The 288358-nt window shown below is 45.0% G+C and overlaps 5 protein-coding genes and 1 long non-coding RNA gene across 6 annotated transcripts in view; 4 read left to right on the forward strand and 2 right to left on the reverse strand.

The window, feature by feature from the left end:
- Positions 1-55152, reverse strand: part of LOC124045671 (FYVE, RhoGEF and PH domain-containing protein 3-like) — a 134074-nt gene extending 78922 nt beyond the window's left edge. Inside the window, exon 1 of the mRNA XM_046365167.1 lies at positions 54796-55152. Within this exon, the coding sequence (XP_046221123.1) occupies positions 54796-54820 (25 nt within the window). The 5' untranslated portion in view covers positions 54821-55152. The remainder of the gene's footprint in view (positions 1-54795) is intronic.
- A 14919-nt stretch (positions 55153-70071) lies between these two features.
- zgc:171572 (protein bicaudal D homolog 2) lies at positions 70072-168695 on the reverse strand. The gene is made up of 10 exons (XM_046365168.1): positions 168127-168695; positions 112713-112925; positions 100352-100504; positions 98891-99105; positions 98501-98747; positions 92445-92702; positions 92024-92227; positions 91326-91850; positions 90676-90827; positions 70072-75723 (listed from the first exon to the last, which is right to left on the reverse strand). The coding sequence occupies exons 1-10, from the start codon at positions 168364-168366 to the stop codon at positions 75360-75362; spliced, it is 2571 nt and encodes an 856-aa protein (XP_046221124.1). The 5' UTR covers positions 168367-168695; the 3' UTR covers positions 70072-75359.
- A 6964-nt stretch (positions 168696-175659) lies between these two features.
- LOC124045036 lies at positions 175660-182450 on the forward strand. Its single transcript, XR_006840770.1, has 4 exons — positions 175660-175718; positions 178753-178864; positions 181047-181254; positions 181938-182450. It is a non-coding gene; the product is annotated as an uncharacterized LOC124045036 (long non-coding RNA).
- Positions 182451-185711: 3261 nt separating this feature from the next.
- LOC124045037 (androgen-dependent TFPI-regulating protein-like) lies at positions 185712-192496 on the forward strand. Its single transcript, XM_046364247.1, has 6 exons — positions 185712-185936; positions 186143-186292; positions 186447-186548; positions 191094-191209; positions 191372-191544; positions 191752-192496. The coding sequence occupies exons 1-6, from the start codon at positions 185772-185774 to the stop codon at positions 191775-191777; spliced, it is 732 nt and encodes a 243-aa protein (XP_046220203.1). The 5' UTR covers positions 185712-185771; the 3' UTR covers positions 191778-192496.
- A 1632-nt stretch (positions 192497-194128) lies between these two features.
- Positions 194129-198719, forward strand: LOC124045038 (protein tyrosine phosphatase domain-containing protein 1-like). Its single transcript, XM_046364248.1, has 10 exons — positions 194129-194529; positions 194644-194740; positions 195264-195429; positions 195523-195603; positions 195710-195831; positions 195931-196068; positions 196179-197209; positions 197649-197843; positions 198205-198315; positions 198399-198719. Exons 2-10 carry the CDS (start codon positions 194662-194664, stop codon positions 198531-198533), a joined length of 2058 nt encoding a protein of 685 aa, XP_046220204.1. The 5' UTR covers positions 194129-194529; positions 194644-194661; the 3' UTR covers positions 198534-198719.
- An 11947-nt stretch (positions 198720-210666) lies between these two features.
- LOC124045673 (protein Wnt-7a-like) lies at positions 210667-220222 on the forward strand. Its single transcript, XM_046365169.1, has 4 exons — positions 210667-211004; positions 211688-211914; positions 215332-215603; positions 219027-220222. The coding sequence occupies exons 1-4, from the start codon at positions 210934-210936 to the stop codon at positions 219507-219509; spliced, it is 1053 nt and encodes a 350-aa protein (XP_046221125.1). The 5' UTR covers positions 210667-210933; the 3' UTR covers positions 219510-220222.
- The last annotated feature ends 68136 nt before the right edge of the window (positions 220223-288358 follow it).

Consider the following 288358-nt stretch of genomic DNA (forward strand, 5'->3'; position numbering starts at 1 on the left):
AATTAACAGGTGTGCCTTCTAAAAAGATTATATTATGGCAAGTCCATATTATGGCAAGAACAGCTCAAATATAACCAAAGAGAAACGACAGTACATCATTACTTTAAGACATGAAGGTCAGTGTACAAGTAACAGATATTGTCAGATATATGTGTACAGGTGGCAGGGAAGTCAGGCGCAGGAGAGTCAAACAGAGTGTAAAATGGAGTCTTTTAATAAATGTCCAAGTAACATGCTCCATAACACTAAATAGAAGCATGAATATAAACAAATATGGGTACGAAGACCCGTCGCGCACCTATACAAACAACACTACACTGACAATAAACAATCTCTGACAAAGACATGAGGGGAAACAGAGGGTTAAATACACAACAGGTAATGAATGGGATTGAAAACAGGTGTGTGGGAAGACAAGACAAAACCAATGGAAAATGAAAAATGGATCAATGATGGCTAGAAGACCAGTGACGTCGAACGCCGAGCACCGCCCGAACAAGGAGAGGCAACGACTTCGGTAGAAGTCGTGACAGACATATTTCAACATCAACTGTTCAGAGGAGACTGTATGAATCAGGCCTTCATGGTCGAATTGCTGAAAAGAAACCACTACTAAAGGACACCAATAATAAGAAGAGACTTGCTTGGGCCAAGAAACACAAGCAATGGACATTAGACCGGTGGAAATATGTCAAAATTTGAGATTTTTGGTTCCAACCGCCGTGTCTTTGTGAAACGTTGTGTGGGTGAACGAATGATCTCCGCATGTGTGTTTCCCACCGTAAAGCACGGAGGAGGAGGTGTTATGGTGTGGGGGTACTTTGCTGGTGACACTGTCTGGAATTGATTTAGAATTCAAGACACACTTAACCAGCATGGCTACTACCGCATTCTGCAGCAATACGCCATCCCATCTGGTTTGGGCTTAGTGGGACTATCAGTTGTTTTTCAACAGGACAATGACCCAACACACCTCCAAACAAATTGAGGTGGTTTGGGATGAGTTGAACCAATGAGTGAAGGAAAAGCAGCCAACAAGTGCTCAGCATATGTGGGAACTCCTTCAAGACTGTTGGAAAAGGATTCCAGGTGAAGCTGGTTGAGAAAATGCCAAGAGTGTGCAAAGCTGTCATCAAGACAAAGGGTGGGTATTTGAAGAATCTCAAATACAAAATATATTTTGATTTGTTGAACACTTTTTTGGTTACTACATAATTCAATATGTGTTATTTCATAGTTTTGAAGTCTTCACTATTATTCTACAATGTAGAAAATAGTATAAATAAAGAAAAACCCTTGAATGAGTAGGTGTTCTAAAACTTTTGACCAGTAGTGTACACGCAGATACACATGGACACATACACAAACAAACGAGCCTCCACCAGTACCCTGGACGCAGTGTATCACTGAGTGAGTAGGTTCATCACTAATGCAAGACCACTCACCCATCATTCTGAACTATACAACATGGTGAAGTGGCACTCCCTTCCCACCAGAAGGCTTAAGCACTGTTACATATTTGTGTACAAAGCAGTGCTTGGACTCCTCCTTACATATCTTTGCTCCCAACTAACAACAACCGCACAATCCTACAGCCTACAATCCTCTCAGTCAGTGCTCTCATTCTCAGTTCCTAGGGAAAGGATTTAAAAGGATTCCTCTCAGTCAGTGCTCTCATTCTCAGTTCCTAGGGAAAGGATTTAAACGGGGAAACAATCATTCTCCTATAATGCTCCTTGTTCCTAGAGCAAACTACAAAATACTTTCAAACTGGAGGAGAGGGTATCTCTATCTGACTTTAAAGCTCTGATGGAAGAAAATGTCATGGACTATATATATATATATATATATATATATATATATATATAGTCCATGACATTTTCTTCCATCAGAGCTTTAAAGTCAGCTAGAGATACATATATATATATATATATATATATATATATATATATATATATATGTATAGTATTGTATTGTAAACATACTGTCCTTGTGCTTCTTAGAATCCAACACACCAAGGAATCTGAGTGAAAGTTCACCAAAGACTGGGAGAAACCAGGGACTATTGTTACTATGACAACAACACTCTTAAGCTCAGACAGACACTGCGTCACACACTCCCAAAAGTGGCACCTGAAATTGACGTGGGCCAAAAACACCTCTTTGGACATCCATCCATATTTAAACCCTCAGACGCCAAATCCTAAAATGACAGGCGGCAGACAGAGAGGAAATGCCAGGGCCAGCCTTCCAGTGGAGGACCCCAGGTGCCCCGTATATAAACCATCCCTGGGAAATGACAGCTGTTATACAGCAGCCTGATCATGCTGAGTGTTCAACCTGGTATTTGGGTGTGTGGTATGGTGTAGCCAGCCAGGCAGCGCCACCACAGTCTTGTCTCCAAGGTGGTTCCCACCGATCTATTCCTCCCGTCTTTCCGGACGTAGCAAGGAGAGGAAATCAGACCACTATCTGGCAATCAAGGACAGGTTCATTCAAATCATCATATTCATCATGGTTATAATCTGTAACCGTGGTTCTAAATCCATGTTTGAACGATGCTGTTTACAACAACAACAGTAAAAAGATGAAAATATGGATTTATGAGACAGTGGACATAGAAAAAGAGGTGAGTGCAGAGACATTGTTCAGAATGGGATTTTGGTGTGAAATGTGTTGTTTCTCTGACATACTTAAGACACATTTTCATAATGCATTGTTGTCAATGGCAAGTAATGACAGAAAAATGTGTCTACCAATTTCCTCTGTAATTAAACAAACTATCAAAACATTTTTGGGGGGGGGGTCAACTACAATCACAGGAAGAGTGAAAATAAATGTAAAAAATGTGTGAACCTCTCCTTTAAAAAAGTAGAATGTTAATCCAGATCATTTTGTTTGACTTTATTTATAATAATCCAATTATTTCTTTTACAAAAAAAGATGACTTATTAACCAAAATCTCTTTCTATAAGCAGAGTTGCATTAATATAAAATGATGTCATTTGCCCCCCCAAAATTGCATACAGTAGTATTTATTTGATACATTCTGATTTGCACATCTTTATCAAGGGTGCCAATAATTATGGACTCCACTCTATGTCCTACAGCCTGGAGGGCTTTACTCCTGAATCACAAAGATTGATCCCAGGTCAAAAGGTTGTTGATTACAGGAACACAACAGTCCCCTGCCTCGCACAGCTGGTGCCGGTCGTCATGGAAACACTCTGACTCCATATGACTAAAGACAACCACCCCCCAAGTCGGCTGAAGGATGGTGGGAATAGACAAATGCTGGTATTACCAGCAAAATAGTGGTAAATGTAATAGTCAATGACCTTGCTGTTATGGCTGGGTAATCTTTAGGGATAGTGTAGTGTAGTGGAATGAGGTCAGTGGTGTCACCTTGATTCAACATGACCTCCTCCTCATTCTGCTAGTTAACTGAGATGGAATAGGCCATGTCAAGTCATCAGGAGGACATTTTAAACTGCTGCCATTACACTTGAAAAGCACCATACATGATCTAAACCTGAGGAGGGGGAAGGCAAAACTCTTCCTCACCTCATCAGTCAAAGCACCAGGACTATACACACACCATGCAGGAATGTAAACGGTTAACGTAGTTCACACGCTCATTCCCACACTGCTCGGCTAACATCACTCTTTCAATGCGAGGGTTCGTTCGATTCTGTAGCTTAATGATCCATAAGTATGATAGATGAATGTTAAAAACAAACGAAGATAGAGTAACAAGCCAAAACACAGCCCTCCACTGTAGAATTCACTGAGATAACAACTGTGGAGGAGGCTGAAGGTGGCATAAACTGTCCCCGATGTTAGTCTCTCAATAAAATATGTACACTAACATGTATATTTCAACAGGCTATGAGAAGTAGCCCACATTCCGCCGACAGCTCCTATCCCATACACCCTCCACACACCCCCTCGACCCAGGCAGAGGTTCAGAGATAACATACAGTATTCACACAAACATACTTACATTATTCATGTGTACAGCCACAGTCAGTTGCTGTCAGTTAGGCTGAGTTAGGCTCAGAGCGAGAACAGAGAATGTGTAAACACTCACAAGTCAGTGATACAAGCACATACAAATATTTATCATACATTACAGTGTTCAAAAATTTCCATACACACACACGCACACACACATTCACACACACACACACATCCATGTGGGGACCGAAAAATATTTTCCCATTCAGAATCCTATTTTCCCTAACCCTAACCCTACCTCTTAACCTAACCCTAAATATAACCCTAACCACAAAACTCTCAAACTTAACCTTACCCTAACTCCTAACCCTAATTCTAACCCTAACCCTAAAGCTAACCCCTAAGACTAAAATAGCCCTTTTCCTTGTGGGGACTGGAAAAATGTCCCCACACGTCAGAATGTTCCTTATTTTACTATCCTTGTGAGGACTTCTGGTCCCCACACGTCAGAATGTTCCTTATTTTACTATCCTTGTGAGGACTTCTGGTCCCCACACGTCAGAATGTTCCTTATTTTACTATCCTTGTGAGGACTTCTGGTCCCTACACGTCAGAATGTTCCTTATTTTACTATCCTTGTGAGGACTTGTGGTAACCCACACGTCAGAATGTTCCTTATTTTACTATCCTTGTGAGGACTTCTGGTCCCTACACGTCAGAATGTTCCTTATTTTACTTCTGGTCCCCACATGGATAGTAAAACCAAACCACACACAGTAGTAACTAGGAACTCACCAGCTACATCCAGGCTGCCATCTGTTTTCTCTCTCTCCCTGAAACCTCTATAGGCTCACTCTCCTCCAGTCCGACAAACACTAACACTTATCACAGGGCTCCACTGTAGTCCAGCAGCATATCCTTAGAGCCACAAGGTTGTTGTGAGCGAAGCCTGGATGGATTTATACAGTAGTGGTGTGGTTCTTCAGTCAGTCAGTCAGTCAGGCTGCATGACTTTCCTTCTCCAGGCTCTCACTCTCTCTGACTCACTCTGCCCAAGCTTCCACCACGCTGCCCCTCTCTCTCTCTCTCTCTCTCTCTCTCTCTCTCTCTCTCTCTCTCTCTCTCTCTCTCTCTCTCTCTCTCTCTCTCTCTCTCTCTCTCTCTCTCTCTCTCTCCCTCTCCCTCTCTCTCCCTCTCCCTCTCCTCTCTCTCTCTCTCTCTCTCTCTCTCTCTCTCTCTCTCTCTCTCTCTCTCCGCTCTACTCTCTCTCCTCCTTCTGCTTCCCCGACTCTGCAAATGCACTGCCCTATACCCAAATATGTGGTCCTGTCCTCCTCCCCTCTCTCTCCCCTTGTCCTGATCCCTCTCTCCCATTCAGCAGAGCGCTGGTGAACAATGCCCCCACTGCCGCTACTCTCAAAGGAGGGGAGAAGCCGTTCTCAGCCGGCATTAATGCCTACCCACTGTCACCATGGAAACTAATGAAGGCCTGGCCGGGTGGGGGGGGGGGAGAGAGAGAGTATTTAGGAGAGAGAGAATAAGAGGGAAGGAGTGGTTGAATGAAAGATGGGGGAAGTGTGTGAGCGTATGTATGTGAGTGACTGAGCGTTCGGGGGAAGGTTTGGGAGTGATAGGTTTAGGTGGTGATGATATACAGTACAGATAGTAACTTGATTGTAGTCTTTACTCTCTTCATAGTATTCTATTTTTTTAAAGGAAATCCTAAATTATAACTGCGTGAATTCCATACCCCAAGTGATCTAGCTACTAGAGTCTAGGGTGTAGCATACCCCGAGTGACCTAGCTACTAGAGTCTAGGGTGTAGCATACCCCGAGTGACCTAGCTACTAGAGTCTAGGGTGTAGCATACCCCGAGTGACCTAGCTACTAGAGTCTAGGGTGTAGCATACCCCGAGTGACCTAGCTACTAGAGTCTAGGGTGTAGCATACCCCGAGTGACCTAGCTACTAGAGTCTAGGGTGTAGCATACCCCGAGTGACCTAGCTACTAGAGTCTAGGGTGTAGCATACCCCGAGTGACCTAGCTACTCGAGTCTATGGTGTAGCATACCCCGAGTGACCTAGCTACTAGAGTCTAGGGTGTAGCATACCCCGAATGACCTAGCTACTAGAGTCTAGGGTGTAGCATACCCCGAGTGACCTAGCTACTAGAGTCTAGGGTGTAGCATACCCCGAGTGACCTAGTTACTAGAGTCTAGGGTGTAGCATACCCCGAGTGACCTAGCTACTAGTCTAGGGTGTAGCATACCCCGAGTGACCTAGCTACTAGAGTCTAGGGTGTAGCATACCCCGAGTGACCTAGCTACTAGAGTCTAGGGTGTAGCATACCCCGAGTGACCTAGCTACTAGAGTCTAGGGTGTAGCATACCCCGAGTGACCTAGCTACTAGAGTCTAGGGTGTAGCATACCCGAGTGACCTAGCTACTAGAGTCTAGGGTGTAGCATACCCCGAGTGACCTAGCTACTAGAGTCTAGGGTGTAGCATACCCCGAGTGACCTAGCTACTAGAGTCTAGGGTGTAGCATACCCCGAGTGACCTAGCTACTAGAGTCTAGGGTGTAGCATACCCCGAGTGACCTAGCTACTAGAGTCTAGGGTGTAGCATACCCCGAGTGACCTAGCTACTAGAGTCTAGGGTGTAGCATACCCCGAGTGACCTAGCTACTAGAGTCTAGGGTGTAGCATACCCCGAGTGACCTAGCTACTAGAGTCTAGGGTGTAGCATACCCCGAGTGACCTAGCTGCTAGAGTCTAGGGTGTAGCATACTCCGAGTGACCTAGCTGCTAGAGTCTAGGGTGTAGCATACCCCGAGTGACCTAGCTGCTAGAGTCTAGGGTGCAGCATACCCTGAGTGACCTAGCTGCTAGAGTCTAGGGTGTAGCATACCCCGAGTGACCTAGCTACTAGAGTCTAGGGTGTAGCATACCCCGAGTGACCTAGCTACTAGAGTCTAGGGTGTAGCATACCCCGAGTGATCTAGCTACTAGAGTCTAGGGTGTAGCATACCCCGAGTGACCTAGCTACTAGAGTCTAGGGTGTAGCATACCCGAGAAACTTCAACCAGAAGGAGAAAGCTGGCAGGATGATGCGTCCAGCTGCTTCATATGCACATTACTATTGTACCTCTTTTTCTCCCCTCCCTCCATCCCTCCATCCCACCAAGTCTCTGTCAGGGTGAAGGGTGAGGCGCTCGTCTGAAAGAAGCGGGTGACATTGCCCGACTTCCACACAGAACCCGCCATGAATAGTTGTGATTTCCATGGAAACTGTGTCGAAATAATCACTTTTCCTAAATCATTACGTGGAATTAGAGGAGGGGAGAGGAAGAGAGGGGGATGGGTGAAATGTAGAAGAGAGTCAAAAGCTCGTTAGAAAGTGTGAGAGCTTGTTGATTTTGTGTTGATCCTTCCTTTGACTTTCCAGGCTGTAAAATAACTGTGGTATAAGGAGCTCAACTGTATTAATTCACATACCTCACCACCTACTGTATTGCTGCTGTCTGAAACATGGTGATTGATATTATGGCCCCTACTAGAGTTGTGGGTTAGCTGCTCTTCTCCATAGTGATAAAGCAGGGTGCTGAACCCAACACAACTAGTCAGGTAAAACCTGAGGAGAAACACAAAGAGGGCAGCAGACCGAGGAAATACACTTCAGACAGAGTTCTATTTAGGAGAAGAAAGCAGGAGAGCAACAAGGAAAGGATTGGTTAAGAGACACTCTTCCTCTTCACACAGAAGGGAAGAATATGGAACACTGTGAAACAGAAAGGAATTCAAAACCTTCCCATCATCCTGCTACCTCCCTTTAGCTTATGCAACACTGGAGAACAGGGGCTGTGAGTGTGTGTGTGTGTGTGTGTGTGTGTGTGTGTGTGTGTGTGTGTGTGTGTGTGTGTGTGTGTGTGTGTGTGTGTGTGTGTGTGTGTGTGTGTGTGTGTGTGTGTGTGTGTGTGTGTGTGTGTGTGTGTGTGTGTGTGTGTGTGTGTGTGTGTGTGTGTGTGTGCGTGTGCGTGCGGGAGTGTGTGTGTGTGTGCGTGTGTGTGTGCGGGTGCGTGTGTCTTGGGAAAGTAGGGCTGAGCTAAATCAACTCTCCCTGGCCTATCAGTGTGCCCTCTTTCCTTACGTCCTACCTCACAAGGTCAACTTAACTGTAATCTACTGTGCTCTAGTCTCAGCCCATCTGCAAATGTAGTCAGATTCATTATACAGTGCTGTGAAAAAGTATTTGCCCCCTTTCTGATTTCTGATCGTTTTGCACAGTTGTCACACTTAAAGGTTTCAGATCATCAAACTCATTTTAATATTACACAAAGATAACCAAAGTAAACACAAAATGCAGTTTTTAAGTGATACTTTTATTTATTAAGGGAAAAAGCTATCCGAACCTTCATGGCCCTATGTGACAGAGTAATTGCCCCCCCTTGTTAAATCATGAATTTACTGTGGTTAATCACATTTTTTGGGAAGCTGAGTTAAATTTCACAAGCCACACCCAGGTCTGATTACTGCCAGACCTGTTGAATCAAGAAATCACTTCAATAGAACCTGTCTGACAAAGTGACGTAGGCCAAAAGATCTCAAAAAGCTAGACGACATGCCGACATCCAAAGACATTCAGGAACAGATGAGAAACAAAGTAATTGACATCTATCAGTCTGGAAAGGGTTACAAAGCCATTTCTAAAGCTTTGGGACTCCAGCGAACCACGGTGAGAGACATTATCCACAAATGGAGAACATTTGGAACAGTGGTGAAACTCATCCAAGAGGTCACTAAAGAACCCACAACATCATCTAAAGAACTGCAGGCCTCACTTGCCTCAGTTCAGGTCAGTGTTCATGACTCAACCATAAGAAAGGGACTGGGCAAAAATGGCATCCATGACAGAGTTCCAATGCGAAAACCACTGCTGACCAAAAAGAACACAAAGGCTCGTCTCACTTTTGGCAAAAAACATCTGGCATAAAAGTAACACAGCATTTCAGAAAAAGAACATCATACCAACAGTCAAATGTGGTGGTGGTGGTGTGATGGTCTGGGGTCAGCATGGTGGTGGTAGTGTGATGGTCTGGGGTCAGCATGGTGGTGGTGGTGTGATGGTCTGGGGTCAGCATGGTGGTGTGATGGTCTGGGGTCAGCATGGTGGTGTGATGGTCTGGGGTCAGTATGGTGGTGGTGGTGTGATGGTCTGGGGTCAGCATGGTGGTGTGATGGTCTGGGGTCAGCATGGTGGTGGTAGTGTGATGGTCTGGGGTCAGCATGGTGGTGGTAGTGTGATGGTCTGGGGTCAGCATGGTGGTGGTGGTGTGATGGTCTGGGGTCAGTATGATGGTGGTGGTAGTGTGATGGTCTGGGGTCAGCATGGTGGTGGTGGTGTGGTGGTCTGGGGTCAGCATGGTGGTGTGATGGTCTGGGGTCAGCATGGTGGTGTGATGGTCTGGGGTCAGTATGGTGGTGGTGGTGTGATGGTCTGGGGTCAGCATGGTGGTGTGATGGTCTGGGGTCAGCATGGTGGTGGTAGTGTGATGGTCTGGGGTCAGCATGGTGGTGGTGGTGTGATGGTCTGGGGTCAGCATGGTGGTGGTAGTGTGATGGTCTGGGGTCAGTATGGTGGTGGTAGTGTGATGGTCTGGGGTCAGTATGATGGTGGTAGTGTGATGGTCTGGGGTCAGCATGGTGGTGGTAGTGTGATGGTCTGGGGTCAGCATGGTGGTGGTAGTGTGATGGTCTGGGGTCAGCATGGTGGTGGTGGTGTGATGGTCTGGGGTCAGCATGGTGGTGGTAGTGTGATGGTCTGGGGTCAGCATGGTGGTGGTGGTGTGATGGTCTGGGGTCAGCATGGTGGTGGTAGTGTGATGGTCTGGGGTCAGCATGGTGGTGGTAGTGTGATGGTCTGGGGTCAGCATGGTGGTGGTAGTGTGATGGTCTGGGGTCAGCATGGTGGTGGTAGTGTGATGGTCTGGGGTCAGCATGGTGGTGGTAGTGTGATGGTCTGGGGTCAGCATGGTGGTGGTGGTGTGATGGTCTGGGGTCAGCATGGTGGTGGTAGTGTGATGGTCTGGGGTCAGCATGGTGGTGGTAGTGTGATGGTCTGGGGTCAGCATGGTGGTGGTGGTGTGATGGTCTGGGGTCAGCATGGTGGTGGTGGTGTGATGGTCTGGGGTCAGCATGGTGGTGGTGGTGTGATGGTCTGGGGTCAGTATGATGGTGGTGGTGTGATGGTCTGGGGTCAGCATGGTGGTGGTAGTGTGATGGTCTGGGGTCAGCATGGTGGTGGTGGTGTGATGGTCTGGGGTCAGCATGGTGGTGTGATGGTCTGGGGTCAGCATGGTGGTGGTGGTGTGATGGTCTGGGGTCAGTATGGTGGTGGTGGTGTGATGGTCTGGGGTCAGCATGGTGGTGGTGGTGTGATGGTCTGGGGTCAGCATGGTGGTGGTGGTGTGATGGTCTGGGGTCAGCATGGTGGTGTGATGGTCTGGGGTCAGTATGGTGGTGTGATGGTCTGGGTCAGCATGGTGGTGTGATGGTCTGGGGTCAGCATGGTGGTGGTAGTGTGATGGTCTGGGGTCAGTATGGTGGTGGTGGTGTGATGGTCTGGGGTCAGCATGGTGGTGGTAGTGTGATGGTCTGGGGTCAGTATGGTGGTGGTAGTGTGATGGTCTGGGGTCAGTATGATGGTGGTAGTGTGATGGTCTGGGGTCAGCATGGTGGTGGTAGTGTGATGGTCTGGGGTCAGCATGGTGGTGGTAGTGTGATGGTCTGGGGTCAGCATGGTGGTGGTGGTGTGATGGTCTGGGGTCAGCATGGTGGTGGTAGTGTGATGGTCTGGGGTCAGCATGGTGGTGGTGGTGTGATGGTCTGGGGTCAGCATGGTGGTGGTAGTGTGATGGTCTGGGGTCAGCATGGTGGTGGTAGTGTGATGGTCTGGGGTCAGCATGGTGGTGGTGGTGTGATGGTCTGGGGTCAGCATGGTGGTGGTAGTGTGATGGTCTGGGGTCAGCATGGTGGTGGTGGTGTGATGGTCTGGGGTCAGCATGGTGGTGGTGGTGTGATGGTCTGGGGTCAGCATGGTGGTGGTAGTGTGATGGTCTGGGGTCAGCATGGTGGTGGTAGTGTGATGGTCTGGGGTCAGCATGGTGGTGGTGGTGTGATGGTCTGGGGTCAGCATGGTGGTGGTGGTGTGATGGTCTGGGGTCAGCATGGTGGTGGTGGTGTGATGGTCTGGGGTCAGTATGATGGTGGTGATGGTCTGGGGTGATGGTCTGGGGTCAGCATGGTGGTGGTAGTGTGATGGTCTGGGGTCAGCATGGTGGTGGTGGTGTGATGGTCTGGGGTCAGCATGGTGGTGTGATGGTCTGGGGTCAGCATGGTGGTGGTGGTGTGATGGTCTGGGGTCAGTATGGTGGTGGTGGTGTGATGGTCTGGGGTCAGCATGGTGGTGGTGGTGTGATGGTCTGGGGTCAGCATGGTGGTGGTGGTGTGATGGTCTGGGGTCAGCATGGTGGTGTGATGGTCTGGGGTCAGTATGGTGGTGTGATGGTCTGGGTCAGCATGGTGGTGTGATGGTCTGGGGTCAGTATGGTGGTGGTGGTGTGATGGTCTGGGGTCAGCATGGTGGTGGTAGTGTGATGGTCTGGGGTCAGTATGGTGGTGGTGGTGTGATGGTCTGGGGTCAGCATGGTGATGGTAGTGTGATGGTCTGGGGTCAGCATGGTGGTGTGATGGTCTGGGGTCAGCATGGTGGTGGTAGTGTGATGGTCTGGGGTCAGCATGATGGTGGTGGTGTGATGGTCTGGGGTCAGCATGGTGGTGGTAGTGTGATGGTCTGGGGTCAGTATGGTGGTGGTGGTGTGATGGTCTGGGGTCAGTATGGTGGTGGTGGTGTGATGGTCTGGGGTCAGCATGGTGGTGGTAGTGTGATGGTCTGGGGTCAGTATGGTGGTGGTGGTGTGATGGTCTGGGGTCAGCATGGTGGTGGTGGTGTGATGGTCTGGGGTCAGCATGGTGGTGGTGGTGTGATGGTCTGGGGTCAGCATGGTGGTGGTAGTGTGATGGTCTGGGGTCAGTATGGTGGTGGTGGTGTGATGGTCTGGGGTCAGCATGGTGGTGGTGGTGTGATGGTCTGGGGTCAGCATGGTGGTGGTGGTGTGATGGTCTGGGGTCAGCATGGTGGTGGTGGTGTGATGGTCTGGGGTCAGCATGGTGGTGGTAGTGTGATGGTCTGGGGTCAGTATGGTGGTGGTGGTGTGATGGTCTGGGGTCAGCATGATGGTGGTGGTGTGATGGTCTGGGGTCAGCATGGTGGTGGTAGTGTGATGGTCTGGGGCTGCTTTGCTGCTTCAGGACCTGGAAGACTTGCTGTGATTGATGGAACCATGAATTCTGCTCTCTAGCAAAGAATCCTGAAGGAGAATGTCCGGCCATCAGTTCGTGACCTCAAGCTGAAGCGCACTTGGGTTCTGCAGCAGGACAATGATCCAGAACACAGCAGCAAGTCCACCTCTGAATGGCTTAAAAAAAGGTCTAGTCAAAGTCCGGACTTGAATCCAATTGAGATGCTGTGGCGTGACCTTAAAAAGGCAGTTCATGTTCAAAAACCCTCCAACGTCGCTGAATTAAAACAATTCTGCAAAGAAGAGTGGGCCAAAATTCCTCCACAGCGATCTGAAAGACTCATTGCCAGTTATCACAAATGCTTGATTGCAGTTGTTGCTGCTGAGGGTGGCACAACCAGTTATTAGGTTTAGGGGGCAATTACTTTTTCACATAGGGCCATGAAGGTTCATATAGGTTTTTTCCCCTTAATAAATAAAATCATCATGAAATCATCACTTAAAAACTACATTTTGTGTTTACTTGGGTTATCTTTGTGTAATATTTAAATTGGTTTGATGATCTGAAACATTTAAGTGTGACAAATGTGCAAAACAATCAGAAATCAGGAAGGAGGCAAATACTTTTTCACAGCACTGTATCTGTGTTCATTCTGATCCAAGTCATCGACATGCAAACACACACTGATGGATGCACACACATACACGTCCATGCACGCACGCACACACACACACGCAAACACACACGCACGTATGCATATACATGAAGTAGCACTAGTCTTGACCCAGAAGTGATCAAATAACACTAAAATAGTTGCATAAACACAGACAGATGGAAGACACAACTTTGAGGTTTTTTCTAATTTGAGGGAAGGTTATATTCCTTTGGCAAGGTCTAACACAGTGGAAACAGTCAAGGTCGGCTAAGGTGACTGTATTTGTGTGTGTGTGTGTGTGTGTGTGTGTGTGTGTGTGTGTGTGTGTGTGTGTGTGTGTGTGTGTGTGTGTGTGTGTGTGTGTGTGTGTGTGTGTGTGTGTGTGTGTGTGTGTGTGTGTGTGTGTGTGTGTGTGTGTGTGTGTGTGTGTGTGTGTGTGTGTGTGTGTGTGAGCTGAAGAAGAAACTGATGTCCTGAAAGAGTGAACCAGAATTCCTGCAGCAAACCATCCCACATTACAACATGAGTAACTTCTAACCCCTTCCCCCACCCCAACACACTCACACACACTTTACCCTGTATTCACACAAATCCCCCCTCACCCACTCACATGCAGACAAAAACATTTAAACAACACTTCCTTCAAGAACCTGCCAAAACCTTCAAAGACTGTCTGTCTATTTGCCACCACCCCCACACACACACACACACACACACACACACACACACACACACACACACACACACACACACACACACACACACACACACACACACACACACACACACACACACACACACACACACACACACACACACACACACACACACACACACTACTTACTGCCTTTCCGTACCCACTCAGGGCATAACCTAGTTCCAGAGACAGGGGACCTGATACTGAAGATAGATAAATAACTTAATGGATTTTTTAATAGCTCATATAAATCAATGATCTGATATGATGGCACACTTGGTTGGGCTGCCTATGTCTGGGCGAGCTCAGTGCACCCTGCGGATGTGAGCCGGAAGGAGGACACGGCGCCGTGGTCATGGAGACCACGCTCACATTCCACAGCAGATGGACAAAACTCCAGAATTTTTACAAACCCCCCCTTAGCAAATGTCCACATGCACACTCACCTTATGCAAGTACAAATACACAAAAGTGAATGCAGAACGCAAATGCGTCCCCTGAAAAACAGAAGTGTGGACTCCGCTCAGGGATCTTTCATTGTCTGCTACGTTAGGTTACATACACACTAATAATAGGATGTTGAAGTGATTATGGCAGTAGGCCGAGGATGGCATTAGTCATGTAAACACCTTCCTCTGTTTATCTCAATCTGCGTAAGGTCATAATTGAAGTAAGCATTTGCCGATTAACACACCTGGTTTTCTGAGCAATCTTTCAAAATGTAAACAGCTTAGTCGGAGTTGTTGTATTTAAGAGGCAGCACCAGCAGCACAAGCCTCCCTCTTATGAGCGAGTGAAGTGAGTTTGGAAAAACTGAAAGTATGCATCTTAGAAATAGTTTTCACATACAAACTGTATATGCCAGAACAAAATCAAATAGGCTTCCCAAAAATAACATGGTCGCTCTGGTAGAAGGTTCATTTTGGTTGGCGATTTCCTGCATTTATCAAAATCCCTTCAGGAGGCTGATGTCAGATGTTTCTATATAAACAGATTATTATTATTATTAGGGAAATCGTTATTTTTGCAAAGTATGCAAACGTTTAAATCAAACTATTATATTAATCTGACTATAAGTGCATTACTGTGTGCATGTAACCCTACTCAGAGTTTCAGTGAAAACAGGCTTGTCTCTGAGGGCCTGTGTGTGTGTGAATGTCATCCATGTCAGAGACACAACATGCTGCCTGGCTTCTGTTCTGTAGGAGGGAGAGGTTGAGGAAGGACACTGGCATCCCAACAGGATCAGGAGCCCCTCTACACCCAGCTACTGAGACACACACTTTTCATATACACTAACCGTCAGAGAGATTCCGGTGTACTTCTACAGCTCATTAGAATGATATCAAATCAAATCAAATCAAACTGTATTGGTCACATACACATGGCAAGCAGATGTTAATGCGAGTGTAGCGAAATGCTTGTGCTTCTAGTTCCGACCGTGCAGTAATATCTAACAAGTGATCTAACCTAACAATTTCACAACAACTACCTTATACACACAAGTGTAAAGGAATGAATAAGAATATGTACATATAAATATATGGATGAGCGATGGCATAGGCAAGATGCAGTAGATGGTATAGAGTACAGTATATACATACAGTGGGGCAAAAAAGTATTTAGTCAGCCACCAATTGTGCAAGTTCTCCCACTTAAAAAGATGAGAGAGGCCTGTAATTTTAACATGTACTGGCACAATTGTTGGCTGACTAAATACTTTTTTGCCCCACTGTATACATATGAGATGAGTAATGTAGGGTATGTAAACATGATATAAAGTGGCATTGTTTAAAGTGGCTAGTGATACATTTATCTTGATGTAATAAATGTATCACTAGCCACTTGAAACAATGCCCCTTTATATAAAGTTTACATACCCTACATTACTCATCTCATATGTATATACTGTACTCTACACCATCTACTGCATCTTGCCTATGCTGTTCTGTATAATCTGAGTGTTTGGAGATTACAAATAGACAACAAATAGGTGGAACGTTCCAGGCTTTGCCCAAGTGTGTATATCAAATTAAAAAGAGTCTCCAGACGATCAAACACTCAGAATGTCCACATACTGACACCCACAACCACCTTTGCTTGGCTCCTCAAATATTCAGTAGCTCAAATCACAACGGGGTTTAAAACCCTGTGATCTGTCAATCTCCTTCTCTACTTATTATGAGCCACTGCGTACCTTTAAAGGACCAAAGCCATTTTCCCCAGCTGGAGGAGCCTTTCATTAATTATTCCTATTAAAACAGCCATGGTGGAGGGAAGAAGAGGCCCTATCTGAATAAAGAAAGAGGGCAACGTGCTGTAGAATCTCTGTCCTCCTGCTGTGTTGTCTGTCAGACATAGAGAGCTACTAGACCTGCTGTACCACTGAGGGCAGAGGTCAGGCATGTCAGAGTGAACTAGTCTGGAATCTGGTCAACATATACAGTTGAAGTGGGAAGTTTACATACACCTTAGCAAAATACATTTAAACTCAGTTTTTCACAATTCCTGACATTTAATCCTAGTAAAAGGTTCCCTGTCTTAGGTCAGTTAGGATCACCACTTTATTTTAAGAATGTGAAATGTCAGAATAATAGTAGAGAATTATTTATTTCAGCTTTTATTTCTTTCATCACATTCCCAGTGGGTCAGAAGTTTACATACACTCAATTAGTATGTGGTAGCATTGCCTTTAAATTGTTTAACTTGGGTCAAATGTTTTGGGTAGCCTTCCAAAAGCTTCACACAATTAGTTGGGTGAATTTATTCCATTCCTCCTGACAGAGCTGGTGTAACTGAGTCAGGTTTGTAGGCCTCCTTGCTCACACAGACTTTTTCAGTCTGACCACAAACTTTCTATAGGATTGAGATCAGGGCTTTGTAATGGCCACTCCAATACCTTGACTTTGTTGTCCTTTAGCCATTTTGCCACAACTTTGGAAGTATGCTTGGGGTCATTGTCCACTTGGAAGACCCATTTGCGACCAAGCTTTAACTTCTTGAGATGTTGCCTCAATATATACACATAATTTTCCATCCTCTTGATGCCATCTATTTTGTGAAGTGCACCAGTCCCTCCTGCAGCAAAGCACCCCACAACATGATGTTGCCACCCCCGTGCTTCACAGTTGGGATGGTGTTCTTCAGCTTGCAAGCCTTCCCCTTTTTCCTACAAACATAACGGTGGTTATTATGGCCGAACAGTTCTATTTTTGTTTCATCAGACCAGAGGACATTTCTCCAAAAAGTACAATCTTTGTCCCCATGTGCAGTTGCAAACCGTAGTCTGGCATTTCATTTTTATAGCGGTCTTGGAGCAGTGGCTTCTTCCTTGCTGAGCGCCTTTCAGGTTATGTCGATATAGGACTTGTTTTAATTTTCTGGAACTGTCCAAACTGTTTAAAGGCGCAGTAACTTAGTGTATGTAAACTTCTGACCCACTGGAATTGTGATACAGTGAATTATAAGTGAAATAATCTATCTGTAGATGTCCTAACAAACTTGCCAAAACTATAGTTTGTTAACAAGAAATCTGTGGAGTGGTTGAAAAACAAGTTTTAATGACTCCAACCTAAGTGTATGTAAACTTCAGACCTCAAATGTATGTATGAGAGAGAGAGAGAGAGAGAGAGAGAGAGAGAGAGAGAGAGAGAGAGAGAGAGAGAGAGAGAGAGAGAGAGAGAGAGAGAGAGAAAGGGAGAGAGAGAGAGATAGATAGAAAGAAGAGAGAGAGAGAGATAGAAAGAGAGAGAGAGAGAGAGAGAGAGAGAGAGAGAGAGAGAGAGAGAGAGAGAGAGAGAGAGAGAGGGAGAGAGAGAGGGAGAGAGAGAGGGAGAGAGAGGGAGAGGGAGAGAGAGAGGGAGAGAGAGGGAGAGAGAGATTGAGATGGAGAGATTGAGATAGAGGGATTGAGATGGAGAGATTGAGATAGAGAGATGGAGATAGAGAGATTGAGATAGAGAGATTGAGATAGAGAGATTGAGATGGAGGGATTGAAATGGAGAGATTGAGATGGAGAGATTGAGATGGAGAGATTGAGATAGAGAGATTGAGATAGAGAGATTGAGATGGAGATGAAGTTGGAGGGACAGAAAGAAGGAGAGGTGGAGAAAGGGAAAGAGAGATAGAGGAGTCACAGAGGTTATTAGTTAGATTGTTTAATAGATAAGATTGCTCCAGGGGGAGACAGCTGGATGTCCTGGACCCATAGAAACCCCCTTTTGAGCTACAGTGCCCCCAGAGTCCCCCTCATCACGCCCCTGAACCCGTCCCGTGACTTCTGTACCCTGGGGTATGGAACACACTGTTCACAGAACATGGACTCAGTTATATGAGAGTTATTTATCCTTCTAAAATAAGACTACTACAATTTGATAGTGTTATTACGTATGTTTGTCCCAAAAGAGTACCGTTTGTAATGACTTGACTGCTATGTGGATGTCGATAAACTTGAAGTTGAGAGAGCAGACTTAGAAGTGCTGTAGATAAGTTAAATCACTATGACTGCTTCATGACAGGAAGCTCAACACCAAGCAGCTCCAAGGCCAGGATGGATAGAGATATGGCAAGGGAGATACGATATAAACCAACTAGATTTATATTAGCTTCATCAGACACTTTACTCAATCATCCTACTGTAACAGACTGAGAGATAGCAGGCAAAAGATACATGATTGTTATTGGGATCAGATGAGGCTAGAGAGACCAGAGATGTGTCCTCTGTGCAGTGAGGAGACTGTGTGACACCAAATCAAATAAAGCACAGCTCGTATTTCAGAGCTCTGCAGTTTTTACAGTAGGGTAAAGAAAGCAGAACGGAAGAGTGCCTCGTCAATATCCTTCATATGGGCATATCACAGTCTCTTTTCATTTGGACAGAGAGTAAAAGGTGTGATATCCTGTTCCTTTTTAGCTGCTCCCTTTGTGCCAGAGTATGTGTGAAAAACTGTGGGATGTTGTGTTTAAAAGCACATAGCGTTGTCCTGATCCACTAGAGAAAGTGTGATATTATATCGAGTGTGTCTGTGCAGACTGTCTATTTTCTGCCTCTAGTAACGGTGTGATATTTAGTGTATTACCGAGCTTGTTAGAATCGGTTTGGCTGTGTTTCTGTACCCAATTCACTGTGTGTGATTGTATTTGTCTTTGTGACTTGTGTAAAGACATGTTCCTGTGTGATGTGAATAAAGGGGTGAGGTTGCATGTGCATTGCTAAAGGTGTGACTGTGTGTGTGTGTGTAATGAGCCGGGTCCTCGTGGGGTTTGGTCCTCTGACGAGCTGCAGCCTCATCTCTCATCTCCCCACCAAGCCCAGATGGCCTGTGATTACACATGGCTCAGCAGAGATTAACAGAGGGAGAGCGAGAGGAGAAGAAGCGAGAGGGAGTGGGAGGAAGTGACAGGGAGGGGGAGGAAGTGAGAGGGAGTGAGAGAGAGGGAGCGAGGTTGTTGCAGTAGGATGCTGCAGGATTGGACACCTGGGACAGAGCAGGTATCAAAACTGACCAACTGTGCTTCAACGGAAGCTGACACACAGAGACTCCTTCATTCCCTCATCCTTTTCCCTAACTAACTCCCACAACCTTATTCTAACACAAGATCCCTAAATCATCCCTCAACATTCAAACAACATTCTCTAACTGAAATGTCACCTCAATCTTTCTCTCACACACAGGTGTGAAGGATGTCATCGTGATGATGGAATAGAGCTCATTTCCACATGCTGTGAGGTAACACACACACACACACACACGCAGCAAAAAACACAGCAGCAGGTGATGGATGGGGCCTGTTCCAGTGTGACTCAGATGGGACTGTGTCTGCTCAGACAGAGTTCCACACAGGGACATTGGTCACTAAACAGCAGGGTGACATGATGGATCACACCATAGCTCCTAAAGCACACCAATATAGCACACTGACAAATGATCAGTGCCTCACTTTTACAAATACCTTTTACCTTATACAGTTTACATTAGGAGCTGGGGGCTGAAGGCTGATTCTGAAGGGGCTTTGAAAAGTTTATGTTAAAGGTCCAATTCAGCCGTTTTTATCTCAATATCAAATCATTTCTGGGTAACAATTAAGTACCTTACTGTGATTGTTTTAAATTAAAATTGAAAAAAGACACAAAACTAGCTTCTTAGTAAAATGTAATTTCTCAAGCAAGACTGTCTGGGAGAGGGGTGTGGCATGGGGTTTTTGTATTATGGTGTGTTTTGTCTTGGGGTTTTGGTGTTGGTATTGGGATTGTAGCTTAGTGGGGTGAGTAAGTAGGTTTGTTGTCAATGTGAAGAGTTCACCTCTGAGTGCGCTGCTGGCACGTCCTTGGTACATCCTGGCTGTCAAAATAGTTGTAAGACCATAGCGTGTTGTTGTGCTGTTATTATTATCACTAGAAACAGTAACAACACAGACCAGACATATAATAACGCTGGGGAGCCATGTTAACTGGAGGGCACATTGGATTGTGTTCTCTATAATGAGCCCGGCCAATCAGCTGCATCGTGCTCATTGACAGACAGCAGCTGAAGAGGGGACATGCCTTTCACATTTTAGACATACTTTACTGAGGTAATTCATTACAAGCATTTACCTGCAGACATATTTAACAGTGGAGATAGGATATTTAAGAGATAGGATAGAAGCCCTGCAGGCTCTCGGCATCTCGTATCTCTCACAGACAGACAGACAGACAGACAGGCACCAGTGTGCCTGACACATGTTGTTGGTTACTATCACATGTTGACAGGACAGGATTGTTGTTAATCTAATGAAGTACTTGTTAGTGGCTCAATGAGAAAATCAAAGCTGAAGGAGAAAATTAATGGACAAAGGGCAGAATGACAGGATCCATCTGTATGGGATGTAGCACTCATCCCCTCATTAAGGCCAGGGAGTTGTAGTGTTCCTGTGATGACAGCTGGACCTGTCAGGGTGTGGTGGTGTAATGGTGAGGGAAGAGGACACCAGACCAAAGGGCTCCTGGTTCAAATCCCACTGAGACACTGTGGCTGTACCTCACAGGACGGTGGAGACACATGGTGGATTGCTTCACAGCTCCATCTTTGGTAATGAGTGGTATGGTATAACATCTTTGAGAACTAGAGAGGGTGACTGTCTGAACCCTAAAAGGGGGATATATCCAGTATCACATAATCATTAGTGTTTGAGCTGAAAGCGAGGTGAAGACAGGGACATGATGATATATGACTCCTAATATGTGCTGGCTATAATAGGATGGGGAGAATTGGTCTGCTGTTGTCATAGTGACCTTCAGCGTGAAACACCTTGACGATAGCCAGAACCAGCAGAGCACTGCTGAGCTCAATCTGGACGCTCTCAAACGCCAGTGGACCCCCAACTCAGGATGAGGCCAGGAGCACAGAGCATTCTAACAGGCTCAGCAAGGCCAGACTACACAATCACAGAGTAAAATGGCAGGTTGTAACTTCTCATACCTTACATGTCAAGGTGAATCAGGAGATATCAGCAGTCCTCAATCCCAAAGGAATAACACATAGATTTAGAGCTTTTCTCATTAGTGTTGGGTTCAGGTAGGAAGAGCAACATTTGTAGTAGGCAAGATTTGGTGAATGGAGTCCAAAGAGACCATTGGAATCTACAATAAAGGTTTTGCCATGCAGCCAATTAATGATTTCATAAAACCCCATGTAAATGGATAGAAATCTTTCCTGGTGTATTCATCATTGGTTCAGCACTGACTCAGAGTGGTCATGGCCCGTAGACTGTTTCTTCTCCTTTCAAGGCAGGGTTTGTGATAATTGAAAAAAAGGCACCATTCAGGCTGTGTTGTAGTGGCCTCTAGTGGTCAAACTGGAGCAGTACAGGCAGAGACGGCACAGTAGAACAGTACCTGTAAGTGCTTTTATTTATTATATTTAACCTTTATTTAACTAGGCAAGTCAGTTAAGAACAAATTCTTATTTACAATGACGGCCTACACCGGCCAAACCTGGACGACGCTGGGTCAATTGTTCGCCGCCCTACGGGACTCCCAATCACAGCCGGGTGTGATACACCCTGGTCCTACTGTACGTGAAAACTGATGCATGACTCCCCTTCCTACTATTACAAAACAATTCATATATGCCAAGAATTTGCATTTTATGTCACATTTAAAATAACTTCATCTATGAAGAGCATGATAAGTTGTATAAGAGCATCTGCTAAATGACTCAAATGTAAATGTAAGTTAATGAGCAAGTGAGAATGTGAAGGAGAGAACTGGGCAAAAGGTGAAAGAAAAGAAAGGTGAGAAGTTGAAACTGGAAAGAAAAGGAAGAACACACAGCTTTATCCTTCCCTTGAAGTCAGACACAAAGACAGACAGATACATAGACAGTCAGACACACAGACAGTCAGACACACAGACAGTCAGACACACAGACAGTCAGATACATAGAATGTCAGATACACAGACAGTCAGACATAGACAGTCAGACACACAGACAGTCAGACACACAGACAGTCAGACACACAGACAGTCAGATACATAGAATGTCAGATACACAGACAGTCAGACATAGACAGTCAGACACACAGACAGTCAGATACATAGACAGTCAGACATACAGACAGTCAGATACATAGAATGTCAGATACATACAGTCAGACACATAGACAGTCAGACACACAGACAGTCAGATACACAGACAGTCAGATACACAGACAGTCAGATACACAGACAGTCAGACACACAGACAGTCAGATACATAGACAGTCAGACACACAGACAGTCAGATACATAGAATGTCAGATACACAGACAGTCAGATACATAGACAGTCAGATTTTTATTTTTTTATTTTTTTTATTTCACCTTTATTTAACCAGGTTGGCTAGTTGAGGATTCCCAGTGTTAACAACTGTTTACTGTAGAGGAGGATTCCCAGTGTTAACAACTGTTTACTGTACAGGAGGATTCCCAGTGTTAACAACTATTTACAGTAGAGGAGGATTCCCAGTGTTAACAACTGTTTACAGTAGAGGAGGATTCCCAGTGTTAACAACTGTTTACAGTAGAGGGGGATTCCCAGTGTTAACAACTGTTTACTGTAGAGGAGGATTCCCAGTGTTAACGACTGTTTACTGTACAGGAGGATTCCCAGTGTTAACAACTATTTACAGTAGAGGAGGATTCCCAGTGTTAACAACTGTTTACTGTAGAGGAGGATTCCCAGTGTTAACAACTGTTTACACTAGAGGAGGATTCCCAGTGTTAACAACTGTTTACTGTAGAGGAGGATTCCCAGTGTTAACAACAGTTTACACTAGAGGAGAATTCCCAGTGTTAACAACTGTTTACTGTAGAGGAGGATTCCCAGTGTTAACAACTGTTTACTGTAGAGGAGGATTCCCAGTGTTAACAACTGTTTACTGTAGAGGAGGATTCCCAGTGTTAACAACTGTTTACAGTAGAGGGGGATTCCCAGTGTTAACAACTGTTTACTGTAGAGGAGGATTCCCAGTGTTAACAACTGTTTACTGTAGAGGAGGATTCCCAGTGTTAACACCTGTTTACTGTAGAGGACGATTCCCAGTGTTAACACCTGTTTACTGTAGAGGACGATTCCCAGTGTTACCAACTGTTTACTGTAGAGGAGGATTCCCAGTGTTAACAACTGTTTACTGTACAGGAGGATTCCCAGTGTTAACACCTGTTTACTGTAGAGGAGGATTCCCAGTGTTAACAACTGTTTACTGTAGAGGAGGATTCCCAGTGTTAACAACTGTTTACAGTAGAAGAGGATTCCCAGTGTTAACAACTGTTTACTGTAGAGGAGGATTCCCTGTGTTAACAACTGTTTACTGTAGAGGAGGATTCCCAGTGTTAACAACTGTTTACTGTACAGGGGGATTCCCAGTGTTAACAACTGTTTACTGTACATGAGGATTCCCAGTGTTAACAAATGTTTACTGTACAGGAGGATTCCCAGTGTTAACAACTGTTTACTGTACAGGAGGATTCCCAGTGTTAACAACTGTTTACTGTAGAGGAGGATTCCCAGTTTTAACAACTGTTTACTGTAGAGGAGGATTCCCAGTGTTAACAACTGTTTCCTGTACAAGAGGATTCCCAGTGTTAACAACTGTTTACTGTACAGGAGGATTCCCAGTGTTAACAACTGTTTACTGTAGAGGAGGATTCCCAGTGTTAACAACTGTTTACAGTAGAGGAGGATTCCCAGTGTTAACAACTGTTTACTGTAGAGGAGGATTCCCAGTGTTAACAACTGTTTACTGTACAGGAGGATTCCCAGTGTTAACAACTGTTTACAGTAGAGGAGGATTCCCAGTGTTAACAACTGTTTACTGTAGAGGAGGATTCCCAGTGTTAACAACTGTTTACTGTACAGGAGGATTCCCAGTGTTAACAACTGTTTACAGTAGAAGAGGATTCCCAGTGTTAACAACTGTTTACTGTAGAGGAGGATTCCCAGTGTTAACAACTGTTTACTGTAGAGGAGGATTCCCAGTGTTAACAACTGTTTACTGTAGAGGAGGATTCCCAGTGTTAACAACTGTTTACTGTAGAGGAGGATTCCCAGTGTTAACACCTGTTTACTGTAGAGGACGATTCCCAGTGTTAACAACTGTTTACTGTAGAGGAGGATTCCCAGTATTAACAACTGTTTACAGTAGAAGAGGATTCCCAGTGTTAACAACTGTTTACTGTAGAGGAGGATTCCCAGTGTTAACAACTGTTTACTGTAGAGGAGGATTCCCAGTGTTAACAACTGTTTACTGTAGAGGAGGATTCCCAGTGTTAACAACTGTTTACTGTAGAGGAGGATTCCCAGTGTTAACACCTGTTTACTGTAGAGGACGATTCCCAGTGTTAACAACTGTTTACTGTAGAGGACGATTCCCAGTGTTAACAACTGTTTACTGTAGAGGAGGATTCCCAGTGTTAACAACTGTTTACTGTACAGGAGGATTCCCAGTGTTAACAACTGTTTACTGTAGAGGAGGATTCCCAGTGTTAACAACTGTTTACTGTAGAGGATGATTCCCTGTGTTAACAACTGTTTACTGTAGAGGAGGATTCCCAGTGTTAACAACTGTTTACTGTACAGGAGGATTCCCAGTGTTAACAACTGTTTACTGTACAGGAGGATTCCCAGTGTTAACAACTGTTTACTGTACAGGAGGATTCCCAGTGTTAACAACTGTTTACTGTAGAGGAGGATTCCCAGTGTTAACACCTGTTTACTGTAGAGGAGGATTCCCAGTGTTAACAACTGTTTACTGTAGAGGAGGATTCCCAGTATTAACAACTGTTTACAGTATTCCCAGTGTTAACAACTGTTTACTGTAGAGGAGGATTCCCAGTGTTAACAACTGTTTACTGTAGAGGAGGATTCCCAGTGTTAACAACTGTTTACTGTAGAGGAGGATTCCCAGTGTTAACAACTGTTTACTGTAGAGGAGGATTCCCAGTGTTAACACCTGTTTACTGTAGAGGACGATTCCCAGTGTTAACAACTGTTTACTGTAGAGGAGGATTCCCAGTGTTAACAACTGTTTACTGTACAGGAGGATTCCCAGTGTTAACAACTGTTTACTGTAGAGGAGGATTCCCAGTGTTAACAACTGTTTACAGTAGAGGACGATTCCCAGTGTTAACAACTGTTTACTGTAGAGGATGATTCCCTGTGTTAACAACTGTTTACTGTAGAGGAGGATTCCCAGTGTTAACGACTGTTTACTGTACAGGAGGATTCCCAGTGTTAACAACTGTTTACTGTACAGGAGGATTCCCAGTGTTAACAACTGTTTACTGTACAGGAGGATTCCCAGTGTTAACAACTGTTTACTGTACAGGAGGATTCCCAGTGTTAACAACTGTTTACTGTAGAGGAGGATTCCCAGTGTTAACAACTGTTTACTGTAGAGGAGGATTCCCAGTGTTAACACCTGTTTACTGTAGAGGACGATTCCCAGTGTTAACAACTGTTTACTGTAGAGGAGGATTCCCAGTATTAACAACTGTTTACAGTAGAAGAGGATTCCCAGTGTTAACAACTGTTTACTGTAGAGGAGGATTCCCAGTGTTAACAACTGTTTACTGTAGAGGAGGATTCCCAGTGTTAACAACTGTTTACTGTAGAGGAGGATTCCCAGTGTTAACAACTGTTTACTGTAGAGGAGGATTCCCAGTGTTAACACCTGTTTACTGTAGAGGACGATTCCCAGTGTTAACAACTGTTTACTGTAGAGGACGATTCCCAGTGTTAACAACTGTTTACTGTAGAGGAGGATTCCCAGTGTTAACAACTGTTTACTGTACAGGAGGATTCCCAGTGTTAACAACTGTTTACTGTAGAGGAGGATTCCCAGTGTTAACAACTGTTTACTGTAGAGGATGATTCCCTGTGTTAACAACTGTTTACTGTAGAGGAGGATTCCCAGTGTTAACAACTGTTTACTGTACAGGAGGATTCCCAGTGTTAACAACTGTTTACTGTACAGGAGGATTCCCAGTGTTAACAACTGTTTACTGTACAGGAGGATTCCCAGTGTTAACAACTGTTTACTGTAGAGGAGGATTCCCAGTGTTAACACCTGTTTACTGTAGAGGAGGATTCCCAGTGTTAACAACTGTTTACTGTAGAGGAGGATTCCCAGTATTAACAACTGTTTACAGTAGAAGAGGATTCCCAGTGTTAACAACTGTTTACTGTAGAGGAGGATTCCCAGTGTTAACAACTGTTTACTGTAGAGGAGGATTCCCAGTGTTAACAACTGTTTACTGTAGAGGAGGATTCCCAGTGTTAACAACTGTTTACTGTAGAGGAGGATTCCCAGTGTTAACACCTGTTTACTGTAGAGGACGATTCCCAGTGTTAACAACTGTTTACTGTAGAGGAGGATTCCCAGTGTTAACAACTGTTTACTGTACAGGAGGATTCCCAGTGTTAACAACTGTTTACTGTAGAGGAGGATTCCCAGTGTTAACAACTGTTTACAGTAGAGGACGATTCCCAGTGTTAACAACTGTTTACTGTAGAGGATGATTCCCTGTGTTAACAACTGTTTACTGTAGAGGAGGATTCCCAGTGTTAACGACTGTTTACTGTACAGGAGGATTCCCAGTGTTAACAACTGTTTACTGTACAGGAGGATTCCCAGTGTTAACAACTGTTTACTGTACAGGAGGATTCCCAGTGTTAACAACTGTTTACTGTACAGGAGGATTCCCAGTGTTAACAACTGTTTACAGTAGAGGATGAGTCCCAGTGTTAACAACTGTTTACAGTAGAGGAGGAGTCCCAGTGTTAACAACTGTTTATAGTAGAAGAGGATTCCCAGTGTTAACAACTGTTTACAGTGGAGCATAATTCTCCAACTGGCAGCTCGCAAGCCGATTTTGGCCAGCGGGTGATTTTATTTGGCCCCCCTCGGTGCTTTTTTGTTATTTATTTATTTTATTTTTGTATATAAAAGGCTGTAAAAAAAATCAGCTCCAAGTTACAGTATTTTAATTTTGGAAATCCATTCCAAAGTATTCCCACGCATAATAGAGAGAGATATGTGATCGTATACAAATGTAAGCAAGGTCTGAAATTATTGTTTGAGTCAAATATACATTTTTGGGCTTCTTGCAGTCAATTTGCAGTCTACAAATGATTTGTAATTATGTTCCGGCACCCTGATCATCCACTCAATAAAAAAATGTGTTTATAACTCTACAAAATTGAGTGGCTCCGAGTGTGGTCTCCTCCCTCTCCTTTCTTCTCCTCTGTATGATGAACCAATGGGGAGCTTACAGGGGTCTTAAGATAACAACACATTCCATTCATAAAGCCTTCCTCTCACACACAGCATGACGCTAAGAACCAAAGCTCTGCTGATACCAACACACACCCTTCCCAACCCTCTCTCCTGTACCCCTCTTTCTCCTTTTCCCCCCTTTCTCCTCCCCCCTCTCTCCTGTCACAGTGAGTTTGCATAATTCCCTGAGAGTGTGCAAACAGTCTAGCTATTTAGTGTGGAGAGAAATGGTGACAGGCTTGAACTGGTGCTACATAGAAGATGAATGTCTTTGGTTTCCAGCCGACTGAAATGACTTGAGGGCTGAGGCCATGGTATTAGCTTAGCTTAGCGTAGCCATCAGTATGTGTGGAGGGTCGAGCATAGTTCATTATGTACAAGAATGTAAAGAATTTGTTAAAAGTGTTTCATTGGCAAGGCTATCTATTCCTGTAGAAGAAGCGTGTTGTGTACAGAGTGAGGCAGAGCAGTATAAATGGTGGAGAGACAACAGAACCCAGGGACAGAGCTGAATACACAGAGGGGAGAGCATGAAGGATTCAACACAGACTCTTTGTTGGCTACAATCAGCAGCACTGAGACTTCATTTATTACTTGTTTTATGGCCTACATCAGGTGAGCGTGAGAGTGTGTGTGTGTGTGTGTGTGTGTGTGTGTGTGTGTGTGTGTGTGTGTGTGTGTGTGTGTGTGTGTGTGTGTGTGTGTGTGTGTGTGTGTGTGTGTGTGTGTGTGTGTGTGTGTGTGTGTGTGTGTGTGTGTGTGTGTGTGTGTGTGTGTGGCCTTGTGCATATGATTAAGCGGGTGTGAGAGAGCATGTGTATATTGTTAAAACACATTGTTCTTGACCTCCACAGCAGACTAACACAGGTGCTTTCTCGTTCTCTCTTCCACCCCTGACCGACCAACTGCCTCCTCCCTCGACCCCTCCTCCATCTCTGTCTCACTCCCTCTCTTTCTCCCTTTACATCTCAGTCCCTACTCTCCTCTCATCCTCTTCTCTCCAACCTACCTGGTTTACACTTACAGTTGAAGTCGGAAGTTTATATACACTTAGGTTGGAGTCATTAAAACTTGTTTTTCAACCACTCCACAAATGTATTCTTAATTAACAAACTATAGTTTTGGCAAGTCGGTTAGGACATCTACTTTGTGCATGACAAAAGTAATTTTTCCAACAATTGTTTACAGACAGATTATTTCACTGTATCACAATTCCAGTGGGTCAGAAGTTTACATACACTAAGTTGACTGTGCCTTTAAACAGCTTGGAAAATTTCAGAAAATGATGTCATGGCTTTAGACACTTCTGATAAGCTAATTGACATAATTGGAGTTAATTGGAGGTGTACCTGTGGACGTATTTCAAGGCCTACCTCCAAACTCAGAACCTCTTTGCTTGACATCACCTTTGGCTAAGGTGTATGCACTTTCAATTTCTGATGTAAATCAGAAGTGTCTAAAGCCACGACATCATTTTCTGGAATTGTTCAAGCTGTTTAAAGGCACAGTCAACTTAGTGTATGTAAACTTCTGACCCACTGGAATTGTGATATCATGAATTATACGTGAAATAATCTGTCTCTAAACAATTGTTGGAAAAATGACTTGTGTCATGCACAAAGTAGATGTCCTAACCGACTTGCCAAAACTATAGTTTGTTAAGAAGAAATTTGTGGAGTGGTTGAAAAACGAGTTTAAATGACTCCAACCTAAGTGTATGTAAACTTCCGACTTCAACTGTAGATCTTCAGGACCTTCTCCGGCCGGGAAAATAATAATTTAAGTAACATTATGCCATGTCATTGCAGTCGCTGCACTCTTAATATACAGGAGAACTATGTACTCTTAATATACAGGAGAACTATGTACTCTTAATATACAGGAGAACTATGTACTCTTAATATACAGGAGAACTATGTACTCTTAATATACAGGAGAACTATGTACTCTTAATATACAGGAGAACAATGTACTATTAATATACAGAAGAACAATGCACTCTTAATATACAGGAGAACTATGTACGCTTAATATACACAATAAGTATGTACTCTTAATATACAGGAGAACTATGTACTCTTAATATACAGGAGAACTATGTACTCTTAATATACAGGAGAACTATGTACTCTTAATATACAGGAGAACTATGTACTCTTAATATACAGGAGAACTATGTACTCTTAATATACAGGAGAACTATGTACTATTAATATACAGGAGAACAATGTACTATTAATATACAGAAGAACAATGCACTCTTAATATACAGGAGAACTATGTACGCTTAATATACACAATAAGTATGTACTCTTAATATACAGGAGAACTATGTACTCTTAATATACAGGAGAACTATGTACTCTTAATATACAGGAGAACTATGCACTCTTAATATACAGGAGAACTATGTACTCTTAATATACAGGAGAACAATGTACTCTTAATATACAGGAGAACTATGTACTCTTAATATAACGGAGAACTATGCACTCTTAATATACAGGAGAACTATGTACTCTTAATATACAGGAGAACTATGCACTCTTAATATACAGGAGAACTATGTACTCTTAATATACAGGAGAACAATGTACTCTTAATATACACAATAACTATGTACTCTTAATATACAGGAGAACTATGTACTCTTAATATACAGGAGAACTATGTACTCTTAATGTACAGGAGAACTATGTACTCTTAATATACACAATAACTATGTACTCTTAATATACTGGAGAACTATGTACTCTTAATATGCAGGATAACTATGTACTCTTAATGTACACAATAACTATGTACTCTTAATATGCAGGAGAACTATGTACTCTTAACATACAGGAGAACTATGTCCTCTTAATATACAGGATAACTATGTACTCTTAATATGCAGGATAACTATGTACTCTTAATGTACAGGAGAACTATGCACTCTTAAAATGCAGGAGAACTATGCACTCTTAATATACAGGAAAACTATGTACTTTTAACATACAGGAGAACTATGTACTCTTAATATGCAGGGGAAATATGTACTCTTAATATACAGGAGAACAATGTACTCTTAATATACAGGAGAACAATGTACTCTTAATATACAGGGGAACTATGTACTCTTAATATAACGGAGAACTATGTACTCTTAATATACAGGAGAACTATGTACTCTTAATATGCAGGAGAACTATGTACTCTTAACATACAGGAGAACTCGGTACTCTTAATATGCAGGAGAACTATGTACTTTTCACATACAGGAGAACTATGTAGTCTTAATATGCAGGGGAACTATGTACTTTTAACATATGGGAGAACTATGTACTCTTAACATGCAGGAGAACTATGTACTCTTAATATTCAGGAGAACTATGTACTCTTAATATTCAGGAGAACTATGTACTCTTAACATACAGGAGAACTATGTACTCTTTAAAAAATTAATCAAATCAAATCCAATTTTATTTGTCACATACACATGGTTAGCAGATGTTAATGCGAGTGTAGCGAAATGCTTGTGCTTCTAGTTCCGACAATGCAGTGATAACCAACAAGTAATCTAACTAACAATTCCAAAACTACTGTCTTATACACAGTGTAAGGGGATAAGGAATATGTACATACGGATATATGAATGAGTGATGGTACAGAGCAGCATACAGTAGATGGTATCGAGTACAGTATATACATATGAGATGAGTGTGTAGACAAAGTAAACAAAGTGGCATAGTTAAAGTGGCTAGTGATACATGTATTACATAAGGATGCAGTCGATGATGTAGAGTACAGTATATACATATGCATATGAGATGAATAATGTAGGGTAAGTAACATTATATAAGGTAGCATTGTTTAAAGTGGCTAGTGATATATTTACATCATTTCCCATCAATTCCCATTATTAAAGTGGCTGGAGTTGGGTCAGTGTCAATGACAGTGTGTTGGCAGCAGCCACTCAATGTTAGTGGTGGCTGTTTAACAGTCTGATGGCCTTGAGATAGAAGCTGTTTTTCAGTCTCTCGGTCCCAGCTTTGATGCACCTGTACTGACCTCGCCTTCTGGATGATAGCGGGGTGAACAGGCAGTGGTTCGGGTGGTTGATGTCCTTGATGATCTTTATGGCCTTCCTGTAACATCGGGTGGTGTAGGTGTCCTGGAGGGCAGGTAGTTTGCCCCCGGTGATGCGTTGTGCAGTCCTCACTACCCTCTGGAGAGCCTTACGGTTGAGGGCGGAGCAGTTGGAGGAGAACTATGTACTATGCAGGAGAACTATGTACTTTTAACATACGGGAGAACTATGTACTCTTCACATACAGGAGAACTATGTACTCTTAACATACAGGAGAACTCGGTACTCTTAATATGCAGGAGAACTATGTACTTTTCACATACAGGAGAACTATGTACTCTTAATATGCAGGAGAACTATGTACTTTTAACATACGGGAGAACTATGTACTCTTAATATACAGGAGAACTATGTACTTTTAACATACAGGAGACTATCGCCTTATGAGGATAGCCGACTTGCAAGCTCGGCTTCAGACGCAATCATTAGGCAAGGGCATTAGAAGTATAGGAACGGATGATACAGAGTCTGTGCCACCAGTAAATACAGGTAGTAAGGTTAATCCCCCTGCACAGTCCACAAAGCTGGACAATTTTCTCATAGCTTCTGGAAAGAAATGCTTTCAGCATGCTCAATTGGTGTTGCTCATTCAGCCGGTATAAACCTTTAACCAGTTTAAGCCAACCACAGGGACGATCCCAGGGATCAGGAGCGGACCGGCCGCCTAAGCTCAGGCACAGAAACCTGACGAACACGGCTGAGGTGTGAGAGCCTGATGAGCCGGCTGAAACCTCCCCGGTTGCCTCGGTCGAGGCATGGGAGCCTATCGAGCCAGCTGAGGCAGGGGAGCCTATCGAGCCAGCTGAGGCATGGGAGCCTATCGAGCCAGCTGAGGCAGGGGAGCCTATCGAGCCAGCTGAGGCATGGGAGCCTATCGAGCCAGCTGAGGCATGGGAGCCTATCGAGCCAGCTGAGGCATGGGAGCCTATCGAGCCAGCTGAGGCATGGGAGCCTATCGAGCCAGCTGAGGCATGGGAGCCTATCGAGCCAGCTGAGGCATGGGAGCCTATCGAGTCAGCTGAGGCATGGGTGCCTATCGAGCCAGCTGAGGCATGGGAGCCTATCGAGCCAGCTGAGGCATGGGAGCCTATCGAGCCAGCTGAGGCATGGGAGCCTATCGAGCCAGCTGAGGCATGGGAGCCTATCGAGCCAGCTGAGGCATGGGTGCCTATCGAGCCAGCTGAGGCATGGGAGCCTATCGAGCCAGCTGAGGCATGGGTGCCTATCGAGCCAGCTGAGGCATGGGAGCCTATCGAGCCAGCTGAGGCATGGGAGCCTATCGAGCCAGCTGAGGCATTGGAACCTATCGAGCCAGCTGAGGCATGGGAGCCTATCGAGCCAGCTGAGGCATTGGAACCTATCGAGCCAGCTGAGGCATTGGAGCCTATCGAGCCAGCAGAGGCATGGGTGCCTATCGAGCCAGCAGAGGCATTGGAACCTATCGAGCCAGCAGAGGCTTTGGAACCTATCGAGCCAGCAGAGGCATGGGTGCCTATCGAGCCAGCTGAGGCATTGGAACCTATCGAGCCAGCAGAGGCATGGGTGCCTATCGAGCCAGCTGAGGCATTGGAACCTATCGAGCCAGCAGAGGCATGGGTGCCTATCGAGCCAGCGGAGGCATGGGTGCCTATCGAGCCAGCTGAGGCATTGGAGCCTATCGAGCCAGCGGAGGCATGGGAGCCTATCGATCCCGCTGAGGTATGGGTGCCTATCGAGCCAGCTGAGGCATGGGTGCCTATCGAGCCAGTGGAGGCATGGGAGCCTATCGAGCCAGCGGAGGCATGGGTGCCTATCGAGCCAGCTGAGGCATTGGAGCCTATCGAGCCAGCAGAGGCATGGGTGCCTATCGAGCCAGCTGAGGCATTGGAGCCTATCGAGCCAGAGGAGGCATGGGAGCCTATCAAGCCAGCTCAGGCATGGGAGCCTATCGAGCCAGCTGAGGCATTGGAGCCTATCGAGCCAGAGGAGGCATGGGAGCCTATCAAGCCAGCTCAGGCATGGGAGCCTATCGAGCCAGCTGAGGCATTGGAGCCTATCGAGCCAGAGGAGGCATGGGAGCCTATCAAGCCAGCTCAGGCATGGGAGCCTATTGATCCCACTAATGCATGGTAACCCGTCGAACCCGCTGAGGCAAGGGAATCCGACAAACCGGCTGAGGCCTCCCAGGTAGCTCCGGTTCCGACACCCGGACCCGACATCACCTCCAACACACAAATACTCCCTGATGCTTCCCTTTGGTGAGGCGTCATTCTGTAAAAATGTGAGCTGAGAGTCGGGAAGCAAGTTCAGGGAGTGAGTGTTTTAATAAATGAATGTAACATAATACAAAACAAGAAACACGAACAACGCACAGACATGACACTGAAACAGAAACAATAACACCTGGGGAAGGAACCAAAGGGAGTGTCATAAATAGGGCAGGTATTCAAGGTGATGGAGTCCAGGTGAGTGTCATGAGGCGCTGGTGCGCGTAACGATGGTTACAGGTGTGCGCCATAACGAGCAACCTGGTGACCTCGAGGCCAGAGAGGGAGCACATGTGACACAGAGCTCACCAAGCACAACATAACTTCAACATGTAACTTAGCTAGAAAGATGTGTTGACATTGAGTAATTGTCTCTGGCCCGCTCAAAGTTAGAGGGATTTATGACCTCTACAGCAGACTCACACAACTCAATCGCTGGTTGAAAACTGTTTCTGCCCTTCCCAAAAGATAGAATTTGTTTGGGACTTCCCACAAACAGGAACAAGCCTTGCCTGCTCAGGAGTGACAGACTCCATCCAAGCTGAAGGGGTGCTGTCATCTTATTTATCAACATAAACAAGGCTCAAACAATGAGAAAGGGTGCAGGCCAGGCAGCAGGCTGTTAGCCAGCCTGACAGTTTAGTGGAGTCTGCCACGAGCACAGTCAGTGTAGTCAGATCAGCTTTGCCTCGATCTAGGTTGGGCAAAACTGAACATGGCGGTGTTCGCCTTAGCAATCTCACTGGAATAAAGACCTCCTCCATTCCTGTCATTATTGAAAGAGATTGTGATATCTCAAATATCAAAATGAGGCTACTTAATGTTAGATCCTTCACTTCCTAGGCAGTCATAGTCAAAGAACTAATCACTGATCATAACGTTGATGTGATTGGCCTGACTGAAACATGGTTCAAGCCTGATGAATTAACTGAATAAACATTGTGGATCTAAATGTTTTTCCTCATAATCCTGGAATATCGGATTGCCATTTTATGACGTTTGCAATCGCAACAAATAATCTGCTCAGACCCCAATTTAGGATTATCAAAAGACACACTAGAAATTCTCAGGCAATCCAAAGATTCATCGATGCCCTTCTAGACTCTCTCCACCTACCCAGGAAACCCTAATTGACCTACGTGGACAAGTTCCTAGCAGCATATTCGTGCAGGGAAAGCAAGCCAACCAACAACTTTTGATCAAACATAATTTTGTCATAGAAAGAAAATCATAAGCTTTCCACATTGGTAACACCAAAGTCAACATTTGGTAGCAAGGCCCAGCTAGTCAAAATGTTGCAAACATTTGAGCAGAGTTGAGTAGCCAGGCCAGGCCTACTCAACTCATCTCAAATGTTTGAATATTTATATAGTCCATTATAGTCTCAGTTAATGATATTTGATGTTCATTAATGTTTTAGATATGTGTACTAAATAGCACTCTACTTTTTTATTTTCAAGGTACAAATACCAGTGAATGGAGACAGCACCTGGTTTTGTTCTCTACACCCGAGCACGACCTCTGCCCCCAGTATTGGCTGTTCACCAGCCTCAAGCACTACCTCTGCCCCCAGTACTGGCTGTTCATCAGCCTCAAGCACTACTTCTGCCCCCTGTACTGGCTGTTCACCAGCCTCAAGCACTACTTCTGCCCCCTGTACTGGCTGTTCACCAGCCTCAAGCACTAACTCTGGCCCCTGTACTGGATGTTCACCAGCCTCAAGCACTACTTCTGCCCCCTGTACTGGCTGTTCACCAGCCTCAAGCACTACCTCTGCCCCCTATACTGGCTGTTCACCAGCCTCAAGCTGGAACATGCTTTTACTATGAGTTTTTTTCCCATTCCATAACACTTTCTCAGGAAAATCCCCCTCATCAGGGTCGGTCCAACCCAGACAGACAGCACTGGGCCTGGAGAGGACAGACAAAGAAAGGAGCATGGAGAGCCTCTATCCTTCTCCTCTACCATTGGCCCAGATCGTTGTTTGGGTGTGCATAGAGGGTTTACACCAAGATAAGCTACTAGTGATAGCCAATAGTATACATTCCCCATTCACAGAGCACGTCAACTCTTTATGGGGTGACATTGAGTAGATTGCAATTTAGTCCATTTCTGGAAGGTTCCAGCAGTTGGTACCATTTAGCAAATCTAGGTCACATTCATCTTCTGTGAAAGTTTATGTGTGTGTGTGTGTGTGTGTGTGTGTGTGTGTGTGTGTGTGTGTGTGTGTGTGTGTGTGTGTGTGTGTGTGTGTGTGTGTGTGTGTGTGTGTGTGTGTGTGTGTGTGTGTGTGTGTGTGTGTGTGTGTGTGTGTGTGTGGCAGGATGTGTCTCAGCCAGACCCTACTCAGAGACCTCCAGTATAAACACATGGTACTCTGGACAGAAACACCCCTCTCTCTCTTCTCTCTCCCTATCCACCCCTCTCTCTTGTCTCTCTACCTATCCTTCACTCTCTCTCTTCTCTCTCCCTATCCACCCCTCTCTCTTGTCTCTCTACCTATCCTTCACTCTCTCTTGTCTCTCTACCTATCCTTCACTCTCTCTCTTCTCTCTCCCTATCCACCCCTCTCTCTTGTCTCTCTACCTATCCTTCACTCTCTCTTGTCTCTCTACCTATCCTTCACTCTCTCTCTTCTCTCTCCCTATCCACCCCTCTCTCGTCTCTCTACCTATCCTTCACTCTCTCTTGTCTCTCTACCTATCCTTCACTCTCTCTTTTCTCTCTACCTATCCTTCACTCTCTCTTGTCTCTCTACCTATCCTTCACTCCTTCTCTCTTTTGTATCTACCTATCCTTCACTCTCTCTTGTCTCTCTACCTATCCACCCCTCTCTCTTGTCTCTCTACCTATCCTTCACTCTCTCTTGTCTCTCTACCTATCCACCTATCCCCTCTCTCTTGTCTCTCTACCTATCCTTCACTCTCTCTTGTCTCTCTACCTATCCACCCCTCTCTCTTGTCTCTCTACCTATCCTTCACTCTCTCTTGTCTCTCTACCTATCCACCCCTCTCTCTTGTCTCTCTACCTATCCTTCACTCTCTCTTGTCTCTCTACCTATCCACCCCTCTCTCTTGTCTCTCTACCTATCCTTCACTCTCTCTTTTGTATCTACCTATCCTTCACTCTCTCTTGTCTCTCTACCTATCCTTCACTCTCTCTTGTCTCTCTACCTATCCTTCACTCTCTCTTGTCTCTCTACCTATCCTTCACTCTCTCTTTTGTATCTACCTATCCTTCACTCTCTCTTGTCTCTCTACCTATCCTTCACTCTCTCTCTTGTCTCTCTACCTATCCTTCACTCTCTCTTGTCTCTCTACCTATCCTTCACTCTATCTCTTTTCTCTCTACCTATCCTTCACTCTCTCTTGTCTCTCTACCTATCCTTCACTCTCTCTTGTCTCTCTACCTATCCTTCACTCTCTCTTTTGTATCTACCTATCCTTCACTCTCTCTTGTCTCTCTACCTATCCTTCACTCTCTCTTGTCTCTCTACCTATCCTTCACTCTCTCTTGTCTCTCTACCTATCCTTCACTCTCTCTTTTCTCTCTACCTATCCTTCACTCTCTCTTGTCTCTCTACCTATCCACCCCTCTCTCTTGTCTCTCTACCTATCCTTCACTCTCTCTTTTGTATCTACCTATCCTTCACTCTCTCTTGTCTCTCTACCTATCCTTCCTTCTCTCTTTCTATCTCTCTTCTTTTCTCTCTACCTATCCTTCACTCTCTCTTGTCTCTCTACCTATCCTTCACTCTCTCTTGTCTCTCTACCTATCCTTCACTCTCTCTTGTCTCTCTACCTATCCTTCACTCTCTCTTTTCTCTCTACCTATCCTTCACTCTCTCTTGTCTCTCTACCTATCCACCCCTCTCTCTTGTCTCTCTACCTATCTTTCACTCTCTCTTGTCTCTCTACCTATCCACCCCTCTCTCTTCCTCTCTCTTGTCTCTCTACCTATCCTTCACTCTCTCTTTTGTATCTACCTATCCTTCACTCTCTCTTGTCTCTCTACCTATCCTTCACTCTCTCTTTTCTCTCTACCTATCCTTCACTCTCTCTTGTCTCTCTACCTATCCTTCCTCTCTCTTGTCTCTCTACCTATCCTTCACTCTCTCTTGTCTCTCTACCTATCCTTCACTCTCTCTTTTCTCTCTACCTATCCTTCACTCTCTCTTGTCTCTCTACCTATCCACCCCTCTCTCTTGTCTCTCTACCTATCCTTCACTCTCTCTTTTGTATCTACCTATCCTTCACTCTCTCTTGTCTCTCTACCTATCCTTCACTCTCTCTTTTCTCTCTACCTATCCTTCACTCTCTCTTGTCTCTCTACCTATCCTTCACTCTCTCTTTTGTATCTACCTATCCTTCACTCTCTCTTGTCTCTCTACCTATCCTTCACTCTCTCTTGTCTCTCTACCTATCCTTCACTCTCTCTTGTCTCTCTACCTATCCTTCACTCTCTCTTTTCTCTCTATCCCTATCCTTCACTCTCTCTTGTCTCTCTACCTATCCACCCCTCTCTCTTGTCTCTCTACCTATCCACCCCTCTCTCTTGTCTCTCTACCTATCCTTCACTCTCTCTTTTGTATCTACCTATCCTTCACTCTCTCTTGTCTCTCTACCTATACCTATCCTTCACTCTCTCTTGTCTCTCTACCTATCCTTCACTCTCTCTTGTCTCTCTACCTATCCTTCACTCTCTCTTGTCTCTCTACCTATCCTTCACTCTCTCTTTTGTATCTACCTATCCTTCACTCTCTCTTGTCTCTCTACCTATCCTTCACTCTCTCTTGTCTCTCTACCTATCCTTCACTCTCTCTTGTCTCTCTACCTATCCTTCACTCTCTCTTTTGTATCTACCTATCCTTCACTCTCTCTTGTCTCTCTACCTATCCTTCACTCTCTCTTGTCTCTCTACCTATCCTTCACTCTCTCTTGTCTCTCTACCTATCCTTCACTCTCTCTTTTCTCTCTACCTATCCTTCACTCTCTCTTGTCTCTCTACCTATCCACCCCTCTCTCTTGTCTCTCTACCTATCCTTCACTCTACCTCTTTTGTATCTACCTATCCTTCACTCTCTCTTGTCTCTCTACCTATCCTTCACTCTCTCTTTTCTCTCTACCTATCCTTCACTCTCTCTTGTCTCTCTACCTATCCTTCACTCTCTCTTGTCTCTCTACCTATCCTTCACTCTCTCTTGTCTCTCTACCTATCCTTCACTCTCTCTTTTCTCTCTACCTATCCTTCACTCTCTCTTGTCTCTCTACCTATCCACCCCTCTCTCTTGTCTCTCTACCTATCCTTCACTCTCTCTTGTCTCTCTACCTATCCACCCCTCTCTCTTGTCTCTCTACCTATCCTTCACTCTCTCTTTTGTATCTACCTATCCTTCACTCTCTCTTGTCTCTCTACCTATCCTTCACTCTCTCTTTTCTCTCTACCTATCCTTCACTCTCTCTTCTCTCTCTACCTATCCTTCTTGTCTCTCTCTTGTCTCTCTACCTATCCTTCACTCTCTCTTGTCTCTCTACCTATCCTTCACTCTCTCTTTTCTCTCTACCTATCCTTCACTCTCTCTTGTCTCTCTACCTATCCACCCCTCTCTCTTGTCTCTCTACCTATCCACCCCTCTCTCTTGTCTCTCTACCTATCCTTCACTCTCTCTTTTGTATCTACCTATCCTTCACTCTCTCTTGTCTCTCTACCTATCCTTCACTCTCTCTTGTCTCTCTACCTATCCTTCACTCTCTCTTGTCTCTCTACCTATCCTTCACTCTCTCTTGTCTCTCTACCTATCCTTCACTCTCTCTTGTCTCTCTACCTATCCTTCACTCTCTCTTTCTTACCTATCTACTCTACCTATCCTTCACTCTCTCTTTCTCTCTACCTATCCACCCCTCTCTCTTGTCTCTCTACCTATCCACCCCTCTCTCTTGTCTCTCTACCTATCCTTCACTCTCTCTTTTGTATCTACCTATCCTTCACTCTCTCTTGTCTCTCTACCTATCCTTCACTCTCTCTTTTCTCTCTACCTATCCTTCACTCTCTCTTGTCTCTCTACCTATCCTTCACTCTCTCTTGTCTCTCTACCTATCCTTCACTCTCTCTTGTCTCTCTACCTATCCTTCACTCTCTCTTTTCTCTCTACCTATCCTTCACTCTCTCTTGTCTCTCTACCTATCCACCCCTCTCTCTTGTCTCTCTACCTATCCTTCACTCTCTCTTTTGTATCTACCTATCCTTCACTCCTTCTCTTGTCTCTCTACCTCATCCTTACCTATCCACTCTCTCTTGTCTCTCTACCTATCCACCCCTCTCTCTTGTCTCTCTACCTATCCTTCACTCTCTCTTTTCTCTCTACCTATCTCTCTTGTCTCTCTACCTATCCTTCACTCTCTCTTGTCTCTCTACCTATCCTTCACTCTCTCTTGTCTCTCTACCTATCTTCTCTCTTCACCTATCTCTCTTGTCTCTCTACCTATCCTTCACTCTCTCTTTTCTCTCTACCTATCCTTCACTCTCTCTTGTCTCTCTACCTATCCACCCCTCTCTCTTGTCTCTCTACCTATCCTTCACTCTCTTTTGTATCTACCTATCCTTCACTCTCTCTTGTCTCTCTACCTATCCTTCACTCTCTCTTTTCTCTCTACCTATCCTTCACTCTCTCTTGTCTCTCTACCTATCCTTCACTCTCTCTTGTCTCTCTACCTATCCTTCACTCTCTCTTGTCTCTCTACCTATCCTTCACTCTCTCTTTTCTCTCTACCTATCCTTCACTCTCTCTTGTCTCTCTACCTATCCACCCCTCTCTCTTGTCTCTCTACCTATCCTTCACTCTCTCTTGTCTCTCTACCTATCCACCCCTCTCTCTTGTCTCTCTACCTATCCTTCACTCTCTCTTGTCTCTCTACCTATCCTTCACTCTCTCTTGTCTCTCTACCTATCCTTCACTCTCTCTTTTCTCTCTACCTATCCTTCACTCTCTCTTGTCTCTCTACCTATCCTTCACTCTCTCTTGTCTCTCTACCTATCCTTCACTCTCTCTTGTCTCTCTACCTATCCTTCACTCTCTCTTTTCTCTCTACCTATCCTTCACTCTCTCTTGTCTCTCTACCTATCCACCCCTCTCTCTTGTCTCTCTACCTATCCTTCACTCTCTCTTTTGTATCTACCTATCCTTCACTCTCTCTTGTCTCTCTACCTATCCTTCACTCTCTCTTGTCTCTCTACCTATCCTTCACTCTCTCTTGTCTCTCTACCTATCCTTCACTCTCTCTTTTCTCTCTACCTATCCTTCACTCTCTCTTGTCTCTCTACCTATCCTATCCCCTCTCTCTTGTCTCTCTACCTATCCACCCCTCTCTCTTGTCTCTCTACCTATCCTTCACTCTCTCTTTTGTATCTACCTATCCTTCACTCTCTCTTGTCTCTCTACCTATCCTTCACTCTCTCTTGTCTCTCTACCTATCCTTCACTCTCTCTTGTCTCTCTACCTATCCTTCACTCTCTCTTGTCTCTCTACCTATCCTTCACTCTCTCTTGTCTCTCTACCTATCCTTCACTCTCTCTTGTCTCTCTACCTATCCTTCACTCTCTCTTGTCTCTCTACCTATCCTTCACTCTCTCTTTTGTATCTACCTATCCTTCACTCTCTCTTGTCTCTCTACCTATCCTTCACTCTCTCTTGTCTCTCTACCTATCCTTCACTCTCTCTTGTCTCTCTACCTATCCTTCACTCTCTCTTGTCTCTCTACCTATCCACCCCTCTCTCTTGTCTCTCTACCTATCCTTCACTCTCTCTTTTGTATCTACCTATCCTTCACTCTCTCTTGTCTCTCTACCTATCCTTCACTCTCTCTTTTCTCTCTACCTATCCTTCACTCTCTCTTGTCTCTCTACCTATCCTTCACTCTCTCTTGTCTCTCTACCTATCCTTCACTCTCTCTTGTCTCTCTACCTATCCTTCACTCTCTCTTTTCTCTCTACCTATCCTTCACTCTCTCTTGTCTCTCTACCTATCCACCCCTCTCTCTTGTCTCTCTACCTATCCTTCACTCTCTCTTGTCTCTCTACCTATCCACCCCTCTCTCTTGTCTCTACCTATCCTATCCTTCACTCTCTCTTTTGTATCTACCTATCCTTCACTCTCTCTTGTCTCTCTACCTATCCTTCACTCTCTCTTTTCTCTCTACCTATCCTTCACTCTCTCTTGTCTCTCTACCTATCCTTCACTCTCTCTTGTCTCTCTACCTATCCTTCACTCTCTCTTGTCTCTCTACCTATCCTTCACTCTCTCTTTTCTCTCTACCTATCCTTCACTCTCTCTTGTCTCTCTACCTATCCACCCCTCTCTCTTGTCTCTCTACCTATCCTTCACTCTCTCTTTTGTATCTACCTATCCTTCACTCTCTCTTGTCTCTCTACCTATCCTTCACTCTCTCTTGTCTCTCTACCTATCCTTCACTCTCTCTTGTCTCTCTACCTATCCTTCACTCTCTCTTTTCTCTCTACCTATCCTTCACTCTCTCTTGTCTCTCTACCTATCCACCCCTCTCTCTTGTCTCTCTACCTATCCACCCCTCTCTCTTGTCTCTCTACCTATCCTTCACTCTCTCTTTTGTATCTACCTATCCTTCACTCTCTCTTGTCTCTCTACCTATCCTTCACTCTCTCTTGTCTCTCTACCTATCCTTCACTCTCTCTTGTCTCTCTACCTATCCTTCACTCTCTCTTGTCTCTCTACCTATCCACCCCTCTCTCTTGTCTCTCTACCTATCCACCCCTCTCTCTTGTCTCTCTACCTATCCTTCACTCTCTCTTTTGTATCTACCTATCCTTCACTCTCTCTTGTCTCTCTACCTATCCTTCACTCTCTCTTTTCTCTCTACCTATCCTTCACTCTCTCTTGTCTCTCTATCCTCATCCTTCACTCTCTCTTGTCTCTCTACCTATCCTTCACTCTCTCTTGTCTCTCTACCTATCCTTCACTCTCTCTTTTCTCTCTACCTATCCTTCACTCTCTCTTGTCTCTCTACCTATCCACCCCTCTCTCTTGTCTCTCTACCTATCCTTCACTCTCTCTTTTGTATCTACCTATCCTTCACTCTCTCTTGTCTCTCTACCTATCCTTCACTCTCTCTTGTCTCTCTACCTATCCACCCCTCTCTCTTGTCTCTCTACCTATCCTTCACTCTCTCTTTTGTATCTACCTATCCTTCACTCTCTCTTGTCTCTCTACCTATCCTTCACTCTCTCTTGTCTCTCTACCTATCCTTCACTCTCTCTTGTCTCTCTACCTATCCTTCACTCTCTCTTGTCTCTCTACCTATCCTTCACTCTCTCTTGTCTCTCTACCTATCCTTCACTCTCTCTTGTCTCTCTACCTATCCTTCACTCTCTCTTGTCTCTCTACCTATCCTTCACTCTCTCTTGTCTCTCTACCTATCCTTCACTCTCTCTTTTCTCTCTACCTATCCTTCACTCTCTCTTTTCTCTCTACCTATCCATCCATCTTTCAACCTCAGTCTTATTTCTACTGGTTAACGGGCAGCGACCACTATCTGTTTCAACAGAATAGACTGCTTTGTTGGAGGTGCCAAGCCCATAGCCGCTTAAAGATGCAAATCAAGTTTGCACTTGGTATTAAGCCATTTCTCTAGAAGAAATTGCAACATCTTCATGTCTGTAAACAACAGAGGAGGCTTCTCAGAGGAGGAAGGAGAGGACTATCCTACTCAGTGAATTTTTAAAAAAAAGTAAAGTTATCCTTCTTAGATAAAACAATACTAAATACTAGGGCTGACCCTGACTAAAGAACATTTCGGTCGACCAATCGATTGGTAGACATTTTTAAACGTGTATTTTTCCATATACAGTATAGACACACCGTAAGTTTGAATAAAATAAACTATTTAACCATTTGGAAAAGTTATAGTAGCATTTCTACTGATCTGCGTGCCAGTTCTGATTTTCATCTGCACATTTTCATGGTACAGTGTCATGGTACAGTTTCATTTCATTTAGAATAAGGTCTTCATATCTCCAAATCAATGGCATGTGGTTCATCAAAATGATATCTCAATGAAAATGATACAAATCTAAAAGTAACATCTATTGCCTTTGCCAATAGGTACAAATAACCTACATAAAGCCAACAAATAAAAACATTGCAGCCCAAAGGTAGAAAATATCCAGATCAAAATAAATATCCTATAAATCACATTGGCTACAAATGGCCGGTCTGGAAGGAACTTGAAACATTATATCAACTATTAACTAGGGTCAGGCCTGAAGCTCACACTAGCAAACTTGCAACATTGTATAAAATATCAAATATTCTGTTTCCCACGCCAGTGAGCTCTGGACAGACAGACACAGCTGTATGCTATTAGCACAAGGGATAAGTAATCAGGTAGGCCTTTCTTGTGAACTTTCCACTGGAACAGAGCATTACACCCCCCCCCCCCCGCCCTTCAGCTGATTGGTTAACAAAGGGGAGAGCGCTGGAAATCATTTTCAAAATAGGCTACTTTGAGGAACTATCGTCAGTCTCAGTGGATGTAAAAACAGACTTTGTTTACTTGCTGTTTGAGAGGAGAAAAATGTATATTGAACAAAAATATAAACGCATGGTAGAGAAATAAACATTCATTTCTCTGGCAACAGCTCTGATGGACATTCCTGAAGTCAGCATGCCAATTGCATCCTCCCCTCAAAACTTGAGACATCTGTGGCATTGTGTTGTGTGAAAAAATTGCACATTTTAGATTGGCCTTTTATTGTCCCAAGCACAAGATGCACCTGTGTAATGATCATGCTGTTAAATCTGCTTCTTGATATGCTACACCTCTCAGGTATATTTATTATCTTGGGAGAGGAGAGATGCTCCCTAACAGCGATGTAAACAAATTTGTGCACAAAATTTGAGAGAAATAAGCTTCTTGTGCATATGGAACATTTCTGTGATTTTTTATTTCAGCTTATGTTATGAAACATGGAACCAACACTTTACATGTTGCGTTTATATTTTTGTTCAGTATATTTTGAGAAGTTCCACAGTGTTGGTGAGCTAAGACAATCAGGAATAATATCAGATCCCCAACTGGGAGTATTTATCGGCCTACATTTGCATGCAGGTCAGGTAGCCTAGGCCTACTTCTATGTATTATCAGGTGTGTGTCCTTACTCAACATTGACAGGAGCACTACAAACTACAATGAATAAATATAATAAAATAAAACTTGTGTAGCCTAGTTTGTGCACTCTGCAAACAACGTCTCCACTCCTACAATGACAACGATAAGACTGGAATAATAATGTATTGAATGCATTAACAGAAATGACCAGAACCAAACAAACAATGTAGATGAGAAATGATGGTAATGAACTGTAAATGTACTACTGGTGATACTGGTGTGTGTCCTGTGTCCTCGCTTTCATCTACACTGATAGAAGTGGATTTAACAAGTGACATCAATAAGGGATCATAGCTTTCACCTGGATTCACTTGGTCATTCTATGTTATGGAAAAAGCAGGTGTTCTTGATGTTTTGTACACTCAATGAATATAATCAGACCAGTTGGAACTGGAGCAATGATCCAAACAAGAGATAGTACTTTAGGACTGAACATCTGCTATATTGAATAGAATAGTAAGATGTAGTGTTTTGAATGTTTCCTGCTCTGAATGTCACAAATGAATGACATGTCACAAGTCAAGCAGAATCACCTGAGGGTGACACACACACACACACACACACACACACACACACACACACACACACACACACACACACACACACACACACACACACACACACACACACACACACACACACACACACACACACACACACACACACACACACTGCATGACGCACAAACGCAAGCGAACACACATGCACCACACACATACACACAATCCTATAGTCCATTCAAACAGTGAGTCCAGGAATGGGCTTCCGTTCCTTCCGGCTATCCAATAGAAATATCACTTGTCTAAAAATAGCCTCGGTCTCCTCTTACATAGCACTGATCTGAGATTAGAGAAATCAATGTAACACAGGAAAGAGACTGAGGGATAGAGAGTGGGAGAGTGATGGGAAAGAGAGACAAAGAGAGGGAGAGAGAACAACAACACCCCCTCAACCAGACCCGGAGAACTGGAGGTGGAGAGAGACATGTCTGCCCTCTGGACTGTGGTGAGACAACATCAACAGGAGAAGGAGCAGGAGCAGGAGAAGAACAGAGCACTAGAGAAGGTGAAAGTGCTGGAGGATCAGAGTGCTGGAGGAGAGGGTGAGGGGGATGGCGTGTGACAGAGAACAACCCATTAGAGAGCTGGAGTGGTCCTGTGTAGCTCAGTTGGTAGAGCATGGCGCTTGTAACACCAGGGTAGTGGGTTCGATCCCCGGGACCACCCATACGTAGAATGTATGCACACATGACTGTAAGTCGCTTTGGATAAAAGCGTCTGCTAAATGGCATATATTATATTATTATTATTATTAGCTGTCCACCCCCGCAGAGTAGCCAGCAGAACAGTCCACCCCAGACCCTGACCATAGCCTCGACATCACAGCAGGACAGAAAACCGAAGGACCCCAGGGAATCCCACCCCTCTGAGCATCCCCCCCTCCATCAGCCACCCTGATAGCCCTCCTAACAACCCCCTGGCCCACCACTCCACCCTGGACTTGAACAGCCTTTACGACAAGGTCAATCTTCACAAGGCAGCAGTGACCACCTTCGCCAGGACCCTAAAGGTCATCTACCTTTGGCCTAAAGAGCAGGAACCTGTACTTCACTAAATAAATAAAAAATACAGGCATTGTCATCCTACAAGAAACATGGTATACAGCAGTGGTTCCCAACCAGGGAAGGCCTTTACTATGGTGAATGGGGAAGAATGGGGAAGAATAATGGGGAAGAAATAATGAACACTGTGAAAGCTCTGAAAGAAGCATGGTGTGTTTGAGACAGAGTGTGAAAGCTCTGAAAGAAGCATGGTGTGTTTGAGACAGAGTGTGAAAGCTCTGAAAGAAGCATGGTGTGTTTGAGACAGAGTGTGAAAGCTCTGAAAGAAGCATGGTGTGTTTCTGAAGCAAAGAGCATGGTGTGTTTGAGACAGAGTGTGAAAGCTCTGAAAGAAGCATGGTGAGTTTGAGACAGAGTGTGAAAGCTCTGAAAGAAGCATGGTGTGTTTGAGACAGAGTGTGAAAGCTCTGAAAGAAGCATGGTGAGTTTGAGACAGAGTGTGAAAGCTCTGAAAGAAGCATGGTGAGTTTGAGACAGAGTGTGAAAGCTCTGAAAGAAGCATGGTGAGTTTCAGAAACAGAAACTGTGTGAGTTGGGGACAAAAAAAGACAGTGTTGGATGGGAGACATTTCTAAATGTTTTCCCCTCCTCTTCCACCTCCTCCTCTTCTTATCTCTACCACCTGTGTTCAGTGTTTATTTAACACGGAGGGGTGATGTTTACACAGTCTAGGTTAAACACAGGCGGAGCCAATCACTTCTGTTAATAGTAAATAATGTAAACAGCCAGACGCTGCAAAGCATTCTGGGATGGCTGGCGTGCCAGGGCCATTGTCCAGTATCTGATCTGACCCACTAACAGACAGACAGACATCACCCATGTTCACATTCATCCACCTCCCTGGAAGAGAGAGAGGGAGTGCGAGTTGAGAGACAGTGAGAGAGAGAGAGGAGTGCGAGTTGAGAGAGAGAGGGAGTGCGAGTTGAGAGACAATGAGAGAGAGAGGGAGTGCGAGTTGAGAGACAGTGAGAGAGAGAGGGAGTGCGAGTTGAGAGAGAGAGGGAGTGCGAGTTGAGAGACAGTGAGAGAGAGACAGTTGAGAGACAATGAGAGAGAGAGGGAGTGAGAGTTGAGAGACAGTGAGAGAGAGAGAGAGAGAGAGAGAGAGAGAGAGAGAGAGAGAGAGAGAGAGAGAGAGAGAGAGAGAGAGAGAGAGAGAGAGAGAGAGAGAGAGAGAGAGAGAGAGAGAGAGAGAGAGAACTGAAGAGTTTGTGTGGTCATGCAGAAGGTAAGAGAAAACAGGGTCAAACAGGGATAGAGTCATCTGTACAGTAGAGTGAATGTGACAAGGACTCTGTCATCTCAGTCAGAGGAGAAGAACCCTAAAGGAGACTTAAAACAAAACAGAAAAGGAGGAAGGAACTCGGCTGCTTCAGGCAACAACCTAAGTTTTTTAATTTTTTTAATAATTTGACCTTTATTTAACCAGGTAGGCCAGTTGAGAACAAGTTCTCATTTACAACTGTGACCTAGCCAAGATAAAGCATAGCAGTGTGAACAGACAACAACACAGAGTAACACATAAACAAACGTACAGTCAATAACACAATAGATAAATCTATGTAGTGTTTGAAAATGTAGAAGAGTAGGGAGGTATGGCAATATATAGGCCATAGAGGCAAAATAATAACGATTTAGCATTAACACTGGAGTGATAGATGTGCAGATGATGATGTGCAAGTAGAGATACTGGGGTGCAAAAGAGGATAAGTAACAATATGGGGATGAGGTATTTGGGTGTGCTATTTACAGATTGGCTGTGTACAGGTACAGTGATCGGTAAGCTGCTCTGACAGCTGATGCTTAAAGTTAGAGAGGGAGACATAAGTCTCCAGCTTCAGTGATTTTTGCAATTTGTTCCAGTCATTGGCAGCAAAGAACTAGAAGGAAAGGCAGCCAAAAGAAGTATTGGCTTTGGGGATGACCAGTGAAATATACCTGCTGGAGTGCGTGCTACGGGTGGGTGTTGTTATGGTGACCAGTGAGCTGAGTTAAGGCGGGGTGTTACCTAGCAAAGGCTTATAGATGACCTGGAGCCATTGGGTTTGGCGATGAATATGAAGCGAGGGCCAGCCAACGAGAGCATACAGGTCGCAGTGGTGGGTAGTATATGGGGCTTTGGTGACAAAATGGATGGTACTGTGATAGACTACATCCAGTTTACTGAGTAAAGTGTTGAAGGCAATTTTGTAAATGACATCGCCAAAGTCAAGGATATGTAGGATAGTCAGTTTTACGAGGGTATTTTTTGGCAGCATGAGTGAAAGAAGCTTTGTTGCAAAATAGGAAGCCGATTCTAGATTTAATTTTAGACTAGAGATGATTAATGTGAGTCTGGAAGAGTTTACAATCTAACCAGACACCTAAGTATTTATAGTGGTCCACATATTCTAATTCAGAATAGAGTAGTGATGCTATTCGGGCAGGAGTGTGCAGGCAGAAATCAGTTGAAGAGCATGCACTTAGTTTTACTAGCATTTAAAAGCAGTATGTTGCCACGGAAGGAATGTTGTATGGCATTGAAGCTTGTTTGGAGGTTTGTTAGCAGAGTGTCTAAAGAAGGGTCAGATGTAAACAGAATGGTGTCATTTGCATAGAGGTGGATCAGAGAATCACCAGTAGCAAGAGCGACATCATTGATATATACAGAGAAAATAGTCGGCCTGAGTATTGATCCCTGTGGCACCCCCATAGAGACTGCCAGAGGTCGGGACAACAGGCCCTCCAATTTGACACACTGAACTCTAGCTGAGAAGTGTTTGGTGAACCAAGCGAGGCAGTCATTTGAGAAGCCAAGGCTATTGAGTCTGCCGATAAGAATGCAGTGATTGACAGAGTCGAAAGACTTGGGAAGGTCGATGAAGACGGCTGCAGAGTACAGTCTTTTATCAATGGCGGTTATGATATTGGCTCCTGACTTCCCTGAAAGGTTGAATTTGCGGGGGCTATTCAATGCTAATGCAGAACGCCACAGGATGTTTTTGTGCTGGTCAAGGGCAGTCAAGTCTGGGGTGAACCAAGGGCTATATCTGTTCTTAGTTCTACAGTTTTGAATGGGGCATGCTTACTTAAGATGGTGAGGAAAGGACTTTTAAAGAGCAATCAGGCATCCTCTACTGACGGGTTGAGATACCCGGGCCAGGTCGTTTAGAAAGGTCAGCTCACTGAAGTGTTTTAGGGAGCGTTTGACAGTGATGAGGGGTGGTCGTTTGACTGAGGACCCATTACTCACGCAGGTAATGAGGCAGTGATCACTGAGATCCTGGTTGAAGACAGCAGAGGTGTATTTAGAGGTCATGCTGGTCAGGATGATATCTTAGTGGGTGCCCATGGTTACGGATTTAGGGTTGTACCTGGTAGGTTGCTTGATAATTTGTGTGAGATTGAGGGCATCTAGCCTAGATTGTAGGATGGCTAGGGTTAGATAGGTCACCCAAAGCTATGTTGTGTTGTGGTTTATTTTTGGTAATACTTCATGAAGATCCTCTGTGCGAACACACACCCACACACACTTTTCTAAGAGGGCCCTGAGCTGGTCTTTCCATGTGTACAGTAAGGAGTACAGGGGGAGGTCTGAGAGAGGAAAGAGAGAGATGTTAACTTCTCTAGGGTAGGGGGCAGCATTTGGAATTTCCGATGAAAAGCGTGCCCAAATTAAACTGCCTTCTACTCAGGCCCAGAAGATAGGATTTGCATATAATTAGTAGGTTTGGATAGCAAACATTCTAAAGTTTGCAAAACTGTTAAAATAATGTCTGTGAGTATAACAGAACTGATTCAAAAACCCGAGAAAAATCCATTCAGGAAGTAGGATTTTCTTTTTTTGTAGTTTTCTATTCAATACCATTACAGTATCCATTGACTTAGGACTCAGATTGCAGTTCCTATGCATTCCACTAGATGTCAACAGTCTTTAGATATTGTTTCAGGCTTGTATTCTGAAAAATGAGGACCCTGCCGTGTCACAGAGCTTTTTCATGTACGCGACCGAGAGAGTGCCTTTTATATTGCCTTTTATATTGACTATGTTATTGTCCGGTTGAAATATTATCGATTATTTAGGCTAAACACAATCTGGGGATTGAATATAAACATCGTTTGACATGTTTGTATGAACTTTACGGATACAATTTGGATTTTTTTGTCCGCCTGTTGTGACTGCGTTTGAGCCTGTGGATTACTGAAGAAAACGCACAAACAAAGCGGAGGTTTTCGGATATAAAGAGACGTTATCAAACAAAAGGAACATTTATTGAATAAATGAATGCCTTCTGAGTGCAACCATATGAAGATCATCAAAGGTAAGTGATTCATTGTATCTCTATTTCTGACTTGTGTAACTCTTCTACTTGGCTGGTTACTATTTGTAATGATTTGTCTGCTGGGATATGTTCTCAAATAATTGTAAGGTATGCTTTCGCCGTAAAGCATTTTTGAACCGTGACACCGTGGTTGGATTCACAAGAAGTTCAATCTTTAAACCTATGTAAAATAGTTGTGTCTTTTCTGAATGTTTATAATGAGTATTTCTGTATTTGGCGCTCTGCAATCTCACTGGATATTGGCTAGATGGGACGCTAGCATCCCACATACCCTAGAGAGGTTTTAACATGTGTTTCCCATGCCAATTGGGGGAGAGAGAGAGAGAGAGAGAGAGAGAGAGAGAGAGAGAGAATAAATATATATCGATCCCTCCCTCGAGACCCCCAACAAACATACTCTCTACAGTCTACCGATGTTATAGTCCTCTACCACTCTTTCTCTCTTTCCAACCATCTCTGTCTGTAGGCTACACTTCCTCTTTGTAAGAGCTATATCATTTAATCTCTATGCTAAAATGTCCCTTGTCTAATATTACAGATGTCTGATCTTAAAGAGGAACTCCACTCATGATGATGTGGCCGGTGACACTTTGCTTTTTCAGTCCAATATCTTGAAAACTTCACTGCTGACATGCAAAACATTTGGGACTGTATTAACAGAGGACTAATGAAAAAAGACCAAAATATTGTTTTTGTGTGGAGTTCCCCTTTAATTTAACCAGTTTCGTTGTAGGAGTAAAACAATCCTTCAGCAGGAGGAATTGATTATCCTAAAAAATAAGTTAGAATTTCTAACAGGAAATTTGTTTTGACAGGCTGCAGTGGGCTATAGTTCGATACACTTATGGCGTAGTGGAGGTTAATGTTTATTTTGTGTTTTTAAGCTATATAAAATGACAGTTGTTGATGAGTATGGCTGCATTTCAGATACATTTTTGTACATTTGAATGTCACAGTAGTATGACCTAGGCCAGTTATTCTGTCAGGTGCTTTAACATTTGAGCAAGAGGGAGCAAGAAAGAGAACTACAGGTTTTCAGTGAATTTATGTAAATCACCAGGCTGATTTGAATCACAGGAAAATTATCTGTTAAAATTTAACAGCCTGTTACAACTGTGTGATAACACATCTGTAGTCACCTCTAAACAGCCTGTACCAACTGTGTGATAACACATCTGTAGTCACCTCTAAACAGCCTGTACCAACTGTGTGATAACACATCTGTAGTCACCTCTAAACAGCCTGTACCAACTGTGTGATAACACATCTGTAGTCACCTGTAAACAGCCTGTACCAACTGTGTGATAACACATCTGTAGTCACCTCTAAACAGCCTGTACCAACTGTGTGACAACACATCTGTAGTCACCTGTAAACAGCCTGTACCAACTGTGTGATAACACATCTGTAGTCACCTCTAAACAGCCTGTACCAACTGTGTGATAACACATCTGTAGTCACCTCTAAACAGCCTGTACCAACTGTGTGATAACACATCTGTAGTCACCTCTATACAGCCTGTACCAACTGTGTGATAACACATCTGTAGTCACCTCTAAACAGCCTGTACCAACTGTGTGATAACACATCTGTAGTCACCTCTAAACAGCCTGTACCAACTGTGTGATAACACATCTGTAGTCACCTCTAAACAGCCTGTACCAACTGTGTGATAACACATCTGTAGTCACCTCTAAACAGCCTGTACCAACTGTGTGATAACACATCTGTAGTCACCTCTAAACAGCCTGTACCAACTGTGTGATAACACATCTGTAGTCACCTCTAAACAGCCTGTACCGACTGTGTGATAACACATCTGTAGTCACCTCTAAACAGCCTGTACCAACTGTGTGATAACACATCTGTAGTCACCTCTAAACAGCCTGTACCAACTGTGTGATAACACATCTGTAGTCACCTCTAAACAGCCTGTACCAACTGTGTGATAACACATCTGTAGTCACCTCTAAACAGCCTGTACCAACTGTGTGACAACACATCTGTAGTCACCTCTAAACAGCCTGTACCAACTGTGTGATAACACATCTGTAGTCACCTCTAAACAGCCTGTACCAACTGTGTGATAACACATCTGTAGTCACCTCTAAACAGCATGTACCAACTGTGTGATAACACATCTGTAGTCACCTCTAAACAGCCTGTACCAACTGTGTGATAACACATCTGTAGTCACCTCTAAACAAACAACCCAACTCTATATAAAGAGACAGAGAACATACATCTCTCACACGTACGTCAACATGTGCACGCACACACAAACACCTCTCTCTCCCTCTCCGTTGTAATGTCATTCCTGAGGCCAGGCGACACTGCTCTCATCCAGACACTCTCTTCCAGCCTCATCACATTCCTCACCATGAGGGATTCACATGGAGGAGAGTTAGAACACTAGTCTTTATACACACACCATGTATCCACTTCAGCCTCTGACTGCCCTCGGACTGCCCTCGGACTGCCCTCGGACTGCCCTCTGACTGCCCTCTGACTGCCCTCTGACTGCCCTCTGACTGCCCTCTGACTGCCCTCGGACTGCCCTCGGACTGCCCTCGGACTGCCCTCGGACTGCCCTCTGACTGCCCTCTGACTGCCCTCTGACTGCCCTCTGACTGCCCTCTGACTGCCCTCTGACTGCCCTCTGACTGCCCTCTGACTGCCCTCGGACTGCCCTCTGACTGCCCTCGGACTGCCCTCTGACTGCCCTCTGACTGCCCTCTGACTGCCCTCTGACTGCCCTCGGGACTGTATCCTGCACACCAGATAGCAGCCTGCATATCATTGAACTTCATCATAATCATCATAATCGTAAGTCATTGTAATCATCGTCTTCATCGTTGTAATCCTTATCATCGTCGTCTGCAGCATCATCACCGTTCATAATCTTCAGCAGCACACATCAGAAACCAACTCACCTCTACAGCTATGGATCTATCATAATCCCCATCACCACCATCTTCATCATGCTCATCATATCTCAGTCTATAACTCCCCTCAACATCCTGTCGACCAGATACATGTCATATTAACATCCTCATCTCAAACATCCACCCATCCTCCTCCTGTCTCTCTCCATTCAATACAATGGTTTCCCTGTAGCCTAATAACTATAATCAGACAAAACACACAGAATAAAATGAGCAGGGAACTTTACAACAAAGAATACATTCATGTGTGTGTGTGTGTGTGTGTGTGTGTGTGTGTGTGTGTGTGTGTGTGTGTGTGTGTGTGTGTGTGTGTGTGTGTGTGTGTGTGTGTGTGTGTGTGTGTGTGTGTGTGTGTGTGTGTGCGTGCGTGCGTGCGTGCGTGCGTGCGTGCGTGCGCGCGTGTGTAGGGCTGAGAGAAGCATATGCCTCTGGATGAGTGGTATGGGGGCAATGATAACGTCAGAGCTGCTGCCACTTGGGGTTTGGTACCGATTTACCCCTCTTCTTGTCTCGTCAGCTGCCCAACGACCTTGAAAGTGTGTGTGTGTGTTATGTGTGTGACATGTCATTGAAAGGTAAATGTGCTGCTATGCAGCCTACTAATAACAACAATCATTTGGTGTTGGAGGTCGTATTTCTCTCACAGACAAACTGCATAGCTTTACAGTTGTAATAAGATAATGCAACAACTCCTCACAATACAAAGGAGAAGTTTGCGCCTTAAGGAGCTAGTTTTTGCCACATGTAGTAGTAGCAGTAGCAACACCCCCCATCCCCCCCGCGTAACTTTGAAATGGATACTTCAAGACAACCCCCCAAAACAAGACAGAGCGGCAAACATATAAAGTAGCCTAACCAACCAACTGGCTTACCAGTTGTTGCCGAAACCCCCTGCATCTTGCCGACAGTTGTCCTGCTTGGCTGAACCCTTCTCCGATGCTTAAAGCAGATTGGAAACAGTGCCCGGACGAGCTAACGTTACAGGCAACTCAAACGAAGGAGTGTCCCGACTCGAAGTCCGCCGCTTTTTCCCTTGTCTTGGCAAAACGCTCTAGCCTCCACAGTAGAACATAACGGGCATGTAGTGCTTCTCTCACGGAGATAGAAGAAGGGTTTCCACGAAGAGTTTTTCCTGCATTAGTGCACTGATCCATTCACTCCTCAGGGATCTACCCTCCTTGCAGCAAAACTATTCCTTCCTCTGAGCTCCACTCCGCCGCTGTGAAGGAGCTGCGCGTTCACGCTGGCTGGTGTAAGGCGCGCTCAAAACTACCCTGGTTATTCATTGAGTACAGCAGGGAAAAAAATCGGACTATGAGTTTTCATAATTTTGTGTTTATTGCCTTTGCTCTGTTCTTTAAGAGAAAAACTAAAAAAGTATATTTTACACAATAACCTACAAAATAGAGTTTATTTTGCCGTTCAATTGTCTACCCATTGAGTTTTGTAGAAATATTATTGTAAACTATATTTCTTAGTACCCTACAACGGTATTACTGTTTTATAAACCCAAATCTAAGGTTGTTTTATCATTGGTTTTGTTTTTCATTTTTTGTAAACAGTGTTTCAATATGTTTAAACAAACTATTATGTCAATCTCATGGACTGTCAGTCCCCACCCAGCCCCTTCCGGCCTCTACCAAACAAAGTGGCAGGGTCAGGCTGTTGAAACACAGATTGTTGTGCCTTTAATTCTCCTTATCATAAAACATGAGTCTGTTTTGACTGTTAGGCAAGGTTATTATATTGGTACAAATTCTAAAATGAGCATCACTGTAGACCTACATCCGTGCTCCATTTGGCCATTTGTCTAAGGGTCGCTGGGTTTTGTTCCATCACTGCATTAATGGTTATTGTTGGAGTTGGGAGAGCTTCCCTTCAGTCGCCTGACTGTATCATCCATGATGGCAAAGGGGAAATACACACACACAAATATTAACTGACATTTCTATGTCGTTGCTTAGGCTCTCTCTCTCTCTCTCTCTCTCTCTCTCTCTCTCTCTCTCTCTCTCTCTCTCTCTCTCTCTCTCTCTCTCTCTCTCTCTCTCTCTCTCTCTCTCTCTCTCTCTCTCTCTCTCTCTCTCTCTCTCTCTCTCTCTCTCTCTCTCTCTCTCTCTCTGTCTCTCTCTGTCTCTCTCTCTCTCTCTCTGTCTCTGTCTCTTTCTCTCTCTCTCTGTCTCTCTCTCTCTGTCTCTCTCTCTCTCTCTCTGTCTCTCTCTTTCTCTCTCTCTGTCTCTGTCTCTGTCTCTCTCTGTCTCTCTGTCTCTGAAAAAACACAATTTAAGGAGGATCATTTAGAGAATGCTGCTACTGAATCTAAAAGGCCAAGTATTTATGTGGATGGCTTGAACCTTCTGTCACTTATATAACAATGGCAACAGTCTAGAATGAGACAGAGGTTGTTGATTCTGCTCACTACAAGTATTTAGTGTCACACTGCTGATGGAAACACAATAAAACCAGAACATTGATCAACATAAAACACTGCTGACCCACTTGAGTGGAGATAAGCACCATTAGATGGAGCTTGGGGCTCCTGCTTGTGCCTCTACAAGTCTATGTAGAGAGCTGTCAGCCAGCCAGTCAGTACCACCCATGCTGGCCCAAAGAATGCAGAACTACAGTCCCATTCGACAACATCCTCCGGTCCCCTGGGGGCTCCGAGAGTCAACCACAGACCAGAGCTAAATAACCCCATTCACTCAAGGAGGGAGAGGGGAAAAGAGAAAGTACGAGGGAGGGAGATGGAAAGAAGGATAGAGGATGGGAGAACAGAAATAAAGAGAGTGAAAATGGGGGGGGTCAGAGAAGTGAAGATAATTGGAGGAATAAGAAAGGAAGGCAGTGAGAGAAGAGAGAGGAGGCTGAATTAGGCCGATACCCACTAATGATCAAAATCCAGAAAAGAGCCGTTAAATTCTACAACCACCTGAAAAGAACTGATTCCCAAACCTTCCATAACAAAGCCATCACCTACAGAGAGATGAACCTGGTGAAGAGTCCCCTAAGCAAACTGGTCCTAGGTCTCTGTTCACAAACACAAACACACCCCACAGAGCCCCAGGACAGCAGCACAATTAGACCCTAGCAAATTATGAGAAAACAAAAAGATAATTACTCAACATATTGGAAAGAATTAACAAAAACACAGAGCAAACTAGAATGCTATTTGGCCCTAAACAGAGAGTACACAGTGGCAGAATACCTGACCACTGTGACTGACCCAAACTTAAGGAAAGCGTTGACTATATACAGACTCAGTGAGCATAGCCTTGCTATTGAGAAAGGCCGCCGTAGGCAGACATGGCTCTCAAGAGAAGACAGGCTATGTGCACACTGCCCACAAAATGAGGTGGAAACTGAGCTGCACTTCCTAACCTCCTGCCCAATGTATGACCATATTAGAGACACATATTTCCCTCAGATTACACAGATCCACAAAGAATTTGAAAACAAACCCAATTTCGATAAACTCCCATATCTACTGGGTGAAATTCCATAGTGTGCCATCACAACAGGGAGATTTGTGACCTGTTGCCACAAGAAAAGGGCAACCAGTGAAGAACAAACACCATTGTAAATACAACCCATATTTAGTTCACTTTTGTGGATTATCTACCTCACTTTCTTTGGCAATGATAACACATGTTTCCCCTGCCTATAAAGCTCCTTGAATTGAATTGAAAGGAGGGACGGTGTGAGTTGGGCCATCAACTTCTCTCACACCAATTGGAAATCACACCTGCTCTGTTATGGAACCATGTCACTCAACATAGTGTGAACTGAAAGTAAAGTCTCCTGCTGATCAGTGTGTAGGCATATGGTTTTTCACGATTTCAATGCACATAACCAAATATTTTGGGTTCACACCTACAGACTTCAGAGAGAGAGCTCACTTTTGGGGTATCCATTTCTCTCATGAGCCTAGGTGAGAAGACACACCCCTGTCCCGCCAGATTGTGTGGAATATTTGGTGTCTGATGAGGATAAGTTCACACAGTTCGTCAGAGCTGCTGCGCGTGGAACGTCCTCTGTGCAGACTGGAAGATACAGTCCAGCACTAAAGTATCCAAAGCAGGCAGCCATTTAGGTGTGTGTGTGCAGATGTCAGAGCCACAGGAGGCAGACATGGTGCTGTTGTCTATTCAGCTGTGTGGTGGATGTGTGTGAATGTGTGTTCTGTTGTTAATCAGGGTTCTGTGGACCACCTGGTGTGTTCTCTGCTCCTTCAGGGTCCTCGTGTGTCCATCTCATCACATGATGAGAGAGAGAGACAGAGAGAGAGAGAGAGAGAGAGAGAGAGAGAGAGAGAGAGAGAGAGAGAGAGAGAGAGAGAGAGAGAGAGAGAGAGAGAGAGAGAGAGAGAGAGAGAGAGAGAGAGAGAGAGAGAGAGAGAGAACCATTTGTACATTGTTAAAACACTGTATATAGTATATATATAATATGACATTTGTAATGTCTGTATTGTTTTGAAACTTCTGTATGTGTGATGTTTACTGTTAATTTTGATTGTTTATTTCACTTTATATATTCACTTTATATATTATCTACCTCACTTGCTTTGGCAATGTTAACACATGTTCCCCATGTCAATAAAGCCCTTGAATTGAATTGAATTGAATTTAATTGAGAGAGAGAGAGAGAGAGAGAGAGAGAGAGAGAGAGAGAGAGAGAGAGAGAGAGAGAGAGAGAGAGAGAGAAGAGAGAGACAGAGAGAGAGAGAGAGAATGAGAGAGAGAGAGAGAGAGAGAGAGAGACAGAGAGAGAGAATAAGAGAGAGTGAGAGAGAGAGAGACAGAGAGAGACAGAGAGAGAAGGAGAGAGAGAGAGAGAGCGAGAGAGAGAGAGATAGACAGAGAGAGAGAATGAGAGAGAGTGAGAGATCTTTGTGTAGCAGCACACACTCACCAACATATACACAGTCACCAACACATACACACTTGGAAAATAGAGATCAAACAAGAATGAAGAATATCATCGGATTCACTGGTTACCTCTGTGTTATCTTGACACCAAGTGGTCAGAGAAAATACTGCAACAGTTGCAAAAACCACTGTGAAAAGATGTTCTCACCTGCATTCTGTTTCAGGTACAATCATACCACCTGAGCAGTGGGGTAGAACATACTCCACTGACCCATATTCTTTCACATGGTATTAACAGGAAATGGGGGAGATTTCATGACAATGGAGTGACCTCTCATAGGCTGCATTAACACAGGCAGTCCAATAATTATATTTGTTTCACTATTTGATCTTTTGACCAATCAGTTCAGCTCTGAAAAAGTCCAGATGAGAAAAGATTTGATGTGATTGGTGAAAAGATCAATACGTGGGGGGGGGGGGGGGGCAGAATTTGGCTGCCATAGTATCCTGATTCTGCAACTCTGAACTTTTTCAGGGGGCAAGCTTTAGGAATGTTCAGACAGTCTCTGGTATGTACTGTGGTTTATTGGTAAATGGTACACTGTACACTGTAGCCTAGTTTTATGTGATTATTTGTGTACGAATAGTGTGTATAATAGTTTTTATGTTTGAGCCCTGCATGCAAACCCATTGATTGTCTTGATTCAAGCACTTCTTCCATCACTCAGACATCACACTAACTGTTAGCTTCACACATTGCTTTTCATGTGACCGAATGTGTTCAGTACCTGTTGGGTTCCTTGGCCACCACCACAGAGACACAAAGCCAGTCATCCTCATCAGCGCCCCATTTCAGAGAGAACTAGAGGAGATAATCAGGCATTGCAGCAGTTTCTCCTCCCACCATCTCTCGCTGTCTCGCACGCAAGCACACAGCGGAGATGAAGACAAAAAGGGAGAGATTATTTAAAAACGTAATCAATGGCCCTTTTGTTTCCATTCTGCTTCTGTCAAATGGTTATTCATGAGAATTGAACGGTGGTTGGTTGCAGTGCAACTCTAAAAATGCAATTTATACATTTGTCACGGACATTATAATCAGATTAGGCACATAATACACTGAAAATAAATCCTCCTTTTTGTAGAATGGCAGCATCTGAATGGGGCCGTTTCGTTTGTCATTTGTATGTTTATTTGCCACGTGCTCAGGTGTAAAACAGTACAGTGGAATTCTTACCTTGAGAGGTCTTTCCAACAAAGCAGTGATAAGAATACTAATACTATAGATAATAATACGATAGATAATACTAATACTATAGATAATAATAATACTAATACTATAGACAATACTACTATAGATAATACTAATACTATCGATAATAATAATACTAATACTATAGATAATAATACTATAGATAATACTAATACTATAGATAATAATAATACTATAGATAATAATACTATAGATAATACTAATACTATAGACAATACTACTATAGCTAATACTAATACTATCGATAATAATAATACTAATACTATAGATAATAATACTATAGATAATACTAATACTATAGATAATAATAATAATAATACTATAGACAATACTACTATAGATAATACTAATACTATAGATAATAATAATACTAATACTATAGATAATAATAATACTAATACTATAGATAATACTAATACTAATACTATAGATAATAATAATACTAATACTATAGATAATAATAATAATACTATAGATAATAATACTATAGATAATAATAATACTATAGATAATAACAATACTATAGATAATAATGATAATACTATAGATAATAATAGTACTATAGATAATAATAATAATACTATAGACAATAATAATAATAATAATAAAGATAACAATAATGATAATAATAATACTATAGATAACAATAGAACAGAAAAACATTTTTTAAGTACAAATAAAAAACACACAATAACTATGATGAGAGTGAAATAAAATATAATGCAGGTATATACAGTTCAGTGCCAGTACCTTATTCCATGTACAGGGGTACTGCAGTCGTTGAGGTGGGTTTATACATATAAAGTGACTGGTAATGGGATATACACTAAGTGTACAAAACATTAGGAACACCTAATGAACTGTTAGCTTGTTAGCACAGGCCTGCTAACTGTCTGAATCGCCGCGTCCCAAACACTCACTGGACCCATATTTACTTTCTATCTCTTGACGATTTTTAATTTGTTTATACCTTCTGGAAACCTGCCTCACCCAATGTGATACGGAATCACTATTATTTTTTATTTTTAGAACAAACTCAAGAACCTCCAGAAGCTAACCAGCTAACTAGCTACAAGCTATTTAGTCACTGTTAGTTTTTTAAACCTGGATAACACTCGCAAGACCAGCTTCCCTGCCCCATCCACCGCTGCCCCCTGGACACTGATCTCCTGGCTACATAGCTGATGCACGCTGGACTGTACATTAATCACGGTACTCCATTCTGCTTGTTTGTTTTATCTGTCGGTCCCATTGCCTAGTCAACGCCATTTTACCTGCTGTTGTTGTGCTAGCTGATTAGCTGTTGTTGTCTCACCTACTGTTTTAGCTAGCTTTCCCAATTCAACACCTGTGATTACTGTATGCCTCGCTGTATGTCTCTCTCAAATGTCAATATGCCTTGTATACTGTTGTTCAGGTTAGTTATCATTGTTTTAGTTCACAATGGAGCCCCTAGTTCCACTCTTCATACCCCTGATACCTCCTTTGTCCCACCTCCCACACATGCGGTGACCTCACCCATTACAAATAGCATGTCCAGAGATACAACCTCTCTCATCATCACCCAGTGCCTGGGCTTACCTCCGCTGTACCCGCACCCCACCATACCCCTGTCTGCGCATTATGCCCTGAATATATTATACCATGCCCGGAAACCTGCTCCTCTTATTCTCTGTCCCCAACGCTCTAGGCGACCAGTTTTGATAGCCTTTAGCCGCACCCTCATACTACTCCTTCTCTGTTCCGCTGGTGATGTGGTAAACCCAGGCCCTGCATGTCCCCAGGCACCCTCATTTGTTGACTTCTGTGATCGAAAAAGCCTTGGTTTCATGCATGTCAACATCAGAAGCCTCCTCCCTAAGTTTGTTTTACTCACTGCTTTAGCACACTCTGCTAACCCTGATGTCCTTGCCGTGTTTGAATCCTGGCTCAGGAAGGCCACCAAAAATTCAGAGATTTCCTTACCCAACTATAACATCTTCCGTCAAGATAGAACTGCCAAAGGGGGAGGAGTTGCAGTCTACTGCAGAGATAGCCTGCAAAGTAATGTCATACATTCCAGGTCCATACCCAAACAGTTCGAACTACTAATTCTGAAAATGACTCTCTCCAGAAATAAGTCTCTCACTGTTGCCGCCTGCTACCGACCCCCCTCAGCTCCCAGCTGTGCCCTGGACACCATTTGTGAATTGATCGCCCCCCATCTAGCTTCAGAGTTTGTTCTGTTAGGTGACCTAAACTGGGATATGCTTAACACCCCGGCAGTCCTACAATCTAAGCTAGATGTCCTCAATCTCACACAAATCATCAAGGAACCCACCAGGTACAACCCTAACTCTGTAAACAAGAGCACCCTCATAGACGTCATCCTGACCAACTGGCCCTCCAAATACACCTCCGCTGTCTTCAACCAGGATCTCGGCGATCACTGCCTCATTGCCTGTATCCGCTACGGAGCCGCAGTCAAACGACCACCCCTCATCACTGTCAAACGCTCCCTAAAACACTTCTGTGAGCAGGCCTTTCGAATCGACCTGGCCCGGGTATCCTGGAAGGACATTGACCTCATCCCGTCAGTTGAGGATGCCTGGTCATTCTTTAAAAGTAACTTCCTCACCATTTTTGATATATTTTTTTATTTATTTTACCTTTATTTAACCAGGCAAGACAGTTAAGAACACATTATTTTCAATGACGGCCTGGGAACAGTGGGTTAACTGACTGTTCAGGGGCAGAACGACAGATTTGTACCTTGTCAGCTCGGGGGTTTGAACACGCAACCTTCCGGTTACTAGTCCAACGCTCTAACCACTAGGCTACCCTGCCGCCCCAAATAAGATAAGCATGCTCCGTTCAAAAAATGCAGAACTAAGAACAGATACAGCCCTTGGTTCACTCCAGACCTGACTGCCCTCGACCAGCACAAAAACATCCTGTGGCGTACTGCAATAGCATCGAATAGTCCAGGCGATATGCAACTGTTCAGGGAAGTCAGGAACCAATACATGCAGTCAGTCAGGAAAGCTAAGGCCAGCTTCTTCAGGCAGAAGTTTGCATCCTGTAGCTCCAACTCCAAAAGTTCTGGGACACTGTGAAGTCCATGGAGAACAAGAGCACCTCCTCCCAGCTGCCCACTGCACTGAGGCTAGGTGACACGGTCACCACCGATAAATCCACGATTATCGACAACTTCAATAAGCATTTCTCAACGGCTGGCCATGCCTTCCGCCTGGCTACTCCAACCTCGGCCAACAGCTCCACCCCCCCCCCGCAGCTCCTCGCCCAAGCCTCTCCAGGTTCTCCTTTACCCAAATCCAGATAGCAGATGTTCTGAAAGAGCTGCAAAACCTGGACCCGTACAAATCAGCTGGGCTTGACAATCTGGACCCTCTATTTCTGAAACTATCCGCCGTCATTGTCGCAACCCCTATTACCAGCCTGTTCAACCTCTCTTTCATATCGTCTGAGATCCCCAAGGATTGGAAAGCTGCCGCAGTCATCCCCCTCTTCAAAGGGGGAGACACCCTGGACCCAAACTGTTACAGACTTATATCCATTCTGCCCTGCCTATCTGAGGTCTTCGAAAGCCAAGTCAACAAACAGGTCACTGACCATCTCGAATCCCACCGTACCTTCTCCTCTGTGCAATCTGGTTTCCGAGCCGGTCACGGGTGCACCTTAGCCACACTCAAGGTACTAAATGATATCATAACCGCCATCGATAAAAGACAGTACTGTGCAGCCGTCTTCATCGACCTTGCCAAGGATTTCGACTCTGTCAATCACCATATTCTTATCGGCAGACTCAGTAGCCTCGGTTTTTCGGATGACTGCCTTGCCTGGTTCACCAATTACTTTGCAGACAGAGTACAGTGTCTCAAATCGGAGGGCATGCTGTCTGGTCCTCTGGCAGTCTCTATGGGGGTGCCACAGGGTTCAATTCTCGGGCCGACTCTTTTCTCTGTATATATCAATGATGTTGCTCTTGCTGCGGGCGATTCCCTGATCCACCTCTACGCAGACGACACCATTCTATATACTTTCGGCCCGTCATTGGACACTGTGCTATCGAACCTCCAAACGAGCTTCAATGCCATACAACACTCCTTCCGTGGCCTCCAACTGCTCTTAAACGCTAGTAAAACCAAATGCATGCTTTTCAACCGATCGCTGCCTGCACCCGCATGCCCGACTAGCATCACCACCCTGCATGGTTCCGACCTTGAATATGTGGACATCTATAAGTACCTAGGTGTCTGGCTAGACTGCAAACTCTCCTTCCAGACTCATATCAAACATCTCCAATCGAAAATCAAATCAAGAGTCGGCTTTCTATTCCGCAACAAAGCCTCCTTCACTCACGCCGCCAAGCTTACCCTAGTAAAACTGACTATCCTACCGATCCTCGACTTCGGCAATGTCATCTACAAATTGGCTTCCAACACTCTACTCAGCAAACTGGATGCAGTTTATCACAGTGCCATCCGTTTTGTCACTAAAGCACCTTATACCACCCACCACTGCGACTTGTATGCTCTAGTCGGCTGGCCCTCGCTACATATTCGTCGCCAGACCCACTGGCTCCAGGTCATCTACAAGTCCATGCTAGGTAAAGCTCTGCCTTATCTCAGTTCACTGGTCATGATGGCAACACCCATCCGTAGCACGCGCTCCAGCAAGTGTATCTCACTGATCATCCCTAAAGCCAACACCTCATTTGGCCGCCTTTCGTTCCAGTACTCTGCTGCCTGTGACTGGAACGAATTGCAAAAATCGATGAAGTTGGAGACTTTTATCTCCCTCACCAACTTCAAACATCAGCTATCCGAGCAGCTAACCGATCGCTGCAGCTGTACATAGTCTATTGGTAAATAGCCCACCCATTTTCACCTACCTCATCCCCATACTGTTTTTATTTATTTACTTTTCTGCTCTTTTGCACACCAATATCTCTACCTGTACATGACCATCTGATCATTTATCACTCCAGTGTTAATCTGCAAAATTGTAATTATTCGCCTACCTCCTCATGCCTTTTGCACACATTGTATATAGACTCCCCTTTTTTTCTACTGTGTTATTGACTTGTTAATTGTTTACTCCATGTGTAACTCTGTGTTGTCTATTCACACTGCTATGCTTTATCTTGGCCAGGTCTCAGTTGCAAATGACAACACTCCTTTAACACCTGGTTAAATAAAGGTGAAATAAAAAAAAATATTCAAAAAATAATGGCGACAAGCGGTGCCCACAAACTGTTAGGGCCTACATAAAGCTGTCCCAACAGCAGAGCCTTATCTGACAGTTCATTCAGCCTCATTTACTGCCTTTTTAAAACGCATAGCTGATATGGCTGACTTGCTTAAACAAATGTGGTTTCTACTGACAATTGAGATGTTCAAATTATGGTATAAGGGAACGATGAGCGGATAAGAGGCATTCCGTAATTTCGATTAAGACATTAATGAGCGAGCTAAGATAGACGTTGTAAATATAACTACGTGTTTAGCAGTTTTGAAATGCAGCAACAGAATGCAGAACATGGGCTGCTCTTACAGTATTTACCCTGTAAACCAAGTCAAAACCGTAGGAGAAATAAAGGGGACGTATAAGCAGACAATAAAAACTCCTACAATATTAGATTATGAAATTTCTCAAAAACAGGTTATAGGCTACATATGCACCACCGAGTCAGAACAGTAACATTAGGCGAAATTAAGAGGTGAAAATATACCAAATTATTAGGGTGAGGCACATGGGCTACTAACAGCTTACTACTTAACATACAGTTATGTATACTGTAACTAAGATGTAATACTATCTCACTGGCATACTACATCATTTATGCAGCAGCATATAAGACATTTTTGGACTCACCTCGTTGTGATGTGCTCACTTGAACAGGAAGGTGGCACGGCAGCCCTTCATGGGAAAATGTTGTAATCAAGGAAAGAGAAAGAGAAAGATTTACAATTCCGAGTTGGATGACCTTTGAAAACATATTTTCCCAGTCTGAGCTCGTTTATTCCCGACTTCCCAGTTGATATGCTTGCGGTTAACCACTGTCACCGATTTCTTCCAAACCACTCATTGTTGAACTTGAGATTTCCAACTTGTTATGTAATGTTTATGTCCAATGGCCAATGAGCACCAATACATTTTATCTATAATTTATCTTTATTATTTGTCTTCATATGACAAGGATTAAAAAGGATTTGTCAGTAGATTGTCGACTTCATTCATGATGATGACTGCTCGCTAAGATTTTGAAAGTAAAATGTTGACATGATCAGTCCAATCAAAGCTACTGTACATATAGCATGATTTGATGTCATTTTATCTGTGGCCAATGAACGTGAGCCTTCTTGAAAGGGCAATACTAATGTAACTATATGGCAGGACAAGGAGGACGTAGTTTCCCCATGAGTGACAAAACACTGAGCCATTCATGGCACGACGCTCCTATTTTCTGCCCCACCACCACAGAAAGCACTGAGCTAGGCTGAAATACCTGCATTATGGACCTGCCTTACTCAAGAAAACAGAAAAGAGACCATGTTTGTATGCAGCTTTATTAACTCAACGATAAATATGTATTTTACATAGTTTACAAACTGATATGTAACTCGTATTAATGCCAAAATAACATGCAAAACCGGCAAGCCACCTCAACAAAATATATATATTTTTATTTTACTTTATTTATTTTTGCTATGAATGTGGATCTTAAAGAGCCCCACCTGCCCTGAATGACGGGTTGCCACTGCTTAAGGTAATACACTAATGGTAATATATACACGTAAAAAGGAGTAATAGTGACCAATAGCAGGATAAATAGATAAATAATAATGGTTATGGCAATCAATAATCAAAGGACAACAATGTAATGGAGTAATAAGTTTAATCAATAATCATTATAGCAGAATCATAGATTATGTCTGAGTGGGTTGAGACCTGTGGATGGGCATAGAGTCAGTGTGGATAGTCTGTGGGAGAAGGAGGGCAGTAGTTGCTAACCATTTAACAGTCCTATGGCGAGGGGATAGAAGCTGTTAAGGAGTCTGTTTGTCTGAGCCTTGATGCATCTGTATCGCCTGCGGGACGGGACCATGAATAACAGTCCGTCGGGCTGGAGTCTTTGGCAATTCTTCGGTAATTTCTCAGACACCGCTTGGCATATACGTCCTGGATGACTGGAGGCTCGCCCCCAGTGATCCGCCTACTGTCCGCACCACCCTAAATAGGGACTTCCGTACTGGGCAGTTGCCATACCAGACGGGGATACAACCAGTCCGAATGCTCTCAATGGTGAAGCTGTAAATCTGAGGGGACATGCCAAATAATTTCAGCCCCCTGAGGGAGAAGAGGCACAGCTGTGCCTTCTTCACGACAGTTCTGGTGTGAGAAGACCATGTTAAGTCCTCAGTGATGTGGACAGTGATGAACTTTAAGCTCTTGACCCTCTCCAATGCAGCCCCGTCGATGTGGATGGGGGTGTGCTCCTTGGTCTTACTGACGTTGAAGGAGAGGTTGTTGTCCTGGCACCACACTGACAGTTCTCTGATCTCCTTCCTGTAGGCTGTCTCATCGCTGGTGGTATCAGGCTTACCAACGTTGTGTCGTCAGCAAACTTGATGATGGAGTTGGAGTCGTGGCCAGATATTGTGTATCTGTGTATGTATTTGGTCTAAATTCTTCTTTCTTAAAAAAAATAGAGCTCTACATATTCTTGCCATATAAAACCTACCATATGTGATATAAAACTGTTGCATGATTGGACAGACATGGCAAGTCTTTATGACTCATGGAAACTGGTCCTAATGGAACGTGGACAGGAAGTGACTGGGTGTTGAGAGGTCAAGAGTCACAGGGTTCGTTTGTATGTCCTTAATACACAGAAGAAAAAAATAATGGACAAGAAATAGGGGAAGGACAGAAAAAGAAAGGAAACAATGAAAGAGGGATGGATATATCTAGAGAGTAAAATAGAAAAAAGTGGGGGGAGAGGTAGAGAAGAAAAAAGAGGGAAAATGTGAGGTAGAAGAGGGAAGACACACAATGAATGCAGGGAGAGCAGGAAAAGAGAGGGAGCCAGATGGAAGGAGGGGGTGGAAGAGTTTTGTGCATAGTGTGAAATTTGATCATGTCATGGAGACTTTACAGACAGCTGGGAAGTCCCCCCTCAGTTCTCCCTCGCCCCTTGCTTCCCAGCTAGGAATCTTCCGGAGAAAAAGAAGCCTGCAGCATCGGACTGGCTCCACAGTTAACTGTTCATTTACTTAGAGTGGGAGAGTCTGTCTTTATTTTTTAAAATGTAAATGTATTTAACCTTTTTTTAACTAGGTAAGTCAGTTAGGAACAAATGTTTATTTCCAATGACGGCCTCCCACAAGGCAAAAGGCCTCCTGCGGGGACGGGGATCTGAGAATAAAAATAAATGAAATAAAAACATACATCACGACAAGAGAGACAACACTACATAAAGAGAGACCTAAGACAACAACATAGCATGGCAGCAACACAACATTGCAGCAGCACCACATGGTAGCAGCACAAAACGGGATACAAACATTATTGGGCACAGACAACAGCACAAAGGGCAATAAGGTAGAGACAATACATCATGCAAAGCAACCTCAAATGTCAGTAAGAGTGTCCGTGATTGAGTCTTTGAATGTTTGTTGCAGCTCGTTCCAGACGCTAGCTGCAGCGAACTGAAAAGATGAGCGACCCAGGAATGTGTGTGCTTTGGGGACCTTTAACAGAATGTGACTGACAGAATGGATGTTGTTTGAGTGAGGGGGGCGTGAGGCCTAAAAGGGTTTTATAAATAAGCATCAACCAGTGGGTCTTGCGACGGGTATACAGAGATTCCAGTTTACAGAGGAGTATAGAGTGCAGTGATGTATCCTATAAAGTGCATTGGTGGCAAATATGATGGCCGAACAGTAAAAAACATCTAGCCGCTCGCCCTTACCTGCCGATCTATAAATGATGTCTCCGTAATCTAGCATGGGTAGGATTGTCATGAATCAGAGTTAGTTTTGCAGCTGGGGTGAAAGAGGGGTGAAAGAGGAGCAATTAGGATGGAGAAAACCATGTCTAGATTTAACTTCAGCCTGCAGCTTTGATATGTGTTGAGAGAAGGACAGTGTACCGTCTAGCCATACTCCCAAGTACTTGTATGAGGTGAGTACCTCAAGCTCTAAACCCTCAGAGCTAGCAATCACACCTGTGGGGAGAGGGGCATTCTTTGTTTTGGAAGTGTTCAGAACAAGGCTAAGGGCAGAGAAAGCTTGTTGTAGGGTGTTTAACACAAAATCCAGGGAGGGGCCAGCTGGGTATAAGATTGTATTTTTTACATTTCACCTTTATTTAACTAGGCAAGTCAGTTAAGAACAAATTCTTATTTACAATTCCAGGGAACAGTGGATTTTTACCTAGTAAGCTCAGAATTTGATCTAGCAACATTTTGGTTACTGGCCCAACACTATAACCACTAGGCTACCTGCCGCCCCAGATGTATCATCTGTATATAAATGGATGAGAGAGCTTCCTATTGCCTGAGCTATATTGTTGATGTAAATTGAGAAGAGTGTGGGGCCTAGGATCGAGCCTTGGGGTACAAACTTGGTGACAGGCAGTGGCTGAGACAGCAGATGTTCTGACTTTATACACTGCACTCATTGAGAGAGGTAGTTAGCAAACCAGGCCAAAAAGACCCCTCAGAGACATCAATAATTCTTAGCCGATCGACAAGAATGGAATGATCTACCGTATCAAAAGCTTTGGCCAAGTCAATAAAAATAGCAGCACGACATTGCTGACTTAACACAGCAATGAAAAATACACACAGGACACAGTGTCTTTTTAGTCACATTTATTGTCTTTATCCAGTATGACTACCTTTACACAGACATACCACTTCTCTATAGGAAAACAAAACTTCATAGGATTAGTTCAGCAGTATTACATTAGACTAAACTCAGTTATTTCATCATTTCATTTTTTCACTTTTTCTGTGTAAAGGTTCCCATGACTGATGAACATGCATATGACATTAAATTGTAATGATATGCCACTAATCATAATGCACATTATTGAGAAGAATACCGTACTGCATAACAATTCAAATACATACCAACATACAGATGAAGTTGTTATTTCATATAAAGGTATCAAACTCAATATGGATCAATACTGAAACACAATATGACAATATAAAGTTTAAACAGCTAGTGTATTATCACAGTGCTATTGCTTCCAGCAAACAGAAAACGTTTATTTTCCATGTAAAACAGCATTAAAATTGCACTTTATTTTCTTCTTTTGTTTTTGCTTCCCAACCGTATTGATAACTTTTTACGCCTCAACAAACAAGCATTGGCAATAATGACACAATTCAAGCTTGTTGATGCAAAATCTGTTTTCTGTTTCCTGAAATCACAACGCTTTAATAAGATGTAAAAAAAGATTCAAGAATAAAAAATACGATTTAAAAACTTAAAATGGACAAAACAAATGACAAAATGCGCTCCCTGCACATTTGCCAACAATACTATTGATAGCACATTACCTTAACCAAACAAAGTTCGAGTTCAAAGTTTCAATAGAACACTGATCTACCCAGAACACAGTAGTGGTGTTTGTAACATTTTGTTCAATAGGAGGCCAAAGGGATTTATTTTGGTTCCCAGTTTGATAAAAAATAATAATAATTCTCAATACCCCTGAATTTTCTGTTAGGATCACTGACCTGCAGAATTCAACACAATATCAATTAAATTGAGCTAATTTGAAAACTATCTTCTCACCCCTGCAAAAAGGGCTCATCTTTGCATTTATTGCTGCTCACAAAGTCGGTTTAAACCCAAACCTCCTCACCTAAAAAACGAACAAAAAACACTAGTCTACGATTCTCCCTTGAAACAATGAAAGGCACGACTGGTCAGAACGAAGAACAAAACAGACCCAAAACAAATCCTGGGCAGCTATAGTTCTTTCTGATTCTTCATTCTTTTCAAACCTAAATGATGTACCAAGATTTGGCACGATAAACAAAGAGAGAAGGAAACAATTCCAATTTGGAATTTAATCGTTGCACTTGCAGAGAATTCTGTGCGCCAGTGATCCCCTTATCGGTGTGACACCCTGGTAAGAAGATGGAAAAACCTAAATCATTTTGTCACTCCGTTTCTTCCCCCAAGATCTTCTTAGCATTTTTGGAATCAGAGTGTCGTCAAGTTTCTCTGCGTTATCTTTGAACTATTCCTAGGAATAATAAATACATGAAAACCCCAGAATTTGCTCACCCTGGATTTTGTTTAGAACATGGCAGCAGAACAAACATAAAATCAAACCAAAAGCATAATAATAATATGAGACATAACAATAAAAGGATGCTTATTCAGTTGGACAATTCTCAGAATCTTAACAGTAGGACTGTGGTTTGCGGTGTGGCTTTAGGAGAGTAAATGGTCTCTATGGATGATACAAAGAGACAACATATAGGAGGAAATATATTCCCATTCATATATGTGTATACTTGACTAAATAACTCACAAACCATAGCACTAAACCTTTCCTAGGTTAATAATATAAAGTTATAATACTAGAATAAAAGTGCACAGGTTAAAGAAAAAAAGAGCAAACCAGACAAAACGGTTTGTTGATTTACATTGAGGAAAGACCCCGACTTCCCTGGCTTCTCATGGGAGGGATAACTCAAATAATCACAAACTCTGATCATCATTTTACTAGGAGGGCAGAGTTCACTGTACTTGTGAGCATCGTCTTCCGGCAGCAGCACTGGGAAATACCTTTTCATTCCCACACATAGGACATAGAGGTTAGAGGTCATATAGGTTATAGAGGCCATAGAGGACATATAGATCATGCTATATAGTGAGTTAAAGGGCAACTTGGAGGAATATTTCATATTCATATAAGAGATTTTGTTTGGTCGGGTTTTGGGTTTTACAATTTTGGCCTCTAGGGCTAGCTGTTTTCAGGAACACTGAATGTGACGTCGGCAGTGTTAGAGGATCCTGAGTTTGAGGATCCTCATCCAGGCAGAATTAAATTCATACAAAATGAAGAAACATAGAAATCAGAAAAATGTGCATTATTAGTCAATTTAGACTTGGTCAGTAATGATGCGAGTCCAATCAAAAACACGAAATAAGAAAGAGTAAAAATATGAACGCAGGAAGCCCCAGTTAGTTATAGTTCCTACTAACTACAGAAATAAGAAAGAGTAAAAAGATGAACGCCCGAAGCCCCAGTTAGTTATAGTTCCTACTAACTACAGGTAGGTGCAAACTGGGTTAGTTGTTTTGAAGCAGACTCTGTCATATCAACATCATGTCAATATGTTCTAGAGGAGCTGATGTAAAAGCACTATTGCCTGAGGAAGACCAGCAAGTGCGAGAAGCCGATGACCTCACAAGTACTATGACCTTTGACACCTCCAAAACCCAGACCCCCCCAGAGTATAAACCATACCCCAGAACCAGGTCAGTCATAGGAGGGCTTTTCCCAAATGGCATGCAGGTTAATGAGAACGGGCATGTTTTTTATTTGTTGCATGCAGGCTCTCAACCAATCAAAAATCTAATTAAGAACGTGTGAGAGAACTCAACATTGATGTGGGCAGAGCCTGCAGACAGAGGTAGGAGGAGTTTATTCTGGTGGCATTCTATTGATGACACCAGATAAACGGACATTGAGAACGGGGAGGGGGGGGGGTCTCTCTAGCCACAATCACATCCTGGATTATTAAATCTATCTATTGCTCAGTGAATCCTTAGAGCCGAAACAAGGAAAGGGGGATAGAGGGTCAACTAATTTGAATCAATGTCCACTGGTAAGATTCCACAGTTAGAGACAAAGTAGTTAAACAAAAACATGTATCATTTCTTTTAATCACCAAGGGTTTAGAGCACCTCAAATAACCCTGGAACCCATGTCTCCAAACACAGTATCAAATTCATGATCAACATGGTTTAAACACTATTATTAGTCCTCTGATCTCTCGTAGTCTCTACACTCTGATATAAACAAAGAGTGAATCTATCGCTGTCACTTAAGTGGAACAATAACCGAAGAGTGATTTTCACTCAGTGGAGGTGTTTGAATGATGTGAACACAGTCTCCATACTGTGTTGTGTCTAAAGGCCTCGTAGGGCAGCACAGCACATACTCAACTCAAGCAGGGTTGATGATGTCCCTCGTTCTGAGGAACGACAGCTAGAACGATCCTAGAAGATTCTAACCTGATTACAATCATATCATTAAGAATATATAGTTTTTTATATGTTACTGGTAGAAAAAGCATAATTTGATGAATCTTCTAGGATTTCCTGGCATCAACCCTGCTTTTAGCATCATAAAGCTAACAATGTGTGGTTATGTAAAACATGGATTTATCTAACACAAGCCCCACATTCATTTTTTAAAATCTGCCTGGCACAAGCTTGCAAGGTTTAAAGCTTTTTGGGGGATAATGAAGACAGTATATTGGTTTGTCCTCTTGCATACAAACAGCATCTCAGAAATGAAAGACCCTCCATTTATAATATTTTCAGAAAACAACATACACACACAGTGCCGGAGCAGAGATCACTCTCACTCACAGACACACACACACTCATACACACAGACACACGCAGGGTTCAGAACACACATATGCGTGAGGACGTTACCTGATGATATTCAGAGTTTTTTCCCCCACAAATCCCCCTCTCTACTTAAAGGGAGAGTGGAGTTTCAGGGCGAGCTAGCTGCTGACAATCTAAAAGAGAGAGAGAGAGGGGTTGTCATGACAACCAAGTGACGAGACACAGGTTAGAGTCATGAGGAGGAGGACAGGGTTTTCAGCCACATAACCACACATAGTTCATTTGAGAGCTCAAAAGGGCCTCCAAAAAGAGAGGGAAAGGAGATAGAGGGAGAGATGAGCATTAGGGTGATAGACACAAAGACGGGGCTTTACATTGATAGATAGATAGATAGATATAGTTGATATCAAGGGCTTGGGTCGACAGGCACTTTGCTGAAGGTTGTCGGTTTTGTTTGCAGAATTATGATCCGGATCTGGGTGCCATTGATTTTTGTGCTCTTTTAGGATCTTTACTGATGTTACAAAAATCCCTGTCAATCAAAACTATATTGTATCTGTTCACAGTTATTTTATCCTTTTCTAATAGAAGTTAGAACCTGAGGCACCTATTCTGAAGTGCACTTAATTTAGGTGTAGAGATCGTTTCGTCTGGCTTTCGTTCTCTAGTAATATGGCTCTGAAAGAACACCAATATGACATATACTGGGTCACATGGAATAGCCCTCCATTTCTTTCAGCAGATGTTAAATAACTGCTCTGGTTAAAATGTAGAGCCCTGTAGTACATAGCTTGTGCTGTGCAACACACCTTTTTACATAGAAAAACAGTTAAAAGCTCAGTAGCATTCTCAGCTGCAATGCCATGCGATTGATCTGAATGAATCCTGAAATTAAACTCCTGTGGTCTTAGGTGCTCCTTTACCACCCACATCACTAATCATCAGCCAACCCGCTTTGAGAGTTTTGAAATTCAGTTAGAAAACCCAGCAAATCACACTGGACTCCCCTAAGCAACAGCATGGGGAGTTTGCATATTGTTTTGTTTCATTTGTTTATGTAAACATTAAAGAGTGACCTGATTGGTCAGCGGGTTGCTGGGCTGGCTCAGTCCTGGGGGGCCAGGAGAGAGGAGGATGGGAGGCTTTATCGAAGGAGCACCAACGCCAACAGACGAGCGAGGAGAGGATGTCAGCTTCAGTCACATGACCCCTTAAAGTGACACCCTCTTCCCAAGTCCCCACCCCCTAAGTGCATTACAGTTACCAGGCAACACACTCAGGGGGTTCAGAACACACTAAGCACAAATGCTGCCACCTTTAACATCATCATAAGTGCAGCACCCCATAATATCCACAGAAGCCTACCGGCAGCCGGTTGAGACCCTATCCACATGCCATACATTATGTCTACAACAGTCCCAATCTTCTAGTGGATACTGTACTGTACATGCACATCTGCATTCCCCTAAACGTTTACACTAGCAGACGTGAGTGGCCATACATGGCTATGGGCATACTTATGTACTGTAGGTTAGACACACACCAGGCCCTATGAGGCTACAGGCTGGGCAGGCAGGGAGCTAAGCGAGCATAGTGGGGCTCTTTAACATTAATGCAGGGGAGAGCCTCGGGCTCCTCCCCTCTGTACACAGCAGTCCTGTGCTGACAACGCAGCCGCTTCAGTCGCAGTAGATCTTGTACTTCTCGCTGCAGAAGACCACAGGGCCTCCACGGATGCAGTTGGGCATGGCGTTGAGCTCGTTGGGGCGGCCGATCCCGGCACAGGTGAGGCCGTGACTAATGCGTGGGTTGTTGGCGGCGTTGGTCTGCCCGTTAGTGGTTCTGCCGTTAGTGGTTTTGGCTTTTGGTTTGCCTCCGCGGCGGGTCTGCTCGGTGTCAAACTCCAGGTCCTCCAGGCGCTGGGTCAGGGCTAGCTTCTGTTGGATGGCCATACGGAGCAGGGAGTTCAGGGTCTTCTTCTCATCCTCTGCCGCAGACAGCTGTCTCTGCATCTCATCCAGCTGAGTCACATACTCATCACAGCTACAGCAGAGAAGGAGGGAGAGAGAGAGATACAGAAATAATGAGAGAGAGAGAGGGAGGGAGGGAGGGAGACTTGACTTTTTGTCTTTCTTTACTGAAACTTAAAAATAAAACATCTAAATATATCCTGTACTGCATACATGTACCATACTCACCTTTCAATTTACCACATGATACAAACCGACATCACAATACCCAAAACAATACCCACTTCTACAACCGTAGATCCAAAACATCTTCCCCAGCTATACAGACAAACACAGTTTCTTTCATTACACAGAAAGGACACCCCTGTCCGACTCCCGGTTCAATCCGTACCAACCAGCTGTTAGTGGCCAGGGCTCCATGAAGAACCCTCCACTGGAGGTCCCCTGACCTCTTTGGTACTGGGGGTTTGTAGAGCCCCCTCCACCTAAAACCCACCATACTCTCCACCCCACATACACCCTGCCACTGATGTGCCTTCACTCCTGTTAGGCTTCTAATGTTCCTAACCTTAACGCGGAGGTTGTAGAGGGCTTTCACTCACACATCCTCAAACTTCCCCAGGCGGTTAAAATCTAACAAGTCCTCCAGACCCCCTTGCCAGTCTCCAGTCTCTGCCGTCACCTGCAGTTGAGAAAACATTGGTGGCCCCTCCCCCTTCGGCCGCTCAAACATCCCCCTTACCGGCTCAGACAGTGCCTCCTGGACCTCCTCCAGGAATCTCTCCAGCAGCCTAAGAGACATTAATCCTGTTTGTTGTGCCAAGACTTCCGGGGTTTTCCACAACTCCTCTCCCAGCAGTCTCAGGTCACCCAGCCTTTGTAAACCCCCTGCCATCAGTTGCCTCTGCAGGGTGGCCGACTGAACCGATCTCAAAGGGATGGCTGGGTTGTTGAAGATCGGCTCCTCCCACACCCACAGCCCAGGCTCCACACCCGCTTCTCGTATGGGCCTTAGCATCTGCCAGGCCCTCAGCACTGCAGAGTAAGTATCTGAGAGACCTGCTGTACTCAGCCTCTCCAGCTTCATGAGGAACAGCTGCCGGTCCAACCCTAATCCACCAGCTCTCCTCAGCAGCGCACATGCTGGCTCCCTCCAGCCAACATCAGTATGGTACAGCAGTCTCTGCACCACCTTCTGCCTGAAAGCAGCCATCCTGCTCTCCAGTTCCACCAGGCCCTGTTCTCCTTCATGAACGGTCATGTACAACACTGCTGCCTTTAGCCAGCGATGGCCCGACCAGAAGAAGTCCACCAGCTTGCGTTGCAGGTCTGTGAGCAAGCAACCCCTGCGGAGGGGTTGAGGACAGCCAGTTTATACCACAGGGAAGATGCCACCAGGTTGTTGATTATCAGCACCCTCCCTCTATATGACACTTTGGACAGGCTATTCAGAAAACATAAACACTTGCCTCTGGAACGAAACAACGTGCTTAATGGCATCTGCCTGAAAACCTGCCGTCAGTACACGAAAATCTCTAGCAAACTTACCAAAACGAATCAACTCTTTCCTGAAATGATCCTCCGTAATAAATGGAGGCACATTTGCAACTACCACTCTTGTCGAAGGGGTAGAGAGAGGTGAAGTTGGCACCAACACACCACTTACAAATATTCCACTAGCAATTATCCTACCAACCAAGTTTGCTCTTTTCATGAACAAAACCACAGCTTTGTTCATTCTAGAAGCAGAATGTATAAGTTCAGCTCCTACATGTTCACCGACTGCAAGCAGAACCTCCTCCACCTTAACTCCATTCTCAGGAACACAACCACAGCTTTGTTCATTCTAGAAGCAGAATGTATAAGTTCAGCTCCTACATGTTCACCGACTGCAAGCAGAACCTCCTCCACCTTAACTCCATTCTCAGGAACACATTTGAATCCATGCCGTATCGACAGCATCTCCTCCGCGCTAGATTGAAAAGACATCGCGCACACCACACCTTCCAAACCCCAGGAAACTTACTCTGTCCTCTTCCAACCTAACTTTGAAAAAACTGTGGATATCGCTAAAACAAATAGTGCATTAACCCTCCACCATAGAAAATAAAATTGAAAGAAAAGACCAAGAAAAGAAACAAGAAAGTTAGTTAGGACAGAGTCCTCCACACCAAACACTCAAACAAACCTAAACTCTCAGCATGCACTGCAGGAAAGAGAGAAAGAAAGAAAGAGGGAGAGAGGGAAATGGGGGAGAGAGAGAGTGGGATAGGGAGAGAGAGAGAGCAAGATGGGAGACAGAGAGGGATATAGAGAGGGATGGGAGGAGAGAGTGATAGGGAGAGAATAAGAGAGGGAGAGGGATATATATATATATAGAGAGAGAGAGAGAGAGAGGGATGGGAGGAGAGATAGAGAGACAGAGAGGGAGAGAGAGGGATAGATAGAGAGTGATGGAGGAGAGAGTGATAGGGAGGGAGAGGGATAGAGAGAGAGGGATGGGAGGAGAGAGAGAGTGATAGGGAGAGAGGGAGAGGGAGAGATAGAGAGAGAGAGGGATGGGAGGAGAGATAGAGGGAGAGAGAGAGGGATAGAGAGAGAGAGAAAGATAGAGAGAGAGAGGGATGGGAGGAGAGAGAGTGATAGGGAGGGAGAGGGAGAGAGAGGGATAAAGAGAGAAGGATGGGGATAGAGAGAAATAGGGAGAGAGAGGGATAGGGAGAGAGAGAGGGATGGGAGGAGAGATGGAGTGTGAGAGGGATAGGGAGAGGGGGATGGGAGGAGAGATAGAGAGTGAGAGAGAGGGATAGGGAGAGAGAGGGATGGGAGGAGAGAGAGAGGGAGAGGGAGAGAGATAGATAGAGCGAGATCACATTAGAATCAGGCATTTGTCTCCAAAGTAAGTGATATTCCAGTCTTTGAACTTGAACACCAGAGAAGATAATTGAGACCTTTTCATTGGCCATCCAGTAGGTGGCAGTAGCAACATGCAGTGTAAACAGCCAAAGGTCCAGTGTCGCAGTGACTTTGGTCTGTAGGGTTCACTACCGTGGGTAGTAAACCATACAGTCATATAGTCATATAGTCCATTCAGACTATTCTTATTGTCTGTGGCCATATCTGAAAGATCCCCTTTGAGCCCTCTGAATACCAATGCAAGAAACACGTTTTGACCTATATTCGCCTTGACATTCCGCCCCAGGGCCTATCTTCACCACCAGACAGAGCCCTTAAGGTGTCTACCAGAACCTTGAAGTCTACGGCACTGTCATTTCACCAGACTATCTCTCCATCTCCCCAAGCACCTAAACTGTCGTCATCTTGTAAGAACAACAGGATCTCATTTCACCCCCACAAGACCTCATCGAAGTGTTGCACTGAGACAATAGAGAATGTAGAGATGTATTTACTATTCACATCCCCCCCCCCTTCACCAAACGGTTCACTGTTCATCTCAAGGCACAGCTACACATGACTCACTTTGTGCTGCTAATATCCAAACACAGTATGGTAATATATGCAGAGTTTATTAGCCTAACATACAGCCCATTTGAATGTGTCCCCGGTTTTCATGTGGTCTATGCTGATGAGGACTAAAAACTCTATGGTTGTGATTAACATTCATTCTGAATGCAGCTCTACCATGTGCCTCAGTTTGTCTGTCTGCATGACAATATGAAGAGTCTGAGCACAGAGCGAGTTAATAATAGATCACGCACAAAGGAGGAAATGTCCCTCCTGCATCACCTCAGGAATGGGCTAAGGGAGAGAGAGAAGAAGAAGGGAGAGGGGGAAAACGAGAGAGGTGCAAGGGATGGAGAGGTGCAAGACTGGAAGAGATACAGTTGAAGTCGGAAGTTTACATACACTTAGGTTGGAGTCATTAAAACTTGTTTTTCAACCACTCCACAAACTATAGTTTTGGCAAGTCAGTTAGGACATCTACTTTGTGCATGACACAAGTCATTTTTCCAACAATTGTTTACAGACAGATTATTTCACTTACAATTCACTTTATAACAATTCCAGTGGGTCAGAAGTTTACATTCACTAAGTTGACTGTGCCTTTAAACAGCCTGGAAAATTCCAAAAATGATGTCATGGCTTTAGAAGCTTCTGATTTACATCATTTGAGTCAATGTGAGGTGTACCTGTGGATGTATTTCAAGACCTACCTTAAAACTCAGTGCCTCTTTGCTTGACATCATGGGAAAATCAAAAGAAATCAGCCAAGACCTTAGAAAAACAATTATAGACCTCCACAAGTCTGGTTCATCCTTGGGAGCAATTTCCAAACGCCTGAAGGTACCACGTTAATCTGTACAAACAATAGTATGCAAGTATAAACACCCTGTGACCACGCAGCCATCACACCGCTCAGGAAGGAGACGCATCCTGTCCCCTAGAGATGAGAAAAGTGCAAATCAATCCCAGAACAACAGCAAAGGACCTTGTGAAGATGCTGGTGGAAACAAAAAGTATCTATAGCCACAGTAAAACGAGTCCTATATCGACATAACCTGAAAGACTGCTCAGCAAGGAAGAAGCCACTGCTCCAAAACCACCATAAAAATGCCAGATTATGGTTTGCAACCTCACATGGGGACAAAGATTGTACTTTTTGGAGAAATGTCCTCTGGTCTGATGAACCAAAAGTAGAACTGTTCGGCCATAATGACCATCATTATGTTTGGAGGAAAAAGGGGGAGGCTTGCAAGCCGAACACCATCTCAACCGTGAAGCACAAGGGTGGCAGCATCATGTTGTGGGGGTGCTTTGCTGCAGGAGGGACTGGTGCACTTCACAAAATAGATGCCATCATGAGAAAATAAAATGATATGGAGATATTGGAGCAACATCTCAAGACATCAGTCAGGAAGTTAAAGCTTGGTCGCAAATGGAACTTCCAAATGGACAATGACCCCAAGCATACTTCCAAAGTTGTGGCAAAATGGCTTAAGGACAACAAAGTCAAGGTATTGGAGTGGCCATCACAAAGCCCTCACCGCAATCCCATAGAAAATTTGTGGGCAGAAATCGCTCTCAGTCCCATTTCAATGCTGCTGTCACGGCTATCTGCGATGACATTGACATTCCCCAGTAATGATGTTAGCCACACCACTGCAGAGATATCTGCGTCCTACCTTCCACCCCAGCTGTCCTTTAGCCTAACTCACTTTGGCACCAATGAAATGGCATCTCAAAGCACTCCCTCAATCCTGCCCACAGGTCCCCACACATCCTGCAATTAAAACACTCCCTGGCACTGTATTCAATCAAAGGAATTCCAGGTTAGTCTGAATCTAAACTGTGCGACAAAAAACACTGCAAATTCGATCTGCTGGATTGGAATGTTTTCCTCTACAATTCCAAGTGTCAATAATAATCTATAAAACGACAACATGACAACCATGTTGCTGAGGTCTGTTGTGGTTCTTACCATTGCCCCAGTCAATGCCTGAAAGTCTCTTCTTATTGTTCACATAAGACCTCATTTGTTATTGAGTCTCTCACTATTGGCCCGTTGAGGTGTTGTGTTATTGCACATGGGCACTCCTCTCTTCCCCCATATACACAAACACGCCCCTCCCCTTGTGGGCTTGCAGTCTGATTCCCAGTGGGACACACACCCAGACAATAGGGATCAGTGCAGTTTAATTTGACCCAGTGTGAGATGGTGAATGGGGGTGGAGGGGCTCCCAGGATACGCAGTGCCCTTTAAGATTGACTAGCCATGCTGGGGGGAGGGTGTAAGAGGGCGTGGGTTTTCCCGGGAAAAAATACAGGGTTCCATTCTGGGGATGAGGAGTTACAATGGGGCCCTTCTTGGCCTGATAGAGGGGTGGCGGGCTACAATGCCCGGGGTGTCTGGGGGCGGCTGGCCCTTTGTAGAGCAACAGTCTCCACATTCAGAGTAGTCAGGAACAGAGACTCCACATCTCAGATGATCTATAGAAGCCAGGGGTTACGAAACACACACACAGGCTCACTGCACACACACACATGCACACAGAGTATACACATGTGCACGGAATTCACTCATATCCACACCCACACACATGCGCTGAATGAAATATGACGAGGCGTTCATAGGGAGGGTATGGACTACACAGACAGGTGCACATGCCCTAAACATGCCCATACTGAAAAATGCAGTGCAGGCACACAGCACTACAGCCCGTCTGTTTATCACATGGACTATGTACTCAGACCCACACACTCCCCTCAGCTGTTCTCTGGCTATGTGCGAACAGCACTGGTCATGGTGGAGGAAGATGAGAGAGAGGACACAGGAGGGAGGAGAGAAAGGATGAATAACAAAATGGAAATCAGAGGAAGACAAAGATATACTGAACAAAAAATATAAATGCAACATGCAACAATTTAAAATAAAATTTGAAATAAATAAATTAGTCTATGGATTTTTGGGGGGCAGGGGCGCAGTCGTGGGTGGGCATAGGTCCACCCACTTGGGAGCCAGGCCCAGCCAATCAGAATGAGTTTTTCTCCACAAAAGGGCTTTATTACAGACAGAAATATTCCTGAGTTTCATCAGCTGTCCAGGTGGCTGGTCTCAGACGATGCTGCAGGTGAAGAAGCTGGATATGGAGGACCTGGGCTGGCGTAGTTACACATGGTCTGCGGATGTGACTCCAGTTGGTCGTACTCCCAAATTCTCGAAAATGACATTGGAGTAGAGAAATTAACATTAAATCCTCTGGCAACAGCTCTGGTGGACATTCCTGCAGTCAGCATGCCAATTGCACACTCCCTCAAAACTTGATACATCTGTGGCATTGTAAACCTGCACACTTTAGAGTGTCCTTTTATTGTCCCCAGTACAAGGTGCATCTGTCAGGTGGATGGATTTTCTTGGCAAAGGAGAAAGGCTCACTAACAGGGATGTAAACACATTTGTGCCCAACATTTCAGAGAAATGTGCTTTTTGTATGCAAGGAAAATGTTGGGGATCTTTCATTTCAGGTCATGAAACATGGGACCAACACTTTACATGTAGCTAATTAAAATGCCTTTATTTGTATGGCATGTTCAGTGGAAACAAAGATAAAAATGCTGATGCGTTTCGGCTGCATGGCCTTGGTCAGGGAGTGCCCCCTTATGAAGGCCATACAGCAGAACATGTCATACAAATAAAGGCACTTTATTTCATTATATGAACACTGCCTTGGTCCTCCTTTTTTAAATGATCAATTTGTCCCTTTTACCAAAGAGCACCTTCTGTCTACTAAAACCTACTACTGTGTACCTTACTACCTTCTGTCTACTAAAACCTACTATTGTGTACCTTACTACCTTCTGTCTACTAAAACCTACTATTGTGTACCTTAGTACCTTCTGTCTACTAAAACCTACTATTGTGTACCTAGTACCCTCTGTCTACTAAAACCTACTATTGTGTACCTTAGTACCTTCTGTCTACTAAAACCTACTATTGTGTACCTTAGTACCTTCTGTCTACTAAAACCTACCATTGTGTACCTTAGTACCTTCTGTCTACTAAAACCTACTATTGTGTACCTTAGTACCTTCTGTCTACTAAAACCTACTATTGTGTACCTTAGTACCTTCTGTCTACTAAAACCTACTATTGTGTACCTTAGTACCTTCTGTCTACTAAAACCTACTATTGGGTACCTTAGCACCTTCTGTCTACTAAAACCTACTATTGTGTACCTTAGTACCTTCTGTCTACTAAAACCTACTATTGTGTACCTTAGTACCTTCTGTCTACTAAAACCTACTATTGTGTACCTTCTGTCTACTAAAACCTACTATTGTGTACCTTAGTACCTTCTGTCTACTAAAACCTACTACTGTGTACCTTAGTACCTTCTGTCTACTAAAACCTACTATTGTGTACCTTAGTACCTTCTGTCTACTAAAACCTACTACTGTGTACCTTAGCACCTTCTGTCTACTAAAACCTACTATTGTGTACCTTAGTACTCTCTGTCTACTAAAACCTACTATTGTGTACCTTAGTACCTTCTGTCTACTAAAACCTACTATTGTGTACCTTAGTACCTTCTGTCTACTAAAACCTACTACTGTGTACCTTAGTACCTTCTGTCTACTAAAACCTACTATTGTGTACCTTAGTACCTTCTGTCTACTAAAACCTACTACTGTGTACCTTAGCACCTTCTGTCTACTAAAACCTACTATTGTGTACCTTAGTACTCTCTGTCTACTAAAACCTACTATTGTGTACAGTATCTTAGCACCACTTCCCTTCCTCCTTTTTCTACACTTTACATGTCTCGTTTAATTTTTTTGTTAAGTATAGAATGAGAATGTGTGCTTGTATGATTTAACTGCAGGTGCTGGTCTGATCATTAGTCTTGCCTTGTTTGTGTAGCGCTGAGGGCTGCTGAGAGCAGGCATGTCCAGACATGTCTTAGGAATGTAAGAGCCAGGGTCTTACTGTAAACTGATACCACAGCTGGAGTAAAGCGCACGTGCACACACGCACAAACACATTGGGAGCTTGCATTATATAAAAGGGTCTGACAAAGACTTGCACATTTATTCAGTCTCACTCCCTCACTCTGTTCACTCTAACCCCCTCACTCTGTTCACTCTAACCCCCTCACCCTGTTCACTCTAACCCCCTCACCCTGTTCACTCTAACCCCCTCACCCTGTTCACTCTAACCCCCTCACCCTGTTCACTCTAACCCCCTCACCCTGTTCACTCTAACCCCCTCACCCTGTTCACTCTAACCCCCTCACCCTGTTCACTCTAACCCCCTCACCCCGTTCACTCTAACCCCCTCACCCCGTTCACTCTAACCCCTCACCCCGTTCACTCTAACCCCCTCACCCCGTTCACTCTAACCCCCTCACCCCGTTCACTCTAACCCCGTTCACTCTAACCCCCTCACTCTAACCCCCTCACTCTAACCCCCTCACTCTAACCCCCTCACTCTAACCCCTCACTCTAACCCCCTCACTCTAACCCCTCACTCTAACCCCCTCACTCTAACCCCCTCACTCTAACCCCCTCACTCTAACCCCCTCACTCTAACCCCTCACTCTAACCCCCTCACTCTAACCCCCTCACTCTGCGGCACACACACCAAACTGAGGCAATCCACTGAAATTCTCAGAAATCCCTAAATCTACCTTTAACTCAACAGAGTAAAATTAAGTCCCTATAGAGAAGCTAAAATGAAAGACCTCTCCATCCCTCTCTCCCTCTAGGATGTGTTGCTGTGAAGATGGAGGACAGATGGAGGGAAGAAACGGGGGGAGTGTGGGAAACGTGGGTCAGTCATGGCCATCTGCCTCTTAAAGTTTCTCAAAGAGGCCTCCACCCCTTCTCCTCCTGCTCCACCATCATTCTATAGGGCCAAATTAGCAGGCTCCAGACAGTATAGTGACTGAACACCACCACCAATATCCAGGCTGTACACAGCCCTGAACACCATCACCAATACCCAGGCTGTACACAGCCCTGAAACACCACCACCAATACCCAGGCTGAACACAGCCCTGAACACCACCACCACCAATACCCAGGATGTACACAGCCCTGAACACCATCACCAATACCCAGGATGTACACAGCCCTGAACACCACCACCACCAATACCCAGGCTGTACACAGCCCTGAACACCACCACCACCAATACCCAGGCTGTACACAGCCCTGAACACCACCACCACCAATACCCAGGCTGTACACAGCCCTGAACACCACCACCAATACACAGGATGTACACAGCCCTGAACACCACCACCAATACACAGGATGTACACAGCCCTGAACACCACCACCAATACCCAGGCTGTACACAGCCCTGAACACCACCACCACCAATACCCAGGCTGAACACCACCACCAATACCCAGGCTGAACACCACCACCAATACCCAGGCTGTACACAGCCCTGAACACCACCACCAATACCCAGGCTGAACACAGCCCTGAACACCACCACCACCAATAACCAGGCTGTACACAGCCCTGAACACCACCACCACCAATACCCACGCTGTACACAGCCCTGAACACCACCACCACCAATACCCAGGCTGAACACAGCCCTGAACACCACCACCACCAATACCCAGGCTGTACACAGCCCTGAACACCACCACCACCAATACCCAGGCTGTACACAGCCCTGAACACCACCACCACCAATACCCAGGCTGAACACCACCACCAATACCCAGGCTGAACACCACCACCAATACCCAGGCTGAACACAACCCTGAACACCACCACCACCAATACCCAGGCTGTACACAGCCCTGAACACCACCACCACCAATACCCAGGCTGAACACCACCACCAATACCCAGGCTGAACACCACCACCAATACCCAGGCTGAACACAACCCTGAACACCACCACCAATACCCAGGATGTACACAGTCCTGAACACCACCACCAATACCCAGGCTGAAAAAAGCCCTGAACACCACCACCACCAATAACCAGGCTGTACACAGCCCTGAACACCACCACCACCAATACCCAGGCTGTACACAGCCCTGAACACCACCACCACCAATACCCAGGCTGTACACAGCCCTGAACACCACCACCAATACCCAGGCTGTACACAGCCCTGAACACCACCACCACCAATACCCAGGCTGAACACAGCCCTGAACACCAGCACCACCAATACCCAGGCTGTACACAGCCCTGAACACCACCACCACCAATACCCAGGCTGTACACATCCCTGAACACCACCACCACCAATACCCAGGCTGTACACAGCCCTGAACACCACCACCACCAATACCCAGGCTGAACACAGCCCTGAACAACACCACCACCAATACCCAGGCGGAACACCACCACCAATACCCAGGCTGAACACCACCTCCAATACCCAGGCTGAACACCACCACCAATACCCAGGCTGAACACAGCCCCGAACATACTGAGGCCGCATCCGAAATGGCTCCCTATTGCCTATAGTGCACTATAAAGGGAATAACAAAAACTTTACAATAATTATATCTAAATCGAATCAAATTGTATTTGTCACATACACATGGTTAGCAGATGTTAATGCGAGTGTAGCGAAATGCTTGTGCTTCTAGTTCCGACAATGCAGTAATAACCAATGAGTAATCTAACAATTCCACAACTACTACCTTATACACACAAGTGTAAAGGGATAAAGAATATGTACATAAAGATATATGAATGAGTGATGGTACAGAACGACATAGGCAAGATGCAGTAGATGGTATCGAGTACAGTATATACATATGAGATGAGTAATGTAGGGTATGTAAACATAAAATGGCATAGTTTAAAGTGGGTAGTGATACATGTATTACATAAAGATGGCAAGATGCAGTAGATGGTATCGAGTACAGTATATACATATGAGATGAGTAATGTAGGGTATGTAAACATTATATTAAGTAGCATTGTTTACATCAATTTCCATCAATTTCCATTATTAAAGTGGCTGGAGTTGAGTTAGTATGTTGGCAGCAGCCCCGTCGCAGGCTAATAGCAATCACCATACAATGTTAAGACTGAGGGGAGGCTAAGGGCCAATTTCATGAGTCCCCCAGAGCAGAGCTGAACTATGTTATGTTTGGTTTAGTTATGTTGTGTTATCAGCATCTTCAGTCTCTTACAACAGATTAGGAGGACAAGGATGGAGGCCAGGGAATTAAACATTTAACATGTCCCTCTCTGGTGCTGCCCTTTCTCTCTGTATCATACAGTATCCAACACCCTCGTTCTGCTACTAATAGCCACTACCTCTTAACGGCCACTAGATTCAAAACCCCTGATTGTTCAGTGCCAGCAGAGAGGTAGAGGTGAAGTGAGAGGGTCCACATCAAAATACAGTGATAAGCAGACCGATAAGTAGACCGCCTGCCTTCCTGCTGTTGCCGACTCCCATTGTTAGGATGGAGACAAGACCATCTCATCATTACATACAGTATCTCTGGTGCTAGCTATTCTAAGCACAATGTGAGTTATTTTCTAAATGGCTGCCTCTGAGGTGCTCAGTGAGAGCTGAATTGCTCTCATGTCTTCAGAGGGGTGGTTTAACACCTGTATCAGACCATCTGGCCCTGCATTGCACCAAATCATTATGTCAACAGAAACTAATATTTACAGAGGAAGACAGTTTTCTCCACCATGCTAATCGATTAGCTACTGCAGTTATATAGAGTTTCTCAGTAACACCAGCTAATGGACTGGAAGTGAAGTTATAGCATTACGCTACTTTAAAGATGAGGGGTGCTGACTACACACTCTCTGTGGATGGTCCAGCCCTCCTCTCCTCTCTCCTCTCCTCTACTTTCAGCACAGCGTAACATGAGCTTTGCTGTAAGCTGGGGAGTCTTAAAGACAGAGAGATACTGCCCCAGAGTCGCCATCTGGTCCAGGGAGGTTTGCAGGACAAGAGAGGAGATCAGAGCAAAAACAGTACCAAAAGAATGTGCAGTACATGAATATACTGTACACAAGTGTAGCGATACTCATTGTCACACCCATCCACCCAAAAACATAGAACCCCCACCCCCAAAACACACACACACACACACACACCTCTTCAGAAGGAAGAGTACTCTATGGTGAGACTACGTTGAGTCTATGTTGAGACTGTAGTGCAGTACAGTGTATCTGAGGTAGTAATCCAGTCTAGACTGAGGTAGGGATTATAAGGGAAACCCTTAGGCCTGCTTCTTATGGGAATAAACAGATTTAGCCAGCAAGGGGTTAACGTAGCCCCTTCATCTGATACACTTGGTCAAAAACACTGCTTCTCCATCATAGTATTATTATCATACAGATTAGAGATGTGTCCATCTTATGGCCATCCTCCACTGGCCCAGATTCACAGAGAGAAACAACACTCCTATTAAACCTGTGTGATATTAAAAGCATGTTATGGACACGTCGTTACCATATGGTAAATATGGCGTGTGCTGTTTAACAGAGATTGACCTTGTTGTGGGTGTGGTTTTAGGATGGTGTCTCTGTGGTGTTACTGGTAGGTTAACATATTAAAAGTGGCCAGATGGCCAGATCGGGACTTATAGGTGTTTTGGACAATCAATCTTTCCATTTAATCTCATGGCAACAGCTTTTTAATATAAAACATGAACATGCTAAGTACATGACATGTAAACTATAGTTCAAAAGTTTGGGGTCACTGAGAGTTTTCCTTGTTTTTGAAAGAAAAGCACATTTTTTGCCCATTGAAATAACATAAAAATGATCAGAAATACAGTGTAGACATTGTTAATGTTGTAAATGACTATTATAGCTGGAAACGACACATTTTTTTAAATGGAATATCTACATAGGTGTACAGAAGCCCATTATCAGCAACCATCACTCCTGTGTTCCAATGGCACGTTGTGTTAGTTAATCCAAGTTTATCATTTTAAAAGTCTAATTGATTATTAGAACAACTTTTTGCAATTATGCTAGCACAGCTGAAAACTTTTATTCTGATTAAAGAAGCAATAAAACTGGCCTTCTTTAGACAAGTTGAGTATCTGGAGAATCAGCATTTGTGGGTTCGATTACAGGCTCAAAATGGCCAGAAACAAATTACTTTCTTCTGAAACTCGTCAGTCTATTCTTGTTAGAGACAGTTTGCGCTGTAGTACACAGCGTTGTGCGAGCTGTTCAGTTTCTTGGCAATTTCTTGCATGGAATATTTATCAGAACAAGAATAGACTGACGAGTTTCAGAAGAATGTTCTTTGTTTCTGGACATTTTGAGTCTTGTCGTGTGGCAAACATAAAGAATACAAAGTCTAATCTGATGTGCACAGATGAATCTGTTGTATATAGAGAGAGCATATGTACTTATCTGTTCTTGGAGCATCGTTGACTACTCTCTTACTGTGTGGCCAAGGAGCGAGATAACTTGTTTTTAACGTACGTTTTAAACAAGGAGTGTGATAGTGTGTTCCTAATGTGATTTAAACAGGAAGTGTGATAGTGTGTTCCTAATATGTTTTAAACAGGAAGTGTGATAGTGTGCTCCTAATGTGTTTTAAACAGGAAGTGTGATAGTGTGTTCCTAATGTGTTTTAAACAGGAAGTGTGATAGTGTGTTCCTAATGTGTTTTAAACAAGGAGTGTGATAGTGTGTTCCTAATGTGTTTTAATCAGGAAGTGTGATAGTGTGTTCCTAATGTGTTTTAAACAGGAAGTGTGATAGTGTGTTCCTAATGTGTTTTAAACAGGAAGTGTGATAGTGTGTTCCTAATGTGTTTTAAACAGGAAGTGTGATAGTGTGTTCCTAATGTGTTTTAAACAGGAAGTGTGATAGTGTGTTCCTAATGTGTTTTAAACAAGGAGTGTGATAGTGTTTTCCTAATGTGTTTTAAACAGGAAGTGTGATAGTGTGTTCCTAATGTGTTTTAAACAGGAAGTGTGATAGTGTGTTCCTAATGTGTTTTAAACAGGAAGTGTGATAGTGTGTTCCTAATGTGTTTTAAACAGGAAGTGTGATAGTGTGTTCCTAATGTGTTTTAAACAGGAAGTGTGATAGTGTGTTCCTAATGTGTTTTAAACAGGAAGTGTGATAGTGTGTTCCTAATGTGTTTTAAACAGGAAGTGTGATAGTGTGTTCCTAATGTGTTTTAAACAGGAAGTGTGATAGTGTGTTCCTAATGTGTTTTAAACAGGAAGTGTGATAGTGTGTTCCTAATGTGTTTTAAACAGGAAGTGTGATAGTGTGTTCCTAATGTGTTTTAAACAAGGAGTGTGATAGTGTGTTCCTAATGTGTTTTAAACAGGAAGTGTGATAGTGTGTTCCTAATGTGTTTTAAACAGGAAGTGTGATAGTGTGTTCCTAATGTGTTTTAAACAGGAAGTGTGATAGTGTGTTCCTAATGTGTTTTAAACAGGAAGTGTGATAGTGTGTTCCTAATGTGTTTTAAACAGGAAGTGTGATAGTGTGTTCCTAATGTGTTTTAAACAGGAAGTGTGATAGTGTGTTCCTAATGTGTTTTAAACAGGAAGTGTGATAGCGTATTCCTCTTACCGTGTGGCAAACATGGCCCTGAGTGAGGAGAAGGTGGCGGCGTCCTCCTTCAGGGCCTTGAGTTCGTTCCTCAGCTTCATCATGGTTTCCGTCACCATGGCCTTCTCATTCTCATACTTACTCTTCAGGTTGGCCAGCGCCACCTCAGCAGTCTGCAGGGGGGACACGACACAACAACGGGTCAGAACATACACCGTCTTCAAAGAGTTGACACCAACTCCAGACTTCTTCTTTTTAGAAGAAACATCAATGTGTTGAAAATCCCAAATTATTTGCATAGTCAACTTACACACAGCTCTGACACACACACTTATCCCACCAGAGGGGTGTGGACCCCAGGAAGAGAAGCTGATGCTTTTGCAACAGATAATGGGGCATCCTAATAAAATACCAAATACCAGCAACTGGACACACACAGACTGGGGCTCTGGGCTGGCAGGGTGTGTCTGCTTTAGAGAGCATTCATCTTTTCACATGGACACAAACCCACAGCCACCAGCTGTCATGGTGTTTTGTTATGACTTTTAGCTGCAGTGCATTTGCTGTGACAGCTGAACACGCTTCAGACAGCTACCTCCCTGCCTCAGTCTCCTGACTTTGATTATTAGGGGAGGGGAGAGAGATACAAACAGAGAGATTCAGTATCTGACCTGTTTGTTGGCTTTGAGCACGGTCCTCAGGGTGGCAATCTGCTCCCTCTTGGTGCTGAGGAGGGACTTGAGTTTGAGGATTTCTCCCATGCAGGCCTCCTTGTCCTTATCAGCCACTGTGCCTAGCTCCAGAGAGGCCATCCTCTGACGGGACAGCTCTGTGGTGCGGTCCACCGCCAGCTGGAGGTGCTTGATCTGGTCCCGGATGATGGCCACCAGGTTGTACACGTTCATTGGTTCTCGGGGCGAGGGGGGAGAGGAGACAGGGGACAGGGTGCTGTCGGCAGCTTCGGGCACGGGGAACAGGCCCTTAGTGAGCAGTATGGGGGAGCGGCGGCCGCGACCCTCAGGGCTGGTGCGCCCGCCCTTGCCCTGCTTGTAGAAGTCGAGCATGACGCGGTTGGGAGTCTGGTTGTTGCACATGCACACGTGGTTGTAGAGTGTGGCCAGCTCCTCGCTGAAGGTGACCAGCTCGTCCTGCGCTACGCTCAGGCTGCCCTGGGACTCGCCCGCCACGTCACTCACCTTTACAGATAGAAAGAGAGATACTTTATCAATTAATAAACCAGTCGTTTGTGAGAAATCTGGTTTGCAAGTATGAAAAAATGTATATACACAATTCATACACAGAGAAAAGTTTTAAAAAATAAACTACAGATATCACCAATATAACACAAACAGAAAAATATGTTTCTCACCTTGCGCAGCGCCTTCTCCAGCCTGGCCTTCTCCTCTCTCTCCACGTGGCTGGTCTTCTCCAGAGAGGCCAGCTTCTCTCCAAGGGCTGTGACATGAGTCTCCAGACGGCCTCGCTCCTCCTCATAGTGTGACTGACAGGAGTGGTACTCTGCCTTCAGGGTTTTCAGCTCCTCCTTTAGCTCACCTGCCTCCGACACCGCAACCTGAGCCCATCAGAGGCAGAGATTCAGGAATAGCTTCAACATCTGTGTGTGTTTGTGTGTGTGTGTGTGTGTGTGTGAGTTAGAATTGGGGTTAGGTTTAGGGAAAATATGATTAGGATTTTGAATGGGAATCAATTGTTTGGACCCCACAAGGATAGTAAAACAAACGTTTGTGTGTGCTTACAGTATATGTGTGTTTGTATACATGTTCAATTACCTTGTACTTGCATTCCAGGATCTCGGGTCCGTTGATGTCCACCTCGTAGTAGTCCCCGTCCTCGTTGCTGTCGCGCTCCTTCTCATTGTCCAGGGCTGACTGGCGCTCCTTGCTGGCCTGTAGCCTCCGTATGGCGTTGAGGTTCTCGGTGAGACGGCTGACCTTGTCCTGGTGCTCCTCCAGGGCCCCGTGGGCCTGCTCCAACTGCTTCTGGGAGTCCTGCAGCGTGGTCACCAGAGACACCTTCTCACGCTCCATCTAGAGACGGAGGAGACAGAACATAAGACAGATTTATTAAGTTGGTACGGTAAGTGTCTGGACAGAAAAGTGACTGAAACAATTGATAAACATTAGAATTTAGACATAATAATGCATTAGGTAGTCTCTGTCTCAGACTACCGAATGCAAATGAATGTCCTGAAGGATGATGATGGCGGTGTTTCAATATAACAGATAACATCTCTGGTGGTTTGAAGGACTCACTAAGAACACTACAGTATGTAACCAAAGACAGTGCGTCTCTGTGCCAATTCAGAGCCTGTGTGACCTTGGAAAAGTCTGGAATGGGTTCAACTCTGTGTTGGCAGAGGGACCAGAGCTGGGTCCATTTACACACACAAACACTCACACAGAGTAGTGCAGGCCTCTGAGGCACCCAGCTATTTTCAGGGGCTGATGGTGTGTCAATAATAGATGAGTATCACTGTTAATCTTACTCTGTTATTCAGCTGGGATGAATATGTCTTGATGACAGGACTCAAAAGGAGGAAATGGTTTAATAAATATCTATCTAGAATATTTAGACATGAATAGTCAGGAAAGGAACTTTTAGCTCTCAGCATACTGTATTTTTAAGTAAAGTATATACAAACTTAATTATGTGATGAGACTAAGGATACAGTACTTAGACTAAGGATACAGCTTTCCATACCCCGCCCCCCCTTACCATACCCCGCCCTCAATCTGTCCTCCTCCCTAATTCTTGTTGATGACCTTGACAAGCATCTTGGTAATGCTAAGCTTGAGGAGTGTCTTAATCAAATGATTTCCTTAGAGTAGATGTTTGGCATATTAAAGATGCCTGCTGCTTACAGCTAGGACTCATCTTCCATCCTCTAATGTAGATGGACGTGACCTAAATATGTAAAAGGCATATGGGCCACTGGGCCTACTGTGTAAAAGGGCAACTGGTTCGCATAAGTGAGAATCATACTCCCACGGTAGCCATTTTGGATCTGATTGCACAGTGGGAGTATTGATTCTGATGTAACTGAAGAGTAGGGTGATCTGCTGCGAGCGGATGTCTGGGATTGATTAATCGGTCTGTGATTGATAGGGCGAGGAGAGAGAGAATGGCATCAGAGCAGTTGAATTATTGAGTAGAGGTTTGGGTTTCCCTGTTGCAATTCCGGCCAGAGGAGGGGACCCACAGGGCTGGTTGAGACTATGTTGGCTTAATGCTGAACACTAACGCCTGCTGCTGCCTCAGAAATTCAGTATCAAAGGACCGGATCGCGTTAAATGTCATGGTACTCATACCAAGGAAATGCTATGGTAACCTAGAGACAACCTGGTGACAACCTCATTGTGATGTGTTGGGGGGGGAAATTGAGTCTTTTCACCCACAGGTATCCAACCAGTACACACTGGTAACCATGGAGACAACTGTGGTGTTCTGATGTTCTGACAGATGGCAGGAGGGAGGGGGGGGGCACCTGACACACTTGTCTGACCGATTCGACCGGCCGACTTCACATTCCAACAAGAGGCTTGGCTTCTAGGGTAGTCAAGGAAATCATTCTGATTCCAATGAATGGTACTGTATGTAGGCTCTAAGAGCTGATGAGGCTATACAGAGATCTACAGTACATGACAGCCTGAGGTAGAAAAGCCCTCATCAGTATTTGCTATGTGTACACTTAAAGTATTGGAGTTCTATGGTGTTTATTTGCTTTTGACTCTATGTTGTAATTGACTTTGATCTCCCTTTGGCTTCTCTGGACCAATGACACTTAATAAATCAGCAGGTGATAGATTGAGCCTTCTCAAGAGCTCTACTATTGAATAATTATCCTGCTGGACCCTTGCGGGGGAAAGATTGATGTACAGCGTTCGGGTGGGCCTACGCTTCAGCAAACAGGGAAGATTGATGTACAGCGTTCGGGTGGGCCTACACTTCAGCAAACAGGGAAGATTGATGTACAGCGTTCGGGTGGGCCTACGCTTCAGCAAACAGGGAAGATTGATGTACAACGTTTGGGTGGGCCTACGCTTTAGCAAACAGGGAAGATTGATGTACAGCGTTCGGGTGGGCCTACACTTCAGCAAACAGGGAAGATTGATGTACAACGTTCGGGTGGGCCTACGCTTCAGCAAACAGGGAAGATTGATGTACAGCGTTCGGGTGGGCCTACGCTTCAGCGAACAGGGAAGATTGATGTACAGCGTTCGGGTGGGCCTACCCTTCAGCGAACAGGGAAGATTGATGTACAGCGTTCGGGTGGGCCTACGCTTCAGCAAACAGGGAAGATTGATGTAAAGCGTTCGGGTGGGCCTACGCTTCAGCGAACAGGGAAGATTGATGTACAGCGTTCGGGTGGGCCTACGCTTCAGCGAACAGGGAAGATTGATGTACAGCGTTCGGGTGGGCCTACGCTTCAGCGAACAGGGAAGATTGATGTACAACGTTCGGGTGGGCCTACGCTTCAGCGAACAGGGAAGATTGATGTACAACGTTCGGGTGGGCCTACGCTTCAGCGAACAGGGAAGATTGATGTACAACGTTCGGGTGGGCCTACGCTTCAGCGAACAGGGAAGATTGATGTACAACGTTCGGGTGGGCCTACGCTTCAGCGAACAGGGAAGATTGATGTACAACGTTCGGGTGGGCCTACGCTTCAGCGAACAGGGAAGATTGATGTACAGCATTCGGGTGGGCCTACGCTTCAGCGAACAGGGAAGATTGATGTACAGCGTTCGGGTGGGCCTACACTTCAGCAAACAGGAAAGGAGGGGTGCTAAAAAACAATGACAAAAATCATGAGAAGAGCTTTCAAAGAAACACTTCTAAAAGGACTAATTCCTGGCAGAAAGCAGTTGGAGCACTCAACATAAAAGGCAGATCTTTTTTTTTAGCTCACACTAATCCATTGTCGTGGATGAGAACAGGTGACAAATGTCTTCCTCAGAGTGACCAGACCATTGCACTTAGCTTCTATTTTACCACTAGGCTATAAATAGGAGCTAAGTGCATTGGTCAGGTCACTCTGATGTACATCGTTATTGGATCTCAGAAGAAAATATTGACAGGATCGCCACAACTAATTTACATGTATGTTAGTGTGTGTAGACTGGGCCTTCAAACACACTTCTATTCCCCACTGCCAAAAACATTTGAATTACGAGGGTGAGTGAGGGTCCTGGGCACGACAACGTTCCTGTAGGCTTTGAAGATATCAAAGTTAGTTTTGAACATTTTAATATCAATGAGTAATTCAAACCTTGACGTCATTCATTCTGGCGCCAACAGAGATGGCGGCCTCGCTTCGCGTTCCTAGGAAACTATGCAGTTTTTTTTTACGTGTTATTTCTTACATTGGTACTCCAGGTCATCTTAGATTTCATTACATACAGTCGAGAAGAACTACTGAATATAAGAGCAGCGTACCCTCCAAGCTCGTCATCAAGCTCGAGAACCCTGGGTCTCGACCCCGCCCTGTGCAACTGGGTACTGGACTTCCTGACGGGCCGCCCCCAGTTGGTGAGGGTAGGCAACAACATCTCCACCCCGCTGATCCTCAACACTGGGGCCCCACAAGGGTGCGTTCTGAGCCCTCTCCTGTACTCCCTGTTCACCCACGACTGCGTGGCCACGCACGCCTCCAACTCAATCATCAAGTTTGCGGACGATACAACAGTGGTAGGCTTGATTACCAACAACGACGAGACGGCCTACAGGGAGGAGGTGAGGGCCCTCGGAGTGTGGTGTCAGGAAAATAACCTCACACTCAACATCAACAAAACTAAGGAGATGATTGTGGACTTCAGGTAACAGCAGAGGGAACACCCCCCTATCCACATCGTTGGAACAGTAGTGGAGAGGGTAGCAAGTTTTAAGTTCCTCGGCATACACATCACAGACAAACTGAATTGGTCCACCCACACAGACAGCATCGTGAAGAAGGCGCAGCAGCGCCTCTTCAACCTCAGGAGGCTGAAGAAATTCGGCTTGTCACCAAAAGCACTCACAAACTTCTACAGATGCACAATCGAGAGCATCCAGGCGGGCTGTATCACCGCCTGGTACGGTAACTGCTCCGCCCACAACCGTAAGGCTCTCCAGAGGGTAGTGAGGTCTGCACAACGCATCACCGGGGGCAAACTTCCTGCCCTCCAGGACACCTACACCACCCGATGTTACAGGAAGGCCATAAAGATCATCAAGGACATCAACCACCCGAGCCACTGCCTGTTCACCCCGCTAACATCCAGAAGGCGAGGTCAGTACAGGTGCATCAAAGCTGGGACCGAGAGACTGAAAAACAGCTTCTATCTCAAGGCCATCAGACTGTTAAACAGCCATCACTATAACATTGAGTGGCTGCTGCCAACACACTGACTCAACTCCAGCCACGTTAATAATGGGAATTGATGGGAAATTATGTAAAATATATCACTAGCCACTTGAAACAATGCTACCTAATATAATGTTTACATACCCTACATTATTCATCTCATATGTATACGTATATACTGTACTCTATATCATCTACTGCATCTTTATGTAATACATGTATCACTAGCCACTTTAACTATGCCACTTTGTTTACATACTCATCTCATATGTATATACTGTACTCGATACCATCTACTGTATCTTGCCTATGCCACTCTGTACCATCACTCATTCATATATCTTTATGTACATATTCTTTATCCCCTTACACATGTGTGTATAAGACAGTAGTTTTGGAATTGTTAGTTTGATTACTTGTTGGTTATTACTGCATTGTCGGAACTAGAAGCACAAGCATTTCGCTACACTCGCATTAACATCTGCTAACCATGTATACGTGACAAATAAAATTTGATTTGATTTATCATACACAGTGTAACAGATTCACTGAATGCAACATTATGGTTATAGCTGCAGCAGCTGGATATTCCTGACTCTTATCCCTCTCATGCACAGTCATACACAGTGTAACAGATTCACTGAATGCAACATTATGGTTATAGCTGCAGCAGCTGGATATTCCTGACTCTTATCCCTCTCATGCACAGTCATACACAGTGTAACAGATTCACTGAATGCAACATTATGGTTATAGCTGCAGCAGCTGGATATTCCTGACTCTTATCCCTCTCATGCACAGTCATACACAGTGTAACAGATTCACTGAATGCAACATTATGGTTAGCTGCAGCAGCTGGCTGACTCTTATCCCTCTCAGCAGCTGTAACAGATATGACTCTTATCCCTCTCATGCACAGTCATACACAGTGTAACAGATTCACTGAATGCAACATTATGGTTATAGCTGCAGCAGCTGGATATTCCTGACTCTTATCCCTCTCATGCACAGTCATACACAGTGTAACAGATTCACTGAATGCAACATTATGGTTATAGCTGCAGCAGCTGGATATTCCTGACTCTTATCCCTCTCATGCACAGTCATACACAGTGTAACATATTCACTGAATGCAACATTATGGTTATAGCTGCAGCAGCTGGATATTCCTGACTCTTATCCCTCTCATGCACAGTCATACACAGTGTAACAGATTCACTGAATGCAACATTATGGTTATAGCTGCAGCAGCTGGATATTCCTGACTCTTATCCCTCTCATGCACAGTCATACACAGTGTAACAGATTCACTGTCTACGAACCTGCAGCAGCTGGATATTCCTGACTCTTATCCCTCTCATGCACAGTCATACACAGTGTAACAGATTCACTGTCTACGAACCTGCAGCAGCTGGATATTCCTGACTCTTATCCCTCTCATGCACAGTCATACACAGTGTAACAGATTCACTGTCTACGAACCTGCAGCAGCTGCTGTTTGAGTTTCTGGATCTCAGAGATGTTGAGTTCACTCAGCAGGTCATCTACCAGGCTGGGGACGGGGCGGAACAGGTCACCCTTCTTGGGCGTGGACGCACGGTTGTCCTCAGTGATGGCGTTGGCAAGCTTGCTGAAGCCATTCTCGTAACCATGGAGAGCCTCGTCGTTGTTGGGTTCCGTGGCTGCGTCATCGCTGAACCTGAGCCCATCCAGAGAGATGCTGAGCGGGCTGGGAAGAGAGAGAGGACCAGCACATGATAACATGAATTTCACAGTTATTCTCATAATGCTGTTTATTATATTGTACAGGGTTTTGATGGATGAGGTGTTACAGATGGAATTGGTGCCTTTGATTGTGTATGGTGTATGTACCTGTGGTACATAGAGTCGCCTATGCTCATGTAATGGGAGAGCTCTTTCCTTAGGGCGGCCTTCTGCTCGCACTCAGTCTTGATGGTCTCCAGGGCTTCCCCTAGCTGTCGCTCGGCGATCTCCTTCAGGCGGATGGCGTCCTCCAATTGGCTGTTCAGGAACTGGGTGTCTTCCTCCAGACGACGAATCTCGTGCTTCAGACCCTCAAACTCCACCTGTAGGGGCGGGACAGGCAGGTAGGTGTTAATAAAAGCATAAAGGTGGGCTTATATAGGGGAAATGGAAATAGGACACCATACTGGTTTAATCAACTCGTTTGGTCACCATAAAAAGGGGTCTTTTAAAAGTGCAAAATTGCCTTTTCATTTAAACAGGATTTGGTACTGTAATCTTACATTTGCCAATTAATACTCTAGCCTACAGCCTTCTGTTTTAAAATTATGCCTTTAAATTTAACAAACATAATCCCTTGATATGCGGCATGTGAAGTATTAGCAGTTCCCACATTAAAAAATAATTTTGAAACGAAATCCTCAATGTTTTTTGCCATTGGTATGAATTAAACTCAGAGTATTTGCTTTGCAACACCACATCTCTCTCCGTCTCTGTGGCATACGGAGAGGGAAAACTGGCTAGAAGTGGGGATTACCAGAAACACTACATTCAATTGTGTCACATTCAGACACGCTTCTTCTCTCTCTAGGAGCAAATAGGCCTCCACATAAAGGCGTATCGCTTTATTAAATCTGAGCGTGGTTTCTATAATCTGAATTAAATCAGTGTATTCCAGGTCGATGTGAGCAGCAGACACTGGAGAGTGCAGACAGACAGAGGTCTATGGTGTGAATACATGGACAACTGTGAGTCGCATAGACTGGGGTGTGTGGTAGACACTGCAAAGCCTAGGTTCAGAGAGCCTGGGTTAACTGGGCCTCGAGCAGATTCAGCTATACGCAGTGAGGGGTTCATAATGAAGTGTGAGTGGAGGAGAAGCCTACAGAAGCAAGAGAGTGCATGTAAAGCAGTGGAGGCTGCTGAGGGGAGGACGGCGCATAATAATGGCTGGAACGGAGCGAATGGAATGGCATCAAAACACAAGGAAACCATGTTTAATGTATTTGATAACATTCCACCTATTCCGCGCCAGCCATTACCACATGCCCATCCTCCCCAATTAAGGTGCCACCAACCTCCTCTGATGTAAAGATCAAATCAAATTTTATTTGTCACATGCAACGAATACAAAAGTGAAATGCATGATGGGTTGATCTCATCTCATTTCCCTTCCCCCTTCCCCCATCCCATCTAGCCTCACCCCAACCCTCTGGTGAGCAAAGAGACCCGTTTATTCAGGATGATGTTCCCTTACCTATTCTCCTTACTATCCCACATCCCCATTTTCCAAACTAGCGACCCCCCCCCCCCTCCTCCTCTCCCCGATGTAGTGGTGTTGCTCTTCACCTGGGTCTGTTTGAGCCCGGAAACCTGTTTCTGAAAGGAGATGTTCTCCTCCTCCAGCTCTGTGTAGTCCTGCAGCAGACGTGCCTCCCGGAACTTATACTCTTTGATGTCATCACGCAGGCGGGTCCGCTGCAGTTCCACCACCTGGATGTTCTGTAGGGGTGAACGACAGGGACAGAGGGAGAAGAGGAGGGAGGGATGGAGAGAAATACATTAGAATAAGGCTGTAACGTAACAAATATGTGGAAAAAGTCAAGGGGTCTGAATAGTTTACGAAGGCACTGTATGTTAGACTTGAGTACAGTAGCTTACATGTATTGATTGACACAAAGATGTCGAAGCAGCTCGATGTAGTACAGACGCTAGCATGTGTTATCAATACCTGACAGATTAACATGCTTACTGTAATACAGATACAGCTGAATGCAGCATCTCCCACCTTGCAGTGAGCTTGGCCTCGTCTCCTTTAATCACTTGAATGTAAGAATGTAGCGAGGGAAGAGAGGAAAGAGAGAGAACTCAGAGATAACTCCCTGTTCCCCTCCTCCGATGACAGACTGACAGGCTCAAAGCCAACAGGATCAGATACTGTAAGCCCTGCAGAGCAGCCAGCCTGTGTCCTCACCGTCTCTCTCTGTCCCCCAGTCTGTCCTCGTTCATACCCCTTCCTTCCCCTCCGTTGGCCTCGAATATCTCCCCTACCACCCCTTAAACCTTCCCCTGTCATCCCCCATCCCTACCCATCCCAGCCAGTCTCCCCTTCGCTTACAAATGCCTAAGTCTGAAGGTTAGGCTACATAAAAGCTCAGCAGTAAGGAGATACTCAGTAAAGGCGTGTGTGGTGCTTGCTCTGAATGTATGTGTGTGTGACTTTGAGAGCGAGCATGTGCAACCTGTTATGAGTGTATGAAGGCATTCATTTTGAGAGTGAGTTCAGCCATGCAGTGGGGTCTCTTTGATTATGCGTGCATGTGTGTAGCGTGACACACAACCTCTAATCCTTTCAGGTGACCGAGTTAAGGTGAAAAAGGAGTATCCGTCAACACACACGTCAATCCAGTCACAAATCAGAGGGGTCACTATCTTTAAGAACAGGTGCTGATTGAGTATGTGGAAAGTTTGAAATGCATTCTACAAAAACATCTCAGTAATTTGACTCATCAGTTTAACCAATTTAATCAATTTAACCAATTGAATCAACCCATTTGTCTTTATTACTGTCCATTACCCATCTAATAGGACTTCATATGCAATTACTATCTTAGCTTGCGGATACCATTATATCTGTAGAATGTGTTTCCACCGTTAGCATGTTTTCAGAGCGATGCTAAATCCCTGTTGAAGGAAGTACATGCTCCTCATTATCTCTCTGTAATAATTAATCACTAAGAGCATCACCCGATTGATGTTGATGGTTGGATGAAGACTCATGAATATTCATGAGGTTGTGTGCATGTATAATGAGCGTGGGCATAGTCTATCCTGCCTGTGTGGAAATCCTGGTATTGGTGCATTGATGAATAATGCATGATCTACCATACAGATCACACCCATCACGATAATACTACACTGTAATTGCACTTCGGAATCTCCAGCTGGGAAGGCAGGAAGGAATCGATACAATCGCCATACAACTACAGTGGCTAAATCATTACCTACAGTCTTTGGACTTTACAGTACACTTACATGTCTGTGTACTTCCCTGCTCTGGTGTACATTCCGCTAACAGTCTTTTAGTACTTAAAAACACACTTGAATAGTAGGCTATGCTTAAATAGCCAGGTTAAGGCTGCACAGTAAGTGAAGGGTTAGGCTGACTGAAATACACTGACTATAATGAGACAAGTTGGAATGTAGAAGGGGCTCTTGCCTGCTTATCTGTAAAATGTAAATGACATGACGGCTGTGCTGAAGTCAAGACCTAAAGCCCCATACGAGACATTCTGACTCATTTGGTTGGACCCCATCAACAACACTCAGCAGTGTAATTCCTTCACCTATAGACTACATTTAGCATTGACACCACTGACATTTCTCAGAAAGCTCAAATGAACAGAGCACAGCTGCAGGACTGAGAGTTTCTGCACGCAGGGTCAAAATGAGGCCATCTCAATGAAACTACTTCTGGACTTCAGAGCATGATCAATGGAGAGAGTTCCAGAGTAGAGGTTTAAAGGAGCAGTTAACTATTTTACAATATGATGTTAGATGGTTCCTCAACCTGATAGTAGTCTATGGGCCAGGAGAAATTGTAATCCATGGTTCGGTCTTCTTTAAACAGCCACTACAAACTTCAGCTAACTTTAGACACCGCTAGCTAAAAATCAATGGTAATGATAGGGGCATGTGAACATTACTTTTTTTAATGTCCATATCACCTTGAAGTAACCTCAAACCAAATATGGAGTTTATTGGAGTAGATTTCAGGTGCTTTTGGTCATGCCCACATCACTTCCATATATTTTTAGCTAGCGGTGGCTAAGGTTAGCTGAAGATTGTAGTGAACCCAAATTTTGGATTACAATTTCTCCTGGCCCATAGACTACTATCAAGGTGAGGAACCATCTAACATCATGTTGTAAAATAGTGAACTACTTAAGTCCGGGAGCAGGCTAAATCTATGTTAGCGCAATCTACAGTGCAAGTCTGTTTCCCTTTTCTCTACAGTGATTTGTCATGTGCAGGATTGACAAAGATAGCCAGGTGGTCCAGTCTAAGTAATATGGAACGGTCTCTTCCAGTCCAGGGTCAGTTTCCTCAGCTGGAGGGTCAGTGCTGTCTGGCTTTAATGAATACAGACCACCACACAAACTGATTAAGAGGCTCCCCAAACCGATTAGGATACAAACGAGGGTTTTGACCTTACACCCTGCTATCCGTAAGAGCCCACTCTGCTCCCGCCATCACTGACCATGCAGAGGTCCTCGGCGACTGCGTGAAGGGGTGTCTGCAATTCTGCCGGACAGAAAAGGTGGGCCGTAGTTACACAGCAGAATTTATGGTGGCCGAGTGTGTGGCTGCCATAAAACCTGAATAACATTTACTCAGGCGAATGACAGAGCCCTCCCCTGGGGGTTTCTGGTTTTGCTGACATTTGACATCCCACATTAAGGACCCTGTCAATGCGAGATGTCTGATTAACATAAAGAGATGTGTGGTTTATGGAGACTCCCTGCCTGCTGTCACTACAGGCACACACCAACTGCCTCACTCAGACACACACACTCAAACCCACCTGACTGGGGAGTGTGTGTGTTTGGATAATACTTAAGAGTATTAATGTTAATGTGTGCAAACTGTGCACAAGTACAAGCATAGCTGTAGTGATAAATTAAGCCTAATGTGCAGTATACAGTATGTGTGCATATCTCTGTGTCCTCTGATAAGTCCTTGACTGTGGTGTAATCCTCTCTCTATATGGGATGCAGTGGGTGCTGCTGTAAAGGATATGAAAGCACTGGCTCAGTAGATTCTAGAGGTCAGAGCTCCCTCCTCTGAGCCAATTCAGTCATACTGGAACTCTACTGAACACTTTCAAACCTATAGCTCCAATTTCACAACCAAAAACCGCCTTCGACAGCATACTGAGTCTTAACCAGCTCATGTCTCAGCAAAGCTTAGAGTTCGTGCCTAAAGTGTTTGAGCTTTTCACAATCACCGCTATTGAAAATATATAACTCGGTAAATCACTATGTTAGAGGTTACAGCTCAATACCGCTGTAGATTAGGTGGGTTTTGAAACTGTGGTTAGACTCTGGCTTGGTCTTAATAGTATGGGATATCTAGTGTGTTTTTCCATGAAAATCCCACATTTACTACCTTTTCCCATTTCCCTTCCCTGGAAAGAAGGTACAAGATTCCCAGATGGCACGAAGAGGGATTACTGATATGACAGCACTGTCTGGCTCACAATAATGGGGATTTGTACTGGATACAAGGTAATGTATTGTGTTCTTCACACCCCACACTAAGACATTACTCCATTTCACTACCTTTTCAAGCTTTTTTTATTATCTGAAAGCAACCTTTGCTTTTATACTGACAAGACCATCAGGTCAGTAGGTACCCAACAGGACAACGACCGGTGGTGTGTTGGACACAGTGACTCATATAGATAGATGTCTATAGAGCCTGTCAACATTCCTGATTTCTGTACCTGTAAACTGTGTAATATTGACATAAGCTCAGAACCACTTGTTTTTCAAACATGGTCCTTTTTAAAGATGATGATGCTACAATAATACAAACTCACAATAGCCTGATGATATACACATGATTTAAATAGCAGGACAATGTAAAGTCCATTATCCCGCTGAAGAGTATGGATTTGACTGTTTGAGAAGGTTTGAATCCTAAGCAATCTATTGTTGGAAGTACAATAGACCAACATAGATACTGTAGTAGGTCAAAGCTGTGTGCTGGAAAACCTTGGTAGAGCATGGGTGAAGTATGCATTGTGATGCTCATGTGAATTTCAATTATTTTTCCGATTCAGGCCAATGCTGCTTCTCACTTAAAACACGTTTATTTTTTACACCGGAAGGTGACTATGTAACATTATTATACAACATGATTCAGCATAACACAGCAATACTGTAAAGTAAAAATACACAATGACGAATGTCAACAGAAATAATGTAGTTATTATTATTTCCTTTATATTAACAGCTGATTTTCCACAGGGAAGAGAAAAACCAGAAGCTTATTTAAGCCAATATGGAGTAAGCTGCAAAACCTTTCCTTAACAAGACAATCACGCAAGCTCCTGGAAAATACACAAATAATCAACATGCAGCCTATCCATGAACTATTTACATACATTACTGACTGTTCTATTAGGTGCTCTGTATTCTGCAACAACAGAGGGCTGTGCTACATACTTCTCCCCCTTGTCATCCACCTTGGTGGAAACAACCTAGGATACACCAAGGGTACACAGACGTGCTTGATTTCGAGGTGGTCATCCGAATGTTTCCCGGGACAATGGTGGTCTTCTCTGATATCGCGCAGCAGAGGAGCTAGATGTTCCAGTGAGACCAGCTCATAGAGAGGGCCCGGGGCTCTGTCAATCTCCTGCTGTATGCGTTTCAGGGAACACAATCCGTCACCCTGCCATTAAGCAGTGGAGCGGAGCGGGGTGGAGTGCATCTGACGGATGAGGGCAATGATGTATTCCTTGAGAATTGGGAGTTGGTCTCTCCAGTCTCCACCGTTCTCTCTCCTCCGTAGAAGCAAGACGTGCAAAGTAGTACACACATCACACACCCTGTTCATTGCGACTCAAGGATGCACTTTTAAGAGCTATCTAATAATTGAAAATAAGTACACACCGGGCGTGTGTGTGTGTGTGTGTGTGTGTGTGTGTGTGTGTGTGTGTGTGTGTGTGTGTGTGTGTGTGTGTGTGTGTGTGTGTGTGTGTGTGTGTGTGTGTGTGTGTGTGTGTGTGTGTGTGTGGTGACTGGTATGGGCGGGGGAGTCCAAACTATACACGACAGAGAATGGTCAAAACGTATCCTCCGAGAGGCGAACTCAGGACCTTTAGATCTCAGGGCGGTGACGTAAACCATTATGGTACAAACCCTGTTATAAACAAAGTATCTTGACACTACGTGCCGCTGTTCGGTTTGTTGCTAACCTTCAGGTTACCAATGAAATAAAAAAACGTTATTTTGATCAATGTTTTCATAGGCTACTATTTCATCCCTCAACAAAAATATAGGCCTAGTCCCGACACATCTACGGTTGCTAGCCAAGCCAGCTGGCCGTTCATTCTATTGGTTAGGTTGGTCTTTTTGTTTTACGTATCTATGAACGTGACCCAGTCGTTTGTTCTTAATGTTCTCCTCCCTTGCTTGCTAGCTAGCCAACTACGGCTAACACAGTCACGACAAACTGTGCAGCAAGAATAACAGCAAAGTAGCTGTATTTCATTTATTTGTTTATATCCATAAAAATGATACTTATTCATAATTTTGACTGGCAGGTTCATTCCCAATAGGACAGTGGAGATCGAATTTCAATATTGAAACAATGTTGCAAATGTGCAGATACAGATAGCAAATGTCAGGCTCGAAGCATTTGGGGAATAATGTCTAGATGATTTTTACAGTGGAAATCAAGTTAATGAATTGGCTGGCTGGGCTGATGGGACAGTGGATGTGCAGGGATTTCTCAGAAGTAACAGAAAACAAGATTCACATTTTAAGTCATAGGCTGACCCGTGCTAAACAGGTTTTTTAGTATGGCTTAGAATGCGTCTCAACCAATCCCAATGTTTGTTTTGACCAACCCTTTGTAGAATAACCAATTTACTGCATGGTGACGTCCCCATGGAAAACAGTAACTCCTGCCCATGCAAACCTGTTGATTAGAAGGGCCTGTGTAGATAGTTTCTGGTTGAAAATACAATCAGGAAATAACATGGATAACATTTTGTCACACTTTTACAATGTTAGTTTCATCATCTGTGACAAGATTATATAAAACACAGGAAAAACATAATTTTGACAGCACTGGTCATTAATGTCTATGGGACATCATGAAAATGACCTCTCACATGGTGCCTGAACCTTTCTGACACAATTATGTATCATGAAAATGACCTCTCACATGGTGCCTGAACCTCTCTGACACAATTATGTATCATAAAATGTCTGCATCCGATACAGCAGACAGGTACTGTATCAAGGGTTGTTTAGGCTGTCTAGAGACTGCCTATTTTTCTATTTTAAATCCCTCATAGATAAAGAAGGTCAACAGTCACGGGGCAAAGCAAACAGTGACCAGTCTCATGACAGATCAACTGACAGAGGTTTGGATAAAATCATCCCCCTGACGAAAGCAGGTTTGCCAAGCATTTCCCAGAAAAAGAAAGAAACACATCACGATTAGGGCCTCTGTTCTCATTAAACCTCTCTCAGATGTTTCTCTCCTATTCTCCTCTCTTTCACACTCTCCTCACAGGTCCTCTTGCCACCCTCTCCCTTTCTCCCTCCTTCCCTAGTTGCCTAATTTTAAAGCTAGCTGACGAAGGGTCCTTTCAGTGTCCTCAGTCCCCATCACAATGCCAGCCTCAGTGCCCTGGATCCACCCGCTGTCCGCCTTCTGCCCACTACCTCACCTCCCGGTGCCCATAAAGTGCCAGTGGAGGGATGTCACTATCTCCTGCAAATAGTGAGATTTACACTCCAACCCCCTCCATCTAGCCAATTAGCCCTGGCCACCCACCATGCCACTGCACCAGTCCCTGTGTGTGTGTGTGTGTGTGTGTGTGTGTGTGTGTGTGTGTGTGTGTGTGTGTGTGTGTGTGTGTGTGTGTGTGTGTGTGTGTGTGTGTGTGTGTGTGTGTGTGTGTGTGTGTGTGTGTGTGTGTGTGTGTTCACAATGAAGTTGGCTCCTTCAGGCAGACAGAGCCACACACAAGGACACCAGTCGAGCACCAGTAACAGCACTGTTACTGAAGACTTGCTCCCAGCATTAATATGGCTCTAAAATCAGCTTCTCTGTATTCACAGAAAGAGCGATGTAAGTAAGTACATAGGAATAAGTGGATTCATGTGTTCATTAAGTGGGGTAAGTACATAGGAATAAGTGGATTCATGTGTTCATTAAGTGGGGGCTGATTCTTGTGTTCAGGTTTTCATGTGTTTACTCAGAAGTGCCTCCTATTTTAGACCTCAATCACACAGCCTAAGTATAACAACATGTGAGCTACATTTTGGAGAAGGACATCTGGTTTACAGAAAGCCAATCTTAAGACTAATTTCAGTCCCAGAGCCAAAATAACGGAGGAATCCGGGAGTCCATATGAAGTAAATGTCGTCTTAAGAACTTCTTTGCCCAAATCTCCGTAATAAACACTAGTCTTTAGAGTCCATATGAAGTAAATGTCGTCTTAAGAACTTCTTTGCCCAAATCTCCGTAATAAACACTAGTCTTTAGCTGGCTCAAAGCAAAGTGTGGGGATTCATTAAGCTCTCAACAGACGTTTTTCCAAACAGACGGGGGGGTCAAACAGACGGGGTGTCAAACTCACTCAGAGACGGAGGTCTTCAGACCCCCTCCCCTCCGAGAACTGGAGGAATCGCTAAGCAGCAAAACGCTGTCGCAGAGTTTAACCAAACCTGCTGAATCCCAACATGGACAGATTTGAGGAAAGGGGTTAAACAAGGAAGGGTGAGAGAGAGAGGGGGAGACAAACGGAGAGAGAGAGAGAGAGAGAGAGAGAGAGAGAGAGAGAGAGAGAGAGAGAGAGAGAGAGAGAGAGAGAGAGAGTGAGATGGACAGAGAGAGAGAGAGAGAGAGAGAGAGAGAGAGAGAGAGAGAGAGAGAGAGAGAGAGAGAGAGAGAGAGAGAGAGAGAGAGAGAGAGAGAGAGAGAGAGAGAGAGGGGAGACTAAGGGAGAGAGAAAGAATGAAAGAGAGAGCGACAAAATGGGACATCAAGTCGAGAGACTGCATGCAGAATTCTGCAAAAACATCCTCCATGTACAACGTAAAACACTAAGTAATTCATGCAGAGCAGAATTAGGACAATACCCGCTAATTATCCAAACCCAGAAAGACATTACATTCTACAACCACCTAAAAGAAAGCGACTCCCAAACCTTCCATAACAACTATAGAGAGATGAACCTGGAGACGACTCCCCAAAGCAAGTGGCCCTGGGACTCTGTTCACAAACAGACCCCATATAGCCCCAGGACAGCAACACAATTAGACCCAACCAAATCATGAGAAAACATGGAAAGAATTAACCAAAAAAATGAGCAAACTAGAATGCTATTTGGCCCTAAACAGAGAGTAAACAGTGGCAGAATACCTGACCACTGTGACTGACCCAAAATGAAGAAAAGCTTTGACTGTGTACAGACTCCGTGAGGTTAGCCTTGCTATTGAGAAAGCCTGTCGACTCTTGAGAGCTAGGTCTGCCTATGTGCACACTGCCCACAAAATTAGGTGAAAACAGAGCTGCACTTCCTGAATCTCTGCCAAATGTATGACCCTAATAGTGAAACATATTTTCCTCAGATTACACAGACCCACAAAGAATTCGAAAACAAATCAAACTTTGAAAAACTCCTATACACAGTTGACTTCAATCTCTTCGCCACTGGCTCAACCTTGACACACCCACATGACACGCAGGCATATCCACGCATGTGCGCACACACACTCACTGTATACACATTCCTCGATAATTGGCTCTTATCTGTCCCTCCGCAGACAAGAGGGCAGGCGGATGGCACGGCTGGCGCTCTCAAGCAAGGGAGGAATGCCAGATCTGATGTGAGAGTGACGTCACTGATGCCAGGGCTGGATGATAGGGCACGTGCTGCCAGTCTCAGGACCTAGTGCCTGTACCCTGCGTAATGAGTCCCAGTGCAGCAGCATAAATGCCTTAAGTTTCACCCATTACTAAAGCAACAAGTAACCTGTAACCACAGTAGATGTACTATAGCCAATGTCTGATATATAAAGTTATACTCAAGTATGATCTCCTTTCACCAGCAGCGGTTGTTAACCTTTCCCTCCATCACACCACAGCAGAGCACACGCCGGCAGAGCACACGCCGGCAGAGCACACGCCGGCAGAGCACACGCCGGCAGAGCACACGCCGGCAGAGCACACGCCGGCAGAGCACACGCCAGCAGAGCACACGCCAGCAGAGCACTCGCCGGCAGAGCACTCGCCGGCAGAGCACTCGCCGGCAGAGCACACGCCGGCAGAGCACACGCCGGCAGAGCACACGCCGGCAGAGCACACGCCGGCAGAGCACACGCCAGCAGAGCACACGCCAGCAGAGCACACGCCAACAGAGCATTCCCTGCTCTCTCCCTGTGTCATTTCAGGCCTGCCCAGATCCCCAGGGTTGCAGTCTCAGGACCACATCAATATGACAGCCATGATGGCGCCATGATGGCGCTAGTTAAATCAGCTGAAACCATCAGGGTGTGATTAGTCCTGCCTGGACACGCCAAGCGGAGTTCTATCGGTAGCAATGCAGTCACGCAAGTCTGAAACTGTGGTGTAGTAGCCACAGTAAACAGAATCTGGATGTATAGCAAATATATATGGGTGTGTACATTGTGCAAGTGAGGGCAGGTTTGATTAATTGGGAACACTTCAATGATAGTATGGGTATGTGTATCTGCTGCTACAATGTATTATACTAATCCTGCTGCTCACTCACTAACCCTGATTACACAACTGCTACCAGTATCCCTCTAATTTATCACTACTGATAATGATCAGGGCCTCAAATTACATTTTTGGTACTCCAGCCACTGTGGCAGGTAGATTTAAAAATGTACCAGCCACTCAGAATTTTTACCAGCCAAAATATATGTTCCCGTGGTAACGCGGCTCCACTCATGTTTGTGCCTGTGAGATTGATTCTGACTAGTAGAAGCGTTGTCTTCTCTTCCCTCGCAGTTGAATCTCAAACATTGACAATCAACCTAGCTTTAAGGATCCTGTGTAGTATTTTGATACTTTGTGCAAGGCGATTGATAAGCATGAACAACTTTGTGGATGGAGCCTCCCGAGTGGCGCAGCGGTCTAAGACACTGCATGTTGCTACAGATGCTGGTTCGAGACCCGTGCCAGCCGCGCCCGGGAAACCCATGAGGTGATACACATGAGTTAGAGGAGGGTTTGGCCGGCCAGGACGTCCTCGTCCCATCATGCTGTAGAGACTCCTGTGGCGGGCCAGGATGTCCTTGTCCCATCATGCTGTAGCGACTCCTGTGGCCGGCCAGGACGTCCTTGTCCCATCATGCTGTAGCGACTCCTGTGGCGGGCCAGGACGTCCTTGTCCCATCATGCTGTAGCGACTCCTGTGGCGGGCCAGGACGTCCTCGTCCCATCATGCTGTAGAGACTCCTGTGGCGGGCCAGGACGTCCTTGTCCCATCATGCTGTAGAAACTCCTGTGGCAGGCCAGGACGTCCTTGTCCCATCATGCTGTAGAGACTCCTGTGGCGGGTCAGGAAGTCCTTGTCCCATCATGCTGTAGCGACTCCTGTGGCAGGCCAGGACGTCCTTGTCCCATCATGCTGTAGCGACTCCTGTGGCGGGCCAGGACGTCCTTGTCCCATCATGCTGTAGAGACTCCTGTGGCGGGCCAGGACGTCCTTGTCCCATCATGCTGTAGAGACTCCTGTGGCGGGCCAGGACGTCCTTGTCCCATCATGCTGTAGCGACTCCTGTGGCGGGCCAGGACGTCCTTGTCCCATCATGCTGTAGAGACTCCTGTGGCCGGCCAGGACGTCCTTGTCCCATCATGCTGTAGCGACTCCTGTGGCCGGCCAGGACGTCCTTGTCCCATCATGCTGTAGCGACTCCTGTGGCGGGCCAGGCACATGCATGCTGACACAGTCACCAGGCGTATGTTTTTTTCCGGATGGGTATAATTTGTATGTATACAATGTATAATAGTCATATTTAATTTTGTGTACATTCATTTACATTTGCATCGGGCTGCTTCTGGGGGGATTCTGGTAAGATGCCGGTCAAAGTCGGCTGAATTCCGGTAGACGGAACCGGTCCGATGTACGTGCGCCGATTCTGGGCTGTCATTCAGTACTTAGGCCGAGTCCGACACCCGATTCCAGGCCGATTCAATCAGTTCTGGCCCCGTGGAAGAGGGCCGCTTCTGGGCTCATTCCTCATTGCTATCTGGGACTGGTTCATTGTTTAGCTAGCTAGCTTTCACCTGGATTCACCTGATCAGTCTGTCAGGTGTTCATAATGTTTTGTACACTGAGTGTATAGTCTTGTGTATTTATTTTTTTCCGATGTGCATTTGTTTTATATGACAATAGAACTGCATTGTTGAGGAATTAATTGAGGTTGACGAGCTTGCAAGCAAGAATTTAACTGTACTGTTTACACTTGCTGTATCCTGTGCACATGACAAATCAACTCTGATTTTATTTGTGAAGGTGAAAGAGTGCGTGTGTGCCAGTGATTGTGTAGTTGAGCATGTACAAGTGTAATTTTGATTGCATTCATGCACAGGTTGTCAGGATCTGATCTCATATAACCAGTCTATAGCTATTATCAAATCCAATCACGAATGGTCCAACAAACTAATCCAGTCATGGTCAGTGATGATTAACTAAAATCTAGATCCAATCAAGTTATGATTACATATACTGCGTTTAGACAGGTAGTGCAATTCTGCCAGTGTGAACGGAGCCAATGTGTCTTTTGTGCATCTAGGCTACACCCGTCCAGATATCAGGACGCATTTTAATACCAGGTGCAGATGGGGTATATATTAGTCCGTATGCAAACTTGTATCTACAGTAGAATGTGGCAACGGAATCTATTTTTTCTCCCTCTTCTTCTCGTCTCACCTCTCTCATCTCCTGGGTGATGGAGGCCAGGCGTTCGTTCTCTGACTGGGTGTTGGTGAGGACATTACGGGCCTGGCGGAGCTCCGTCTGCAGCTCCAGGACCCGCTGCTCGTAATAGGCCTCCTTACACACCGCCTCCTGGATCAGAGACTCCTCCCTGCTCTCCCCGTCGGCAGCCACCTTCTTATGGTTGGAGTAGACTTGTCCAAACGCCTGGAGAGAGAGAGAGAGGGTTTGGTGAATGAGCTATTTTTCCCATTTGGAATTTCTGCCATTTTGAAATGAGCCTACTTTTACAGCTGAGGTTCAGCTGGGGACAGAACAGAGAAGTGTTGCACCAATAACCCTGCCTCCTAAAATAGTCTACCCTGGAGAGAGAACCACTCAGTCACAGCAGTTTCCATCTGGATGCTGTCATCCCCCTGCCCCGCCTCTATCCCTCCATCATTCATCCCCCTGCCCCGCCTCTATCCCTCCATCATTCATCTCTCCTGCCCCTACCGACCTCACTGCTCTCCCTCCCCTTCCTCCCCACTGCACATGCTCACCAGAGACTTAGAAGAAGGCAGTTCTAATAAAACAGAAGATTTAGGCTGTAGGAAACCTCCTGGACAAATATCACCATCCCTCTCTGATTATAGAATTGAGTCTAATGCTCTTGAGGTCATTTAGGAGTACAGGCAGATCAAATGAGGAAATCATCCAAATCCCCCAGATTGAAAGTAGCAGATGGAGTTTAGAAAGGGAAGATGACTACTACCTCAGGGACACAAGGCTGGAGTGTTAGCAGGTTGGACATTATTGGGATGACTCATGTACTGGAGGTAGCTCTTCAGGGTAGTCACTAGCTGGCATAGCCACAAAGTAAAAAAAATCTGATTTTAAACCTAAAACTAACCTTAACCCTAACCACACTGCTAACCTTACATTTTTGTTTTCATGATTTTTTACGATATATAATTTTGACTTTGTACATGGGCCATCTAGTGGAACTCCTTCAGCTCTGCCTCCAGGACAAGATTCATCTCAATAAACGTCAACCTGTAGAGTGTAGAGTGTGACAGTGTGAGACGGCTTGTATTCACTAGTCTGTTTTGTTTAGTGGCTTGGGGTGGGTGACGGAGTGTTTATTCACTATTAATGTTTGCCGCTCTCTGGACTTTGGCCTTAATTTCTTAATGGACCACGAGGCAGCCCTTTTACAGTGCCTGTTCAGAAATGTCCAGCCACAGAGAGAGACTCTAGGTTAGTGTCTCCCTCCCGCTCCCTGTGTTTCTCTCTCTCTCTCGCTCACTGTGTCACTCTCTCTCTCGCTCACTGTGTCACTCTCTCTCTCCCTCCCTGCGTCACTCTCTCACTCGCTCCCTGCGTCACTCTCTCTCTCTCTCGCTCCCTGCGTCACCCTCTCTCTCTCTCGCTGCCTGCGTCACTCTCTCTCTCTCTCTCTCTCTCTCTGCGTCTCTCTCTCTCGCTCCCTGCGTCTCTCTCTCTCTCTCGCTCCCTACGTCTCTCTCTCTCGCTCCCTACGTCTCTCTCTCTCGCTCCCTACGTCTCTCTCTCTCGCTCCCTACGTCTCTCTCTCTCGCTCCCTGCGTCTCTCTCTCGCTCCCTGCGTCTCTCTCTCGCTCCCTGCGTCTCTCTCTCGCTCCCTGCGTCTCTCTCTCTCTCTCTCGCTCCCTGCGTCTCTCTCTCTCTCGCTCCCTGCGTCTCTCTCTCTCTCGCTCCCTGCGTCTCTCGCTCCCTGCGTCTCTCTCTCTCTCCCTGCGTCTCTCTCCCTCTCTCTCTCGCTCCCTGCGTCTCTCTCTCGCTCCCTGCGTCTCTCTCTCTCTCTCTCTCTCGCTCCCTGCGTCTCTCTCTCTCTCTCTCGCTCCCTGCTCTCTCTCTCTCTCGCTCCCTGCGTCTCTCTCTCTCCCCTCGCTCCCTGCGTCTCTCTCTCTCCCCTCGCTCGCTGCGTCTCTCTCTCTCTCTCGCTCACTGAGTCTCTCTCTCTCTCTCGCTCCCTGCGTCTCTCTCTCTCTCTCGCTCCCTGCGTCTCTCTCTCTCTCTCGCTCCCTGCGTCTCTCTCTCTCGCTCCCTGCGTCTCTCTCTCTCTCGCTCCCTGCGTCTCTCTCTCGCTCCCTGCGTCTCTCTCTCTCTCTCCCTGCGTCTCTCTCTCTCTCTCCCTGCGTCTCTCTCTCTCTCTCCCTGCGTCTCTCTCTCTCGCTCCCTGCGTCTCTCTCTCTCTCTCGCTCCCTGCGTCTCTCTCTCTCTCTCGCTCCCTGCGTCTCTCTTCTCTCTCGCTCCCTGCGTCTCTCTTCTCTCTCGCTCCCTGCGTCTCTCTCTCTCTCTCTCTTACATATTTAATTTCCAATGCCCAACTGCAGTGATTTATCCGACAGAGATTAAAATTTCTCAGCTGGACTACAATCCCCATGTCTGGATTCACCGGAGTCAATCAGACATTTGACATTGTTTTAAGCCTGTTCCCCAGGCGCCGAAGATGTGGATGTCGATTATGGCAGCCCCCCACATTTCAGTTGAAGGCATTCAGTTGTACAATTGACTCGGTATCCCCCTTTCCCTTTACTCTCTCTCTGCCCCCGACATTACAAACAATCTACAGTACACACACTCTACACATTCACTCTACACTACACACACTCTACACTGCACATTCACTCTACATTACAAACACTCTACACATTCACTCTACACTACACACACTCTACACATCCACTCTACAGTACACACACTACACATTCACTCTACATTACAAACACTCTACACTACACACACTCTACAGTACACACACTCTACAGTACACACACTCTACACATTCACTCTACACTACACACACTCTACACTGCACATTCACTCTACATTACAAACACTCTACACTACACACACTCTACATTACAAACACTCTACAGTACACACACTCTACACATTCACTCTACACTACACACACTCTACACATCCACTCTATAGTACACACACTACACATTCACTCTACACTGCACATTCACTCTACAGTACGCATTCACTCTACAGTACGCATTCACTCTACAGTACGCATTCACTCTACAGTACGCATTCACTCTACAGTACACATTCACTCTACAGTACACATTCACTCTACAGTACACATTCACTCTACAGTACACATTCACTCTACAGTACACATTCACTCTACAGTACACATTCACTCTACAGTACACATTCACTCTACAGTACACATTCACTCTACAGTACACATTCACTCTACAGTACACATTCACTCTACAGTACACATTCACTCTACAGTACACATTCACTCTACAGTACACATTCACTCTACAGTACACATTCACTCTACAGTACACATTCACTCTACAGTACACATTCACTCTACAGTACACATTCACTCTACAGTACACATTCACTCCACAGTGCACATTCACTCCACAGTACACATTCACTCCACAGTACACACGGGCACGTGACTGTGGATGGATTTCCTAGTTTTATTGCGTTCTATAATAATCCCAGTAATTCCTTCCTATAGAGAAAAAAGGAAATCTGCACTTTAAAATTACAATTATGAAATTGACCTAGTTACAGCCGAAGAACCCCTGTGTAGAACTAGTTCAGCGGTTACAGCCAGACATGACAATGACATCATGTCTAGTGCATGATGGACATCTCACGTGTTGACATTTCTGTGTTGGGGAGAGATAGAGGGTGCAGGAAAGTAGATGGCATCGTTGATCAGATAAACATTTTGCTTGAGATCAACGGTATGCTTTCAGTGGAAGCCTGGAATGGCTCTAGAATGGTGGAATGGTTCTGGCTGTAGCATGGAACAAGAAGTCAAGGACATCAGGCCACCTACACCTTAGCTAGCACACATACCCACAGGCCTGGAGAGGCTTATGGTTTAGGAGAATGTAAACACAGGACTCATGGAACTGGAGGACTCTTATGAACATGTCCCTACATGCCCCTCTGAAGGCCAGCACTGCGTTAGGTGTCCACACAGAGTCAACACTGAGCTCATAGACCTTGGGATACCTTAATAGATGATAAATGACCACACTTCTAGTCCGTCTACATACTGTATCCACACGTTATGAGTTCTACCACACACACCATCCAGTGTGCCCCAAATCTAGTCCCCCTCTCCACCCAAACCTCATCAACCCTCTTTGATTAGATTGTCATTAAAAGTAAGGATTAACCAAATCAGAAAGTAGGGGAATCCTATCACTATAATCTGGGTGTTTGTGGTGGGGATTGGGGGGGACACTGACTGGGGGGCAGGCAGGCTTCAAACAGGGGGCACCCAGCCAAATTCTGCTGACCCAAGCCCCTTAATCTCAAACCCCTACGTATTTGGTTACTTTTTTTGTGTGTGTGTGGGGGGTCCAGGCAGACAGGCAGACAGACAGACAGACAGACAGACAGACAGACAGACAGACAGACAGACAGACAGACAGACAGACAGACAGACAGACAGACAGACAGACAGACAGACAGACAGACAGACAGACAGACAGACAGACAGACAGACAGACAGACAGACAGACAGACAGACAGACAGACAGACAGACAGACAGACAGACAGACAGACAGACAGACAGACAGACAGACAGACAGACAGACAGACAGACAGACAGACAGACAGACAGACAGACAGACAGACAGACAGACAGACAGACAGACAGACAGACAGACAGACAGACAGACAGACAGACAGACAGACAGACAGACAGACAGACAGACAGACAGACAGACAGACAGACAGACAGACAGACAGACAGACAGACAGACAGACAGACAGACAGACAGACAGACAGACAGACAGACAGACAGACAGACAGACAGACAGACAGACAGACAGACAGACAGACAGACAGACAGACAGACAGACAGACAGACAGACAGACAGACAGACAGACAGACAGACAGACAGACAGACAGACAGACAGACAGACAGACAGACAGACAGACAGACAGACAGACAGACAGACAGACAGACAGACAGACAGACAGACAGACAGACAGACAGACAGACACAGACAGACAGACAATCTTAATGCGGAATCCCAGACATCCAGCCTAAAAATGCATCTATACAGCACCATATGTTTTAGTTAAATGTGAGAGGCTGCGAGTGGGAATAGGCACATTGTGATATGGCCAATAACATGGGCATACATGATACCACACAAAGATCTGTATGGTAGGTGACAACTGACACTTAAGAGAAAGAATCAGTCAGATTGATGTGGTACCATGTGAAAACAAGATACAAGCTCCAGCATGTTGAATAGGAGAAGACAGAAGTCTCAGGAGGTTTGGCCCTCTGCAGTGTACAGGGTCTGACTTCACATTAACACATATATTATGGGATGGATCTAACCAGACTTCTTGCTGGGTTCTGATCCCTATAGGAACCCAGGCATTCCGCAAGGCACATCATCACAGTTAGCTTCATCATCATGTGATGTTCTGAGGAGGCAGATGATGTGGTGTCATCTCTAACCTTCCTCTCCATCTGTCTGCTTCTCTTTCTCACCATCTCCTGTTCCCTCTTTCATTCCATCCCTTTCTATAACAGACAGAATCACAGGGGATGTGATTACTAGTCATATGAGAGAGAAACTTGTGACTAATCTTCAAAGGGTAGGAGATTCGTATGGCTAATGATTTCTGTTTGGACTCTCATGAGTAAGATTTCTAATGAATTAATCACACAAACTTGAAACTCTACTTACTGGAAATAAAGATCTGGTAAGGGCATAGGCCTGTGTTTGGTATCAACTAGCAGGTTCCTAAACATGTGTATGACAACCAGGAAATTGAAGAATATGATTGGCCAACAGATCAGCAAACAAATCCTCCATTGTTCAATAGCTAAGACAGACTATTTTGTTAGTCAGATCATTTATGATCCAAGACACAGTTCCTGGTCAGGATGACTGACTAACTATTTAAGCCCAAAGACCACCTGATTTAAAGCTATACATCAGCTCAGAGAGAAGGTTAGAGTAGGGTACTAGGGAGGGCAGGTTAGAGCAGGGTACTAGGGAGGGCAGGTTAGAGCAGGGTACTAGGGAGGGCAGGTTAGAGCAGGGTACTAGGGAGGGCAGGTTAGAGCAGGGTACTAGGGAGGGCAGGTTAGAGCAGGGTACTAGGGAGGGCAGGTTAGAGCAGGGTACTAGGGAGGGCAGGTTAGAGTAGGGTACTAGGGAGGGCAGGTTAGAGTAGGGTACTAGGGAGGGCAGGTTAGAGTAGAGTACTAGGGAGGGCAGGTTAGAGTAGGGTACTAGGGAGGGCAGGTTAGAGCAGGGTACTAGGGGGCAGGTTAGAGCAGGGTACTAGGGGGCAGGTTAGAGCAGGGTACTAGGGGGCAGTTTAGAGCAGGGTACTAGGGAGGGCAGGTTAGAGCAGGGTACTAGGGAGGGCAGGTTAGAGCAGGGTACTAGGGAGGGTAGGTTAGAGCAGGGTACAAGGGGGCCTGGTACTAGGGGGCAGGTTAGACCAGGGTACTAGGGAGGGTAGGTTAGAGCAGGGTACAAGGGGGGCCTGGTACTAGGGAGGGCAGGTTAGAGCAGGGTACTAGGGAGGGCAGGTTAGAGCAGGGTACTAGGGAGGGCAGGTTAGAGTAGGGTACTAGGGAGGGCAGGTTAGAGCAGGGTACTAGGGAGGGTAGGTTAGAGCAGGATACAAGGGGGGCCTGGTACTAGGGGGCAGGTTAGACCAGGGTACTAGGGAGGGTAGGTTAGAGCAGGGTACAAGGGGGGCCTGGTACTAGGGAGGGCAGGTTAGAGCAGGGTACTAGGGAGGGCAGGTTAGAGCAGGGTACTAGGGTGGGAAGGTTAGAGCAGGGTACTAGGGAGGGCAGGTTAGAGCAGGGTACTAGGGAGGGCAGGTTAGAGCAGGGTACTAGGGAGGGTAGGTTAGAGCAGGGTACATGGGGGGCCTGGTACTAGGGGGGCAGGTTAGACCAGGGTACTAGGGAGGGCAGGTTAGAGTAGGGTACTAGGGAGGGTAGGTTAGAGTAGGGTACTAGGGAGGGTAGGTTAGAGTAGGGTACTAGGGAGGGTAGGGTCAAAGAGTTCAACCTTGTTCTTCTACTCCAACAACCATCATCCCCTCATCCCTCCCACTCACAAACACACCACCTTCCTCTAAACCTGTAACTATACAGCAGAGGAGAGAGGGAATGGGTTGCTATTCATGCTCTCTAACAGGTTTAAACAAATCAATATTTTAAACCTTTAAGAAGCAGAGCCTGTGGTGTCAAACTAAACTCCAGCTGCCTGAGATATTACATTTTTTCCCTCATGTTCCAATGGGAGAGAAGCAGGCTTCTTATTAGAGGGGGTTGATCAGGGCCAACACTGCAGGTGGAAGAAGGGAGAGATCCTCCAGAGATACAGCAAGACCTTCAGAAGCAGAAGATCAAACTAGCAGAAGACTAAGTTAAGCCTCTTATCTGTTCTCTATCTACATGTGTATGCTGTAGTCCACTGAGAAAGGCCTGTGGTGAACTAATCCATTCCAGTTTTTTAACAAACATTGCCTCAGGGCCAAACCCTGTTGGAGCCCACACTATCCGGATAAATGCTATTCAGGTTTGGATCAGCTTCTCCAATCTCTGACCTTGTGATGATCCTTAAACTCCTGTTTAACCCCACACTGCTATCCCCTCCATATTCCATCACAAACAAACATACAAGAACAAAATGGCCCTGAATGACAACCCCTGTCGTTCTCTGTAAACACCAAGGCAGTGACTTGCTCCTGCAGGTTCACGCTCTAAAACTGATTGAATTATTTGAGGACCAAGTTTGAGAAACACTGCTCTACAACGTCTGTAGAATACAACCTTTCCTCACACAGGAAGCAGCGCAGATCCTGATCCAGGCACTTGTCATCTCCCGTCTAGACTACCGCAACTCTCCGTTGGCTGGGCTCCCCGCTTGTGCCATCAAACCCCTGCACCTTATCTAGAAAGCCGCAGCCCACCGGATGTTCAACCTTCCTAAATTCTCCCATGTCAACCTGCTCCTCTGCACACTCCACTGTCTTCCGGTCGAAGCTCGCATCATCTTCCAGACCATGGTGCTTACCTACGGAGCAGCAAGAGGAATTGCACCTCCTTACCGTCGGCTGTACTCAAACCCTACATCCCAATCCGAGCACTCTGTTCCACCACCTCCGGTCTCTTGGCCCTCCCACCCATACGAGAGGTCAGCTCCCACTCAGCACAGTCAAAGCTCCTCTCAGTCCTGGCACCACAATGATGCAACAATCTTCCCCCTAAAGTCGGGACAGTAGATTCCCTGCCCATCTTCCCCCTAAAGTTAGGACAGTAGATTCCCTGCCCATCTTCCCCCTAAAGTTAGGACAGTAGATTCCCTGCCCATCTTCCGAAAACGTCTTAAACCCTGCCTATTTGAGGAGTATCTTAAATAACTCTCATGGTGCCCGAAAGGTCAGACGGCTAACCTTGGCTATGCTGTAAGCCTTTGGAAATCACTGACCCATGGTGATTGTACTGACCCTGAAGAAAGAAAGAAAGGAAAAGAAAAGCAAGCAGACAGACAGACAGACAGACAGACAGACAGACAGACAGACAGACAGACAGACAGACAGACAGACAGACAGACAGACAGACAGACAGACAGACAGACAGACAGACAGACAGACAGACAGACAGACAGACAGACAGACAGACAGACAGACAGACAGACAGACAGAGAGACAGAGAGAGAGAGAGAGAGAGAGAGGGAGACAGACAGACAGACAGACAGACAGACAGACAGACAGACAGACAGACAGACAGACAGACAGACAGACAGACAGACAGACAGACAGACAGACAGACAGACAGACAGACAGACAGACAGACAGACAGACAGACAGACAGACAGACAGACAGACAGACAGACAGACAGACAGACAGACAGACAGACAGACAGACAGACAGACAGACAGACAGACAGACAGACAGACAGACAGACAGACAGACAGACAGACAGACAGACAGACAGACAGACAGACAGACAGACAGACAGACAGACAGACAGACAGACAGACAGACAGACAGACAGACAGACAGACAGACAGACAGACAGACAGACAGACAGACAGACAGACAGACAGACAGACAGACAGACAGACAGACAGACAGACAGACAGACAGACAGACAGACAGACAGACAGACAGACAGACAGACAGACAGACAGACAGACAGACAGACAGACAGACAGACAGACAGACAGACAGACAGACAGACAGACAGACAGACAGACAGACAGACAGACAGACGAGTACAAAAAGCAAGAAAGAGAACCCAGATCTGGAAAAAGTTAATTAATCAAATAAAATACAATATTGATATCAAAGGAAGCTAGCAAGGGGAAATAGATTAAAATGTTATGATAGAGAGAGAGAGAGAGAGAGAGAGAGAGAGAGAGACAGAGAAAGAGAGAGAGAAGGAAGGAAGGACGATCTAAGTGTTTTCTGGCCCCTACATTGCAGTCTCCACAAGGGCTGGATGGATGTGAGTAGCACACAGACCTAGAGACTGGTCAGTCAGCACACACAACACAAACACACTGCTGTACCGCAGAAAAATAACACAGAAATTGCCAAATGAGTTTAACAACAAACCCAGGACTGCTCAATATGACAGCATCTCTAAGCCAGATTCTGATAGCTAAACGAATGGTACACACCCTGGCTGTATCCGATAAGACACCTTTGGGTACGCTCACAGGGCAATACCACGCTGGCAGGGCATAACACACCTAAAAGGCCACCACCACCCGCAGTACAGACCAGAAACATGAGAGAGAAGGCACAGTAGGCACCAAGACCTTTGGACCAGCAACAGAGTGAGACAGAGAGATTTGAAGATAAACATAGCTTCAACGAGGTCTAGATTGATTGTGGAAACAAAAATGCTGACAACCAGGTTTAAACCAGTTAAATACTGTATTTAACACACACAAAACAGTTTATACAGTAACACACACACACACAGGTGGTCGTGTTATATAATGAGAGAGAGAGAGGGCCTGTACTGGTTACTCAGACAGGCAGTCAGTCACATAATAATAATAATCAGTGACTTTACCCTGCATGCCTCTGCAGTGTCTCAGCTCCTTGAAGACTGCTCAGTGTTTCAGTGCACCTATACGCAGACTATGCGCTGTACGTAGGGCCCCACAGCCACTAGGGCCCTCAGAATTTGGTAGTGCTTCAGCAGTTTTCCACTTGTTATGTCAGTCACTGACAGTCACTCAATTAGCATATGTTAGCAGTAATCTGCTTATTCACAGAAGGGGCCCCTGATACGCATGCGTGGCCAATATATAGTGGGCCCTCTAATAGACAAAACCAAATCACACATTGGTTAAAGGCAACATTTTTTCAGGGTTATGAGTGTCTTCAGAACAGAGCAGTGAAGAGGGGAGGTTATAGCTAGCCTCGTACAAACCATCCTGATGTTGCAAGCTTACATTCCGTTTCACTAGCGGATGGTTCAGGATGATTCATACGAGACTAGGTTAAAGCCGGTTAGAGAGAAAAACAGTCCAACTCAGTCGTTCTTCCTGCTTCGTGAATCACACCTCACAAACAGAAACATGCTCCCTCTCTCTCTCTTCCCCTTCCTCCCTCTCTGCCCCGCTGTCTCTCTCTTCCCCTTCCTCCCTCTCTGCCCCGCTATCTCTCTCTGTCATTCCTCCCTCTCTGCCCCGCTGTCTCGCTCTGTCATTCCTCCCTCTCTGCCCCGCTGTCTCTCTCTGTCATTCCTCCCTCTCTGCCCCGCTGTCTCTCTCTGTCATTTCTCCCTCTCTGCCCCGCTGTCTCGCTCTGTTATTCCTCTCTCTCTGCCCCGCTGTCTCGCTCTGTTATTCCTCTCTCTCTGCCCCGCTGTCTCTCTCTTCCCCTTCCTCCCTCTCTGCCCCGCTGTCTCGCTCTGTTATTCCTCTCTCTCTGCCCCGCTGTCTCGCTCTGTTATTCCTCTCTCTCTGCCCCGCTGTCTCTCTCTTCCCCTTCCTCCCTCTCTGCCCCGCTGTCTCTCTCTGCCATTCCTCTCTCTCTGCCCCGCTGTCTCGCTCTGTTATTCCTCCCTCTCTCTCTCTCTCTGTCATTCCTCCCTCTCTGCCCTGCTGTCTCTCTCGCTGTCATTCCTCCCTCTCTGCCCTGCTGTCTCTCTCTGTCATTCCCAGAGCACTGCACATAGTTTTTTCTCTATCTTTCACAGCTGCGAGGTGTGTCTGCAGTTTCTATATTTAGTGCCCATTGCCAAATGCTTACAATTATGGATTTCTACAAGTGTGTTCTTCATAATGGACATACAAACACTGACCCTGGCACTTGAGGTTCTCTCACATTCCCTCACACCCTCTGACAGCATCTGAGGTCATTTCTATTGCTAAACAACAAAAGAGCTGACCCTGTTTTTCCCTCATCTGCATGCTACTCCTATAAAGCCTTGGTGAGGAATGTTAAGCCTTTCACATGGATATGTGTGGTTCTGCTACTCATTTACCCAGAGAGCAGTGGCACTGCTGGTTGATGTGCTACAGTGATCTCAAAGCCAATGGCAACGTGTTAATGAGTGACAGAGAGCTAAATATCACTACTGTCTGAACGAGCCTCCTCACCAGCTCGAGAGAGAGAGAGAGAGATGCGGAAAGTAGATTCCTCACATCACAACATGGTTAACGCTGTTCATTCCCTATAACCTCATCTCCTTCATCATGGAACACCTTCAGTAGGCTTTCATCATGTCACATGGAAAACATGTGATCTGGGCTATGTTACCGTGACAACTGGGCCTGTTCTATAGTATATACAATACTACAGATAGAAATCAAGTAACATATTTTCCCTCCAACTCTCAGCAGATCCAGACATGAGTCACCTATCAGGAGATAAACAATGATGATCTGATTAACGACGAGGTCCTTCATTGTACGGACCTGTTTCAGAATGAGATAATCATAATTTCCAAGAGTGAGAGAGAGGGAAGGGAGAGACAGGAAAAGGAGAGAGGGAGCGAAGGGAGAGAGAGGAGGAGAGAGAAGGAAGGGAGAGACAGGATGAGAGAGAGGGAGAGAGGAGGAGAGACAGGAAAAGGAGAGAGGGAAGGGAGAGAGAGGAGGAGAGAGAGGGAGAGAGAGGGAAGGGAGAGACAGGAAAAGGAGAGAGGGAGCGAAGGGAGAGAGAGTAGGAGAGAGAAGGAGAGAGAGGGAAGGGAGAGACAGGAAAAGGAGAGAGGGAGCGAAGGGAGAGAGAGGAGGAGAGAGAAGGAGAGAGAGGGAAGGGAGAGACAGGAAAAGGAGAGAGAGAGGGAAGGGAGAGAGAGGATGAGAGAGAAGGAGAGAAGGGAGAAACAGGAAAAGGAGAGAGAGAGGGAAGGGAGAGAGAGGATGAGAGAGAAGGAGAGAGGGAAGGGAGAGACAGGAAAAGTAGAGAGAGGGAAGGGAGCAAGATAGGAGAGAAGAGAGACAGGAAAAGTAGAGAGGGGGGGAAGGGAGAGAGAGAAAACGAGATAAACTGAGGCAAAGACATTAGCTATTGTCTGGCAGAAAGCCCCATTGATTCTCTGCACCGAAAAGAGCCATTGGGCTATTATTCATGCATATGCGCGCACACACACTTTTTACACACTTGCTATTGCGTATTTTCATTTGTCCTATTTGCCCAGCAGTGAGGTGTACTCCAGCACCTGGTGCTCCATGTCGGGGCTCGCTCTTCCTCCAGACAGTGTTCAGAGTTCTCAGTACTGCTGGGGTTTCGAAACACACAGTGATGGGAAGGAAAACCATACCAAAGAGCCTAGGGGGCAGTGTGTGAGAGGTTAGACACAACAGGCAAACGCACACTAAAGCATTGAAACGCACAGACAAATAGCATAATTGGGATTTATCTGGATGGGGATCATCAAAGTGTTTTTGTGTTTTCCTCTCCTCATGAGATTAAACTGCCAGAAGATGAGGAGGGTGAGACATCTGAACTTCATCCCCTAAAAGCTACTACTGCAGGCCCGGGAGTGTGCACACCTCCAGAGTAGTGCTGGGAATTGCCACGGGCCTCACGATACAATATTATCACGATAGTAAGGTGCGATTCTTATCGATACGATACTGCAATTGTATTGCGATTTGATGTTCCAAACATATTGCTCACGGAAAGAAAAGAGAGCCATGGGAGAAGTTTTGATCAGTCAGGGAAATAGAAGTGCTGAAAACATGTTGGCTCACTATTATAAAAAGAAGATGAAGATCAAGTTATAGGATGAAAAATACAGGAGTATTGGCGCAGGTACAGCCAACTAGCACTACCTCCAGTAGAACATATATATATATATTTTTAAATGTATTTACTTTAACACATCGATACTTAGAGTCAAATATCAATATAATATTGCGATACGTAACTGTATTGTTTCCCCCATAATTCCTCTATAATAGAAGGGCTGGAGGGTCACGTTAGATGGAGAATGCCAGACACAGAGAGAGAGGCTGGAGGAATGAAACCCCCTCGCTCACACACACTACACACACACCCTGCAGTGTCTCTGTCCTAGAATCAGACTCAGGAGGCCCTTTACACGGCTGACAGAATACTTCTGCTCCGCTACAAAACAATATCAGTGCAATCAATTAAGCCTACAGTGTATATCTATGTGTCTCCTCTCAACAAAGGGAATAGACTACTGTGGCTCTCACTCAAGCTTCCCACTTAAGTCTGATTAGTGCTATAATCAGATGTCATTGGAGAGAATCACCTAGGCCTAATTTCTTATTCAATGAAAGTACTCCTAGTAGCTGTGTTAGCGATTCTGTCAGTGTGCTATCTTCATGTTTAACCCTTATATTGCCAGGTTAGGAAGCTGAGAACACATTCTATTTTACTGCAACAACGAAGGGAAGAGGAGAAAGGTTAAATGTGTCAATTGGAAGTTTAGTGAAACACCTGCAATGGAAGGACCTAGAACCTTGCACTGTTATTGGACTAGATGATAGAGAGAGAGACAGTGTCTGTATGTGTATCGGTCCGGGCCTCAGTAGGTCAGTATTACTGTGTTATTACAGGGTAAACGCACTCATCGTGGACTTTGCCGTGGCACTAACCAACAGAGCTCAGCATTAAAACACCTTTTTCTTTTTTTAATACATTATCTATGGGTGGATCTTAGCAGTTCGATGCCTATTAACCCTGCCAGTCTACCCATTTACACTGCTCCAGCCAAATGTCACGCCCACTAACGTTTCTTCTCCACGATGAGTCTGGATTTAATCTCATTCCCGATGACTTCTCGAATGCAAACCCAATCAAAGATTTCTGATTGGTCCCAGAAACTGATGGGCTGGGCCAGAACCTGAACACGTGTGCAAAGCAGCTTTTAGGAAATACTAATTGGCTTTGATACTCCGATTCATTACAGATGATCCAATTGCTGATGACATGTTTTGTACAACGGCCCTCACTTTAACATCAGCACAAACAACTTCTTGTCTTTATGGTAGGGTGGCCAAATGGAAGCCACTACTCAGTAAAAAGGCACATAACAGCCCTCCTGCCAAATGGCAGGAAACCTGGCACCATCCCTACGGTGAAGCATGATGGTGGCAGCATCATGATGTGGGTATGTTTTTCAGCGACACAGACTGGGAGACAAGTCACAATCTAGGGAAAGATGAACGGAGCAAAGTACAGAGAGATCCTTGATTTTAAAAATCAACAACAACCCTAAGCACACAGACAAAACAATGCAGGAGTGGCTTCGGGACAAGTCTCTGAATGTCCTTGAGTGGCCCAGCCTCTCTCCAACGTCTCTGGAGAGACCTGAAAATAGCTGTGCAGCGACGCTCCCCGTCCTGACCGAGCGTGAGAGGATCTGCAGAGAGGAATGGGAGAAACTCCCCAAATACAGGTGTGCCAAGCTTGTCGAGTCATACCCAAGAAGACTCAAGGCTGTAATCCCTGCCAAAGTTGCTTCTACAAAGTACTGAGTAAAGGGTCTGAATACTTATGTAAATGTGATATTTAAGTTAATCTTTTTATTGTGCAAACATTTAAAAAAAACATTTTTTGCTTTGTCATTATGGAGTATTGTGTATAGATCGATGCACTGTACGTGAGGTGAGGAGGTAGGGTAGGGTAGTTTTCTGAACGGGTTCGACCTGAATTGAGTTAGTGGTTTATTTACATAGAAAAACCACTGGAAGTTAAAAGTCTATGTGTTATTTCTCCCTAGCAGAGAAAAAGTACTTATTCTGCCAGGGTGCTGTTTCGCAATGCAAAGGAGGGAAGCCAAATAACTCCAAACAATTTTCTGCTTTTTTGCCTCCGGTCTCAACAGAAAATGTATGTAACGGACGGGTTAAACTAGTAATACATACAGTCTACTGAATAGTAAGGGAGGGGCATGTTTTTTTCTGGTAGTGGTTTTAATCCAGTCAATTGAATAGTGAGGAACCATCTGTATAATATATGAGAGGATATTTATATGTAGCAGTCAATAGAAAATAAGGCAAGCAGCTGTAGGGGCCTGTCCTCTAGAGGTTATTTATGCAGTCTATTGTCTGGCTGCTAAATCTACAATTGACCATGAGGAAAGGAAACTCTCAAGGGAGGGCACTGATTCTAAAGCTCCATACATCAGGCGCACCTATCAGAGCCTGTCTCTGGTGTTGATATCATTACTCATATCAGAGCCTGTCTCTGGTGTTGATATCATTACTCATATCAGAGCCTGTCTCTGCCTGTCTGTTGATATCATTCAGAGCCTGTCTCTGGCGTTGATATCATTACTCATATCAGAGCCTGTCTCTGGTGTTGATATCATTACTCATATCAGAGCCTGCCTGTCTCTGGTCTCTGTTGATATCATTACTCATATCAGAGCCTGTCTCTGGTGTTGATATCATTACTCATATCAGAGCCTGTCTCTGGTGTTGATATCATTACTCATATCAGAGCCTGTCTCTGGTGTTGATATCATTACTCATATCAGAGCCTGTCTCTGGCGTTGATATCATTACTCGTATCAGAGCCTGTCTCTGGCGTTGATATCATTACTCGTATCAGAGCCTGTCTCTGGCGTTGATATCATTACTCATATCAGAGCCTGTCTCTGGCGTTGATATCATTACTCATATCAGAGCCTGTCTCTGGTGTTGATATCATTACTCATATCAGAGCCTGTCTCTGGTGTTGATATCATTACTCGTATCAGAGCCTGTCTCTGGTGTTGATATGGTGTTGATATCGTGATATCATTACTCATATCAGAGCCTGTCTCTGGTGTTGATATCATTACTCATATCAGAGCCTGTCTCTGGTGTTGATATCATTACTCATATCAGAGCCTGTCTCTGGTGTTGATATCATTACTCATATCAGAGCCTGTCTCTGGTGTTGATATCATTACTCATATCAGAGCCTGTCTCTGGTGTTGATATCATTACTCATATCAGAGCCTGTCTCAGTTGCAGCACAGAGGCTCATTCATGATTTGATATCTCTCTATGATTTGTTGATATACAAAGACAGCCATTATCATATCAGATTTGATTCATTACTCAGCCTGTCTCTAATGATATCCCTCATTCCAAGCCTGTCTCTGGCGTTGATATCATTCCTTCAGAGCCTGTCTCTCTGATATCATTACTCATATCCCCTTGGCGTTGATATCATTACTCATATCAAGCCCCTCGTTGATATCCTCATATCAGAGTCTCCACATTACCCATCTGGTGTTGATATCATTACCCTCAGAGCCTGTCTCTGGTGTTGATATATTCCATCAGACCCATTCCATCAGAGCCCTCATCCTCTCAGAGCCTTCTCTGGTGTTGATATCACTCATCAGAGCCCCTCATCTCATATCTATTCTCTGGTGTTGATATCATTACCATATCAGATCTCTGGTGTTGATATCCCTCAGAGCCCTCTCATTACTCATATCAGAGCCTGTCTCATCCACCCCTCACCTGTCTCTCTATTCCATCAGACCCATCAACTCCCTCACCCTCTATTCCACACCCATCCGTTGATATCATTACCCTCAGAGCCCCTCCATTCCGTATCAGACCCATCAACCCCTCAGCCTGTCCTCCATTCCACACCCATCCATCCCCTCAGCCCTCCATTCCACAGAGCCTGTCTCCATCCAGCCCTCTGGCGTTGATATCCCTCAGAGCCTGTTCCGTTGATATCACCCATCCGTTGATATCATTACCCTCAGAGCCTGTCCTCGTTGATATCATTCCATCAGAGCCCATCAACCCCTCAGCCCTGGTGTTGATATCATTCCATATCAGCCCCATCAACCCCTCAGAGCCTGTCCTCGTTGATATTCCATATCAGAGCCTGTCTCCATCAACCCCTCAGAGCCCCTGGCTATTCCATATCAGAGCCTGTCCCATCAATCAGAGCCCTCATCATTACCTCTATTCTGGCGTTGATATCATTACCCATCAAGCCCCTCATCCTCTCAGATTCCGTTGATATCACCCATCAAGCCTGTCCTGGCATCCCGTATCAGAGCCTATTCCGTTGATATCACCCATCAAGCCCCTCACCCGTTGATCTCATTCCACACTCTGGTGTTGATCAACTCATATCAGAGCCCTCTATCATTCTCATATCAGCCTGTCTCTGGTGTTGATATCAACCCCTCAGCCCTCTATTCCATCAGAGCCTGTCTCATCAACCCCTCACCCTCTGGTGTTGATAACATTCCATCAGAGCCTGTCCATCAACCCCTCATCCTCTATCCCTTCCTTCCCTCTCTCTGCCCCTCACACCCATCAACCCGTCATCCTCTATTCCACACCCATCAACCCCTCATCCTCTATTCCACACCCATCAACCCCTCATCCTCTATTCCACACCCATCCACCCCTCATCCTCTATTCCACACCCATCAACCCCTCACCCTCTATTCCACACTCATCCACCCCTCACCTCTATTCTCCATTCCACACCCATCCACCCCTCATCCTCTATTCCACACCCATCAACCCCTCACCCTCTATTCCACACCCATCAACCCCTCACCCTCTATTCCACACCCATCAACCCCTCACCCTCTATTCCACACCCATCCACCCCTCACCCTCTATTCCACACCCATCCACCCCTCATCCTCTATTCCACACCCATCCACCCCTCATCCTCTATTCCACACCCATCCACCCCTCACCCTCTATTCCACACCCATCCACCCCTCACCCTCTATTCCACACCCATCAACCCCTCACCCTCTATTCCACACCCATCAACCCCTCATTCCACACCCATCAACCCCTCACCCTCTATTCCACACCCATCAACCCCTCACCCTCTATTCCACACCCATCAACCCCTCATCCTCTATTCCACACCCATCAACCCCTCATCCTCTATTCCACACCCATCAACCCCTCATCCTCTATTCCACACCCATCAACCCCTCATCCTCTATTCCACACCCATCAACCCCTCACCCTCTATTCCACACCCATCAACCCCTCAGCCTCTATTCCACACCCATCAACCCCTCACCCTCTATTCCACACCCATCAACCCCTCACCCTCTATTCCACACCCATCAACCCCTCACCCTCTATTCCACACCCATCAACCCCTCAACCCAATTCCTATCTGCTAACCCACCCAACCAACCCAGTCTCTTGGCTAGCCCCCCCCCCCCCAACACAGACAGAGAATAATGACCCCTTTCCTACTAGCAGTAATTGGTCTCTGGGTGTGGGGGGCTAGTCACTCCTGCCCTCTCTCCCAGTGGGGTTAATTCTCAGGTCAGGAAGGTACAGCCCTGCCATATGAGACCCAATCAATCATACAGACAGACACACAGACAGACACAATGTCACATGCATGAACCATTCTGCATTACAATGACAAATTGCTGGGTTTCATATGCACACACTATCCTTTAAGTGAGAAATTAGTCCAAGCGAAATGCATGGATGTTCACTTCCAAGAACTGCATTGACTTTCTGTCAAATGATGGATATCTCATCATTAGTCTACCTTAATATACTTTAACTCTAACATACACAATGCAGTGAAATACTTGGGAGAGAAATGCAGTGCAAATGCAGGCCACATATTCCTCCTAACACAGCCGAACAATGGTTAAGCACTTCCCTTTTGAGTCGTGGCTCTTTAAACTCATTAGGAAGACTTCTGGTGTAACCGAGCAGGGTTTTGCTCTCCTCTATTCACACCTAAAAGAGAGCAGGCTGGTTCCCACAGGAAAGCCTGGCACTGGGCCTTGCCACCCCACCCCCTCTCCCACTCTCCATCTCTTAGTCCCAGTTCTCAAGGACCCCTGAGAGACTGGCACACATCCAATTACAATCTCCCCATACCTACCCTCCTTTCCAAAACACACACAATCCCCCTACCCCTTCCTAGGCCTACAAGTCCCTTGTGATCGGTCTTGATCCACGCCTCCTGCTTCACCCATTTTCTATCACCATCCCTCCCTGCCTCCCCTCCTACATGTCTGACATACAATAGCACATATAGCAGTGTTCCAGTTACGTTTCCCTGACTATGGTCCACTTTCCTCCACACCCACCCAGGCTCCACACCCACCCAGGCTCCACACCCACCCTAGGCGGAGAAAGGAGGATACTGGGGGAGAAATGAGGATACTGGGGGAGAAAGTCGAAGAAAAAGGAGGATGCGGGGGAGAAAGGAGGAATACTGGGGGAGAAAAGAAAGGGGAATACTGGGGGAGAAAGGGAAATATTGGGTGAGAAAAAAGAGGATACTGCGGGAGAAAGGGGAATACTGGGGGAGAAAAGAAATGGGAATACTGGGGGAGAAAAAAAGGGGAATACTGGGGGAGAAAGGGAAATATTGGGTGAGAAAAAAGAGGATACTGCGGGAGAAAGGGGAATACTGGGGGAGAAAAGAAAGGGGAATACTGGGGGAGAAAGGGAAATATTGGGTGAGAAAAAAAGAGGATACTGCGGGAGAAAGGGGAATACTGGGGGAGAAAAGAAAGGGGAATACTGGGGGAGAAAGGGAAATATTGGGTGAGAAAAGAGGATACTGCGGGAGAAAGGGGAATACTGGGGGAGAAAAGAAAGGGGAATACTGGGGGAGAAAGGGAAATATTGGGTGAGAAAAGAGGATACTGCGGGAGAAAGGGGAATACTGGGGGAGAAAAGAAAGGGGAATACTGGGGGAGAAAGGGAAATATTGGGTGAGAAAAGAGGATACTGCGGGAGAAAGGGGAATACTGGGGGAGAAAAGGGGAATACTGGGGGAGAAAGGGAAATATTGGGTGAGAAAAGAGGATACTGCGGGAAAAAGGGGAATACTGGGGGGAGTGGAATACTGGGGGAGAAAGGGAAATATTGGGTGAGAAAAGAGGATACTGCGGGAGAAAGGGGAATACTGGGGGAGAAAAGAAAGGGGAATACTGGGGGAGAAAGGGAAATATTGGGTGAGAAAAGAGGATACTGCGGGAGAAAGGGGAATACTGGGGGAGAAAAGGGGAATACTGGGGGAGAAAGGGAAATATTGGGTGAGAAAAGAGGATACTGCGGGAGAAAGGGGAATACTGGGGGAGAAAAGAAAGGGGAATACTGGGGAGAAAGGGAAATATTGGGTGAGAAAAGAGGATACTGCGGGAGAAAGGGGAATACTGGGGGAGAAAAGAAAGGGGAATACTGGGGGAGAAAGGGAAATATTGGGTGAGAAAAGAGGATACTGCGGGAGAAAGGGGAATACTGGGGGAGAAAAGGGGAATACTGGGGGAGAAAGGGAAATATTGGGTGAGAAAAGAGGATACTGCGGGAAAAAGGGGAATACTGGGGGAGAAAAGAAAGTGGAATACTGGGGGAGAAAGGGAAATATTGGGTGAGAAAAGAGGATACTGCGGGAGAAAGGGGAATACTGGGGGAGAAAAGAAAGGGGAATACTGGGGGAGAAAGGGAAATATTGGGTGAGAAAAGAGGATACTGCGGGAGAAAGGGGAATACTGGGGAAGAAAAGAAAGGGGAATACTGGGAGAAGGACCTCGGCGTTACTCTGGACCCTGATCTCTCTTTTGAAGAACATATCAAGACCATTTCGAGGACAGCTTTTTTCCATCTACGTAACATTGCAAAAATCAGAAACTTTCTGTCCAAAAATGATGCAGAAAAATTAATCCATGCTTTTGTCACTTCTAGGTTAGACTACTGCAATGCTCTATTTTCCGGCTACCCGGATAAAGCACTAAATAAACTTCAGTTAGTGCTAAATACGGCTGCTAGAATCCTGACTAGAACCAAAAAATTTGATCATATTACTCCAGTGCTAGCCTCTCTACACTGGCTTCCTGTCAAAGCAAGGGCTGATTTCAAGGTTTTACTGCTAACCTACAAAGCATTACATGGGCTTGCTCCTACCTACCTCTCTGATTTGGTCCTGCCGTACATACCTACACGTACGCTACGGTCACAAGGCGCAGGCCTCCTAATTGTCCCTAGAATTTCTAAGCAAACAGCTGGAGGCAGGGCTTTCTCCTATAGAGCTCCATTTTTATGGAACGGTCTGCCTACCCATGTCAGAGACGCAAACTCGGTCTCAACCTTTAAGTCTTTACTGAAGACTCATCTCTTCAGTGGGTCATATGATTGAGTGTAGTCTGGCCCAGGAGTGGGAAGGTGAACGGAAAGGCTCTGGAGCAACGAACCGCCCTTGCTGTCTCTGCCTGGCCGGTTCCCCTCTTTTCACTGGGATTCTTTGCCTCTAACCCTGTTACGGGGGCTGAGTCACTGGCTTGCTGGGGCTCTCTCGTGCCGTCCCTGGGGGGTGCGTCACCTGGGTGGGTTGATTCACTGTTGTGGTCGGCCTGTCTGGGTTCCCCCCCTTGGGTTGTACCGTGTCGGAGATCTTTGTGGGCTATACTCGGCCTTGTCTCAGGATGGTAAGTTGGTGGTTGAAGATTTCCCTCTAGTGGTGTGGGGGCTGTGCTTTGGCAAAGTGGGTGGGGTTATATCCTTCCTGTTTGGCCCTGTCCGGGGGTGTCCTCGGATGGGGCCACAGTGTCTCCTGACCCCTCCTGTCTCAGCCTCCAGTATTTATGCTGCAGTAGTTTATGTGTCGGGGGGCTAGGGTCAGTTTGTTTATCTGGAGTACTTCTCCTGTCCTATTCAGGTGTCCTGTGTGAATCTAAGTGTGCGTTCTCTAATTCTCTCCTTCTCTCTTTCTTTCTCTCTCTCGGAGGACCTGAGCCCTAGGACCATGCCCCAGGACTACCTGACATGATGACTCCTTGCTGTCCCCAGTCTCACCTGGCCATGCTGCTGCTCCAGTTTCAACTGGCCTGGGCCCTAGGACCATGTCCCAGGACTACCTGACATGAGGACTCCTTGCTGTCCCCAGTCCACCTGGCCATGCTCCTGCTCCAGTTTCAACTGACCTGAGCCCTAGGACCGTGCCCCAGGACTACCTGACATGATGGCTCCTTGCTGTCCCCAGTCCACCTGACTGTGCTGCTGCTCCAGTTTCAACTGTTCTGCCTTATTATTATTTGACCATGCTGGTCATTTATGAACATTTGAACATCTTGGTCATGTTCTGTTATAATCTCTACCCGGCACAGCCAGAAGAGGACTGGCCACCCCACATAGCCCGGTTCCTCTCTAGGTTTCCTCCTAGGTTTTGGCCTTTCTAGGGAGTTTTTCCTAGCCACCGTGCTTTTACACCTGCATTGTCTGCTGTTTGGGGTTTTAGGCTGGGTTTCTGTACAGCACTTTGAGATATCAGCTGATGTACGAAGGGCTATATAAATAAATTTGATTTGATTTGATTTGGGGGAGAAAGGGAAATATTGGGTGAGAAAAGAGGATACTGCGGGAGAAAGGGGAATACTGGTGGAGTAAAGGGGATATTGGGGGATCAAGGGGGATACTTGGAGAGAAAGGGGGAGAAGAAAAATGGGGATACCGGGGGAGAGAACTGGGGATACCAGGGGAGAGAAATGGGGATACTGGGGGAGATATTTGGGGTGTGAGAAGGAGTGAGGGCCTGGTGGAAGACAGGGGAGAGGGATGGGAGCGGGGGGGGGGGCAGTAGAGCTGGGTCTGGTCGTGTGGTGGGACTCCATGGACCCACCCAGATACACTATACACACAGTGCCCCCAAGCTCTTCAACATGGTCATTCAAACAGTGAGCCGCAGACTGCAGTGTAAGATGGATGGATGCATAAATTAACGGAGGTATTTCATCACCGAGTCTGACACCTCATCCCAATATAAGCTCTACTTTCCATGCCTGAGCCCCTCGATTGAAGATAGGGGTGGGGCTGGTCACACCTGTGTGTGTGTCAACTAATGCCATAAACATCATTATTCCTGCGCTCTGTATTATGCTAATAATACCCCCTCCCCCTGCCCCTCTTTTGGTTTTGGGCATGCTACCGTACCCCAAGGGGACCTCTTATACACCATCAGGGCCAATTCTCCCCCTATATGCCCTGAGGGTGTTCTCCTGTGGGAGAGGCTCAGGAGGGGAGGTGGATCCAATCTCCCATACAGCACTGAGCATGTGTGTAATGGCCAGGTCATTAGCACATTCACCCACATACTAGAGCGTGAGCACTGACGACTCATACAGTATTGAATTCCCCTGCTCTGTCTATCACAATACATTCATCTTGGGGATGAAACGTTTGTGGGTGTGGCGTTTGGACGGAGCAATGTGAATGGGTAGCCAGGCTACCATCTTCAGTATTCAAAACATAAAGGGGGGTGGACAGAGATTATAATGAACTCCATGCCTCTGCTCTGTACCTCCTATTCTCTCAAAGATGTCCGGTCTGGTCCATAGAGCCATATTTCATCTGCTTCCGTACTCCTATAATTAACCAGCTAGGGCTGTTGAGGTAAACAGGATGCATGGCTGGACTGTAATTCAATAGAGGGAAGGAGCTGTGAGGAGCAACAGGGAGGTAGCTGAGGGAGAGCGGACGGAGGGAGTCAAGACGCCATGGGTTAGGAGTGAGGAGGCCAAGCAGGGTTGAGACTTGACGCCTCCAAAGATGCCCTTGAATTATGGCCTTATCTCTCTTCTCTTAACCTCTGAGGAGGGCTGGGGGCAAGAAAGATGTCTTGTTGTCGGGCTCTGAAGCAGAGACATGACATTTGTTAAAGACTTTTTCCACATTTTGTTACGTTACAGCCTTATTCTAAAATTGATTAAGTAGTTTTTTCCCTCATCAATCTACACACAATACCCCATAATGAGAAAGCTAAAATAGGTTTTTTATAAATGTTTGCACATTTATTACATATGAAAAACAGAAATATTACATTTACATAATATTCAGTCCCTTTACTCAGCACTTTGTTGAAGCACATTTGGCAGCGATTACAGCGTCAAATCTTCTTGGGTATGATGCTACAAGCTTGGCAAACCTATATTTGGGGAATTTCTCCCATTCTTCTCTGCAGATTCTCTGAAGCGCTGTCAGGTTGGATGGAGAGCGTAGCTGCACAGCTATTTTCAGGTCTCTCCAGAGGTGTTCGATCGGGTTCAAGTCTGGCCTCTGGCTGGGCCACTCAAGAACATTCAGAGACATGTCCTGAAGCCACTCCTGCATTATCTTGGCTGTGTGCTTAGGGTTGTTGTCTTATTGGAAGGTGAACCTTCGCCCCAGTCTGAGGTCCTGAGCGCTCTGGAGCAGGATTTCATCAAGGATCTCTCTGTACTTTTCTCCGTTCATCTTTCCCTCAATCCTGACTAGTCTCCCAGTCCCTGCCGCTGAAAAACATCCCCACAGCATGATGCTGCCACCACCATGCTTCACCGTAGGGATTGTGCCAGGTTTCCTCCAGACTTGGCGCTTGGCATTTAGGCCAACGAGTTCAATGTTTGGCCCGAGCGGACAGCTCTAGAAAGGGTCTTGGTGGTTCCAAACTTCTTCCATTTAAGAATGATGGAGGCCGCTGTGTTCTTGGGGACCTTCAATGCTGCAGAAATCTTTTGGTACCCTTCCCCAGATTTGTGCCTTGACGCAATCCTGTCTTGGAGTCCTACGGACAATTAATTCGACCTCATGGCTCGTTTTTTGCTCTGACATGCACTGTCAACTGTGGGACCTAATATATAGACAGGTCTGGGCCTACCAAATCATGTCAAATCAATTGAATTTACCACAGGTGGACTCCAATCAAGTTGTAGTAACATATCAAGGATAATCAATGGAAACAGGATGCACCTGAGCTCAATTTCAAGTATCATAGCAAAGGGTCTAAATAAGGTATTTCTGTTTTTTGTTTTTTAATACATTTACAAACATTTCTAAAAACCTGTTTTCACTTTGTCATTATTGTCACATTCTGTCCATCGTTCGTATGTGTTTTCCTTGTTTTAGTGTTGGTCAGGACGTGAGCTGAGTGAGCATTCTATGTTGTGTGTCTGGTTTGTCTATTTCTATGTTTGGCATGATATGGTTCTCAATCAGAGGCAGGTGTTAGTCATTGTCTCTGATTGGGAACCATATTTAGGTAGCCTGTTTTGTGTTGGGTTTTGTGGGTGATTGTTCCTGTCTCTGTGTTTGCACCAGATAGGACTGTTTAGGTTTTCACTTTTCTTGTTTTGTATAGTCTGTTCATGAATAACCACCACGCTGCATTTTGGTCCGCCTCCCTTTCACCAGAAGAAAACCCTTACAATTATGGGTTATTGTGTTTAGATTGATGAGGATTCTTTTGTATTTAATCCATTTTAGAATAAGGCTGTAACGTAACAGCATTTCGAAAAAGTCAAGGAGTCTGAATACTTTCTGAATGCACTGTAGGTCTTAAATCACAAAATGGGGAGAGGGAAGGTACAGTGTTGCTCACAACAAGCAGAGAGGAGCAGGGTAGGGTGGTAAGGCTATCTGTTTCCCTGGATCCGTTAGGGGTGTGTGGGTGTAAACTAAACTACTGTATCTCAGGTCGCCTGGAGCGCTTGGCAAGGCAGAGAGCATAAACAGGGTTTGATGGCGATCCGATAATAGAGTCCACACACTTTCATAAAAGGAACTATGCAGGCGGGAGTCAACACACACACACACACACACACACACACACACACACACACACACACACACACACACACACACACACACACACACACACACACACACACACACACACACACACACACACACACACACACACACACACACACACACACACACACACGATCCATTTATATAACATACAGTATACTTGCAGAAACAGCATCACATAACCACACTGACAGGCATTTACTCTTGACCAAGCAGAGAATAGAGAGCCTATCTCCAGAAACACTACATAACCAGGTGAGGGTCAGTGCAAGTACAAATAGTATGTATGGGAAAGTGAATCTAAGCCAAGTGTCTAGCCGAACACCAGTGACAGTACCCAGTGTCTAGCCGAACACCAGTGACAGTACCCAGTGTCTAGCCGAACACCAGTGACAGTACCCAGTGTCTAGCCGAACACCAGTGACATTACCCAGTGTCTAGCCGAACACCAGTGACAGTACCCAGTGTCTAGCCGAACACCAGTGACAGTACCCAGTGTCTAGCCGAACACCAGTGACAGTACCCAGTGTCTAGCCGAACACCAGTGACAGTACCCAGTGGCTAGCCGAACACCAGTGACAGTACCCAGTGGCTAGCCGAACACCAGTGACAGTACCCAGTGTCTAGCCGAACACCAGTGACAGTACCCAGTGGCTAGCCGAACACCAGTGACAGTACCCAGTGGCTAGCCGAACACCAGTGACAGTACCCAGTGTCTAGCCGAACACCAGTGACAGTACCCAGTGTCTAGCCGAACACCAGTGACAGTACCCAGTGTCTAGCCGAACACCAGTGACAGTACCCAGTGTCTAGCCGAACACCAGTGACAGTACCCAGTGTCTAGCCGAACACCAGTGACAGTACCCAGTGTCTAGCCGAACACCAGTGACAGTACCCAGTGTCTAGCCGAACACCAGTGACAGTACCCAGTGTCTAGCCGAACACCAGTGACAGTACCCAGTGTCTAGCCGAACACCAGTGACAGTACCCAGTGTCTAGCCGAACACCAGTGACAGTACCCAGTGTCTAGCCGAACACCAGTGACAGTACCCAGTGTCTAGCCGAACACCAGTGACAGTACCCAGTGTCTAGCCGAACACCAGTGACAGTACCCAGTGTCTAGCCGAACACCAGTGACAGTACCCAGTGTCTAGCCGAACACCAGTGACAGTACCCAGTGTCTAGCCGAACACCAGTGACAGTACCCAGTGTCTAGCCGAACACCAGTGACAGTACCCAGTGTCTAGCCGAACACCAGTGACAGTACCCAGTGTCTAGCCGAACACCAGTGACAGTACCCAGTGTCTAGCCGAACACCAGTGACAGTACCCAGTGTCTAGCCGAACACCAGTGACAGTACCCAGTGTCTAGCCGAACACCAGTGACAGTACCCAGTGTCTAGCCGAACACCAGTGACAGTACCCAGTGTCTAGCCGAACACCAGTGACAGTACCCAGTGTCTAGCCGAACACCAGTGACAGTACCCAGTGTCTAGCCGAACACCAGTGACAGTACCCAGTGTCTAGCCGAACACCAGTGACAGTACCCAGTGGCTAGCCGAACACCAGTGACAGTACCCAGTGGCTAGCCGAACACCAGTGACAGTACCCAGTGTCTAGCCGAACACCAGTGACAGTACCCAGTGTCTAGCCGAACACCACTGACAGTACCCAGTGTCTAGCCGAACACCAGTGACAGTACCCAGTGTCTAGCCGAACACCAGTGACAGTACCCAGTGTCTAGCCGAACACCAGTGACAGTACCCAGTGGCTAGCCGAACACCAGTGACAGTACCCAGTGTCTAGCCGAACACCAGTGACAGTACCCAGTGTCTAGCCGAACACCAGTGACAGTACCCAGTGTCTAGCCGAACACCAGTGACAGTACCCAGTGTCTAGCCGAACACCAGTGACAGTACCCAGTGTCTAGCCGAACACCAGTGACAGTACCCAGTGTCTAGCCGAACACCAGTGACAGTACCCAGTGTCTAGCCGAACACCAGTGACATTACCCAGTGTCTAGCCGAACACCAGTGACAGTACCCAGTGTCTAGCCGAACACCAGTGACAGTACCCAGTGTCTAGCCGAACACCAGTGACAGTACCCAGTGTCTAGCCGAACACCAGTGACAGTACCCAGTGTCTAGCCGAACACCAGTGACAGTACCCAGTGTCTAGCCGAACACCAGTGACAGTACCCAGTGTCTAGCCGAACACCAGTGACAGTACCCAGTGTCTAGCCGAACACCAGTGACAGTACCCAGTGTCTAGCCGAACACCAGTGACAGTACCCAGTGTCTAGCCGAACACCAGTGACAGTACCCAGTGTCTAGCTGGCCGAACACCAGTGACAGTACCCAGTGTCTAGCCGAACACCAGTGACAGTACCCAGTGTCTAGCCGAACACCAGTGACAGTACCCAGTGTCTAGCCGAACACCAGTGACAGTACCCAGTGGCTAGCCGAACACCAGTGACAGTACCCAGTGGCTAGCCGAACACCAGTGACAGTACCCAGTGGCTAGCCGAACACCAGTGACAGTACCCAGTGTCTAGCCGAACACCACTGACAGTACCCAGTGTCTAGCCGAACACCACTGACAGTACCCAGTGTCTAGCCGAACACCACTGACAGTACCCAGTGTCTAGCCGAACACCAGTGACAGTACCCAGTGTCTAGCCGAACACCAGTGACAGTACCCAGTGTCTAGCCGAACACCAGTGACAGTACCCAGTGTCTAGCCGAACACCAGTGACAGTACCCAGTGTCTAGCCGAACACCAGTGACAGTACCAAGTGTCTAGCCGAACACCAGTGACAGTACCCAGTGTCTAGCTGAACACCAGTGACAGTACCCCGTGTCTAGCCGAACACCAGTGACATTACCCAGTGTCTAGCTGAACACCAGTGACAGTACCCAGTGTCTAGCCGAACACCAGTGAAAATCATGGGACTAACAAGCCTTTCACTCTCAGAATATGTGTAATAATAATCATCAGCACAATCATTGATATAGGACATATTTGAGAGAGACAATTAAGAGACACAAGTTAGATAAAAAATGTGCTGAAGAGTACATTCTGTGGTGAAGACAAAACGTCTAGCCTAATCAGCTAGTTGAGGAACGGACAGAATGTGATGACGGAGAGATAAAAAACAACAGAAAGAGGAGGAGGACAGGAGAGGGGGGGAGAAGTGGGGAAGGAGAGGCTCCCCTCCGTCAGTTCACAGCACCAACTCTGTAACATACACGCACACAGGCATGCACACATGGTCTCAGATGGCCCATTCAAACACATTGGGTTCTTTGTGTTGAGGGATTTATGAAGGCGATGAGTGGAGGAGGAGGAAGAATGTCAGCCGTACAGAGATCCGAGCTCTTCTGTTTAAACCCTAACATCGTGACAGAGGATCTCAGGCCCGCCATGATGACCTCACCCTCTACTTATAGCCTGATCTGGCCATAGTGCTCCACTAACAGGATTACACTAGTGGAAGAATGACTCTGCTGGGCCACTGTACTGCTACTCTCAATGCACTGTGACTGGATTCATTAATTCAGAGCTGCCTCGATCTAATGTCCAAAGAAACAATCACTATTCCACACACACAGACACACTTTGTCTCTTTATGCCCTGAATTCCAGGGGTACTCCGGGTGGTTGAGGAAAACCCCAAATTGCCGTTATCCTCAGTCTAATACCCTCCGAAAGCTAAATACAGCTAATATGGCCCAGTGCTGTAATCTGGGGTCCATACTGCACTAGAGAGGGCAGATGGGGGTCTGGGATTTAACCCGCTCTAGGTTGGCATCCTGAGGGCGGGGGGCATGGCCAAACCACAACAGAGAGGTGGCGGTCTCAACAGGGCATGTGTTTAGAAACGGTGGCTGAAGTGAGTCAAAATCCCCATGAATATGAACTTCTACCACAGCAAGTCTGATAAGACTGAGAGACACGGTCAATGAGAGTTGGCCAGTGAGAGGGATTTTGACGAGACACAGGTAAGCAGCTTGATATCAGAACGTGACGAGAGAGCTTCCACTGCAGTCAGTAATGACAACATCCTGTATACTATATACTTAACTAGGCAAGGGGGCAGTCAGTAATGACACCATCCTACATACTATATACTTAACTAGGCAAGGGGGCAGTCAGTAATGACACCATCCTGCGTACTATATACTTAACTAGGCAAGGGGGCAGTCAGTAATGATACCATCCTGTGTACTATATACTTAACTAGGCAAGGGGGCAGTCAGTAATGACACCATCCTACATACTATATACTTAACTAGGCAAGGGGGCAGTCAGTAATGACACCATCCTACATACTATATACTTAACTAGGCAAGGGGTCAGTCAGTAATGACACCATCCTGTGTACTATATACTTAACTAGGCAAGGGGGCAGTCAGTAATGACACCATCCTACATACTATATACTTAACTAGGCAAGGGGGCAGTCAGTAATGACACCATCCTACATACTATATACTTAACTAGGCAAGGGGTCAGTCAGTAATGACACCATCCTACATACTATATACTTAACTAGGCAAGGGGGCAGTCAGTAATGACAACATCCTACATACTATATACTTAACTAGGCAAGGGGGCAGTCAGTAATGATACCATCCTGTGTACTATATACTTAACTAGGCAAGGGAGCAGTCAGTAATGACAACATCCTGCGTACTATATACTTAACTAGGCAAGGGGGCAGTCAGTAATGACAACATCCTGCGTACTATATACTTAACTAGGCAAGGGGGCAGTCAGTAATGATACCATCCTGTGTACTATATACTTAACTAGGCAAGGGAGCAGTCAGTAATGACAACATCCTGCGTACTATATACTTAACTAGGCAAGGGGGCAGTCAGTAATGACAACATCCTGCGTACTATATACTTAACTAGGCAGTCAGTAATGACACCATCCTGTGTACTATATACTTAACTAGGCAAGGGAGCAGTCAGTAATGACAACATCCTGTGTACTATATACTTAACTAGGCAAGGGAGCAGTCAGTAATGACAACATCCTGCGTACTATATACTTAACTAGGCAAGGGGGCAGTCAGTAATGACAACATCCTGCGTACTATATACTTAACTAGGCAAGGGAGCAGTCAGTAATGACAACATCCTGCGTACTATATACTTAACTAGGCAAGGGAGCAGTCAGTAATGACAACATCCTGCGTACTATATACTTAACTAGGCAAGGGAGCAGTCAGTAATGACACCATCCTGTGTACTATATACTTAACTAGGCAAGGGGGCAGTCAGTAATGACAACATCCTGTGTACTATATACTTAACTAGGCAAGGGGGCAGTCAGTAATGACACCATCCTGTGTACTATAAACTTAACTAGGCAGTCAGTAATGACACCATCCTGCGTACTATATACTTAACTAGGCAAGGGGGCAGTCAGTAATGACAACATCCTGTGTACTATATACTTAACTAGGCAAGGGGGCAGTCAGTAATGACACCATCCTGTGTACTATATACTTAACTAGGCAAGGGGGCAGTCAGTAATGACACCATCCTGCGTACTATATACTTAACTAGGCAATGGGGCAGTCAGTAATGACACCATCCTGTGTACTATATACTTAACTAGGCAAGGGGGCAGTCAGTAATGACACCATCCTGTGTACTATATACTTAACTAGGCAAGGGGGCAGTCAGTAATGACACCATCCTGTGTACTATATACTTAACTAGGCAAGGGGGCAGTCAGTAATGACAACATCCTGTGTACTATATACTTAACTAGGCAAGGGGGCAGTCAGTAATGACAACATCCTGTGTACTATATACTTAACTAGGCAAGGGGGCAGTCAGTAATGACACCATCCTGTATACTATATACTTAACTAGGCAAGGGGGCAGTCAGTAATGACACCATCCTGTGTACTATATACTTAACTAGGCAAGGGGGCAGTCAGTAATGACACCATCCTGCGTACTATATACTTAACTAGGCAAGGGGGCAGTCAGTAATGACACCATCCTGTGTACTATATACTTAACTAGGCAAGGGGGCAGTCAGTAATGATACCATCCTGTGTACTATATACTTAACTAGGCAAGGGGGCAGTAATGACACCATCCTGTGTACTATATACTTAATGACACCATAATGACACCATCCTGTGTACTATATACTTAACTAGGCAAGGGGGCAGTCAGTAATGACACCATCCTGTGTACTATATACTTAACTAGGCAAGGGGGCAGTCAGTAATGACACCATCCTGTGTACTATATACTTAACTAGGCAGGGGGCAGTCAGTAATGACACCATCCTACATACTATATACTTAACTAGGCAAGGGGGCAGTCAGTAATGACACCATCCTGTGTACTATATATACATACTATATACTTAACTAGGCAAGGGGGCAGTCAGTAATGACACCATCCTACATACTATATACTTAACTAGGCAAGGGGGCAGTCAGTAATGACACCATCCTACATACTATATACTTAACTAGGCAAGGGGGCAGTCAGTAATGACACCATCCTGTGTACTATATACTTAACTAGGCAAGGGGGCAGTCAGTAATGACACCATCCTACATACTATATACTTAACTAGGCAAGGGGGCAGTCAGTAATGACACCATCCTACATACTATATACTTAACTAGGCAAGGGGGCAGTCAGTAATGACACCATCCTACATACTATATACTTAACTAGGCAAGGGGACAGTCAGTAATGACACCATCCTACATACTATATACTTAACTAGGCAAGGGGGCAGTCAGTAATGACACCATCCTACATACTATATACTTAACTAGGCAAGGGGACAGTCAGTAATGACACCATCCTGTGTACTATATACTTAACTAGGCAAGGGGGCAGTCAGTAATGACACCATCCTACATACTATATACTTAACTAGGCAAGGGGGCAGTCAGTAATGACAACATCCTACATACTATATACTTAACTAGGCAAGGGGGCAGTCAGTAATGACACCATCCTGTGTACTATATACTTAACTAGGCAAGGGAGCAGTCAGTAATGACAACATCCTGTGTACTATATACTTAACTAGGCAAGGGGGCAGTCAGTAATGACAACATCCTGCGTACTATATACTTAACTAGGCAAGGGGGCAGTCAGTAATGACACCATCCTGCGTACTATATACTTAACTAGGCAAGGGAGCAGTCAGTAATGACAACATCCTGTGTACTATATACTTAACTAGGCAAGGGAGCAGTCAGTAATGACAACATCCTGTGTACTATATACTTAACTAGGCAAGGGGGCAGTCAGTAATGACAACATCCTGCGTACTATATACTTAACTAGGCAAGGGAGCAGTCAGTAATGACAACATCCTGCGTACTATATACTTAACTAGGCAGTCAGTAATGACACCATCCTGTGTACTATATACTTAACTAGGCAAGGGGGCAGTCAGTAATGACAACATCCTGTGTACTATATACTTAACTAGGCAAGGGGGCAGTCAGTAATGACACCATCCTGTGTACTATATACTTAACTAGGCAGTCAGTAATGACACCATCCTGCGTACTATATACTTAACTAGGCAAGGGGGCAGTCAGTAATGACAACATCCTGTGTACTATATACTTAACTAGGCAAGGGGGCAGTCAGTAATGACACCATCCTGTGTACTATATACTTAACTAGGCAAGGGGGCAGTCAGTAATGACACCATCCTGCGTACTATATACTTAACTAGGCAAGGGGGCAGTCAGTAATGACACCATCCTGTGTACTATATACTTAACTAGGCAGTCAGTAATGACACCATCCTGTGTACTATATACTTAACTAGGCAAGGGGGCAGTCAGTAATGACACCATCCTGTGTACTATATACTTAACTAGGCAAGGGGGCAGTCAGTAATGACAACATCCTGTGTACTATATACTTAACTAGGCAAGGGGGCAGTCAGTAATGACAACATCCTGTGTACTATATACTTAACTAGGCAGTCAGTAATGACACCATCCTGGGGCAGTCAGTAATGACACCATCCTGTGTACTATATACTTAACTAGGCAAGGGGGCAGTCAGTAATGACACCATCCTGTGTACTATATACTTAACTAGGCAAGGGGGCAGTCAGTAATGACACCATCCTGCGTACTATATACTTAACTAGGCAAGGGGGCAGTCAGTAATGACACCATCCTGTGTACTATATACTTAACTATACTTAACAAGGGGGCAGTCAGTAATGACACCATCCTGTGTACTATATACTTAACTAGGCAAGGGGGCAGTCAGTAATGACACCATCCTGTGTACTATATACTTAACTAGGCAAGGGGGCAGTCAGTAATGACACCATCCTACATACTATATACTTAACTAGGCAAGGGGGCAGTCAGTAATGATACCATCCTGTGTACTATATACTTAACTAGGCAAGGGGGCAGTCAGTAATGACACCATCCTACATACTATATACTTAACTAGGCAAGGGGGCAGTCAGTAATGACACCATCCTACATACTATATACTTAACTAGGCAAGGGGCAGTCAGTAATGACACCATCCTGTGTACTATATACTTAATGCAGTCAGTAATGACCATCCTATACTATATACTTAACTAGGCAAGGGGCAGTCAGTAATGACACCATCCTGTGTACTATATACTTAACTAGGCAAGGGGGCAGTCAGTAATGACACCATCCTACATACTATATACTTAACTAGGCAATGGGGGCAGTCAGTAATGACACCATCCTACATACTATATACTTAACTAGGCAAGGGGGCAGTCAGTAATGACACCATCCTGTGTACTATATACTTAACTAGGCAAGGGAGCAGTCAGTAATGACAACATCCCTGTGTACTATATACTTAACTAGGCAAGGGGCAGTCAGTAATGACAACATCCTGCGTACTATATACTTAACTAGGCAAGGGGGCAGTCAGTAATGACACCATCCTGCGTACTATATACTTAACTAGGCAAGGGAGCAGTCAGTAATGACAACATCTTAACTAGGCAAGGGGGCAGTCAGTAATGACACCACTATATACTTAACTAGGCAAGGGAGCAGTCAGTAATGACAACATCCTGCGTACTATATACTTAACTAGGCAAGGGGGCAGTCAGTAATGACAACATCCTGCGTACTATATACTTAACTAGGCAAGGGAGCAGTCAGTAATGACAACATCCTGCGTACTATATACTTAACTAGGCAAGGGAGCAGTCAGTAATGACAACATCCTGCGTACTATATACTTAACTAGGCAAGGGAGCAGTCAGTAATGACACCATCCTGTGTACTATATACTTAACTAGGCAAGTGGGCAGTCAGTAATGACAACATCCTGTGTACTATATACTTAACTAGGCAAGGGGGCAGTCAGTAATGACACCATCCTGTGTACTATATACTTTAGGGGCAGTCAGTAATGGCTTAAAGGCAAGGGGCAGTCAGTAATGACACCATCCTGCGTACTATATACTTAACTAGGCAAGGGGGCAGTCAGTAATGACACCATCCTGTGTACTATAAACTTAACTAGGCAGTCAGTAATGACACCATCCCGTACTATATACTTAACTAGGCAAGGGGGCAGTCAGTAATCAGTACTATATACTTAATGAGTCAGTAATGACACCATCCTGTGTACTATATACTTAACTAGGCAAGGGGGCAGTCAGTAATGACACCATCCTGTGTACTATATACTTAACTAGGCAATGACACCATCCTGGGGCAGTCAGTAATGACACCATCCTGTGTACTATATACTTAACTAGGCAAGGGGGCAGTCAGTAATGACACCATCCTGTGTACTATATACTTAACTAGGCAAGGGGGCAGTCAGTAATGACACCATCCTGTGTACTATATACTTAACTAGGCAAGGGGGCAGTCAGTAATGACACCATCCTGCGTACTATATACTTAACTGACACCAGGCTTAAAGGGGGCAGTCAGTAATGACACCATCCTGTGTACTATATACTTAACTAGGCAAGGGGGCAGTCAGTAATGACACCATCCTGTGTACTATATACTTAACTAGGCAAGGGGGCAGTCAGTAATGACACCATCCTACATACTATATACTTAACTAGGCAAGGGAGCAGTCAGTAATGATACCATCCTACCATACTATATACTTAACTAGGCAAGGGGGCAGTCAGTAATGACACCATCCTGTGTACTATATACTTAACTAGGCAAGGGGGCAGTCAGTAATGACACCATCCTACATACTATATACTTAACTAGGCAAGGGGCAGTCAGTAATGACACCATCCTGTGTACTATATACTTAACTAGGCAAGGGGGCAGTCAGTAATGACACCATCCTCAGTAATACTATATACTTAACTAGGCAAGGGGCAGTCAGTAATGACACCATCCTACATACTATATACTTAACTAGGCAAGGGGGCAGTCAGTAATGACACCATCCTGTGTACTATATACTTAACTAGGCAAGGGGGCAGTCAGTAATGACACCATCCTGTGTACTATATACTTAACTAGGCAAGGGAGCAGTCAGTAATGACAACATCCTGTGTACTATATACTTAACTAGGCAAGGGGGCAGTCAGTAATGACACCATCCTGTGTACTATATACTTAACTAGGCAGTCAGTAATGACACCATCCTGTGTACTATATACTTAACTAGGCAAGGGGGCAGTCAGTAATGACACCATCCTGTGTACTATATACTTAACTAGGCAAGGGGGCAGTCAGTAATGACACCATCCTGTGTACTATATACTTAACTAGGCAAGGGGGCAGTCAGTAATGACATCCTGTGTACTATATACTTAATCCTGTAATGACACCATATACTATATACTTAACTAGGCAAGGGGGCAGTCAGTAATGACACCATCCTGTGTACTATATACTTAACTAGGCAAGGGGCAGTCAGTAATGATACCATCCTGTGTACTATATACTTAACTAGGCAAGGGGGCAGTCAGTAATGACACCATCCTGTGTACTATATACTTAACTAGGCAAGGGGGCAGTCAGTAATGACACCATCCTACATACTATATACTTAACTAGGCAAGGGGGCAGTCAGTAATGACACCATCCTACATACTATATACTTAACTAGGCAAGGGGGCAGTCAGTAATGACACCATCCTGTGTACTATATACTTAACTAGGCAGTCAGTAATGACACCATCCTGTGTACTATATACTTAACTAGGCAAGGGGGCAGTCAGTAATGACACCATCCTGTGTACTATATACTTAACTAGGCAAGGGGGCAGTCAGTAATGACACCATCCTGTGTACTATATACTTAACTAGGCAAGGGGGCAGTCAGTAATGACACCATCCTGTGTACTATATACTTAACTAGGCAAGGGGGCAGTCAGTAATGACACCATCCTGTGTACTATATACTTAACTAGGCAGTCAGTAATGACACCATCCTACATACTATATACTTAACTAGGCAAGGGGGCAGTCAGTAATGACACCATCCTGTGTACTATATACTTAACTAGGCAAGGGGGCAGTCAGTAATGACACCATCCTACATACTATATACTTAACTAGGCAAGGGGGCAGTCAGTAATGACACCATCCTACATACTATATACTTAACTAGGCAAGGGGGCAGTCAGTAATGACACCATCCTACATACTATATACTTAACTAGGCAAGGGGACAGTCAGTAATGACACCATCCATCCTGTGTACTATATACTTAACTAGGCAAGGGGCAGTCAGTAATGACACCATCCTGTGTACTATATACTTAACTAGGCAAGGGGGCAGTCAGTAATGACAACATCCTGCGTACTATATACTTAACTAGGCAGTCAGTAATGACACCATCCTGTGTACTATATACTTAACTAGGCAAGGGAGCAGTCAGTAATGACAACATCCTGTGTACTATATACTTAACTAGGCAAGGGGGCAGTCAGTAATGACAACATCCTGCGTACTATATACTTAACTAGGCAGTCAGTAATGACACCATCCTGCGTACTATATACACTAGGCCATCCTACTATATACTTAACTAGGCAAGGGAGCAGTCAGTAATGACAACATCCTGCGTACTATATACTTAACTAGGCAAGGGAGCAGTCAGTAATGACAACATCCTGTGTACTATATACTTAACTAGGCAAGGGGCAGTCAGTAATCAGTAATACATCCTGTGTACTATATACTTAACTAGGCAAGGGAGCAGTCAGTAATGACAACATCCTGTGTACTATATACTTAACTAGGCAAGGGGCAGTCAGTAATGACAACATCCTGCGTACTATATACTTAACTAGGCAAGGGAGCAGTCAGTAATGACACCATCCTGTGTACTATATACTTAACTAGGCAAGGGGGCAGTCAGTAATGACACCATCCTGTGTACTATATACTTAACTAGGCAAGGGGGCAGTCAGTAATGACACCATCCTGTGTACTATATACTTAACTAGGCAAGGGGGCAGTCAGTAATGACACCATCCTGCGTACTATATACTTAACTAGGCAAGGGGGCAGTCAGTAATGACACCATCCTGTGTACTATATACTTAACTAGGCAAGGGGGCAGTCAGTAATGACACCATCCTGTGTACTATATACTTAACTAGGCAAGGGGGCAGTCAGTAATGACACCATCCTGTGTACTATATACTTAACTAGGCAAGGGGGCAGTCAGTAATGACACCATCCTGTGTACTATATACTTAACTAGGCATGACACCATCCTGGGGCAGTCAGTAATGACACCATCCTGTGTACTATATACTTAACTAGGCAAGGGGGCAGTCAGTAATGACACCATCCTACATACTATATACTTAACTAGGCAAGGGGGCAGTCAGTAATGACACCATCCTGTGTACTATATACTTAACTAGGCAAGTAATGGGGCAGTCAGTAATGACACCATCCTGTGTACTATATACTTAACTAGGCAGTCAGTAATGACACCATCCTGTGTACTATATACTTAACTAGGCAAGGGGGCAGTCAGTAATGACACCATCCTGTGTACTATATACTTAACTAGGCAAGGGGGCAGTCAGTAATGACACCATCCTGTGTACTATATACTTAACTAGGCAAGGGGGCAGTCAGTAATGACACCATCCTGTGTACTATATACTTAACTAGGCAAGGGGGCAGTCAGTAATGACACCATCCTGTGTACTATATACTTAACTAGGCAAGGGGGCAGTCAGTAATGACACCATCCTGTGTACTATATACTTAACTAGGCAAGGGGGCAGTCAGTAATGACACCATCCTACATACTATATACTTAACTAGGCAATGGGGCAGTCAGTAATGACACCATCCTGACACCATCCTGTGTACTATATACTTAACTAGGCAAGGGGGCAGTCAGTAATGACACCATCCTGTGTACTATATACTTAACTAGGCAAGGGGGCAGTCAGTAATGACACCATCCTGTGTACTATATACTTAACTAGGCAAGGGGGCAGTCAGTAATGACACCATCCTACATACTATATACTTAACTAGGCAAGGGGGCAGTCAGTAATGACACCATCCTGTGTACTATATACTTAACTAGGCAAGGGGGCAGTCAGTAATGACACCATCCTGTGTACTATATACTTAACTAGGCAAGGGGGCAGTCAGTAATGACACCATCCTACATACTATATACTTAACTAGGCAAGGGGGCAGTCAGTAATGACACCATCCTACATACTATATACTTAACTAGGCAAGGGGGCAGTCAGTAATGACAACATCCTGTGTACTATATACTTAACTAGGCAAGGGGGCAGTCAGTAATGACACCATCCTGTGTACTATATACTTAACTAGGCAAGGGGGCAGTCAGTAATGACACCATCCTGTGTACTATATACTTAACTAGGCAGTCAGTAATGACACCATCCTGCGTACTATATACTTAACTAGGCAAGGGGGCAGTCAGTAATGACAACATCCTGCGTACTATATACTTAACTAGGCAAGGGGGCAGTCAGTAATGACACCATCCTGCGTACTATATACTTAACTAGGCAAGGGAGCAGTCAGTAATGACAACATCCTGCGTACTATATACTTAACTAGGCAAGGGGGCAGTCAGTAATGACAACATCCTGCAGTAATGACAACACTATATACTTAACTAGGCAAGGGGGCAGTCAGTAATGACACCATCCTGCGTACTATATACTTAACTAGGCAAGGGAGCAGTCAGTAATGACAACATCCTGCGTACTATATACTTAACTAGGCAAGGGAGCAGTCAGTAATGACACCATCCTGCGTACTATATACTTAACTAGGCAAGGGGGCAGTCAGTAATGACACCATCCTGTGTACTATATACTTAACTAGGCAAGGGGGCAGTCAGTAATGACACCATCCTGTGTACTATATACTTAACTAGGCAAGGGGGCAGTCAGTAATGACACCATCCTGTGTACTATATACTTAACTAGGCAAGGGGGCAGTCAGTAATGACACCATCCTGTGTACTATATACTTAACTAGGCAAGGGGGCAGTCAGTAATGACACCATCCTGTGTACTATATACTTAACTAGGCAAGGGGGCAGTCAGTAATGACACCATCCTACAGTACTATATACTTAACTAGGCAAGGGGGCAGTCAGTAATGACACCATCCTGTGTACTATATACTTAACTAGGCAAGGGGGCAGTCAGTAATGACACCATCCTGTGTACTATATACTTAACTAGGCAAGGGGGCAGTCAGTAATGACACCATCCTACATACTATATACTTAACTAGGCAAGGGGGCAGTCAGTAATGACACCATCCTGTGTACTATATACTTAACTAGGCAAGGGGGCAGTCAGTAATGACACCATCCTGTGTACTATATACTTAACTAGGCAAGGGGCAGTCAGTAATGACACCATCCTGTGTACTATATACTTAACTAGGCAAGGGGGCAGTCAGTAATGACACCATCCTAGGCAAGGGGGCAGTCATACTATATACTTAACTAGGCAAGGGGCAGTCAGTAATGACACCATCCTGTGTACTATATACTTAACTAGGCAAGGGGGCAGTCAGTAATGACACCATCCTGTGTACTATATACTTAACTAGGCAAGGGGCAGTCAGTAATGACACCATCCTGCGTACTATATACTTAACTAGGCAAGGGGGGGCAGTCAGTAATGACACCATCCTGTGTACTATATACTTAACTAGGCAAGGGGGCAGTCAGTAATGACACCATCCTGTGTACTATATACTTAACTAGGCAAGGGGGCAGTCAGTAATGACACCATCCTGTGTACTATATACTTAACTAGGCAAGGGGGCAGTCAGTAATGACACCATCCTGTGTACTATATACTTAACTAGGCAAGGGGGCAGTCAGTAATGACACCATCCTGTGTACTATATACTTAACTAGGCAAGGGGGCAGTCAGTAATGACACCATCCTGTGTACTATATACTTAACTAGGCAGTCAGTAATGACACCATCCTGTGTACTATATACTTAACTAGGCAAGGGGGCAGTCAGTAATGACACCATCCTACTTAACTACAGTAATATACTTAACTAGGCAAGGGGGCAGTCAGTAATGACACCATCCTGTGTACTATATACTTAACTAGGCAAGGGGGCAGTCAGTAATGACACCATCCTGTGTACTATATACTTAACTAGGCAAGGGGGCAGTCAGTAATGACACCATCCTGTGTACTATATACTTAACTAGGCAGTCAGTAATGACACCATCCTGTGTACTATATACTTAACTAGGCAAGGGGGCAGTCAGTAATGACACCATCCTGCGTACTATATACTTAACTAGGCAGTCAGTAATGACACCATCCTGCATACTATATACTTAACTAGGCAGTCAGTAATGACACCATCCTGTGTACTATATACTTAACTAGGCAAGGGGGCAGTCAGTAATGACACCATCCTGCATACTATATACTTAACTAGGCAGTCAGTAATGACACCATCCTGTGTACTATATACTTAACTAGGCAAGGGGCAGTCAGTAATGACAACATCCTGTGTACTATATACTTAACTAGGCAAGGGAGCAGTCAGTAATGACACCATCCTGTGTACTATATACTTAACTAAGTCAGTAATGACACCAGGCTTAACTAGGGGGCAGTCAGTAATGACACCATCCTGTGTACTATATACTTAACTAGGCAAGGGGGCAGTCAGTAATGACACCATCCTGTGTACTATATACTTAACTAGGCAAGGGGGCAGTCAGTAATGACACCATCCTGCGTACTATATACTTAACTGACACCATCCTGGTACTATATACTTAACTAGGCAAGGGGCAGTCAGTAATGACACCATCCTGTGTACTATATACTTAACTAGGCAAGGGGGCAGTCAGTAATGACACCATCCTGTGTACTATATACTTAACTAGGCAAGGGGGCAGTCAGTAATGACACCATCCTGCGTACTATATACTTAACTAGGCAAGGGGGCAGTCAGTAATGACACCATCCTGCGTACTATAGGCAAGGGGGCAGTCAGTAATGATACCATCCTGACACCATCCTGTGTACTATATACTTAACTAGGCAAGGGGGCAGTCAGTAATGACACCATCCTGCGTACTATATACTTAACTAGGCAAGGGGGCAGTCAGTAATGATACCAGTACTATATACTTAACTAGGCAAGGGGGCAGTCAGTAATGACACCATCCTGCGTACTATATACTTAACTAGGCAAGGGGCAGTCAGTAATGACACCATCCTGTGTACTATATACTTAACTAGGCAAGGGGGCAGTCAGTAATGACACCATCCTGCGTACTATATACTTAACTAGGCAGTCAGTAATGACACCATCCTGCATACTATATACTTAACTAGGCAAGGGAGCAGTCAGTAATGACACCATCCTGCATACTATATACTTAACTAGGCAAGGGGGCAGTCAGTAATGACACCATCCTGCATACTATATACTTAACTAGGCAAGGGGGCAGTCAGTAATGACAACATCCTGCGTACTATATACTTAACTAGGCAAGGGAGCAGTCAGTAATGACACCATCCTGCGTACTATATACTTAACTAGGCAAGGGGGCAGTCAGTAATGACACCATGCGTACTATATACTTAACTAGGGGGCAGTCAGTAATGACACCAGGCTTAACTAGGGGGGCAGTCAGTAATGACACCATCCTGCGTACTATATACTTAACTAGGCAAGGGGGCAGTCAGTAATGACACCATCCTGCGTACTATATACTTAACTAGGCAAGGGGCAGTCAGTAATGACACCATCCTGCGTACTATATACTTAACTAGGCAAGGGGGCAGTCAGTAATGACACATCCTGCGTACTATATACTTAACTAGGCAGTCAGTAATGGGGCAGTCAGTAATGACACCATCCTGCGTACTATATACTTAACTAGGCAAGGGGGCAGTCAGTAATGACACCATCCTGCGTACTATATACTTAACTAGGCAAGGGGCAGTCAGTAATGACACCATCCTGCGTACTATATACTTAACTAGGCAAGGGGGCAGTCAGTAATGACACCATCCTGCGTACTATATACTTAACTAGGCAAGGGGGCAGTCAGTAATGACACCATCCTGCGTACTATATACTTAACTAGGCAAGGGGGCAGTCAGTAATGACACCATCCTGTGTACTATATACTTAACTAGGCAAGGGGGCAGTCAGTAATGACACCATCCTGCATACTATATACTTAACTAGGCAAGGGGGCAGTCAGTAATGACACCATCCTGCATACTATATACTTAACTAGGCAAGGGGGCAGTCAGTAATGACACCATCCTGCGTACTATATACTTAACTAGGCAAGGGGGCAGTCAGTAATGACACCATCCTGCGTACTATATACTTAACTAGGCAAGGGGGCAGTCAGTAATACCATCCTGATACCATCCTGCATACTATATACTTAACTAGGCAATGGGGGCAGTCAGTAATGACACCATCCTGCGTACTATATACTTAACTAGGCAAGGGGGCAGTCAGTAATGACACCATCCTGCGTACTATATACTTAACTAGGCAAGGGGGCAGTCAGTAATGACACCATCCTGCGTACTATATACTTAACTAGGCAAGGGGGCAGTCAGTCTCCACATGCTGTCCATCATGTGTGTTGCACTACAGTAAAACCCAGAGAAGTTATATAACAGACAGTTATATCCTGGAAATACCAGGCACCTGAAACATAATAGCAGGCACCTGAAATTCTAAACCTTTACTCTTGCTGATGTCATGGCTGCTGTCTCCCAAAGCAAACAGCAACAGTTCACCTGACTAACCCTCCCACCAGTGACGCACCTACACCAAACCTCATAACTGAAGAAGAAACAAACACAGCTCCTCCCCCTGCCACACCACCCAGCCACTACCCTGCTTCACAAACACTCAGCTCCTGGCCTTAATCGCCATATAATCTCCACCCGGCACAGCCTGAAGAGGACTGGCCACCCCTCAGAGCCTGGTTCCTCTAGGTTTCTTCTCAAATTCCTGTCTCTCTAAGGAGTTTTTCCTAGCCACCATGCTTCTACATCTGTATTGCTTGCTGTTTGGTATTTTAGGCTGGGTTTCTGTATAGCACTTGGTGACAACTGTTGATGTAAAAAAGGGCTTTCTGAATACATTTGATTGATTGACTGTTTCAATACAGCCACCTTGGCCCTGTGCTCTGCTTCACTCAGCTCCTGTTTCAATACAGCCACCCTGGCCCTGTGCTCTGCTTCACTCAGCTCCTGTTTCAGTAGAACCACCCTGGTCCTGTGCTCTGCTTCACTTACACTCAGCTGCCGTTTCAGTAGAACCACCCTGGCCCTGTGCTCTGCTTCACTTACACTCAGCTGCAGTTTCAGTAGAACCACCCTGGCCCTGTGCTCTGCTTCACTTTTCAGTAGAACCACCCTGGCCCTGTGCTCTGCTTCACTCAGCTGCCGTTTCAGTAGAACCACCCTGGCCCTGTGCTCTGCTTCACTCAGCTGCCGTTTCAGTAGAACCACCCTGGCCCTGTGCTCTGCTTCACTTACACTCAGCTGCCGTTTCAGTAGAACCACCCTGGCCCTGTGCTCTACTTCACTTACACTCAGCTCCCGTTTCAGTAGAACCACCCTGGCCCTGTGCTCTGCTTCACTTACACTCAGCTGCCGTTTCAGTAGAGAGCAGGGGCAGTCTGTAATGACACCCCTGGCCCTGTGCTCTGCTTCACTTACACTCAGCTCCCGTTTCAGTAGAACCACCCTGGCCCTGTGCTCTGCTTCACTACGCTCAGCTCCCGTTTCAGTAGAACCACCCTGGCCCTGTGCTCTACTTCACTCAGCTGCCGTTTCAGTAGAACCACCCTGGCCCTGTGCTCTGCTTCACTCAGCTCCGTTTAATAGAACCACCCTGGCCCTGTGCTCTGCTTCACTTACACTTCAGTAGAACCACCCTGGCCCTGTGCTCTGCTTCACTTAACTAGGCAGCTGAACCACCATGGCCCTGCACTGTGCTCTGCTTAACTGGCCCTGAACCACCCTACTTCACTTACACTCAGCTCCCGTTTCAGTAGAACCACCCTGGCCCTGTGCTCTGCTTCTGCTCCACTCAGCTACAGTAAAACCCAGAGAAGTTTCAGTAGAACCACCCTGGCCCTGTGCTCTGCTTCACTTACACTCAGCTCCCGTTTCAGTAGAACCACCCTGGCCCTGTGCAAACTGCTTCACTTAGCCCTCCTGTTTCAGTAGAACCACCCTGGCCCTGTGCTCTGCTTCACTCAGCTACTGACCCTGTGCTCAGCTCCTGTTTCAGTAGAACCACCCTGGCTCTGCTTCCTGCTGTTTGCTCTGCTTCTGTGCTCTTACACTCAGCTCCTGTTTCAGTAGAACCACCCTGGCCCTGTGCTCTGAACCAGCTCCTGTTTCAGTAGAACCACCCTGCCCTGTGCTCTGCTTCACTTACACTCAGCTCCCGTTTCAGTAGAACCACCCTGGCCCTGTGCTCTGCTTCACTTACACTCAGCTCCCGTTTCAGTAGAACCACCCTGGCCCTGTGCTCTGCTTCACTTACACTCAGCTGCCGTTTCAGTAGAACCACCCTGGCCCTGTGCTCTGCTTCACTTACACTCAGCTCCCGTTTCAGTAGAACCACCCTGGCCCTGTGCTCTGCTTCACTTACTCAGCTCCCGTTTCAGTAGAACCACCCTGGCCCTGTGCTCTGCTTCACTCAGCTCCTGTTTCAATACAGCCACCCTGGCCCTGTGCTCTGCTTCACTCAGCTCCTGTTTCAGTAGAACCACCCTGGCCCTGTGCTCTGCTTCACTTACACTCAGCTCCTGTTTCAGTAGAACCACCCTGGCCCTGTGCTCTGCTTCACTCAGCTCCTGTTTCAGTAGAACCACCCTGGCCCTGTGCTCTGCTTCACTCAGCTCCTGTTTCAGTAGAACCACCCTGGCCCTGTGCTCTGCTTCACTTACACTCAGCTCCCGTTTCAGTAGAACCACCCTGGCCCTGTGCTCTGTGCTCAGCTTCACTTTCAGTAGAACCACCCTGGCCCTGTGCTCTGCTTCACTTACACTCAGCTCCAGTTTCAGTAGAACCACCCTGGCCCTGTGCTCTGCTTCACTTACACTCAGCTCCTGTTTCAGTAGAACCACCCTGGCCCTGTGCTCTGCTTCACTTACACTCAGCTCCTGTTTCAGTAGAACCACCCTGGCCCTGTGCTCTGCTTCACTTACACTCAGCTCCCGTTTCAGTAGAACCACCCTGACCCTGTGCTCTGCTTCACTTACACTCAGCTCCTGTTTCAGTAGAGCCACCAAACAACTCAGTGCTTCACTGTACAGTACCTCAGACTTAAATCAGACTTTGATCTGTGATTTATACAGCCTGCTGGTGATTAATACAGCCTGCTGGTGATTAATACAGCCTGCTGGTGATTAATACAGCCTGCTGGTGATTAATACAGCCTGCTGGTCCTTTATCCATCACTGATGGTTGAAACAAAAGCCCTTTATTCATCCAGGCTAACAGCAGTCGGGTCTTTGTAAGGTCCAAGGCACCATATACGGTAGCTCGGTCCAAGTGATTGTAGTTACACCAGATACAGAATGTTGGCTTCACTTGACAAATCTAGAGTGGAACTCTTTTCTGAAGGTTGTGTTTTTGAGTCATTGCTGAATTTGCTTTCTGCTCTACTGCCCACTGGACCCGCACATCCTCTATCTCTCTATCTGACTTCATTTCAGTTTGGCCTAATCTAGAGGACACCAGAGAAGCACGACAGAGCACCAGGAAGGGGAGGGTCAGGCAGCAGCACCCAGACAGGCCCTCCCTTCCCTGGGCTGAGCGTGGAGTGTTGCTGGGCTCTGGCCTGGCTCCCAGACCTCCGTAAGCCCTGAGCACAGTGGCTGGGATTCATCCTCTTAGTCCCAGAAGGGAGGGGATTTGGGACTTTATTTAGTGCCATTTAGAAAAGATTACCCCTTAATTGCGGAGTGGATGTCCGGCGCAGGGCCGCCACAGATGAAAGGGCTTGTTAAAATACCCTCTACAATACGGGGAGAGGGCAGGAGGAGGGACATAGTTTAGAGAAGAATCCCCATCAAACACACACGGTTTGATGGCTCCAGGGAGGGAGGCCCTGTCCATCTCTGACCAACCCACCATCGGGGCTCCATACCGGGGCAAACTCACCAGACAAAAACTCCCTACTACCAGAGTCCAATCCAACTGTTGGACTACAATCAAACTTTCCGACATTTCTTCCCTTATAAGGCAGCAGCTGGGACTGTGTTATCCTCCTCCTATTTTTAAAATGGATCCAATGGGGATCCTAGGTCAAACACAGTGGAAGAGATTAAAGTCACACCAAACATATTTGTTGAAGGACATATGTACGTTAGTAAATTTGCATTTAAAAGTGAGTTGTCGTTTCAAATATGGCCACAATGGGAAGCCTCTCTCAATCTGTCTTTTGTTCTCCTCTGTGAGCGTTTAACTCTCCCTTCGTCTGTGACACCCAAGACCTGTTAACCCCATCGGGCTCAGGCACACAAAGACCAGTGAGTCAAGGACAGAGCTGGCAGTTTTTATTAAAATGTCTTGGATTCCCACAGCTGTGAGTGAGTGAGTGAGTGAGTGAGTGAGTGAGTGAGTGAGTGAGTGAGTGAGTGAGTGAGTGAGTGAGTGAGTGAGAAAATGGCTGAATGACACCCCCCCATAATGCCACAAGAACCCAGAGAACACTGACCTTTGTTATGACAACTGTGTGTTGACTTACAGAGAGGTCTGGCATTGGAGAGAAACAGCCAGAAAGAGAAGGAAAAAGATGGAAAGAGAAGGAAAAAGATGGAAAGAGAAGGAAAAAGATGGAAAGAGAAGGCTATGGGCCATCTGGCTATATGTTAATAATAATATATGTTCTATGGGTCTGCTGTCTGGTCCCCTAATAATTGGGGAATGCTGACATCTTTATGGCCACTTGGTCAACCTTGTAGCATCTCTAAAGGACCCAGAATGTCACATGTAATAGCAACAGTTGCTTGAGATAATGTCACATCATGCCTCAACTTCACCACAAGACAAATATGCCACAATCAGTGAAGTTTCCCCTGACCACTCATCCCTATAAGAGTCATGATTAAGATTGGGGTTGAGGAAATCTCCATTTCAGTTTTGGGCTAATTGGGTAACATTGCAAATTTGTTGTCTGAGAGGGATATGCTGTAAATTAAGATGACTTGATGTATTTTGAAAGTAAGACATTGAAGATTATATTAAATAGTGCTTTGACGTCATACAACCAAGTCAAACACCTGCGAGTCCAAATGTGTACTTTACATTTTCAAACCATAAAACTCATGTCATATCCAATGTCAACGCTTATGATCACTATGTTTGATGTACAACTACAAAATGCCATGGCGTCATACCCTGGATTGGTCTGAACAGAATGAGCCTGTTTGTTCATTGTGCAGAAAATTTGCCCGGGCACACGCACCTGAATGCACTCATGACTATTTTCTATGTGCATCAAAATGACGATCTGTTTCTCTGAATCGCCTTGTGAAAGTCTTAACACTGTAAGATCGTATTTTATAACTTAGCTAATCATGTTGGCAACAGAAGAAGCTTTTAAATCTTTCCCACCTGACCCAGATTGCGATTTCTAATGGACCGTTCTTGGATTCCATAAACAACAACAGTAATTGTGTCATGGCGGGGATGCGGGGATGCAGGGTTGTGTTCCAAATTAAACAACTACAAGTGTGCTTGCTCTAGTTCCTCAACGGCACAGCTAGGAGCTCAAGTACCTTATAGTCGACTCTTCTTTACGTCATAAAAGTGAATTGAAATTGCTTAGGAGTTGTGCACACTTTGGAGGTTTGTGTCCACTTGGAGACACCAGCTAGTCCTCTCACTCAAAGCCTTGTAGTGTTTTTGTCCTGTTGCACCTACCCCGCAGAATAGTCTTATCATGTTACTGAATATCTCCAGAGTATTTTCAGATTTCGATATCAAAAAATGAAATGTACAATGCACATAAAATCAATAGTGTAATGTGTGGATTCAGTCTTGATTCAGTCTCGTGTCCAGTGAACTGTTGTTTCTAATAAATTTTCCCATAATATCCAAACTGTTCCCTTTCAATGGCTACCATTGTTGTGCATATGCTTTTCATATTTCTTAGAAACATTTCTATCCATATAGGCCAATTCCCACGAGCGTAAATGGTTAATGTAAGAGGTGAAAGTCCACAGTCTTCACATCACAGGGTGGTGAGTACCTTTATTACTTTATAGAACTAAAGGATGTACTAAACCTCCTCTTATAAACCTACACTATGAAAAAAAATGTATGTTGTGTTTTGATACGATCTGATCATTGAAGATGAAGGAGATGACGGAAAGGAGACGAGGAGAGGAAACCACTTTAAACTATTGAGAAACACCCCAAAACATCTCACAGGGGCTGGGAGCCAAGTGACCCAAGATGTAGGTCTCACTGGACAACAGATGGACACTAATCCAGCGTAGCCGTAGCAGCTAGCTCAGACCGCCACCCACTTCCCCTCACTATGGGCTATCAATGGGTAGCTAGCAACAGTCACCAAGCAGTAAGCACCCTCTACCCCTGTGAGGTGGGTGTAAGATTAGGGAGGGAACGTTAGCTTGCCACCAGTCCACTCACTCACAAACAATGACAAGAGATCACAACCTTACGTTATAGCTATGAGTCCTATGGAATATAAAGAGATTGAATGATAATATACCCGTAGTATGAATCTAAAGCCTGAGCAGTATGGGAGCAGTAATTCAAGGGCGACTAGCAATTAGGAGGGCAGTAGGATTCCTTGAACACTTTCTACTAGAAAACGTGAAAACAACATGTGGGGGAAATCATGTAAGTGTTCAGTGGATGGACCTATAGAAAAACAGAAAATATCCTCAAAATATACTATATCAAATCCATCCATAGTTATAGCCTCATGGATGGTCCTCATGTTCCATTATATGCCATTCTGCAGCAGCAGGTAGCTGCTGTAAAGCCATAGTCTGCAGAACAGCAGACTCAGTCACACTTATTCACAGGCACACTGCCTCCCAAGTGGTGTGGACTAGTGTGTGTGTCCTCTTCTTCAGGTCTGTCGTTGACTGCCCCCGGGGTTAGACCTACTGTATAACATTGCAGCTGGACTTTGCTCACTGCCAAAGAGGACTTCTGACCTGCTTGTTCCACCCAGATTGGAACAAAAGAGTTTAAAAAAAGTCATTTTAAACACTTCATCATACACACAGGCTAAGTGTGTGTATCTGAACAGGGTTCAGTGTTGGACAGACAGTACGGTGTAAATCTTCCAGGTCTTTTATTCCGACCTGTCTAAGTCCTCAGAGAGAACCGCCAAAGAGAAAGGAAAACCAAACATGGTATTCAGCAGGGTAAATAGTAACCAGGTACAACCATCTCCAGAGACAATGGTCATTCAACATGACATTTACCTGACTAGACAGTAGTCCAACAGTCTTAAATACCCCTAGAGACAAAGGACAGCCAACATTCTGTTTGTAGAGGTCAACTAGACCATTTGCAGTTGCTAAAGAAAACTAATAGCAGTAAACCAGAATTGCTCCTAATAGCACTGCCCTAACTCAACACACAGTGACAGACAAAATTAAATGAGCTATTTGAATTCAGACAACCCATTGTGACTGAAGACCTATAATGCCATGAGTGCACTGTACTTCAAGAGGCCATCTAAGCTAAGAGTTTGTTTCAACAGAACAACTCGTCTCTTCTGTAACAGATAACTATATTCAGGCATCCTGTATAATATGAAATATGAAGACGTTTTGAATGATTATTATATTTCCCACAGATATAGATAAGGTGTATTTTTAGACAGGCCTCTTTTGTCTCTGACCATGTTAACCAGGTACCCAGCTGCTATCCCACAGTGAACTAGAGGAAGTCAGAGTTGAAAGGGATATGTTTTTCCCCCGTCCTCTTTCCTAATAACAGAGCTTCCTGCCTCCACACACCAGCACAGAGGGAGAGGAGGGCTGGGAGAGAAAGCGTAGGGCGGACGGGGGAGGGGGAAGATGGAAGAGGGGGAGGGGAAATGTTTTTCCTTTTAGAGTCACCTTTTACAATGAACCTTGACCAATGACCTACGGCCAACGTTTAACTCTGAAGGCACAATACCAGACAACACAACAATCCCCGGATATCACTGCCCTCTGGTTATTAATGGCTACACAGATGGGATATTTCTTACATGAAACATTTTTACACTTATCCAGTGACTTACAATTAATGGATTTATCTTAAGATAGCTAGGTGAGACAACAACAAATTGCAATCGTATCATGTACATTTTCCCTCAGCAAAGTATTTATCAGCAAAGTCAGTGAAGTGGAAAAAGAGAAGTAAGGAGGGGGGTGTCGAGCTGGGCTCTTCAAAGAGGTAGGGTTTCAGACGTTTTCCAAAGATGGTAGAGACTCTGCTGTCTGCTGTCCTGACTTTAGGGGGAAGCTTGTTTCATCAGGACTGAGAAGAGCTTTGACTGGGCTGAGTGGGAGCTGACCTCTCGTATGGGTGGGAGGGCCAAGAGACCGGAGGTGGTGGAACAGAGTACTCTGATTGGGATGTAGGGTTTGAGTACAGCCTGAAGGTAAGGAGGTGCAGTTCCTCTTGCTGCTCCGTAGGTAAGCACCATGGTCTGGAAGATGATGCGAGCTTCGACCGGAAGACAGTGGAGTGTGCAGAGGAGCAGGGTGACATGGGAGAATTTAGGAAGGTTGAACATCCGGTGGGCTGCGGCTTTCTAGATAAGGTGCAGGGGTTTGATGGCACAAGCGGGGAGCCCAGCCAACGGAGAGTTGCAGTAGTCTAGACGGGAGATGACAAGTGCCTGGATCAGGATCTGCGCTGCTTCCTGTGTGAGGAAAGGTCGTAATCTACAGACGTTGTAGAGCGTGAACCTGCAGGAGCGAGTCACTGCTTTGATGTTCGCATAGAATGACAGGGTGTTGTCCAAGGTTACACCAAGGTTCTTTGCACTCTGGGATTTCTAATACTAAAAAGTAGTGTTGGACAGAAGGCTAGTGTCAGCCAGGACTTGACCATACATCTAACACTGGCAGTAATGAAACCATTGTTTCATCTACCAAGCGGAGAGGAAGAAACACATTTATCATGGCAATGATGTCATCTCCTCAGCTAGGCTATGAGGGTAGTCACTAAAATGGCAAAATATAAATTTGATTTCGACACCATTCGGATCCAGCCATGACTCAATACAAATGGGGCGGCAGGTAGCCTAGTGGTTAGAGTGTTGGACTAGTAACCGGAAGGTTGCAAGTTCAAATCCCCGAACTGACAAGGTACAAATCTGTCGTTCTGCCCCTGAACAGTCAGTTAACCCACTGTTCCTAGGCCGTTATTGTAAATAAGAATTTGTTCTTAACTGACTTGCCTAGTTAAATAAAGGTTAAATAAAGGTAAAATAAAAAATAAATAAAAAATATTAAATAAAAGGTTAAAAAATATAGCAATATCTACAATAGGCCCACAAATGGCAGCCAGACAAACAATGAACTGATTTCCAAATAGACAACGTTTGACTGATCATCACAGAATCAATCAAACAAACATTGGACATTTGTTCATTACACCATTGTCAACGGGTCACTAACTTCATAAGTCAGACAAAAATGCAATGCTTTTTGAAACAATTGTTGGCTTGGAAAATAATCAAAAAAGCAGAAGAAAAACAAAAGCACTCCATCTGTATCTAGGAGCAACCAGTTTATCCTATTCTCTGTCTTTTACTGCCATGGTTACCATTCTTGCTTGTTTCCAGTCTGTTTCCTCTATTCAGAGGTTTCATGTTGTTATTCTGAGATTCTGGCCAGGGGAATGCATGGGAACGCAGAAGAGAGGCTGCTGAGACAGCCCCAAGAAAACCTCTCTGAAACCCAGCTACGATGCACAGAGGAAGAAGGGGAGAGGAGGGATAGAAAGCAATAGGGAAGGAAAGAAAAAGGGAGAGAAGACTGAGGAGAGGGGGGATCGAGAGAAACATTGAGCTAATTTCGTTCAGATTTTACTGCGTCATATCTGTTCGGCCAAGGGTACCTCACTCCCTCTGCCTCCCTCCTCCAACTCACTTTCCGTCTCATTCCTCAACCCACTCACATATTCACACACCCAAGGGAGCTGTGCACATGTTAAGCGAGACAAGGAGGAGTGAAGCATCATGGGGTACCCGGCCCACTGTGCACTAATGATTGGTCTATTCTAGTCATGTGGGAAGAAAGAGGGATGTAAAGATCTCAGAGCGGTCACTAGCTTCTATACCCACAAAGTCATAAACACCAACCGTTTCCAGAATTGATATTCTTACAACTGTATTTCTAAACCTTAAAATAAGTATCAAAACGTATGTAATCATTACTGTAAGTCGTGATAAATTACTAAAATGTAAATGTCAAATGTAACCCTAACCTTATACCAAAAATATCATGTTTGTAGCCAAAATTGTACTTTGTGGCTGTGGCATCTGACTTTGTGGCTGTGCTAACTAGTGGAACCCCTCAGAAATGGGTTCCACATAGCAGGAAGCAACTCATCCAGGCCATGAAGTGACGCTCTGGGCAGAAATCTCCTCACTGCTGAAGAGGGCATCCCCTTTTTCTACCAAACTGCCCTGGGACACGTGAGCTGTTCAGCTGCTGCAGCGGTTCACTCTGACTCGCTTACTCCCTAACCCAGTTCTTACACTGCTCTCTCTCTCTCCTAATAAAAATCACAAGGCTGCTGAAACCTCTGCCAGGAAAGGGAAGAGAGATCTAGGACTGGCATGTGAAATTTAAATGGGAAAGAGGTTTTCACAGTTTGGAAACACAGGACAGTCCTTTATCCCGTCTCCCTGCCCTGACTAACAGTCAGCATTCCTCCCATTCCTGAATGGTCAGAACTCCTTTAGTTTCCTCCATTAATAAGTTACTCATCCTTCCTCTTTTTCAGGCGGGAACTTTCAAAATTCAAAAACCACATGCCCGCCTCTTTCAAACCGTACTGGAAATACCAGATCATTCAGGTCCTCTGGTTAGGGAGACTGCTTTAGTAAGAGTACTGTCTTCATGAGCATTTGAAAGCTTTCACGTGTGTGTGTAAATTAGAAATGAAACCATATCAACCAAAAGCAATGGAGTGAATGTCCACTTTTTAATTAGTTACACATGAATAATAATAATTTATTACATTTCTACAGCGCTTTTCATAAACTATCAAAACGCTTTAATAAGCAGGGTGTCAGTGGATAACCATTACTCAAATACATTTGTGATGATAGAACTTTTAGCATTGGTCAGATAACTCATCTTCACCTTCATCTTCATCAGAGTACTATTTCAGTGGTGCAATGTATTAGAATTCACATTTCAAATCCCACAGAAAATGACTATACACAGCAAACACTGTATGGGCATGCAAATATTACTAAGCATGGAGCTAGAGAGAAGAGGCAGTACGGCAAGAATATCAATGCACCCACAGACGCCAGGGGAACCACTGATAGAGCATGAGGCAAGGTTACAAATACATCATCATCTCCTCACCCCCTTACAGTTGACTTTGTGGGGTGGGGAGCACTTGTGAGAATATAATGTAAAAACCAATAATGGCATTTCATGACATTTCATAGGCTAGGCCTACAGCTGCCAAGAATAAATAAGCACAGTGCCTATATCATTCATGCAAACATAAAATCTATGGTATTTTATAGCACTGTACATTTAATGCAGTAAATAGACACCAGTAAAAGACTACTAGGTATATGCCTACCTCTTTGAGTATGTCCAGTTCCTGGCGCACGGTCTCGTATTCGATCTCCAGGTCGTCATACTGCTGTTTCAGCTGCTGCTTCTCCTCCAGCACCGCCAGCCCGTACTCTGCCGCCTGGATCTTCTCATGGGTAGTCTCACTCAGCTCCCGGGAAAGGCGCTCGATCTCGGCTCGTAGCCACTCCGGTCCGGCCTCTAGCACCCGCATCGCGTGGGAATAGCGCTGGTCCTCCACGGACATACTATGGACGATGGTGATCGATCAACCGCGGCCGATGCGCCAGCGACTTACAATGTGGGGACTGGACGGCTTGAAGCGGTTACAACCTTGAAGGATCACAGAGAACCCTTTCGTTGGAATAGATTATTCGATTATTCTGTATTTGAACTGCATGATTGATACTCTTGTGTTTCTCGTTGCCGCTTTGGGAATTACGTTTTCGGTCAAGTAGCTTAAGTTTCTTTGCTTTCTTCCGGAAGGAGAGGCTTGTCAATTATCCCCTACAACTGCTCCATAATTGCTGTTCCTTTGCCCTTCGCCTCTCCCCGGCTGCTGAGCGATTGGGGAAGAAGCCGTCGGTCGCTGTCAGATCACTCAGCTGAGAGTACAAGATACGAATGGTGGTTGATGGGAAATGTAGTACCACAGACTAATCACTCACGAGGGTAAATTGTCTGTGAAATTGGTGGCTTTTCACAAACAGGCTATAATGTGCTGGCCGTTGCTGTATAAACAGAACTTTTCACCTCATAAATGTTTTATATGGAATAATGGGTAGATATTACATAGAAACAAGATGTTATTTTACCGTAATATGGTTCTCGAAAAACATTGTCCTTGTCAGCCAATTAGTTAGTAGTCGTGGGAATCTATTTAAGCAGAGATTTATGGAAAGATACAAGGAATATGGAATATGGAATATGACACTTATAAAAGCTATACCTAGTGGGATAAAATCTTCAGAATAATCCATATTTTGGAACATCTAATCTAAGCAATATCCAGGTGAATGGCATAGGTTTACTAGATAAGAAATTCAACAATAGTTTAATAGGGATATATATTTTTTGTTGGATTTCAATCGTTTGATTTAAACTGACGCCGTGCTTGGCTCACTCCACACAAATTTATGGTGACCAATAAAGTAAAGGAGATCTTCTTTAAGATTATCAATAGATTCTACCTGTGTAATATAGACTGACCACACCGCTCGCATCGTGGGCGCAAACATTGCAAAATACATTTAGGAATCTATGTTATTCAATTATTGCACCCACACTGTTCGCATGCGTCAACGAGCGTCTTCGTTGCCAAGGGATCAAGTAGAAGTCATTCCTTTTTCTGACGCAGATCGCGCTGCAAGTCCTGCTTCTCCCAGGACTTGTCATCTCCTCATTGGTTATACCCACATGGGTGATTGGAAGACGAATTGTGTTGCCGGTTGTCGTAGTAATACTATGAAAGTTTATATGCCAATCACCATATAAGTTCAAAGATGAAAAAAGGAGGAGAGATGACTAGAGAGATGACTAGAAATGATTCTGTTGACCGTTTTGTGTGTGGATTAATTGTCGGAGTAGAGGACCTTGTGCATTTCAGGTAAAATAACAACCTAATGTTTATATCCCTGGACAAATTAGCTAGCAACAGCAAGCTAGCTAAATAGGACACATTAGCTAGCAAGTGCGGGCTAACTAGCTAAATTGCCATACATGTTTAATGCTTTTCGACCTGTCCCCAAATTAATGTCATTGGTTCAGAGTTTGTTTTGATATTTTAAGCTGCGTTTCGTGATCACGTTTGGTGTAGAGGAACAAAATAAATGTATGCACGATGTCGCAGCCGGTTTGGGTTCCGTGTTATAGCTTGATTTCTAAATATATACCTGATGGTACTAGTGAATGCAGTTTTTGTGAACTAGAAACTGAATCTATTGAACAATTATTTTGTATTTGTTTAAATAGTGATGTGTTCTGGACTGATGTGAATCTATATATTGGCAACAAAATGCATACAACCATTTGACATTATTGGACTACACCGATTCCACAATTAAAGTCAGTATGTCATAAATCTATTTTATTAGGAAAACATTTCACACAAAAAAATCACAATTTATGAAGAAAAAGCTGCTTATTAAAAAAATCGGATTTAGAAAACTATATTTAGAATCATTAAAACGTATGCAACAAAAAAAAGTTTCAAAAGTGTATCCGTTACATGTCTGTATTTGATATGGATGTATTATTATTATTTTTATCTTACTTATTTCTTTGTGTAATCCCTCTGGCTATTGTTTTGTGTTTTGCATTTTACTATTGAATAAAATTAAATGTAAAAAAATAGATGGCGGAAAGAAACGTACAGTTGAAGTCTGAAGTTTACATCCACCTTAGCCAAATACATTTAAAACTCAGTTTCACAATTCCTGACATTTAATCCTAGTGAAAATTCCCTGTTTTAGGTCAGTTAGGAGCACCACTTTATTTAAAGAATGTGAAATGTCAGAATAATAGTAGAGTGATTAATTTCAGCTTTCATTTCTTTCATCACATTCCCAGTGGGTCAGAAGTTCACATACACTGAATTAGTATTTGGTAGCATTGCCTTTAAATTGTTTATCTGCAAATGTTTTGGGTAGCCTTCCACAATAAGTTGGGTGAATTTTGGCCCATTCTGCCTGACAGAGCTGGTGTAACTGAGTCAGGTCTGTTGGCCTCCTTGATCACACACACACACACACACACACACACACACACACACACACACACACACACACACACACACACACACACACACACACACACACACACACACACACACACACACACACACACACACACACACACACACACACACACACACACACACACACACACACACACACACACACACACACACACACACACACACACACACACACACACGTTTTCAGTTCTTCCCACAACTTTTCTATGGGATTGAGGTCAGGGCATTGTGATGGCCACTTTAATACCTTGACTTTGTTGCCCTTAAGCCATTTTTCCACAACTTTGGAAGTATGCTTGGGATCATTGTCCACTTGGAAGACCCATTTGCGACCAAGCTTTAACTTCTTGAGATGTTGCTTCAATACATCCACATAATTTTCTTACTTTATGATGCAATCTATTTTGTGAAGTGCACCAGTCCCTCCTTCAGCAAAGCACCCCCACAACATGATGCTGCCACCCCCGAGCTTCGCGGTTGGGATGGTGTTCTTCGGCTTGCAAGCGTTCCGCTTTTTCCTCCAAACATAACGATGGTCATTATGGCCAAACAGTTCTATTTTTGTTTCATCAGACCAGAGGAGATTTCTCCAAAAAGTACAATCTTTGTCCCCATGTGCAGTTGCAAACCGTAGTCTGGCTTTTTTATGACGGTTTTGGAGCAGTGGCTTCTTCCTTGCTGAGTGGCCATTCAGGTTATGTCAATATAGGACTCGTTTTACTGTGGATATAGATACTTTTGTACTTGTTTCCTCCAGCATCTTCACAAGGACCTTTGCTGTTGTTCTGGGATTGATTTGCACTTTTCTCACCAAAGTATGTTCATCTCTAGGAGACAGAACACGTCTCCTTCCTGAGCGGTATGACAGCTGCGTGGTCCCATGGTGTTTATACTTGCGTACTATTGTTTGTACAGATGAACGTGGTACCTTCAGGCATTTGGATATTGCTCCCAATGATGAACCAGACTTGAACCAGACTTGTGGAGGTCTTGGCTGATTTCTTTTTATTTTCCCATGATGTCAAGCAAAGAGACACTGAGTTTGAAGGTAGGCCTTGAAATACATCCAAAGGTACACCTCAAATTGACTCAAATTAAAGCTTCTAAAGCCAATACATTTTTTGGAATTTTCCAAGCTGTTTAAAGGGACAGTCAACTTAGTGTTTGTAAACTTCTGACCCACTGGAATTGTGATACAGTGAATTATAAGTTAAATTTTCTGTCTGTAAACAATTGTTGGAAAAATGACTTGTTTCATTCATGCACAAAGTAGATGTCCTAACCGACTTGCCAAAACTATCGTTTGTTAACAAGACATTTGTGGAGTGGTTGAAAAACGAGTTTTAATGACTCCAACCTAAGGGTATGTAAACTTCCGAATTCAACTGTATGTTCTGTTCGAAACTGATGGTGGGACATGTGAAGATGAGAGTGAGAATGAGTGGCCTACAATCGTGAAAAAGACTGGAAACAAAAGAAGTAAAGTTCTGATGGAAACTAAGAAATCCCTAGATTTGTTTATAGTCTGTGTTTTAGATCAGTTTTACCTGGGGGGATCCGTTAGAAGTCATGAGGAGAGGAGTATCATGGAGGCATTAGGTACATTTGCATCTGTGAGAGTCAAGAGCTGGGGGGCGTATGAAGGCATATCAAATATCTCAATGTAGCAGTGCTGCTGATTTAAGATCAGTTTAGCCTTTTAGATCACTATAAATATGATTACATGAACAGAAGGTGCCTGATCCTAGACCAACACCCCTACTCTAAGAGGCTTGATACACATATGGCCCCTGGTATTATTCAGATTTTGTGTGAGTATTTCAAATACATGTAGATACATTTGCATTTTTGCTCAAATACATGTAATGCTTTAAAAAGTATTCCAGAGATGCATGTAAATAATGCATATGCCTGACAATGTATTCCAGAAATGTGTGTAAATACTTGGCTTTGACATATAGTCTACAAGGTGACAAGATGCCGAAACTATATTATAACAAAACAATGCAATACACACAAAGGAAAAACAATAATCAATTTCAAGCTATTTATATTACAAGGTTCACATTAATAAGCATTTAATTTCACACATCAATGTTTTTTTCAAGTTTTCATATTCTATACATTCATGTTCTTGTCTCATGACATATTCCATGTTCATATTCCATGTTCATATTCCATGTTCATATTCCATGTTCATATTCCATGTTCATATTCCATGTTCATATTCCATGTTCATATTCCATGTACATATTCCATGTTCATATTCCATGTACATATTCCATGTTCATATTCCATGTACATATTCCATGTTCATATTCCATGTACATATTCCATGTATATATTCCATGTTCATATTCCATGTTCATATTCCATGTACATATTCCATGTTCATATTCCATGTACATATTCCATGGTAGATAGCCTACTTATTTTGTCAAGTATCACTGGACCATCTCTTGCAACAGACATTTTCACACCTACAGTATTTACACTTGTCCATTAACATGACATAGCCTAATATTATTCCATGTTCAAATGCCATGCTATATAGATACAGTGGCTTCTTCTTTAGTTAAATGTACAATTTAAAAATGTACAATTTCCCAAGTTCTCTCACGTCACCCCGCTCCTCCGCTCTCTCCAAAAAATACAAAAAATAAAGAACTATTATCAGGCCCTACACCCAAATAAAGTTCATCCACCTCTATCCCTACCACATATTCCATACTTTTATGTTATTGTCTAAAGACCTTTTTCATGTACATATTCTATATCCCATGCTAGATACAGTGGCTCTGGATTCTTTGACTTAAATGTAAATTTTTAAGAACTATTCATATTCCATACTTGAAAAGGTACATATTCTATATCCAGTAAGACACACTTCAAAAAAATTTAAATAAACTTTCAGCTTGGTGATTTGAATGAACAAACAAAATATTCAAGCCGAGATAAAATACTGGGGTCTTTAATTCCCTTTCCAGCTTTGACAGACTCTAGTGCTGAATCTATAAATAAGTCAGTCTGAGGCTGATTTCTGAGTTGACTGTTTTCCTCAAACGGTATGCACAAGTATGCCCTCTTCCTTTTGCTGCTACAATACCTTTATGGGGACAAAGTGCAGCTAAATTCCCCATTAAACTGTTTAAAGTTTTGAAGAAGAGGTTTGGCAACTGAGTCATTGACTAAAGGACAGACTATGTTAATCACAATAGCACCTTCAAGATTTTTCCATTTGACACCTTGAATGTAATACATTCATCTACAAAAGATTTCAAGTACTTTTTCATGTGTGGCTTTTGGGGCCCAAACCATAAGTGTGCTTTTTTTGTTATATGTGTATGGATTTCCGAAACAGGGCACCTGTCGAGGGAGTTATTTATGGGGTTTTGCATTAAATGGATGCAGATGATAGGTCTATACCTGAAAAAGTAGATTAAGTGATTGGTCCATGTTGACTGACCTGTATGGGGAATGTTGTAAGGAAACCCACTTCATCCATATAAAATATTTTTTACGAGTCTCTCCCTTCTCATGTAACGCTAGGCTTTATGAGATACCCTGTTAGTGTTTGTGCACAAGCACCATAGCCGCGGGGAAGTAGGGGTGCTGGAGGTGCTGCAGCATCCCCTGGTGGTGAGATGGTAAGACTGAAAGAATGGGTGGTGTTGCAAAAAAAAAAGTTGCATTATTGATATAAATGATAATGGAATTGGGGAAGGGGAGAGAAAAAAACATGGAATATTTATATATGTGCCTCATTCTGCATGGAGAGCTATCAGCTCTGCTTTGTAAGCGGTGTGCTGATGATATGCTTTTATCTATTCAGTTGTGGGGGTTTGGAGTTAGCCAGTATGATAAACAGTTTAGTTTGAGTTCAGTTGGGTCTCTCTCTGTCCCTCTCCCAAAGGCGACATGTGAGTTTCAAGTTTGGGAAAGCTAATTTTCACCATAAAAATGCAGCTTTATAATGAAGTATTCCATGCATCTATCATTGCATTTGCAGACTTATGTAAGATAGTTTACTATTCCTAAAGTGATGAGTAGATTGGATAGTCATAATTTAGGCTAATAATATAAAAAAGAATGCCGTGTTCAGTGCATGGCTGAGTGTGTAGTGGCGTAGAGTAGGCCTAGCCTATAGGAAATAGCATATCTGTTTCTTCTCCTTTTGTGTTTATAAACACATTTCATACAATTATACCTGCCTTTGTCTGGAGACATTAACCGATACCTATTTTTAATTTGACAAAAAATGCAGGGTAGTAAAGGCCAACAGGCTACGAGGCTGACAAATAGATACATATAAACGACCTTGTCTGCAACCATCTAATCTAGACCTATGAAAAGGGGAAACACAAATTGTGCAATTTGAAGTCCATCTAACCTGGAGGAGGAAATGATTGTCCAAAAACAAAGTTTCAAGTGGCACTGACCCAACAATAATAAATAGTGAATATGCTCATTGCGCTTCTTTTGAGCCTATGCGCCTTTTGGAGCGCATTCTCCTCTGTCTCGAATAGCTCAACAGTGAAATGACTGACAACACTGTCAGCCAATCCGATGTCTAGCCAGTCAATTCAATTCAAGGGGCTTTATTGGCATGGGAAACATATGTTAACTTTGCCTGAGCTTGTTAAATTGTCTCAACTAGCGAAAAGTCACCAATGGGAATACGAGACAGTCGCAAATATTGTATCCAACCACCATCTCCTGTTTGACATGTGATCCAATCATATTTGCCCTTTGACTTTAGACCCGGTCCCAACTAGAATTTCCAATAAACTGTCGGCGGCCATGACACTTTACCCGCATCGGATCATTGAAGAGAGAGTGACAGCGTAAATATATTTTATAAGCTGCATGAAATCCATTGTAATGTTATTGCTACATCTGTGAAGTTGTAAGAATGGAAAATTGAATTGTGAACATTATTATACAGTGCGATCTCTGGTGTCATCTACCTTCCGGAGACACCTGAAACCCCACCTCTTTAAGGAATACCTAGGATAGGATAAAGTATCCTTCTCACCCCCCCTTAAAAGATTTAGATGCACTATTGTAAAGTGGCTGTTCCACTGGATGTCACAAGGTGAATGCACCAATTTGTAAGTCGCTCTGGATAAGAGCGTCTGCTAAATGACTTAAATGTAAATGTAAATGTAATGATGCACGTAGCATTGTTTTTGTCATCGGTAGCGTTAACTAACTAACGTCACCGGTAGAATCAGCCACAATTTATCAGCCACAACCTCCCTAATCTCACCTCATTTACTCACATCGTATATAAAATTATTTTTCTACTGTATTATTGACCGTATGTTTGTTTTACTCCATGTGTAACTCGGTGTTGTTGTATGTGTCGAACTGCTTTGCTTTATCTTGGCCAGGTCGCAATTGTAAATGAGAACTTGTTCTCAACTTGCCTACCTGGTTAAATAAAGGTTAAATAAATAAATAACATTTTTAATAATATTTTTTACAATCGTAACTATTTTAATGCATACGATCGCTTAAATTCGTGCATTGTTGTGTGGTATTGTAACGACCCTGGGTTTATAAACGCGTAAATCGACCCTGGGAGGTTGTGAAAGCATGTGCAGGCTAAAGTACAGTAACGTTAGTGTACAGTAGTTTATTTTCGGTCCCAGTATATGGCACCATTTTCCAGTATATGGTACAATACAATCTAGTATTAGCTAATACATGTATTATGTTAGCTAGTTTAAAGGTGTGAAAACCGTGATATTTGCCTTGCATTTCAACCTAGACACACATACATATGAGTTAGCAACGTGTTAGGCTATTCAATTCCCTTGACGTTCTGCATGCATGAATACTTTACCATAATGGAAGATATGCATTGTGTTAATCTTACTATTTGCCACTGTAGATGGGCGGCAGGGTAGCCTAGTGGTTAGAGCGTTGGACTAGTAAAATTAAGTAAAAAAAAAAAAAGTGACATGCATTGAATGCTAAATAACTTTATATGCATGGTTTCCATAAATGCAGTGTGTACTTTGCAAAGATGAAAACCCTTCCATGATGACACTCCCTTCCTGTATTTGTCATATAGGCCTATGCATTCTTTGTCCTATAGCTACATAACTAAATCTAGTAGCTGTCACTTATCATTCATGCTGCGGCTTGGCTGTAGATGTGTTCTTATGTATTCTCTGTGTGTATTATGTATGAACCCTTGGACATAGAGGTACCTCCAGTGCTCCCTCCTGCCTCTCGTTCAGCCCTGCCCCTGGTAATCTACCCAAGACCCCCTTGTATCCATCCCAGGCTTCTGTCCTTCCGGTGAGGGCGGCAACCAGTAGAATAGGTGAAGGAGGCAGTGCAGTTTTTTAAAATAATAAATGAGAAGCTTAGAAATGGTAATTGAGTCTTTGCTAATGTTGCTTCTATATTGTCTGTAGCCTATGACTAATGGCAGGAACTCTCATGACAGACAAGTCTGAGGTGAGACACCAGCCTGAGATCTGTCCTTTTTTTCCAATGTTGGCCTCTGCTACGCTGATCTGCAACACAGGGGTCCCTCAGGGGTGAGTTCTCAGTACCGGTTCACTCATAACTGCATGGCCAAGCACGAATCCAACACCATCATTAAGTTTGCCGACAATACAACAGTGGTAGGCCTGATCACTGACAACGATGAGACAGCCTATAGGGAGGAGGTCAGAGGCCTGGCAATGTGGTGCCAGGATAACAACCTCTTCCTTAACGTGATCAAGACAAAGGAGATGATTGTGGACTACAGGAAAAGGAAGACTGAGCATGCTCCCATTCTCATCGAAGGGGCTGTAGTGGATCGGTTGAGAGCTTCAAGTTCCTTGGTGTCCACTTCAACAACAAACTAGAATGGTCCAAACACACCAAGACAGTTGTGAATTGGGCACGACTATGCCTATTCCCCCTCAGGAGACTGAAAAGATTTGGCATGGGTCCACAAATCCTCAAAAGTTTATACAGCTGCACCATTGAGAGCATCCTGACTGGTTGCATCACTGCCTGTTATGGCAACTGCTTGGCTTCTGACCGCAAGGCACTACAGATGGTAGTGCGTACGGCCCAGTACATCAGTGGGTCCAAGCTTCCTGCCATCCAGGTCCTCTATATCAGGGGTGTCAGAGGAAGCCTTTAAAAATTGTCAGACTCCAGCCGCCCTAGTCATAGACTGTTCTCTGCTCCTGCATGGCAAACGGTACCCGAGCACCAAGTCTAGGTCCAAAAGGCTTCTTAACAGCTTCTACTCCCAAGCCATAAGACTCCTGAACAGTTCTCTGTTTATTATCTATGCATAGTCACTTTAACTCTACCTACCTGTACATATTACCTCGACTAACCTGTGCCCCCGCACATTGACTCTGAACTGTAAGTTTCCTTTAACGTCAGCTAGCTAGGAAGCTAACTAACTAATGTTAACCATGTGGTTTAACCAAAGCCAAGGTGGTTTGGTTTTCTATACCGTTCCTGGTTTAACTAAGAGCATTGTACCATTAATGTGGATGCTACCATGATTACGGATAGTCCTTGAATTAATTGTGAATAATGAGTGCTGATATGGAGGAAAATGCCCTCATATTAAAGCTGACAGTCTGCACTTGAACCTCAGTCATTGTATCATTTCAAGTCCAAAGTGCTGGAGTACAGAGCCCCAAAAAAAAGAAATGGTCACTGTCCCAATACTTTTGTATCACACTTTATTTAGCTAAATGATTATCCATAGTTGCCTCTTTTGATACAGCTACAGCAGTATGTAAATGGACTGTTATCTTGAATGCAACATTAAGATATAAAACCATTTACACTCCAATTGAACTCCCTGTGAAGTTTTCTAATATCTTATTTTCCTTTCTCTCATTCCAGTTGTTCTCGGGAGACAGATCAGTGTCTGTAGAGAGAAAACATTTTGACCAGGTGGAGTCAGGCTTCTTCTTCGTCTTTGGACCACTAGGCAGAAGACGCCAATTTTGGATCAGTGAGTCACCAACTCATTTTATGCCTTACACAACTCAGCACATACTTTTGTATATATAGTGTATGTGGACACCCCTTCAAATTTGTGGATTTGGCTGTTTCAGCCATAGACGTTGCTGACAGGTGAATAAAATTGACCACACAGCCATGAAATCTCCATAGACAAGAGAATGGCCTTACTGAAGAGCTCAGTGACTTTCAACGTGGCACCATCATAGGATGCCACCTTTCCAAGCTGTTCATCAAATTTCGTCCTTGCTAGAGCTGCCCCGATCAAATGTAAGTGTTGTTATTGTGAAGTGCAAACATCTTGTAGCGACAACGGCTCAGCAGCGAAGTCGTAGGCCACACAAGCCTTGAATACTCTTACCAAAAATCATTCTTTAATTTACAATTTGTAGAAACAATGAGAATAGAAAGGTTCAGAACTTTTGTTAAACATTAGAGCACAGTTGAAAAATATATGGCAAATAGAAATCAAAACTTAATGTTTTTCCGAGATGGATGGGAGGAGTTGATGGTAGCTAAAGGATGGCACTAAAAACAAACAAAAGATAACTATTGTAAAATATACTGTGTCCGTAAAATGTATATAGCATGTAGTAGGCGAAGTGTTGTTGTCCATTAGTTTTGTGCAATTAAGGGAGGGGTGGTCGGGTTACTGGAAAATAATAAAGGAAAATGTGTATATATAGAGCCTTCGGAAAGTATTTAGACCCTTTTGACTTTTTCCACATTTTGTTTTACGTTACGGCCTTATTCTAAAAGGGATTACATAAAACAATTTCCTCAGCAATCTACACACAACACCCAATAATGACAAAGCAAAAACAGGTTTTTAGACATTTTTACAAATGTATTAAAAATAACAAATAAAAATACCTTATTTACATACGTATTCAGACCCTTTGCAATAGTATGAGACTCAAAATTGAGCTCAGGTGCATGTTTCCATTGATCATCCTTGATACAGTGCCTTGCGAAAGTATTCGGCCCCCTTGAACTTTGCGACCTTTTGCCACATTTCAGGCTTCAAACATAAAGATATAAAACTGTATTTTTTTTGTGAAGAATCAACAACAAGTGGGACACAATCATGAAGTGGAACAACATTTATTGGCTATTTCAAACTTTTTTAACAAATCAAAAACTGAACAATTGGGCGTACAAATTTATTCAGCCCCCCTTAAGTTAATACTTTGTAGCGCCACATTTTGCTGTGATTATAATATATAATATAATAATATATGCCATTTAGCAGACGCTTTTATCCAAAGCGACTTACAGTCATGTGTGCATACATTCTACGTATGGGTGGTCCAGGGGAACGAACCCACTACCCTGGCGTTACAAGCGCCATGCTCTACCAACTGAGCTACACAGGACCACCTGATTACAGCTGTAAGTCGCTTGGGGTATGTCTCTATCAGTTTTGCACGTTTATTTTGTAAATATTTTCTGAACTCCTTTTTTTCTTAAACTGTGTTGTTGGTTAAGGGCTTGTAAGTAAGCATTTCACGGTAAGGTCTAACTACACCTGTTGTATTTGGTGCATGTGAGAAATACAATTTTATTTTGTTTGAATGGAAATTTTGAAGCTATAGCATACAATGACATTCTATACGATTCTGTGCTTCCAACTTTGTGGCAACAGTTTGGGGAAAGCCCATTACTGTTTCAACATGACAATACCCCAGTGCACAAAGCAAGGTCCATACATTAAGGGTTTGAGATTAGTATGCAGGAACTTGACTTGACACAGAGTCCTGACCTCAACCCCATTGAACATCTTTGGGATGAATTGGAATGCTGACTGCAAGCCAGGCCTAATCGCCCAAGATTAGTGCCCGACCTCACTAATGCTCTTGTGGCTGAATGGAAGCAAGTCCCCGCAGCAATGTTAGTGGAAAGCCTTCCCAGAAGAGTGGAGGCTGTTATAGCAGCAAAGTGGCGTCCAACTCCATATGAATGCCCATGAGTTTGGAATGAGATGTTAGACGAGCTGGAATCCTCACCTTTTTGGTCATGTAGTGTATGTATTGCTCCACCTTCCTCAAACTCTAGTGCCCTACTTTTGTTTACCTTTTTACCTATGTCTATCCTTGTACAAGGATTTTAAGTTGGGACTTCAACTCTATACTAAATCTAATGCCATATCCTGTATTGTTCTGCACACTCTATAGATTATGCTGATGCCCCACTGTAAGAACCTGGAGATCTTCTCTGTTTCTGGTGGAGGTGACGTGGCCACAAACAATCCGTGGGACACCTTCCAACGCTACCTCTGTCTGGACAACAGCCAGAGGGTGATCAAGACATCTTCAACCTCATTGGAGGAGACGACCCAAGGTTCCTTACCTCAGACTTCCTCCAATGGGTTTTGAGAAGGATGTGAGTAGTGAGGAGTTGAGCAGAGATTAATTGGGACAGAGCTCATGTCATTGTTTTAGGTGGAAATGTTATCAGTTTGCAGCATAGGAGGTTGGTGGTGCTGTACCTTAATTGAGGAGAACGGGCTGGTGGTAATGATGAGTGGAATAGTATCAAAGACATCAAACAAATGGTTTCCAGGTGTTTGATGCCATTCCGTTTTCTCCGTTCCAGCCATCATTATGAGCTGTTCTCCCCTCAGCAGCCTTCTGTGGTCACACTTACATCTTTTGTTCTACCTGTGCTCTTTCTACAGATTTTATTTTATTTAACTAGGCAAGTCAGTTGAGAACAAATTCTTATTTACAATGACTGCCTACACCGGCCAAACCCAGATGACGTTGGGCCAATTGTACGCCGTCCTATGGGGACTCCCAATCACGGCCGGTTGTGATACAGCCTGGATACGAACCAGGGTGTCTGTAGTGGCTCTGGCTTGCTGATATCATCTGATCCGATGAGACTCCCTGCGATTTGACTCCTGTATTACTGACAGTTTTCAATAAAACTTCCAATGACAAATTGAAATAATTTGAGATTCTGTAATTGAAAGACAATTGTAGTTCCCAATCAGATAATTACTATAAAACAAATCTGTTTTCCTCAGTGCAGTTGTAAACAACCATCATTGACTCCGTCCTCAGCTCCTCCATCACTGCAACGGATTGTCTGGTCTGCTGTCCGGTCTGCCACCTGCCCTCCTTCGAGGCCCTGCACGACTCCAGGGCAAGGAAGCGTGCAGGAAAGATCATTGCCAACCCCTTCCGTCCCCTCTGGCAAACGGTTCAGGTCAATCACGACCAAAACCTCACGCCGCCTGAACAGTTTCTTCCCCTTGTGCCATGGCCCTCATCCAACCGGCAACCTGGTCTACGATGATCCTGTCATCCATGGACTTTGTACTCTGCGCTATTCATCCATCCCAGAACTGCACATTGCTCTTTGCATTCTCTTACATGCATAATGTATAATGTAGCTTATAGCGCTCACAGTGTACATACTGTATGTGAATCTGTGGAGATTCTGCAGGTATATATTTTTTGGTCTGTAAATTTAGTTTATCATCTGTCTGTATATTGTTTATTGTTGCAGCACCATTTCAGTCATTCCTGTACATGCAAATGTATTTGGCGAATAAAGCTGATATGTTAACCTGAGTTTATCATAGGTCAGTTAATATTCTATTATTTGAGACTGGTTATGTACTGGAAGAACTGTAGCACATTCTTCCCTTTGTGTCTTCATGTAATTCAAAATTCTCCATGTGCTGTGTGTGTCCTTGGGCTTAACCTAAGCATTGGCTCCTGCCTGTAATTAGTGGACTTGTTTTATGGTGTTTGCTAGAGCTGACTGTCTGCTTTTACAGACACACATTTCTGACTAACAAGTAATAAGCTATAACTGACTTTAGCAAGTAGATTCCACTGAACTCAAGGTATAGTATACCTATTAGAATGTGTTTGGTTACCAAGCTGCTGTGTTTCCCAAGTTGTTTGGCTCTTACTGCTCAAACCTGCTAGCTAGCTAAAAAGACAGCTCTTCTACGGACCATCAGATAATTGGCATATACATTACTCTTGCGGAATTTCCACGTGGGCGAGGATATTGGAAATAGAATCAAAGTCTATTGGATGATAACTTGTTTTTAACTAGGACAGAGGAATTTATAACAGATTTTGTTCCGACATAACATATGTACAGCAAATTTGCTTATTTTATGGGACACTTTTAAATGTGCCTTTAGAGGCCATGCAATTCAGTAGACTACTCATCTCTAAAACAAAAGCAATTTAGGTCAAATGAGTCAGTACTAACAAAGGAAATAGAAGTTCTAGGGGGCGACTAACAGAACAGATAGACAGCAATAAAAACTGTACCATAGAGGCTCAGAATATGTTGGAGGAAAAACAAAAAGAAATAGGGGAACTTATTCAACAAAGATCAAGTGTAATATATTAGAATAAAGCAAACTGGATGGAATATGGGGAAAATGCACAAAATTATGTTTTAATATTCAACATAGAAATACTTCTAAAAATAATTTACTGAAACTTGTTACAAATTACTGAGTGACCTATGATTTGCCAAATTATATTTTTAAAGAGGCCGCAAAGTACTTTAAGCATATGTTTTCGTTTGTCTCCTTCATCTCCTCTAACCAAAGCTAATTGTACGGATTTGTTTTCTATTAATAATGTAAAATTAACAGCCATACAGAATGACTCATGCGAAGGTGAAATTACAGAGGAATTAAAGCCTTTAAGTCTGGGAAAACTCCAGGGCTGGATGGCAAACCAGTTGAGGTATACCAACCCTTTTTTTATATACTCAGAGGACGTTATTAGCATGTTTTAATCACTCATATGCAAATGGTAGATTATCAGACACTCAACAAGATCTGATTTCATTATTACTGAAACAGGAGTGTAAATAATGGCTAAATCTCAGAACATTTTTAAATGTCAAGAGGAGTAAAACAAGGTTGCCCACTATCGGCATATCTATTTATTATGGTAATCGAAATGTTAGCTATTAATTTCAGATCCAACAATATTATCAGGGGATTCGAAATATGGCGCTTAAAAACCAAGGTGTCATTTTACACTGATGATTAATGTTTTCTTTTAAATCCACAACTTGGATCCCTCCACAGTCTCATAGAGGATCTAGATCATTTTTATAACCTCTCTGGATCACAACCAAATTATGATAATTGTACTATATTATGTATTGGATCACAAAAAATACTACTTTGTGGTGATGGTGATGTGGATATACTCGGTATACATATCCCGAAAGAAATACATGATTTCACTCCAATACATTTTTATAGAAAGTTTTCAAAAATAGAAAAGATCTTGCTACCATGGAAAGGTAAATACCTTTCTATTTGTGGAAAAAAATCACCCTATGTTCAAGAAAGGCCCTTTTCCCATTATTCAGATTACAACCTCTCACTTTCACTTATTTGAAAAGGAAATCATCTCCCAAATATCACTATTTTTTTTAAACAAAGCCATAGAAAGTTGGTTGTAATTCCTATTTAATCCACCAGAAAAGACAGAACAAATAATACAACAAATATTGTGGTTAAACTCAGATATACTATTATCATTAGATCATTTGTTTTGGTTTTGGTCCATATGTAGCTTATTTTTGGTCACAGGTCCAGGAATGACTGAAGAATTACAATATTTACCTGGAGCTAACCCTGCAGATAGCACTACTGGGCGATCTGAAAAATCATAGTCAATCGATCAACAATATAATAAAACTTTTAGCAAAACTGTTTATTTTCAATGGAAAGGCTCAGAACTTTTGAGAAATGTCACAGCACAGATGTAAAATATATGGCAACTAGAAATTCAATATGGATGGTGTTAAGAGATAGATGGGAGGGTTTGAATGGAGCTGAAGGTTGGGACTAATAGCAACTAATAACAGCAAGATAAATACATGTAAACATACTGTGCCCGTAAAACGTATATAGGTTAAGAACTTATTTGAAAGAGCACAGTTTGAAAGATATGGCAAATAGAAATTAAACTGGATGGAGATCATAAATATATGGGAGAGGTTGAGGGTAGAGGAAGGACAAGAGTTAAAAACAAACAAAATAAAACTATTGTAAAATAGACTGTGTCCATAAAATGTATATAGTATTGTAATGAAACAGCAGGGAGCAGGTCTCGAACCCTCAACGTTCGATCCCAAGGGCCGGCGCGCTATCGACCGTGCCGCAAAAGCATGCTCATGCGGCAGGGTCGATTTCCGCACTTATTAACCCAGGGTCGTTACATTATGTATAAACTGGAAATACAGTCCTAAGCGTTGTTGTTCACTAGTTTGCTCCAATTGTGGGAGGTGTGGTGGGTTTGGAGGGTAATAAAGAACATATGTATATATATATATATACCTACGTATATGTATTTATATGTATGCATGCATTTAGATATGTATGTATGTATGTACAGATGTGGGGGATTGGACTTGATGCAGACAATTACATTGTTGGAAGCCACAATCTATTTGCAATATTAAAGCTGATCTACCCCCCACCCCAAAATTATTTTTTTAAACAGGGAGGTGGGAAGAGCCAAGCACGGGCTAGCGATATCCTATTGGTGAGTTCTAGCATGTATTTGCATATTTCCGTTAGGAACGCCGATTTTGTGAATTGCACGTGTGCAATAACTCAATTTGCCCTAGCAATTTTTCGAACTTTGGCAAATGGTAAACTCTACAAAACATAGTCGACTCTGTTTGTAACATATTCTAGTTTAAATCAAATGTTTCCTCGATGAGAAAATTAAAAGAATGTCAGCCATAATCCATTTTCTCCCACTGCCGGCCACTGGGCTTCCTCTCGTCATCATATGGTAGATAGTGGACACGGCAACCGGATGCTTCACATTTATACATCCGGTGAAATATCTGGCTCATTGTTCTATCTGTGCGGAAGCTCAAAAGCTGTCAAAATGGCTACGACCATGTCATGGGGATCATATCTCCTCATTCATGTAGTAATATTTTCATGGTATGTCTTTACCTTATCGGCGAATTGCTCATTGAAAGTCACACAGGGCCACCCAGGAGCTAAAACATATGGAGGCCGCTGGAAATATCTGACTTTCCTCAATCTGGTGAGTGTGGTTGGTGGCTATGTTATGTTAGAAATAGTTTACACATCCGCGTTATTGTATTACCCTACATCATTATTTACCTTACTGTGGCTTCGAGCCAAGTGAGACAATTATATAATTGCATTGCTGTGTTTATATAGCCATATTGCTAGAGGCGGTGTCCTAAGTAATGGTAGTCTAACCATTTCTGCATCATTTCCCCGAAGGTTTTGCAGACAGTGTTCTTCGGACTCGTTGTTTTGATTGACATTATCCACCTGATATTGCCATCCAAAAATTTGAGGTGTGGTGTACCTCTCCTCCTAGTGAAATTAAGAGACACCATTTTCACTATTTGGGCTTTTCCTATTGGGACAGTAAGTGCCTTTTAATGTATATATTTATATTTTGTGTGTGTGCACATTTGACTACATTTATGACGTGTATAATATACAGTACATCTAAACTGGTATTACTGATAACATGTATTTGGACATAATAACCAATTTTCTCTTAATTTCTAATCCCCAGTTTGTGTTCTTGTCCTTCTGGTCGATATATCACTACAACAGAGAGCTGGTGTTTCCAAAGTTTCTAGATGACATTATTCCTATCTGGTTGAACCATGCTATGGTAAGTGTCACAATCATTTGCACGTGCTGCACATGGTGGACTTTATACTGACTGTGTGATCCCAATGTATTCTATTAAAGATGGAACTGTATCCAATTGGCTGTGCAGGTCAGTGTGGCTTTGTATCGCATGGTTCTTTGAAGAGGTCATGTCCTAGTAATTCAAAGGTAGAGGTTTCTGAATAGGGTCAGATTCACATAGCTTTGAACAGTCTCTGATCTTTCAATTATGGTTGCATTTCACGTGAATTAATGTAGCCAGTCACACAACAATGTGGTGTTGCTAGTGTTTTCCAACCAACTGAGCCATCAAGACTACATTAGTAATCTGTCAGCACAATGGACACAACTCTCACTCTGTGGCCTCTTGGCTCCACTGCACCTGTACCATACACACCCTGTCAGTTTTAATAATAATAATAATATATGTCATTTAGCAGATGCTTTTATCCAAAGCGACTTACAGTCATGTGTGCATACATTCTACGTATGGGTGGTCCCGGGGATCGAACCCACTACCCTGGCGTTACAAGCGCCATGCTCTACCAACTGAGCTACATTTACATTTACATTTAAGTCATTTAGCAGACGCTCTTATCCAGAGCGACTTACAAATTGGTGCATTCACCTACAGTTGGTAGAGCAGTCGAATACCTTGTCAGAACTGGTTTTAACACATTGCGAGCTGTACAGGATGGCGCTGACAGTTGGTCGCCTCGCTTTGCATTCTTAGGAAACTATGCAGTTTTTTATTTTTTATGTATTATATCTGACACTGTTACCCCAGGAAATCTTAAGTCTTATTACATATAGCCGGGAAGAACTATTGGATATAAGAGCAACGTCAACTTACCAACATTACGACCAGGAATACGACTTTCCCGAAGCAGATCCTCTGTTTGGACCAAAACCTAGGACAATGGATCGGATTCCAGTAGGCGACTCGAAACAACGGCACTGCAGAAGGGGCAGACGGAGTGGTCTTCTGGTCAGGCTTCGTAGACGGGCTCACCGCTCCCAAGTATACTACTCGCCAATGTTCAGTCTCTTGGCAACAAGGTAGACGAAATTCGAGCAAGGGTTGCCTTCCAGAGAGACATCAGAGATTGTAACATTCTCTGTTTCTTGGAAACATGGCTCACTCAGGATACGTTATCAGAGTCGGTACAGCCACCCAGTTTCTTCACGCATCGCGCCGACAGAAACAAACATCTCTCTGGTAAGAAGAAGGGCGGGGGTGTATGCCCTATGATTAAAGAGTTGTGATGTGATCATAACAACATACAGGAACTCAAGTCCTTTTGTTCACCTGACCTAGAATTCCTAACAATCAAATGCCGACTGCAATATCTCCCAAGAGAATTCTCTTAGATTATAATCACAGCCGTGTATCCCCCCCCCAAGCAGACACCTCGACGGCCCTGAAAACACTTCATTGGACTCTATGTAAACTGGAAACCACATCCTGCGGCTATATTTATTGTCGCTGGGGATTTTAACAAAGCTAATCTGAAAACAAGGCTCCCTAAATTTTTGATGCATATCGAGTGCGCGACCCGGGCTGGCAGCATTCTGGATCATTGCTACTCTAACTTCCGCAACGCATACAAAGCCCTCCCTCGCCCTCCTTTCGGGAAATCTGACCATGACTCCACTTTGTTGTTCCCAGCATATAGACAGAAACTAAATCAGGAAACGCCTGTGCTCAGGTCTGTTCAATGCTGGTCCACACTTCAAGATTGCTTCGATCATGTGGATTGGGATATGCTCCGGATGGCCTCAGACAAACATTTTTGATGTATACGCTGATTCAGTGAGCGAGTTTATTAGCAAGTGCATAAGTGATGTTGTACCCACGGTGACTAATAAAACCTTCCCCAACCAGAAACCGTGGATTTATGACAGCATTCACGCAAAACTGAAAGCGCGAACCATTGCTTTTAATCATGGCAAGGCGACCGGAAACATGACCGACTAGAAACAGTGTAGCTATTCCCTCTGCAAGGCAATCAATCAAGTAAAGCATCAGTATAGAGACAAAGTAGAGTCGCAATTCAACGGCTCAGACACAAGATGTATGTGGCAGGGTCTACAGTCAATCACGGATTACAAAAGGAAAACCAGCCCCGTCGCGGACACCGACGTCTTGCTCCCAGATAAACTAAACAACTTCTTTGCTCGCTTTAAGGACAATACAGTGCCACTGACATGGCCCATTACCAAAACCTGCGGGCTCTCCTTCACCACAGCTAACGTGAGTAAAACATTTAAACGTGTTAACCCTCTCAAGGCTGCCAGCCCAGACGGAAATCCTAGCCGCGTCCTCAGAGCATGCGCAGACCAGCTGGCTGGTGTGTTTACGGATGTATTCAATCAATCCCTATCCCAGTCTGCTGTTCCCACATGCTTCAAGAGGGCCACCATTGTTCCTGTTCCCAAGAGAGCCACGGTAACTGAGCTAAACGACTATCTACCCGGAACACTCACTTCCACCATCATGAAGTGCTTTGAGAGACTAGTCAAGGAGCATATCACCTTACCTGACACCCTAGACCCACTCCAATTTGCAACCGCCCCAATAGGTCCACAGATGACGCAATCACACTGCCCTAGTCTATCTGGACAAGAAGAATACCTATGTAAGAATGCTGTTCATCGATTACAGCTCAGCATTTAACACCATAGTACCTTCCAAACTTGTTGAGACCCTGGATCTTGTTTGCGCCCTGTGCAACTGGGTCCTGGACTTTCATTTTTTGTATGTGTTATTTTTGTTGTTGTATTTTTACCCCTTTATCTCCCCAATTTTGTGGTATCCAATTTTAGTAGCTACTACCTTGTCTCATCGCTACAACTCCCGTACGGGCTCGGGAGAGACGAAGGTTGAAAGTCATGCGTCCTCCGATACACAACCCAACCAAGCCGCTCTGCTTCTTAACACAGCGCGCATCCAACCCGGAAGCCAGCCGCACCAATGTGTCAGAGGAAACACCGTGCACCTGGCAACCTTGGTTAGCGTGCACTGCGCCCGGCCCGCCATAGGAGTCGCTGGTGCGCGATGAGACAAGGATATCCCTGATCCTCAACACTGGGGCCCCACAAGGGTGCGTGCTCAGTCCTCTCCTGTACTCCCTATTCACCCATGACTGTGTGGCCATGCACACCTCCAACTCAATCATCAAGTTTGCAGATGACACTACAGTGATAGGCTTGATTACCAACAACAATGTGACGGCCTACAGGGAGGAGGTGAGGGCCCTCTGAGTGTGGTGTCAGGAAAATAACCTCTCACTCAACATCAACAAAACAAAGGAGATGATCATGTACTTCAGGAAACAGCAGAGGGACAGTTGTGGAGGAGGTGGAAAGTTTTAAGTTCCTCTGTGTTCACATCACTGACAAACTGAAATGGTCCACCCACACAGACAGTGTGGTGAAGAAGGCGCAACAGCGCCTCTTCAAACTCAGGTGGCTGAAGAAATTTGGCTTGTCACCGAAAACACACAAACTTTTACAGATGCACAATCGAGAGCATCCTGTCGGGCTGTATCACTACCTGGTACGGCAACTGCTCCGCCCACAACCGTAAGACTCTCCAAAGGGTGGTGAGGTCTGCACAGCGCATCACCGGGGGCAAACTACCTGCCCTCCAGGACACCTACAGCACCCGATGCCATGGGAAGGCCAAAAATATCATCAATGACAACAACCAACTGAGCCACTGCCTGTTCACCCCGCTATCATCCAGAAGGTGAGGTCAGTACAGGTGGATCAAAGCTGGGACCGAGAAGCTGTTTTTCAGTATCTATCTCAAGGCCATCAGACTGTTAAACAGCCAGCTGCCAACATACTGCTGCTGCCAACATACTGAGTCAAATCTCTAGCCACTTTAATAATTAAAATGTATGTAATAATTAAAATGTATGTAATGTATGTATTGGATGTAATAAATGTATCACTAGTCACTTTAAACTATGCCACTTGATATAATATTTACATACCCTACATTACTCGTCTCATGTATATACTGTATTCTATACCATCTGCTGCATATTGCTTATTGGCCAACGCTCATCCATATATTTATATGTACATATTCTTATTCATTCCTTTACACTTGTGTGTGTATAAGGGAGTTGTTGTGAAATTGTTAGATATTACTGCACGGTCGGAAGTAGAAGCACAAGCATTTCACCACACTCGAATTAACATCTGCTGACCATGTGTATGTGACCAATACAATTTGATTTGATTTGCAAAAGTCAGTCTACTTGCTGCAGATGTTTCACAAGCAGGCATTGCTAAGTACATAAAGGCCTGACCTCTTCCTCTATTCCTCCAGTCTATCCTATTGTTTCTCAATCTATTCCAGGTGGTGCATGTTTTTAGTTCTTGCCTAACACTAACATGACAGCCTTGTTTATGTGGCCACAATCTATCAACACATGCAATGACCTGTTGGACATTTGTTACACGTGGGGCTATGATGATAGGGTTGGTTTCTGTCATTCTTTATTTCAGTCATGTCTTTTCCCTCTGCTTACAGCATACGGTCACCCTGCCATTGGCACTGTTGCAGATGTATATTCAGCCTCATAGATATGGCAGCAAGATGAGAGGCCTTCTAGGTCTGTCTGTCATAGCTGTTCTTTATCTGGGATGGTAAGTAAGGTTTTATCAATCACATTGTTAAGTTGTTGTGGTTTGACGAAAAATGCTCTGTTTCTTCGAGGCCGCCTCTTACTCCTCCACTCTCCTTGACTGAATGTTATGATACTTTTAACAACATCTGGACATCTTCCTATAACCCCCCCCCTCTCTCAGGATTCTGTGGGTGCACCATGTGGCTGGTATCTGGGTCTACCCCATCATGGAGCGTCTGAGTCCTATGGGCCTGGTGATATTCCTGGGGGTGTCGTCCATCACCGTGGCTCCCCTCTACCTGCTGGGGGAGAAACTCAACCACAAGATCTGGAAGACCACTGCAGTATCTGCAGGTGGGACAGCTCTCGGACTGTATGACAGGAAAGGAAAATAACCACACTGTTTAGATGCACCCAACATCTCAATGCAGCAGGGTTTCTGTCCTAGATTACCACGAGGCCTCTGAATTAGATTTGTCAGGTTGTCAGAAGAGGTTACCTTTGGTGTGTCAGTGTGTTGTTCATTAACCACTCTCTACTCTCGTTCTCTCTCTCTGAAAGGGCCTCAGAGAAAGAAGAAGAAATAAGTGTGTGCTGGCATGTAAGCTGAGAGCCAAGGAGGGGATCAGAGAGGAAAGACAGACAGACAGACAGGACCGGTACAACCAGCACTGATCACCTCATCCAGAAAGAGACTGGTGGATCTCTTGGTGAAGGTAGAAGTTGCCCCTAATCACAGATTTAGAATCAGATTACCTTCCCCTCAGTCCTATTTATAACATTTAGCATTAAACAACTATATCTTATCCTGTATCAATAGTTAGAGTCAACTTGTACCTGCTCGGTATCTCTCAGGCAGCTCTCAGGCAGCTCTCAGGCAGTGGGCATTATGTGCTTCTATGGTCAGATGCCAAATAATTTTAAGATTCCATTCAGTAATTAGACTTGATTTACTCCACCACAGGATATTGTGCTGTGTCACATTGAGGTAACAGCTCAATATAATATTTGACATGAATAAGTTGGTCCTTTATTGGTTGAGTTAACCCATATTGTTCTCTCACCCTATGTGGCGTAATAATATTACAGTATAAATACATTTTGTGATTCTATTACCTTTATCATGATGCTGTTTCACTTGATACGGTACTGTTGGTTGTGTGAAAGGCACAGTTCCTTATGTGCATTTTGTTATTTTACATTTTTAATTCAATTTATACTGTATGTTGACTTTTAGAACAATATGGTTCCTTATGTAACTTGGAGGGAAGTAAGAACAAGATGAAATTAAAAGATTTGAATTATATACATTGATGTGACTCCTTTTTATTAGGTGAAATTGTTGACATATTGCATTCTGAGCTGCTTTATGACCAAAGTGAGGATTCATTCTATTTTACTGCTCTGGAATCCTTGCCTGTCACTGCCATTTGTAGCCAGGTGGTGGAGCCATAGGGTCAATGTTTCTCCTCTGCAGGCAACCACGGTAACCCCCAGCTATCGGAGCGTACTACTAGCCTTGTCTGAGCCAGAACGGCCAATAGGGCACGAGGCGATCTACTGTTTCTGTAAAGGGATGCAGTTTTTGTTTACTTAGCGAAAGAATTCAGATCTAGATTAAGTGTCTAGGAGGAGGGATTAGAGGTTGTTTCTAGATGTTAATTTAGTTATTGTGTCTGTCCCTGGTTAGGCCTGCCTGGACAGTTGTCCCACACTATGATCTCATTCATCAGGCCAGACTAATCTTCTCAACAGTATCCTCTCATCCAGAGGCCATGTATCACCCTCTGTTATGTAAGACTCCTACACAATTAGATGTCTTTACAAAAGAGTACAATTAAGCTGAAAAGGAGTAGAATTTAGTCACAATTTACATAGGGGGAGTCTTTGTTTCACTGTGGATGCAACCGCACACTACAATTACACAATGTAACAGCACAGTAATATAATGTTACTAGAGTCATTACAGTGTAACTACACAATAAAAATCTATGTAAAGTGTTACCAAATAAAAGATGCGTGGGCCCTCAGAGGATTCAACTAGACTGAAGTACTAAGCTGATCAGATAATACAAGAGGTTACAGTAACCTTAAATCCTTCATGAACAACACAATCAGTTAAGTGCAGGACTGTCAATCTGCTAATCAATTTATCCTCCTTACCATGTCACCCATTCATCAATCATCTGTTGTGAAAGCCATTGTAAGCAACATGTTCTACCCTACCAGAAGGTTCTATCTTACCAGAGGGACCTCAAGGACACTTTCCCTTCCCAATTACTATTCATTGTTTCAGAATGGCCTGAGATGCGTCAGTGTCTATCTTTCCCTTCTTAGACGGATCCATAATCAGCTTTCAAGTACCTCAGGTAAGCAAATCATGATCAAACTTGACACTGTGCTTCCTATTTCATTCAGGTCCTGCCCCTTACCTGAATAGGATTGACTCTATCTTCTCTACAGTGTCTGAACCTGGATATCACAGTCAATGACAGTTGCTTCACGTTGGTTGTTAATTCCATCAACAAACAAATGTACCATATGATTTTCTTTGTGTGTATGATTGATATACAGTGCACCATAGCACCCTGAATGACTCAATGAGATTACAGTTCATATTTTGGTGTAAACATACTATACATTGAATGTATTGATTTCTGATCACATGATATCTCTGGGTGATTGATCCGAAGACCGTAATGAAATGACTAACAAGTGTTATCTCAGTGTGGTTATGAACTGAAGGGAGTTCAAATCTACATGGTCAGAGATGACCAGTCATTTTTGCTCTATTGAGAGGTGGAGTGGCCACTGGGGCTTTTGCCTGTTGTTGAACCTATTTGTACAGTAATGAGATTAGTGGGTTAATCCAGGAGTCAGGAATAGACCTACTGCTCTTCCTCCTGAGGGAGGTCCAGTACATGACTAAGGAGGAGAGAAGAGGAGCGTCCAGGGAGGTGTCTTAACGTCCAGAGCCATGCCACGGTTCAACCTACACCTCTGATGGTCCTCCTTTCTCTGACTCCTCTCAACGAAGGCAGCCCAGGATGCTGTATTTCCATGGATCAAAATACCTGTTCCTGGTGAGATACATGGCACTGCCAGTCCAGAGATGAGCATAAGAAATGCAGTAGATGGTGTTGTTGCCAAACCCTACTTTCCAGAGATAATCCAGGCTGATTAACTCAAGACCCGAGGTGGTGCAGGAAGACTAAAGCTTAGATTTACAGCATCTGAGCAGACTGCTGTCTGTGGTCCAACGTGGGCATGTGGAGTCGTTTTAGGTTGATGTCTGAAGATGCTGACGATCACTAGCTCCACATCCTTGTTGCTACAGTTGTAAGTGCTGAGGATACTTTATTTAACTATTTTGAGGTTGCTGTTACTTTGTTCATGTGATTAGGTTTTTATCTTAGTGTTTGTTTGTTTGTTTGTGTGTGTGCGCATGCCAAGGCACTGCCATGGCAGTGGATGTCTGCCTGGGTATTCCGTCCTCTAGTACTCCACCCTCATACAAGCAGTGGAGTCCCCTACCGCTACATGGAGTCAGGTATGCCTATACTATATCATAGAGGATAATATATACTGTCAACAAAACAAATTGTTCTGTATGTATGAAAAGTTGAAATAGGTTTTTGTGTTGCTATTTTTACAGTACTTCGGTTACGTCTGGTGGAGTGTGCCAGACAGATTAGCTAGCTGTAAATGGCTGAACACCTCATACTTAAGCTTAATACTACTACTTTACATTGTGAACACCTCATAGTTAAGCTTGACACGACTTATTTACAATGTGCTAATCCAATCACAGATGTTGATTCTGCAGTTTGATTCAGAAAGAAGAAACAATGTAGTGTATGCTTGACCTATATGGTAGTCCATTGAATGTATCAGTTCTTTCCAACATGTCTCCACAAGCAGACTGCAACATAAAATATAAATCTGAGTGGAAACTGCTGAGGTCAGATGGTTGAAGTGACAGAGGACGATATTCTACAAACACCACCATCCCACCACCCTTTATCACCCCCCATCTTGCCTATAAAACCCCCAATCCTCCTTGTGTCTCCCAGTCAGGACCCCCCGGGCGAATTACACGTTGGTCGAGGAGGTGATACGTCACGTCATACCTGGAGCCACACAGTGCTCCCTAGGGTGTGGAGGTCTGAACTGCAAGTATGAGAACCCTGACCGCTGGAGCGAGGACAAGCAAGCCATCAAAGGCCTCTATTCCTCCTGGTAGGAATCAGAAAGGCTCTATGAAAATGTGTATGTTGAACGTAAGTGGATTATACCCATACATTTTATGCAGAAGCATGCCTTTCTTTTCAGGGTCACAGAGAACCTACTTGCCATGGCCAGGCCCTCTACTGCATTAATAGAAAAGTACAACATCATTGACCAATTTAAAAGGTAATTTAATAGATTTACTATTTCAGGGTTTACTGTCCTCATAAATCAGCTCAATACAGCTAGTAAAGGTAAAATAATAGATTCCTAATTCAGTGTGTGTGTGTAGATGTGGCCTAAAGACGGTGATAAACCTGCAGAGACCAGGGGAACACGCCAGCTGTGGTCCCAACACACTGGAACCAGAGAGTGGATTCTCCTACCGACCTGAGGTGTTCATGGAGAATGGCAGTAAGTTTATGACTATTTCTCTACAATGAGGAAAACTAAAGAAGCCAAAGGCAAACTTACCATGAGAATGGTTAAATAATGACTGTCCTTATACTCCAGTATATTTCTATAACTTTGGATGGAATGACTATGGGGTGGCCTCCCTCACATCCATCCTGGACATGGTGAAAGTCATGTCCTTTGCGATTCAGGAGGGGAAGATGTCTGTCCACTGTCATGCTGGTCTGGGAAGAACAGGTAATGTAGTATAGGACAAAAAAGTTTGACAATCACAGTAATCAAAATGACTATGCTTTTTGGTCACGACTGACCCTAACGCTGATGGTTTTGGCTGTGTTTTCTCTCAGGTGTGTTGTTAGCGTGTTACCTGGTCTTCGCCACGAGGATGACCGCTGACCAGGCCATCGTGTTTGTACGTTCTAAACGTCCCAACTCCATCCAGACCAGAGGTCAGCTGTATTGCGTGCGGGAGTTTGCCCAGTTCCTGGTCCCCATCAGGAGTATTTTCTCCTGCGCTGAGCCCAGTACTAACCCAGTCACCCTGTCCCAGTTCCTGACCCGCCAGAGACACATGCTGCACGGCTATGAGCGACGGGAGCTCAGGCACCTGCCCAAGATCATCCATGTGATCTGCAAGCTGCTGCTGGACATCGCTGAGCACCGTCAGGTAATCGAGGAGGACATGCTGGACATCCATGACATGACCGCCGAGGAGGAGGTGGAGTTTGAACGCTACTACGACTTTGGCTTCACCAAGGGTAGCTTCGGCGGAGGCAGCATGGGGGACCGGCCCCGATTACCGGGACCCCCAACCAAACACCGACACGCCAACGAACCGGCCCTCTTCTACCACCGCAAGAGCCTGAGCTACAGCGAGTCGGACGTACAGAGGCTAGGCTCTGAACTCCACCTGCTGACCCAACCTCTCTCTAACTTTCTATCCGCTAGCAACTTGCCTGTGGCCTGTTCTCCCTCCCTGAACTCCCTGCATAGAACCCTGGCCACAGTCAGCCCCGTCACCACCACGTACAGCTCCCAAAATGGATTCTTTCCCCATGGGTCCCTCTGGGAGCAGAAGAGCCTGGCGGAGGGATCCCCACTCCTAAAGAAGAGGCAGAAAGCCTGCCAGAGCAGCGAGTCTGAGTGCCACCCTAAGCAGAAAACGTTTGGCAGCATGTTGTTTAGGTGGAGGGAGAAGTTAGCGAACAATGGGAATGTGTCCCAGGTGTTTCAGATAGAGGAGTCAGAGGTGCCCTTCATCACCATCCAGACAGAGCTGTCCAAGGAGGCCAGGCGGGTGCTGGTGGCCCAGGCCCTGGCGGTGGATCTGGAGCTGGATGGAGAGGACGAACACTTGGAGAGACTCCACGCCTGGCAGGTAGGAACTCGACATTTAATCGCATAGTTAAAAAAAAGAAAAAATACTGTCCATACTTCTGTAGCTCAGTTGGTAGAGCATGGCGCTTGTAACGCCAGGGTAGTGGGTTCGATCCCCGGGACCACCCATACGTAGAATGTATGCACACATGACTGTAAGTCGCTTTGGATAAAAGCGTCTGCTAAATGGCATTTATTATTATTATTATTATTATATTATATATATATTTCTAAATACTAAAATATTATTATTGCATGTGTAATGGTACTTTTGACAAATCATGTTTACCTGAACCTTATCTGACAACTACATTTGTACATAAAGGAAATTCATATAGGTAGGATTTTCCTTTTTGATACTGCAGTGCCATTCGGTTAACTCCAGTAGGCCTTTTGTGTGCTTGGGTGGCAATGATTGTCTATTTTGTATTTGTTTGCAGTCTGGGTTAAACATGGGAGGGGCATGGGAGAGGCTGTGTACATTGGAGAAGGACCCATTTGTGCTCTCTGGGCTGATGTGGACCTGGCTGGAGCAGCTGAAGGAGCCAGTCATCTCCGTCAGAGATGTACAGAAACTGGACCTTAACGACAGTGACCCTGCAAACCCTGAGGCTGTCTTCAAACCACTGGACCAGGTCAGCAGCACTTATTGTAGGCCACCTCAGGGCTTCTCATTCTGGGCCCAATCCTATGATCTAACACAGAAAACTTGGACTTGCTAAATACTGTGTGAATCTACTGACTACTTCTGTTCAGTTAACCTATTAATTTGGGTGCAGCAGTTGCCTAGAGGTTAGAGCAGCCTAAAGCCCCGGGCCAGGCAACACAAAAATGTGAATCGAACCGAACCTGCATTGTGCCCTTGAGCAAGGCACTTAAACCCCCCATAATTGCTCCCCACAAAAGGCCTACAGTTTCTGGGGATGTTCGGAAAGGCACAAGGCACATTTTCATTCAACAATAAAGCTGTATTCTATTTGACCACATCCCCTCCAGGCTCCCAGGGAGATGTTGATGTGCATTCTGGACTGTATGGCTCATGTTCTCACAATACCAGAAGAGGTGGAGGCTGCTTTCCTGGAGCGCACCATCAAGGCTTTCACCAAGGTAGAATACTAGATGATGTAGTCTTCTCCCTTTTGACAACAGTAGTTTAAAGGGGTCTAAACAGCTGTTTTGACTCTTCACAGATGGGAAAATGCTCAGCGGTGTATCCGGCCATGACAGAGATCCTCAGACTGGTCCTACATGACATGAGGTTTATAGCCATAGAGGAGGATGAGGTACCATTTATGCCTCCCGGCCCTATTATGCTGACTCCATAGCACTGCTGCATTCTGTTCCAGACTGTCCCTATGTAGAGACTTGTTATATATTCAACAGCCATATACAGTGGCAAGACAAAGTATGTGAACCCTTTGGAATGACCTGGACTTCTGCATCAATTGGTCATCAAATTTGATCTGATCTTCATCTAGGTCACAACAATAGACAAATATATTCTGCTTAAACTAATAACACACAAACTATTATACTTTTTCATGTCTTTATTGAACACCATGTAAACATTTGCAGTGCAGGGTGGGAAAAGTATGTGAACCCTTGGATTTAATAACTGGTTGACCCTCCTTTGGCAGCATAACCTCAAGCAAATGTTTTCTGTAGTTGCGCATCAGACCTGCACAACGGTCAGGAGGAGAATTTGAACTATTCCTCTTTACAAAACTGTTTCAGTTCAGCAATATTCTTGGGATGTCTGGTCTGAACTGCTCTCTTGAGGTTATGCCACAGCATCTCAATCTTCTGTTGAAGTCATTCTGTTGTTGATTTACTTCTGTGTTTTGGGTTGTTGTCCTGTTGCATCACCCAACTTCTGTTGAGCTTCAATTGGCGGACAGATAGCCTTACATTCTCCTGCAGAATGTCTTGCTAAACTTGGGAATACATTTCTGTCGATGATAGCAAGCTGTCCAGGCCCTGAGGCAGCCAAGCAGCTCCAAACCATGATGCTCCCTCCACCATACATTATAGTTGGGATGAGGTTTTGATGTTGGTGTGCTGTGTCTTTTTTTTCTCCACACATAGTGTTGTGTGTTCCTTACAAACAACTCAACTTTAGTTTCATCTGTCCACAGAATATTTTGCCAGTCGCGCTGTGGAACATCCAGATGCTCTTTTGCGAACTTCAGACGTGCAGCAATGTTTTTTTGGGGGACATTAGTGGCTTCTTCTGTGGTGTCCTCCCATGAACACCATTCTTGTTTAGTGTTTTACGTATTGTAGACTCGTCAACAGAGATGTTAGCATGTTCCAGATATTTTTGTAAGTCTTTAGCTGACACTCTAGGATTCTTCTTAACCTCATTGAGCATTCTGCGCTGTGCTCTTGCAGTCATCTTTGCACTCCTAGGGAAAGTAGCAACAGTGCTGAACTTTCTCCATTTACAGATAATTTGTCTTACCGTGGACTGATGAACATCATGGCTTTTAGAGATTCTTTTGTCAAGTCAACAATTCTTAATATTAGGTCTTCTGAGATCTCTTTTGTTCTAGGCATGGTTCACATCAGACAATGCGTCTTGTGAGTAGCAAACTCAAATTTTGCAAGTGTTTTTATAGGGCAAGGCAGCTCTAACCAACATCTCCAATCTCGTCTCATTGATTGGACTCCTGACTCCAAATAGCTTTTGGAGAAGTCATTAGCCTAGGGGTTCACATACTTTTTCCAACCTAGACTGTGAATGTTTAAATTATGTATTCAATATAATTTGTGTGTTATTAGTTTAAGCAGACTGTGTTTGTCTGTTGTTGTGACTTAGATGAAAATCGGATCTAATTTTATGACCAATTTATTCATCCAGATAATCCCAAAGGGTTCATACTTTTTCTTGCCACTGTATGTTGTGCCTTCCTGTGCAGTTTGGGTTGTTTTTAATCCACAGTTTATTTTGTCATCACATATTGTACTTTAAGTGTATTGTATTTAAATATGACTTGTTTACTTCAATATTGTACAGTTACAATGCAGACCCAAGGAAATGCAGTTTATTTCAGAGTTTACAATTAAAGTGTCAGTTTGGTTTTGTTAATTAAGCAGACCAAGGTGGAGTATTTGTTACAGTATATGCCTTAAAGACTTGTAGTTATATTGAACATGTAACATCCAACACATGAATTGAAATACTTAATCTCCACATAAAGCCAGCTCAGTGATAATCACCATCCCTGTACAGAAATGTGGTATTACACAAAAGTAAAGTATCATGGCACGGTAAACTGCAATGGTTTTCCCATTCATTCTTGCAGGGGCAGGCTTAACATAATGGCAATATTAATCTGCATTAGTTATTGATTACAATGTCAGTTGCATAAACAAATGGTTTATAAAGCATGCACAATAGCAGCGATTAAACTACTCGTAAACAGTGGTGGAAAAAATACCCAATTTTCATACTTGAGTAAAAGTAAAGATACAGCTGAAGTTGGAAGTTTTTATTGATTTATTTCACCTTTATTTAACCAGGTAGGCTAGTTGAGAACAAGTTCTCATTTACAACTGCAACCTGGCCAAGATGAAGCAAAGCAGTTCGACACATACAACAACACAGAGTTACACATGGAATAAACAAACATACAATCAATAATACAGTAGAAATATCTATATACAGCATGTGCAAATGAGGTAGGATAAGGGAGGTAAAGGCAATAAATAGGCCATGGTGGTGAAATAATTACAATATAGCAATTAAACACTGGAATGGTAGAATGTGCAGAAGATGAACATGCAAGTAGAGATACTGAGCAAGTTAAATAAATAAATACAGTATGGGGATGAGGTAGATTGGATGGACTATTTACAGATGAGCTATGTGCTGATGATGAGCTATTTTTTTTAGCTTGGATAATACTCGCCAGCCTACCAGTAACGGACTGTCTCTCCACTACAACAGCGGATTCCTGCTATAATCCCTGGACCATTCTCCTGATCTTCACAGCTAGCTAGCACCCACCGAGTTACCCACTACTGAAGCTATCCCTGAGGCCCACCTCCCGGCCTACTCAGTTGTTCACCCAGACTCCACCCAAACACGGCTAGAACACACTACTCCACCAGATCCTTGCCGTAAGCTCTGGACCTTGGCACCGGATCACCGCTGCTACCGAGTGGCTATAGTGGCTAACGCCTCTGCCCGAACCTAGCACCAGTTAGCCGTGAGCCAGGCGCATCTCCCGGATAGAAAACTAAATTACTACAATACCTCTTTCGCCATCTGGCTTGGATTCTTAGTCGACACGGTGCCCCGCCTCACCACCATGACAGATCTGCTGACAAATACTCCATCCGCTGTGCCTTCAACCGGCCTCCGTCGGACGTCGGAGCAGACGCTTCTAATAGCCCCGGGTTACTAACTTTAAACGCTGTGTTGCCCGCGTGGTAGCGACAACTCCGCGGCTCCCCTATGATCACTTGGCTACATAGCTGATGCCCGCTGGACTGTCCATTAATCACGGTACTCCATTCTGTTTATTTATTTATTTTTAATTTAAATATATATATATTTGTCGGCCCCAGACACAAACTCAGGCTCTGTGTGTAGTTAACTGACCCTCTCTGCCCAGTCATCGCCATTTTACCTGTTGTTGTTTTAGCTGATTAGCTTTTGTCTCACCAGTTGTTGTCTTGGTTAGCTCCCCAAATCAACACCTGTGATTACTTTATGCCTCGCTGTATGTCTCTCTCATATGTCAATATGCCTTGTATACTGTTGTTTAGGTTAGTCCTCATTGTTTTAGTTTACTGCGGAGCCCCTAGTTCCACTCATCATTCCTCATTTGTCCCACTTCCCACACATGCTGTGACCTCACCCATTAAAACCAGCTTATACAGAGATACAACCTCTCTTATCACTCAGTGCCTGGGCTTACCTCCGCTGTACCCGCACCCCACCATACCCCTGTCTGTACATTATGCCCTGAATCTATTCTACCACGCCCAGAAATCTGCTCCTTTTACTTTTTGTCCACAACGCTTGAGGCGACCAGTTTTGATAGCCTTTAGCCGTACCCTCATCCTACTCCTCTGTTCCTCGGGTGATGTGGAGGTAAACCCAGGCCCTGCGTGTCCCCAGGCACCCTCATTTCTTGACTTCTGTGATTGAAAAAGCCTTGGTTTCATGCATGTCAACATCAGAAGCCTCCTCCCTAAGTTTGTTTTACTCACTGCTTTAGCACACTCCGCCAACCCTGATGTCCTTGCCCTGTCTGAATTCTGGCTTAGGAAGGCCACCAACAATTCTGAGATTTCCATACCCAGCTACAACATTTTCCGTCAAGATAGAACTGCCAAAGGGGGAGGAGTTGCAATTTACTGCAGAGGTCGACCGATTTAATCGGAATGGCCGATTTTAATTAGGTCGGATTTCAAGTTCACAATCGTGAAAAGCTGTATTTTGGGGCGTCAATTGTTTTATTATTTGTATTTTTTAATACCTTTATTTAACTAGGCAAGTCAGTTAAGAACACATTCTTATTTTCAATGACTGCCTAGGAACGGTGGGTTAACTGCCTCGTTTAGGGGCAGAACGACGGATTTTCACCTTGTCAGCTCGGGGGATCCAAACTTGCAACCTTACAGTTAACTAGTCCAACGCAATAATGACCTGCCTCTCTCTCATTGCACTCCACAAGGAGTGGTAAGTCAAGGTAAGTTGCTAGCTAGCATTAAACTTATCTTATAAAAACCATCAATACTAATCACTAGTTAACTACACATGGTTTATATTACTAGATATTATCTAGCGTGTCCTGCGTTGCATATAATTTGACTGAGCATAAACATTCATTCAAACAGCACTTTCGTGGCAATACTGAAGTGCCTATAAGAACATCCAATAGTCAAACGTTAATGAAATACAAATGGTATAGAGGGAAATCAATCTTTCGGAATGTAGTGGAGTAAAAGTTGTCCAAAATATAAATAGTAAGGTACAGGTCCAAAAACTACTCAAGTAATACTTAAAATTATTTTTACTAAAGTACTTTACACCACTGCTCGTAAATATGTAGACATTTCAGTGACTGGTGCAAACCGCTGGCGAACCTGTGAAGTCCTCCCACAGGGAGGAGTGATGCACGGGAGTTGAAAGAGTAAGACTTCAGGACATCCTTCATATCCACTGCTTCCACTGATGCCAAAATGCTTCAGTAATCACAGACCACATTGTGAATGCTTTGTAAACACAAGACATGAAATGTACATCAGTTTATCACTACAGTACTTAGTACATTCTGTCTCTGTATTTACCTTTATTTGTTTCCTTGATGGACGGAAATGTCTTCTGGACATGGAGTGAGAGGCTCCCATTAAGTAGTATCGACTTTCCAGGGTGAGCCCTTTGTCTCTGTCAGTTGTCCACATCCACACTCTTAAGGACAGGTCCTGAGATGTGGTGACTACATGTAAACGATCCTGAGAGACAATCCATTTCCACACAGTCTTAAGGACAGGTCCTGAGACGTAGTGACTACATGTAAACGATCCTGAGAGACAATCCATTTCCACACAGTCTTAAGGACAGGTCCTGAGACGTAGTGACTACATGTAAACGATCCTGAGAGACAATCCATTTCCACACACTCTTAAGGACAGGTCCTGAGACGTGGTGACTACATGTAAACGATCCTGAGAGACAATCCATTTCCACACACTCTTAAGGACAGGTCCTGAGACGTGGTGACTACATGTAAACGATCCTGAGAGACAATCCATTTCCACACAGTCTTAAGGACAGGTCCTGAGACGTAGTGACTACATGTAAACGATCCTGAGAGACAATCCATTTCCACACACTCTTAAGGACAGGTCCTGAGACGTGGTGACTACATGTAAACGATCCTGAGAGACAATCCATTTCCACACACTCTTAAGGACAGGTCCTGAGACGTAGTGACTACATGTAAACGATCCTGAGAGACAATCCATTTCCACACACTCTTACAAATAGATTTTTATTCCATGAGATATCCTGGCTAAACAAGGGCCAAAGTATTTTAAAGAATACATCTAGGGGAGAATAGAATATTGATCTAGAACACTGCAGATACTATGTATTGTGCTGACATGCGTTTCCCTGATACTAGGAGAGCACCAAAATAAACAATCCAATCTTATCCGTGGTTATTATCATCCGTAGTAGATATGCACAACAAATAAGACTGAAACCCTTACCACATAAATGGAGGAGATTGATCCATTATGGTCCTTGAAGCTACTCTTTTTGACATTGTTAGCTGGCTTGCTAAATGGCTAATTGTTTTTATTCAAATTATGCATCTGGACAGTGTACCTAGTAGTGGGGAGTCGACTCCTTGCCCTTCGACTCCCATTTCTGGGTGTCATGCTGGAATCGACTCCTAACATTCAGTATTGTTGCAACGGAGGAAACTATTTTCCGTAGTCTACTTCGTGAACACAAACTTTCACTGCAACGAAAGAGCAAGCTAGCGAGAGACGGAAGGGTCACAGCCAGGCATAGGCAGGCATGTCGGCCACCAGGCAGAAAGTCAGAATCGTGCATCGATAATCAAAAGATGTAGACTATAGGCTACCGCAATGCTGTATTTTGCTATTTATTTGCATGCAATGACTCATGCAAGTTCACTAAAGTAGGGACTATCAATGAGTAGGCTGAGCTATTCTACTTGCAACAGACCAAAGACCAAACATATATTTAGCGTTTTTCATAGCAAAGAGAAAGCGAGGCGGTCAGAACCGTGCACTTAGGCTATATTTTGGTAATCTGTATCTAGCAATGCCTCGTAAATTCACCAAAAGTATATGCAATAAGGCCCGATGAGGTGTGGTATATGGCCAATATACCATGACTAAGTGCTGTTCTTATGCACGACGCAATGCCTGGACACATCCCTTAGCCATGGTATATTGGCCATATATCACAAACCCCCGAGGTGCCTTATTGCTATTCTAAACTGGTTACCAATGTAATTAGAGCAGTAAAAATACATGTTTTGTCATTCCCGTGGTATACGGTCTGATATTCCCCGGCTGTCAGCCAATCATTATTCAGGGTTCGAACCATCCAGTTTATAATAAAGTATATATTAGGCTATCAATGATTTATGGTTAATATATTCTTTATAGTGCCAGTGAATTGAAGTTGAACATTGCCAACTTCATCAGGTTAATTAGGCTTAAATGTCCAATAAAAACTATTGCCTAAAGTTTATTTAATGAAACCCTGGTAACTCCACGTACAGGGTTGGAGAGCCCTGTCCTAGGCAATAGATCGCAAAACAGCATCCCGCTAAACTTTTTGGAAATGGCAAGTTACAGTTTTTCCCAATTGGTTACACACTAAAATTGGAACTTGAAACGCAATCACAGAAACCTGAAACTCATGTACCAAATCATTAAACCAAGTCTGCAAGCACGATTGCAAGCACAATTCCAGCTTTACACTCAGTTTTCAATTCTATATCACACTTTTTGCAAAACACTACACACAGTTCTCTATATTAGGCACAACATTCAAAATGAAAATATCTTTAGTCCCTTTGGAAAGCAATGCCAATCACAATGCCAAGCTCTATACACCAATTGGCAACACCCACTCCTCACAGGTGTAAACACTAGTTGCTGAATTGTTCACTTATAAATCAGAGCTTTAGCACTTTAAAAGGTCACAGATGAGCTCTCCTGTTTTGGGGGAAAATGGAAGTCAATGGAAAAGCAAGAGCTAGAGGTGAAGGAGTGAGAGTAAGTGGAGGACGAGGAAGGACAGTTGTCTCAGGTGAGATCAGGGCCACATTTGTTGACCATGTGCTCAATCATGGATTGACTATGAGAGAGGCTGGGCAGAGAGTTCAGCCCAACCTGAGCCACTACACAGTTGCATCTGTCATCCGTACATTCAGAAATGACAACCGGTAAGTTACCTACCATCTACATTATGCTCTTTATGTATGTATACTGCAGTCTGACATATCAGTAGGTCTATGTTACTCTGATTGTTGGCCAATGTTACAGTAATATCGTTTCATATTGAAAGAAAATAGATTATTTTAGCTTATTGTAACCAATCATATCATATTTGTGGATCTTCCGCAGAACTGAGAGACGGCCAGGCCATGGTTGAAGACATCAGCCGTTCACACCAGAACAGGAGACCGCTATTGTGAACATGGTGGTGGCAAACAATACCATTAGACTATGAGAAATCCAGAACCACATAATTGCAGACAACACAATATTCAATAACATTCACCAGCTGGGCTTGTCTACATTGGACCGTGTATTACAGCGCAACCGAATCCGGATGAAACCGGTCTACAGGGAGCCATTTGAGCAAAACTCAGAGAGGGTTAAAGAACAGCCCTATGAATATGTGCAAGTACTCTACTGTGAATTTACTATCATATCAGCACTGTATAGACACATTACAGTACTGTAATCCAGTGTATTGTGCCTCACCATATTGACTGCTCTAGGTCAATGTCACATGTCTGTTTCAAAGAGTCTTCGAGCTGGATGCTTCTGCAATTCAGCACGTTTATATTTACATTGATGAGGCTGGCTTTAACCTAGCCAAAAGAAGGGGATGGGGACGGAACATTATTGGCCACCGTGCCATTGTGAATGGCCCTGGACAGCGTGAAGGGAATATCACCATGTGCTCAGCCGTTAGCCAGCAAGGCATCCTCCATCACCATGCCAACCTTGGTCCCTACAACACCGCCCTTCTCATCACATTCCTGTACACACTACATGGCATCCTCATTCCAGCTGAGCAGAGGGGTGGACCAGAGCAGCCCAGGTATGTTGTCATCTGTGACAACGTGAGTTTCCACCGGGCTGATCTGGTCCGCAACTGGTTCATCGACCACCCACAATTTATTGTTATTTTCCTCCCACCATGTTCTCCATTCCAAAATGCAATTGAAGATTTTGTTTCGGCATAGCGATGGAATGTGTATGACCGCCATCACCTCGCACGCATGCCTTTTCTCCAGACAATGGAGGATGCATGTGGTGAAGTTGTGGCGGCTGGATCCGTCACTCCAGAAGAGTCTGTCCCTGCTGTTTAGCCAGGGAGAACATCGCTTGTGATGTAGATGAGGTGCTGTGGGGAGACCAAAATAGGAGGCAGGATGCAGCCCAATGTATTTTTTCCTTACATTTTGCATGTGTTTTTGTCTTTTTCTGTTTAGAGTTTTGAAAGAATGAGCCACTTTCATTTTTTAATTTATTTTTTTACAGATAACCCTTTATGTGTTTGTGATTTTGTGTTGGGCCAAAGATTTGGGGAAATGGAACAAAATTCAGCAAACATGTGTAAACAATTGTGGAAAACTTTCTCATCCATAAACACAGTCAAGTGCAAATACGGTTCAGCAGCGCAAATCAGCAGGATGTTGGGCATTGTTATTAGGAAGGATGTCTGCCATTTATGGATCCCTAAAATAATGATGATGATCACACTAAATACATTTAAATATTATAGGGAGACCTATACATTTGGCAGCCAAGCACAAGTTATCAATGTAGCCTTTTATTGTCTGGCCACAGTGTTTAAATATTGTCACGCCTACAACCTCCACCTCCAGGCAATTAATTTTGAGAAAAAAAAAAAGAAATACAGAGGGCAGTTTGGAAAAACGAATCCTGTGTGAATCGTCCTCTAGTTAACATTATCCTTCTACCTCTAGCTACATATTAAACCATCCTCAGGCCAGGGGCACAACAATATATGAATACATGTTTGGAATCGCCATTATAATCATTGGCACAGATAATTAAATCAAACCAAATCCCTACCTCCATCCACGGCTAATTTAGGATAGGGAGGCAACAAGGTCATACTCGTTTGGGCTAGACAGTATCAAATAGATGGCCTACACGTAGAGTCACAGAGCGGGCACTGTTTCACTCGCTTGGATGCTTTCTCCTGTGAGATACATTCAGCCTCTAGCGAATTGATGGAAAATGATGAAACACAGAGAGAGGAAAATAAAAACATAAAATACTTACTTTTGGGGGGAAGCCTGCCCTTGCTTGGCGTCCATGAATATACGCCACTGACTTTACCAAACATCTTTACTGAACTTTAGACTTATGAGTTACCACCCTCGGTCTCAGGGATGGTTCGGATATTCCTTTGGTCTCTATTGAGTTAGGTAAATCAGCTTTTAGGTGTCTTGCACCTTATTTGTGGTACAATCTTCAAAATGTTCTTAAATTTGATATTTTGGTGCCTCTAGTGCAATTCAGAAAGGTGATTGAGGACCTTATTGCTGATGAATGCATTTGTTTGGTTATGACCATGTTGTTCATTCTGCTTGCATTTTGTATTTATATTCATGTGTGTTTTTTCTGTCATTCATGTCATTCAGGGCTCATCTGTAAAAGAGGTCTTGGTCTCAGTATGACTCCCTGATAAAGTAAAGGTTCAATTAAAATGAGATGGTGTGTATGAGCATCCATTCAATTTGTGTTCTGGGAGTCGAGCAAGAGTCGACTCCTATGACTCCAACCACAGGAGTTGGAGTTGAGCAAAAGTCGACTCCAATCACGAATCCAAATCCTGGAGTCGTGCCCCACTAACTGTACTCGATTTTTTTTTTTTTCACCTTGCTGCTGTTTCCCGATCTTTTGAAAACATCAATTGAAAAGGGACCTGAACCTTGAGAGGAATGTGAGATGCAGTAAAGGAATGCAGTACTGAGTCCAAGGGCTCGTAGAAAGGACGACTGGCTACTACTCTGAACTGTGTGTGGTGGGCTTTCTGGTGGCCAGAGCTGTTGAGGCATCACACAAGTGAGTGCCATACTTTGTGAAGGAGAAGGTTCAGTAGCTACACAACTGTTCATTTGTTTTTTGAGCTTTCGAAGAGCTTTGAGATTATGAAAAGTGCTATCGAAATGTATTACAGAATGCTGCTGCCCTTCCCTTCCAGAAGGATGTCTGGGGTCTTCCCCTCAAATACCAACCATTTCTCCACCTGCTCAACTGAAGTAGGAGGAAATGTCTGTCAGTTAGACCAAAAATCCATTACAAACAACCATGAAAATGACACAAGGGGACAAGCTTGTTAAAGTAACAGGTAAGGAGAATCTAAATAGATTAAGATATTAAACGTCTCAACTCGACACTTTACCCTGGATCTCTGACTTGTATCTAGTATGTTTAATGCTGATGTCGAACACAGAGAAAAGCTTGTTGTGATGTGTGAGTGTGAGTGGTCCTTGCAGTGGACGCTGGACAGTCTGACCGGCTGGGAGGGCAGGAAGACTGCAGCCTGAGACAGACAGAGACACTGGCACAGATACACTCATGCCGCGGGAAGATGTTTAAGGTTGAGGGTGCTGACATTACATTTTTTATACCTTTAAAAAATATCTATTATTCAACAGGTGCTGCAGAACCCTCAACACCCCTACGTCCTGCGGCTAGGGATAGGCTGAGTTTACACAGGTATCCCAATTCTGATCTTTTGCCCAATTATGGGAAGATCTGATTTGTCAGAATACCAATTAGTGGCAAAGAAGAGCCTGTGTAAATGCAGCCTTATTGAAATAGCCTAAATTGGCAATTCCATGTTAACAGAGTGACACTGAAATTCGGATTTTTCACCTTAAAATGTACATCAAACAAAAAACAATAATTGCAAAGTTAAACAAACCACACAACTATATGCAGAAGGACCACTTTTAACAATTTCCACAGATTTTTTTTACAAAAACACATTTACTTGAAGAACAGTGCAGATGCAATGTTTGGAAAGAGAATAAAGGCACAAACAGCTTATTGCTGGCTGTCAAATATAATTTCAGCGAATCTTTATTCAGTTTTCAACGCTACATATCTTAATTGGTCTGCAGATGGCGCTATTATAAATGGTACAAAACGTCTCCAAAACAGAGGCGCAAGGATGCGCTGGACGTATGTGATGAAGGAAGGAGCTGTCACAGGTAAGCAAGTTATGTACAAATTGTGCCGACATTGTATATATAAAGGTGACCATTTGTTGACATGTTTTGTTTCAAAATAGGTTATGTGGACAATGTATTGAGTGCAATGAAAATGTATGCATGTCATTTAATTTGAGATGAGTTCGGCAGTTCGAGTTAGGCTATGTTTATTTTTGAAGTATAAATTGTAGCCTATTTAATGATAATCCTACACCGTTAGTGAAAATAACATAGTATCATTATCAACGCACAAGATGAACTACCATCATTATCCACTGCGTGTGTGTTTTCATTTATTAGAAAGGTAAAAGGCTTAATGATTAGGTGAACTGACAACTGGAATAGTTGTGGAGAGATTCAGCCCAGGCGGGATTCCACTGTAGGGCCCTATGTCTTCTCTAAACACGCCCCGGATATATGAGCCAGATATATAGATCATGCGGGTAGCAAAGGAACTGTGAGAAGGAGATAATCACACTACAATACTTTCTCATCCTTAGTTTTACCTGTGACACCCTCGCAATGACAAGCCGGCGCAGCAAAGGGGACACTTAAGGGGAATTTACGGAAATCATTACAGCTAGGAAACTATATACAATTATTGAGAGTAACTATTGGGGATATTCGTTGGTATCGACTTGGAGTAACTTTGGATACTTGGACAGTGACTATCGGAGAATATATATCTATTTATCATTTTCGCTTACACATTGCATGAAACTGAGAGTGGAGAAGCACCATGAGTCGGAAAACTAGACGCTGGATTTTTCGGGTTTTGCTTTGCCTTGGGATTGTCTATTTGAAAATCGGGTGAGTTTGATTCTTATAGGCATGTTCATCTCACATTGTTATGTTCCTAAATATCAGAATATAAAACATAAAGAGTATAGACTATAACAGAACGTTTCGGATGTCATTTTGTTACACAGGCTACGTTTCTATAAATTAAATTTTCTTTCAATTATTGTAATTATCCATCTACGTAAACGATGTTCATTGTCCATTTGACATTGGCCCCTGAACAATGCAAGGTTTCTGAGAGTTTGTTTAATTATTCTGTTCCAAAAAATCTATCGAGTTGATGGAAAATCTGAGTTTTTACCATTAGAAACCACCTGACGAAGTTTATTCCGATCTGTTGGCCCATACAAATCAAATACATTAAGTTTATAAATTAGGCTACAGAATGCTTATGTTTAGTCCTTTCTATTTTGTAACACACTTGTAGATTACTCAAAGACAGGTTCATTGAGTTTAATAAGGGAGATATGTCTCGTATTTATACAAACCCAAGTTTAATAACCTCAAGAGGCAAGGAAAACATTAAGTCTGTGCTTTTAAATTGTAGGAATGTATAACCCTATTTCATATTATAAACATGTAATAAAGCTTTAATAAACACGGTATTATCTAGGAGTTTGAAAACTATGTTGTCCATATAGCAATATCTGGCAGTCACTTTAATTCCATGTCTAACTCTTGTATCCTTACAGTGGCTTTTCATCCGTGGTCGCGCTAGGTGCGAGTATAATCTGTAACAAGATTCCCGGGTTGGCTCCCCGACAGCGGATAATCTGCCAGAGTCGCCCCGATGCCATTATTGTCATCGGAGAGGGAGCCCAAATGGGGATCAACGAGTGTCAGTTTCAATTCAAAAATGGGCGCTGGAACTGCTCTGCGCTTGGAGAGAGAACGGTCTTCGGAAAAGAGTTGAAAGTGGGTATGTTGCAAATCAATTCAAATTTGGTCAGAATTTTTTAAATGTCATTTCATTACTAAAATGTCCCCAATTGTATAATTCATATAGACCTGTAGGTTAGCTTTCGCATTGTGAGTCAAGAGCGCTCAGTGCCGCATGCAGACAAATGTCCCGTATCCTTTTGAGAACCTGGTTTAGCCTGTATATTCAAATGATATTTGACACAACTCGTTTGTTGCTTTTCTGAATATTATCTACGGACTCATAGGTGCTAATATATTTCCCCCTTTTAATGTCACCAGCGCGTATAATTCCTGTCTTTAGGCTATATATACTTGCATTATGTGTGCGTCGATAACATGGACACACTTTAGAGAAAGGGAACTGCGTGTCCATTTGAGAGCAACATGCTGTGGCAATTACAATGTGTTGACTGAGAGATTTAAAAACGTTTCCCATAGGCTATACACTAGAAGTATCAACAGGCAATTTAATTGTAACAGCATACACATTTCCCAATCACCTAAATGATCATGGTTAGGTTGAAGCTGTGTCATTTACTTCCTATCTCTAAAGTCTAACACTGGTCTTACAGGAGAGAGCCAGAGTGAGAGAGAAAGGAGAGGAAGTGAACAAGTCCAAAATGTATCAGAAGCCAGCACAGTAACAAAGCTCTTGTGAACATTGACAGCCTGTCTTTTCAGTGCAGTGTAGTCTCCTGAGACACATATTCACTGGCCTTTATCTTTCTCTATCACTGGGTACTGTGGCACTCACAGTAAAGACGACAATCTTACCACGGGTATAAGTTACAGTGGATAGAAAGTACAGAGAAATAAAGTCCTAAAATACTGAACTGAACATACACAGGGGAATAAGGAAAGAAAGGAAAAGTTCAAATGAAGTACTGGAACTACCTGGTCAGGCAATAGCATTGATGAGTGTATTGGATGTATTTGGGGACACGGGGATAGCCTACAATAGATGCAGGCTCATGGCTGGTACAATGGAGGCTGAACTTGTTCAATAAGAACTTTTCCATGTTGTGCCTATCAAGCATGCCCTGGAGTTGTCTGAAGGACTTCTTGGAGTATGCTCCTGTGCATAATATGGCATAAAGTCACAGATACTCTGGATAACAGAGCAGCTGACATTGATCCCAATGTGATCAGATATTCAGCAGATGGTGAATCTGTGGCAACCACCAGATTGTTGCATAGTCAGGGTGCAACTAGAATGTAGTCTAGGATCTTATCCTATCTCAACCTGGAGTTGGGCTCTTCAACAGAGTCGCACACAAGAAATGTAGCTAATAGCATTGAAATAGAAAACTGTTGGTGTTTAAACCATCAATGACAATTAGCTACACTCTTAGAAAAATGGGTTCCAAAAGGGGTCTTTGGCTGTCCTGATAGGATAACCCTTTTTGTTTCCATGTAGAACCCTCTGTAGAAAGGGTTCTACATGGAACCCCAAAGGAGTTCTACCTGGAACCAAAAGGGTTCAACTTGTACCAAAAAGAGTTCTTCAGAGGGTTCTCCTATGGCGACAGTTGAAGAACCCATTAAGGTTCTAGATAGCACCTTTTTTTAAGAGTGTAGACTACAGTATAGCTAATTGTCATCTTCTGATCTCTTATTTCCCTTCATACAATGCATTACTATAAATCCACAACTAGTGCATTCAATGGCAGTTCGCAATATTATTGGTTGGTTGGCACTATGAAAAGGTATTGGCTATCTACAGCTGTTGGTGTGAAAGTCATAATCCTCTCCTGCTGTTCAAGTGAAAACGGTGGTCTTTCACAATATGTTTTCTTCATGAATGAGTGGTTTAAGACATTGAAGAGTTTGGCATGGACAACCATGCAAAATAGATTGGTTTCACTGATCAGATTAGTGGTTAGAAATGAATGCCATTGTTGATGTCTAGTGTGAGTGGGGTGGAGCTTGCATGCTCTCACTTGTGGCCTAGGAAAGGCAGCCTAGGGTTTTTTTTTTAGGGGTGCAAGGTGCATCTAATGTTTTTAGTATTTCAGTAGTTTTTCAGTAGTATTTTGTGTGTTGCATATCAACCAACATGAATACTAAAATAACATTTAATTAGACTTTTTTTAAATGGGCTTTTCTACATATAACTTGGTGTAATAAGAGTATTCATATTCAACACTTCAAAGCATTGCTTCCGTTGCTTTTAAGTCTTTCCACTCAGGTCTCGTGACAAAGTACTACATAATTCCTACCCTCCTTTGTTTTGAACCAATGATCTGGGGGGGAAATGAACAACGGAGCAGTCAGAACTGACTGACTTTGTGCTGGCACACCTTCTTTTTTTGGCTCGGGGCCATTGGAATCTATAAAAACGTCCACATAATTGATGCCTCAATATGAGTTTTTTTTTTCCAATGGCAAAGGGCACAGATCCAAGATGTTAATCAAGAACAGGGCAGCAGCACCTAGTGGATCTGTGTTCACCAGAAAGTACCGAGGATGGTATCATGTTTGTTTTGAGGAAATGTCAACTGGAGGAGTTTGTTTACATAGATATGATGGATATTGCCATCAGTAGCATGTTGTTTGTATATACTCTAGCTACATAACTTCAGATGCAGATATTCCACTCTCTATGCACACAGAGAATTCATGTTTGGTTAATAATAAGATTCATATCTGCGACCCATTTGTTTTCATCAGGAAATAATGTTAAACTAAACTAACTCATTGGAAAATTACACAAGTATGCACTTGTACATTAAAGCTTGGTATTAAAGCTGGGTATAAGCCAGTTTCCCTGTTCCCTATTTGCTTATCATCTTGAGACCTTGAAATACATGCTATGACTAAAATCTCTTTGCAAGAAGCTCTCTCTTTAAATCATGACAGGTTAATCTTAAACTATTTCCCGATAATTCAAACACCCCAGTGTGCGTAAATGATTTGTTAGTCGGACCTTGGGGAGATAACCTCTGAATCAAGATCCACCCTGCAAGAATACACAGAGCGTACCAGGCTCTGATCGGATCAATAGCTCTTCCTTCTCCAAAGCCCTCTCATTCATACTGCTTTATTGACTTGGAAGTTCACAGCCATTTTGGTAAAAGGCAGGCCAGTTTCCGGATTACTGTAGTCGTGAGTAAGACTGACAAAGATTTTGATATGAGCACTCACACTTAATGGTTAATCTGCTTTCAAATTGCTATTTTTCAACATACAGTATACAGTATATTTTATATGCACCATTTAGAGGCAAGTATGTAATGAAAATTCATATTTCCTCCCTTATCCCTGTCCTATTTATCAAGGGGTGAAACATACAGCTGTAGCACCAAAAATATATGCATTATTCCTGATATCAGGGAGATATCACACTCATTCATACATTAAAAATATAAACTGCAAGTCAGTAAAATACTCAAGTTCCTCCTATGTTCTCTCCTAGGCAGTAAAGAGGCTGCGTTCACCTATGCCATCATTGCGGCCGGAGTTGCCCATGCCATCACTGCAGCCTGTACGCAGGGAAACCTGAGTGACTGCAGCTGTGATACGGAGAAGCAGGGTTTCTACAGTAAAGGCCAGGGCTGGAAGTGGGGCGGCTGTTCAGCAGACATCAGCTATGGCCTGGGCTTCTCCAAGGTGTTCGTTGATGCCAGGGAGGTCAAACAGAACGCCAGGTCTCTCATGAACCTGCATAACAACGAGGTGGGACGCAAGGTACGTGACCATCCACTCCACTTCTTGTTTCTTTCTCCATAGGGAAGGATCTTACAAATGTGCTATCTGAATTTGAACAGTTTCTCAAAGCAAGAAAATATACCTGCAGCAACTGGAAATGTTAATTATTATGTAGATTTGAATTCATTAACATTTTTGTAGGTGTTGATACATTTTCTGTTAGGGCAAATCAAGTCTGAAATGTTTACGTTGAAATTACGATCTTTATAAGCTTTTTTAAATCCCAAATATACTACAAGTTTACATTTCCTGCTGTGCAGGAAAATCCTCTGAAACAAATTAAGATAGCACATCTGTAGGTGGAAGGCTCCATGCATTTTCAAACAGAAAGCCAGATCTCTGATGAACCTTCACATCAACGAGGTGGGATGCAAGGTACATGACTACACCACTCCATTTCCTGTTTCTCTCTCCATAGGGAAGGATCATAGATAGAAGGCAGTATGTATTTTCCATGGTGAAAATGTCATCCCAGCAAACCTAAACTGGATCCCAGAATATTTAATTAGGTGATGTAGGACCATTCTCCAAAAAGGTTTGAATACAACAAAATCTGAGGGTAGTTCACTCAAAAGCATTTTTTTGTGGTATGAAAACATCAGACCAACATAGATTTTTCGGAACAATCTCAGTAATCTCTTATAATGTCTTCATTGTAATCAGGAACTAGTTTCTTGAAGATAAAATGTGCTGTAGTTTACCCAAATTGGTACAGAGCAGACTTGAAAGAGACCGAAGTGTTGGTTAACGACATGGCCTTCCGAATATAGGCTAGGCCTCAGTAACCATGGCTGTTGTGATTTAGTAGTCTCCACCATGCTCAGAATCGGGTGGACCTTGCCAAGGATCTGGGCATTGGGGCCAAGATTAAACAGGCAGTGAAATAAATGGAAGCTTTTAGGGGGGGGCAGTTTAAGTGGCAGGGTTTGATTACGACCCAGATCTCTGGGCTGAAAACAAATTGACACTGTACATTAAAGTGGTCCCTATGCTCTGCACTTTTGGGAGAAGATATAGTTACTTCAGGTTTATCACAATACCTACATTCCTTGGATTGTCTGATATTGCAGAGCCAAGCACTTATTGTGTGTGATAGTCTTGTGCCACAGGTTTCTATGTGATACTTATTGTCCATAACCTCTCCTAACATCGTATAATCATATCTACTGTATCACCATGTCTCTTGGGAGCGGTTACCTGCCTAACGAAGACTTTAAAGCAACTTATGTGAGTCACCTGCTGTTTTCAATGGCTTGTAGTCTGTCAATGACTAACACTGTGGAAAAATCCCTAGAAACAACCAGGATGGATCAGGGACTAGGGACTGTTCACATTCTCAGATCAAGGCTCCTGTGCATCCATGGCTGCAGCAAATAATAGATCAGCCCTGAGACTCCAGCAAGTCTGCAAGTCAAAGAATGAGCAGAATAATTGTGCCAAACAACTTGGGCGAGGCTCCTTAGTAGTACACTGGAGTTAGGCTCCTTAGTAGTACACTGGAGTTAGGCTCCTTAGTAGTACACTGGAGTTAGGCTCCTTAGTAGTACACTGGAGTTAGGCTCCTTAGTAGTACACTGGAGTTAGGCTCCTTAGTAGTACACTGTATTTACGCTCCTTAGTAGTACACTGGAGTTAGGCTCCTTAGTAGTACACTGGAGTTAGGCTCCTTAGCAATACACTGGAGTTAGGCTCCTTAGTAGTACACTGGAGTTAGGCTCCTTAGTAGTACACTGGAGTTAGGCTCCTTAGCAATACACTGGAGTTAGGCTCCTTATCAGTACACTGGAGTTAGGCTCCTTAGTAGTACACTGGAGTTAGGCTCCTTAGTATTACACTGGAGTTAGGCTCCTCAGTAGTACACTGGAGTTAGGCTCCTTAGCAATACACTGGAGTTAGGCTCCTTAGTATTACACTGGAGTTAGGCTCCTTAGTAGTACACTGGAGTTAGGCTCCTTAGTAGTACACTGGAGTTAGGCTCCTTAGTAGTACACTGGAGTTAGGCTCCTTAGTAGTACACTGGAGTTAGGCTCCTTAGTAGTACACTGGAGTTAGTGAAGAGGAAAGAAGCACCTCTCCCTCCAGAGTCAAGCCTTACCCCTCTCTCTCTTCTTTCTGTGCCACAGAGGCCTGATTCAAACCACCAACACGTACCCAGACAGACTGAAAAGCCTTCACTCACACATTGTGCTCAACAGCTCACTGTTGCCTTTCTGTGTGGGGCCTGAATTCATCCCGCTTATCTAGACAGCTAAATTGCCTCTCACAGTGAAACGGGCTACATTCGTGGATTCAGATCATTTGGGCTTTTTCTTTTTTCCTTCTCCTTGGTAATAAATGGCCTCTCTGTTTTGATAGTTATCCCCCCTCCTTTATTTATGCTAATCAACGCAGTGACACTGAGCAGGAGCGCGGTTCACAGCCCCCAGGTCCAATACGACCAGACAAAGCCTGTCACAAGTGTTGGTCACAGGGCTACTGATGGATTAGGAACTTGGAAGCCAAGTATTGTCTGGTATACCACGGAGGGCTAACCGCAAAGACCGTTGTTTCTCCGCACTTTCATGCATTTCTATGCATTTCCAGTAAAAGGCACTAAAATACAATCTGTTTTATTGATTCTAGAATTTGTGGACATGGAAAATCAATATGCATTGTTCTTATGCAACATAATTAAAGGTTTTTCACTTGTCACTGATTGCGGGAACTCTCCAAATGTATATCTATTTTAGCATATAGATAGTAGATTCCAAACAAACTCCCAATACAATTTAGTTCATGGAATTGGGACAAGTACATTAGTGTAGCTATAGTGTTGGCTGTGCCTTTTCAGGTTGAGATAGCAGACACTTGTAATAGTCATCGGAGAAGGCTTTAACAGTAATCCACATCATTCAGCAGCTTGTCCAGTCACTCCTACACACAAGGAGACTGTAACCTGATACAGAATTATGGCTCCTGTGTACAGTCTGAATTAAGCTACTGTTTTCTAAAGGGCTGTTGTATTCACAAGTAGCTAGTTACTGATCTAATGCTGCACTGTGCACACAATGTTACCCACTTCCTTGACTTTTACATACCTGAGTCTCAGAGTATGTCACTGTGCTATGTTGCTATTTTCAGCAATCAAACTATGTAGGCCTGTAATTTACTTCCACATCCACTGACTCTTGGGCCTGCACAGAATATTTTGATTTCAGAGGATCGTGTTATTATGATAATAAACATGGAAACCTCTGGGCCATTATCGCGCATTATAAGTGCATTATAAACATAATAGTATGATATGTTTGCAGATGCTTTTCTTTTTCAATGACCTACTTTTATATATGGTGATAGAAGCTTCAGCAGATGGTTTGCAAGGCCTGTAAAGGTAACCTCTCTCCTGGTTGTTTGTGTGTCTAGATCCTGGAGAAGAACATGCATCTGGAATGCAAGTGTCACGGTGTTTCGGGCTCCTGCACCACTAAAACCTGCTGGACTAAACTTCCCAAGTTCCGCGAGCTCGGCTACATTCTCAAAGAGAAGTACGCCCATGCTGTGCACGTGGAACCGGTCAAAGCCAGCCGCAACAAGCGGCCCAAATTCCTCAAGATCAAGAAGCCCTACTCCTACCGGAAGCCCATGGACACAGACCTTGTGTTCATTGAGAAGTCCCCTAACTACTGCGAGGCGGACCCGGTGACAGGCAGTATGGGGACACAGGGCCGGATGTGTAATAAGACTGTTACGCAGCAGATCAGTGGCTGTGACCTGATGTGCTGTGGACGAGGGTACAACACACACCAGTACTCCCGCGTGTGGCAGTGCAACTGCAAGTTCCTGTGGTGCTGCTACGTCAAATGCAACACCTGCAGTGAGAGGACAGAGGTGTACACCTGCAAATGACAGTATTTATTGGACCGTCAGGATGTGTGTGTGTGTGTGTGTGTGTGTGTGTGTGTGTGTGTGTGTGTGTGTGTGTGTGTGTGTGTGTGTGTGTGTGTGTGTGTGTGTGTGTGTGTGTGTGTGTGTGTGTGTGTGTGTGTGTGTGTGTGTGTGGGTGGGTGTGGTTGTGGATGTGTGTGTGTGCATAATGGAAACTTTTTTAGGTAATGGATCATTGCTGTTTTTGCAGCAGTAGACATTGAGGAACTATAAGCAGAAGATGGAACAACAGCGATTTTGTCTGCACACAATGCTCCTTCTCCCCTCTCATTGGACATATACTGGGATGCCTGCAACAGATCACCATAAAGGGAAACACACTGTGTCCTGGATGGCAGGATGGGACAGCCTCAGGACATGAACTATAACACACTGCGCTATCTGCCAGCCAGCCAGCCTATGTTTTTGGACTATGTGTCAATGCTGAGACTGTTAAAAAGCTATGGATGGATGTGTACTATTTGTTGACTGTAGAGTGAATGGATTCCCCCAACGCTCACCATAAATCAGTGCTGGATATAATGCTGGACTCTGCTACTACTTTAGTTCTCTGTACCTGTACACTCTTAGAAAAGGGGTTCTGAAAGGGCTCTTCAGCTGTCCCCATAGTATAACCCTTCCAGGTAGAACCCTTTTGGGTTCCATATAGAACCCTCTGTGGAAAGGATTTTACATGGAACCCATAAGGGTTCTACCTGGAACCAAAAATGATTCTTCAATTTTTCATAAGGGTTCTCCTATGGGGACAGCCAAAGAACCCTTTTAGGTTGTAGATAGCACCTTTTTTCTAAGATTGTAGCTCAATAAGACACGCTATGCACAAATGAAATTAAACAGCCATCGGGAATATTTAACACACTGTATTTAGAGACAAATAAATAATATTAATTTATTTCATAAAGAAACTACTGATTTGATCCAATATGGAGCAAGTCTTAATTGTGTAGATGGTGGGTTCTTCCCCAATGAGAGTTTTTGTTATTGTTTTCTTTGTTAATGCAATCCAAAATAGAATTTAGAGTCATACACTGGAATTAGGACCACCTGGAATATTATGTTGCTCAGATTGTTCCAGGTTAGGCTGGTAATAGGCTACTGACATGAGTTTGTGCTTAATCTGAAATCGTACCCTATTCCTTTTGTAGTGGCTCTGGCCAAAAGTAGTGCACTATATGGGGAATAGGGTGCCATTTTGGACGTGGACTTAGTCTTCCTTCTGTTTGCTGCTAGTCTGGAGAATCCCTCACTGTGGTCTAAGGGCATCAACACTACTGTCTGTGTTGAGTGACAACGCTCACCTCAAGCTGACTAAATTTAACAAGACATATTCAACCAGACACTCTTTTTGGTAAATATTGGTAAAGAGAGTATATTTTGAAAAAGCCTATTTTTATATACATGTCTTATTTATACTATTTCTTCTGGCATATTTCAATATCACACTCTTCCCTCTTTATGCCTCTGGAAAACCCATTCAATATGACACTCTTCCCTCTTTATGCCTCTGGAAAACCCATTCAATATGACACTTTTCCCTCTTTATGCCTCTGGAAAACCCATTCAATATCACACTCTTCCCTCTGTATGCCTCTGGAAAACCCATTCAATATCACACTCTTCCCTCTTTATACTTCTGGAAAACCCATTCAATATCACACTCTTCCCTCTTTATCCCTCTGGAAAACCCATTCAATATCACACTCTTCCCTCTTTATGCCTCTGGAAAACCCATTTAAATATCACACTCTTCCCTCTTTATGCCTCTGGAAAACCCATTCAATGTCACACTCGTCCCTCTTTATGCCTCTGGAAAACCCATTCAATATCACACTCTTCCCTCTTTATCCCTCTGGAAAACCCATTCAATATCACACTCTTCCCTCTTTATCCTTCTGGAAAACCCATTCAATATCACACTCTTCCCTCTTTATCCTTCTGGAAAACCCATTCAATATCACACTCTTCCCTCTGTATGCCTCTGGAAAACCTATTCAATATCACACTCTTCCCTTTTTATGCCTCTGGAAAACCCATTCAATATCACACTCTTCCCTCTTTTTGCCTCTGGAAAACCCATTCAATATCACACGCTTCCCTCTTTATCCCTCTGGAAAACCCATTCAATATCACACTCTTCCCTCTTTATCCCTCTGGAAAACCCATTCAATATCACACTCTCCCCTCTTTATCCGTCTGGAAAACCCATTCAATATCACACTCTTCCCTCTTTATCCTTCTGGAAAACCCATTCAATATCACACTCTTCCCTCTTTATCCTTCTGGAAAACCCATTCAATATCACACTCTTCCCTCTTTGTGCCTCTGGAAAACCCATTCAATATCACACTCTTCCCTCTTTATGCCTCTGGAAAACCCATTCAATATCACACTCTTCCCTCGTTATCCCTCTGGAAAACCCATTCAATATCACATTCTTCCCTCTTTATCCTTCTGGAAAACCCATTCAATATCACACTCTTCCCTCTTTGTGCCTCTGGAAAACCCATTCAATATCACACTCTTCCCTCTTTATGCCTCTGGAAAACCCATTCAATATCACACTCCTCTTTATGCCTCTGGAAAACCCATTCAGTATCACACTCTTCCCTCTTTATCCTTCTGGAAAACCCATTCAATATCACACTCTTCCCTCTTTATGCCTCTGGAAAACCCATTCAATATCACACTTTTCCCTCTGTATGCCTCTGGAAAGCCCATTCAATATCACACTCTTCCCTCTTTATGCCTCTGGAAAACCCATTCAATATCACACTCTTCCCTCGTTATCCCTCTGGAAAACCCATTCAATATCACACTCTTCCCTCTTTATGCCTCTGGAAAACCCATTCAATATCACACTCTTCCCTCTTTATCCTTCTGGAAAACCCATTCAATATCACACTCTTCCCTCTTTATCCTTCTGGAAAACCCATTCAATATCACACTCTTCCCTCTTTATGCCTCTGGAAAACCCATTCAATATCACACTCTTCCCTCTTTGTGCCTCTGGAAAACCCATTCAATATCACACTCTTCCCTCTTTATGCCTCTGGAAAACCCATGTGGGAAAATGTGCCACTGCTGTCACTTCATTGTTGTACTGTATACTGTATTGTTGTACTGTATACTGTATTGTTGTACTGTATACTGTATTGTTGTACTGTATACTGTATGTTATTTGGAGCCATGTGTTTGTCCCTGTGAATATATGGCTGTGTTCAAACTGCTTTGTTTACTGCATTTCATGACTGCTATGGTTGGAATACAGGAGCGGGATAAGACTAACAAGCCACGACTCTGAGGGTTTCATTTCACTACTAACCCTACAGATCTTTACTTGATCATCCTGTTGTAGATCTTTCCTGCACTGTAAGAAATGTCAAACTTGTAGTGTATTTCAGCTTTAAAAATACTTAAGTATGTCATTTCTCCTTTGAAATTTCAGACTTGAGTTAGCCGAAAAAAATGTATAAATGTATCAACCCGTAATTATAACCCACATAATAATTCTCATTTCCTGTTGCTGCAGGATTATTTTCCTGCTGTAGAAAACTAGCTCAAATTAAGATGTTACATCTACAACTTACACGACAAGAGAGGCAGCTCAAATTGGTTCTGATTTTCAGCCTAAATATAGCCTGGTCTCTAAAACCACAATGTTATTACATATTAATTACATGTTAACTACACATGAATTAACTATGGGCTTTATTACTTGGACTTTAAGTTGATTGTATTGTATGACAGTTTTATGCTGCCATTAGGCTGCAACACGCCACATTGAGCAAACTATTATTTATTAAAGACAATGAAGCTAATAGACCATAGATATCATATGTGATCGTGGAAAGGCTTAAATGCGTAGAGTTGGTTGCAAACTGTGAAGTAAGCAGGGCTAAAGAAAAAAAGAGACATTCTTGGAGAAAGTGCGGAAAGTTATTCCGACTTAATTGAGGGCCCATCTTGGCCTCAGACTGGGAAGGACGCGGTTGAATGTAACGGAGGAGAAAAGCGTTTGTGCGCTAATGGTAGGATGTTGGTGTAATTGATGAGGCTGGTTGGGCTGGCTGTCACGGTGGTGATGACTTGCTCAGGCAGGGAGGAGTTGGAGCTGTCAGCTGATAGATGACCAGCACATCTGCTTCATTCACTCCTAAAGCCCCTAGTTGCTACAACAACTCCTTCTGCACCCCAGAAAATGTGAGGCTGTCCAAAGGAGATGCCGGCTGACATGTCAAGGAAATGTTAACGATGCTCAAGCCCACAATCGCCCTCTTCCACTTCCCTAATAAAACTAGAACAGGGAGAGAAAGGTGTTAACAAATAAGTTGGTTGCAATGACCCTCTGAAATAAAGTTATGTATGAATTTGGCCAATAGCTCAACATTTCACAAATTTTGCAAAGACGACTTACATTTCTACAGTGAGGGCCTTCATTCATTCCCTAATAAAATCTTCTTCTGACATAATATTCCGTTCCAGGGCCGTATTCATAGAACATCTCAGAGTAGGAGTGCTGATCTTGGATCAGTTTAGCCTTTTAGAATAATGAATGGATAGGGTGGGGGGCTGATCCTAGATCAACACTTTTACTCTGAGACGCTTTATGGATATGGGCCCAGCACTCTAAAGAGGGGTCTGGCTGCACCTGAAGTACCCTAACAAAAATGATACTGGAATGTATTGTGATTGTTGACCCCTGAAGAGGGTTGTAACTGTGACTTATTTGTGGTTGAGAGAAAAGCTTCCAGTGTTCATTGCTTCAATAGAGTCCAGCATAAGAAAAGGCAGCTGGCCAAACAGCCCTGGTTAAAGTTAAACCAGGGTTTGTGTTGAAGACTCACCACATTATCTCAGTGTCTAAAGAAGTCCTCCCTCCCTCTACATCTCTGAGAATCTAATATGGGTCATCTTAGGCCAATTCACACTCACTTAGTCTTCAGCTAACCTTTCAATTACTGTGGAGAATCTGTAGACTCTGTGAATGATGCGTCCTCATGTCAGAGCTCAGCATGGTTCAGCATCCATTAATGGTGAGTAATGATTAAATGAGGTGTTGTTACACTCATATTGTCAGTGACCTAAAGAAACCTTCACATTGGATCATCAGTGTGTGTGTGTGTGTGTGTGTGTGTATGTGTGTGTGTGTGTGTGTGTGTGTGTGTGTGTGTGTGTGTGTGTGTGTGTGTGTGTGTGTGTGTGTGTGTGTGTGTGTGTGTGTGTGTGTGTGTGTGTGTGTGTGTGTGTGTGTGTGTGTGTGATCCACCTGCCTTGTGACTCAGTAAGATCTACACCACAACAGAAGACACAGTCTTTCCCACACCCCCCACAAACACACTGTTTCATCAAACCAAAACTCCATGTTCTTTGATATCACGGCATAAGCCAGACACTCTTAATCAAGTTAGAGGATCACTGCAATACTAATTATACCCTTAACTGTGCTTCTCCATAAACAAGACTGTGTCACTGCCAAACCATTCAGGGGTGTAATAGACATGTCACTCTGAACTGGGGGGGTTGTACCCTTTGAAGGTTTGTTTACAAATACACAAGCACACACACGCACACACACACACACACACACACACACACACACACACACACACACACACACACACACACACACACACACACACACACACACACACACACACACACACACACACACACACACACACACACACACACACACACACACACACACACACACACACACACACACACACACACACACACACATATTGATGCCAGGGGTAGCACCTGCATTACCTGGAGATCGGCGGTAGTGATTGATTTATAGTTAGTAGTCTGGCTGTATCTCTGTGTTGTTGCTGGAGGCTTGCCATGGCTTCCCTATCTGCTGCGGAGACCTGCTACATTAGGGCAGCCATTCAGTCTGCTGTAGCTAGTACCCACAGTCTAAATCACTCATTATTCATTTAAAGCACTTATAACTTATTCATCCTCAATATCACCTGTTTGGAGCAGTGATGAGATTACCCATCCACAGGTTTCACCTGATGGAATCTAACATCAGTGAGTCTTTGGCATCTATTTGAGAGGCAGATGACAGCAATGTAGTCTTACCACTAATATTGACATACAAAACACAGAGTCAAACTTATTTGATCTTAATTCAAGGCTTTTGGTGCCACTCACCAGATTTGGCACAGAATTGAATTCTATAAAAATGGCAGCTCTACTTGTGTTGGTAACATACACGTGTTTTAGCAGATGTTATTGCTGGTGTAGATTAATTGTTGTGAGTCTACCTAACCATCCAGAGGATTAGAGTCCAATGATAGCATTTCATCTTTCCGGCTTTGATTTGTGAACAGGCTGGCTGTATACGTTATGCATACATTGACGTCTACAGTAGCGGGAGGTGACTCACAATTTCACAGCATTAAAAGTTTAAAGGAATTGAAAATATATACGTATTTACAGTATCTTAATTCAAAACAAACCAGCCTCTATGTGTCAGAACAATAATTAGCTGGTTTCAAGCACTTCAGTCATAGAACACCAGTAAAGACAGTCATTTGGTAGAGTGGGAGGAGAGAGAAAATATGCTTTCCACTCCACTGTCTGTCTGTCTGTCTGTCTGTCTGTCTGTCTGTCTGTCTGTCTGTCTGTCTGTCTGTCTGTCTGTCTGTCTGTCTGTCTGTCTGTCTGTCTGTCTGTCTGTCTGTCTGTCTGTCTGTCTGTCTGTCTGTCTGTCTGTCTGTCTGTCTGTCTGTCTCTCTCTCTCTCTCTCTCTCTCTCTCTCTCTCTCTCTCTCTCTCTCTCTCTCTCTCTCTCTCTCTCCTCTCTCTCTCTCCTCTCTCTCCTCTCTCTCACACTGTCCATAAATCTTCTGACACATGATTCTGTCAGTCACAGGTACTTTTGTTTTTCCTCTGGTTGGGACATGCACAAGCACCTGAGCTCTGCAGCAGTAAATTGTAGAGTACAAGGTTGTCTTTATACGATTTCTCTGAGATATGGGCACATACACTCATTGTGCAGTCTCTTAACAATGTGTGCATGGTGTTGGAGGCCATGCGATTGAAGCGGGAGATAGCCGACAGTATCAACTCTCCACAAGAGAGATCCTCCAAGCAACCCTCATAGGGTCTATCTGATTTCTGATGTAAACACGTTTGGCATGACAGCCTCCTGGAACTGTCGTCAGTAAGAGCCCCTGACAGAGGTCTTCTCAGCTATCTAGGGGACATTCAAGTGAAGGATACCCGTTCAAACAGCCTCTGTGGGGGAGAAAGCTCCTGAAATATGTAGTCAGGGCACAGCAATGCATATGCGCAATCGAGAAATGAGACCTTTGAGTGCACTGTTTAAAGACTGTCTTTGATGATTGTCCATGAGCTGCGTAATATACTGTAATGCAGTATCGTCAAAAGATCTCAGCTGCCCCATGCGATACTTTTCATTTTTTCTCTGTGAGTAGTTTGAAACAGGGTATGGAAGGCCCTCATGCCCGCCCCCCTCTCTGATAACGTCACCTGAGCCAAGCTTACAGTAATCTGCCGACGTCTCGGGCGTCCTGACACGGGATGTTTTGAACAAAAACACCAACCTTAGTGTAACCCCACAAGGCCCAGAGACACTTGGGAAATATCCGTGATCTCCCTCCAGCAGTATGTCTGCCAGCAAGCCAGCCAAGCTTTCCTCTTTGGTTGACAGTGCAAAAGGTTTATAACTAACCATAGAGTTGCTCACTCTCACTGTCAGTCAGTAGTTACCGACGGATTAGGAAAGGCCTCTCCAACTAGTGTTCACCTCACCGGTTCAACACATATAGATGTAGGATCTTAATTTGACCACTCTTTTGTTGCTGATAATTTTCCTGCACCAAAGGAAATGCAGATGAGCTTCATGATTTACATGAATTCAGTGAAAACCTACACTAACGCAATGTCATATTAACAGTATTGCACTTTTCATGTAGCCTAGTTTTGGCCAGCTAATAGTCTAACTACCAAGCAAACATTATGGACTAAATGGTCAAATTCGGTTGCTGCAACATTATTTTGCTGCGACAATACTGGTCAAATTAAGATCCAACATCTGTAACCCCATGATCTGGGAACTGGGAAGAAGAAAGGAACAGCATCTAACTTCAAATTGAGCCAAATCTTCTCCACTTTTTCAATTAAAGAGACTCCCCTCTCGTACTATTCCATCATATTAACATGTCAAATGTCATATTTCTTTGATGTTGAAGTGGTGATGCCTGTCTTAGAGAACGATGAGGAAAGGTGCACAAACAAGTCATTGTGGAATAAACATTCTGTGTGTACTTCACTGATGGTGCTATAGCTTCCAAACCCTGTCACTTGGCTGATGGGTTCAGAGGGAGTTGCAAGGCATTCTCTCCTCCAGCATCTTGCTACCTGCCCGGACTTGCTACTAAATGTATCATTGCAGAGAGCCATGTAACACTTTGAGCTGATGCTGCCAGTTGAAATAACTAAGCCATGTGGTCAGAGCTATTATATCATTCATCTTCTGTTCCTCGACTCCTGTTGTGCCAAGTGATGGATAACACCCGAGGTTGTAACCAGGGTTTGAGTTTTAGTGAGGTTCCAGAATTTATTTTGAAAATTGAAGCTAATGTAATGCATTTCTATACATGTAAACAACTTTAAAATGATATTTGAAGAACAGCAAAAACAAGCAAAAATGACCCCAGCCATTATCACCTTGGCTGCTGTAGGTTCATTCACCTCAGTCTATCTACAAACATAACCTATTAGCTATACAATTGCAATGTTATACCCCTGAAAGGGAGGAAATCTGAGAAATGATTCACAATGGTACATACTGTAGCATCAGCGACGATACAGAAACGTCTGACATTTTTAAAACTGTATTGTTTGCATTTTGATTGCATTTGAATGTAGACTATAAGGACGATAGGCCATGTGGAAATGTACATATGGAAAAACATCTTTTTTTGTTCTTGTTTGAACTTGTTTGACATGATTAGTACAGATGTTCTCAAGGACATGGGGCCCGAACTCCAAGTTTGGGAATCACTGTACTAACCTCTCTCTCTGCTTGCTTCCTATCTCTCGCTGTCTCCTCTGCTTCCTCCTGCATGCATTGCAGTCTGCATCAGCCTCACCCCTGAGCGCCACATCATTATCTGTCTCAGCCTACTTTCTGTAAATCAAAGTTATGAGAACTTGGTAGCGTATTTTTTGCTCCGGCTGAGGTAGGTTCCGTTTAACATTAGCATCTTACTTCATCCTAGCTGGCTAAGTAATACTGGCCAGAGCTCTTCAAAGTTACTGCAATAGAGGGGGGAAAGTTTTAAAATGGCCTTTTGTCCAGCATCTCGCAAACACATTGTCAGCAGAGCCGACTGCGAGCTGGAGTAGGGGTAGGCCTAGTTCGTTTCACTTCTCAGGCCACCGGCCTGTGCCACAACAGAGCGGAGTGAGCTGTTTGAGAGAGTGGTGAATGTGCTACTAAAAAGACACAGTGAGGCAAATCTGTGCGACACAGGTGAAACTAATGTACAAAACATATTGATAAAAGTCACCTTGTCCGAGATAGATTTACATGGTTATCAAAACGTCACCCCAGGGTAATCCTACACGAAACACAGCCCTTATTTTAAGTGTTTCCAAAATCCCCAATGGGGAAAATTAATGGTGGAAAAACAGTTGGAACCATTTCCCTGTTTGACCGCTAGGTTTTATGGGTATTATGATACCTCCACTGTGGGGTTCTATGCAGAAATCCCTCCTCCATTTACTGGTTGCTAACATTCTAATAGTTTTCTTAATTTCAGTACAAAACAGAAACTTAAGAACAGGAAGCATAGAAATAGCACACATAGAACATATCCACCTCTTCTTAGACTTGCTTTCGATGTGAATGACAGATCTATAACACACATTTCTATGTGAATTTGGTTGGGTTGCCCAAAAAGTTACAAATTGCAGCTTTAAAAAGGACCATACTGTAGATTTAAAAAACAACCTAGAATTAAAGAGTAAACTTAACAGTAGAGAAGGTGAGAATCTTGCACCCAGAGTAGTTCTACATCCCTGACTCCCTCTCTGTAAATGACAGGCAGTGTTTGCTGTAAACAGTTGAAAGACCTCAGTGGTGAAGAGCTTTGATGAATGGTACCTCCGGTCAGTCTCCCTATACACACTAGTTAGGCTATTCCGAAAATGTACCCTCGAGAAGAAGAAAAAGATTGTTTCCACCAGGTGCTCAAAGCACTTTCCATTGTATGGGGTTGGGAAATTGACCTTATCCTCAGCCCCCATGGAACCATGTCCTGGAAAAGGCCCAGTGTGGGAACGGCCCCTTGTGACACTTGTAGATGGTTCTACAGTTCACATGGAGGTCAAAGGTTGTTGTGTGTGGCAGAGGACGACAGTTGGGTGCACTGCTCTGAGGTCAGCCTAAGTAATGGTAATGAGATAACGAGCGGGACAAAAGATGGAGGATAAAGAGAGAGATGGGGGAGAAGAGGATCATTGTATCATTCAGACACCAATCAGAGGTTAGTTTGTCTCTCCAGAATGATTGCACTGATGTAAGATCTTAATTTGAACAGTTTCTCACAGAAGGAAAATAATCCTGCAGCAACAGGAAAAGGGAATTATTGTGTGAATTGAAATTTATGGAATTGTTGTAGGCGTTGATACATTTTTTGTGATGGCAAATAAAGTCTGAAATGTTTATGTTGAAATTTTAGACGTTGAATACACTGCAAGTTTGTATTTACGGCAACAACAGTGTGATCAAATTAAGATCCCACATCTGTATTCTATTTATCATTAGGATGGACATGATCAACGATGAAAAAGAGAAGTTGCGTCATATAATTACAGTACTTGGTAGTTAGGAAATAGGCATACATTATTTGAGTGTGACATCCACAGTAGCATGTAGTTTAGGCTCCATAGATTCGGTAAGGGGAAAAGGCTGGTAAATGGTGACACTGCATTAAGAGTAAACAGTCCCAAACAGTCCCAAACTCCCACTAGGGATATCTGGCAGGAAGTGTTAAGACTGGAGGCTGTTCTTCAACCAAGAGACCATGCAATGAGGAGAGGAAGACATTAGCGGGACATGTCAGGGTGCTTAGAGAAGGCCTAATAAATGGGATGGTGTGGAAGGACGTGTCTACTGAAAGGCCGGTCCCACAGGGGGGAAAAGTATACTGTTATCACCATGAACTATTGTCACCCCTACCTCCTTCAGAAGAAAAAGAGTGGTAATTGTCAGTCGGCACAGATACCTGAGCGATCACTTCCATCATAAATTACACTTGTTCAAAAGCACTGATCTCTGATTACAGGAAGAGCAACAAAGAGGTGTCTGGTGGTCTAGTTACAGTAGCATCTCAATAGGAGGGATGGTTTAACACCGCAGGTCATGGCTGGTGATACAGGGACAAGTCCAAAACCGACTTAGGTAAAAAGAGTAGGGGTACAATCATACAGTAGACCATATTGTTCTATCTCCATGGGTACACTCCAAAAGGACTGCCTGGGGCACAGTGAGTAGTTCAGAGAATGGCAGGTAGAGTGGGCATGTTGTAATTCATATCATTTCTCCTGTAACTGTTTCCTCTCAGAGCAAGTCCACATGATGAAGACAGTATTTCCTGACTGAAAATCATACCTGACATTTGTGTCTATTTAAGCCTGAATAAACACCAGTATTTGTCCTTCCTTACTCAGTATTAATGGAGTACATCATAGCACAGTAACCATTAAGCAGGTTGATACAGGATTATGCAGCACAGCATGTGGCATTTGTTTTGTATTTGAATCATCCATCTATGAAAAAAAAACACAATTTTGGCCCACAGGTTGATGATTTCAAATGATTCATAAAATTGACAGATTCCTACAGAACGTCTCGATAAATATGTGTGTGTGCCTTCTTAGAGCCTGCATATATCAGGGCTGCTTTGATTATGATATCTATGAAAATGATGAGCTGAGCTTTTCCAGGCACAGGCTGAAGACATCTACACTGCGGATGTAGCCTTTAACTGGTGGAAGCTTGCTGCAGGTGGCCAACCTTCAAAGGCAAGAGAGGGAGACAAGTTAAGACATCAAAACTCTACTGTAATACCTATAGCTAGTATATGGGGAGGCTGCATGCAAAGATAATATAGTGAGACAATACAGTTCAAGATGAGAACTACAGTATACCCTTTCCATGTTTGATACAGTATATGGGCCATTGGTCGTGGACAATTATGAAATTAAAATATTTAGCCAATAATAGTAAAACAAATCTAATCAAATTCCAGGATGAGATGCATTCAATGTAATATGCTTTCCCCCAGTGATCAAACATGCTCCCTACAAGAATATTAATATAATGTTGTCGTTGATGTACAGTGCATTCAGGAAAGTATTCAGACCCCTTGACTTTTTCCACATTTTGTTACATTACAGCCTTACTCTCATCAATCAACACCCATTACCCCATAATGACAAAGCGAAAAAGGTTTTCAGAAATGTTGGCAAATTTATAACAAATAAAAAACAGAAATACCTTATTTAAATATTCAGACCATTTGCTATGAGACTCGAAATTGAGTTCAGGTACATCCTGTTTCCATTGATCATCCTTGAGATGTTTCTACAACTTGATTGGAGTCCAACTGTGGTAAATTCTATTGATTGGACATGATTTGGAAAGGCACACATCTGTCTATATAAGTCCCACAGTTGACAGTGCATGTCAGAGTAAAAACCAAGCCATGAGATCAAAGGAATTGTTCGTAAGAGCTCCGAGACAGGGTTGTGTTGAGGCAAAGATCTGGAGAAGGGTACCAAAAAATGTCTGCAGCATTGAAGGTCCCCAAGAACACGTTGGCCTCCATCATTCTTAAATGGGAATATGTTTTTCCCGTTCTCCTGCTTTTTGCATTCTCCTTTTTCTAGTCCTCCTGGTTTTGACCCTTGCCTGTTTCTGGACTTTGTACCCAGCTGCCTGTCGTGACCACGAGCTTGTCTGCCACTCTGTACCTCCTGGACTCTGATCTGGTTTGGACCTTTTTGCCTGTCCACAACCATTCTCCTGCCTACCCCTTTGGATTAATAAACATTGTAAGACTCCAACCATCTGCCTTCTGTGTCTGCATTTGGGTCTCGCTTTGTGCCTTGATACTCAGACCATGAGAAACAAGATTCTCTGGTCTGATTAAACCAAGATTGAACTCTGTGGCCTGAATGCCAAGCGTCACGTCTGGAGGAAACCAGCATCATGCTGCGGGGATGTTTTTCAGCGGCAGGGACTAGGAGACTAGACAGGATCGATAGAAAGATGAACAGAGCAACGTACAGAGAGATCCTTGATGAAAACCTGCTCCAGAGTGCTCAGGACCTCAGACTGGGGCGAATTTTCAACTTCCAACAGGACAATGACCCTAAGCGCACAGCCAAGACAATGCAGGATTGGCTTCGGGACAAGTCTCTGAATGTTCTTGTGTGGCCCAGCCAGAGCCCGGACTTGAACCTGATCGAACATCTTTGAAGAGACCTGAAAATAGCTGTGCAGTGACACTCCCCATCCAACCTGACAGAGCTTGAGAGTATCTGCAGAGAAGAATGGGAGAAACTCCCCAAATACAGGTGTTCAAAGCTTGTAGTGCATACCCAAGAAGACCCAAGGCTGTAATTGCTGCCAAAGGTGATTCTACAAAGTACTGAGTAAAGGGTTTGAATACTTAAGTAAATGTGCTAGGTTTTTAATACATTTGCAAAAATGTCTAAAAAACACTTTTTGCTTTGTCATTATGGGGTATTGTGTGTGTATGTGTGTGTGTAGGTTGATTTAATACATTTTAGAATAAAGCTGTAACATAACAAAATGTGGAAAAAGTAAATACTTTGCGAATGCACTGTATATGGAAAAACACAACCTGAGTTGATTTCATCATCATTTGTTGGCATGAACTTGCTCATAAAAGATACATCATGTCTTCGTAAGCCATGTCCAATGGTGTCTTTTTAGAGGGCTCTATATCATATTTCTTCGTCTGGCAGGCAGATAGTCACATTATGTATAAGTGCTTTACTCCAAGTTTCAGAAGGCTATGCCAAATGTCTATGGTAACTTCTCCACTCCTCTGCCCCGGGTTGTACTAGAGGGCAACCCTTCAAAGAACTGCTTAAGTAAAGGCATTAAAAAACAGCCTTAAGTGACTTCACTCCACCAGCCTGTATAGAGACAGGGCCCACTGTTTCGTAAGGGATTAATTCATAAAGGTCTGACGGAATGACTAGTCATCACAGGACAAATCCCTCCCATTCGCTGGGTAATACAGACATTCTGAGTTCTGGGATCCTGGTTGTTTCTTTGGAATAGAGAGAAAGGCTTGCCACTTGGAGCCTAATCCACACCCTTGAATGTTTTTTTTTTAAATGCAGTGAAAAGCAGAGTATAAATCAAATGTATTAATAAAGCCAAAACAAATGTATTTGTAAAGTTTTTTTTACATCAGCAGATGTCACAAAGTGCTTATACAGAAATCCAGCCTAAAACCCCAAACAGCAGTACAGTAGAAGCACGGTGGCTAAGAAAAACTCAAAAGGCAGGAACCTAGGAAGAAACCTAGAGAGGAACCAGGCTCCGAGGGGTGGCCAGGCTCTGAGGTGTACCAGTAAATGGTAATTAAGGCCATATCGTTCTTCAAGATGTTCATAAGACCAATAAAGATAGGTAAAGAACCTGCTGATGATTGTGTGAATCAGATGTAGTAGATGTCCGTTAGTACAGATGTAGGATTTTAATTTGATCACCATGTTGCAGAAGAAATTGCAGGAAATGTAAAATGTGTAGTGTATTTGAGGTTTTCTCAAACTAGACACTCTAATGTACTTGTCCTCTTGCTCAGTTGTGCACCGCAGCCTCCCACTCCTCTTCATATTCTGGCTTGAGCCAGTTTGCACTGTTCTGTGAAGGGAGTAGTACACAGTGTTCTACAATATCTTCAGTTTCTTGGCAATTTCTCAGATGGAATAGCCTTCATTTCTCAGAACAAGACTGCCGAGTTTCAGAAGAAAGTTCTTTGTTTCTGGCCATTTTGAGACTGTAATCAAACCCACAAATGCTGATGCTCCAGATACTCAACTAGTCTAAAGAAGGCCAGTTTTATTGCTTCTTTAATCAGAACAAAAGTTTTCAGCTGTGCTAACATAATTACAAAATGGTTTTCTAATGATCACTTAGCCTTTTAAAATGATAAACTTGGATAAGCTAACACAACATGCCATTGGAACACAGGAGTGATGGTTGCTGATAATGGGCCTCTGTACGCCTATGTAGATATTCCATTTAAAAAAATCTGCCGTTTCCAGCTACAATAGTAATTTACAACATTAACAATGTCTATACTGTATTTCTGATCAATTTTATGTTATTTTAACGGACAAAAAATGTGCTATTCTTTCAAAAACAAGGACATTTCTAAGTGGCCCCAAACTTTTGAATGGTGGTGTATATACCTATTTGGTCAGATCTAGCTCAGATAAAAGAGTTGCTCTAACGCTGCTGTGATAGGGGAGCACAGTTTGCATGGCAGAGAGAATGGAAAGGGACAGTCGCCCCCTGGGGTTATGGACAAGTATAACATACAGTGCCTTCAGAAAGTATTCCTACCCTTTGACTTACTGCACATTTTGTTGTGTTACAGCCCAAATTCAAAATGGATTAAATGTTTTTCTCACCCATCTACACACAATACCCCATAATGTATCGAAAATGAAATACAGAAATATCTCATTTACATAAGTATTCACACCCCTGAATCAATACTTTGTAGACGCACCTTTGGCAGCAATTACAGCTTTGAGCCGTCTTGTGTATGCCTGTATCAGCTTTGCACATCTGGATTTGTGGATTTCTCCCATTCTACCTTGCAAATTTTCTCAAGCGGTGTTAAGTTAGATGGGGAATGGCAATGAACAGCAATCTTCAAGTTTTTTCAATGGGATTCAAGTCTGGGCTTTGGCTGGACCTCTCAAGGACTTTCACATTCTTGTTCTGAAGCCATTCCAGCATTGCTTTGGCTTTATGCTTTGGGTCATTGTCCTGTTGGAATGTAAATATTTGCCCAGTCTAAAATTGTTTGAACTCTGAAGCAGCTTCTCAACAAGGATTTGCTCCATTCATTGTTCCCTCTATCCTTACCAGTCTACCAGTCCCGACCACTGAAAACACCCCCATAGCATGATGCTGCCACCACCATGCTTCATGGTAGGGATGGTGTTAGACGGGTGATGAGTTGTGCCTGGTTTTATCCAGAGACTGTTGTTCTTCTGGTAGGTTCTCCCATCTCAGCCAAGGAACTCTGTAGTTCTGTCAGAGTTGTCATTGGGTTCTTGGTCACCTCCCTGACCAAGTTCCTTCTTGCCCGGTGGGTCAGTTTGGTCGGACGGCCAGCTCTAGGTAGAGTCTGGGTAGTTCCAGAGAACGCTGTGCTCTTGGAAACGTTCAACAATCTAGAAATAGTTTTATACCCTTCCCCAGATATATACCTCATCACAATTATATCTCAGAGATCTACAGACTTCATGGTATAGTTTCTGCTTTGACATGCACTGTCTTTTAAATCATGTCCAAACAATGGAATTGGCCACAGGTGGACATCTCAAGGATTATCAAAGGAAATGAATGCACCTGAGCTCAATTTGGACTGTCATAGCAAAGGAGTGTGAATACTTACGTAAATGAGATATTTCTGTATTTCATTTTCAATAAATTTGCCAAATTTTCCTAAAACATGTTTTCACTTTGTCATTATGGGGTATTGTGTGTAGAAGGGTGAGAGAAAAAAAACATTTCCATTCTGAGTTCAGCCTGTAACACAACAAAATGTGGATTAAGCCAAGATGTATGAATACTTCCTGAAGGCTCTGTACAGCACAAGTCTTTGATCACCCAGTACTTGGCATTTCTGCCCATTGTTTGTCACATACACCAATCCATTAACAGTGTGAATACAATATTACTCACTGAGTCACTTAATTACTGTATCAAACACAGAGGAATAGCAATGTTAGAAAGTGGATGAAACTACAGGTATTTCCCAGGCGGTTGAAAAAGGACAGAGGCAAACTAAAGACTGTGGTTGTTGCAGCCTTGTTCTGCTCTCCACCCTATAGACAGTGAGCGGCCATATCTATAGACAGCAGAGATCTATCCTGGGGGGAATTCCATTCCACTAATGCCCCTTTCAGAGCAGACTGCAGTTGTCAACGTTGGGTCATATGATGATATATATGTGTACAATGTCAGTGGAAAAATTCCACTATCATGAAGACATTTATGCTTTCAGCGAGGATGCTCTAGATATGAAGATATACAGGATCTTCATTTGAGCCAGTTTGCTACAGCATAAGAATAATCCTGCAGCAACAGGAAATGCTGTGCTGGAACATTCTAGTGATTAAAATAGTGATCAAATTAAGATCCTACAAGAGTAACTAGGGTATCTTAAGATCACAGTGAAAAACAGAGTAAAAACTAAGCACTAACATGTGAGGTCTGGAAAATACCAACGGAGAAGCATGTTCATTGAACATCATCAGTCAAAAATAAGAAAACAATTGTGATAAATGACTCTGAATATATAAAGACAACAGACTGGGGTGTGGTTTCTAAAAGCAACATGTTAAAAGGTCCTAAATTCATGCCTATCTCAATGGTAGAATGAAATGAATAGAAATCTGCCATGGAAGTGTCATGTCTTTCCCTCTTTCTATCCCTCTCTCTCCCCCTCCCTCTCTCACTCTCTCGCTCTCTCTTCTCTCTATCGTTCCGTTCCTGCTCCCAGCTGTTCCTATTCCCCTAATCAATCATTTAGTCTTCCCACACCTGTTCCCGATCCTTTCCCCTGATTAGAGTCCCTATTTCTTCCTTTGTGTTCCGTTCCTGTCCTGTCGGTTCCTTGTCTAGAATTCACCGTGCTGTGTTTGTGTATCGCCCTGTCGTGTCGTGTTTTCCTCAGATGCTGCGTGGTGAGCAGGTGTCTGAGTCTGTCTGGTTCAAGTGCCTTCCCGAGGCAACCTGCTGTTCACCTGCTGTTCAAGATCGAGTCTCCAGTTTGTCCTCGTCATTTCGAGTGAAAGTTGTGTTTTTTGTTTGTATTTACTTTACTGGATTAAAGACTCTGTTTTCGCCAAGTCGCTTTTGGGTCCTCTTTCACCTGCATGACAGGAAGCCTAATCCAATAACCTGTAAATTGAACATAAACGGTAGAACAGGTGAATCCATGCTGCACTCCACCCCATACAAAACCACTCATGTTACAGCATAATGTTACACTTTATGAAAGGACAGGTCCATAGCAAGTACAATATGGAGGAAGTTACACAGTGCAGTTGAAGTAGTAGTGACATGTAAGAGTCAATAGATCAGACAAGCCGTTTCCTACACTTTCACACATTATAGAACTAAAATGTATGATCTTTGTGTATATAAATCCAGGATGAGTGGATGAGCTGTATGTGGATCCAGGATGAGTGGATGAGCTGTATGTGGATCCAGGATGAGTGGATGAGCTGTACAGTGTATGTGGATCCAGGATGAGTGGATGAGCTGTATGTGGATCCAGGATGAGTGGGGCCCCACAAGGGTGCGTTCTGAGCCCTCTCCTGTACTCCCTGTTCACCCACGACTGCGTGGCCACGCACGCCTCCAACTCAATCATCAAGTTTGCGGACGACACAAGAGTGGTAGGCTTGATTACCAACAACGACAAGACGGCCTACAAGGAGGAGGTGAGGGCCCTCGGAGTGTCGTGTCAGGAAAATAATCTCACACTCAACGTCAACAAAACTAAGGAGATGATTGTGGACTCCAGGAAACAGCAGAGGGAACACCCCGCTATCCACATCGATGGAACAGTAGTGGAGAGGGTAGTAAGTTTTAAGTTCCTCGGCGTACACATCACAGACAAACTGAATTGGTCCACTCACACAGACAGCATCGTGAAGAAGGCGCAGCAGCGCCTCTTCAACCTCAGGAGGCTGAAGAAATTTGGCTTGTCACCAAAAGCACTCACAAACTTCTACAGATGCACAATCGAGAGCATCCTGTCGGGCTGTATCACCGCCTGGTACGGCAACTGCTCCGTCCTAAACCGTAAGGCTCTCCAGAGGGTAGTGAGGTCTGCACAACGCATCACCGGGGGCAAACTACCTGCCCTCCAGGACACCTACACCACCCGATGTCACAGGAAGGCCATAAAGATCATCAAGGACATCAACCACCCGAACCACTGCCTGTTCACCCCGCTATCATCCAGAAGGCGAGGTCAGTACAGGTGCATCAAAGCTGGGACCGAGAGACTGAAAAACAGCTTCTATCTCAAGGCCATCAGACTGTTAAACAGCCACCACTAACATTGAGTGGCTGCTGCCAACACACTGACTCAACTCCAGCCACTTTAATAATGGGAATTGATGGGAAATTATGTCAAATATCACTAGCCACTTTAAACAATGCTACCAAATATAATGTTTCATACCCTACATTATTAATCTCATATGTATACGTATATACTGTACTCTATATCATCTACTACATCCTTATGTAATACATGTATCATTAGCCACTTTAACTATGCCACTTTGTTTACATACTCATTTCATATGTATATACTGCACTCAATACCATCTACTGTATCTTGCCTATGCCGCTCTCATTCATATATCTTTATGTACATATTATTTATCCCCTTACAGTTGTGTCTATAAGGTAGTAGTTTTGGAATTGTTAGCTAGATTACTTGTTGGTTATTACTGCATTGTCGGAACTAGAAGCACAAGCATTTCGCTACACTCGCATTAACATCTGCTAACCATGTGTATGTGACAAATCAAATTTGATTTGATTTGATTTGGATCCAGGATGAGTGGATGAGCTGTATGTGGATCCATGATGAGTGTAGGAGCTGTACAGTGTCTGTGGATCCAGGATGAGTGTAGGAGCTGTACAGTGTCTGTGGATCCAGGATGAGTGTAGGAGCTGTACAGTGTATGTGGATCCAGGATGAGTGTAGGAGCTGTACAGTGTATGCGGATCCAGGATGAGTGGATGAGCTGTATGTAGATCCAGGATGAGTGTAGGAGCTGTACAGTGTATGTAGATCCAGGATGAGTGTAGGAGCTGTACAGTGTATGTGGATCCAGGATGAGTGGATGAGCTGTATGTGGATCCAGGATGAGTGGATGAGCTGTACAGTGTATGTAGATCCAGGATGAGTGTAGGAGCTGTACAGTGTATGTGGATCCAGGATGAGTGGATGAGCTGTATGTGGAACCAGGATGACTGGATGAGCTGTACAGTGTATGTGGATCCAGGATGAGTGGATGAGCTGTATGTGGATCCAGGATGACTGGATGAGCTGTACAGTGTATGCGGATCCAGGATGAGTGGATGAGCTGTATGTGGAACCAGGATGACTGGATGAGCTGTACAGTGTATGTGGATCCAGGATGAGTGGATGAGCTGTATGTGGATCCAGGATGACTGGATGAGCTGTACAGTGTATGCGGATCCAGGATGAGTGGATGAGCTGTATGTGGATCCAGGATGAGTGGATGAGCTGTATGTGGATCCAGGATGAGTGGATGAGCTGTACAGTGTATGTGGATCCAGGATGAGTGGATGAGCTGTACAGTGTATGCGGATCCAGGATGAGTGGATGAGCTGTATGTAGATCCAGGATGAGTGGATGAGCTGTACAGTGTATGTGGATCCAGGATGAGTGTAGGAGCTGTACAGTGTATGCGGATCCAGGATGAGTGGATGAGCTGTATGTAGATCCAGGATGAGTGGATGAGCTGTACAGTGTATGTGGATCCAGGATGAGTGGATGAGCTGTACAGTGTATGTGGATCCAGGATGAGTGGATGAGCTGTACAGTGTATGTGGATCCAGGATGAGTGGATGAGCTGTACAGTGTATGCGGATCCAGGATGAGTGGATGAGCTGTATGTAGATCCAGGATGAGTGGATGAGCTGTACAGTGTATGTGGATCCAGGATGAGTGGATGAGCTGTATGTAGATCCAGGATGAGTGGATGAGCTGTACAGTGTATGCGGATCCAGGATGAGTGGATGAGCTGTATGTAGATCCAGGATGAGTGGATGAGCTGTACAGTGTATGTGGATCCAGGATGAGTGTAGGAGCTGTACAGTGTATGCGGATCCAGGATGAGTGGATGAGCGTATGTAGATCCAGGATGAGTGTAGGAGCTGTACAGTGTATGCGGATCCAGGATGAGTGTAGGAGCTGTACAGTGTATGCGGATCCAGGATGAGTGGATGAGCTGTATGTAGATCCAGGATGAGTGGATGAGCTGTACAGTGTATGTGGATCCAGGATGAGTGGATGAGCTGTATGTGGATCCAGGGTGAGTGGATGAGTTGTACAGTGTATGTGGATCCAGGATGACTTGGTGGGCTGTACAGTGCATGCAAGTCAAGTTCCTTCCTTTCACAGCACGTCTTAGAGCCAGTCAGGCAGGTTTGCTGTAATTACATGAAAAATGGCTTCTGTCCCTCCAGCACTTTAGTCATATCGAGAGAGAGAGGGGAGGGGAGGGGGGAGAGAGACCGACAGAGAGAGAGAGAGAGAGAGAGAGAGAGAGAGAGAGAGAGAGAGAGAGAGAGAGAAAAGGGGGGGGGGACAATGAGAGACAGACAGACAGAGAGAGAGAGAGAGAGGGGGGGGGGGTGAGAGACCGACAGAGAGAGAGAGAGAGAAGAGGGGAGGGGGGACAATGAGACACAGACAGACAGAGAGAGAGAGAGAGAGAGAGAGAGAGAGAGAGAGAGAGAGAGAGAGAGAGAGAGGGGGAGGGGGAGAGTGAGAGACAGACAGACAGAGAGAGAGAGAGAGAGAGAGAGAGAGAGAGAGAGAGAGAGAGAGAGAGAGAGAGGGGGAGAGTGAGAGACAGACAGAGAGAGATAGAGAGAGAGAGAGAGGGAGGGGGAGAGTGAGAGAGACAGACAGAGAGAGAGAGAGAGGAGGGGAGGGGGGGGGAGAGTGAGAGACAGAGATAGATAGATAGATAGATAGATAGATAGATAGATAAGGAAGAGAGAGACAGACAGACAGACAGACAGACAGACAGACAGACAGACAGACAGACAGACAGACAGACAGACAGACAGACAGACAGACAGACAGACAGACAGACAGACAGACAGACAGACAGACAGACAGACAGACAGGGAGAGAAAGAGAGAGAGAGAGAGAGAGAGAGAGAGAGAGAGAGAGAGAGAGAGAGAGAGAGAGAGAGAGAGAGAGAGAGAGAGAGAGAGAGAGAGAGAGAGAGAGAGAGAGAGAGAGAGAGAGAGAGAGACAGACAGACAGACAGACAGACAGACAGACAGACAGACAGACAGACAGACAGACAGACAGACAGACAGACAGACAGACAGACAGACAGAGAGACAGCAAGAGAAATGGGAAGAGAGAAAGAGAGCGATTCAATGAGGGAGCTACAGTATGTGGACAAACATGCACATCCACCGTTGTCTCTGGTTTTACAGGCTCTCTCCCAGCCCTCTTCTTTAAAGTCTGTCTGCCCAACTAGATACCTGACAGAGACAAGAGGAGGGTCGAGCTGAAGCACTTAGAGTGAAAATGCTGCTTGAAATTAATGAATGATGATTGTGATGCATGACACTTCAATTTATTTTATTTTATGAAGGTTTCGACTAAAATCCTGATGTTATTTTGGTCGACAAAGACCTTGTATCTAAAACGCTTACAAAACCCATAAAAAACAAGCCTCAGGTAACAGTAGGCTTGAAAATCCCCCCCCAAATGAAAGAACAGTTCTGAGAAAAGAATGGAGAGGGCCCAGACTATATAAAGAGATGTATATGTAACCCATCTTCCTCTGCCTCTTCCTCTTCCTCTGCCTACAAGACATCAAAAGACTCTGTGAACTGATTTGTTTTGTGTGGGTGGGGAGGGAGGGAGGGGAGGGGTGTGTGTCATGGGGTGCTATTCTATGCATTTTGTGTCAATTGATTCTATGTATTTATGTGGAAGGAGCAGCACTCTTGAATTGTCAAAATAAAAAGTATCCCCTGGGATAATAAAGTATATTATAAAATTTTTAAAAAAAAAATTAAAATGTATTTCACCTTTATTTAACAAGGTCAGTTGAGAACAAGTTTACAACTGCGACCTGATAATGCAAAGCAGTGCAACAAAACAAAAACCACTTAGAGTTACACATAAACAAAAGTACAGTCAATAACACAATAGAAACATCTATATACAGTGTGTGCAAAAATTATATCATATTTAAAAATGATTTTCTGTTCAGGAGTGTCGGCATTATGAAAACAGTATAATTCTGAAAGACTGAGCCTGATCTGTGTCGTTCCACGAAAAGAGTGCCATTTGCGTCCCTTTGATATTTTAAGTAGAAATTGTGCGCTGAATATAGAATAAAAGCCTGTTATATTAAATGAAGGGCCCTTTAATATAGACTACATCGAGAATTCAATCAATCTGATTTTTTGATATGAATAAAAAGCTTGCTAAAGTGCAAAACATGCAGCATTTCAAAATGTCTCTCCGTCAACCCTGGGTCACTTCTAGGAAGATTTCAACCCATTTAATTGGCAACATTTCTCAAAGTTTCAAAATCATTGTAAAGCTTTAAATACTTTGCTGCGTTGACAAAGTCATTTCTGAAGATGATTATTTCATGTGATTAGTGACTCAACCCTGTCGCATAAACTGAGCCCTCGTTTAAATGTGGTAAACAAATCCTTTTTTTTTTGAACATCTAATAGTGTAATCATAGAGTAAAAACAGGTGAGTTGATTCTACACTTTTTGACAATTTTCTGGTGTTTTGTGGTGGAAAACTGAGCGGTTCGAGCATAGCACTTCAACCCTGTTACCCATAATCCTACATGATCGAAATTATTTAACAATAATTAAAAAATTGTGATTGCCACAACAAGCTGTCACAAGGGGATTTATGACTGATTTAAGATAAAATCATCATACGTAGAATGTATGCACACATGACTGTAAGTCGCTTTGGATAAAAGCGTCTGCTAAATGGCATATATTATTATTATATTATTTATTATTATCAACCCTGTTATGGTCAAGCCTGTTGCTTTGTTTGGCATTTAATAGGCACTTACTATAGTATGTTTTTTATTTAACCTCTTGGGATGTGAAAACATGTTTTTTATGAAGGTGAACATATGCTCTTTATGACAGATTGTTAAAATGAGGTGAAATCATAATTTTTTGGGGACTTCTCAAAAGGCACCGAATTGGTGAAACGACCAACCATTAGTACGGACCAGAGGTAGTGTGGCATTCTAAAGAAGTTAGGTGAGAGTAGAATCTGTCAAGATCTCACCACCAGCCTGCCAGCTGTTTCAGGATCAACACTTCTTTTATCGCTTTAAGAGAGTCATCCTGTCAACCATGACAGTAATTCTGTCAGAGAGATGGCCACACAATGTCTCCTCATCTTGAAAGCGAAGGACTGGATTGGCTGAGAGCTGCTGCATACATTACAGTGGAAAATGCAGTGAGTTTGGAGGTTTCTGGGAAGCGAGTCATTCTAGTAGTGTTTGGATTTATGTTTTCAATAAGAAGAAAAGCAATGCATTCATGCCTTCAAGGTGCCCTGTCGACCGTATCGACCCGCACTATCTTACTTTGCACAAAGAAGACTAATTTCACGTGGAGGAGAATAAAAACAGATTGACTGGTTAATCTGGTAGGTTAATCCATTTATATTAACAACCAGGAGCTGGATGATTTAATATCAGATCTTCAGATGCTTAGGTAATGCAAAAACAACAGTCAACATAGCCCATGACTTTCCTGGCTTATTTAAAAAAGCTGTCATACAAAAATACCCCAACTCTTTCTCTGGCACTTGAAGTTTTACAGCTATACAAACAAGTGTACACTGTGTTGCATACTTTAACTAATCAAGCTTCATATTTTCAGATTCTCTCTCGCTCTCATCATCAGCTAAATTTCTCTAACATTTGATTAGTTTAATTTAGTTGCCTGCCAGGTCTTCCTCCTCCCCAGCCTGAGGCGTGTTGGTAGGTAAACTTGTGTACATGGCACAGTGTTTTATGGGAGTTATATGTGTCCCATGCACATTGTAGAGAGATGACAGAGTTTGATTTGGCTGCTTGTTATGTTCTTCAATGATAATATTACTGTGGTAAACAGTTTGGTTTGTTTATCGTTGTTTATTCTGGTTCCATGTCATAAAATACCAAAGAATACCAACCTACTTGGCACAGATGTCAGTCAAACGTCTAGTTTTGATTTACATTTGGTTGATTTGTCAACTGTCGTGAATTCAATGTGAAATCAACAAAAACTGTCACCGCGTCATTGAATTTAGGTTTAAAAGTTTTCCACATAGATTTTTTGGGGGCGAAATGATGTGGAAACAACATTGATTCAACCAGTTTTTGCCCAGTGGGAAGTTTGTTTAAGACAAACCTGTTGTCATGGCTGCACAGTATGTGATCATCCCTGCCTGTACAGTACTTGTATTAGAGAACAATATATGTAATAAGGTAGCCTACGTAATTTGGAGCTGACAGTATGCATCCATTGATTTCCTTATCTCAATCCATCCAAAATGTTGGTAAATGTTGTATTTCAGTAATATTATAGCAAATTCAAATTCACACACACCATTTCCCCACTTAAATGCTCTGTGAAGACCAACGTGCTGCGGCGCAGTCTTGCGATGTGACAACGATTGCACCTCGAAGAGGAAAAATGCCTTTAGAAAACACTTATCTAGCTCATTACTCCAGCAGCTACATTGTTTCTCCTGAAACAAGCCCCAACTCATCATCATTCTACAACTCTGCCCATTGCTCACCTACAGAAAATGTATAACCTTCGAATCCACTTACTGCAGACAGACCGTGTGCATTCCACAGCCGCTGTGTTACCAACGGCAGGGGGAGAGACAGAAGGAAGCTCTCTGGAATGCCTGACACCAGCTGAGAGGAAAGCAGAGGAGAGGTGTCCGGCATGAAGGCCCAACACTCTCACATGGATTCCATTCCAGGTGTATAACCAGTAATCTACTGTATGTCTACCGTGGATAGGTGAAAGTCATATTGCTGTCTCTGCGTCATCAAATTGCTTTCACCTATCCAGTCTTACTGAACAATAAAGAAGTATTGATCAACTACATGGGTGTCACTCTGTTTCAACAGAGAGACAGAGCAGAGATGAGCTTTCTGTGTACAGGGTAGTGGTGAATGAAACACGCCGCATTCCTGACAAAAACTAAGTGAGTAAAAACATGTTCTAGGTAGACTCATTTGTGGTGAGTGGCATTTACTCCATTGTTTGATAAGGGGTTTTAGGACAACACAAATCAAGCTGTTTCACAACCTAAGCTTCTCCTCGTTCCCATGATACATCCTTTACAAAGTTTTGAGTCATCTGCTCCTGTGTGAACAAGTCTGGAGATAACCTATAGAAGAAGCCCATATTAAAGTCAATGAGGCAGAATAGGAGAAACTGAGCCCTGCAGGTAGCACTGCTAATTCCAAAGACTGGGCCTGTTCAATTATTCTTACAGCTACTGCAGAAACACAACACTTTACGTTCTTCCTCAATTAGGAATTCAGAGCTTCTTAAGTCTAAATACAACAAAAAGCTGCATACCTAAAGGAAGAAAATTCTTCCTAGTGATTGCGACATACTTCAGCAGCCGAGCCAAATGAGGGGTTTCTACCATGACCGATAGGCAGTGATAGTTCATCACCTAGACCAAGTATCACTTCCTGTGTCAAAGGTAAACATTTTTCATCCTACAACAGCTGAGCTTTTGAGGGAAAAACACATCCAACCATTCACAACACAGTATCTCTACACTTACGTCACACTGAATTGGGTCACTTGATATAAAAAGGGTGACATCGCTTTAAGAAAATAAACATGATTCCGCAGACTTCAAAGTGTGATTGAAATTCACCTAGATTGGCCGAGTGTAACGAAGCATCGCCTCACAAAGACCCTTGAGGCCACCCAGAACTATGTCTCTCATAACACAAATATCATCAAGGCAGATAAGCACCAAGCCAAGGTAAATATGAACCTGCTATCACTGTTTCCTGGAGGAGACTGTGGTGGAAGCCAAGTGTACTCAGAAGGTTGCACAACATAACACAGTCATCTAGGGGGAAGAGGTTATTTCTCAGATGATGCATTATAGAGTCAGCAAACCACTGATGACCCTTTGTCGAGTTTAAAGACCCAGTGCAGTCCAGAACTAGATGTTTCTGTGTTTTATATACACAGAGTATACCAAATATTAAGAACCCCTGCTTTTTCCATGACTTAGACTGACCAGGTGAATCCAGGTGAAAGCTATGATCCCTTGTTGATGTCACTTATTAAATCCATTTCAAAACAGTGTAGATGAAGGGGAGGAGACAGGTTAAAGAAGGATTTTTAAGCATTGAGACAATTGAGACATGTATTATGTATGTGTGCCTTCAGAGGGTGAATTGGCAAGACAACAAATGTATGTGCCTTTAAACAGGGTATTGTAGTATGTGCCGGGCGCACCGGTTTGTGTCAAGAACTGCAATGCTGCTGACTTCCAGCCAACTTGACAAACTGTGGGAAGCATTAGCGTCAACATGGACCAGCATCCCTGAGCAACACTTTTGAATTTTGAGTCCTTGCCCTGATGAATTGAGGGTTTTCTGTGGGCAAAAGGGGGGCTCAATATTATGTTTGGTATAATCAGTGTAAATTTCCACACTATGTGGTTGGAATAATATTGTGAAAATGATGATAATGCCCTTTTAGTGTAAGAGCCATATGAAAAGACTGCCTGAAATTTCAGCCTGTTTTGCTGGGATGGAGTTTTGGCCTGCCCGTTGACATCACCAGGAGGTCAATTAATTAATACACCAATAAAAAAAAGAGTTCCAAATCTCTGCCAATAAAAGCTAGTTTGAAGTTTTCCCCTCCCACTCAGACCACTCCCAGACAGTTATAGCAAAGGTCTTGCTTGAGAAATTTCTCTTGCTAAGAAGCTATGAAAACAATTACTGTAAGGTACTTAATTGTTACCCAGAAATGATTTGATATTGAGATACAAACATCTGCATTGTGCCTTTAAACCATTGTTGTGCAACATCATGCAGACAAGGATGATGTGTAATGTTTGAACAGTAAATGGAAACTGTAAGTTATTTCTATGGTATTATCAAGGTATTACTGAAAGGAGGACCCTGTGTTGATGTGAAACATCTTGAAATGTGATGATTTTAACTACCCAAGTGTTGTTTCGACTGCATAACCCTCTCATTATGCTTTTGTCCAATGGACTGGCTATAAAATGAAAGAGAATGAATCATATTGTAGACAACTAGAGATATTTTCAAGTGTATTGGTCTCTGATAGAACTTCATACGCCCTGTTACCACGGACACAAGGGAAAATAATTCCTGTGTGTATTGCCAGAGAACAGTCCCTCTCTGTCCGGTTCAGTGCAATGCATTTGAATCTGAGTACAATCAGGTGTTTTCTAAGGAGATATGCATCTTCAGGCTCTGGCCAGGGTACAAGCCCTCATTTCCATGGAGACCGCCGTCTCAGATCAGTTCTGGTTGTGTGTGTGAGCCAGTGTTGTGTTCGAGACCACCTAAAGCGAGACCGATTCAAAACCAAGACCGGAGCAAATCGAGTCCAAGTCAAGACCAAGACCAGAGGGGGGACCGAGTCGAGACCGGGAGGGAGACAAGGGGTCCGAGACCGAGTCAAGACAGAGACCAGAACAATGTGAGTCCAATTCAAGAAAGTTGACTACCTAGCGTTTATTGGTAAGGCTATCAATACGACTAGGGTTGTGGAAAGCAGAAATGACAGGTTGAAAGTTATTGTGAAGACAGCAAAAGCGATATTGGGGGTAACAGATGTTACTCTTGAAATGGTTGTTGACATGCTGAACAATCCTACGGGTGGAGTGTTTCGCATGATATAGATACAGTTTAATGGGGTTGGGGGGGTAGAAGTTAAGGATTTATTTGGTTTTAAATTGTATTTTCATGGTAGTAAAGAATTGGGCACATCATGATTGATCGTACATTCCAGCACAGCAGGTGGCGGCTTGCACTAAAACAATTGTTTGTGGACCGTTATGATATCATAGAAGAAGAAGAAGAAGAAGAAGAAGAAGAAGAAGAAGAAGAAGAAGAAGAAGAAGAAGAAGAAGAAGAAGAAGAAGAAGAAGAAGAAGAAGAAGAAGAAGAAGAAGAAGAAGAAGAAGAAGAAGAAGAAGAAGAAGAAGAAGAAGAAGAAGAAGAAGAAGGAGAAGCAGAAGGAGAAGAAGGTCACTGCGCAATAGCCAGCAGTAATTTTCCCACAGTCTAGCTAGCTAGCTTTTGTTGTTGGCTAGTTTGCAGCGGCTGCAGCAAGTGTTATCAAGGAGGATGTTGTTGCTCATTTGTGAGCTTCTCCCTTTTCAAGAATAACTTTCAACGAGAAGTTAAGTTTCAAATTATCATCATCTGGTGGGTGGAACTGTTTTTCATTGCAGTGAGCTTGCTGTTGTTAGCGGTCTCTTTGAAAATAACTTACACTGCCATTCAAAAGTTTGGGGTCACTTAGAAATGTCCTTGTTTTTGAAAGAAAAGCACATTTTATTTTGTCCTTCAAAATAACATCAAATTGATCAGACATACAGTGTAGACATTGTTAATGTTGTAAATGACTATTGTAGCTGGAAACGGCAGATTTTTTATGGAATATCTACATAGGCGTACAGAAGCCCATTATCAGCAACCATCACTCCTGTGTTCCAATGGCATGTTGTGTTAGCTAATCCAAATGTATAATTTAAAAAGACTAAGTGATCATTAGAAAACCCTTTAGCAATTATGTTAGCACAGCTGAAAACTTTTGTTCTGATTAAAGAAGCAATAAAACTGGCCTTCTTTAGACTAGTTGAGTATCTGGAGCATCAGCATTTGTGGGTTTGAGTAGAGGCTGAAAATGTCCAGAAACAAATAACTTTCTTTTGAAACTTGTCAGTCTATTCTTGTTCTGAGCTTTGAAGGCTATTCCATCTGAGAAATTGCCAAGAAACTGAAGATCTTGTACAATGCTGTGTACTACTCCCTTCACAGAACAGCGCAAACTGGCTCAAACCAGAATAGAAAGAGGTGTGGGAGGCCCCGGTGCACAACTGAGCAAGAGGACAAGTACATTAGAGTGTCTAGTTTTAGAAACAGATGCCTCACAAGTCTTCAACTGGCAGCTTCATTAAATAGTACCAACAAAACATCAGTCAACTTCAACAGTGAACAGGCGACTCCGGAATGCTGGCCTTCTAGACAGAGTTGCAAATAAAACCCCATATCTCAGACTGTTCAACAAAAATAAAAGATTAAGATGGGCAAAAGAACACAGACACTGGACAGAGGAACTTTGCCTAGAAGGCCAGCATCTAGGAGTCGCCTCTTCACTGTAGCCTTCATTTCTCAGAACAAGAATAGACGGACGTGTTTCAAAAGAAAGTTCTTTGTTTCTGGCAATTTTCAGCCTCTACTCGAACCCACAAATGCCAGTTTTATTGCTTCTTTAATCAGAACAAAAGTTTTCAGCTGTGCTAACATAATTGCAAACATTTTTTTAATGATCAATTAGCCTTTTAAAATGATAAACTAACACAATGTGCGTTTGGAACACAGGAGTGATGGTTGCTGATAATAGGCCTCTGTACGCCTATGTAGATATTCCATTTAAGAAAATCTCCCGTTTCCAGCGACAATAGTAATTTACAACATCAACAATGTCTACACTGTATTTCTGATCAATTTTATGTTATTTTAATGGACAGAAAATGTGCTTTTCTTTCAAAAACAAGGACATTTCTAAGTGACCCCAAGCATTTGAATGGTAGTGTATGTGTGTGAAACATTGCTGCGTTTAAAGTGGAACTGACAGCATTTTAGCAACATGACACCTTATTAAAGTCTGTTCATATACACCCCCAAGAAGAATATGACACTTAAAAAAAAGATTCTGACGAGCAACCACTTAGATATGGTCATTTTCACACTTTCATACATTCTTCGAATGAACTTTCCTACCCATGTGAATATATTTCACATTCTTTGCGATTGTGTAGGCTACTTTGTGCATGATTTCTCTATTGTACTACATAATTGATAAGTCGTATAAGAAGTAAGTATAAATAAGTACAATACCCACTGAAAAAAAGTGGGTATATGGCTTTTGCCTGAGTATACCCTCCACTACACCACTGGCCCTTTGTGTGTGTGTGTGTGTGTGTGTGTGTGTGTGTGTGTGTGTGTGTGTGTGTGTGTGTGTGTGTGTGTGTGTGTGTGTGTGTGTGTGTGTGTGTGTGTGTGTGTGTGTGTGTGTGTGTGTGTGTGTGTGTGTGTGTGTGTGTGTGTGTGTGTGTGTGTGTGTGTGTGTGTGTGTGTGTGTGTGTGTGTGTGTGTGTGTGTGTGTGTGTGTGTGTGTGTGTGTGTGTGTGTGTGTGTGTGTGTGTGTGTGTGTGTGTGTGTGTGTTTGGTAATCAAAACTGCAGTAATGCTCAGACCAGATTATGGTGCTAGGCCTCTGAAACACACATGGAACACGCTTGGATTTGCATCTGAAAGAAGCCCTTGGGCTCAACTATATTTTCACTGAACCTCCCGACATACACATATAATTTTACCAGGGGGATTGAAGATTTAACTCTTTCTTCATCAGGGGTAGGTCCCCTCCAATGGTAAAACAATTCCTACCTTTCGTTAAACCCAATTTCTATTTGATCAAGAAAATGCCTCATGCTCATCTCTGATCAAGGTCATTCATAAAAAGATTAGACTTTGCTTTTAAATCAGGCAGAATGGAATGCACATCTACTGTCAGTTGAGCCTCCGGGCTTTGCTTGCACCAAACATGTTTTGCAGTGGCGAAAAGAGCACTAATAGCACCTACTGTGGAACTCATGGGCCTATGATTAGCAGATGCTGCTAACAAGGCTACACTTCAATTCTCATCTTAGACCTGACAATACATTTTATAGCCATGATCTACAAATTACCAACAACAATGTCCTCTTATGTGCAAATAAACTATATTGTTGATGTACATGTTACTAATGAGATGCAAAGCTTGTGAAGACCTGACAAAGTTAATGGCTGTAATGGAAAACCATAGACAGACAGACAGACAGACAGACAGACAGACAGACAGACAGACAGACAGACAGACAGACAGACAGACAGACAGACAGACAGACAGACAGACAGACAGACAGACAGACAGACAGACAGACAGACAGACAGACAGACAGACAGACACACACACACACACACACACACACACACACACACACACACACACACACACACACACACACACACACACACACACACACACACACACACACACACACACACACAGTTATTGCATTCGTACTTTCATGAAACCACAAAGTCCTGCCCCTTGTACTTGAATGGTTTACGGATGAACCCAGCCCTAACCATAACATTCACAGTTCAATAGATCCCTATAGCTAAGCCATCAGAGAGAGAGAGAGGTGGCACGCAACCTGCCCAACACTGTCACGATTAATGAGCCTTCACATCTGAACAATCCCACAGAAAGAAAATCACCTAGATGAAAGATTTGCTAGTGCAAATTAAACATTGTGATTGACTTTTTCCAATAGGGAATTCCCTGCCTTGGTAATTAACAAGCCTTAACCATCCTCTGTGTCTCTTCTACCCATCTGATTCATCAACCACACAACTAAGAGTCGTTAATCTTGGGGGTTTTCACAGCTGCACACACAATTAAAAGTCAACATGATAGAGAGGAGTCTGGGAATAAAGATGTAGGATCTTCATTTGACCGCTCTTTTGTTGCTGAGAATTTTCCTGCACAGCAGCAAATGAAAACGTGTAGTGTATTTGAGGTTTAAAAAGGCTTCTAAAGTTTGCAATTTCTACTTTATTGTCAGACTTGATTTGGACTGCACATTCACATGGATTTGCATATTGGGTTTTCAGTGGGAATGCTGTAATAAACTGGCCTGATGTCCCTGATGATAATGACTGTAATAAGCTGTCCTGATGTCCCTGATGATAATGCTGTAATAAATTGGCCTTGATGTCCCTGATGATAATGACTATAATAAGCTGGCCCGATGTCCCTGGTGATAATAACTGTAATAAGCTGGCCCGATGTCCCCGGTGAAAATGCTGTAATAAGCTGGCCTGATGTCCCTGATGATAATGACTATAATAAGCTGACCTGGTGTCCCTGATGATAATGCTGTAATAAGTTGGCCTGATGTCCCTGATGATACTGACTGTAATAAGCTGACCTGATGTCCCTGGTGATAATGCTGTAATAAGCTGGCCTGATGTCTCTGATGATAATGACTGTAATAAGCTGTCCTGATGTCCCTGATGATAATGCTGTAATAAATTGGCCTTGATGTCCCTGATGATAATGATATAATAAGCTGGCCCGATGTCCCTGGTGATAATAACTGTAATAAGCTGGCCCGATGTCCCCGGTGACAATGCTGTAATAAGCTGGCCTGATGTCCCTGATGATAATGACTATAATAAGCTGACCTGGTGTCCCTGATGATAATGCTGTAATAAGTTGGCCTGATGTCCCTGATGATACTGACTGTAATAAGCTGACCTGATGTCCCTGGTGATAATGCTGTAATAAGCTGGCCTGATGTCCCTGATGATAATGACTGTAATCAGCTGGCCCGATGACCCTGGTGATAATGACTGTAATAAGCTGACCTGATGTCCCTGATGATAATGACTGTAATAAGCTGGCCTGATGTCCCTGATGATAATACTGTAATAAGTTGGCCTGATGTCCCTGATGATAATGCTATGATGAGTTAGCCTGAGCCTAGCGATTAGAGCATTGGGACAGTAACCGAAAGGTTGCTTGTTTGAATCCCCAAACCGGCAAGGTGGAAGAATCTGTCGCCCTGTATTTGAGCAAGGCAGTTAACCCAAACAACAACTACTTTCGGGGTGCCGATGACGTCGGTTAAGGCAGCACCTCTCTGATTCAGAGGGGTTGGGTTAAATGTGGAAGACACATTTCGATTGAATGCATTCAGTTGTACAACTGACTAGGTTTCCCCCTTCCCCTCTGATGATAATGCTGAACAATGTCAGTCATGACCTCTGTAGAAGTGAGGTTCTCTGAACAGCTCTTTCTGTTTGCAAAGTGTCTTGAAACTCCCTAACCAAACTGTCTATAGTGGGGACATGCAACGTAGAATTAAATGCAATTGGGAGAGAAAAAAAATGGACCTGATGAGTGAGAGTGAGAGAAAAAAAGTGGGACGCAAGAAAGGTCAAAATCAAAATCAAATCAAATTTTATTTGTCACATACACATGGTTAGCAGATGTTAATGCGAGTGTAGCGAAATGCTTGAGCTTCTAGTTCCGACAATGCAGTGATAACCAACAAGTAATCTAACTAACAATTCCAAAACTACTGTCTTATACACAGTGTAAGGGGATAAGGAATATGTACATAAGGATATATGAATGAGTGATGGTACAGAGCAGCATACAGTAGATGGTATCGAGTACAGTATATACATATGAGATGAGTGTGTAGACAAAGTAAACAAAGTGGCATAGTTAAAGTGGCTAGTGATACATGTATTACATAAGGATGCAGTCGATGATGTAGAGTACAGTATATACATATGCATATGAGATGAATAATGTAGAGTAAGTAACATTATATAAGGTAGCATTGTTTAAAGTGGCTAGTGATATATTTACATCATTTCCCATCAATTCCCATTATTAAAGTGGCTGGAGTTGGGTCAGTGTCAATGACAGTGTGTTGGCAGCAGCCACTCAATGTTAGTGGTGGCTGTTTAACAGTCTGATGGCCTTGAGATAGAAGCTGTTTTTCAGTCTCTCGGTCCCAGCTTTGATGCACCTGTACTGACCTCACCTTCTGGATGATAGCGGGGTGAACAGGCAGTAGTTCGGGTGGTTGATGTCCTTGATGATCTTTATGGCCTTCCTGTAACATCGGGTGGTGTAGGTGTCCTGGAGGGCAGGTAGTTTGCCCCCGGTGATGCGTTGTGCAGTCCTCACTACCCTCTGGAGAGCCTTACGGTTGAGGGCGGAGCAGTTGCCGTACCAGGCGGTGATACAGCCCGCCAGGATGCTCTCGATTGTGCATCTGTAGAAGTTTGTGAGTGCTTTTGGTGACAAGCCAAATTTCTTCAGCCTCCTGAGGTTGAAGAGGCGCTGCTGTGCCTTCTTCACGACGCTGTCAGTGTGAGTGGACCAATTCAGTTTGTCTGTGATGTGTATGCCGAGGAACTTAAAACTTGCTACCCTCTCCACTACTGTTCCATCGATGTGGATAGGGGGGTGTTCCTTCTGCTGTTTCCTGAAGTCCACAATCATCTCCTTAGTTTTGTTGACGTTGAGTGTGAGGTTATTTTCCTGACACGACACTCTGAGGGCCCTCACCTCCTCCCTGTAGGCCGTCTCATCGTTGTTGGTAATCAAGCCTACCACTCTTGTGTCGTCCGCAAACTTGATGATTGAGTTGGAGGCGTGCGTGGCCACGCAGTCGTGGGTGAACAGGGAGTACAGGAGAGGGCTCAGAACGCACCCTTGTGGGGCCCCCGTGTTGAGGATCAGCGGGGAGGAGATGTTGTTGCCTACCCTCACCACCTGGGGGGCGGCCCGTCAAGAAGTCCAGTACCCAGTTGCACAGGGCGGGGTCGAGACCCAGGGTCTCGAGCTTGATGACGAGCTTGGAGGGTACTATGGTGTTGAATGCCGAGCTGTAGTCGATGAACAGCATTCTCACATAGGTATTCTTCTTGTCCAGGTGGGTTAGGGCAGTGTGCAGTGTGGTTGAGATTGCATCGTCTGTGGACCTATTTGGGCGGTAAGCAAATTGGAGTGGGTCTAGGGTGTCAGGTAGGGTGGAGGTGATATGGTCCTTGACTAGTCTCTCAAAGCACTTCATGATGACGGAAGTGAGTGTTACGGTGCGGTAGTCGTTTAGCTCAGTTACCTTAGCTTTCTTGGGAACAGGAACAATGGTGGCCCTCTTGAAGCATGTGGGAACAGCAGACTGGTATAGGGATTGATTGAATATGTCCGTAAACATTAATTCATGTATTCATTTCAGAGAGGATATGGCAGAGTCCTCTTCTTATTTGCAGCTGTTTGATCAGCCAGCCTTGGTGCAGCAGAGCAGAGCTCTTGGTACTGTGGCTGTAGCTGGGGGTAGGATCTTAACATTCAAAGAAGCCCTCGCTTCTCCAAAGCACTGCAGGCGATTTCCATAAACTCGGGTGAATTATTCCTGCCGACTGGGACGAGCAACTCTCACCTGACATGGGCCTCCCTTTTTGACTCTCACGTACTGCAGGAGAAGGAATTGATGTAGGCCTACTGACTGTATTTATTGCTTATCGCATACACTCTTAGAAAAAAGGTTCCAAAAGGGTTTTTCGGCTGTCCCCATAGTAGAACCCTTTTTTGGTTCTAGGTGAAACCCTTTTTGGTTCCAGGTAGAACAATTTTCCACAGAGGGTTCTACATGGAACCCAAAATGGTTATACTTGGAACCAAAAGGGTTCTACTTGGAACCAACAAGAGTTATTCAAAGGGTTCTCCTATGAGGACAGCCGAAGAACCAATTTAGGTTCTAGATAACACCCCTTTTCACCTTCTTAGAAAAGTGTCTATCATACTTTGAGGAAGTAGATATGTGTCCTTACCCAAGGATAGTATGACAACTTGTCATGTGACACAAATACAGAGAGGGCATGCTTTGACCTCATGTTGGAATCTCTGTGGAGATCTTAGCTCACATCATTCATCTTAGTCTTTGCTAAGGGAGAGGGGGGAGACCAAACGCTACTTCTCAACATAACCTATTGTAACCACGGCCACTGGCAGTGAATAGAGGGAACTGGAGTACTTGCGTGTCTCTTTTCAGCCACAGAGTGGTGTTCATAATGGTTATCAGGGCTGTAGTAGATGACTGATAGAGAAGGGTGTGTACCGTCAGAGTGTGTGTGTGTGTGTGTGTGTGTGTGTGTGTGTGTGTGTGTGTGTGTGTGTGTGTGTGTGTGTGTGTGTGTGTGTGTGTGTGTGTGTGTGTGTGTGTGTGTGTGTGTGTGTGTGTGTGTGTGTGTGTGTGTGTGTGTGTGTGTGTGTGTGTGTGTGTGTGTGTGTGTGTGTGTGTGTGTCAATATGTATGATCTGACTGACTGCACAACAAAGCGTCTGAATGGATCTGAGTCAAACCTTCAACAGTGATGCAGCTGCATTCCCAGAGGTTTATGATGTGAAACACCAAAGGGAAGGAAACAATGATCACATTCATGCGATGTCATTTTCCTCTTTTATCTGAGGAATTTGTTGATGGTTTTCAGAACGTAATGTCCACCTCAACCAAAGTGAGACTTGACCTCATTCTCAGTCAAACCGGGACAGAGGGAGTATTAGTAGGTATTGCCCTCATGCTGTACTTTATCACTCTCAGACTTTTCACACTCACCAGTCACACACTTTCCAGTGCAATATTAATTCACTATCATTAAGGCTTTGGAGGGCGTCACTGATGATTCCAGCATCACCACCATCGTCTCCCGTTCAGCCACCTGATTCTCAGTGATGTTTGACCTGACAGACAGATCTCTCAGCTCCATTGTTTGTGCTGAAACCAATAAATACTGTATATATTATTTCAGCCCACAACTCCCATGAAATCTACCCACTGGTCACGCACTGGTTGACTCAAATCACATTTTATTAGTCACATACACATGGCTAGCAGATGTTAATGCAAGTGTAGCGAAATGCTTGTGCTTCTAGTTTCGACCGTGCAGTAATATCTAACACGTAATCTAACAATTTCACAACAACTACCTTATACACACAAGTGTAAAGAAATGAATAAGAATATGTACATAAAACTATATGAATGAGCGATGGCCGATCTGCATAGGCAAGATGCAGTAGATGGTATAGAATACAGTATATGCATATGAGATGAGTAATGTAGGGTAAACATTATATAAAGTGACATAGTGTAAAGTGACTAGTGATACATTTATTACATCAAATGTTTTATTATTAAAGTGGCTAGAGATTTGAATCAGTATGTTGGCAGCAGCCACTCAATGTCATTTCTATTAAATGACCAACGTGGAATAGCCATTGAATTGATGTCTGTGCCCAGTGGGTAGTCACTGCACATGGTGTTGTCCCCAGTCCACCTCTGACCTTCCTGCTCTCTCTCCAGTCCATCCATTTGGCTCTCACTGGCTGTCAACCTGGCTTACACAGAGCTTGACCTTTGTGACACACAGCTCCACACTTTGAGCTGAAATTACAATTATGAGAGTGCAGTTATTATCATGTTATAATTTTCAACAAAGAGAGAAGAAAACATGTTACTTCTATGTGAGTTTATCTACTGTCCCTGTCTGTCTTCAGTCCCTCTATCTGGCTCTCTGTGATATTCTAATTTTCTCTCATTGCACTCAACTCTGCTGCTTGGACTAAAGATAACAGGAAATCATTTTGTTGTCAACAGCCGAGATGATTTGATTGGTGGATTAATTGACTTTTTTTTTAAACATTTAAAAGTATTAGTGCTGCTCCAGCCAGAGACAACATTACATACATAAACAATTATAGAGGATACACAAAGTAAAGCCTGTAGGCTTATTTTCATTGTGGTCCTCTTAATGTATCACTTGTGCTTTGCAGAAAATCTCATTAGAAATGTTCATGTTGCTTGTGATCTGTTGTATCTGTTGCCATTGTTCACCTTCATTCTCTGTCTGCAGTTCCTCCATACGACGTTCAGCAGCTGTCATCCTGGCTCCCCTGCCTGTCAGCAAACCCGCTTGTGCTAAAATGACAAATGTATTAATTCCTTGTTACCATAACATTAGTGATAAATGCTCATTTGACTGTTGCCTGATTATCTAATTCATCAGTCTCTGTCTGCAGTTCCTCCACGTGGGTCTCAGCATCTGCCATCTTGGCCTCCATGTCCATCAGCTTGTCTGCTGAGCTGAAATAACAAGAACAATATATTGTTGTTACTGTTATTCGATTTTCAAAAGGCACTCACATCTGAGCACTCTCTTTGCAGGTGCATGGTAACAGTTGAACAAGATGAAGGAAAAAGGAAACCGCACACTGCTCTTGGTAGGATCACTGCTCTTGGTAGGATCACTGCTCTTGGTAGGATCACTGCTCTTGGTAGGATCACTGCTCTTGGTAGGATCACTGCTCTTGGTAGGATCACTGCTCTTGGTAGGATCACTGATATTTAATAAGCTAACGTATCGGCCTCACAGCCTTCGTCAGAGATTTTGTTATTCTACGGAAATATATCAATTAATTTAAATTCATCCATACAAAAAGGTATGCTACTGTAGCACTCAGGGCTGATACATTTTGGGCACTGGCCAGCCGGGCTAGTAGGGAACGTTTTCTACATATACATAAACATGTCTCTCAGCTCGCTCACCTTCATTCTCTGTCTGCTGTTGGTCCACATGGCACTCAGCAGCTGTTACTCTGGCCTCCATGAACCTCAGCTCAACTCTCTGCTCTACCACCATGTCTCTCAGAGCCCTCAGCTCAGTCCAGATTACGGTCCCGTCAGCTCAGAACCAGGGTGACCTTCAGCTTCATCCAGCCTGTCAATCTGATCTTCATCCACGCTACTCTGTCTGTCTACATAGGGAACCTGAGTAGTGATGTCTTCCACTCTGTCATCATGGCCATGTGGCCCAGACAGAGAGCAGAGCAGCAACACCAGAAAAACTGTCATAGTCATCATCTTTTAACCATCAGCTCCAACTCTGCTGTCAGGAGCTCAGTAGATCTATAAGTACAGATCCACACTCAGGTTTTGTATGAGAAAACTGATGATTGGTCAGTTTTAGACTGGGTTTTATCTCGACTTTGAGATGTGCACCTGTACAGGTATTTTAAGGCAGAAATGCGGGGAGGTAGAGAGAGAGAGTACAGTGTGTTTATCTGTTGTTTGGCATGTAGCCAGTAACTGTTCCCAAGCCACGTTCCCTGATTGACATATGTTTTATATGGCTCAATATCAGGCAGCAACAAGTTGAAATGTAACAAAGGAAATACAACGGACATGCAGGTTACACTACAGTTACACTACAGTTACACTACAGTTACACTACAATTACACTACAGTTACACTACAATTACACTACAGTTACACTACAGTTACACTACAGTTACACTACAGTGAATGAGTGCTGCCTGCTTCCTTAAATTAGATTACCTGTAATGTTGGCATTATGGCATAAAGACAATATTTTACAATAAACGCAAAAAAAAAACACTATCCACGAGCAGTCTCGAGATGTCCACGTGACATTCCTGACCCATGACAGGCTGCTGAGGTAGGACAGGCCTCAGAACAGATCATCATGCCTACACAGTGACACTGTATCAGTCTGAAGAGTCTTTCCACAGGCTTGGAGTGTCTGTCTCTCAGGTGGAGACATTGTTGAATGTCATACGGTATTTCTTGTTTTCCAAACAGAGGTTTTGGTTCCCCTAGGCTGTAGATGGGTGCCCGTTCATCTCCTCGGGCTATTGGGGAGATAAGATAACGTGAAGAGTGGGAAATTCCCCCCTCGAACAAGACCATTATCTGGGCGTGTTGGGTATGAGTCTTAAGAGCGTGCATCAGTGACTAGTTATATAATTAGATAGAAATAACAAGGAATCAGGCCCATCTTTAGAATCCTATTTGTTCAGCATATTTTATGAAACGGTAGCAGTGACAGGATTTATGCTGATTGCTGTTTGTATTTATGAATACGCCTCGATAATAACCAGTCACTCAGAGAGAGGAGAGATAAACACACAGGCATCAATCTCCCTAACAGAGCAGTATACTATTGTATGACAGTGACAAGAACAATGGCAAGTGGGAATGTTTCCGTTTGTTTGTAATGCCTGCTAATGAAACTGACTCTCTGGCTGCTCGGGTCCTGTAATGTATGACAGCTGTACGTCGGCCATTTTAAAACACAGCTCCTCTTTGTAAAAGAGGCTCCTTTTCTACTACATTTTCACTCTCTTTCTAAATGGAAGACTTTGTCAAGTGTCATAAAAAGACGTCGCTTTAGGCGTAAACACAAACAAATGTACACAACCCGAAGAAATGTATTTTTTTTGGAAGGAGTACAAGGTTTTATCAGAGAGAAAGCCGGAGGGGTGGGGGTGGGGGGTGGGGGGTGGGGGTGGGGGTGTTGGAATAAGGAGAGTATTAGACTGCTCTGCGGTCACCCTGGTATGCAGACAGCCTTGAAAGCACTACAGTACCTGTTGCATCTTGCACAATTCAGATTCTGAAATGTAAAATTGAACCAGTTATCCAAATGAGGCTTGTTTTGATCCATTTACTGTGGGACTGCATGGGACAGCAGACGTATTGCTATCACTAGGTGTTCAATGACATGGTTGATATGATATATAATATACTAAAGAAAATGGCAAATAGAAGTGACAGCAGTTAGCTTTGTCTGCTGCTTTATCTACACTACAGTCTCAACACTACTCTTTATCTACACTACAGTCTCAACACTACTCTTTATCTACAGTCTCAACACTACTCTTTATCTACAGCCTCAACACTACTATTTATCTACACTACAGTCTCAACACTACTCTTTATCTACACTACAGTCTCAACACTACTCTTTATCTACACTACAGTCTTAACACTACTCTTTATCTACAGTCTCAACACTACTCTTTATCTACACTACAGTCTCAACACTACTCTTTATCTACACTACAGTCTCAACACTACTCTCTATCTACCCTACAGTCTCAACACTACTCTTTATCTATACTACAGTCTCAACACTACTTTTTATCTACACTACAGTCTCAACACTACTCTTTATCTACACTACAGTCTCAACACTGCTCTTTATCTACGGTCTCTACACTACTCTTTATCTACACTTCAGTTTCAACACTACTCTTTATCTACACTACAGTCTCAACACTACTCTTTATCTACAGTCTCAACACTACTCTTTATATACAGTCTCAACACTACTCTTTATCTACAGTCTCAACACTACTCTTTATCTACACTACAGTCTCAACACTACTCTTTATCTACACTACAGTCTCAACACTACTCTTTATCTACACTACAGTCTCAACACTACTCTTTATCTACAGTCTCAACACTACTCTTTATCTACAGTCTCAACACTACTCTTTATCTACAGTCTCAACACTACTCTTTATCTACAGTCTCAACACTACTCTTTATCTACAGTCTCAACACTACTCTTTATCTACAGTCTCAACACTACTCTTTATCTACAGTCTCAACACTACTCTTTATATACAGTCTCAACACTACTCTTTATATACAGTCGCAACACTACTCTTTATATACAGTCTCAACACTACTCTTCATCTACAGTCTCAACACTACTCTTTATCTACAGTCTCAACACTACTCTTTATTTACAGTCTCAACACTACTCTTTATCTACAGTCTCAACACTACTCTTTATTTACAGTCTCAACACTACTCTTTATTTACAGTCTCAACACTACTCATTCTAAATGTTTGCGGCAAAGTAAGTAATGGATATAGTAGGTTTATTTAATTTATGTATATACTGTTTATGGAATTGTAATTTCTCTCAATGCAAGAGAAGAAATACATTTTGTATCACTTTTAATTTGATACTTACTGTAAATCAATAATGAAACACACACACGGCAGGTAGCCTAGTGGTCACTGGCTTCCAGATGAAGCTCGCATCCGCTACAAGACCATGGTGCTTGCCTACGGAGCTGTGAGGGGAACGGCACCTCAGTACCTCCAGGCTCTGATCAGGCCCTACACCCAAACAAGGGCACTGCGTTCATCCACCTCTGGCCTGCTCGCCTCCCTACCACTGAAGAAGTACAGTTCCCGCTCAGCCCAGTCAAAACTGTTCGCTGCTCTGGCCCCCCAATGGTGGAACAAACTCCCTCACGACGCCAGGACAGCGGAGTCAATCACCACCTTCCGGAGACACCTGAAACCCCACCTCTTTAAGGAATACCTAGGATAGGATAAGTAATCCTTCTCACCCCCCTTTAAGATTTAGATGCACTATTGTAAAGTGACTGTTCCACTGGATGTCATAAGGTGAATGCACCAATTTGTAAGTCGCTCTGGATAAGAGCGTCTGCTAAATGACTTAAATGTAAATGTATGTCAAGAGTGCTGGGCCAGTAACCGAAAGGTTGCTGGTTTGAATCCCTGAGCCAACTAGATGAAAAATCTGTTGATTTGCCCTTGAGCAATGCACTTAACCCTAATTGCTCCTGTAAGTCACTCTGGATAAGTGTCTGCTAAATGACAAAAATATTAGCATTACAAATTCCTCTAAACAATCTACTCTGCATGAAATTTGCAAATGGTGAAAGCTCTGTCATGCAGGTGAAAGAGGACCCAAAAGCGACTTAACAGAAACAGAGTTTATTCAAGTCCAAACAGAAAACGACAAATCCTGAATCCTTAACAGGAAATGTCCAAACAGGGAATAACAGAAATCCTCTAGTCTGTAGAGGGGAATAACAGGAGAAGCGGCCACAGACTGCAGGTCGCTCCGGGTAGGCGCAGGCCGTAGCTGACAGAGACACCTGCTCACACGCAGCATCTGATGAAGGCAAAAACACGACAGGACAGGGCGATACACAATCACAGCACGGTGAATACTAAACAAGGAACCGACAGGACAGGAACGGAACACAAAGGAATAAATAGGGACTCCAATCAGGGAAAGGATCGGGAACAGGTGTGGGAAGACTAAATGATGATTGGGGAATAGGAACAGCTGGGAGCAGGAACGGAACGAAAGAGAGAAGAGAGAGCGAGAGAGTGAGAGAGGGAGGGGAGAGAGGATAGAAAGAGGAAAGAACCTAATAAGACCAGCAGAGGAAACGAATAGACTGGGGAGCACAGGGACAAGACATGATAATAAATGACAAACATGACAGTACCCCCACTCACCGAGCGCCTCCTGGCGCACTCGAGAGGAATCCTGGCGGCAACGGAGGAAATCATCGATGAGTGAACGGTCCAGCACGTCCCGAGACGGAACCCAACTCCCTCCTCAGGACCGTAACCCTCCCAATCCACTAAGTATTGGTGACCCCGTCCCCGAGAACGCATGTCCATGATCTTATGTACCTTGTAAATAGGTGCGCTCTCGACAAGGACGGGAGGGGGGAGGGAAGACGAACGGGGTGCGAAGAAAGGGCTTAACACAGGAGACATGGAAGACAGGATGGACGCGACGAAGATGTCGCGGAAGAAGCAGTCGCACAGCGACAGGATTGACGACCTGGGAGACACGGAACGGACCAATGAACCGCGGAGTCAACTTACGAGAAGCTGTCGTAATAGGAAGGTTGCGAGTGGAAAGCCACACTCTCTGGCCGCAACAATACCTTGGACTCTTAATCCTGCGTTTATTGGCGGCTCTCACAGTCTTCCCCGCAGACAAAGGCAGACCGGTAATGAAGTCTAAGGCGATGTGAGACCATGGTCGAGAAGGAATGGGGAGCGGTCTGAGACGACCGGCAGGAGGAGAGTTACCCGACTTAGTCTGCGCGCAGTCCGAACAAGCAGCCACGAAACGGCGCGTGTCACGCTCCTGAGTCGGCCACCAAAAGCGCTGGCGAATAGACGCAAGAGTGCCTCGAACACCGGGATGACCAGCTAACTTGGCAGAGTGAGCCCACTGAAGAACAGCCAGACGAGTGGAAACAGGAACGAAAGGAGGTTACTAGGACAAGCGCACGGCGACGCAGTGTGCGTGAGTGCTTGCTTAACCTGTCTTTCAATTCCCCAGACTGTTAACCCGACAACACGCCCATAAGGAAGAATCCCCTCGGGATCAGTAGAAGCCACAGAAGAACTAAACAGACGGGATAAGGCATCAGGCTTGGTGTTCTTGCTACCCGGACGGTAAGAAATCACAAACTCGAAACGAGCGAAAAACAACGCCCAACGAGCTTGACGGGCATTAAGTCGTTTGGCAGAACGGATGTACTCAAGGTTCTTATGGTCTGTCCAAACGACAAAGGAACGGTCGCCCCTTCCAACCACTGTCGCCATTCGCCTAGGGCTAAGCGGATGGCGAGCAGTTCACGGTTACCCACATCATAGTTGCGCTCAGATGGCGACAGGCGATGAGAAAAATAAGCGCAAGGATGAACCTTATCGTCAGACTGGAAGCTGGGATAGAATGGCTCCCACGCCTACCTCTGAAGCGTCAACCTCGACAATGAATTGTCTAGTGACGTCAGGAGTAACGAGGATAGGAGCGGACGTAAAACGTTCTTTTAGAAGATCAAAAGCTCCTGGGCGGAACCGGACCACTTAAAACACGTCTTGACAGAAGTAAGAGCTGTGAGAGGGCAGCAACTTGACCGAAATTACGAATGAAACGCCGATAGAAATTAGCGAAACCTAAAAAGCGCTGCAACTCGACACGTGACCTTGGAACGGGCCAATCACTGACAGCTTGGACCTTAGCGGAATCCATCTGAATGCCTTCAGCGGAAATAACGGAACCGAGAAAAGTAATGGAGGAGACATGAAAAGAGCACTTCTCAGCCTTTACGTAGAGACAATTCTCTAAAAGGCGCTGTAGAACACGTCGAACGTGCTGAACATGAATCTCGAGTGACGGAGAAAAATCAGGATATCGTCAAGATAGACAAAAACAAAGATGTTCAGCATGTCTCTCAGAACATCATTAACTAATGCCTGAAAAACAGCTGGCGCATTGGCGAGACCGAACGGCAGAACCCGGTACTCAAAATGCCCTAACGGAGTGTTAAACGCCGTTTTCCACTCGTCCCCCTCTCTGATGCGCACGAGATGGTAAGCGTTATTTAAGGTCCAACTTAGTAAAGCACCTGGCTCCTGCAGAATCTCGAAGGCTGATGACATAAGGGGAAGCGGATAACGATTCTTAACCGTTATGTCATTCAGCCCTCGATAATCCACGCAGGGCGCAGAGTACCGTCCTTCTTCTTAACAAAAAAGAACCCCGCCCCGGCCGGAGAAGAAGAAGGCACTATGGTACCGGCGTCAAGAGACACAGACAAATAATCCTCAAGAGCCTTACGTTCGGGAGCCGACAGAGAGTATAGTCTACCTCGAGGAGGAGTGGTCCCCGGAAGGAGATCAATACTACAATCATACGACCGGTGAGGAGGAAGGGAGTTGGCTCGGGACCGACTGAAGACCGTGCGCAGATCATGATATTCCTCCGGCACTCCTGTCAAATCGCCAGGTTCCTCCTGAGAAGTAGGGACAGAAGAAACGGGAGGGATGGCAGACATTAAACACTTCACATGACAAGAAACGTTCCAGGATAGGATAGAATTACTAGACCAATTAATAGAAGGATTATGACAAACTAGCCAGGGATGACCCAAAACAACAGGTGTAAACGGTGAACGGAAAATCAAAAAAGAAATAGTCTCACTGTGGTTACCAGATACTGTGAGAGTTAAAGGTAGTGTCTCAAATTTGATACTGGGAAGATGACTACCATCTAAGGCAAACATGGGCGTAGGCTTGTCTAACGGTCTGAAAGGAATGTTATGTTTCCGAACCCATGCTTCGTCCATGAAACAACCCTCAGCCCCAGAGTCAATCAAGGCACTGCATGTAGCACCCGAACCGGTCCAGCGTAGATGGACCGACATAGTAGTACAAGATCTAGATGAAGAGACCTGAGTAGTAGCGCTCACCAGTAGCCCTCCGCTTACTGATGGGCTCTGGCCTCTTACTGGACATGAATTAACAAAATGTCCAGCAACTCCGCAATAGAGGCACAGGCGGTTGGTGATCCTCCGTTCCCTCTCCTTAGTCGAGATGCGAATCCCTCCCAGCTGCATGGGCTCAGTCTCAAAGCCAGAGGAGGGAGATGGTTGCGATGCGGAGCAGGAAACACCGTTGATGCGAGCTCTCTTCCACGAGCCCGGTGACGAAGATCTACCCGTCGTTCTATGCGGATGGCGAAAGCAATCAAAGAGTCCACATCTGAAGGAACCTCCCGGGAGAGAATCTCATCCTTAACCACTGCGTGGAGTCCCTCCAGAAAACGAGCGAGCAGCGCCGGCTCGTTCCACTCACTAGAGGCAGCAAGAGTGCGAAACTCAATAGAATAATCCGTTATGGACCGTTCACCTTGGCATAAGGAAGCCAGGGCCCTAGAAGCCTCCCTACCAAAAACTGAACGGTCAAAAACCCGAATCATCTCCTCTTTAAAGTTCTGGAACTTGTTAGAGCAATCAGCCCTTGCCTCCCAGATAGCTGTGCCCCATTCTCGAGCCCGGCCAGTAAGGAGTGAAATGACGTAAGCAACCCGAGCTCTCTCTCTAGAGTATGTGTTGGGTTGGAGAGAGAACACAATCTCACACTGCGTGAGAAAGGAGCGGCACTCAGTGGGCTGCCCGGAGTAGCAAGGTGGGTTATTAACCCTAGGTTCTGGAGGCTCGGCAGGCCAGGAAGTAACAGGTGGCACGAGACGTAGACTCTGGAACTGTCCAGAGAGGTCGGAAACCTGAGCGGCCAGGTTCTCCACGGCATGGCGAGCAGCAGACAATTCCTGCTCGTGTCTGCCGAGCATGGCTCCTTGGATCTTGACGGCAGTGTAACGAGCGTCTGAAGTCGCTGGGTCCATTCCTTGGTCGGTTCCTTCTGTCATGCAGGTGAAAGAGGACCCAAAAGCGACTTAACAGAAACAGAGTTTATTCAAGTCCAAACAGAAAACGACAAATCCTGAATCCTTAACAGGAAATGTCCAAACAGGGAATAACAGAAATCCTCTAGTCTGTAGAGGGGAATAACAGGAGAAGCGGCCACAGACTGCAGGTCGCTTCGGGTAGGCGCAGGCCGTAGCTGACAGAGACACCTGCTCACACGCTGCATCTGATGAAGGCAAAAACACGACAGGACAGGGCGATACACAATCACAGCACGGTGAATACTAAACAAGGAACCGACAGGACAGGAACGGAACACAAAGGAATAAATAGGGACTCCAATCAGGGGAAAGGATCGGGAACAGGTGTGGGAAGACTAAATGATGATTAGGGGAATAGGAACAGCTGGGAGCAGGAACGGAACGAAAGAGAGAAGAGAGAGCGAGAGAGTGAGAGAGGGAGGGGGAGAGAGAGGGATAGAAAGAGGGAAAGAACCTAATAAGACCAGCAGAGGGAAACGAATAGACTGGGGAGCACAGGGACAAGACATGATAATAAATGACAAACATGACAAGCTCAGTACAGTAAATCAGAAATGGTAAAAGCTCAGTACAGTAAATCAGAAATGGTGAAAGCTCAGTACAGTAAATCAGAAATGGTGAAAGCTCAGTACAGTAAATCAGAAATGGTAAAAGCTCAGTACAGTAAATCAGAAATGGTGAAAGCTCAGTACAGTAAATCAGAAATGGTAAAAGCTCAGTACAGTAAATCAGAAATGGTGAAAGCTCAGTACAGTAAATCAGAAATGGTGAAAGCTCAGTACAGTAAATCAGAAATGGTAAAAGCTCAGTACAGTAAATCAGAAATGGTAAAAGCTCAGTACAGTAAATCAGAAATGGTGAAAGCTCAGTACAGTAAATCAGAAATGGTGAAAGCTCAGTACAGTAAATCAGAAATGGTGAAAGCAATATTTGTGGGGTGTCAAAAGTCTGCCTTTCTGGCATTGCACACTGTCAAAATGTCAGTTAACTAGGAAATTCTTCATCTCCATTGGTCAGAGGTTGTGTTGCTGATGGGTTGACTTGACATTAGGACTCTGCAGTAAATCTTCCCAAGCAATGTATGCTCCCTTCTTGTTCTCTTTGATCTGCCGTTGATCACTATCCCCAGTCCCAGATCTGTCCAGTTTGGATAGAGATGTAAGACCTATGACAATGAATAGTATTTAGCCCACCAGAAGGGTAAGTGGAGCAATTACCCTATTTGTTACTTGATACAGTCCAGTCCTTTGATCAGAGAGAGGGGTCAACAAGGATACAGGGATTGTTATCGGATTGGAACTTAACCAACAAACAGCAAACACACAGGAGCCCCGGTGTGACAGGTAATCTCACATACCTTCTCTCATTCTCTCAGGCAAATTCCTCTCTCTCTCGCTCTCTCTCTCTCTCTTCCCAAGGACCAGACACCCAGCATCTCCATCCCAGCTCTTAAAGGAACACTTTCGTTGCACATGGTCGAAGAGACTCCATGCTATGTCATTCTCCCATGATGATCCTACACTTACTTAATACTTGCTTATGCCTTTAGCAGTTGATAGCTTCTTTACCCAGGGTATACTACAAAGTATCTCTCTTCCAATTTGTGTCACCCAATCCTGGGAATAATTACAGTGGCTTGTGAAAGTATTCACCCCCCTTGGCATTTTTCCTATTTTGTTGCCTTACAACCTGGAATTAAAATAGATTGTTTGGGGGTTTGTATCATTTGATTTACACAACATGCCTAACACTTTGACGATGCAAAATATTTTTGTTGTTGTGAAACAAACAAGAAATAAGACAAAATAAAAATAAAACTTGAGTGTGCATAACTATTCACCCCAAAGTCAATACGTTGTAGAGCCACCTTTTTCAGCTATTACAGCTGCAAGTCTCTTGGGGTATGTCTCTATAAGCTTGCCACATCTAGCCACTGGGATTTTTACCCATTCAAGGCAAAACTGCTCCAGCTCCTTCAAGTTGGATGGGTTCCGCTGGTGTACAGCAATCTTTAAGTCATACCACAGATTCTCAATTGAATTGAGGTCTGGGCTTTGACTAGGCCATTCCAGGACATTTAAAGTTTCCACTTAAACCAATTAGGTGTTGCTTTAGCAGTATGCTTAGGGTCATTGTCCTGCTGGAAGGTGAACCTCTGTCCCAGTCTCAAATCTCTGGAAGACTGAAACAGGTTTCCCTCAAGAATATCCCTGTATTTAGAGCCATCATCATTCCTTCAATTCTGACCAGTTTCCCAGTCCCTGCCGATGAAAAACATCCTCACAGCATGATGCCGCCACCACCATGTGTCACGCCTTGGTCATTGTATCTTGTGTTTTGTTAATTGTTTGGGTAGGCCAGGGTGTGACATGGGTTTATATGTTGTATTTCGTGGGTGATTGTACCTGTCTCTGTGTTAGTCACCAGATAGGCTGTAATTAGTTTCACTCGTTTGTTGTTTTTGTATTTTCAGTTATTTCATGTACCGCTTTATCTTCATTAAAAGTCATGAGTAACCTACACGCTGCATTTCGGTCTGACTCTCTTCAAACAGCAGACGAACTACGTTACAGAATCACCCACCACCATTCACAGACCGAGCAGCGTGTGAACTGGCAGGATCTGAAGGAGGACGTTATGGACAACAGAAGCAAGGAGTATACTACGTGGGAGGAAATCGACAGGTGGGCGGCCGACCCAGAGCGAGTGCAGGAGCCTGCCTGGGATTCCCTACAGCAATGCGAAGAGGGCTATACACGGATGGAATCGAAAAGGAAAGCACGGCTATACAGAGCGAAAACCGTAGGTAACGGGGGAAAGCGCAGAGAGAGAGTGGCAGAGTCAGGAGTCAGACCTGAGCCTACTCTCCCTGTTAATTGTGAGGAGCAGCAATATGAGGACCTCTGGTCTTGGGAGATGATATTAGACGGAAAAGGACCCTGGGCGCAGCCGGGAGAATATCGCCGTCCCAAGGAGGAAATAGAAGTAGCTAAAGCGGAGAGGCGCGAGTATGAGGAGGCAGCACTGCGACGCGGTTGTAAACCGGAAAGTCACCCCAAAAAAATTATTGGGGGGGGGTAAAAGGGAGAATAGTTATGCCAGGTAGGAAACCTGCGCATGCTCCCTGTGCTCACCGTTGGGTTAGAGAGACCGGGCAGGCACCGTGTTATGCTATGGAGCGCACGGTGTTTCCAGTGCGGGTGCAGAGCCAGCTGCGACTCATACCAGCCCTTCCTATTGGCCGGGCTAGAGTGGGCATCGAGCCAGGTAAGCTTGGGCAGGCTCGGTGCTCAAGAGCTCCAGTGCGCCTGCACGGTCCGGTCTATCCAGAGCCACCTCTACACACCAGTCCTCCGGTAGCAGCTCTCCGCACCAGGCTTCCTGTGCGTGTCCTCGCGCCAGTACCACCAGTTCCAGCACCACGCACCAGGCCTCCAGTGCGCCTCGCCTGTTCAGCACAGCCAGTGCTTTTCTCCCCTCCTGTGCTATCGGAGTCTCCAGCCTGTTTAGCGCAGCCAGAGCCTTTCTCCTCTCCTGCGCTGCCGGAGTCTCCTGTCTGTCCAGCGCCACCAGTGCTTCCAGTCGGCCCAGCGCGTCCAGTGCGCCTCGCCTGTTCAGCGCAGCCAGAGCTTTTCTCCCCTCCTGCGCTGCCGGAGTCTCCCGCTTGTTTAGCGCAACCAGAGCTGTTCTCCTCTCCTGCGCTATCGGAGTCTCCCGCCTATTTAGCGCAGTCAGAGCCTTTCTCCTCTCCTGCGCTGCCGGAGTCTCCTGTCTGTCCAGCGCCACCAGTGCTCCCAGTCGGCCCAGCGCGTCCAGTGCGCCTCGCCTGTTCAGCGCAGCCAGAGCTTTTCTCCCCTCCTGCGCTGCCGGAGTCTCCCGCTTGTTTAGCGCAACCAGAGCTGTTCTCCTCTCCTGCGCTATCGGAGTCTCCCGCCTGTTTAGCGCAGTCAGAGCCTTTCTCCTCTCCTGCGCTGCCGGAGTCTCCTGTCTGTCCAGCGCCACCAGTGCTCCCAGTCGGCCCAGCGCGTCCAGTGCGCCTCGCCTGTTTAGCGCAGCCAGAGCTGTTCTCCTCTCCTGCGCTGTTGGAGTCTCCCGCCTGTTTAGCGCAGCCAGAGCCTTTCTCCTCTCCTGCGCTGCCGGAGTCTCCTCTGTTCAGCGCCACCAGTGCTCCCAGTCTGCCCAGCGCCGCCAGTCAGCCCAGCATCACCAGTCTGCCAGGATCCACCAGAAGTGCCAGTCTGCCAGGATCCGCCAGAAGTGCCAGTCTGCCAAGATCTTCTAGATCGGCCAGACAACCTGAATCATCCAGTTCCACCAGCCAGCCAGGATTTACCGGAGCCTACTACCTGCCTGAGCTTCCTCTCAGTACTGAGCTTCCTCTCAGTACTAGGCATCCTCTCTGTACTGGGCTGCCTCTCAGTACCGGGCTTCCCCTCAGTACCGGGCTGCTTCGGTCCCGGGCTGCCCCTCTGTCCCGGGCTGCCCCTCTATCCCGAGCTGCCCCTCTGTCCCGAGCTGCCCCTCTGTCCTGAGATGCCCCTCTGTCCTGAGCTGCCCTGCTGTCCTGAGATGCCCCTCTGTCCCGAGCTGCCCCTCTGTCCTGAGCTGCCCCTCTGTCCCGAGCTGCCCCTCTGTCCCGAGCTGCCCCTCTGTCCCGAGCTGCCCCTCTGTCCCGAGCTGCCCCTCTGTCCCGAGCTGCCCCTCAGTTATGTGGGGATCAGGGTGAGGACTATTAGGCCATGGTCGGCGGAGAAGGTGGATTATCCTAGGACGCGAAGGGGAGGAATTAGGACATTTATGGAGTGGGGTCCACGTCCCGAGTCAGAACCGCCACCATGGACAGACGCCCACCCGGACCCTCCCTATGCTCTTGAGGTGCGTCCCGGAGTCCGCACCTTAGGGGGGGGGGGTTCTGTCACGCCTTGGTCATTGTATCTTGTGTTTTGTTAATTGTTTGGGTAGGCCAGGGTGTGACATGGGTTTATATGTTGTATTTCGTGGGTGATTGTACCTGTCTCTGTGTTAGTCACCAGATAGGCTGTAATTAGTTTCACTCGTTTGTTGTTTTTGTATTTTCAGTTATTTCATGTACCGCTTTATCTTCATTAAAAGTCATGAGTAACCTACACGCTGCATTTCGGTCTGACTCTCTTCAAACAGCAGACGAACTACGTTACACCATGCTTCACTGTGGGGATGGTGTTCTCGAGGTGATGAGAGGTGTTGGGTTCGTGCCAGACATAGTGTTTTCCTTGATGGCCAAAAAGGGTTATCTTTGGTCTCTTTGTTGCCTCTCTGATTAATGCCCTCCTTGCCTGGTCCGTGAGTTTTGGTGGGTGGCCGTCTCTTGGCAGGTTTGTTATGGTGCCATATTCTTTCAATTTTTTTAGTAATGGATATAATGGTGCTCCATGGGATGTTCAGAGATACAGATCTTTTTTATAACCCAACCCTGATCTGTACTTCTCCAAAACTTTTACCCTGGTCTGTTTGTAGAGCTCCTTGGTCTTCATGGTGTCGCTTGCTTGGTGTTGCCCCTTGCTTAGTGGTGCTGCAGAATCTTTGGCCTTTCAGAACAGGTGTATGTATACTGAGATTATGTGACAGATCATGTGACACTTAGATTGCACACGGGTGGACTTTCTATAACTAATTATGTGACTTCTGAAGGTAATTGGTTGCACCAGATCTTATTTAGGGGCTTCATAGCAAACATATGCACGCACCACTTTTCATTTTTTATTTTTTTATTTTTAACAAAAAGTTTTTTTTCATTTCACTTCAACAATTTGGACTATTTTGTGTATGTCCATTACATGAACTCCAAATAAAAATCAATTTAAATTACAGGTTGTAATGCAACAAAATAGGAAAACGCCAAGGGGATGGATACTCTTGCAAGGCACTGTATGTCCCATTTAGGTGCCTGTTGTTATGTCTGACCTCTTGACAGAGCCAATTGCATGGTTTAACTCTAGAAAAACCAAGCACAGAGCAGTGCCTTCCAGGCTTACTTAGCCCGTTTAGTCACTTCCTCTTCACTTCCTGAAATGATTAAGATGTTGTGACAAATTTATCCTCACATTCTGTCACAGATTCTGACACTGTAGTGGTTTTCATCTATGTAATGATTGATAGCCTACCTGCACAACACATACAGTACATCAATAATCATCAGAGTTTTAATACAAGAGATACATCATCAAAATGTGGAACCAAAATGTAACATCAGATCGGACTTCTCTGGTGGTACTAGTGTGTGACACCTGTGCTAGTGCCAGGGCTGGCCTGAGCACTCTAAGGGAGTAACTTCGTTGGAGGAACACAGATAGTTAGCTCCAGTGCCTCTAATGATGCACGCTTCTCTCCATGTAAGGCAGCCAAAGGAGAGTGTGCACTAGGCAGAGGAGAGTGTGCACTAGGCAGAGGAGAGTGTGCACTAGGCAGAGGAGAGTGTGCACTAGACAGAGGAGAGGGTGCACTAGGCAGAGGAGAGTGTGCACTAGGCAGAGGAGAGTGTGCACTAGGCAGAGGAGAGTGTGCACTAGGCAGAGGAGACGGTACACTAGGCAGAGGAGAGGGTGCACTAGGCAGAGGAGAGGGTGCACTAGGCAGAGGTGAGGGTGCACTAGGCAGAGGAGCGGGTGCACTAGGCAGAGGAGAGGGTGCACTAGGCAGAGGAGAGGGTGCACTAGGCAGAGGTGAGGGTGCACTAGGCAGAGGAGCGGGTGCACTAGGCAGAGGAGAGGGTGCACTAGGCAGAGGAGACGGTGCACTAGGCAGAGGAGAGGGTGCACTAGGCAGAGGAGAGGGTGCACTAGGCAGAGGAGAGGGTGCACTAGGCAGAGGAGAGGGTGCACTAGGCAGAGGAGAGGGTGCACTAGGCAGAGGAGATGGTGCACTAGGCAGAGGAGAGGGTGCACTAGGCAGAGGAGACGGTGCACTAGGCAGAGTAGAGGGTGCACTAGGCAGAGGAGAGGGTGCACTAGGCAGAGGAGAGGGTGCACTAGGCAGAGGAGAGGGTGCACTAGGCAGAGGAGAGGGTGCACTAGGCAGAGGAGAGGGTGCACTAGGCAGAGGAGAGGGTGCACTAGGCAGAGGAGAGGGTGCACTAGGCAGAGGAGAGGGTGCACTAGACAGAGGAGACGGTGCACTAGACAGAGGAGACGGTGCACTAGGCAGAGGAGAGGGTGCACTAGGCAGAGGAGAGGGTGCACTAGGCAGAGGAGACGGTGCACTAGGCAGAGGAGACGGTGCACTAGACAGAGGAGAGGGTGCACTAGACAGAGGAGAGGGTGCACTAGGCAGAGGAGAGGGTGCACTAGGCAGAGGAGATGGTGCACTACGCAGAGGAGAGGGTGCACTAGGCAGAGGAGACGGTGCACTAGGCAGAGGAGACGGTGCACTAGGCAGAGGAGAGGGTGCACTAGGCAGAGGAGACGATGCACTAGGCAGAGGAGAGGGTGCACTAGGCAGAGGAGAGGGTGCACTAGGCAGAGGAGACGGTGCACTAGGCAGAGGAGACGGTGCACTAGACAGAGGAGAGGGTGCACTAGGCAGAGGAGAGGGTGCACTAGGCAGAGGAGACGGTGCACTAGACAGAGGAGAGGGTGCACTAGGCAGAGGAGAGGGTGCACTAGACAGAGGAGAGGGTGCACTAGGCAGAGGAGAGGGTGCACTAGACAGAGGAGAGGGTGCACTAGGCAGAGGAGAGGGTGCACTAGGCAGAGGAGACGGTGCACTAGGCAGAGGAGACGGTGCACTAGGCAGAGGAGACGGTGCACTAGACAGAGGAGAGGGTGCACTAGGCAGAGGAGAGGGTGCATTAGGCAGAGGAGAGGGTGCACTAGACAGAGGAGAGGGTGCACTAGACAGAGGAGAGGGTGCACTAGGCAGAGGAGCGGGTGCACTAGGCAGAGGAGAGGGTGCACTAGGCAGAGGAGACGGTGCACTAGGCAGAGGAGAGGGTGCACTAGGCAGAGGAGAGGGTGCACTAGGCAGAGGAGACGGTGCACTAGGCAGAGGAGACGGTGCACTAGGCAGAGGAGAGGGTGCACTAGGCAGAGGAGATGGTGCACTAGGCAGAGGAGATGGTGCACTAGGCAGAGGAGACGGTGCACTAGGCAGAGGAGAGGGTGCACTAGGCAGAGGAGAGGGTGCACTAGACAGAGGAGACGGTGCACTAGGCAGAGGAGACGGTGCACTAGACAGAGGAGACGGTGCACTAGGCAGAGGAGAGGGTGCACTAGACAGAGGAGACGGTGCACTAGACAGAGGAGACGGTGCACTAGGCAGAGGAGACGGTGCACTAGACAGAGGAGAGGGTGCACTAGACAGAGGAGACGGTGCACTAGGCAGAGGAGACGGTGCACTAGGCAGAGGAGACGGTGCACTAGACAGAGGAGAGGGTGCACTAGGCAGAGGAGACGGTGCACTAGACAGAGGAGAGGGTGCACTAGACAGAGGAGAGGGTGCACTAGACAGAGGAGACGGTGCACTAGACAGAGGAGAGGGTGCACTAGGCAGAGGAGATGGTGCACTAGGCAGAGGAGATGGTGCACTAGGCAGAGGAGAGGGTGCACTAGACAGAGGAGACGGTGCACTAGACAGAGGAGACGGTGCACTAGACAGAGGAGACGGTGCACTAGGCAGAGGAGACGGTGCACTAGACAGAGGAGACGGTGCACTAGGCAGAGGAGACGGTGCACTAGACAGAGGAGAGGGTGCACTAGACAGAGGAGACGGTGCACTAGGCAGAGGAGATGGTGCACTAGACAGAGGAGACGGTGCACTAGGCAGAGGAGAGGGTGCACTAGGCAGAGGAGAGGGTGCACTAGGCAGAGGAGACGGTGCACTAGGCAGAGGAGACGGTGCACTAGGCAGAGGAGAGGGTGCACTAGGCAGAGGAGACGGTGCACTAGGCAGAGGAGAGGGTGCACTAGGCAGAGGAGAGGGTGCACTAGGCAGAGGAGAGGGTGCACTAGGCAGAGGAGACGGTGCACTAGGCAGAGGAGACGGTGCACTAGGCAGAGGAGACGGTGCACTAGACAGAGGAGAGGGTGCACTAGGCAGAGGAGACGGTGCACTAGGCAGAGGAGACGGTGCACTAGACAGAGGAGAGGGTGCACTAGGCAGAGAGGGTGCACTAGGCAGAGGAGACGGTGCACTAGGCAGAGGAGACGGTGCACTAGACAGAGGAGAGGGTGCACTAGGCAGAGGAGAGGGTGCACAAGGCAGAGGAGACGGTGCACTAGGCAGAGGAGAGGGTGCACTAGGCAGAGGAGACGGTACACTAGGCAGAGGAGACGGTGCACTAGACAGAGGAGAGGGTGCACTAGGCAGAGGAGACGGTGCACTAGGCAGAGGAGACGGTGCACTAGGCAGAGGAGAGGGTGCACTAGACAGAGGAGAGGGTGCACTAGGCAGAGGAGACGGTACACTAGACAGAGGAGACGGTGCACTAGGCAGAGGAGACGGTGCACTAGGCAGAGGAGACGGTGCACTAGGCAGAGGAGACGGTGCACTAGGCAGAGGAGAGGGTGCACTAGGCAGAGGAGACGGTGCACTAGGCAGAGGAGAGGGTGCACTAGGCAGAGGAGATGGTGCACTAGACAGAGGAGAGGGTGCACTAGGCAGAGGAGAGGGTGCACTAGACAGAGGAGACGGTGCACTAGGCAGAGGAGACGGTGCACTAGGCAGAGGAGAGGGTGCACTAGGCAGAGGAGACGGTGCACTAGGCAGAGGAGAGGGTGCACTAGGCAGAGGAGAGGGTGCACTAGACAGAGGAGAGGGTGCACTAGGCAGAGGAGAGGGTGCACTAGACAGAGGAGACGGTGCACTAGGCAGAGGAGACGGTGCACTAGACAGAGGAGACGGTGCACTAGGCAGAGGAGAGGGTGCACTAGGCAGAGGAGACGGTGCACTAGGCAGAGGAGACGGTGCACTAGGCAGAGGAGACGGTGCACTAGGCAGAGGAGACGGTGCACTAGGCAGAGGAGAGGGTGCACTAGGCAGAGGAGAGGGTGCACTAGGCAGAGGAGAGGGTGCACTAGGCAGAGGAGACGGTGCACTAGGCAGAGGAGAGGGTGCACTAGGCAGAGGAGAGGGTGCACTAGACAGAGGAGAGGGTGCACTAGGCAGAGGAGAGGATGCACTAGGCAGAGGAGATGGTGCACTAGGCAGAGGAGATGGTGCACTAGACAGAGGAGACGGTGCACTAGACAGAGGAGACGGTGCACTAGGCAGAGGAGAGGGTGCACTAGACAGAGGAGACGGTGCACTAGGCAGAGGAGAGGGTGCACTAGACAGAGGAGACGGTGCACTAGACAGAGGAGACGGTGCACTAGGCAGAGGAGACGGTGCACTAGACAGAGGAGAGGGTGCACTAGACAGAGGAGACGGTGCACTAGGCAGAGGAGACGGTGCACTAGACAGAGGAGAGGGTGCACTAGACAGAGGAGACGGTGCACTAGGCAGAGGAGACGGTGCACTAGACAGAGGAGAGGGTGCACTAGACAGAGGAGAGGGTGCACTAGGCAGAGGAGACGGTGCACTAGGCAGAGGAGACGGTGCACTAGACAGAGGAGAGGGTGCACTAGGCAGAGGAGACGGTGCACTAGACAGAGGAGAGGGTGCACTAGACAGAGGAGAGGGTGCACTAGACAGAGGAGACGGTGCACTAGACAGAGGAGAGGGTGCACTAGGCAGAGGAGATGGTGCACTAGGCAGAGGAGATGGTGCACTAGGCAGAGGAGAGGGTGCACTAGACAGAGGAGACGGTGCACTAGACAGAGGAGACGGTGCACTAGACAGAGGAGACGGTGCACTAGGCAGAGGAGACGGTGCACTAGACAGAGGAGACGGTGCACTAGGCAGAGGAGACGGTGCACTAGACAGAGGAGAGGGTGCACTAGACAGAGGAGACGGTGCACTAGGCAGAGGAGACGGTGCACTAGGCAGAGGAGACGGTGCACTAGGCAGAGGAGAGGGTGCACTAGGCAGAGGAGAGGGTGCACTAGGCAGAGGAGACGGTGCACTAGGCAGAGGAGACGGTGCACTAGGCAGAGGAGAGGGTGCACTAGGCAGAGGAGACGGTGCACTAGGCAGAGGAGAGGGTGCACTAGGCAGAGGAGAGGGTGCACTAGGCAGAGGAGAGGGTGCACTAGGCAGAGGAGACGGTGCACTAGGCAGAGGAGACGGTGCACTAGGCAGAGGAGACGGTGCACTAGGCAGAGGAGAGGGTGCACTAGGCAGAGGAGACGGTGCACTAGGCAGAGGAGACGGTGCACTAGACAGAGGAGAGGGTGCACTAGGCAGAGGAGAGGGTGCACTAGGCAGAGGAGACGGTGCACTAGGCAGAGGAGACGGTGCACTAGACAGAGGAGAGGGTGCACTAGGCAGAGGAGAGGGTGCACAAGGCAGAGGAGACGGTGCACTAGGCAGAGGAGAGGGTGCACTAGGCAGAGGAGACGGTACACTAGGCAGAGGAGACGGTGCACTAGACAGAGGAGAGGGTGCACTAGGCAGAGGAGACGGTGCACTAGGCAGAGGAGACGGTGCACTAGGCAGAGGAGAGGGTGCACTAGACAGAGGAGAGGGTGCACTAGGCAGAGGAGACGGTACACTAGACAGAGGAGACGGTGCACTAGGCAGAGGAGACGGTGCACTAGGCAGAGGAGACGGTGCACTAGGCAGAGGAGACGGTGCACTAGGCAGAGGAGAGGGTGCACTAGGCAGAGGAGACGGTGCACTAGGCAGAGGAGAGGGTGCACTAGGCAGAGGAGATGGTGCACTAGACAGAGGAGAGGGTGCACTAGGCAGAGGAGAGGGTGCACTAGACAGAGGAGACGGTGCACTAGGCAGAGGAGACGGTGCACTAGGCAGAGGAGAGGGTGCACTAGGCAGAGGAGACGGTGCACTAGGCAGAGGAGAGGGTGCACTAGGCAGAGGAGAGGGTGCACTAGACAGAGGAGAGGGTGCACTAGGCAGAGGAGAGGGTGCACTAGACAGAGGAGACGGTGCACTAGGCAGAGGAGACGGTGCACTAGGCAGAGGAGAGGGTGCACTAGGCAGAGGAGACGGTGCACTAGACAGAGGAGACGGTGCACTAGGCAGAGGAGAGGGTGCACTAGGCAGAGGAGAGGGTGCACTAGGCAGAGGAGAGGGTGCACTAGGCAGAGGAGAGGGTGCACTAGGCAGAGGAGAGGGTGCAATAGGCAGAGGAGAGGGTGCACTAGGCAGAGGAGAGGGTGCACTAGACAGAGGAGACGGTGCACTAGACAGAGGAGACGGTGCACTAGGCAGAGGAGAGGGTGCACTAGGCAGAGGAGAGGGTGCACTAGGCAGAGGAGACGGTGCACTAGGCAGAGGAGACGGTGCACTAGGCAGAGGAGAGGGTGCACTAGGCAGAGGAGAGGGTGCACTAGGCAGAGGAGAGGGTGCACTAGACAGAGGAGAGGGTGCACTAGGCAGAGGAGACGGTGCACTAGGCAGAGGAGAGGGTGCACTAGGCAGAGGAGAGGGTGCACTAGACAGAGGAGAGGGTGCACTAGGCAGAGGAGAGGGTGCACTAGGCAGAGGAGATGGTGCACTAGACAGAGGAGACGGTGCACTAGACAGAGGAGACGGTGCACTAGGCAGAGGAGACGGTGCACTAGACAGAGGAGAGGGTGCACTAGACAGAGGAGACGGTGCACTAGGCAGAGGAGATGGTGCACTAGACAGAGGAGACGGTGCACTAGGCAGAGGAGAGGGTGCACTAGGCAGAGGAGAGGGTGCACTAGGCAGAGGAGATGGTGCACTAGGCAGAGGAGAGGGTGCACTAGGCAGAGGAGACGGTGCACTAGGCAGAGGAGACGGTGCACTAGGCAGAGGAGAGGGTGCACTAGGCAGAGGAGACGGTGCACTAGGCAGAGGAGAGGGTGCACTAGGCAGAGGAGAGGGTGCACTAGGCAGAGGAGACGGTGCACTAGGCAGAGGAGAGGGTGCACTAGGCAGAGGAGACGGTGCACTAGACAGAGGAGAGGGTGCACTAGGCAGAGGAGAGGGTGCACTAGACAGAGGAGAGGGTGCACTAGGCAGAGGAGAGGGTGCACTAGGCAGAGGAGATGGTGCACTAGCCAGAGGAGACGGTGCACTAGACAGAGGAGAGGGTGCACTAGGCAGAGGAGAGGGTGCATTAGGCAGAGGAGAGGGTGCACTAGACAGAGGAGAGGGTGCACTAGACAGAGGAGAGGGTGCACTAGGCAGAGGAGCGGGTGCACTAGGCAGAGGAGAGGGTGCACTAGGCAGAGGAGACGGTGCACTAGGCAGAGGAGAGGGTGCACTAGGCAGAGGAGAGGGTGCACTAGACAGAGGAGACGGTGCACTAGGCAGAGGAGACGGTGCACTAGGCAGAGGAGAGGGTGCACTAGGCAGAGGAGAGGGTGCACTAGGCAGAGGAGAGGGTGCACTAGGCAGAGGAGAGGGTGCACTAGGCAGAGGAGACGGTGCACTAGGCAGAGGAGACGGTGCACTAGGCAGAGGAGACGGTGCACTAGGCAGAGAGCGGGTGCACTAGGCAGAGGAGAGGGTGCACTAGGCAGAGGAGAGGGTGCACTAGGCAGAGGAGACGGTGCACTAGACAGAGGAGAGGGTGCACTAGGCAGAGGAGAGGGTGCACTAGGCAGAGGAGAGGGTGCACTAGGCAGAGGAGAGGGTGCACTAGGCAGAGGAGAGGGTGCACTAGGCAGAGGAGAGGGTGCACTAGGCAGAGGAGAGGGTGCACTAGGCAGAGGAGATGGTGCACTAGGCAGAGGAGAGGGTGCACTAGGCAGAGGAGACGGTGCACTAGGCAGAGGAGACGGTGCACTAGGCAGAGGAGAGGGTGCACTAGGCAGAGGAGAGGGTGCACTAGGCAGAGGAGAGGGTGCACTAGGCAGAGGAGAGGGTGCACTAGGCAGAGGAGAGGGTGCACTAGACAGAGGAGACGGTGCACTAGACAGAGGAGACGATGCACTAGGCAGAGGAGAGGTGCACTAGGCAGAGGAGAGGGTGCACTAGGCAGAGGAGAGGGTGCACTAGGCAGAGGAGAGGGTGCACTAGGCAGAGGAGAGGGTGCACTAGGCAGAGGAGAGGGTGCCTAGGCAGAGGAGAGGGTGCACTAGACAGAGGAGACGGTGCACTAGACAGAGGAGACGGTGCACTAGGCAGAGGAGAGGGTGCACTAGGCAGAGGAGACGGTGCACTAGGCAGAGGAGACGGTGCACTAGGCAGAGGAGACGGTGCACTAGGCAGAGGAGAGGGTGCACTAGGCAGAGGAGAGGGTGCACTAGGCAGAGGAGAGGGTGCACTAGGCAGAGGAGAGGGTGCACTAGACAGAGGAGAGGGTGCACTAGGCAGAGGAGACGGTGCACTAGGCAGAGGAGAGGGTGCACTAGGCAGAGGAGAGGGTGCACTAGACAGAGGAGAGGGTGCACTAGGCAGAGGAGAGGATGCACTAGGCAGAGGAGATGGTGCACTAGGCAGAGGAGATGGTGCACTAGACAGAGGAGACGGTGCACTAGACAGAGGAGACGGTGCACTAGGCAGAGGAGAGGGTGCACTAGACAGAGGAGACGGTGCACTAGACAGAGGAGACGGTGCACTAGGCAGAGGAGACGGTGCACTAGACAGAGGAGAGGGTGCACTAGACAGAGGAGACGGTGCACTAGGCAGAGGAGACGGTGCACTAGACAGAGGAGAGGGTGCACTAGACAGAGGAGAGGGTGCACTAGGCAGAGGAGACGGTGCACTAGGCAGAGGAGACGGTGCACTAGACAGAGGAGAGGGTGCACTAGGCAGAGGAGACGGTGCACTAGGCAGAGGAGAGGGTGCACTAGGCAGAGGAGACGGTGCACTAGGCAGAGGAGAGGGTGCACTAGGCAGAGGAGATGGTGCACTAGACAGAGGAGAGGGTGCACTAGGCAGAGGAGAGGGTGCACTAGACAGAGGAGACGGTGCACTAGGCAGAGGAGACGGTGCACTAGGCAGAGGAGAGGGTGCACTAGGCAGAGGAGACGGTGCACTAGGCAGAGGAGAGGGTGCACTAGGCAGAGGAGAGGGTGCACTAGACAGAGGAGAGGGTGCACTAGGCAGAGGAGAGGGTGCACTAGACAGAGGAGACGGTGCACTAGGCAGAGGAGACGGTGCACTAGGCAGAGGAGAGGGTGCACTAGGCAGAGGAGACGGTGCACTAGACAGAGGAGACGGTGCACTAGGCAGAGGAGAGGGTGCACTAGGCAGAGGAGAGGGTGCACTAGGCAGAGGAGAGGGTGCACTAGGCAGAGGAGAGGGTGCACTAGGCAGAGGAGAGGGTGCACTAGGCAGAGGAGAGGGTGCACTAGGCAGAGGAGAGGGTGCACTAGACAGAGGAGACGGTGCACTAGACAGAGGAGACGGTGCACTAGGCAGAGGAGAGGGTGCACTAGGCAGAGGAGAGGGTGCACTAGGCAGAGGAGACGGTGCACTAGGCAGAGGAGACGGTGCACTAGGCAGAGGAGAGGGTGCACTAGGCAGAGGAGAGGGTGCACTAGGCAGAGGAGAGGGTGCACTAGACAGAGGAGAGGGTGCACTAGGCAGAGGAGACGGTGCACTAGGCAGAGGAGAGGGTGCACTAGGCAGAGGAGAGGGTGCACTAGACAGAGGAGAGGGTGCACTAGGCAGAGGAGAGGGTGCACTAGGCAGAGGAGATGGTGCACTAGACAGAGGAGACGGTGCACTAGACAGAGGAGACGGTGCACTAGGCAGAGGAGACGGTGCACTAGACAGAGGAGAGGGTGCACTAGACAGAGGAGACGGTGCACTAGGCAGAGGAGATGGTGCACTAGACAGAGGAGACGGTGCACTAGGCAGAGGAGAGGGTGCACTAGGCAGAGGAGAGGGTGCACTAGGCAGAGGAGATGGTGCACTAGGCAGAGGAGAGGGTGCACTAGGCAGAGGAGACGGTGCACTAGGCAGAGGAGACGGTGCACTAGGCAGAGGAGAGGGTGCACTAGGCAGAGGAGACGGTGCACTAGGCAGAGGAGAGGGTGCACTAGGCAGAGGAGAGGGTGCACTAGGCAGAGGAGACGGTGCACTAGGCAGAGGAGAGGGTGCACTAGGCAGAGGAGACGGTGCACTAGACAGAGGAGAGGGTGCACTAGGCAGAGGAGAGGGTGCACTAGACAGAGGAGAGGGTGCACTAGGCAGAGGAGAGGGTGCACTAGGCAGAGGAGACGGTGCACTAGCCAGAGGAGACGGTGCACTAGACAGAGGAGAGGGTGCACTAGGCAGAGGAGAGGGTGCATTAGGCAGAGGAGAGGGTGCACTAGACAGAGGAGAGGGTGCACTAGACAGAGGAGAGGGTGCACTAGGCAGAGGAGCGGGTGCACTAGGCAGAGGAGAGGGTGCACTAGGCAGAGGAGACGGTGCACTAGGCAGAGGAGAGGGTGCACTAGGCAGAGGAGAGGGTGCACTAGACAGAGGAGACGGTGCACTAGGCAGAGGAGACGGTGCACTAGGCAGAGGAGAGGGTGCACTAGGCAGAGGAGAGGGTGCACTAGGCAGAGGAGAGGGTGCACTAGGCAGAGGAGAGGGTGCACTAGGCAGAGGAGACGGTGCACTAGGCAGAGGAGACGGTGCACTAGGCAGAGGAGACGGTGCACTAGGCAGAGGAGAGGGTGCACTAGGCAGAGGAGAGGGTGCACTAGGCAGAGGAGAGGGTGCACTAGGCAGAGGAGACGGTGCACTAGGCAGAGGAGAGGGTGCACTAGGCAGAGGAGAGGGTGCACTAGGCAGAGGAGAGGGTGCACTAGGCAGAGGAGAGGGTGCACTAGGCAGAGGAGAGGGTGCACTAGGCAGAGGAGATGGTGCACTAGGCAGAGGAGAGGGTGCACTAGGCAGAGGAGACGGTGCACTAGGCAGAGGAGACGGTGCACTAGGCAGAGGAGAGGGTGCACTAGGCAGAGGAGAGGGTGCACTAGGCAGAGGAGAGGGTGCACTAGGCAGAGGAGAGGGTGCACTAGGCAGAGGAGAGGGTGCACTAGACAGAGGAGACGGTGCACTAGACAGAGGAGACGATGCACTAGGCAGAGGAGAGGGTGCACTAGGCAGAGGAGAGGGTGCACTAGGCAGAGGAGAGGGTGCACTAGGCAGAGGAGAGGGTGCACTAGGCAGAGGAGAGGGTGCACTAGGCAGAGGAGAGGGTGCCTAGGCAGAGGAGAGGGTGCACTAGACAGAGGAGACGGTGCACTAGACAGAGGAGACGGTGCACTAGGCAGAGGAGAGGGTGCACTAGGCAGAGGAGACGGTGCACTAGGCAGAGGAGACGGTGCACTAGGCAGAGGAGACGGTGCACTAGGCAGAGGAGAGGGTGCACTAGGCAGAAGAGAGGGTGCACTAGGCAGAGGAGAGGGTGCACTAGGCAGAGAAGAGGGTGCACTAGACAGAGGAGAGGGTGCACTAGGCAGAGGAGACGGTGCACTAGGCAGAGGAGAGGGTGCACTAGGCAGAGGAGAGGGTGCACTAGACAGAGGAGAGGGTGCACTAGGCAGAGGAGAGGATGCACTAGGCAGAGGAGATGGTGCACTAGGCAGAGGAGACGGTGCACTAGACAGAGGAGACGGTGCACTAGACAGAGGAGACGGTGCACTAGGCAGAGGAGAGGGTGCACTAGACAGAGGAGACGGTGCACTAGACAGAGGAGACGGTGCACTAGGCAGAGGAGACGGTGCACTAGACAGAGGAGAGGGTGCACTAGACAGAGGAGACGGTGCACTAGGCAGAGGAGACGGTGCACTAGACAGAGGAGAGGGTGCACTAGACAGAGGAGAGGGTGCACTAGGCAGAGGAGACGGTGCACTAGGCAGAGGAGACGGTGCACTAGACAGAGGAGAGGGTGCACTAGGCAGAGGAGATGGTGCACTAGGCAGAGGAGATGGTGCACTAGGCAGAGGAGAGGGTGCACTAGACAGAGGAGACGGTGCACTAGACAGAGGAGACGGTGCACTAGACAGAGGAGACGGTGCACTAGGCAGAGGAGACGGTGCACTAGACAGAGGAGACGGTGCACTAGGCAGAGGAGACGGTGCACTAGACAGAGGAGAGGGTGCACTAGACAGAGGAGACGGTGCACTAGGCAGAGGAGATGGTGCACTAGACAGAGGAGACGGTGCACTAGGCAGAGGAGAGGGTGCACTAGGCAGAGGAGAGGGTGCACTAGGCAGAGGAGACGGTGCACTAGGCAGAGGAGACGGTGCACTAGGCAGAGGAGAGGGTGCACTAGGCAGAGGAGAGGGTGCACTAGGCAGAGGAGACGGTGCACTAGGCAGAGGAGACGGTGCACTAGGCAGAGGAGACGGTGCACTAGGCAGAGGAGACGGTGCACTAGGCAGAGGAGACGGTGCACTAGACAGAGGAGAGGGTGCACTAGGCAGAGGAGAGGGTGCACTAGGCAGAGGAGAGGGTGCACTAGGCAGAGGAGAGGGTGCACTAGGCAGAGGAGACGGTGCACTAGGCAGAGGAGACGGTGCACTAGACAGAGGAGAGGGTGCACTAGGCAGAGGAGAGGGTGCACAAGGCAGAGGAGACGGTGCACTAGGCAGAGGAGAGGGTGCACTAGGCAGAGGACACGGTACACTAGGCAGAGGAGACGGTGCACTAGACAGAGGAGAGGGTGCACTAGGCAGAGGAGACGGTGCACTAGGCAGAGGAGACGGTGCACTAGGCAGAGGAGAGGGTGCACTAGACAGAGGAGACGGTGCACTAGACAGAGGAGAGGGTGCACTAGGCAGAGGAGACGGTACACTAGACAGAGGAGACGGTGCACTAGGCAGAGGAGACGGTGCACTAGGCAGAGGAGACGGTGCACTAGGCAGAGGAGACGGTGCACTAGGCAGAGGAGAGGGTGCACTAGGCAGAGGAGACGGTGCACTAGGCAGAGGAGAGGGTGCACTAGGCAGAGGAGATGGTGCACTAGACAGAGGAGAGGGTGCACTAGGCAGAGGAGAGGGTGCACTAGACAGAGGAGACGGTGCACTAGGCAGAGGAGACGGTGCACTAGGCAGAGGAGAGGGTGCACTAGGCAGAGGAGATGGTGCACTAGGCAGAGGAGAGGGTGCACTAGGCAGAGGAGAGGGTGCACTAGACAGAGGAGAGGGTGCACTAGGCAGAGGAGATGGTGCACTAGACAGAGGAGAGGGTGGACTAGACAGAGGAGAGGGTGCACTAGGCAGAGGAGAGGGTGCACTAGACAGAGGAGAGGGTGCACTAGGCAGAGGAGATGGTGCACTAGGCAGAGGAGAGGGTGCACTAGGCAGAGGAGAGGGTGCACTAGGCAGAGGAGAGGGTGCACTAGGCAGAGGAGAGGGTGCACTAGGCAGAGGAGAGGATGCACTAGGCAGAGGAGAGGGTGCACTAGGCAGAGGAGACGGTGCACTAGACAGAGGAGAGGGTGCACTAGGCAGAGGAGAGGGTGCACTAGGCAGAGGAGAGGGTGCACTAGGCAGAGGAGAGGGTGCACAAGGCAGAGGAGAGGGTGCACTAGGCAGAGGAGAGGGTGCACTAGACAGAGGAGACGGTGCACTAGACAGAGGAGACGGTGCACTAGGCAGAGGAGAGGGTGCACTAGGCAGAGGAGAGGGTGCACTAGGCAGAGGAGACGGTGCACTAGGCAGAGGAGACGGTGCACTAGGCAGAGGAGAGGGTGCACTAGGCAGAGGAGAGGGTGCACTAGGCAGAGGAGAGGGTGCACTAGACAGAGGAGAGGGTGCACTAGGCAGAGGAGACGGTGCACTAGGCAGAGGAGAGGGTGCACTAGGCAGAGGAGAGGGTGCACTAGACAGAGGAGAGGGTGCACTAGGCAGAGGAGAGGGTGCACTAGGCAGAGGAGATGGTGCACTAGACAGAGGAGACGGTGCACTAGACAGAGGAGACGGTGCACTAGGCAGAGGAGACGGTGCACTAGACAGAGGAGAGGGTGCACTAGACAGAGGAGACGGTGCACTAGGCAGAGGAGATGGTGCACTAGACAGAGGAGACGGTGCACTAGGCAGAGGAGAGGGTGCACTAGGCAGAGGAGAGGGTGCACTAGGCAGAGGAGATGGTGCACTAGGCAGAGGAGAGGGTGCACTAGGCAGAGGAGACGGTGCACTAGGCAGAGGAGACGGTGCACTAGGCAGAGGAGAGGGTGCACTAGGCAGAGGAGACGGTGCACTAGGCAGAGGAGAGGGTGCACTAGGCAGAGGAGAGGGTGCACTAGGCAGAGGAGACGGTGCACTAGGCAGAGGAGAGGGTGCACTAGGCAGAGGAGACGGTGCACTAGACAGAGGAGAGGGTGCACTAGGCAGAGGAGAGGGTGCACTAGACAGAGGAGAGGGTGCACTAGGCAGAGGAGAGGGTGCACTAGGCAGAGGAGACGGTGCACTAGCCAGAGGAGACGGTGCACTAGACAGAGGAGAGGGTGCACTAGGCAGAGGAGAGGGTGCATTAGGCAGAGGAGAGGGTGCACTAGACAGAGGAGAGGGTGCACTAGACAGAGGAGAGGGTGCACTAGGCAGAGGAGCGGGTGCACTAGGCAGAGGAGAGGGTGCACTAGGCAGAGGAGACGGTGCACTAGGCAGAGGAGAGGGTGCACTAGGCAGAGGAGAGGGTGCACTAGACAGAGGAGACGGTGCACTAGGCAGAGGAGACGGTGCACTAGGCAGAGGAGAGGGTGCACTAGGCAGAGGAGAGGGTGCACTAGGCAGAGGAGAGGGTGCACTAGGCAGAGGAGAGGGTGCACTAGGCAGAGGAGACGGTGCACTAGGCAGAGGAGACGGTGCACTAGGCAGAGGAGACGGTGCACTAGGCAGAGGAGAGGGTGCACTAGGCAGAGGAGAGGGTGCACTAGGCAGA

The sequence above is a fragment of the Oncorhynchus gorbuscha genome, linkage group LG10 (assembly GCF_021184085.1).
Source record: "Oncorhynchus gorbuscha isolate QuinsamMale2020 ecotype Even-year linkage group LG10, OgorEven_v1.0, whole genome shotgun sequence".
NCBI classification, from domain to species: Eukaryota; Metazoa; Chordata; class Actinopteri; order Salmoniformes; family Salmonidae; genus Oncorhynchus; species Oncorhynchus gorbuscha.

Coding starts and splice junctions, on each gene's coding strand:
- zgc:171572 (XM_046365168.1), bottom strand. CDS start 168,366: ATGTCCGTGGAGGACCAGCGCTATTCCCACGCGATGCGGGTGCTAGAG. Junction 92,703..98,500: donor TCAAACAGCAGCTGCTGCAG/GTTCGTAGACAG, acceptor CTCCGTCTCTAG/ATGGAGCGTGAGAAGGTGTC. Junction 92,228..92,444: donor TCCTGGAATGCAAGTACAAG/GTAATTGAACAT, acceptor TGATGGGCTCAG/GTTGCGGTGTCGGAGGCAGG.
- LOC124045037 (XM_046364247.1), top strand. CDS start 185,772: ATGGCTACGACCATGTCATGGGGATCATATCTCCTCATTCATGTAGTA. Junction 186,549..191,093: donor TCTGGTTGAACCATGCTATG/GTAAGTGTCACA, acceptor CTCTGCTTACAG/CATACGGTCACCCTGCCATT. Junction 191,210..191,371: donor GCTGTTCTTTATCTGGGATG/GTAAGTAAGGTT, acceptor CCCCTCTCTCAG/GATTCTGTGGGTGCACCATG.
- LOC124045673 (XM_046365169.1), top strand. CDS start 210,934: ATGAGTCGGAAAACTAGACGCTGGATTTTTCGGGTTTTGCTTTGCCTT. Junction 211,005..211,687: donor ATTGTCTATTTGAAAATCGG/GTGAGTTTGATT, acceptor GTATCCTTACAG/TGGCTTTTCATCCGTGGTCG. Junction 215,604..219,026: donor ACAACGAGGTGGGACGCAAG/GTACGTGACCAT, acceptor TTGTGTGTCTAG/ATCCTGGAGAAGAACATGCA.
- LOC124045038 (XM_046364248.1), top strand. CDS start 194,662: ATGTCTGCCTGGGTATTCCGTCCTCTAGTACTCCACCCTCATACAAGC. Junction 197,210..197,648: donor AGAGACTCCACGCCTGGCAG/GTAGGAACTCGA, acceptor ATTTGTTTGCAG/TCTGGGTTAAACATGGGAGG. Junction 197,844..198,204: donor TCTTCAAACCACTGGACCAG/GTCAGCAGCACT, acceptor CATCCCCTCCAG/GCTCCCAGGGAGATGTTGAT.